At 45.5% G+C, this 288,358-nt stretch overlaps 1 protein-coding gene and 1 long non-coding RNA gene across 2 annotated transcripts in view; both read right to left on the reverse strand.

Moving 5' to 3' along the window:
- LOC138467698 (uncharacterized) overlaps positions 1 to 9,795 on the reverse strand; it is an 11,871-nt gene extending 2,076 nt beyond the window's left edge. The window contains exons 1-3 of the long non-coding RNA XR_011268129.1: positions 9,442 to 9,795; positions 5,856 to 5,962; positions 1 to 5,727 (exon numbers count right to left, since the gene is read on the reverse strand). The exon at positions 1 to 5,727 is cut by the window's left edge and continues 2,076 nt beyond it. This is a non-coding gene — a long non-coding RNA (uncharacterized lncRNA). The remainder of the gene's footprint in view (positions 5,728 to 5,855; positions 5,963 to 9,441) is intronic.
- An 11,625-nt stretch (positions 9,796 to 21,420) lies between these two features.
- On the reverse strand, positions 21,421 to 166,662 carry RSPH3 (radial spoke head 3). The gene is made up of 8 exons (XM_069607888.1): positions 166,316 to 166,662; positions 118,662 to 118,749; positions 105,682 to 105,823; positions 90,959 to 91,104; positions 90,671 to 90,874; positions 69,133 to 69,295; positions 56,682 to 56,768; positions 21,421 to 22,114 (listed from the first exon to the last, which is right to left on the reverse strand). Exons 1-8 carry the CDS (start codon positions 166,438 to 166,440, stop codon positions 21,792 to 21,794), a joined length of 1,278 nt encoding a protein of 425 aa, XP_069463989.1. The 5' UTR covers positions 166,441 to 166,662; the 3' UTR covers positions 21,421 to 21,791.
- Between the last annotated feature and the right edge of the window lie 121,696 nt (positions 166,663 to 288,358).

Consider the following 288,358-nt stretch of genomic DNA (forward strand, 5'->3'; position numbering starts at 1 on the left):
CTCAAGGAGTTGCAGTGGCTTGCAAGTCAGGCATAGATCTTTTGCAACAGTCATTCACTCTAATGGCCGACCTTTCATGATTTATACCTCTATCTAATGTACGCCAATTTTCCATACACATCACCCTATGGTGTTCTTCCATTGCACCACATCCTTGATGCCCCTTCATCCTCCGCCTCCTTACAATTAACTTTCATACCTCCATTACCCTTTTGCACCATCCCTTTACTGATTACTAAATTAATTTCCCTTCCCTTACCTGGCACGCAACCCCTTTCCTTTGCCCATATTGCTCATTGACTGATTACTTGTATCTCATCCCTTTCCATTGCCCTGGTTCACATGTACACAGTAGATTACATTTTTTGGCAAATCATCCTCCCTCTGCAAAATACGACAAGAAGTTGTGGTCGGGTACTTGATGGTAATTGTAGCTATGGGATCTGCACATGCATAACACAGGGAAAATGAAAGACGTTGAGTGGTGTAGGGAAGGCATGGTATCACAATTAGGACACGGACACAGACATAGGATACAATTTGTAAAACTTCTATTGAAAATATCGGGGTCGGAGAAACTCCTATTTTGCCCTATAACTAAGATGGGAGTAGTCTCGACCATCAAACGATAAACATAACAGTCCTAATGGAGTCTGTGAAATCAAAAATGGTCCATGCTAACAAAAACCTAATGCTTGCCCTATCTCTTGTACAAAAAGTGTAAAAAGGAGACATGTATGTAAAGGAAAAATCAGTGTTCAAAAGAATAAAGATAGTTGGTTGAACCAGCTCTCCTCCTCACGTTAAACCTCACAGAGTAAGTCTGTCCTTGTAGGCAGGATGACACAATCTAGCTAAGTTTCTAACACTCTAAGCAGTTCCAAACGGTGGAAGGAGGCCCGTCTGGCCTTCCACGTTAAAGTCTCTTTCTTGACTTTCAAAATTGTATTCCAATGTCAAGTTCGCAAAGGTCCCCCTCTGCCAGGCTCAGCCCTCTCACATCACAGTTCAACAGAAACTTGCCAGGAGGCTCCCCTCTCCAATCTTATTGTACTTTCGGTCTCCCTCAATCGAGCTTGCACCCCTTTCGGATGTTCAAGATTTTGTAATGTGCGTGGCTCTCTTTACAGACCAACGCAGGACTCTCGCTTCATTCGCTTTCACTGTTTGTTTGCTTTGTAGCTTCAAACAATGTATCTTTCACTGAGGTTTTTGAATGGGCTACTTCCTTTCCCTGGACCACTCCGTTACTTAGTACTGCTGATCTTACAGCAGCCTTTTACTTCAAATTCGTTCAACGGTCTGCCCTTCTTCGCGTCTCATCCACACACGTGCAGCCTTCACTTAAGTTGCTTGCCAACTCACCATCTATGTGCGCTTCTTCTTGTTTTGCCATTTCCAATTCACGAGTCAAGGTTAGTACCATGGGCTTGGCCTCGACTCCGCAACTCTGCCGCTAACCCGGTTGGGTCGCTGGTGTCCTTGAAACAATGCGATCTTCACTTGTTGCATCTGGCCTTCTGCACGTGTCTTTCGTGGTCTGTCGGAGGCAACGACCTCCAGTATGGAACCCCTGGGGTTTTTGGCCCGCTGCTCTCCTCCCTTGGTTCGTTTCTCTGCTCCAGTAGGCGTGCCTTCATCCTGGAAGTTCTGCTTATACTCATGTTCCACGTTGCTCAGAATGCGTCTTTAGGTGTTGCCTTTTATTCGTCTGAGGAGAGTTAACTGGTATCAGGTTTATTCACTTAGTGTAAAGGGCCTGACTTTGCCTGACCCGATTAACAGGACATGTCTAGTACAATGTTAGTTAGGCTGGTTACTCTCAGTAACCCTCTTCCTCAGCCCAGTGTTTGTGTAAAAAGAGGGGGAACCGGGGGGGGGGGGGGTTTGGGACTTTGGAAAATCCTACAAAATAGGATTGGGTAGATGAAGAAAAAGGGGGGAATACCGCTTCTCACCATAGTCTGTCTCACCCCACCCCCCAAATACCCTTCACCCAGGTGATCCTCCAGCACTAGTCCACCCCCAGGAACTGGATCCAAAGGTGATAGCCGTATCCTGGCCACCTGGATGACAAGTCTCTGAGGACTAGCGGGTGAGACACTGTTTCATTTCTCACATTGCACATGACATTTATTGTGCAGACATGTTGCACTTTCTTGTAAGGTTTACTGATATTTCAATTCATGGAAGCAGAGGGAACTGCAAGGGGTGTCGTCCTTGGATATGGTGATGGAGATGGAGTAAAAGTAACCTATAATATTTATTTGTGTTTTCAAGGAAGAAGAGGCGCTTTCTTTCAAAACACTTAATGCTTTAAGAAAGTGCCATGGAAAGGGATGAAAAGGATGGCATCTCAGATGCCCACATTCTCACTGCCTTTCATAGGAAATGCTTAAAAGGGACATTATTGACTATTATGTGCATTAAATATGACTACTATTGGTATCATTCTACTAATAGGTAATACCTGACTGTCTGTGCGTGTTATTCAACTGTGCACAAAAGTGAGTACCACAAACTACCACAAGTGTAATATTCATGGTGATTATTCAGGGTGCTAGTCTTTTTTGTAAAAACTCACAAGTGCTCAAGAATATCATCAGAACAGAGGAGACACAGTCATACAGAATCAAAGCAAGGAACAACTTGTATAGGATATGCTGTGTAACTTCTTTGACAAGTAGGATTTGTGGTATGGGGCTTGCAATAGAATTTATGGGCCAGTTTTAGCCAACATTGACATCCCGAGTGACAGAATATGTCATTTAAATGCATACTCTGCTGACGTGCAGTATGAACATGGTCCTGTGGCCGATGGTCATTTCCGTCTCATTGTGGAGGCCCACATCTGGAGGTCAACCAGGCGCGCCTGCAACATTGCTGAAATCAACATGATTGCTTGACTAGATCTATGTCCATTCTGAAATGAGTTTGTGTGTGTTTGATCCGCACTGAAGGTGAGTAGCAAATAGCTAGTTAGCTAACAGCAATACATACTTATTAGGTGTTGGGAAGTAGGTGCATTGAGCAATGTAGCAATAAGTCGCAGAGTCCCAAGGGTGAAATTATTCAACTCATGGACACAATTTCGGAAGTCGTTGTATGGGGTGTGAGGTGGAAAAGCCTGTTTTCATGGCATATATTCTAATTCTGTTTTTTGAAAAGTGAGGAGATGGCTTGGATGTGTACAGGCTCGATACTGTAAAGTTTCATTGTGATGGGGTTGCTTAACTTTACATTGAAGAGAGACTGGCAACGTGTTTGTAAAAACTCTTGACGGTAATGAAATTGCCACCTAGCCCAATCTGAATCATATGGGCAGACAGATGTGCACGCCAGCCCCACTGCTGCATGATGGCCTCCCTTCTGGGCATCTATAACAAACAATACATACCTGCCCAGGGCACATGACTGGTTGTGGCCATGAGCACACAGTAATGTGTGGTGTCTGTGTTCCGTATCGCTCCTAGCTGCAAGTGTTGAAGTTGCCAAAAGTGGAGTAGGACAAGGCACTTTGAGACCATTTAAATGGAAGTAAATATTTTGCTATGTGGAATCGTTGAAATATTCCAATAGTTTCACTGCAAAGCTTGCAATTGAAAGTAGAATATAATATTGTTAATTTTTGTGGCATTTGTTTCCGAAAACATAATCTTCCTTTGGCTGTCGAGGAGCACACAATGAAGGGACTCTTTGTTATTTGTCCTTGAATCACCCATACTAACAATTTAATGGACACAATTGGCCTCATTACAACATTGCTGGTATGGAAATAATGGTGCCGGTAAGCTTACCGTTACTGTTGTTTCCGGACCGGCAAAGTGCAAGTCTGCCGGCCAGAGCCGCTGTGCCCGACAGGTCTGACCCTGCTGGTAACAGCGGCCACGGTAGGCAGACTTTCATGGCAGCACCGGCCCCGTTATTAATGGTGTCGGTGCTTCCGTGATCCCCACTCCCATAGAGTCCAATAGGATTCTATGGGAATGGGGCACATTTTACTGGCGCCCGACTTGCCGGCAGGGTTGGAATCCGCCAGTGTTACCGGTAAAATGCACAAGTCCAGCGGGAACCTGATGGTCTTACCAGCACGGTTACCGCCGGATTTGTAATAAGGCCCAAAGTGTCGAATATCCCTAAAGAATTGATGATATCCACTATAATTAAATCAAACATAAAGTTAAGTTTCTATTGCCGGGATCTGCCGTTCGAGATGGTTGCTCATCTTTACATAGAGACAATATAAAATCAACAAATAATGTAAGCATAGTTTTACATAATATTTATGCGACTAAAGTGGGCATGTGTGCTGCAAGCTTGATGATTAATGATGTGCCAGATTAATGTTCAATTTGACACAAAGACTAGATATCGTATGTGTACATTTTACTGTAAATTGTTAATGTGTATGTAGTGTGTATATTATTTTTGAAAATGGGTACTGAAATATATTTTTGCATTCCCAAATGTACATAGCTACGTCCTGTGTAGGTGCATTTGTCATGGATACAATCTTCCTGTGGATGGGTTTTTCAAACAGAATTGGACAATAACCATCAACAGTGCATCTGTAATTTCAATATTCTGGGACGATCGGCATGCACCAGTTTGTCTTTCTGTGCTGGCAGTAATAAGGAGCAACATGCATGCGTTTATCGTATGAATACATGGGATCGAAAAGTGTTGCATTGCAAAGCGAAAAAGTCGTTTCTTCTCATTAATGGAACACCATGTGCATCGATCAAACATAGGTGATGGAACAAAAGCACATTAGATTTAACCACACAGAACTTTGACTACAAATGCAAAGACAGGGATTAATCCATCGATGAAAGCAATCAGCAATATTTGATGGAAGTTGACAGTTATAGAAAAAAAGGAAAGCATGCAAGGTTTTCTAGCTACCACTTCTATTGGGAAATGTTCTCAATGTTTTCATGGATGCAATCTTCTATTTTGAGCGTTATGTTAAAAATATAACTACTTGTTGCATTCCAGACTGTTGCTATTTTCTTCAAAATATACATTATTTTCTGCTTTTTGTGAAAAGAAAGAACGTTCCTGCTCTGTGTGGATGTGTGTGTCGATCTTTCTGGTTTTGCATTGGGTAACGTTATGATGTAGGTGATGGCAGAGTACGTTTGGCTATGCTGTCCACAAACGTCATGAGAAAAGGTGGAGCATATCGTTTTGACTAGCGTTGTCAGCTTGAGGGATGGGTGATCTGCATTACTGCAGCGAGGGCACTTGAATTTAGGGCGATGGATCAAGTGCTATGTTTATCACAAGATGGTGGTACCCAACCCATCAGTCTCGCATGTGTAAATGTGAGAAAAACTAAAGTAAGATGCATTGGACATTTTTTTTTACGATCGATCGATCGATGCATGCTTAAAAATACATGCCAGTTCGATTGGGTCAAAAACATTTCTGAGTGAACTTCCCCTTTAACATAATTCAAAAGTGAAATCATAAATACTGTTACTTAAAAATAAAGACACATTTTACATTGCAGAAAGTCTTAAAATATAGGGTGAGACACTCCCCTGGAATTACATTTTTGATACAATGCCTTAGTCATAAGTGGTACACATTACAAATGAGTGATTATTTTTGATTTGCAAATGGGTATTCACCCATATTTATTAGCTGGAGAAGAACGCATCCTGTATTTTGTCCCAGGTTGACATGGATCCATTGAAGAAGCTGCAGAGCCTCCTAGTAGGTCTAAGAGCAAAAAAAGATACAACTAATAACGGGAGATTGCACATTTAGAAGATACTGAAAAACAGAATGCAAGAATTTAAAAGCATACCCCATTATTAATGAACATAAATCTGGTATGTCTCACGTACCCTGCAGCGTGGTTTAATAGTATCCCATCTCATAAGGTGCACATCAAAAGCGGATGAGGTGCAAGCAATGGCTTCATTTACATTTGTCCAAATGCGTATTCTGAAATCTGGTTTCTGAGTTCAGGTGTAATGGAAAGACGGCTCTGAATGCGGGTACAATGATTTTTAGTTGGGGCTATTAAAAAGCTGCTTATAAGCCAAAACAATTGCATTGGAGTACAGCTAGAAGGGAGGGGACATGTGAGGAGGAACAACACAGCTTTAAGGCATTGTTTGGTTATTTACCTGCCCATTGATGGCCCGTGAACACGATAATCCTTATGGCCATACCAATCCTCTACCTGCCTCTCCTGAAACGCAACATATCCTCCTCTGATCTCTTTGAGCGTGCTCTCTCAAGGAGTAATATCAAAATTTAGCCTGCCGGTGTTTTTCTAAGTAGTCTGCTGAGAGTTAATGGCTTAATTACAGCTGGAAACGGCTACTGGTGTAATAAAAATGACTTAACCAAGTGTGCCTTCAGACACTTGATTCATGTCTCTTCCATGCACCGATATCCTGTTAAAAGCAAGCAACGGCAAAGCCAACAGTTTTGGCTTGAGGTATTAGATAAACATTTCCCTGTTGGTGGCTTCATATACCCATGTAGTACCATTATATCATTGTCTGAGCAGATGCATACCCAAAAGCCCAAACTGTGGGCTTTGTCAATACTTGTTTTGGTTCTGGTACAAATGCATGGACTGGCCAGACGCTTTCAGACATAATAGTTTGGAGAGAGAGAGAAAGAGAGAGAGAGAGAGAGAGAGAGAGAGAGAGAGAGAGAGAGAGAGAGAAAGAAAGAGAGAGAGAGAAAAAGAGAGAGAGAGAGAGAGAGAGAGAGAGAGAGAGAGAAAGAGAGAGAGAGAGAGAGAGAGAGAGAGAGAAAGAAAGAGAGAGAGAGAAAAAGAGAGAGAGAGAGAGAGAGAGAGAGAGAGAGAAAGAGAGAGAGAGAGAGAGAGAGAGAGAGAGAGAGAGAAAGAAAGAGAGAGAAAGAGGGAGAGAGAGAAAGAGAAAGAGAAAGAGAAAGAGAAAGAGAGAGAGAGAGAGAGAGAGAGAGAGCATGACAAGGCCTACAGTCTGATCCACCAAGCACACTTGGATGCATACAATTCATACACCAAAAGCAAACAAGAGGCCATGTCCACCTGTAAATGGGTATCAATGGGCATGTGAGGCCATCTACTACTTGCAATGGGATTGTTGGTTCTATACCCGGGTTGTTCAACTCCAGGCCTCGAGGGCCGCAATCATGGCGGGGTTTACGAATATCCCTCATTAATTTACATGAGAATAAATGTGAATAGATTTAGAATCATTGTTTGCAAATGTATCTCATGAATATTAATGAGAAGCATCCTGTACATCCAACCTGTTTCCGGCCCTGGAGGCCTGGAGTTAGAGAACACTATTCTATAACCTCTCTCAGGAATGGAAGTGGTCTTTAGCACGGAGGACTACTGGCGCCTCTTACAGGTGCATCGTTTTGAATAAACCAACCGTGCTCGAGTAAAACGTGCTGCAATTAAGAGCAGTCATCCAAAGGGTCACGTCAATGAGAGGGAACAACAATGCCAGAATGTCTGCCACTTTCACCTCGACTTCAGACCCATGTTACCAGCCTCCAACTGGCATAACCCTGGGCAGTGAAGTGGGGGACACTGGGCAACGCTTGGTGTGACAGATCCCAGGGCAAACCACAGCAGTTCTGCAAGTCTTAGCATTGTGTAGCCTTCATTAATTTGGGAGGCAGGGGAATAATCTGGCCAGGAAATTCTGCCACACCTGCCACAGGAAATACATGATCACGTGTCCTCGTAAACCAGACACATTGGGCCTCATTCCGAGTATGGCGGTAAGGGATAGCGGCCACCGGTAACGAGACCGGTGGCGGTAATCTCTTACCGCCATACTCCGAGTTCCCTCTGCGCCCTCGCCCTTAACGCCTGCTTTGAGCAGGTGTTAAAGTCGAGGGCGCAAAGGGGCGTCCAAGCCAATAACGGTGACCGTAATGAACGGTCACCGTTATTTGCATCTTCCCCATTCCCATTGAGCCCTATGGGGGCTCATTTGGGAATGGGGAAGAGCCTTGGTGAATGGGGAATTACCGCCCCGCCAACCTTGGAATGGGGCGGTAATTCCGCCATCCACCAAGGTGCTGCCGGTCCGGGTACGGCGTCAACCAAGGCGTTAATAGCGCCATTGGTTAGCGCCGTACTCGGAATGAGGCCCATTAAGTTGGAGATGTCACTCTCTGCCTCTGAGTTTTCCTCATGTAGGTATTGCATCTCTAAAATGTGGCTGACCCCCATGACCCTTTTAAAACACCAATCAATGTTCATGGCAAACTGACATGTTGTTTGTAAGCAATTCAAAGGCACATCATCCCTCCGGTGTTGGGCAAGTGATCCATTAGGGTGATAATTAGGGGGAGCCACAGGCGAGAGGAGTGGAAAGAGAAACAACAAGGCATGGCGCCCTCACCCCCCCCCCACAACGCTCAAACGGAGACACTTCCCTTTAACCATACTCAAGGTAACGTGGCTTCTATGCTGAGGGGTACTGCGGCTTAACATTTCAGGTAGAAAGAGAGCTAGCGTTTGGGACCAAATGCTGGACATTTTGGAATCAAATGAGAAATATGCATATCTTAATTGAAATAAAGATGCAATTCTTCAACCACACGTCTCAGTGAATTTTCCAGTGGCATCCTAAAGCCTGCATTCCTGTGCTACCCACATCATTGTCGGTGTCACCGTGTTCTACCAACAGTCATGTAAGTAACTTTACCTCATCACCCACCAACATCCAAAGAACAAACGTGGTCTGTGTCATAAATAATAAACCTGATGTAAGATCTTCGCCATGCTTTAGTTTAATAATGACACTGAGCGGTTTCCTTCTCAACAAAAACTCTTTATTTGATTTCTATAATGATCTTTTCTAGCAGAGCAAACTTTGTGTACATGTCTGCTTATTGGATTTTCTTGGGTCAGAAATAGTCTCTCTTTGGGATCGAAGAAAGGTAATGCTACGTAGTTGTTGCCCAATTATACGACTCCTGTTATTCACTGGCTTATATGCGGTAACCTTATGCAGTTCAGTGTTCTTACTGTGCCCCCATTCGCTTGCATTCATATTCTACTGAATAAGAATTAAAAAACGAAACAAGTTCCTTGCTCCTCTTCAATGACTCTTGGGTTGATTTTAAATGTACCTTTGTTTTCCTTTGACTCGTGTTCCCTTTCTTTACATATGCCTTTGATTTAGTCCATTATCCATATCTGGGTAGATCTTAGGGCTTATAATAATCTTATATATGTGTATGGTTCCCCTCTTTAAATGAGTCAGTTCCTATTTCCTTATTCACTTTTGCCAGAAACCCCTTCAAGGGTTAATCATCCCCAGTAGATAGATCAAATGTAGCAGTAATCGCTCTTGTTCCCACACCCAAATTGTTGTATTATCAGGGACTTCTTTATTTGTTTCAGTACTCACTCCGTACTATGAATATTGGACTGTTCACACATCAAACTTCAAAGGATACGCTTGCTGGCGTTGTGCGTTCTTGAACCAGTTGCTTCGTTAGATTCAACGCAGATCGGGTTGTTCTGCTCCTTGCACGCCTCCTTTCAAACTCGCAGCACGGCGATCCTTCTCCCTCTCACTTTCGCTCACCGGACTTGTTCGCCGTTGGTTCTCAGAGTGCGACAGCAGGATTCTGTCTTCGGCACATCAACAGCTGATTTCCTGTTCTTCATGGCTTCGCTCTCCGCGTCACTCTTCTGACAGGACTTTGTCAGCTGTTGGCCGCGTTCCACCTTCCGTTCTCAGGATCTTTTTTTCTCTACTCACTCTGGCTTCAGGCTAGCAACGTTCACCCCCGGTCTCTCGTGACAGGATTTCCTCTTCACAGCTGGGCTGATCCGATTATGCACAGTCCAACAAAACTTGCAACTTTAATCTTTTCACCGACAAACGTGGCATTTGTTTATAAAGTATACAAAGGAATGTCTCTGGAGTTTTCATTCATTTTAAAATCAATACGCCCACTCGTAGCTCTCCTCCTCCAGCTCACCAGACCCCTGTCAACCAACAAAACAGACACGCCCCTCGTTAGTTAGAGGAAAAACCCTCATCTCCTTCATCACTGGGCATTTGTAGTCTGTTGTAATGTATCTTGGTAGCTGAGGTGATGACATCACTGTACATGGAATGTGGTGAGATCAGTGTGAGTGGAGTGTTGGTGTGTTTTTGTATGAAGGGAATTCTATGCTTGGCAGTTGGAAGTATGCTGACTTGGAAAGAACATGCCAATGTTTGTTCCTGGCAATTGAACTACAATAAATCTACTTAATAATTTACCTGCTGGTCCGGGTGTTCATCAGCTTCCAAGTTATTAACTGGCGACGAGGATGGGATCCTGTCGTGGAGGGGACAGTCCAGAACCAGGAAACATTGCCCTCCATTGAATCCATGTCCAGGAAGAAGCTGTCAGCAGGTTTATGGCCCAGAGTTGTTTTGACTGGGCGGAGTAGTTTTTCAGCAGGCCGGGGGCGGTGCTGATTTGAGGAGCCCAATCAGCTTGCTGTCCAGTGCTGTTGAGCACAGCTGCTCTAGAGAGCCGCCAGTCCCAGTTACCGGGTGGTGCTGCGGACAGATTTTCGGCACACATGTCAGTGTGCAGTGCAAGTTGTGCCCTTCGCCTTAAGGGCCGTCAGGGCACAGGTCGGTGTGCAGTTCCTGGGGGTGTGTACCACTCTGGGAGCACCTGAATCCTGTCCTGGATTTCTTGTGGTGTCACCCACGGCACAAGGGTCGGTGTGCGGGGCTCTAAGGAGTACCTCCCATGCGGCAGCTGATGGTCCCAGTGTACCGGGCGGCGCTGTTCCCGGCTCCAATTGGTATTGGGGGTCAGCTAGTAGCTGGAGGAGGCACGCTCAGGGAGGAGGTGGTCCTTGGCGTGTGAGCCGTGTTTGGGATGGTGTTTCTTCAGGATCGGTTTTGGATCGCCGCGATTAGGAGGAGTGGTTGCTCCTGCAGGTTTGGCTGGAGGCTGGGTGCTCCAGCTGGGGGGCAGAGGGTGGTCTGCATCCATGGTGGGTCCAGGGAGAAGCGCCCCGGTGCAGTGGACTGCCCTGAAACCGCGACCATTCAGGCGCTGCAGAGATGTTGCCTGCGCTGCAGTTCAAACAGAATGGTGATGTTGTCCCTTTCTGAGCATGCGTTCCAGCGCGAGAAGCTGGAACGCGGATGTGATGTTGATTGGAGGGCTGAACGTTCTCCAACAATGACGTTGCCCCGGACTCTGTGTGCGTTCCAGTGTGGGCTGCTGGAACGCAAGGAAGCATTCTGTTGCGTCGCGTGTACACGGCTTCAAGAAAATCAGTCCGTGTCATTTGATGTTGCCGGAAGAGATGCGCATCGCTGGGGAAACGGCAAGGAGGAAGATTTCAGTGTTTCCTCCCCTTCTTGTGTGGTCAGAAGGGGATCACAAGGTTGTGATGCGGGACTATATAGTGTCTCTCATACAACTTACACGAGGAACTTTGATCTTCGGTCAGGAGGACATAGCGAGAAGGATTGTAGGTCCTGCTCTTCCATCAGTCTGGGCACAAGGGAGGAGTCGCCTGCAGCCTCTGACAAGAGTTGTTGTGCTGCGTGGGCCTTGGAGCAGTTAGGTCCTATACCGCAGCGGTTTGATGCAACGAAGAGGATGTTCCTGTGGATGGGGAACTTACTCCATTAGTGAGATTTCATTGCATAACAGTTTGTTTAAGTTACAATGTGTGCATGTGAGGTTTGTGTTGGGTCTTTAAGTGGAATTCATGTGCTATGGACATGTCTATGAGTATTATCTTGCATTAATGTGCCCAAATTTGCATTTCTTTCAGGCAGGACTTAACTTTTGAGGACTCTGGACTTGGGGGTTCGGGTATACATCGAACTCTACTTGACACTACTTATTAGTTCAAGGAAGTGTTATAATGTTTAACAATCTTTCTTGCAGGTCTGGTTACCACTATTGGGTTTGGACAGATTCGTGGGTGGGAACCTGCGGGTTGGTAGTGTGTGACGAAGTACGGCAATTGCATTTTTGTGCAAAAAGAAAAGATTTCCATGTTTTGAATGTGCTTTTTCAGTAACTACATTTGAATATTTAGCAATGTTGTGAGTGTATGCTTGCCAGTGTGTGTTTGCGGGTGTGCACACGGTGCGTGAGGTACAGGGCGTTGTCTAGGTCCTGTGGTCCATCATGCAAGTGGTTTTGCTCCGGTGGTGCAGCAGGTTGGACCTGGGGTCCAAAGTATGTGGTAGGTTTGCTGCGTTGTGCAGTAGGCTGGACCTGGGGTCCAAGGTTTGTGGTAGGTGTGCTGCATTGTGCAGTAGGCTGGACCTGGGGTCTGAGGTAAGTGGTAGGTGCTCTGCGGTTGTGCAGTAGCCTGGACCTGGGGTCCAAGGTAGTGGTAGGTGTGCTGGGTGGTGCAGTAGGCTGGACCAGGGGTCCGTGGTGGTTGGTGTGTGTCGGGTTGAGGTGGTTGTGTTTCCGCAATCCTTGCGGGTTGTGTTCTCAGTTCTTGGTTCTTGTGGTGTTGTGGTACCCTTTTGGGGTGCTCTGGTGAACTGTCTACGTTGTTGTGCTTGTTGTTGCTCTGCTGAGCTGTGTGGTTCGTGCCGGGGGGTGGAAGTCATGGTGTCCTAGGGGGCAGACTAGGACGGAAGGATGTTGTGCACAGCGGGTCTAGGAGTGTTAGGTAGTTTATCCGTGTGGACGCTGGGTCGTGGCAGGACCTAGGTTCCAAGGGGCAGCTTGGAACAGGTGGAGGTGCTTAGTTTTTTATTTTTTGTTTCTCGAAGGTTGTCCAGTTCTGTTCATATGAGGAGTTAGCCCTTAGTAGATTGCGTTGGGTTACTCAGGGTTTTGTGTATAGAGGGTAGAGTGGAATTGGTGTTGTAGTTGGGTGTTGGGTGTGATTGACACTGGTGTTGGGTGTTGGGTGATTGACATGGGGTGTCATGTTGCCCATTGTGTTTTGGCACAGCTGTTAGTATTCTGGGGTGCCATGTAGGTATTGTTGGGTTCCTATTCTTTTGGTGGTGGACCTTCCTGTTTCCTATATCTTCCTTGGAGTGTCCAGGGTTATGGTGTTCTCTGGAGGCAGTTTCTTGTTGCTAGTGTAGTTACTAGTTGGTGCATTACGTGCTGGCCACACGTATATGTAGGGGTTTGTTCTGGTGGTGGTTTTGGTGTGGAATTTCTCTGTTTTCAGCAAAGGAAAGGAGGGAGAAGTGTTGTAATGTATCTTGGTAGCTGAGGTGATGACATCACTGTACATGGAATGTGGCGAAGTCAGTGTGAGTGGAGTGTTGGTTTGTTGTTGCATGAAGGGGATTCTATGCTTGGCAGTTGGAAGTATGCTGACTTGGAAAGGACATGCCAATGTTTGTTCCTGGCAATTGAACTACAATAAATCTACTTACTAACTTACCTGCTGGTCCGGGTGTTCATCAGCTTCCAAGTTATTACACAGTCCTGCCCGTCAGTCAATTCCCCAGGGACCCTCCCTCCAAGCTAACCTCGCACCCTTTCATTGCCGTGATGCCCTGTGCTGCTCAAGCATTCCTTCTGGTTCAGCTCCTGGGAATTAACCCCGTCACACCTGACCTTTGTGGCTATACTGTTTATTGTTTCACAATATTTTTTATTCAGGGCAGGTATTGTCCTACAAAACGTAGGAATCATTCTGACTTCTGATATGTTATTTAAGGACCCAATGAGGGAACAATTGAAATTCCTCAAAACAGATGCGCGTGAAATGCATTTTACCTTGTGAGGGTCTAGAGGGAGAATGGCCTGAATGCACTGTGAGCCTGATTGGCTGGCTACCTGCCTGCATGAATGCCCTTCTGAATGATTGGTTGCATGCGTGTGACCCAGCAGAGTGAATGAGAGATCAAACAGTATATCTGGGGACCTCTCACTGATGGAAATCGTTCAGAAGCTGAAGTCGAAACTAATCTCGAAGCCGAGCCCGAAGAAGAAGGTTGACTGCTATTACCTTCGATGCAATCTGAAAGCTGCTGTGTCGCAGAGAAACTGATCCAAGAGAGGACCTGGCTAGGAGATCTCATCCCGAGCTACGAGGGACCATCGTGCACTGCTAACCTTTGCCAAAGCGCCCTGGAAGTCAGCCTTCAAAAGACTGTCAACCAGAGACCGATGAGGAGAATGAAGAAAAGCACTGGACAGCCATCCACCGTCATCGCCCAGGGTTTGCAGGTCCACTATAAATGCTGGAGGCCCGTCGAAGCCGTGTTTCCCAGGAGAGGCAATCGCTTAACACCGAGCTGTCGACAACCGGAGCCGCAACGCTCCATTGATTAAGACACTTTGAATTCAAAGACGCTTTCGGCCAGCACGCCAAACGCTTTGTCCTGCCAGAAAAAGTCAAGGCTGCTGACGAGCTGAGGAGCATCTGCCTGTGGGTTCCCCGCCACCCGAAGACCGCAGCGACACCGACAACTCGATGCCCTTGCTGGGCCAAAGTTCTTCATAGACTCTTCACGGCAACAAACTACCGTCGTCGAGGTGCACCACACGCCTCATCTTCGCAGGACGTCCACGTCTGATCGTCGCCGAGCACCACCAGGGCCGAAGCTGCTGCCTCAATGCCTTTGTTCACCATTTCCTCGTGGGATCTCAACGATCCATGGCTCCTACCTTAAAGGGAGCCGCTCAAGAAGGATCCGTCAACGACCTGACGTCGAACTCTGCTCAACCAGGTACATTGGGGGTGGTAGAACCTTTTTAGAGGGAAATAAGACTCATATAAACAATATATGGACTGGGCTTGTATTATATCTTTATTTACAGGTTGCCCAGGGCCCAGGTTGGGGGGGGGGGGGGGATCCTCACACAGAACTGTGGCTTAGTAGCTAAAGTACTATTCTGCCTATTGTTTAACCAGCCTGCTTTTTCTCCTATGTCTATTGTTGGTTCACTTTATTAATTGATTTATATGACATTTGAACTGAGTACTGTTGAGGCATTTGAATGGAAACAAGGAAGTAATTGTGGTACCACATAGAAACTGTATAGATTTACCATTTTAGATTATCTAGAGCACAAAGTGTGCTATTGTGATTGTGTACATAACGTAAGCCTATTTATTTAAAGAACTGTGTTTTCACCAACAGTGTGGTGACATTCTTTTGTGGGTGCTTGGGGACTACACTGTACTTACGGACCAGCCTGCATCACCTCCTAAGAGCTTAAGCCTTGATTGCTCGACCTTCGCTACCCAATAGGGGTGCTCTGTGCCTCTACTCTGCCATATAGAGAGCAGGAGTACAGATACCGCCCAGTCTTTACACAGGGCCCACTCTACTCCGCAACCAGAACAAGACCTTGTTTCTCAGGGATTCTGAGGTTTCATATCTCTCTACATTAATAATGAAAAGATTCCTATGATTGCTAACCAACTTTCTAAGATCAGGATCACAGACCTCAGCATTTTAGTTTTTATTATGCAAATGTCTTTTTCAAAGGGAAAGTCAGCCATTCTATCTCTAACATCCTTAGAACGGGTAAGAGGGAGGGGGCGACATAAACGCTAAAGTTCCAGAGGCAGTCATAGTAACAGTCATAGCTGGACCAGTCACTATAGGTTGCTGTTCATTGTTTTCCAACCCAACCCCAAGACCCATATCACATTTCATCAAATCAGTTGGTTCCGATGAATCCGGCATATTGAAAAGTGGCTGTGGTACTGTCAAATAATTTTGACAGGCTATATCCATGGTCAGCACCTCCGTCTGGCAGGCCATATCAGACCTGTCTGATGGAAACTGAGGTATGATACTGTGAAACGATTCTACCCATAACTGGAAGTCCATCGCATTATTACATTTGATAAGATATGAGATAATTCTTTCTTTAATAGACTTCCATGTTTTGGAATCCAATTGATCTTGATCAGATCCCTTAACTTCCACACAAGACTGGATAAACATCTCATTAACCGCATTCTCCATGGTCTTCATAGGAGACTGAGTCACGAAACGTCGACAGGGATACCAGCAGGCAGGGACCAATATTCTAGATGTACATTTTCTGGGCTCTAACAGTGGTCATTTCAGCAGTATTGAACACTAAAGCACTGTCTCCACACTAAATCACAACAGTACAAATTAGAGGACTTGGGAAAATTTGGTCCACATGAGGTTATATCCACAGTCTGCTGTGACCTCCCCTAAACAGCATGACCAAGGACATGTATAGGCAATACCCCGCCTATACTAGGTGCACTCAAGGTCTTCCACAATCCCTAAATGGACACAGATAAACAAAATGCCTAATCAGCAAGGCTGTCGCGCTGCCAGCCTGTGTACACAGGATACATTAAGCATAGTGCTGGATCAAGGGGAACTTCCTCAATGCAAAGCAAGCCACCACCGCTCCCAGCTACTTGGTGTCGCAGCATTGTGACCAGGACACCGCACATTGCAGCTCACCAACTGGAAACTTGGCGACAAACTACACTTGACTTAAAGAGACAAGTCAATGCTACTTTCTCAGCCAAAGCTTACACTTGTAAGCTATTTAATGCCTGTAAGCCTTTCCTGTCTACAGACAGTTGTACCACATGGGCAAGAGCCCTAATTTTTATCAAATTAGTTAATTGCAATGCCTTATTTCTAGGTTACAGCAATAACATATCCAAACTTCAGACCCTACAGAATAATGCGCTAAGAACAGTGTTCAACATTCCCAGAATGCAGCACATTTCAGCTGTCAGACACAGTACAAACTGGCCTGCAGTCAAAGACTAGAATTAACTTCAAATCCCTCACCCTCATGCACAAATGTCTAGCCAATTCTGTACCTAAATATCTAGTTGATAAATTGACCAGAAAAACTTCTGAACGCCCTTTGAGAACTATACACTCACAATACCGGAATGTACCCCGATATAAATTGCAGAAAGCAGGTGGATGCAGCTTCCCAGTGATGGCCGCTAAACTGTGGATCTCGCTACCTATAAACCTTAGTGCAGAACCCTCCTACTTTAGCGTCAGGCAGAACACTAAATCCTGGCTCTTGTCATGGGATGTTAAATTCTGCTCTTTGACTAAACCTCCGTATATATTTCTGCATGTAAGTTTTGTCCATTTGTAATTATTTTGTAAATATTCTGTCTAACTATTCATTGCTGCTCTGTCCATAATTTATGTAACCTGTACCTCAGGGTTTGGTGTGCATTATAAATAAGGAAACAAACAGACCCTCAGCAGCGCTCAAGCACATTGTGGGTACACTGGTGCCCCTGCAACCTGCTCCAGCTACCCCTTCTCACAAGCTCAAAGTGATGACTCTGACATCTGGGCTCACTACCATTCCCGACTTTCTCTAGAAGGTTGCTATGTGGACAAGATTCTGAGCGGGTGTGACCGCAAGGCACACGCCCTTCTTCAAACAAACACATAGTTATGCACTCACTAACTAAATCACACATGATTTGTGATTGAGGTACCCATGGAGTAATGCTACCAGAAAGTGTGCCTTTGGGAAGCATTGCTTCTACCGTAACACTGGGGAAGGAGTATGGTACCGGTTGGATAGATGGTGTCTCAGGACATAGCGGCATAAAAGCCAATGATAGGCATTGGCACACTGCAGCAAGTTTCAATTAAGTAAGTGCAATGTTATGGGGGGGGGGCCGCAAAGTTGGCACAATGTTCCAATTTTATATCTATTCAGCATAATTAATGAGAATGGGATATGTGTTACTTTGTGTTTAAGTTGATACATTTCAGATTTGCACGTGTGCAGCAAGATAAATGTCAAAATCACCAATGCAATCTGGATATGGTGTGCTACGAAGCGCCTAAAAGCTGGGCAACGAGGAGGGGGATTTGTCACAAAGAACCCACTGTGAACAAGCCAGTTATTAAACTGATGGGAATTTACAAATCTACATGCAGTGTGCTCTTTTCAGAAATGAGTTCAACTCTGCAGTCACGTTTTGTGAGGTGAATTCTGAGTGACTGGGAAAAACTGGTTTTGCAGGGTTTGGTGGCTGAAGCAGAGGTAATGAGTAACTGCAACATTAAGCAGATGGTCAGGCGACAGGCCAGCCCATGGTTTTCATGGCTTGGCAGTATCGCGGAAGGAAGATGCAATCTTTTAAGTGCATGGTAGCTTGTTATCATTTGTTCAGGGGAATTCAGCCATTTGCTTTTTGACCAGCAAAAAACCTGGGGTGAATGGACACCTGGGGCAAAAGTTGACAGATACTTCATGGGTTTCAATTGTTTTCTTAGGATGTGACTGGAGGCCATGCATGTTGAATTGGTAGTAATTTAGATTAGAGTGTTCCGAAGATGCCAGCAAGTCGGGGTGGATGAGAATGTTATCGCCAGATCAGCGGAAACCGGTTTAGTCCTCCCCTCCCCATATTGTTTGAAGTACTCTTGCAAACCATGTGCAATTACGTCTTGGATTAGGAGGTCCCAGGCCAGCAGGGACCTGTAATGAATTATATTTGTAAAAAATGTGTTACTATGTGATGATGTTATGACCTACCCGGACAAATCCTAAAAAGGGGTGTGTTGTAGACATGAGCTGAAGATGGTAGTGAAGATAATCTTAACCAATGAGAACGGGGAAATTGGAGAAAGATTGGATTTCCTGTGTATAGGTTTTGACCAATCAAATGTGGGGGGTGGTTTGTAATACAATATATGGGAGTGTTTTAAATGTTGCAAAAATGTGTCAACTTGTGTGGTTCGGAAAGACTCAGGTTAGTTTGACTCTATAAAATCATCTATCTCCCCCAGCTGATTGAACAATAAACATGCTTTACGTACAAACATGAACTTGCTTCTTAAGTGTGTGACAGCATCAGGAAGAAGACACAGACAATTGAAATACAGTTTGGGTTATAAACGTTTATGAAACCAAAAGAAAGGTTAGAAAAAGGCCTAAGTTGCTCTATGCTAAGGTGGGAGTTTCCTACCTAAATGAACTAAGGATAGCCTGTGTCAGGAAGTCCAAATCAAATGTCCATCTTTGTCCAAAACCTATACTTGCCCTCATATCTATTTGTAAACAATGTGTAGGGATGCCAGCATCCAAATGAGAAGTGATTTAAGTTCAGAGCTTCTTCCAGATCTCTACTTGGAAAGGGGGTTTCCCTTCCACAAGGTGCAAAATAGCTCCTAGTCGAAAAAGGGTTTCTCTGCCCCAAGCTTTCAAGTCCTTTCAACTTTCCAAAACAACCCAATTCGTTGGATTACTTCCTAGCTCTTCTGGTTTGGTTACCTTTCACCAATTTCATAGAGTTCAGTTCCTTAATTTCAAATCACACAAGGTTTCCTTTGTATTCAACCACCAGCTTCTTTATGGATGATTTAAGTGTTTTTTTTCCTCCATAGATGAGTATACTCTGTCTAGGCACAGTTGTCAGACCCCTCGGTCTGCTCCTTTATAAGCACATTGCTACTGTTTCAGTTTTACAGTGGTGCTTGGTTACTCACATTTCACATCCTCTTGATGCTTTATCAATGCTTGTTTTGCCACCATTCAATTGTTACACGTTCACATATATTCCTATGCCTTTAGCCAATGCTTGTTCTCTCAGGTTATACAGTTCCTTATATTCATATGGCTCTTGCCAATGCTTGTTCTCGCAAGTTACACAGTTCCTTATATTGAGGAAATTCCACCAAATTGCTTTAATTCGGATCGATATTCAAAAAGTGCTTGCTTTCATTTTCATTCAGATCGGTATTCAAAGTGCACTTGATTTCAATGATATCAGCATTCATTAAGGGGTTCACAAGATTTACGTGTTTGCCTGTTGTCCCGATTTCCCCCTTCCTAGGTTGACTCACCGGTTGGTGCCGACAGCGTTGCAGCAAGGCTCCCTGCCATCAAAAGTTTTCTCCCTCTCGTGAAGCCGCCTCGCTTCGTATCCACATCGGCTCTAAGTGGCTTCACTCCCATCAGCGATACTTCTCTCGCAGCTTGTGCCTCACATTGCAGCTTCGTCTGGTCATGCCAGTTCCCTTTTTGTGGCCTGCCACCAGTTGCCAGCTTCCTTCAGCCTCGCTTCCCACTGCATACACTCTGCATCTTTCCGGGGTTCTAGTGCACTCACTCTGCCACGCCGCCTCACAGGAAAGGTCTGCTTTCGTCCAGCAGTTCGTAAACCTGCTTCCACAGCGGACTCCATTTTCACCGCTGTTTCTGCTTTTAAACCTCCTACCAGGAGAGTGGTCCAAAAAGGACTAGACCACTCGTTGCTGACTAGGGAGATCTGCATTGCTCTTGTTTGCCTTCTCCTCGTCCCAGTACCTAACTGTTGTTTGTATGTGTGTATGTCAAAAAGAGGATGCATTTCTCTAGTTGGTCTCTTTGTCATTGTCATCCCACTACCAAACTGGTGTCTATTGGGGAATGATTTAGGGGAAAAATAGGGTGGGGATTGACTACTATAAAGACTTGGGGACTGTGTACTCGTGGTGTTATCCAAACAGAAATGTGGGATGCCGTGTCTCACCCAAGGTTGCCTCATCCCCACTCCCCAAGTTTCCTTCACCCAGATAGTCCTCCCTCGCATATCCCACTCCCAGGGTCAGAATCCGATAGGGACAGCCTTTCCCGGGACACCTGGCAGGAGGATATATTGGCGAAAGAAGTGAGGCTGCCCTTAGATTCCTCACAAGTGGTGTGCCGGCTTTAGGTTAAGGTGTTTAAAGGCCCAGGTAAACAACAGTAAGCGCAGGGTTACACCCCTTTATAAGCTGAGGTTGCTTTTTGATTCCAAAAAGAGAAACCTGAATAGTGTCCGTTGTGTCACAGAACACCAAGTTTACTTTAAAGAAATCCAAATATACACTGTAAGAAACTGCAGCACAGTTGCCCAAACAAACATTACACACTGAAAACTCCATAAGAAGGGAAACAGAAGTCCAAATGGGAAACAACTGCTTCAGAGTATTGAGGAACTCTCTCCTGCTAGGTAGGTCTGGCTGGCACTGAAGCAAGGGGCACTGTGTATTCCCACCTTATCCAATGACATCACGTTTACAAGCGCTTACTCCCCTCAATATCTATCCCTGCTAATAAGGCACAAGATCAGTGACGGGGTTGATAGTTGCAATCCTCACAAAGCACTCTCAAAACACCATTGAGAAGTTTGGGTTGAGCATTGGGACAAAAAAGCTGGACACTAAATACTACACTTTTATTCCTTTAAAGCATAACATTTATGCACAAGAGGTTTCACCATCAATGGGAAAAACCTCAAAATAGGTCTCCTGACAGCTGGGAAGTTTCTGGAACACAAGAGTTTAAGAAAATAAAATCAGTACTTCTCCAAGTCGCTTTCTGAAGAATTTCTTGTGGGATGGTGGGACTTTATTCTCGAGGTTGGCAATATGGTACCAACTGCAGCATCATACACGTAGCCAAGGATAACCTCCCTCCATGTGTGTGCAGTGAACAGAGAAGAGGCAACCAGAGTGTACGGAGAGGTTTTATTTAGAACTGAGTGAAAGTCTCCTTTTGTACGAGTGTTTCTTTATTGCAATTTCCTTTCAAGTACATTGTGTAAAATTATCAGTAAAAAAATGATATATTGCTGCTCTATCATGCAAGAACGTAAGAACCAATCGCCGTAGATTTTCATAAACCTGCTTAATCCTTGCACACAGCCCAACCCTAACACTCATAAGCAGACTTAACTTTAGCAAACATTAGAAGGTAGAATGAACATACGTACAGGAGGGTCTTGGAAAAAAAGAGTCTTTATATATCAATGCTGGTGATACTTTGTTGAGTAGCTTTTCTTTTTCATTACCTCACACTCTTCTGTGCTCTTTTTTTGTCCCTCAGTTTGGTTCATCTGTCTCAGGTTGCATCTCCTGCGCATCGCTCTCAGGTTCTGTCAGGTGCGTGTCACTTCCTGCTTCCGGTGGCTGCTCATTGCTTTGTGGCACTGAGTGATGGGCAACACTCCCTGGCTGTGTGTCGCTCCCTGAATCAGAGTCACCGGGATCCAACATCTCTGAGACACTCCTATGCGGCATCAGTTGTGTGATGCTCCCTGCTGCCAATAGCTGTGTGCTGCTATCAGAATCACACTCCTCCAATTCACCCTCAGGCCACACCAGTTGGCCACTTACTCTGCGTCCAACCAACTCACGGATCAGTGCTAAAAAGAGAAACAAAATGTTCATTCACTTAGGCCACACATCAACATTCAGCCAAACCACAAGAGCTGTATGCATAAGAAAACTTGGCTATATTGAAAAATGACAAGAAACAGTGTTTGAGGATTGCACGGGCTACATTTGCAATACATAAGAAGCAGTCGCTGAAAGAGAAGGAATACTTACTTACCAGTAAAGAAGTACTCCAGAACTGGTACTTTCATTTGAGTCACGGGGTATTGTTTGTGTCCCGATGCCGCAGCTTCTCAGAACACCAGTAAAAACTTTCTGTAAGTTTCCAGCCAGCCTTTTTCATAGGGCAAAAGTGCCCACATTTTGGGCCTGGTGATGTGGGGTAATGGTAGCGTACAGAGAAAACAATTAAGAACATATTACTCTAAGTTGAGTGACCAGAAAAAGCATTACAAAATTCGACTTTTCTTCATCAGTTAGATTTCTGACTACCTCAGACTGATAAGAGAAAATAATTGATCGCCCTACTCCATTATTTTCTTCTACTATTCCCGGTAGACTCCTCATTTCAGCTCAAAGAGGGGAGTTCTGTTCAAGGCTCGTGGTGGATCTTTGGATGGATAGAGTTTACGTTTAAGGGTAGGGGTGAGATGTGGCGCGAGTTCCTCCCATGACGCAGGTTTCAAGAAATGCAATACCGAATAGAATAAAATAAAACAATAACTAGGGCTACGTTTCAGTTTTTCCAGATCACGAAAGAGCCTGGCCACCAGATTTTGAACCCCTGGGGGCTTTGGTGTTTGCTTTTTCGTGGCCACTGTGTACAGGCAGTTACCCCCACCACGTCAAGAGAGACTGATCCTGGGATTTCTGTTTGCAGGTTAGTCTAAGCAAGTGAAAGGACCCGGAGTGAAAAGTTGAAATGTGGTGCTTTTCACAATGGCCACTTCCTACTCAGTAAAGGAGAGTTCAGATGAGTTTCTACAGGAACTTTACCCAACGAGGATGGGCAGCAAAGCGACATCAGTGATAGTCACCATGATTTCCTACTCGGTTCCGTTAAATCCAATGGTAGCAGCGAGGCTGGCATTCTGCAATGCTGTGCTGTTTGATCCTTCTCCAGGCCTAGGTGGATCTGCAGTTCCTCCAGGAAGCATTTGGATCCGTAACGGATCGCTTCTGCCAGAGGGTACTGTACATGTTGACTAGTAGTGGCAAGGGTGATGAGTTCTGGGGCACTACAACTGAGGTCTCTTGATGGCGTGGTGGCAGCAAAGCCAATCCAGACATGTTGAACGCGGGTCACAAGAAAGGACCAGATCCAGCCTGGAGTAGTTCGCGAAATTCCATTAAGGAACTCTCGGTGTTGAGGGTGGATTCTCAATAAATGTTAGAAATTGGGGGCTCGGGACAGGATTTAGCTTCCTATTCCTGACCCATGACAAGTAGATTGTGACAGTCTATTAATGTTGATGCAATTGCATTAAGGTGGATGGAAAGTCATCTTTGTTTTGTTAAAAGTGCCGCTAGTTCCATAGAGGTGCATAGGTAATTAAGAGCGTGTAAGAAATTAGAGTGAGGAAATCAAGCAGGAACAGGGTGATTTTGCCCCTGCATAAAGAAAGTTTTATTAAAGTGCAAAAAGCCAATCGTGAAAATGACTACAGTACAAATTGGGGAAGCCAGGGAGCATCTCCTACCTAAATTATTTCTCAAAGGAGAATGGGTTCAAGATGATGCAGGAAACTGGCAAACCAGAATTGTGCAGGGACTTACCTCAGTAAGCAATGATATTTGGCTTGAAGCCAGCATATTGCCAAAACACTTGAAGCATTTTATATGACCACAACTGCTCGCGATGAACAAATACAAATGGTTCAGCTAACTGCTCAGTTATATTTTCATTTGCTTTTAGTGCAATGGTGTTGGTAAAATAGTGAGGCTAGTAGGATGAATCCGGCTGGAGACCTGTCACAGGCCCAGGGTCTTGTTCAACAACACAAAGTCGAGTTAAAAGCACTGCAGCAAGTGAGAGCAGAGCGTGACCCACAGTTTTCTGCACTGACAAATGCACATAAAGAGTGTGTAGAAAATCTGAGCACAAAGCAACATAAGCTAAATAACCAGGCTGCTCATAATAGAGTCATTTTGGAGGACATTATCGCATCCCAATCAGAAATAAAACAAACAATCGAAAACTGAAAATAGTCAATTAGTTATCAAAATAGTCAATTAATTATCAATGGGGTCGATTCCAAAAATAAGTTTGATTAGATACATCAGCAGGTAAGTACTCTGAAACAACAGAGAACGCAGCTGATTCAGGAAAAAGACCTCTTGAAACAGGATAACAGCGTCCTATTACAGAGGACAAATCAGTTGGAAATGTAGGTAGAACGGGAACACTCAGGTTCTCAGGAACTTACCAGAATTAGAGAAGAAAGGAATGAGCTTGCAGAGTGAGTGAGGCAAATAGAAGCTGAACTATTAGAGACAGCAAAATGTAGGAATGAACAAGAGCAAGAGATTAGTCTCCTGAAGGAAAAGCTCCTTGAATATGTACAAAGTTTCCAAGGCGCACACAGGGAAAATGAATCACTTCAACAGGAGGTGCAGCAAACACAGGATCGGTTGGTAGCTCAGAGTAGGGTGCATGAGATTAATCAGGCCTAAGTGTCAGAATTAAAAAGCCAGCTCTCTGACTACCAACAGCAAATACATTTACTTATTATTTATTTATTTTATTTATTTATTACATTTGTTACTCGCCCAGACCCATGGGTATCACAGCAAGGTTACAGACAGCTTAAGATTGCATACATTACAGAGGTAGGCAGGGCGCAGTTATATTGGAAACAAAACACAGAATAACGCAGAGGTCGCATGTTCATAGCACAGGAGTATGTACATAGAGGAGAGACATATTTACAACATAATTTAAGGGCTATGTTATTGAAACTGATTAAATGGCCAAGTTTGCAACAGCTTTTTGAACCCCTTGAGGGTTTCCTAATTTTTGATGGAAAGTGGGAGAGTATTCCAGTGTTTGGGGGCCAATTATTGGAAACTTTTGCCCCCTGTTCTCATCTTTTTGTAGTGGAGTATTGTCAATAGTGAGTGGTTATTAGATCTTAATGATCTGGTGCTTTTTCTTTTAGATATTAGATGGTTTAAGTAGATGGGGGCATTTTCATGGAGGCATTTAAAGGTGATGCACAACGTTTTGAATAAAACTCTGGCTTTGATAGGAAGCCAGTGGTGCTCTCATCTGGTTTTGGAAATGTGACCAGATTTTCTTATTCCAAGGGCAACCCTTAGGGCTTTATTTTGTATCATCTGCAATTTATTGAGGTTGGTGTCTGTGGTGCATAGTAGTAATACGTTGCAACAATCAAGTCTTCATAAAAGCAGGGCCCTGGCTAGGGTGATGCAGTTAGTGGTGGTTAGGAATTGGCGGCTGAGAGAAATGAGCTTAGAGGTGTAGGAGGTGGAAGATGAGAGTGCGCTGATGTGTTTGGTTAGGGAGAGGTTTGAGTCCAAGTAGACTCCTAATGTTTTGACATACTTAAGAACTGGGATGATAGTGCCGTCTATGTTAATGGTGGCATAGTCTGGCTGCAGGGTGTTTATTTTGGATTGTGAGTCCACAATGAGCATCTCAGTCTTCATCATTGAGGCAGAGGCCGTTTAGAGCCATCCAATTTTAGACTATGGAGTACATGTTATTTATGGTAGATGTATCTTGTGTGTAGTTTCCTGTAAGAGTGATAAGGATCTGGGTGTCATCTGCAAAATTGGTGTAGATGACACCCATATCGTCCAGCGCTGAAAAGAGAAGCTTAGTGTACGTGTTATAAAGTGTGGGAGAAAGGCAGGCTCCTTGTGGGACGCCGATGGGGACCGGTACGGGATCTGCTGGTTTTTTGCCTATGCACACTCTGGAAGTCACTTCCACAAGGAAGAATTTGATCCAGGTGGTGGCAATCTTGGAGAAGTTGAAATCTTTAGCTAGGGAAGTGCAGAGTTTGTTGTGGTCCACAAGGTCGTACGCTGCAGAGAGGTCCAATATTAGTAAATACACCGTTTTCCCCGAGTCTCTGATAGCGTCCATTTGGATTTTGAGGTCCAATAGAGTGGTTTCTGTACTATGGTTAGGGCAGAAACCGGATTGTCCGATTCCAAGGAGTTGGTTCTGTTCTAAGTGTGCTTGAACTTGGTTATAGGCTATTTTGCCAACGATTTTGAATAAGAACGGGACCGTTGTTAGAGGTCTATAGTTTGTGGGCACAGTAGGGTCGAGGTTGGGCTTTCGAAGCAGGGGGGTGACCCAAGCTTCCTTGATGCCAGCTGGCACCATGTTTTTGTCAAAGGAGGCATTTATACATTTCGTTATGATGGGAGTCAGTGCATGGGCACAGGATTTGACTATTTTTTGCAGGGACAGAATCTCCCTTGCAGTTGGAGGCTTTAAGCTTGGATATGGTGTTAAACACTAATTCCTGTGAAACTGGAGTGAATTGGAAGATTGGTTTGGTGTTGTCATTAGAGGGAGGAGTGTGCATATCAGTGGCGGGTTTATCTGCAAGGAGTTGTTTTTTAGTTTGGATTTTATTTTGAAGGAGGTTTATCTTGGCAGCGAGAGCATCTTGGATAGTAGTGCACCATTCTTTACTAGAATTGGTGCAGTTAGTAGTTGGTGTGGGATTTTCCAATTCTTTAAGGATTGAGAATAATTCTTTTGAATCGGAAATTACTGATTCAAGTGTTAAAGGCGCTGGCTTTATGGGTGATAATGGCTTTTTTTAAAGTTCTGTTTGCTTCCTGATAGGATGTTTCAGTTTCTGGTGAAGGATGTTTTCTATAGGTGTGTTCATTGTCTCGTTTGGTTGTCCTGAGTGCGACCAGTTCCTCATTGAACCAGAAACACAATCGTTTTTCTGAACGCTTGGTTTTGGTGATGAGTGGGGCTGCTACATTGATAGTAGATGTGAGGCAGTTGTGGTGAGCAGCTGCTAGAGTATTGGGGTTTTCATCCGGGATGGATATCGCGTCTAGTGCTTTGGACAATAGTGGTTCTAGGATTTCTGGATTGAGTTTGCAGAGGTTTCTGGTTTCATACAAATTAGAGATTTTAGTCGTGGTTGCAATGGGTTCAGGGGTGTTGATGGTGAACATAATATTGTGATGGTCAGACCAGTCAACAGGTGTTAGAGTCAATAGAGATATCTGTGTTGAGTGATCGGATCCAATCAAGGATTCTATCTTTGATGTGGGTGGACGAGTTGACTAGCTGCATAAAGCTCATGTCCTTCATGGAGGCGTGTAATGCTTCTGCTTTGTGATCATGGCTATCATTGAATCCTAAATTCAGGTCTCCTAGGAGGATATATTTATTGTTGGGCTTGATGAGTGGTGCTAAACGTAGTGGGATGCCTGTCTCTGGTTGGCTATTTGAATTGGGGGCTCTATAGAGGACTACTACATTAATAGTTGTTTTTCCGTTTATGGGAAATTTGGCTAGCAGGAGTTCGTAGCCTTTTAGGCTTTCAATTTGGCATGCTCTAAATTGGAGAGAGGTCTTCGCGATGATGGCCACGCCACCTTCGTGTGAGTGGGATAGTATAGTCAGGGGGGATGGCTATGTTGAGGTGAGGTCCAGAGGCTTGATGAAGCCAAGATTCAGTGATGAATAGTATGTCCAGCTTTGATTCAATAAGGTCATGTACTTCGATAGCATGAGCTTCTAATGAGCGAGCATTTATGAGGGCACATTGGAGGGTGGAGGGGAGTTTAGGTGAATGGGTTTCTTTAGTTTTTATGGTCATACTTCTATTGGTGGTACTTATTTTGGAGTTCCTTTTGGGCAGGGGAGAACGGCCGCTAGGGGGAGGTTTAGTCGAAGAGGTGGTAGCTGGAGACTCTTGGGCTGTATGATACTTGACTTGATGCAGGGTTCGTGCTCATAGGCGTAACGGTCTGGCTTTACCTGAGATGGGTAGTGATTGGGTTTCTTCTGAATGACTGAGCTTCTGAGTGTGCATTGGTGGATTGGTGAAGGTGGTGAGAGAGAGGGCCTTGGTGTTAGCTTTGAGGGTGTTGTCGATGGATATTGGGAATGGTGAGGGTGAGGGCAAGAAGGGCGTAGGGCAGGGGATGGGATGGGATGGGATGGGATGGTGCCACGGACAGGCTGGATTTGAGAGCCCATTTGTATGTACATTGTAGTGGCTTCCAGAGCAGGGAATGTGGTTAGGAGTAAGAAGGAAGTGGAACATGATGATCATTGGCCAACTGAGCATGATTGGATATGGCTATGAGTATGGGTGGTCAAAGTTTATCTAGGCCCAAGGATTGATGTGTAAATGTGTGGATTGGTCACACAGGTGCGCATAAGAGCTAAGTTTCCCATGGACAAGGTATCTAGTCTGGCCAGGAGGTACACAAACTATTTGTATGTGGGCTAATAGGCTAGTCTATAATAACACTGTCGTATGACAATTGTATATACACTAGTTAAACTGTTGTGTGGCATTTAAGTATGCATTAGTATGACTGTGAACTGGCCGCAAATGCATTTATCAATTCGACAGTAATTGGCAATAAATTGAGCAACAGTGATGATAGTTTCTTGCAGTGAAGCACATGGAAACCAGTGGTGGTTTACAGTTGAATTAGGCAGCAATAGTGATATAATTAGCAGCAGTGCAGATACTGACAACCAGGCAGAGGCTAGAACACAAATAGGAAGCAGGGAGGATATTATCTAGCAATTTCCCAAGTAACAGATAGTCTATAGATAGCACACAATTTTTCCCCTTAGTTAACTATGGAGTCCCGCGTGCAAGGCTCAAAACGTATATATTACAGGCATTGATGATACAAAAATCAGTACGCATTGCATGAATATAGTTCAGAATTAGTGGGAGGACATTAGTGCTATGGTGTTACAAACTATAACTAGATTGTTGTGGCACTGTCGGCACGGAAAGTACGTATTTTGGAAGGTAGTAGGGACTGTAGGGTATTGGTTCACAAACAACATTGATTGCTGGGTATGCAGCTTACTTCGTGGTGTGTGCAAAAGAGTTTGAGCTGCACCCGCGAAACAGCTCACAAACAGGGGCAAAACAGGCCCTTTACACTGCAGTCCTTTACATGAAGGTGCCGGCGGATGCACCTCGTTAAGAGGATCCTTGTTGCTTAGCAATGCATAAACAAAAAACTAGGCAGCCATTTTGGGGAGGCGGCCTGCAGCCGAATATGCAGCCCTGTAGAATGGGGAGCACAACAGGGGCTGATTACTGGATCCGTGTGAGTCAAATGGCGCGGGGATGGCCGTGGAGTAGATCAGCATGGGCCCAGGACCACAGGAGCGGGTGCAATGCACATTGCTGGATCTCACCGATATCTCGATGAGCGCGATGTGTGTGTGCGGGCGGGATCAGCTGATGTGGTCTTGTCGTCTGGTGGGCCTGTAGGCCTCATGGAGTTGGATTGAGGCTGGATGGAGGCGAGAGGGCTTCTGCCCAACCCAAGGAAACCGCTGCAGTATTTATTTAACATTTGTAGAGCGTGCCAAACCCGTGGGCATCTGGGCGCTGGAGTGCAGGTAATACACATTACAAGAGTTACCACAGGCACCAATGGAAGACATAGGCTTAACATATATCAGATTAAGCATAATTTACAGTAATGAAGTATATACAGATAAAGTAAACCCGTAAGTATAAACAGATGCAGTAATCATCACTAACATTTACATATACAGTCTTATTCACATAAGTAATTTACAGATGTAGTATTATTGTAAAGTGAAGCTACTGAGATAGACATGTGTGAGAGCCTCACCAAGGAAATTGAAAATTATAAACAGGACCTGAGGCACCCTGACCAATTAGGATGTGGGACAAGGACCACTGATCAAGGTGAGGCACCCTTCCCACAGGAGGCTCATGCCAGTCATTTACAACCTCTCGTGCACAAATGGGAACCAACCTCATGCATGCCACCTATCAAGAGCATGGTGACATGAGGCAGTTAGACATACTTAGGCCTAGCCCAACTGATCAAGTAGGCCAGTCCCTGTCTGATATTGATGAGTATTAATTTCTACCACAAAAAAGGGAAAATGACTAGACCAGTGTTTCCTGGGAAGTAAGGAATAATATGCTAAGTACTTCAGACCATGAAAACTCTTATGAGGAGAAAGTCAGGGAGTTAGATTGTCTTAAGATGCGATTACAAAGAGACCACCATGCCTGCTTCGATGAAGAAGAAAAGCGAGGCCCTCAGTGTAGGAAGGGCATTCTTAAAACCTCCATATATTCAGGGGAAGGGTGGGACTTCCCCAGACTCCCTTGTAGGAGGAATGAGGAAAATGGGTTCTATGCTGAGCTTGTGGGATGTTTTTATCCACGCATCCAAGCCCTACCTCAAAACTGTGCAGTACTGACATGAAAACATCATGATGGCCAGAGCTTCCCAGGAAATGCACAGGGAAATGCATGAAGAATAGGCTGCCACTCATTTTTGCCGATGTTATGGGCACAGAAGGACACTGCCTAAAACCACCATTGGACTACCCACACAGTAGTCTGAAACCATTGGGAATGGCAATGCTGATTGCCAAAAGCAAACCCATAACTGTTGGGAATTCATTTTCTTAAATCCCAAAAAGGGGTGCAGTACCAGTACTCACCACTATCCAAAAGCCGGCGTTTTAAAACCACCAGATTTTGTAGAAAACTGAATAAATGAACCCAAAACATGCCAAAGAAAGACTTACTGAGAGGTCGATCCAATGTAAAGTTATATTCTGAAGTGACTTGAAGGTTTATAACAAGACTGGCTGAGCTGTGGATTTCAGCAGTTTAAGTAAATTTGGACTGAAAGACACTAAAAAAATCTAAATGTTTAAAAGAAATGAGTGACCTACTTTGAGTGTCACATAGGTTGCAATTGTTTAAATGTCATAGTTTTGAACTTAGAATCAGCATTCTAGCTGCATATGTAAAAAAATTGTCTTGACTTAAACTGGGGAACAAAAAGTGACATTTTATCTGAAACCTGGCTTAAGGAACTGAATTCTGCCTGGCAACTACCCCCCATCAGGAGTGAAACTTGAGTCACAGCTGTGTTCCCAGGCCTATCTGCCTTTTGCTGGCCACACTAAGGATATGCCATCTCTCTGATAATTGAATTAAGGGGAGCCCCCACAGAATACAGGAGCTCTGAACAAAGCCCTGTCCTGACCCAGGCAGATGGTTTATTGCAGATGTCGTAAAAGTAGCTTCCTCCTGAAGCAAAGGGGAGGGGCACTGCCTGTGAGAGCAAGCTGGCTTGGCAGAACTGGAAAAACCAGAAATTCAACCTTGTGCTGGAGGAAAACCACAGCCCTTTGGGGCCAGAACATAACTCTAAAAAGATGAATAACTCGTAGTACGGACTTGTGAAAATTATTTAAATGACACCATAATTCTTGTGATTTTTCTGCCCACGTTTTAAGACGTGCTAGGACCCGGTGGTATGTTCAGGGGGGTTTTAGCGGAAAAGAGGATATTACTCAAAATGTGTGCATGTGAAAAATCTGACACTTCATCAACTAATGTCCATACTCCTTGCGCACATGTGTGTAAATTTGGGGTAATGTCCGGTATTGCAAACCAGTTGAAAAGTGCAAAATATTGCCATTTCTGAATGCAAGCTCCCAGGAAGAGCAGAGTTTGAACAGGGTATACCTCCTGTAATGCATGATGGGTGCATATGATTTTAAAACAACACGTACCTCTGCAAATATGCATTTGGTTCAAATCTAGATTTGTGTGTAAATTGACAGGAGGAGTGGACTTTCTGCAGGCTGTAAAATGACATCACTCTGACACAACTTAGCTCCCCCAATCAGGGGAGGAATGAAAGCTTGGCCAATAATAAGTGGAGAGGGGTAGGGTCTAGTGATGCTGCACACACACCCATAAAAAAACACATAAAAGCAGACAGACAGGACAGATAGGGACCTTCAAATCCATTTGCAGCTGGAAGCTCTGCCGGGAAAATCCATACTTTACCTCCATCAACTTCAGAGACCCAGACCAGCAGAGTAGAGCTGACCTGTTAGCAGAACCAGAGAGAGCTGAACCGGAGTGCAGTCCAAAACCTGACCAGATCCGTGGCAAGGCATATTTCTAAATATATTGTGAGTACATAGCAGAACTGTGCAGAACCAATCTCCTAGTTAAAATTATATAATTCAATCTATTTTAATCTAAGTAGAACTGCCTCCTAACTGTTATCTATCATTTGTAAAGCTGTCACTTGTCATTTTCTAGTTGCAAGCTGCACTTGTCTTTTTGAACTTTAAAATTTCAAATCTGAAAAACGACCTTTATTTAATCGCTCATATCTCCGTGACCGTTTGTCCTAGAGACTTGCAGTAACTTTCCTCGGAAAGCTTAGAATCGTGGCTTTCCTACGAACCTAGAACCGCATTCCTACCCCCTATAGTTATGCCGTAATCGTGAAAAACGCACTCGTGAATTTTGCCGCGATTTGCAAATTTCTCCACGTGTGAATACAGAAGCTTCTTGCTTTCATTTGCCAAAAATTCGTTTAACCTACCAATTACTCCTAGATCCTTGCTAAAGTGAGCCTGGACTAATATTAACTTGATTTCACTCACCCTGAACCTCCTAGAGGGAATTAAAAGCATTTTAGCATATTTTTCACTTTATTGCCAGCACATATAAAAGCATTTTGCCTGTGTTTTAAACTTCTGTAGTCTAAGTTGCTGGGTGAACTGAATTACATTTGAATTGCATTTCTGAGAATTGTGTGCCTTCCTTCCATTTCCCTGCATTGCATAAAAGGGGGGGGGGGTGAATTGTCCAAGAAAGTGATTACATTGTCTTTGCTGAAATCCTATCAAGTTATTTTCTTTACTGCATTTCATTCCACATTGCATCCATTTGAAACCATAAAAGTATTGTTGCTATCTTATCCATTTCATGTCAACTCCTTAGTGATTATCAAGAAGTGTGCTAGTGCCAGATTCTCCGTTGTTAATCTTTATTATCTCAGATTAAGTGTGATATTCAATTATTAATTTATTATAAAGTGTGATAGATATATATTGCTTTACTTCTCAAATAAACCTTTTAACTTGCAAAACAGAACTACTTCTTGGCTCAGTGGGGTCAGGGGGATTCTGCGAGAGGGGTGTTATATAGGGGTGGTCATCCAGAACGCATGAACTGGACATAAAGATATATCAATAAGGGTTTTCATTCAGTATTCTAGACTAGGCGTTGACTTGGCTGTAGTGCTGAATTGAATCCTCTTACAAGCCTAAAAGGAACTCCAGGGAGAGTGGCCCCGAGAGTTCACTTTGGCCCAGGCAAGAGGAGTCCAGACCCCATGGTTCTGGGAGATATTCCCAGTCTCAGAGATAGTGAGCGCCTAGAAGACCAGGAAGGGAGTACCAGTAGCAGCTCTGAGTGAGAAGGTGAATTGCATCTGGTAAAGATGAAGAAAAATACAGGGAAACAGAGGGTTTTGTGAAAGACCCAAGTAAGACAAATCAAAGCCATAAAGAGCTTCCTGACCCCATACCACAAGAATGCCAAGTATTCGGCATGGGAGCAGCTGGAACTTTATGAGCAGATGATGGCATCATTCCAAATTTCTATAGAGTTTGTTAAATGGACGTTCTCACCTGACTACTCCAGTTTCTTTGCAGGACTGGAGGTCCAGGATCATCATAAATGGTCCACTTATAAGGCAGCCATACAAAAAAATAATTCCAACCATAGGAACCCACAAGAGGCCTGTAAGGCTGCAGATAACTTGCAGTGTGGGGAAAATCGGGTGCCTAGGGAGTTTGTGCAGGCGTTAAAGCGGGCATTTGCTCAGACTTCCCGGCGGGTGAACACCAATGGTAGGGAGTTTATAACTACGTCATGCTCTCCCCAAATACACAAGGACTCAGTTGGTGCATGTCTTTTATGTGCATATGACCCTGGATTGGGAGATTGGACAGGCCACCAGGATTTATGAGGTTCAAAAGCCTGCTGAGAGTAAACATACTGTGAAAACCCCCAAACAATCTAACACCCATCCTGCTGCAAAATTGGCAGAGGTAAAAACTACCCCTCCATTGGATCTGGATATGGGGGGCCTAAAAGTAATCCTCCTGCCAACAAGAAAAATGGAAAGCAGATGGGACTCCCATACCCAGCCCAATCGAATGGCGGGGGCCCAGAACAATGATCTCTCTATCCCTGCCACCTGCAAGTCCTTGGTACAAGGGTACACAACAAATCTTGGGGTATGTGTACACTTCACTGGCCCAAGGGGGTAGGAACTAATCAGGTAAGTACTTCCCAGGAAACTTCCCTCAGGAAAGAAGTATCCCTCCACCTCCCAATCTGACCTTTTACCCCAGATATCCCGCACACCAGAACTTACAAAACAATCCTCCTCTCCCTCCCTGGTTCCAGGACAATTGATCCCTGAACCCAGGAGAAGAGAGATTCAGGATGGAAAATTATGGGAGGAATTTCCAGTACCCAAACTACTCTGGGAGAAGAGACAGTTCCCCCTTTCAGGAGCAGCAGAGGTTTTAACTGAGACCTCCCTACCACCCAGGCAAGCTCTCGCAACCGGAGCGTCAGGTCCAGCAACTGACCAATGATCTGGGGCACATGCTGAAGGCTCAGTCCAACTCTCAACCTAACACTGCTTCCCAGAATTCCCCAACACACAGGTCTGATGCCCGAGTGAGGGAATGATGGTAGTAAACCTCAGACAAACCACAGGTTCTGGCGCAGGGGACCCAGGTGGAGGGGAGATGCCAAGCCCTTGAGGAAGCTTCCTTTCTCACCCAAAGAGAACCCCTAAAAACCTCTCAGTTTGAAGAGTCTTTTACCCCCAAAATGTTAGAACCCAAAGAGCAAAGGGTAAGTAGGAGAGGCCAAAGAAGAACCCAGTTTGTGGAGGAACTCCGGATTATCCCCTTTGAAAGAGAAGAATCCCTGGAGGATTCAGGTAAGCAGACCCTCTCTTTAAAAAACTGGGGGATCCCTCGCAAAGAAAAATGGGTCCCAAAAGACCCTTAGTGGGACAGGGTAAGAATGGAGACCAACCCAAAACCAGAAAGTATTCAACCCCAAACATGTGAGCCACACAGAAGTGAAATGGAGGTGGTGTCCTTTCTCCAAATAGGTTCGGAGAACTGTTGCCAGGTAACGGGGGACAGCCAAGGAGCCGGGGAAAAGGAGGATTTCCCAACAACTCCCACTGCAAGTTGCAAAGTATTTTGTTTACAGATTCCCAAGGTACGACACAGAAAATTGGCCAAGATCACACAGTGTTGGAGTTCAATATTAAGAAAATAACTACCATGCTGTCAAATAACTCACACTTTCTTTGCACCTTGAAGGAGAAAGAAGGCTGATTTTATGCGTTGGTTAAGGTGCAAGGTCAGTGTGAATTATCAGCTTTGGTGGATACTGGATCCCAATCCACCCTCCTGTCAAAAAGGACCTTTAACCCACTAAATGGAGGACGAGGAGAGGGCCTCCAAATTCCACTCACACGACTTCCCAGACAACTCGAAGGGACGTCGGGTCTGGACATAAAAATTGGACAGCAGTGGCTGAAACATCCAGTGATTGTTGTGACTCCAGAGGGCACACCTTGTTTACTGGGGAACAATCTCCTGAGGAGGTTATCACCTCTGATTGACTGTGTAAACAAGGTCCGCTGGATTCAGACTAACAGCCCTATCAAATACAAAATTATTACCAATTATGTAAGCCTGAATGGTACCTGTCACGTAATTGAGCAACTCTGAGAATGTAGAGTTCCATTTAAAAAAAAACCAAGTCCCAGACATCACAGTCATCTCTGTAGGAGAACAATGGGTGATGGCAACCCTTCTCCATTCTTGAAAAATCAACCTTCTTCTCAGTTTTAAGTGGCAATGAACACTGGAAGGGAACACCCTAAAATGTTACACCAGTCCCAAATCAGAAGAACTTTGGAGTCCTGTGAAACCAGACAAGGCAGAATCTGCTCACAGTCCGACGGTCATTCAGAAAAAGGGCAAGCAGTTGTTTTCCCCCACACTCAGTTAAATGAGGGGGGAGGAACCAGTGCTTGCCAGAGTATGCTTGAATAATGGAAGGAGCTTCATCAGCGAAGAATTACTCAGGAAACTCCCAAAAGATCAGGCCATTCCTATATTTAAATTGATTGACAAATGGGAAGTAGGTCTGGAAACCCCAAATTCCAAAAGCATAGACCATAACTGTTGAGTTGTGAGAAATGTCCCTTCTGCCTTTTATCTGGGAAGTGACATTCTCACCCGATTCACAATCAATTTGGACCTAATTAATAAGAAAGCCTGGTCCCGACTGGGGAGTAACTCAATGGGCTTTGCTGGTGACAAAGGCCTCAGGAAGAATAGAGGTAACACCAGAGGCTAGTTGAAGTGGAATTCCGACTGAACCTTCGGCATGAAAGAGGGGTGCGTAAGCAGCACCACCCTCGATTCATGGAAAGTCACGTATTGCTGTTTGCAGGATAGGGCCTGTATCTCACCCACCCTCCTGGCCGAGGTGATGGCCACAAGGAATGCCATTTTCCATCCGAGGAACTCGAGAGGGGCCTGATGCATTTGCTCAAGGGGGGCCCCCATGAGCCTCATCAGAACACCTTTGAATTCCGATGCCGGGGCAGGAGCCTTCACCGGCTGGAAAGAATGCAAAAGACCTTTAAGGAATTCCTTGACGAGTCAATGAGACCAAAGTGAAGACCTTCCTGGAGACCTGGTGTAGTGGGAAATAGCCGCCAGATGTACCTTAATCGAGGTGTGCGCCAGTCTGGCCTTGGCCAAAGATAGCAAATATGGAAGAATCTGTGGGCCTGTGACCCTCAGAGGGGTAATCTTCTGCGACCGGCACCACGCAGCAAAACGCTTGCACTTGTGACTGTAGCACTTCAAAGTCGACAACGCCCTGACCTTGGCGAGGACCTCCCTCAAGTCCGCAGGCAACTCATAAGGAGAGCGCCGGGGATCAAGTGCCCCTTTGTTTCCTGATGTAGAAGATCATGGTGCTGTTGTCCGTGAAGACCCTCACCACCTTGCACTTCAGAGACGCAAGGAATGACTTGAGGGCCCAGAACGCTGCCCATAACTCCAGGATGTTGATATGGAGATCCTATTCCTCTGGTAGCCATAGGTCTCTGGCGTGCAGATATCAGGCATGGGCTCCCCAACTGTCTAGGGAATTTTCGGTTGTGACCGTTTCCTGGAACTGAGGCTTCTGAAACCCTGTGCCCCAGACGATATCGGAGCAGACGCCCCACAACCTTATCGCCTGATGGAACTCGTCATCCAGCGTGATCTTGTCTGCAAAGTTTCCAGACACTTGTACACAGAGGCGGTCTAGGAACTCCTGTAGAGGTTGCATCTGTAACCTACAGAGCCGGATGAGTTAGATGTAGGACGACATCATGACGAGCAACGACTTGATGGTCTGCACCATGGCCGTCTCACCACAGCCATGGCACCTTCCTCTGAATGGCCACTCTCCTCCGAGAGTGATGCTAAGCAGGGCACTGTATCAAGTCCGGGAACAGCGCATTCTGTGATAGGGTCAAGCAGGACTTTGGATAATTGATGGAGAATCTCAGATCCGCCAGCAGCTTGACGGCCACCTCTGTGTGTCAAACTGACAACTCTTGCGATTGGGCCCGGATGAGCCAGTCGTCGAGGTAAGGGTATATGTGAATCCCTCGTAGATGCAGATGGGCTGCCACTGGTGCCAGGCAGTTCGTGAACACTCTGGGAGCAAACTTCAAGCCGAAGGGTAGGGCCTTAAACTGGTAGTGCTGTCCCTGAACTACGAAGCATAGACACTTGCGATGTTTCCTGTGAATGGGGACGTGAAAGTAGGTATCCTGCAGGTCCAACAATGTCAAGAAATCCCCTCTTTGCAGTTGGCCAAGCATGTGCTGCAACATGAGCATCCTGAATTTCTAAGACTTGTTCAGATGTCGCAGGTCCAGAATGGGGCTCCAGCCCCTGTATTCTTTCTTGCCAAGAAGTATCTGGAATAGACTCTGGAGCCCCAGAGTTACTGGGTGAACAGCTCGCCCCTTTTTGTAGCATGGCCCATACTTCCTCCAAGAGCGGAGGGATGTGATGCTCTTGACGGGCTACCAGAGATACACTGACACCTGTGCTGAAATTCCAGGGTATGTCTTTGGGCGAGTGCGTCCAGCACCCATCTGTCGGTGGTGATCTTTTCGCACTCGCTGACAGACCTAGTCTGCTGGCCTCCCACTGGGTGCACAGGTGGGGGCCCCGAGGTCTTGACCGGTTCGGGTTGCTTCAGCACCGGCACCCTGCCAGCAATGGCGACGCTGTGCTCTTCCCCCGAAGGCCTGGAAACGGCCCCTGTGGGCTTCCTGGGTCGTGGATCTGGAAGGCTGATGGTACGAGGAGGAGAAACCTTTCAAAGACCTGCCCGAATTTCCTCTGGAGGAATGAAAGGAAGAGCAGTGCTGTTGGAGGGGACCTCCCGACAGAAATTCATGGCCTTTATCCAGCAATGGCAGACACCGTTCCCCATCTGCCGGAAGCCTGTGTCAGCAACATCCAGCGCCACTGTGATGGCATGATCCAATGCTACCTCTCAATTCTAGAAGAGAGCGATCACCTCCATCCTCTTGTCAACGGGGAGGAACTGTAGAATCAGACCAAGCTTGTACCAGAGCCCCCTGTCGTACCTGGCTAGGATTGTCAGTGCGTTGGCCACCTTGATGTTGGATGCTGCGGTGTAAATCACTTTCCTCCCTAAGACGTCCAACTTCTTACATTCCCTGTGTGGAGGGACTGAGGATGATGAGAACGGGTTAGTTGACCGCTTCCTCGCAGCCGCCGAAACCACCGTATCCGGCGATGATTGCGACCTCAGGCACTTGGGCGCGGATTCTGGCACCCTGTACTACTTCTTCAGCCTATCCCGATTTGCTGGAGCCATGCAAGGGTTCTTCAAGAGGGCTAGGCCCTCCTCCCACATGTTGTCAAGGAGGGGCACCGCCATGATGGACTTCCTCTTGGCCTTGCGCCTTTGGTATAGGAAACCCTCCTTCCTGGTTTCTTCTGGCCCACCTTGGAACAGCTCGGAGGCTCTGGCAATCATGCAATGGAAGGCTCTGGCAATCATGCAATGGAATGACCCCACCTCGTCCGGTGGGGACGCCCTAGGCTGCAGGGACCCGCTGCCCCACTCCAACAATGTTGTCGTTGTCGTTGCCATATCCGTCCCTATCCCCGTGTCTGGGTCTGCTGGGGGATGTGGGGCCTGACGCAGATGTGGAGGCTAAAATGGGGGCATCAGATGCTTCCTTTTCTTTGTCGGTGGTTGGTCAAGGGACTGGGGTAGTTGGAACAGGCCCTTGTGGCATCCTCTTCTGGTTCTTCGACACCAAGGTGTGGCGGGTTGATAGGATGTCCAGAGACACATCCCTTGGCGGAACTGGCGTGATCAGAACACTAGGCCCTGCGCCGTCATCGTGGTCATCCTCCTCTTCCACTTCCTTGTGGACCGTGTGTAGGGGCTGCAAGTCCTCTTCGTCCGTGGATGAAATTTACATGGCTTGGACCATGGCCTGGAACTGATCTGTGGCCTCCTTGCCCCCACCTCTTTTTCCACCCTGACAGGCTGGAACCGGATTCTGAGGCGGTGTCCACTTCTCCGGTGCACTGACAGATCTTGTTAAAGTCACCACGGCATCCTTGCACCTCGGAGGGAGGGATACCTTCAGCGCTGTAGGGGCTACCTTCTCAGGGTCAGCCCCTTTAGCTTTTGAGAGAGCAGCGGCCACCAGCTCTATCGTCGCCAAAGAGTTATGCTGTGCCAACTGGGCCTTCTTGGGCAGCTCATCCTTCTCCTCGGTCCATGGCTTCTCAGGCTTCTCCCGCAGCTTAGCCGGGTTGGACGACTTTCTTTGCAAGGAGGAGCTTGAATGCCGGCTGGCAATGGAGGCAGAAGGTGATGCTGATCACTCCCCATTTGTCGTGGGACCCACTTCTGCGGCAACCCAGGTGGACCCAGACTTGTGGTGCTTGGTCTTATCTTAGGCACCCTCACAGGACTGTGAAGACCGCTCCTGGGGCCGACCGGCCTTGGGTGAGGCATGTCCCAGCTCGGAGCATGGGGCAGAGGCCTTGGCGTTCAGCCACGCCACCAGTCTACTGTGCCTGTCCTTTGTCGTCTTCTTGGAGAGTATGCAGCATATCTCGTAATCTCCTTCCTTGTGGTCCGGATGCAGGCAGTAGAGGCATTACAAGTGCTTGTCTTCCATAAACACGTTCCAAAGCCCGCACTTGGTGCACGATTTGAATAGGGATCTTCCTTCTTTCTTCTCCTCCATCATAGTCGCAGGTCACGAAAACTTTGATGCTCTTTGCCCTTGAGGGGCGGTGAACTTCACCGACAATGGATCCCTGTTGTCGACAGATGGAGAGTGGAGCACACAGGCTCTTTTGGAACAAAAATAGAACCTTTTTCTGTGAAAAACACGAAAAAATCTAGAAGTAACTTGCAGAGCAAACTCACAGAATCCCAGCACTGGAGCATGCTATAAAAAATCTGAAGCTGCCAGAGAAGGGTCTTGGAGAGAGCACTCTCATTGGATGGGGGGCAGTATGACCCAGAGGACAGCGATTGGTTTAGAGGAGAAATACAGTTTGTAAGTGAAAGTGAAACTTTTTCTTTTTACCGAGGATTCATGAGCATGTGAATCCATGCCAGACCTCATGCTGGAGAAAAATACATTTTCCAGTGGGTTTTTTCAGTAAAATAATTTTGTTAAACAACCCACTGACAAAATAGCTGTCGATGAAATGACCTAGAACCCTGTAGATATATTGTTCAATTTGTTAAGTGGATACGGCCATCAGTCTTCATTTAGCAGGTTACATGTAACAAAGAATACATGAGACCACAATCTCCTTTAGTATGCCCTGACTGATGCAGTGCACTGCTGTTATAGGACACCAACAAAACCAATATTAACACCACCACCCACAGCAAGTGATCTGGAGATAGAGGCTCGAGAAGCTGAAACAGTACCTCTGCCTTCATATCGTTATCCAACAACAGTGATAATAATATTTTCATCCTCTTCTACTGCTCCTCTGATGACATCTTAACCCTGTGTTACATTTAACTGTCTCAAGACATAAAAGCAGGTTTGGATGCAACCCCTCAATGATCTTACTGGCCACAGATTTAACTTTTCTTTGCCAAATGACTTTCCTATCCCCCTTGCCACTGCAGTTTATTTAGGATCTTTTAGGTGATTTAATGTTAAACCTTTGCACGGCTCACAATACTCCTCTTTAAAGGGAGGAAACATAAATAATCTGAGTTGAAAGCTGGGGATTTGGAAAACAGGTACACAGCATAGTTGGTTTGAGTCCATTGCCTGTGCCCTTATCTGCTCCAGGCCGAATTACTGCAATGCTCTCTTTGCAGACTTGTCTTTGAGGAACTTAAACGCCAGGTAATCCAGGATAATGCTCTCAGAGCTGCGCTAAACATCCCAAAATGGGAACACATCACAGCCACAAGTAGAAAGGCACACTGGCTCCTGATCTGTGAGCTCATCACCTTCAAGACACCAGCCATTACGCATAAATGTCTCTCAAACACTCCCCCAGATAGCTTGTTCAAATATTCTGTAAATCACAATCAGCCAAACCTTTGCGATCCTTCCACACCTCCCAACTCATTACTCCAAGATTCAAACAAACTACAACGTGAGGCTCTAGCTTCTGTTACGCTCACCTGGTCTCTGTGGAGGCGTTGGGGCACGGTTGCAGCCCTTCCTGAACTTGAATCACCCCTTTCAGGCCTCTCCCTCAGTAGAAAAACTATGAGCGGTAGTACTTGGGGATACTGCTCCTGTGAATTATGGAAGATATGCTCTCCGTCCTGCTACTTTTGGCAAGGGTGCATCAAATGGGATCTAGTTCCTTCACTGATCCCTGATAAGGATTAGTCCAGTCCAGCTGCAACTATGCTTCTCCTTATGATTGGTAAGTCTTTCTTGGGCTCTTGTGATGCTGTTTGTTCTGTTTAATGTCTTTATATGTTGCTCCTATTAATGCCCGCAATAATGTCTCTCTTCTGTTTTCTTCACTTATATGGAAATGCGGCCTCAATGCAGCTGTGAGATGTGATACGCAGCCAGATGGAAGATGGATGCTACCGCAATGTTCGACAGCAGGTAAGTGATGGTTTAAGGAAAAGCGCGAAGTATGGCGAAGTGCAACCTTAAACTGACTATTTTTTCGATGTCCAACCTTGTCTTCTGTTTTTCCTTGCAGGCACTGCTGTCGAGGATGGAGTGTGTCGTGCTGCGGTGCTAAAATGAAGATTTCGGCATTCCGGAAAGTGTAAAAATGAATACTTGGTTCGCCAAAGAGATGTACAGGTAAGAACAGCTTCCCCCAGTTGATAAGTATGCTGGCAGGAAGCAGGCTGTCCAGGAAGCAGGATCTTCAAAGGTAAGTCTGACCTCAGGTGATGGTGAGCGTTACGCTGCTTGCAAGTGCAGAATTAGGCGAAACGTCTGTCTTGAGAATTGGGGCCTCTTATATAGCTGAGATCATGGACACGCCCATTAGGGCCGGCTTACCAGCCACACCCTGCCACTCCTAGAGAGTGAGCATGTGCAAAGACAATCCATTAGCAGCCACACGCAAGAATACACTTGGGGCTGCTTAATGGATGGAATGTTCAAGGATAATGCATCCTGCTTAATGGATGGACTGTCTGTTCAAGGTTCATGCATCTGAAGTGCTATATCCATAATAAAAGCTTTTTGGTGTTAAATGGATGTTCTTGTTTACTTTGTTCATGAGCCAGTGTCCACCCAGGTCTCCTGTGCATGCGGTCCCGGCATGCCTATGCCCGTGACTTCATGACCATGACAGCTTCACAGTCATCACCTCCAAAAACTGGAAATCTGTACCGCTGACTAAGATCTGAATAATCATACAGGGTCTTCCGGAACCAGTTAAAACCTTTGCTCTTCTCTTTAAGTTTGGACTGAATGCTTCCGACCTTCTACTGATGCTGCGAGTTGGCTGTGTGTACATTTCCTGTAACCAGCCCCTAGATGCCTCCGGGTTTAGTGGGCTTAACAAATCCACACATAAATAAATAACCAACTAAAGATGAAAAGGATTTTCCGATTGTCCAGAATGGAAAGATACATCTCATTTACTTATTGCCAAAAATGTATAAGAAATATGAGAAAATATCTGACAAGACCATCATGAGCGGAATAGGATTGGTAACAAAACCAATGTCCAAATGTGTAGACACTCATCTCAGAAATGATGTTCATAATTTAAAATCTTACACTAGAGACATTCTAAAATGCTTACAAACGCAGTAGGAAAAGGATTATTGGCTGGTAAAAAAAATATGATGTTTAAGCAATCAAACATGGGTTAGCACTGAAAACAATAATGCTTTGATTGAAAGATAAATTGGTATCGCTTTACATGTATTGTTACATGTTGGAAGAGCTGTTGCAATTCACATTATGCAACAATGGTTAGCTTTTCAATTGATAATACTACTAAAAGCAAAAAGGGTTGTCAATGGGAGCCAAATATATCCCTACATTAACAAATCCGTTTATGGGACATTATGAGATAACACATGCCTGCTCCTCTCGAATGTCTTGTCATGGACGGCATATATTTTTGATTTGGATAGGGGGGCTAAGGGTCAACTGGATGAATTCCCTGATCAGCTAAACTTGAATGATTTCAAGATTGAATTGCCCCGTACATACCGTAAAAAGAGATAATGTTTCTTGAACTATAAATACTGCTTATGAATAATGGAATTGAAACAAGAACATTTTGTAAGGAAACAGAAGTTAATTCAGGTGAACATGTATCTAGTGGGCACAAAATAAGCACAATCAAAAATATTCCAAAAGAGAATTGGTCGGAGTAACACAAAAAACTGTAGTCAGAAGATTTTGAGAAAGAAGCAGTTAAGATCATGAAATGATTTAAAGAGGTCATCCTCAAATGATGTCCCATTAACAATGAATAAGGCACATCAAAAGATCCGATTTATTAAAGCCAAAACAAAAGCAGGATTCTGCAAATGAGAACGGTGAAGCTAGTTTTTTTTACTAGATACCTAGCTCACACAAATATATTGACAAATTCACCACATACATAAATAGGGTAGTTAACATTAAAGAATGTATCAACTGCAAACACTCCTACGATGATTACCTACTGTTTGCTGAGAGGTTCTATGCAGGGAACACTAAGAGATAATTATGTCATAGAATTAAACAACATATTTATGTGATCCACTCAAGAAATTAACAAATATCTACAGGCTCAACATTAGATTGAAGAACATGAAGATGCTGATGTTAACCCCATTTGACTATTATGGCTGTAAAAAGATTCACCAAGACAAAAGAGGAGAGAAAAAGAAAATTCAATGAGGAAAAAGGAGACAAGGCACAAATGGGCCTCATTACAAGTTTGCTGGTCCGGTAACTATGGTACAGGTAAGCTTGCCGGTACAGTAGTTACCGGACCGGCATAGGTTACATGCAGCAGTGAAGAACTGTACATTTCTTTTTTGCATCATGGATGACACATTAAAAAGGACAGTTAAATATGATTACACATATCATTTGCAGTAAGGTACAGCACAATTAAAACATTTATATATTTTGGAGCAACCTTATATATTAACTCTGATGGCTTTACTATACTTAATGATGGATTATTTAAAATTACAATGGGGGGGGGGGGAGGATTTGCTTGTCCGGTCCGTTAGAAGAGTAAAACACATACTCACATAGTATGCATCTTATCTGTTGATAATCAATTGTTAGCATTAGATGACATAAAGAGAACATGGATGCAACCTTTACATTATTAGAACAATTCATCAACAAAAAGATGTTTCTTTGTCCTTTTCTATTGTTTTTATTGTATATGACTTCATTTTACTTTTACTATCATTATGTCATTATTGAATAACTGTATAATATGACTTTATATCTTGAGTTCAATTTGGTTGTGCTTTTTATCACTTGGTGGTGGGTAGCATTGAATACTGTAATGAGCACTTTTTTCACTAAACACTAAGATGTATGAAACTTGTGTTGGCTAATAAGGAAATTAGACTAAGAAGAAACAAATATGTATACAAACTAATAAGGAAATTAGATGTATCAAGCTAAATTGAGTTAAGAAATGTTTCTTTAACAAATAAAAAAACACGTTATATTTAAGATAGAGTGCAGGCCTGCATAGCAGGTTGTTGGGAGTCTTGGAGACAGAAGGCAAAGCAACTCACTTTTGTGGGGGTTATCATTCAATAAAGCAAGGTTATAACCTGGGGCATAAGGCCAGTTTTCTTCTCAGAAGTGAAATGAGACATCACCAGTGCTTAATTTGTGGGGGTGGTTGCCGGTGCCCAGCAGCGGCACTCTTTTTTGGGCACCGGAACTCATGCGGGGCCAGCGTACGTGGAATTTCTTTATTTGTTCTTCCACTTCGCTTTGCTTCGATTAGAAATCATTGGGATTTGTCATTCTGATCTCGATCTCTCTCGTGCTTGCAGGTTGCAGGCCATGACTGGCTGGGCCTGGGAGGGGCCAGCAATAGCAATGAACAACAAACTCTTACAAACAACAGCCAATGAAAGCTACCATTCTGTTGTTACTATGTAGTATTTGATACATTCTGTATAGTAACACAGAATGTGCAATTTTCATTGGCTGTTCTTCTGAGCCAGTGAAATTACATGGTGACGTGTTGTTGTTGCCACAGGAGGCAGCACGGCACCTTCATTTCACTGTGAAGTGTGGTGGCGTGTCTTTGTCGGTCCTGACTTGTGTGAGAGAGAGCCTGCCCTGCTGCACTGCGTGGTGCGCCCTAGTTGCTTCCTGGGGCCCCCTCTGCCTGCTTTTTCATTTGTGCGGGAGCCAGTGTGTGCACCCAGCCCCCCCCCACCCTGAGGCCCCGACAGGAGACCAAGTCCCAGCCGGCAAAGCGGTTAAGTAACTTGTTGTTGCGTGCTGTGCAACCTGAGCCTGTAACAGTCAAGTGATCAGGCAAGGAAGGCCCAGATTGTGGCCCGGGCGGCGGCACGGTCCCCTAGTGGTGTCCTGACTGCCCAGGAGTCAGGACCCCACCAGGGGCCCACCCGCGCCCGGGCTTCTGTCTGTCTGACTTGTGTACAGTGTGCTGCTGACTGCAGTCAGTGCCAGGCCCAGGCCAATTTATGTGACCAGGAGTTGCCGGCTGCCGCATACTGAGTCGGATGACTCTGCAGCGGGCGGCTGAGCCCGTGGATTGTGCCCAAAAGTATGTTTTTTACTTTTTTCTTTGAAAACCTGACCTTCCCTGGGGCCGGTGGCTGGGGCCCCGCCCCACGGAAGGTAGGTTTTAAAAGAAATAACTTATTTTGAGTGGCGGCTGTGGCCCATCACTTCGAAAGGGATGGGTCCCAGCCACCCAAATATACGTTTTTCTTTTAAAATCTTACCTTCCGTGGGGCCGCTGTGCCGCGCACCTATTTTTGTCATCATCAGGCTCAGCATGGACGTGGCGTTGGTGGCCCCACGGAAGGTAGCCTAAGTGATTGAGGCAAGGCAGGGCAAAGCACAGGACTGGGCGGCAGCGTGGTCCCACTAGTGTCTGTCACAAAAGGAATGAATTATCATTTGCAACTTTGGCAACTTTTTCATTGGTGCCGAGCCCGACTTGAGACAATTGTATGCCCCAGTCCGACCCTGGATAGCATTAATCTAAGCGAAACATGAACTGTCAATTTTTGCCTTGGTGTTTCCGTTCTTCCTTTTAATGTTATTGGCCTCATTAGTTCACAAACAAGCTTCAGCGAGGGGACCCGGAACGGTGCACGTATTGGGCCAAAACCGAACCATTTCAGGCTTAAAGATACACACATGGAAACTAGACAGAGATAAACATGGTGCGCATGCCCACTAATCTGTTGTCATAAACAAAAGCACTAGTTGAGTATTCGTGTATAATTCTCAACCGTCTTTTGCTGTCATTTTTTTACACAATTCCAGCGCATGTTTTCTATCCTGATGTGTGGTTTATACACCAGATGTGGCCCCTTAACCTGGGTACAATATGCTCCGAGAATGTCTTCCGAATGAGAGCACATGCAATCCTGTCAGGATTCCATGGTACATTTCTAGATTTTCAAGGGTTCATATCTTTAAAAGACATACCATTACAATTCCAAGGTAAATTAAATAGACTTACACATTTACATTACTTAATTAAGAATTCATCATTAGCTTCAGAAAACCTTTTGAATGTAGGTTACTTAGAGGTGTGATGTTTGGGTTATGTTTGGATCGACAATTGAACTAGTATAAATATTCCTTAATGTACATTCAGGAATCACTTGAATCCCCAAAGCAAGATGGAGAGTTTTTTCTACAGCACTGATTGGTTTAAATAGTTAGGAGGTCATTTGGAATGTTGCTCCGAGTTTCCAACTGCCTTTCATTTTAGTATCCTTTGAGACAGGTCGCAGTTTAGTTAGCTCTAGCAAAGAATATATTTAAGTATATTTAATTCTAGTTTTTGAAGAAGATTTTAGAATATCCAATTACTACTAATTCTAAGCTGAAGTGAAGTTATCCAAGAAACTGAGAAGTCGTACAGAGGAAGCAAGCTAAATTTTATTAATTCTACAAAGCCTAATGTCAAGGATTTTCAGTTCGAATTACTTTGAAAAAGACTGTGTGGAAATCAAATGCTAATATTTATTAATGTTTGAGGAAAATAAGATTCAGTGTTACTATTTTGAACTTTTATTGTTATGCTTCCATTCTGCTTCTGAAAGTGTATTTCCCTGAACAACTGCGCGTTTAATATTTACTAACCAGGCGCGCGTAACTTTTTGTGTTTTACTCGCATGTTTGTTTTTTCTCGCTCGTAGTTCTTTCGGGAGCGTTTTTTCGGAAGGAACCTTACGAACGTCTTAAGCGCGTGTAAGCGTTGTGACGTCGTTTCAGGAAGTGCTCGTTTGCAGGACTATAATATTGAGCACGATACGCGCCATGACATTTTTTTTTAGTTCTGAAGGCATCGTTTCCAAGGACAATTGAGTAGAGAAGCGTCGTGTCGGCGGACATTCGTTTTTCAGGAAATAAACGGCTAGTGAAACTCTTTACAGCAACGCCGATCTTTTAAGGAGGTTCCATTTTTTGACATCGTAATTTATTGCAAGTTCATAAAGACTCTAATTCAAGTAACAGACTTTCCATATGCAATAAATACGAGAATAAGTATTTTAAGAAGTTCATTTATGAAAAATATTATCACAGTAGAAGAAGAAGGAAACATTGAGTTCTGATTTCCAGACTTCAGCTCAGCAACTACTGAATAAGCCTATCGGCAATAAAGCATAGGCTACAGGTACTACAAGGAGAGTGGTAACATTTTAGTAAACTTAGCTAGAGTGGATCGATTATTAATATATACATATATATTTGTCTCCTAGACCTCACAGACACTGAGGTGTATTTCCAGCTCCAGAGAACTACAGTGCCAGCCAGTGAAGATCTGTCTTTTGTTATTTTCTCCTCTATTCCCTTTCCCCTTGGGTTTGCCAGCTTGGTAGTTTATCAGTTGAAGGACTGTTGGGCAGGCAGAATTAGGGGGTCTGGTGGGCCCAGCATCACTCCTGCAGGAAGATTCAAGTTTGGACCTGGCTGAATCCTCAGCTAGGAATCCTTGGATAGGGAGGTGGGTGTCTGTTACACCCTGCAGTTTAGTGAAGTATGTCAAGAATAGGTCATTGGGAAGGAGATATCTGAATATGCATTCTCCTGACTCCTGAATATTGGGTGACAAAACATATTTAGTTTTTTAATATGTGTTACGGTGGAAAGAGGGCCTAAACCAGAAGTAGCACAAGCCGTTGATTTCACAACGTCTTGCAGAAATGACTTTTTCCGAGTTATACAACACCATGCTCATGCTTGAAGGAAGGGTGAAGGGGGATGCATTCATGAGATGTGATGACTGATAAGGGCTTGAGAGTAAATTGATTACACAAAACACCTGGGTGAGGTGACTGAAGAACGAGCTGAGGGCAGGGTGCTCTTCCTGGAGGTAACCGATTAACAATACTTGGTGTCAGATGGGGCAGAAGGGGTAGAGTCAAATACAGTGCAACAGTGACTGAAACAGAATGCTTTTTTATTTATTTGCATTTTTAAAGCGATCACACAGCCCAGGGGCATCGAGGCGCAGTTACAGGAGGAGCATGTCTTAGTCGCGTATTTACTACTAGCCTGTGCCAGCAGTTGCTGCAGCACCACACATTTGACATGGAGCAGCAACAGTGTGATGGGCTGGTGGTGGGCCGATCTAGGTAGGTCTAGCACTGAACTGGCGCGTCCGGCGCTCTGGCGCTGAGGGCGGTGCCGTGCCTGCACTGCAGGCAGCGCTGCGCCCAGCATTATGGGGCCAATAATTTTTGGGCACTGGTACTTATTTTTTTACAAATTAAGCACTGGACATCACTGATTGGATGGCATTAGTCTGGCGGCTATGTGCTCTTCATAGGAAATGTCCCTATTTAAGAAGGCTATGGTTAAAAAGGAAGCTTGAGAAGAAAGATTCTGTTGGCTGTAAGCACAGAAGGACGTACAGCAAAGGAAGAGCAAAGAACCACAACTTTACCAAGGTGTAATGTGTTAGGAGCTATAGCCTCTAGTTAGCAAGTTGTCAGGTCCCGTGCCTGGTAGGTAGATCTCATAAGGTAGCTCACAATGTGGGGATCTTTCAGGCTTTACTAGATGGTGTTGGACAAATATGAATGTGTGTGTTGGAACTAGCTCTGGAATGTGAAATGAACTTGGTTCAGGCCTTAACTAGTGTATTTCAGGAATTGCAGGCTTTCCTAAACCACGAGGTGGAAGGGCTTCTCGCAGCTGATTGGTTAGAGAGACATGAAGGGAGAGCAGTGAACATTCTAAACTGCCTTTCATGGGTGCTCAGGAGGTCAGGCCCTGTTTTGGTATCCTCCCACTGTACTAGGCCTCTATCCCATTTTACAAGTTTGCAGTTAAGAGCTATTAGGATCGGGAGATAAGGAGGTTTGGTGAGACAACCTGCGGCCTAAGAAGAGTAACGGTGGGGCACTGCACTCGGGTTCTTATCAACAGCAAAATGTACTTTAAGCAATAAGAGTCGGCACATGTATTTTTTTTTCCTCAGTCGGAATCAGACTGAAGGTCAAAGCAATTGTAAAGCTTGTGGACTCTGTGTCGGACTTCTTGTCAGCAGATATTTAAGTGAGTTCATGTACTAACCCCTTCAAATGATTTATATGTGTTTGCGCAGCGGCAGCTCCAATCTACTTTTAAAATTGCACAACAGAAGAAAGACAATAAATACAGACGTGCTTCATGCTTGGAGATGCACTTCTGATTGGCAACATTGTGTACCAGTGAAGCTCCGGCTCATTAAATCCGAGGAACGTCAGTTACTCACTTTACTTTCGAAATTCAAATCCGATGGTGAAGAATCACTGTCAGCAGGTGGCAGCAAAGTACACTGAATTGTTTCTGAAGAACGGAGGGAATTAAGTCTTCTCTGGGAAATAAGTCTTCTCTGAATGCTTTAAAAGAAATATTTTGTTTCCAGTTTGGATTATAAGCCTTTATATTTTACATGAGTTTGGGAACTAAATGGTTTAGTTAGTGGTAGGGCTCCCAAGTTAAATGTTTTCAAGGATTACTTCACGACCAACAAACAATTAACGGTCAAGTCCTGATTAACATCTTTTTGGGGCCAATGCTCAGGAAGAATAAACAGAAAGCAGAGTAAAACACGAAATTGATTAAAACAAAAGGCTGTGCAGCATTTGTTTTAAAGAGTTGAATTGTTCTCTCAGCTGTTGCAGAGGGTTACAGGTAACAGAGAAGGGAGTTCGAATTCTAGGTCTAGAGTTCTGATATCGTGCCTTGTTTTAACTGCATTTCTTTCTTTTCATTTCTGCAGCTACCCATCCATCCATCCATCCATCCAAGAAGATGGGAAATCTGTTGTTTGTTATTTTATCCACTTTCCCTTTCCCCCTGGGGGGGTTCGGTTTCAGCTGTAAACATTAAGTCAGCGGTAGGCGAGACACCTGAGTGGGTCTGTGGGGTTCAACAGCTCCTGCAGATTCAGGTGTGACAGAATAGGACACAGGGTAGCAGATTAAGATTACTTGTGAGGCAGCTATGACAAAATCCCTTTTACTTTATAGAGTAGCATGTGTGAGAAGATGATCTACTAGCTTAGGTTAATAGCTGCATGAAGTTCTCCAGAAGATCACATGACATCTGTTAGCAGAGTAAAGGTTGAGGTGTAGGACCATTTCACTACTGGTTGTTAAAAGGTCTGATCTGCACAGTAGTCTAAAATCTAACACAAAGATGTAAGTAAAATGTCTGAGAGGCAAACCTGTCTTGCCCAGAATGGGGACTGGACCATCGTAACAAATCTGCTCCTCTTGAAACTCCATATCAAGGCTTCATTGGAGGGCAAAGAGAAAAACATAGTGTACACTTATTTCTTTGACTAGGCCATCAGCATGTCCTTCTCGAGTGACCCCTGATTAGGAAACCTGCAGAGGAAGAGTACACACGTGTTCTGTATTGATACACATATTTATATGGGGTGTACCCCAGGTGCTAAAAGGAAACACTGCCACTTCTTCATCGCTCTCTCACCCATGCTATTTTACAAGCTGCTTGCTTAGAAAACCTGTTCTTGTATTCCTAACGTGGAATATTATTAACGCATATTGCGATTGGGTGATGGACAGCCCATTTCCACAGCCCCTGAGCTTCCATCTATTGACAAAGTCGCCTGCCTGACTCTTGTGGTAAAGGGTGGAGAAGCCATGGGGGCCGAGTGTCACCACACAATGTGATGCTGGACCTCGGGCGGTGCAGGGAGTATCCCCTGACTACCTCTCCATCGCCCATTCATTGAATGGAAGAACCTGGCCTGCTCACTTTAAGGGAAGCCCCCCCCATGGGAATAGACACTCATCAACCCTCCATTGGTGCAACCAGCTCCAAAACATGAGCCATACATAATTATCGAGACACCCAACTCCAAAGAGAAGTCCTGGCATGACAAACCAAACACCTGGCTTGGCACTATTAGGAATATCTGTCCCTTGTGGTAGTGTCGGCAACAACCATTGAAAAGGGGTAGGGTGAAGCTCTAAGATTTACTATCTACTATTTGTGTGATCAGAGCGAAACCAGCCCTTAAGGCAGAATGGGCTGGACAGAAGAAGGAGTGAAAGGTATGCATGGCAGAGTATATAAAGGAAGGCATATTTCTGCTAAGCCTTATGTGATTTTCACAAAAAAAGCCAAGGTTAAAACCATTTTTCAGCTGTCTGTCCAGTTAAATATCAGACTACTCTAACGATCTGTGCACTCAAGCGGATTGCTGTCAGGTGTCCACACATTGTAACGCCTGTAAAGATGTTAGAAGAGCTGCGGAAGAGGATGGGAAGACTGCCATCACCACCTTCATCATTGTTAAAGAACTAAGGGCAGAGGTATCACTGTGGCTGGTAGAACTTCTAGCTCTAGACATGTCCAATTTAAGTTTTTCCACAGAGCCCAGCAAGGCCACTTGCAATGTTCAAACTGAATAGCCTCTCTGTGAGCATGTCTGCGGCACAGCGTCGGAGCACATGGATGAGAATACTCTGATATTTAATGTAGCATTCTAGTTGTACAGTATGTCCTGTTCTGTTTCTCGGTCTGACGTCAAGACATAAAACCGGTGACCCATAATTACAGAAGCATTCCTCTCAACATTCAGGCCCAAGTGGAAGAGGAATTACAGTCAGTCACTGCTTAATCAGGACATTATTGAACATGTGAACGGCCTGACCCCTTTGGTGTCCCCAATTGTGCCGTGCCAAAAAATGAAAATGTAAGACATGCGTGTGCTGAACCAGGCCATTGAGAGGAAGTGACATTTATCCCCCAGGATGACAGATATGATGCACCTCCTCCATGGTGCCATGGTATTTTCAAAGCTGGACCTTAATAACGGTTATCATCAGCACAAACTGCATCCAGACAGTCACTATATGACCACGTTTACTACCCACACAGGGCTGTTTAGATGTAAAAGATTATGTTTCGGCATCCCATTGGTGGCAGACATTTTCCAGAATGCAATACATCAGATAATTCTGCACATTTCCCACTGCTTGAATTATGGCGATGACATTTTAATATTTGGGGCTGATCAGAAATCCCATGACGACAAGCTGAGGAGAGTCTGCATGGCATTAGAGGAGGCGAATCTGATGCTCAACATCAACAAATGTGAATTCAGCAAATCTACGCTAAAATTCTTTGGCCATATCTTTTCTAGTGAAGGTCTCCAGCAGAATTCCATGAAGGTACAGGCACTGGACATGACACTCGGGTGTCCAGTCATTCCTGGAAATAGGCAGTTATTGTACCCAGTACATCAAAGATATTGGATCGGTCAGCATGCCCTGAAGGTTACTCACAGGAAAAGGGGAAGAAGTCCATTGGTCGTAAGAATGTGAGGACGCTTTCAAGCAAATCAAGGCATGTATCTCATCGACTGAGTGCATGGCATTCTATGAACCTGAACTTGAAACAGAGCTGATGGTGGATGCGAGCCCCGTTGGATAAGTGGCCATTTTGGCACAGTATAAGCAAGCATCTGACTCACCCAGATGCGCTGTGGCATATGCCAGTCATAGTCTGACTCATATGGAGTGTGTCTATTGGGAGCCAGAAAAGGGAAGTTTGGTTGTTGTGTTGGCGTGCAAACACTATCATGTCAAAGAGTATGGGATCAGCTCATGGGCTGAGCACCAGTTGCACAGATGCATGCAACCAGCAAATGGATGTGCGTTCATGTGCATTTTCAAGTGTTCACCCGTCAGTATGATGCATCTTCCCCCAACAAAATGAAATTTAGTTGACACTGACATTTAGATACACTACACCTAGACTTCACTGTACAGCATGGACACAATGGTGTTTTACAGTAGCAATACTGTAATTGTGCATTATGTAACATCTTACATTTTTAAGAATGGAATTGCATGACTGTCTTTTAAAAGAAAATAAAGTTAACACATACTGGTCTTTGCCAGGCAGGTTATAGTTAGCTAATAAAAGTAGTATCCTGATTACATCCGGTTTGCAATTATTTGAAAAATAAGCACATATTGTCTAGCACTCCCACACTCTAGACTTTGGCACTTGCGGAGGAGATGACTATAGCTGCACTCTCTCTCTAGATCATCCCCTTTGAACAGAGTAAATAGGGAGCAAAGAGCCCTGAGGGCAAGAGAGGAATGCAGGATGAGCTGCGTTTCATTAAACAGGGTAAATTAAATAGCTAGCTTTGCTACACAAGTGCCAATTTAATTAGTAAACCTACAGAATTGTACAGCAAATTGCTATGAAGCACTACTTATTCTATGCCTTGCAGTGGTGCCTCCCATATTCTCTGAACCTCTGAAAATGACGGTGATGCCTTAGAACATGTGGGAGGAAGTAGCTCTGAATTTATTTGGGCCCCTAGCAAACGGCAAGCACGTTTTAGTTGCCATTGAAGAAATATCATGGTATCCTGATGTTCACAGGCACTCATGCTGGCATTCCTGCGCTTGACAAAATGTTTGTGGGATATGCGGTGCCCGCCACAGTGCAGTCTGACAACTGGCCTCCATTTAGCAGATAGGACTTTGCAGATTTGCTGAGCATCTAGGTTTTCAATATAAGAAAATCATGCCTCTGTGGCCTCAGGCCAATAGCACAGTGGAATGTTTTATGGCCAACATTAGGCACACTCTGCAAGTGTGTACCCTCACCAATGAGTAATTCATGCAGGCAATCTGCAACCTTTTCAGAAATTACAGGAGCACGCCACACAGTACCACTGGTGTGTGTCCTTCTGAATTGCTGTTCAATTGGAAGATTCTGACCTGTATACCCCACATACCAGTGGAAGGAGGCAATGACCCAGTAGTGCAGCGTGCCCGAGAGATGGATGAAGGAAACAAAAGGAAGATGAAGATTTATGCAGATGGCAGACAGAGGGTCCAAAGCTCTGGCGTTCGAAAAGGAGATACTGTGTTGGTATGGCAGGCTCAGACGTGCAAAGAATTGCCTGCGTTCCACTCCACGCCATTGAGTGTAATGAAGATAAAAAGGATCCATGGTCTCAGCAGAGGACAGTGAGTATTCCATCACTCGAAATTCGTCATGCTTCAGCAAAACGTAACGCGACATGGGCGGCATCCATGACGATAACCCCGAGTCTAACTATCCCGCATTTTCAGAAAGCTGCTCTGCATGTATGGACGGAGATGTGGACACATCAGATATCAGTGAAAGCCAAAGGAGGAGTGGATTTGGAATGTTATGGAGGTAAGAGGAGCAAGAGAGCCAGTTGAAGTAGGAGGAAGCAGGCTGGAGAAAAGCGGCCAGAAGGCAGGAGAGAAGGAAGGTGGTGGTGGATAGTAAGGTGGTGAAGGAAATGGTGAAGAGAAAGCAGCATGTGAAGAGTGAGGCAGAGAAGAGTAACATCAGAAGAAGTAAGGTGGCTGGAAAGGGATAAACAGAAGGAGCGGAAGGGGGAAAAAGAAAAGGAGGATGGAGGTAACAGCCAGAAAGGAGAACTTCCCAATTTGGAGAAGGTTGGGAGAGATCTCAGGGACAGTGTTGAGAGCCAGATGGAGGAGGTTAGAAACAGAGTAGAAGGAGAGATAAAGACAACGGGGAAGAGGTGGGAGAAGTTAAGGAGGAGGTGCAGGCACTCTGCAGGTGGGGAATAAAGCTCCAATATTAGGAATTTCTATTTTCTCTGATGAAGCCATCGTTTCTTGTTGGACCAGAACTGCAGCACTAGCTATTGGTACACACACTCAGTAAGTTATTCATGAGTTGTCAAAAATTATTTGGGCAAATATCTCAATGTCATCACGCATGCAGATTAGCCCCCATGCTCAAGGCAAACAACCTCAAAAAAAAAAACTCCTAATAAGTTTCTTTTTAATAAATACAACTGATTCTGGGTTCTTAAACATTCAGGTCTACTTGTCAAAATAGAACATACATTTCCGAGATTAGTGTTAAAATTATGTTAATTGAAAAACAAATGTATTACACTTTAACAACATGTTTCTATTGCATAATAGCCTATATTTAAACATCACCTCTTCAGCAACATAAAATGTGTGTTGCAAACTTGCTTGGCACATTTCATTATTGACTGTACAAATAGATGTGCTATTTTAAAGTGGATATTTTTTAACCAGAGTTTATTCAAAATGTTGCAAACAGATGCTAAATACTTTTGAGAAATATTTTTTTCCTGGTCAAAAATACATTTGAAAGTTTTAAAAAGGACCACACTTGGTCTGTGACTGTTCAGATCTGGGAATGTGAGGTGGCACTTACAGTCAAGCATGGTTCTTCCCAGAATGCTCTTCTCCATAGCTTTCTCCACTTCTGCCATTAGCCATGGAATAAATCCTGTCTCCACATCTGTGAATTTAGAAACACACATTTATTTTAAGAAAGGAACAGGTTTTTCTGTCTAGGTACTCTACTGTATTTAGCTACTACACATATAGTCCACACTAGGTGTATAGGCGCGTTATAAATGCCATATCATATCACTTTCTTTGGCTCTTATTTTGATGCTACCTACTTCAGCTCTCTATTGCTGATTACCTCTAATATGGCAGTTACCAATAAAACCTGTGAGTGATGAGAAGCAGTGCTGTGGCAACCATACGCCCCAGCAAACCACCTGCAACTCCCATCAAAACATCTCCCAGTAGCACACGACAAGCCTGTCCACACACTATGCACCCATTTATGGCTTGTGGCGGTGTAAGTGACCAACCTGCACAGCTAGTTAGCTCATCATTTACCTTCCCATCTCTTGACCAGGTGAGTGCCAGCAAGCAAAGGATGATGGCACATCCATCCAGCATGGCAACAGTACCCACCAACAATGATGGCCATGGGGCTGGTGCGAAGTTGCTAAACAGTACCGACCGTTATCAAGGGATAACACCCCAAAACTGTTAGTCTGCAAAAGGTCCCGTTACCAGTTACAGAATACATTTCAAAGGCACAACAAATAATGGCCACAACGGTTTGTTCTACGACCCTAACAGCAGAAGGGCACACATACCTGGCGTTACACTGCTTGCAGCGCTGAGCTTAAGCATTGAATGCCTTGGTACAGAACGAGAATCAAGGTTAATCGGCATCGATAGATACAGGCATACCCGTGGAGGACGTGGGAGACTCTTCTTGCAGAGGTTGGAACCACTTTGCTTGCCCTATTATGCATGGCCAACTGTGTTCCAGTGCAGAACAGCTGCCTACACACGGAAAGAAGAATAATCCATCCAGTGTAAACCCCCCATTTACATTTTTATCCTCGCATGCAACCAGGTTGTCAGCCATTATAAAAAAAAGCTCATTACTTGTGTATAATCACTATTGTGACCAATCTCTATTTGTATAGCATGATGCAAATAAGCACACACATTGGAGGGAGCTAATTGCTTGGTTATGTTATAGAATCTCTCAGAACGCTAGTACATAATGAAATCAAGTCTTGAATCCAATGCTCACAGGAAGGCTCTTGGTCTGAATTCTAGAACTCAGTGTTGGTCTCCCCCACAAGTAATGCACTGTAGCACCACAGGAGCGGCAGCGACTCTGGGAAATATCCAATTATCAGAAGATGCAGTGGGTCCTTGAAAGGCCTGTGGGTAGAGATCAGATCCAAACATATGGCAGTAAGGCATTCCATAAGTGTTGAGTGAGAGTGGGCACTGCTGGGTAAATTCAACTCTGACAATTACTTGTGGTTGTGGGTTGTCTAAACTCGGGGTGAATACCCTATAAAAAATGCCTCCGCACGGGGCATTAAAAAATAGTGGCACAACTGTGGACCTTGGCTCAAAAAAGCCAGCAGTGAGGGCTGCACCCCCCTGGCCTAGCGGATTCGCTAGAGTAACTTTCAGGTAAAGTATATATATATCCCCGACTTTCCAAGGATTACTTTCATTCAGAAGAAAAACACTGAACAATGGTGGAGGCAGAGAACCACTCGGTATTTGCATGAAACAAGCAAGACCACTTAGCAGCGGCCTGTGCCAATGTGCTAACAATGCCAATGCATTTCGGACATAATGTCCTTCATCAGGGCAATCAGCTATGTGTGCCATACCAGAGACCCCTGGGGCCCCAAATAGTAACATGTCATATGAACAAGCAGCAGATCAACCCAGTAAATCATGAATGATGTGGCCGTGAAAGATCTGTAGTGTGGGTAACAAATCAGGGTGAATGCATAAACATCTCAGCATAAAAGCGCCATGTGGTTTACAGTTATAAGCATAATAGTGAGCAGTTTGAAAATAGCCAGGCGACACGAATGTACAATTTGTAATGATGCATTTTCAGAGATAAAGCGATGTGCATTAGGAGAAAGGGAAGAGACATGCCGAGCTAGACCACATGACCAGGCCTGTATAACTATGACCTAGAAGGACAGGCTAGGAAAGTGCAAAAAGAAGTGAAAGTGCCTCAGAGTGCAGACAGTCATGTCTGTTTTCAACCAGTCGCCCTCTCACGAGGGGAGCGTGTCTCAATAATACTGATAATCAAGCCAGTGAACATGATTGATTGATATGATAGGTTATTTATAACTCGCTTAATACCCAGAGGGTTCTAAGCTGCCGACCCGGGGATCCAACCTGTGTTGCTCCGTGTTGTCTTGCTTGCAAGACGAGCACGTTGCCCCCGAGCTATCCTCACGAGTCAACATGGGGCCAAAGGCTGCAGTTTTCAAGAGTTGCAAAACAGAGGATGAAGAAGGCACATTTCTGTAATAATGGTGCCAACTAGGCTGGCCACGCGCTATTCTGCCTGAAACTGCCATGCTGCGTCCAGCTTACCTCCACAAGCTGCCCCCCCCCCCTGTCTGCTGGTATCAAGAGCTCTCGAGAATGAGTAATGCTTCCAAATTGTTCTTAATGCACTAGATCCACTGATCTGGTGCAGTGATCTAAAGATATGCCTGCAGGCCCCAGTGGGGCGCGTGTTGCCATGCCTGAAAGCTACCATGGAACAATGAAAAATGTTCAAACATTAACGCCTCAAGCATAATGCAATGAAGCGAATGCCAGAGATGCCCTGTAGGGTAAATCTCTGTGGCTTTTCCAAATCTCCCAATAGTCTTGCCGTCATTATCATGGCCAATGGGGCGGCTTCCAACCTAAAAATAATAATCATAGAGACGCCTCTGCTTGCAGGGCATGCGAGTGCACGGGAAGAAAGACAGCGGCAGTTTCTACCTGTACCATCTAATGCAAAACAACAGAAGTACACAGTGCTGATGATGAGAAGTGAATAGCTCATACTGTTGCCGTCTAGTGCCCGTGACTATACTAGAGCAATACTAAAAAGTAAAGGGTATGTATGAACTAAAATTAACAAAGCATGCAAGGTCGTTCAGCTAGAAACCCTAACTGAAAACACGACTCCACTATAGAGATACTCTAAGGTCCAAAGACCTAAGTGGGCGTTTAAAAAGGATAGTGAAACAGAGAGCAGAATGTACTGATAAAAGGGTGCAAAGACACTGCATCCTACAAACAGCAATACAAATGGAATGGTTACACTATTGATGTCAGAAAAAAAGCAATGTAGGTTCAGCTCCTCATTCATCCCGCTGGGTGTCAATGACTCAAGACAGTGTACCCAGAATGCTTCCCTCTGTGCTCTTCTTCTTGCAATGTCTCCATGATATCCTTTGGCATCTGATATTTCGAGGACCTGGAATTTCATCTGCACTATGGTGTGCCCACGCTCATGGAAGGGTCTTGCCACAGCTGTTTTCATTGTTCGTACGTACGTTTGACTTAAGCTCATTCCATCTTAGTCTCGCAAGTCTTTTGGTTTCCCCAACATAGTAGATCCCACATGGACATCTGATACAGTAAAGAACATTCTCTGAAGCACAAGTAGCAAAGCCTCTGAGCATGATCTTTTCTCCTGTGTGGGGGTGAAAGACTGTAGGGCCTTTAGTCACATTATTGCAATTGACACAGTTTTAAAACATGGGTAGGTCCCCTGCCTCCCTGCTCTGATGTTGGGAGCGGGGGAAGAGGGGCTGGTGTTGACAAGCACATCTCTTACGTTTTCACTTCTCTGGTAAGCAAACACTGGTGGCTCTGGAAATGTGTTTCATTCTTTCGTCAATTCTTAAAATGTCCTCGTGTCTTTTAATGGTTTGTTTAACTCTGTGGCTTTGTAGTGATAATTTGGAAACAAATACCAGTGGAGGAGATGCTTTTTTGGGCTTGCTTCTGTTGGGATAGAAATTAGCCTATCCCACCCCCCCTAGGGCCTTTCAAATAAGGCAAACCCATATGAGGCAATATAACCTACAAGGAGGGGGCTCAATACATCATCGGCGACTATACAAAGATCTGGTAATGCATAGAAGTGGATGCTTAGCACTAGCATGCCCAAACTCTGTAACACCATTTTGTAATAGGCTCCAAACGAGACAGGTCACAGACCCATGCTGCTCGCGTTCCCTATTCACAGAGCCCAATTCCGACACAGTATGCTGGCTGCGCTTGAGCCTTGTTCCCAAGAAAGTCCATTTCCTTTTGTCCCTTCAGTGTTGCGAATATTTAGTATCGCCTTCAGGAATGTGCCCGACACCGAATTTAGACAGTACCAGGCCCGCACTGTGTCCATTTGACTCCACTAAACTGCCATTGAGCCTCTAACCCCCACCCAGCCAGACCGGTACTGGCCGCACGTTACTAGCCCGACCCCCACAGTCTCTGCTCTCTGATAAACACCCGAATCTCAGGTCCTAACCGCCATAAAGAGCACACTACAGATATAAAACCCACATGCCCTAGCAGCAACACACGTCTCCAGTAACATGAGATAACAGGAAGGGCAAATCAAAGATCAATCCCTAGAGGGGAGACATTGGGTGCAGGACTGCAGTATGAATGGAGCCCTGGATGTATGGGTCAGTATGACTGTATTTTAACCTCCCCTCTCCCTGGCACCCCTTTCCTGTGCCGCTCTGGTGCCTGCCATAATGAGTGAATAGTCGGTCTTAGTTGTTTAGTTTAGCTAGGAAACATTGTGTTTTATGCATGCTCTGACCTTCACCGCGAGGATGAGTCCAGCTGACCCACCTGCCTCAAGATTGATGAGGAAGAACCACCAATTATCGCCTGCCATCCCCTATGGAGCAGGCCCATGTGTAGGGTGCCTCCAATCAGGAGCACCAAAATGTTCTGTATATGGATGACACTTTTTGTGTTTATAACCCCATGTTTCATGACGTAAGACCAAAGCACTCTCAAGCAGCAGAGTTCTTTGCTGATTTACCTAGTGGGTTGTATTTACTCTGGAGTGTGTGTGTATAGAGGGACTTGCCTTCACTTCGGAAGAGTACCTGGCACGTTTGATTGGACATTCTTACGATAGCTGCTTCCAGATCTGGTACAGGGTATCCCCTCTCTTGGAACTTATGTACTAGTTTGTTGAACTCAATCCTGCATGCTTCAGGATTACTCGCAATCCTTTTTATCCTCAGTAGCTGTCCATATGGTAAGTTCCCAAGTGTGTTCGGCGGAAGAAAACTCATCCGGTGGAGCAAATTATTTCTGTATGTGGCTTTGGTGTAGAGAGTAGTGGAGATGAAGTTGTTGTTAACTCCGACATCAAAGTCTAGAAAATGAACATTGGGTGTCCCTATTTCAGCAAAGAATTGGATCCGAGGATCTACCTCATTGATGTAGATGAGGAAGTCTTTCAGAGTGGCATAGGTGCTGTGCCAAATTGCAAAAATGTCATCGATGAATCTTACCCCTCTCACAAGGTAGTTGCACCAGACTGGGAGGTGTAGCATATGCAGGGTCTCCAATCTATGTATAACGGAGTTGGCATATGCCTGTGCCATGGAGGCACCCATTGGTGGTGACTGAAGTTTGAAGGTAGTGCTGGTCTTTATACTTAAAGTAAGAATTCTGGGATACGAGTTCAAGCAAGATCAAAATGAACTCTTTGGCAGCTCCAATGTTATCCGTCTGCAGCAGTAGCCATTCAACAGCCTCTTGGCCTTGGTTGTGAGGAACGCTCATGAAGAGGAGTAGATGTATACACCCGCAGGAGATCCCGCTCCATTACCTCCTTTGAATTGGAGACATGAGACCATGCCTTCCCTGACACCAGCTATCGTGCCAATACCGTAGCAAGTATTTGGAAGAAGATATCCATTGAGACAACCCTATCTAATGTACCCTCGAGTTCATGACAACCTACAGGAGGAACTCCCTGAAGGAATATGAGAAAGAGCTAAGAAAATTAACTGATGACATCATAAGAAAGGGTGCACAATGTCCCAAGATACTGAATGAAGACAATGTATGGATCCTAGAGGACAAATGAAGTAAAGAATTGAGTGAACCATCAAAGTGTAAAAGAAGATTACACAATAACAAAGTGCTGTAGAAAACAGAAGTTCAGTGAATGTACAGACGCTGAAATGCAAAGTAGATGAAGTCATTGTATAGGCTAGCTGTGAGTAGTGAATAGATTGTTATTAGGAGAGAAAAGCGTCAGCAGAACGCCGCTGGCGTAAAGATCCATCCAGTGAATCGTTAGCTAATTATAAACTTCTGGTAAATAAAATATAAGGAGGCGTTGATCAAAGCCAAGTCGGAGATTTACAATCACAGGATCCAGAAGGCAAAATCCAGTACAAAGGAACTGTTCTCTATTCTTTGAGAGTTTAAGAACAAACTTCTGCCTTCGTCAGTACCAGTAAAAGACAAGCAATGGTGTCAGTCCATTCATAATGCTTTTTTTAAACAAGGTCACAATAGACCAGTCCAATATTCAACAAATAAAAGACACTGTGAAAGTAATGGCAATGGATTCTAGAGAGGCAGTGCCATCTGAGATAGTGCCCCCTGACTTTCATTTTACTCACTGTTCTGAAGCATTCATTGCACAAATAATCTCCCAGGTGAAACCTACCTCATGTCAGAGTGATGTCTGCCCCTCTAGTTTGTTTATAAAGTGCAATCATATCCTTGGTCCATGGGTAATCAAGTTTGTCAATTTGGTCTTTTGATGAGGGTGGTGTTCCTCTCTTTCTGATGGATGCGTGGATCACCCCCCTCTTGAAGGAGTTGTCATTGGATCCTTTTGTTTTTTGGACAACTATCGTCCGATCACAAATGTGCCATTCTTGCTGAACATTTTGGATAAGGTGGCACATTTACAATTCTAGAATTTCCTCGAGGGTAACGAGATGTTATTGTCTTGCCAATCTGGTTTTCAGAAAGGTCATGGCAAGGAAACCGCTATGCTCAATTTGCAAACCAATCTACTATCGAACATGGAGCAAGGACAATTATCCGTTCTTATGCTGTTGGACCCATCCTCAGCATCCGACCTTGTTAATCATGATCTTCTCATGGGTAGACTACAGTCTTTGGCTGGGTGCTCTACTAAAGCGGGCTGTTGGATTTCATTTCTTCCTTTGTGGGCACTAAGAACTCTAGGGTGAATGTTGGTGAAGTCGGCTTGGATCCTTCACCCGTCACCTGTGGGGTACCTCAGGGATCTTGCATCTCTCCAACTTTGTTTAATGTTTATCTGATCCAGTTCCTGCTCCTGTTGATTAGCCTGGGTGTTCAGGTGGCCAATTACGCGGACGGCACCCAGGTGATTGTCAAATAGTCTGGTTCATATTCTGAGGATGCAGCGAAGTTGAACATCTATAAAGCCATCCATCTCTGGATTGCAGCTAATTCCTTGGCTCTAAATGCCAGTAAAACCAAGCTTTTAATTGTACCTCCTACTATGAGGCTGAGGTCTCTGCCAGTAGAGTGCAAACAGTTCCTACTCCTGGGCATGCTGATCTCGATGGCGCAGAGGGTCAAAAGCCTAGGAATGGTTTCGGATGCCGAATTGTCCATGCATGCCACATCGTGTGGCTCTTATTCGTTCCTCCTGTGGGTTGGTTACAAACCTTTTGTGCAATATTCACCCTTTTCTTTCTTCTGAGAACGTAGCTACCTTGGCCTCAGTGCTCATTAACACACGTTTGGACTATTGTAATAGTTTGCTCAGTTGCTGCACACACTCCATCATAGCAGCTCTGCAGGTCTCAAAGAATGGTGCAGTGCGGGCAGTCTCAGGTCTCTCCAAGCAAGCCCACGTTATGGTGGCCAGGGGAGGCTTACATTGGCTGCCTGTAAAACTTAGAATCAGCCACAAAGTTCTGACGCTCACACACAAATGTGTGATGGACATGGCACCTCTGTATCTCACAGCGTGCCTTCAACTTCAGGTTTCATCGCGCCCTCTCGGGCATCAATACCCTATGAGACTGGTTAAACCCAGATTTAGGTTGGTAAAGGCCAGTGGGCGCAGCTTCAGTATGCAAGGTATTCATTTGTGGAACCTGTTGCCTCCAAATTTGAGAGCTGTTGAGACAACAGTTAAGTTAAAAAAAGAGCTAAAGATGCTCCTCTTTAACCTACCTCCCAATTAGGCTTTTTTCGCCTGTTTCTTCTGGAGCTGGTTCTGTCGACTGAGTTTCGCTACTGGGAATTCCCTTTGAGTACTGTTTCTAATGCTATTTGGTCGGGTTGTCTGTCTTGTGGTCATATGTGTGCGTGCTTTGATGCCCATTGGCACGTGGTATAAGAACTTTTAATGAATGAATAAATAAATAATAAATAAAATAATGCAGGCGAAGCCACCATTATAAAGAATTAATGAAAAGCTGTGTTGCAGCAGGATAGCAGGCTACTGAAGCTGCATGACAATGATGTCTGGCCTGAAGTCAAGATCTTAGAAATCGAGGTCAGCTATCTACACTGAAGAAGAACGAGTGTGCAGAGGATGAATCCTCTCACGTTAAGGTACAATAAATAACACAAAGGATCCCAAATTTTAATTAATTTGAGACATTTCAAATCTGAAGAATGGACCAAATCATGGCCTCTTGTCATATGAGCCAAGGATGGAAATAGAGTTCGATCTTGGAGTCCCAGACACGATCACGAGTGCCTTCACTCCCATGCATTCCCAGGACGAGAATACTATGCAAGGCTAAGTACAAAGACAATTTCATGGCAGAAGGCATGGGTGATGAGAGATGCTGGGCTAATTGGGTGGTGAGATAGCTTCATGTCCCATCTCCCTGAACCTGGGTCTCGGCTTACGTGCTGATAAATGAACCAAATGTTCCAGACATGGCACATGCATGCCAACCAATTGTATTAGACTGTATAACGAAGGACCTTATAGCTTAGAAGACCAATGAAACACAGTGTAACTATTTTGTCTTAAATAAAATCTTTGAAGAGGTAGGCATAAGTTGTCCACCTGTTAAAAGGACAGCCAATAACAATTCTAGCTCTTATATGATTGTATAGCTAGATGTTTCCCTTAACCAATCCCGACCCTCGATAGGTATTTCACTATTGCCAGGTAGTATGATGTCACTGTGACGCATAATAAGAATTGTATTTTTTGTGGAGATCACCGAGAAACTGAGCGTACTTCCGTTGATGGTTGTTGCAACCTCAACCTCCCTGTTTTAGATAATTGTTAATAAAACAGTAACTTACCATCTTCTTGTGTTTGTCCAGTTATTTGGACTCAGAATTATTCTGGTGTAATCCCATCCATAAATAAATGCAAGTCCCAAGGGCCTTAAGCTCACTCGTGTAGAGACTTGTGACATCAATGGTAAACAGAATATCTTCTTCAGTTAGTCTGGTGGTCTCAAGTATTTGAAGGAAATGTATAGTGTCCTTCATGTACGTTGGAGTATTTTGGATGAGTGGTTGGAGAAATTGGTAAATGTACGCACCTAGTGGTTGCAACAGGGCACCTGTGGCCACCACAATTGATCTGCTTGGAGGGTCCACCAATCTCTTGTGTATTTTGTGATAGAAGATGGGAACTGCAGAGTGTGTTGCAGATAGGAACATCTTGGTCTTGTGTGAGATCCAATTTAGTTCCTCAGCTTTGAGCAGTATGCAGTCTATATTGGATTTAATGTCAGCAAGTGGTCATTTCTTACGGGGACATACACATTACGGTCCTGAAGTTGCCTCATGCACTCTGCATGGTAGTCAGTAGTGTTAAGTATGCCTAGTGCTCCACCTTTGTCGGCCGGGCATACAGTGATGTTTGGATCAGTGTACACAGACATGATCTGAGAAATGTGTCCACCAAAAGTGAGACAAATGTAATTTTAGGTTTCAACTCTGTATGTGGCATCCTCTTCTGCTTCATCCACGTCTATGTCATCTTCTTTAGGGGTTAGTTCTGCAAAGAAAGTCTTCAATTTAAGTTTACGTGTGAACTTAAAAGGCTTTCCATAGATACCATAGATGTGTCATGTTCACTTTGACTTAAACTGCTAGTTGATGATTAATATGATATGTCAACAGAGTGTGTTGTTGAGAGTTTGCGTAGAAAACTGTGTAAGGTTCTTTCCTTAACTGGGCTTTTCTGCAGAAGACTGGGCCTCTCACACCTCAAGATGCTTGGAATGCCTCCTGGCAATGATTGGTTCAGAGGATAAGGGCAGAGAACAAAGAATATTCTTGTGATGTTAATCCCCCACTCCAAGGGCTAGAAAGGGGGTAATGGCCCTAACAGCATGAGTGAAGCGAGGGCCGTTAATGAGGGATATGGGACATTACCCCCATTATAGCCCTTGGAACTGGGGCTTAATGCAATTAAAACCTTGTGTTATCATAGCAGTAACCAGGGGTGCTAAAAAAAAGTATTTTAAGTTATTGAACGGACCACTGTTGATACTGTGCTAATTTGGGCACCATGGGAAGGGACAGTGGGGGCTCCATAGGGAGCCCCTCTTCCCTTCCCATAACGGCCGGAGAGGCCAGGTAGCTGCGGCAGGCCTGCGCTGCCGGAACAAACAGGAAAGTGGGGTTTGGGAGGGGGTTTGGAAATGTAAAATAAAATAAGGGGGACAAAGGGTGGTGGGGAGATGGCACCCAGGGGAACCAGCCATCAGGCAGCTTGGAATGCGGGGTGAGATTGTAGGTTTCAGCCTGTGTTTCTAGCACCCAATTGGTTGGTTCCACTGTGCCAGGTGCTAATGAGTGTTCTAAACTGCCTTTCATCAACGTCAACCTAAGAACTGGATTTCATATAAAACCTAGCTCTGAGTAACCAATATACACTTTGGCAGTGCCCACTGTCCATTTTAAAATGCTACCAGACCACTAGCCAGGACCTTTTGGCATGGCTGGTTGGCATGGCTGAACATTACCAGAGCAATAGCCACTCTATATTTTAAAACACTTGCAACCCATCCCTCTAAGACTTTCATCAATCCCAAAATTATTTTGTCCTGTTTTGACAGGGGTATTGTTATGTATAAAAGATGGCAGGTTTTGAGAACAATGTTTTTAGGCAATGCTCCGGGAGACAAAATTATTTGCCATGGACCACACACTTTTCTTAAGTAGCGTGCTCCAAGCCCCATGTTTTATGGCCGTTCTGTTGGCGGCTGTTGTGCTACATCGCACAACCCCAACTAACCACCATCTCTACTTTTATTTCTACAAGAACATTTCCATGAACATTGACATTTGCAGAAATCCTTGCCTCAACGTCCCTGCTCATCAAACATTGGAGCCCTTTCACACCAAGTTCTGGATTCTCTGTTAGTTGTGCAGAGTGGGATATTGCTGTTTTTAATTAGCTTGTTTGCATTGATTGTTGTATTACAGCCCTCATTTTTATAGGACCACGATTGGACATTTTCATTTTAGAACCATTGCACTAAAGCTGTTTAGGCTGCTCGGGTTATCAGCTCACGTCGTACTGAAGATTATAGCCTACCCCAGCCCATTTTACCAAAAGAGGTAAAGGGGGTTTACCTTTTTGGTTGTGCACGTTTCACCTTTTTGATTGGGGTGCCTGTTGGTTTAGTAGTAGTGTGGGACTCAGTAGGCAGTTTAGCCACTACTCATCCCTGTACCCCTGCAGAGAAGTAGTCATTTCAGCACAAGTCCTGTTTAGGACCTCGTGCAGGTGAATGGTAAAGCCAGAGTGGTAGAGATATTGCTGAAGCGAATCAGGGGTGCTACATTCAATACGTTTGGGAGAAAGCAGAACACTATCTTCCCTGGACCAGAGTATCAGTATCCGAGACAGGATGGGGTTCAGTCTAGTGTGGCAGTGAGCAGGCTATCAGTATGACTATTACCCCAGAGATAGTACCCCGGTCGGGGCAAATCCAATTCAGAAGTACTCAAGTGAAAGGGATATTTACAATTTGTCCTAGGAGGAACAGTGAAACCCATAAGACCTCTAAGGCAGGAGTGGGACTACACATCTGCCAATTGCAGACACCTAAAGGCACAAGGGGTCAACGACTATAGGCAGTCACGTTTCCAAGGCACTGTCCCTCATCTGCAACCAGGGTCTCAGAGGACTTGTCACACCAGGACCACAAGACCATTGTGTGGTAGTCTGCAAGCGTGCTTTCTAGAACAAGGGCTGGCCTTTTCCACTGAGCACCATTGACACTCCGAGGGGAGAGGAGGCAATGTATTGGTTGGCATTACCGGACATCATTGATGATCTTAGAATGTACGTCTTTTGGTTCTCCTACCCTAGCAGGCACTCCTCCACTTCACTTGTCCATGACAAAATGATATGAGAGAGAGAGAGACAGAGACAGAGAGAGAGAGAGAGTTCTTTGAACTGCTTCGTGAGATAGGTGAAAAGGAAAAAAAACACTACATTGAATGTACCATAATTGATGGGAAAAGGCACAAACCTCTTTCTACTGGATCATAGAAGTAGCCGCTGTCTCGGAGATTGCTAAAGACAGAAGGAATGAGATCAGCCAGGTAGCGCTGGGCAAAGGCTCGCGCTGCAACCTTTTCTGCAGTCTCCTTCGCCTTCTGCAGGACTTCTCTCTGCTCCTTTAGCCGGCGTTCCTGTGAAAAAGGTGAAAGGTAATAATGAATGCTGCAATGCAATGCACATTTCATGAAAAAAATGTATAATACAGTATCAAAATACAATGTACCCACAGATTCATGGGAAATGAGCAGTAGGTTAATGCTTAGATTAATGGTCTATAGTCCCTATACTCCGGGATAAAAGAATAATAAGAATATGTTTCAAGAGGTAAGCAGCTTTCAAGGGAACCAAGTTACAGATACCCAGAAACATCCGATTAGAGCAGTGCTGAAGGGAAATACTTTTGTTCTACTATTTGTTTAAAATCGCTTTTTTGTAATGTATAGTCCAATTGCACATTTGAACTTCGAATGCCTTTCCAAGGGGTCAATGGAGTATTATTACCTTATACCTAGGATGAATAATGTCAAGGTGCAAGCCACTAGCCAGGTAGAAAAGTAAATCGACCACTAGCATGAATCTAGTTTGCTACATGCAGAAAGCACTGCGGCTGCAAGTACAAACTTGGTGGTCTTTATCATTAGCAACTGATGTCTCTTTATGTCACTAATGACTACTAGTGAGACGCTTTATGACCCCATTAATTCTACAGGTTGGATGCCATCTAGATCTGCACTGTGCCCTAAACAGCCTGATAAAAAAGATACTGTAACTCAAAAATACAAGAAACTTCATGTGATTACTGTTATGGGAAAGATTTCCTTTTTGCAACTTTCCCTGCATGGTTTCCTATAGAACCCCAATGTTCTTGCTCTGTTTCCAATACATGCCCTGAATTTTTGAAGGAAAGTAAAGCCTTCAGCTTCACTTCTCTTGCCTTTTGCTCACATGTTATGGGGAAACTGACTAGTTCTTCAGACTATGAGTACTTGGAAACTTTTTTTCCCTTTTGAATACTCGTATGTTTAAAATTGCACAAAGCATCAGTGCAATGGGGACACCTTTGTATCACTGTAGCTTTGAACACATAGCATTTTCGTTTACTTTTATATGTGCCTAAACACATGCTGGTTAAAACAAAATAGGTGATGGATGGAAGGTTTAAAATGAAGCTGAACCTCTGGCACTGCTATGGGCAACCCTGCAGAACATCACTTTTCACCTGGAATGCCTTTACAGAAAGGGGAAAGACCATATGCAAATCAAGCTTAGTTGCACCCTAAAAGGGGCAGTCCAGCCCGAACTGCTTGGTCACATCTCTTCTGCAGGAGACCACAAGCAACCCCAGACAGATTTAGGCCTCATTGGGTGTCATCAGGTGTAGCCTGGCTCTTTAGGCCCAGCAGGCACAGGACACACCTCTGGGCATACCCGTCTCACTTGGGGTGACTAGATAATTCAAAAGATGTGATGGATGGTTTATAAAAGACAGGTTGATTGCAGCAGTGGCATTTTTACTTTTTTGGCATGATTTGTGGTGTGCACATTAGCATTTACCGGGTATGGCTACTAAACGTGAATAGTGCCCTAACAGCTATGTCACAAGATCTTTGCTTGTTCTTTTGCATACTGGAGTTTGGCCTTCTTCCTGCCTTCTCAGGTCAAGATATTCCTTATAAGGACATGCACTTGCCCTGGAAAGCTACTGCTTTCATGGGCCAGTGAGCCTTTGTGCATCTGTGGCCCTTAAAGGGGACTCTGATTGTCTAGTCCCAGTCCACCTACTTGGTAACAGACAGTCTGCTTCTAGGGTGGATGTGAAACAAGTAGTTGCCCATGACTGGACAACTACAGGCTGTTTGAATGGTGCAGATCCTTACCGTTGGTGGGCTTTGACTTGCTTCAAGCTAGAATCTTGGATAGAAGGAGGAACTCTGGAGCCGTTCTTCAGATCTAAGTTGGAACCAAGAATCGCGTGAAGAAGAGCAGACCTCTGAGATCCGAAGATGACTCATGAAGTGGCCAGCATCCCTTGCAGTGTTCAGCCTGGTCCTGTACATGATATCCAAAGACCCTGACCGGCACTTCATCCCTTGATCTAGTAGGACCAGATGTTCTCAATGCCTTCTTGAGGATCCAGCCTTTTAGAGACTTTGTAAGTGTCCTTGAACTGTCTAGTGGACTGACCAACTCTCTTGTAGGCTACCTCACCAGAAGTGTTGCCATTCTGCGAACAAGTCCAGCACTTTAGTGGTGGCTAATGTGAGGAGTCAGAAATTAGTCTTGGACACAAAGTTGTAATATTCTCATTGTCAGACAGGTTTATTAAACAGAAATGGGTTGGATAAATCCCTCTCTGACCCAATCTTAAAGAACTCTAATCCTCTAATCCGACTATCACACTAGAAACAAACAACTAAGGAGTGCAAGGAAATGTCTCTGACTTCTGTTTAGTAAAAAAGTGTCTATGACCAAAATATTAAGATTAACAGAAAGTGTTTTCCAAGGAGAAACCCTTGGATCCAGAGGTTGGTTCCCTTCCCCTGGATATGTAGGTAGGATGGCAAACTTGTCTCTTCTGAACAAAAATTTCTTGGTTCATTATACTCGAATCAGGAAGTTCTTGTTCAAACAATACATTCTCTGACATCCAACACTTCCTTGGTTTCTTTGTATTGCATTCATAAGGTTACTAGATTCACAGAAGTTCTTATTCATATAATACATTCCGCAATAAGCTTTCTTTAACTTCTCTTGCACTTTAGCAGATTATGTGGTGTACTCCTTCAGATCTCCTGTTATACTCCTATACTCCCTTGCCAGGTATCTTGTCACAGTGCTAAAAGTCTTTGTAATTCTCCAAGTGCCTGGTAAATATACCTTCCAGGACTTCTTTCATGTGCTTCTTAATTTCCTTGGTATACTTCCCTGCCCGGTATTTTGTAACATGGTTAAACATTCCTCTACAATCTTGAGGGGTCGGGGGGGGGGGGAACTCCTGGTATACTCCCCTGCCAGGAATCCTTTTATAGGTTTTTCTGATCCCCTGATGTACCCCCGTGCCAGGTATCTTCCCACAGTTTTAAATTTCTTATATGGTTTCAAAATGCTTGGTATATTTGGTTGCCAGGACTTCTTTTATGGTCTTCTTAGATCCTCTGGTATACTCCCCTGCCAGTTATCTTGTCACAACGTTAAGAGACTTTATGCAATGTTGGTGGATTGCCTGGTGGTATACTCCCCTCCAAAGAATCCTTCTCTGGGTTCCTGCAGATCGCCTGGTATACTTCCCTGCCATGTATCCTTCCCCAAATGTCAACTGCCTGATGTATACCTTTCGCCAGGACTTCTTAAAGGTTTCTCAGTCCTTTATCACTCTGACACAGTCGTATCAACTTTGTGGTGCTTCAATACGTTTACTTAGGGTAACTCCAGCTCCAGCTTTCTCCACGTTGACATTTTATGCATAGATATTGTAGAGGAGCAGCTGAAAACCTCTGCAGGAGACCCCGCCAGCCCCTTCCTCCCATATGTTGGAGGCATGAGGCCGTGCCATGCTTGACACCAGCCGTTGTGCAAATTCCGCAGTGTGTGTTCGAAAGAAGATATCCGTTGAGACAACCTTACCGAATGTATCCCTGAAGTGATGACAATCTAAAGGGAGGAACTTCCTGAAGTAATATGAGAAAGAGAAAAGAAAATAAGCTAATGACATCATAAAAAGTATGTACGACATCCCGAGATACTGGCTGAAGAGGATGTATAGATCCTATAGAAACTAACGATGAAGTAAAGAATCAAGTGAACTTTTAAATACAAAGAAGAAGATTACTCGTGCACAAAGTGCTGCAGAAAATCAACAGTTCAATAGATGTACAGTTGCTGAAAGGAAAGGTAGACCGAGTCATGATAGAAGCTAGCTTTCGTAGTGAATACAACACAGGGGAAGCCGCAATTATATAGAAGGTGGACATCGGTATCATGAATTTTAGTAAGTCAGGACCCATGAAGCGGGAAGGGGAAACTGTCGCAGCAGGAATAAGCAGAATCGTAGAGCTTCATGGCGAGGTTGTCTGGCCTGGAGTCAAGACTTAAGCAGCCAAGGTCAGTTATCTATTCTGGAAATGAGAGAACGTGTAGAGGATGAATCCCTTGTTAAGGTGCAAAGAAAAAACCCCAACAGTGCCAAGTTTAATTCATTTAGAGCATTTAAAACCTGCTAAATGAACCAAATTGTGGTCTCCCGTCACGTGAGTCAAGGATGAAAATGGAGTCCGAACTTGGAGTCCCAGACATGATAGTGTGTGCCCTCACTCCTGTGCATACTCAAAGAGAAGAACACTTTGCAAGGCCAATTACAAAGACAATCTTCATAGCAGAAGGCATGGGCGATGAGATATGCTGGGCTAATTGGGTGGGGAGGTAGTTTCATGTCCCATTTCATTGCACCTGGCTCTGGGCTTACATGCTGCTGGTTGAACCGAATGTTCCAGACATGGCACAGGCGTGCCAACCAATTATATTAGTCCATTTAAATAAGGACCTTATAGTTTGTAGACCAGTGAGAAACTGTGTATCTAATGTTTCTGAAGATGATATGTTTTAGAAGCAGACATATGTTGTCCACCTGATAGTGGCCAGCCAAGCATAATCCTAGCTCCTATACAAAGTATACTTAGATGTTCCCCTTAGCCAATCCTGACCCTTGATACGTTTTCTATTATTGCCACATAGTATGACGTCACCCCTGATGTATTTTGGTGTATAAAAGTCATATTTTGTGTAAAGATCGCTGAGAGACTGAGCGTCCGTCCGTTGATGTTCGTTGTAAACTCCCTGTTTTAGATAATGTTTAATAAAACAGTACTTTGTCATCTTCCTGAGTTGGTTCGGTTATTTGGACTCAGAATAATTCTGTATGTTCCCAACCATTACATTTGCATGTTCCTAAAGGGCACTAAGCTCAACATTCATTCAGGATTTGCTCTTGCTCTTTATCTTGTCGATAATCAAATATTCTTCCTTTTGGGCATTGCTTTAACACTGGGTTTTGTCTGTATTTAAACAATCTTGTCTGGTGTACTTTGAACAGTCTGCCTTCAAATAATTCATATATATTTTCTGCATTCACATGCAGACGCTGTTTTTACGGAGCACCCTGGGGTCCCCAGCAGTTTAGTTGGACTTACTGGTTCTTTTTTGCACCTCCGATGCAGTTCACGTCTTGGTTGGATGATTCCTTCATACGTTCTAAAGCTTCGTGTGTGCGAACGAGTTGGTTCGGTTATTTGGACTCAGAATTATTCTGTATGATCCCATCCATTACATATGCACATTGCTAAAGGGCCCTAAGCTCACGTATAGTGGTGCGGATGGTTTAAAGATCCAAACCAATTCCACTACAGAGTTTCGGACAATCAGGCATGCTCCGCAATTAGCTGGAAGATCGCAGAGTTTCCTGTGGAGAGTGGGCGAATAGATATAAACTTGCAAGAAGAACCGAGGTGGTGGGCAGGACCCCCTTTGAAGAAATCCCTGCTCGGTTTCCACGGGCGCTCTGCGGACAAAAGGCAAAGTGGTTGGATTGAGGGAGGAGTCGATACTGAAGGCCTTGAGTCGATTAACGAATGGGAAGTAGACTAAGGGGAATAGCAATATAAAGGGACGGGATTGTGATAATTTTGAATCGCAGGAAATATTGTGAAGATAAGAGAGACTGTGTACGAGTCGTAATTCAAGGTTATTCAAAGGAGACATTTCAAACTCCAACGGGAGTAGAAATATAGAAAAACGCACGGGTGAGGACCACGTAAGGTGATGTCTCAAACCCTGTACAGGGTAAAATAAAGGTGAGAGAACAGTACCTCTCATTATAAATGAGAAATAGTGAAGTGAGGATGACCACAGTGTTTTATAATATGCCGTTTACATTTGTTATTTTCACATTAACAAACAAGAACAAAAATAGTAATAATCCATTAAATCCGCACATAGTCAACCAAGTCTAAACAAAGTAATCAATTCGTCACAACCAATACAAAATATCATATATATTAAAAATAGAACAGGGTGGAAGAAGGGAAAAAAGAAAAAGAAAAATAAAATGCAGAAAGGAAAAAAGAGAGCAAATGTAGGAGACAAAGACCAAAAATTTCAATTTCAAGAAACTATACAGTAGACACAAGAATATTACAAAACCATTACACAGACTATAGGTATCAAACATAACACTAGTGTTCAAAGGTATGTATATATTATCCTAGATCAAAGTTCAGATTCATCCGTAGGCATCAAGAAAGCAGCTCCAAATGTCCCAAAATTTGTCAATGCCACCAGTGAGTTTGTGAATGGCTCTTTCATATGTGGAAATACTAAGAAGCTCCTCCACCCAATCATCAATGTTAAAAGAATTACTTGACTTCCAGGACCTCAATATGAATCTTTTAGCAACCATGCATGGGAGTAGCAACCAAACTTTTTTACTAAAGTCAATTTCCTCCAGCAAAGAGTCATCGCCTAAAATCCATAATGAGGCATTCATGGGGATTGCGATGTCTAAGACCAAACTTAATCTCTCATGAACCTTTTCCCAGAACTGCATAGTTTTGGGACAGGACCAAATCAAGTGACTTAGAGATCCTCTTGAACACTTACACTTCCAGCAAAGGATGTTGTCCAAAAGTTGCCTTCTGAATAGTTTCTCTGGCGTCCAATAGGCCCTAAACAACAACTTTGTTTGAGAAGCTCTGAGGGTCCAATCAAAACTCACCAAACGAGTGTTCTCACAGCACCTCCGCCAACATCTGAAGTTCACATCTTCCCCCAATTCCTCCGCCCAAATTGCAGGTAATCTCTGATCACCTTTCCGAGTAGCTTTTATTATTCCATACATGGTAGAAGCAGGGTGTGATGCACTCCAGCATACAGTTAGAGCTGCCCAGGCAGGACTCTGAACAGTCAATTGTGGCACCTCAACACAAGCCGAAATAATAATCTTCAATTTCCTATATTCAACAAACAAGCATTCTGCCATGTCATACATCTGGCCAAACTGAGTGTTCTTTAACCAGTTGTCCCCTTCAAACAAATCTCCAATGTATTTGATGCCAGCCACAAACCATTCCATCCAAAACAGAGTTTTACCCTGATACTTCAAGGCTGGATTATTCCATATGGAAGCATCCGGGTGCAAATAGGGATCAGCACTCTCACGGTTCGAGAGCTCACACCAGCAGTCTCGCAAGAATGAAGTAAGAGCGCTGATCTTTTTAGATGTATTCCTCTGAGTAGTTAGCAGTGCTTTCGGGTCCAATTGGGAAACAGCACTGCATTCCCAAAATAAGAGGTCAGAATGTTCAGACTGTACATCTGCAGAGTCAATAATTCTACACAAATGTCGAGTGGAAAACGATAAATGGTAGTCTGAGAAATTAGGCAAGTTCATTCCCCCAATTTTAACGGGAGTTGAAGTTTCCAAATTGCGAGCCTCAGAGGTTTCCCATCCCAAATAAAGTTCTGCATAATCATATTGACCTCTTTAAAGATGTTTCCAGGTATCTTAATGGGGAGCATGCTTAAGAAGTAATTTATCCGAGGTGCCAGGTTCCTTTTTAAACAGTTGATTCTGCCCCAGGTTGATAACTTCAAAAGACTCCACCTTACCAAATCCTATTTGAGATTCGGAAGGATCCAAGCAAAATTAATGGCTGGTAACTTCACTATGTCTGCTCCAATCCATATTCCAAGATATTTCAACTTTTTAAAATATGCAACGTGTGACTAGTGTAATTGTTATTTGTTGAATAAAGTATCGAGGAGCGATAGAATTGTAAAGAGTTGAAAAGGTAATCAGGATTAAAGATAAAGTGTAGCAAAATGATTGGTGACCAAATCAAAAGGATAGGTCATTGAAATAAGAGGATTGAGCAGCGATTGATGGTGCTTGCTCATATTTGTTTTAAAATGTTAAAAAGTGGTGACTTAAGTTAAAATAAAAGGTTTATTTAACAATCTGGTAAGTACTGAAAGTCGATTTAGACTTGTCATTATGGAGGACACTTCTCTCATGCACCTATGCAAGACATTGCCAAAACATGCGCCCAAGTTCAAACAGTACAGTGCAGAATGGGTAAAGGGCACAGCAGATAATTTGTTCATGCCATGGCCACAAGGGGGATCATTGTCAAAAGCGGTATTGCAACACATGACCATATACTTGCATGCTGCGTACACAGGAAAGAAATTTGAGAAAAGATTAGGAATTTTAGAACTTTGGAAGATGTACCAAAAGGAAATAGAAGATCTGCCACCTGAGGAGTGGATGCTTAATCAGCATAATGGGGAAGGTGTTGAGCCCTCAGCTTCCCTTACCTTGCCTGAAGCAAAGAGTGTTGCAACGGAAGAGATAGGAGTGTATCTTTCAAAAGGAATTAAGAGCAGCGACAGCATATATTAATCCGCTATATAAACCCCCCTCTTACAGTAGTGACAATAGTCCGAAAGAGAATAAAAGAAAGGAAGATATTTGTAAATTCATACAAGACAGGGAAGAAAGAAGCAAACGGTCAAATTTGTCGACAGATATAGACAGAGAAATCAAGAGATGGAAAGGAGAAAAAGATAATGCTGATGAGGTAGAACTCATACAAAACGAATGGATGGGAGGACAGATATTACTCAAGATAAATGGGAAAAGTATTGAGGAGGTTAGGCAAAGAGAAGATAAGGACGAGCAAGAGAGGAAGGATGAGGAATGAGAGAAGAGATTAACGAGGATGAACAAAGAAGGAAAAGTAGAGATGGACGAGAACAGATATATAGGGAAGAACAAGAGAAAGTTGAAAAGAGGGCAGAGGAACAAAGGAAGTATGATAATAAACAAAGGATGATAGAAGAAAGGGACAGAAAGGAAAGAAAGCGAGAAGGGGAAGAAGCACAAAGGGTGAGGGATAACAGATTACAGCGATGAAGGGAAAAAGAGGAAAGAAGGGAAAGAGTAAGGTGGGAAGAACAAAGACAGGAGGAAGAAAGAGTTAGAAGAGATGCAAGAAAGAGAAGGGAAGTAGATGGAGCAATAGAACAAAACAGAAGGCAGCGAGATTCAGCTACCAGTCTTATTCGAAAAGAACAAATGAAGCTGAGCCCAGAAATACGATGGGAGAGATAGAGAGAGAGAGAGAGATATTCTACCAATAAAGGAGAAGATGCTAGAAGCACCTAGAGCAAAGCTAGATGAGGAAAGGTATGATATGGAAAGCATTGGAGAAAGGATCAATAAGGCCCATCAGCAATTAAAACGAGATAGCGAGTATGGAACAAGGGAATGATGATCAATCCCGGTACGTCAATCACGAAGTGAGGAAGAAAACCTGTTTAGTGATGGACGTTGAGCATTGTCTTTGAGCAGATTGAACCTAGACAAAGGTGATGGGGATGTTAGTCATACCAGTTGGGGTCTAGCCATGTTGAATGAGGAAAGAGTCAGGTTTTGGGAGAGAAGGAGGGAGCACGTGCACCCCCGAAGGAAGCCAGAAAATGGATAAGGAAGTGAGATGGCCAGATCTGGAACAGCCTAAAGAAAGAACGCCAGATCCCATAGCATATCCTGAGCATCCCAGTGGACGATCACATAGTGAGAAGGGAGAGTCTCCACCATATGTAAACAGGTTATGGTCATTGCCGGCAAGGAGACAGACAGGGATGATTATCCCTGCCATGAATAGACTAATAGTGAGATCCGACTATGGGATGGGGTTAACGCAGTTCCCCTTGTTAGAAAAGGGGGAGCAAGACTGCAATATATTCCATGACCACAGATTGACAAGGATAATTTAAAATGCAAGCACCCTAGTTTGACTTCGGGGGCTGGAAAATGGATATACAAATTAGAGAAAATGACAGGAGGAAATACGCTGGCCATAGGGGACATAAAGGGAGGAGAGCGGGATCATCAAGTGTGGCTGCACAGAACACAAAACACAGCGCATGATGGAGTGCCATTCAATAATTGTAGGGCAGATGTTTGGAGGGCTCTCAGGGTACAGTATCCTGACAAATCGAATATGGGTTATGACACGAAAAATGAAAGAGGATGAAGACCCCATTGCTTATATTCAAGATATTCAGGAGAAATGGCAGCTTGAAACACGTGAGCCGTGGGAAAAGACAGTGGTATTATATGACCATATTTTATGTCAAGGATTTCCAGCGCCAGTACGGAGGCAGATGAAAAAACAAGTGGGTATAAAATCGGAGCCATGCGCTGAGATACAGTTGACAATAGTACACCATTGTTGATTATTATAAGAGAAGAACAAAATGAAAGATGAAAATAGATAAATTGAGGAAGCCAAGTTGGTTCAGAAAAAGTTGTCAGAATTTGCGATAGAAGGGGTAGTGTTTTCAAGTGGAGAAGGATTGGGACTGCAGGAAGCAATAGGTACATCACAGGCAAATAATCTGTGTCTGATGGACAAAGGTGGGTATGGGTTTACGCCACAAGGCAGAGGTATGGGTTATAGGAGAAGAGGAGGCGGATTTCAGAATAACCAAGGTGGGTTTCAAAACACACAGAAGGAGAACAAGAGCGCTCAGGGAGGATATAACCAAGGAGGGTTTTACCAGAAATGCTCCCCCACTATGCTGGAATTGTGGAATGACAGGACATATTGCGCGCGTATGCGAGAGCCAATGGAGTGTACAAAATGGCCAGTTTTCCAGAGGGGGCAGCTTATCCTCCACTATACAGCACACAGACCAGAGAAGACTTTGCCCAAGATCACATATCTTATCAGGCACAGGCACAAGCACCGCAAGTACAGCAGGTGCCACAGCATGGATAAGCACAAATTAATCCACCCCAGGGGCAGTACCAACAGGCCCCTATGCAGACATAGCAGTATGCAAATACAGGATAATTATTAACACCGAGAATAGGAGGTGTCACTGTGGTAGGAGGAAATCCTTACACAGGGATGGGGATGAGCTTGTACCTGCAACAGGACAGCTCAAAGGGTGAGTTGATGTATTCAGTACTATCTATAACACCAGACCCCCAAGAGGAACCAAGGGTCGATGTGACGATAGGTGGCAAATCTTTCTCTTTTCTTGTAGACAATGGAGCAACCCGTTGGGTCCATAGGAGAGGGAAAATATCCAATGTCAGGTATTGCCATGAAGGCTCAAGGATTCTCTGGAGCTACAAGCTGAGTTCCTTTTACTGATAAATTACCAGTCTCCAAAGGAGATTGTGACATCTCCGTCCCTTTGTTATATTCACGACATACACTAATTCATATTTTAGGAAGAGATCTAATGACAAAACCTAATGACAATTTCATTTACTGATCAAGGAATATTGTGCTCCACTCCAGGAATACACTATTTAAACATAGGAGAGCTCATACTGGCGTTCACAGGACAAGTGGCTCTGTGGGACGTTACAGAGAGCTTCCTAAATGGAGTAAGCATTTTGCTGACATGGCTACCTGGTTTGGTAGGAAATGTTGTGCGTTTTTTTTATTTAGACCCCAAATACCTATGGATGATGAATGTGGACAGACTATTCCTATAGAGTTGGAAGCAGCTATAGTACGAAGAGAGATAGCAATACTTGAAGGAATAGACGATGAGGGTAGACCATGGAGAACAGCGATAGCAGTTGAGGGGCGTGGCTTGCAGCCATGGGAGTAGGTTGACTCCAATGACTGCTCTGCCTGATCCTTCATGATCCGACTGGGAAGCAAGGCGATCCATCGCAAAAATGTTTGAAAATAAGTAGGATGGTATAGGCACCTATCAGGAGGGCCCAGCTGAGAGGTGAGCGGGGCCCTGTCCATGGCAGAGAGTGAGGCATGGCTGAAACGGACCACTAGCGGCATCCGAAGAAAAGATGGGGGCCACGCTCTATGGAAGCTGGCTGCGGGGCTAGTGAGCCTCAGATTGCAGAGGAGGCTCAGCAGAATCAAGGGAAGAGGAGGCGATGTTGCGAGGGATGGAGGCGCCATGTGTAGTGCAGAGGGTGTAAGCAGAGGAAAAGGAAGTGAGGGACTGTGTTGCCATGTATATCGCGGTGGAGAGCCAGCTGCAGAGGAGGAGGAACGTGACCGTGTGGCACAGTCCAGATCTGAAGAGCCGTGCAGTACGAAGTGACTGCAGGCTCGTGGGGCCGCACAGAGTCACCAGCATGACCCGGATACCATGGAGGTGAGAAGGCTCGGGGCAGGAACGGACCTAAGGGCAGACTGACATTTAAAGGAGGGAGAGTGAAGCGGGGGCCCACACGGGCGAGACCGGGCAAGCGGTGAAAGTTGGAGGCTGCATCCCCCGGTCCCCATGGCATATTGCAGAGCTGGTGGGGCTTAGCTGCACTGGCCTTCCTCCCCCGATGCTCCTGCCTTAAGGATAGAGAAATGCAGCAGTCAACAAAGCAGACCCGGGCCGGGCGGTGACTTGGGGAGAGTGCCCCTGGGCCCTGAGGCCCCGGAAGGAGAGGAACTGTAGGGACTACAGACTGATCAAGGCTGGCAGCCACACCAGGGAACTCCAGGAAAAGCACGCTGGCTCTGGGCACGCTAGCTGGGGTACAGAGGGCAAACAAGTAGGGGCGTTCGGAAGCCACAGACACATGTGGCATGACACTATGCCCTCATCCCTCGGTTATGGGTGACCACTTCAGAACGTAGAATACCGGCTTGGAGATGGTGCACTCTGATACTCGCAACTGCAACCACTAAAGAATAAGGCCTAGGAATCTTGTAGCAGAGCCCTGGGTGAACAACTGTTGCGGCTCGATATTATGGACACAGGTAGATCAGATGCCTCCAAAAGTGGCCAAATCGAAAGCGGGCCAATTAACCCGTGACAGCTAAACTAGGGCCATGCAACACCGCCCCGGAGGAAGCATGGACACCATGCAGGCAAAAGGGAGTGAAGCCATGGACCTACACAACCAAGTGATGCAAGCCATAGCAGATTTAAAAGCCTCATTGGGGAAGCAGATCGCAGCAGTGCAAATAGATGTTGGGTTGCTGCGCCAGGATGTGTGTAACCTTGCAGAGCGCACTTCCACTCTGGAAACCCAGGTGAAGGAGAACACAGGGGAGATCCAGGTGACGCATGATAACGTTCATGTCATGCAGCAGAAGGTCAACCCTTTGGAAAACAGAGTGAAAGAAGCCGAGGGTCGGGCCCGCAGAAACAATATCTGCATAGTGAGCCTGCCGGAAGGAGAGGAAGGTCTGGACCCTACAACATAAATTGAGAATATGCTACTCTAGGACATTGGGGCCGGGAACCTTACGCAGAACTTCAAAATCGGGAGGGCACACAGGGCCCTGACCAGACGCCCCTTGCCTGGGGCGCCCCCCAAGACCAATAATTGGAAAGGTCCTGAACTATAAAAGACAGGGAAAATATTACCCTTCTCCAGACAGGGAGGGGCACTGAAGAGGGTGTCGGCTGACCTAGTTGTCTACCCAGACTATACCTTCCAGATGCAGAAGAACCAAGCACAATTATTTGCGGCAAAAGCTAGGCTCCGGTCGGCCAGACTGAAATACATGCTGATATTTCCAGCACCCCTGAAGGTTATACATAAGAACCTGGGCCTTGTTTTGTGACCACCCAGATGAGGCGCAGACATGGATGGACAATGAAAAGATGGGCCCTGGCGATGAGGAGGGTGTTGATGCTCATGAAGGATGCAAGTAAAGCAAGCAATAACTGTAGTTCAGATGGGCCCGAAGAATTGATTTCCTTTTTCGCAACTCTGACGCTGACAAGACGACTCTCGAAGTTCAAGAGGCATCCAGAGAAAAGCGGGCTCCAAAGAGGACACTTCCTTCTTAGAGGACATATGAGGAAGGGCGGGATGCTAATGGTCAACACGTCACATCACACAAGGGAGTCAGACCTACAGCTGAAGCCACCGCGACCTCCGTGTTACACTTTTTAGGAGCAGTTGTTTCTGTGCCCATCCGCTGTTTCCAACCGCCCTGGTATGCCCACCAGGGGTGTATGCGAGAAGTGGAATTGCCCGAGCATGGACAAGGATGCTGGACTGTTGTTGTTTATTGTAGGGGAAGTTGGGGATGTTAAATGGGATGGGGTTGTGCCTGCATGCAAGTTGAGGAAGTAGAGTAGCACTGTAATTTCAATCGGATCACTACATAGGGAACAGGAACAACCTTTTGCTAGGATAGAAGCAGATGGAGGGGGCCGGTTGGAAGGGGACACGTACTTATGACTGGAACTGCTAATGTACTCACTTGGAATGTAAGAGGGCTGAATGCTTATGTCAAGAGAAATAGAGTTTATTTGTACCTGCAGAGGTGCAAAATTGATATTGCCCTGTTGCAGGAAACTCACCGTAAGGCTGAAAAACAAATACTGTTAGCTAATAAATGGAGGGGGCGGGTATTTGGCTCTTCAAATTCCGCTTACGCCAGAGGGGTCCTTATCTGGATATCGCCCACGGTGCCTTTTGAGGTCACCACATTAAACCGATAATTAATGCATGATGGTGATAGTTCAGGGCCTCCGTGAACATGTGTATATTTTCCTGGTCAACACGTATGCCCCAACCATAGCGCAGCCACATTCTTCAGGTCACTATACCATGGGCTGGGCCCTTATGGAGATAGTAACATCATATGTGTGGTGAGGGGGATTTTAATTGCACATTGAACCCGTCCTTAGATCTGATGCCAAATACACTAAACAGGCAATGACGACCAGGGCATTACAGATGCTCTTAGACTCATTTGCTTTAGTGGAAGCTTGGAAAGCACTCCATCCGGATACCAGACACTAGTCGTACTACTCAGCACTGCACACAGTACACACACAAATAGATTACTTTTTTGTGGGATGAGAGTCAGCACACCTCATCACGCTGGCACAGTACAAAGGTAAGGTCCTGTCAGATCATGCCCCGCTCACCCTACAGTGGCAATATGTGCCCCGAAGAGCCCCAATACCCAAGTGGATAGTAAGAAGCGAATCCTTAAAAGAGCCCCCATTCCGAGCAAAGAGATAGCATTGTAGAGTAGGTCTCACAGAACGTAGGGAGTGTATCTAGCACAGGAACCCTTTGTGAAGCATTAAAAGGTAATAATCAGGGAAGCTGCCATTGCAGGGTCATGCAGCGTCCAAGCAATTGCAAAAGGTGGAGCAGTCCCAGGCAAAACCGTCAGGCAAGAATGCAGTGGATATAGCGCTTATGCGGACATGTATGGAGTGTTGGGAGAGGCTGGGAAGGCACAGTTAGGCAAAATGTATTGAGAGGCAACACAAAGAAGGGTATAAACCTGGCCGTCTGCTAGCATGGCTATATAAAAAAAAAAATTTAAAAAAAAGGAGGAGAAACCGGGCCTCATCCACTCGATACACACCACGAGATACGGGGGTTGTGCCACACTCAAGCCGGGGGTTAACAAGGCTTTCTGAGAATTCTACGAAAATCTATATCTAGAGGAAGTGTTAGGAGAGATAGTACTCCCCAGGCTAAGCCAGGAAGCGAGAGAGCGCCTTCAGGAACCGCTTACACTGGACGATATACTAAGCACAATTAAAGCATTACCAACAGGGAAAACTCCAGGATCAGATGGGCTGCCTAGCAGATTTTACAAGGCATATGCGCAGGAGCTGGCCCACACTTGCTCAACACTTTGCCAGACTCTTATGAGGCAGGCATCCTCCCCCTCAGCTTGAGGGAATCCATTATTATACCACTTCTCAAACCCCATAAAACCCCATCAGAGGCCCCTCATTTAGGACCCTCTCAATCAAGACAACAAGATACCAACACCTATACTTGCAAATAAACTGAAAAGGGGGATACATATCTTGGTGCACCCAGATCAAACAGGCTACGTACCAGTCCATAGTATGACATGGAATTTGAGGAGGTAGCACAATGTGATGAATAGAACATCTTCATGGGAGTCCCTGTGTGCCATAGCCACGTTAGATGCTGTGAAGGAGTTTGATTCAGTGCGGTGGGACTGACTAGGCCACGCTGCGTAGGTTTGGCTTTGGGCAGACATATATTCAGTGGGTCCAACTGGTGTACACAAAACTGATGGCACGGGAGAAGACGGGCAGAAGCATTTCGATAGCATGGGAACTGGAAAAAGGAACAAGACATGGCTGCCTACAATCCCTGTTGCTCTACATCCTAGCCATGGAACCAACAGCACAGTACCTTAGGGCTGAACACATAGAGGCAGGAATGGAGAGAAATGGGACTAGGCATCTGGTATCATTGTATGCTGATGATGCGCTATTATACGTTCAAAACCCAGAAGACAATCTAGAACGGTTATTGGCGGCCTTGACTCAGTTTGCGAAACTGTCACGGATCATGATTAGTGTGGACAAGTCAGCTGTGTTCCCGTTAGCAGGATTGCACAAGATAGAACATAGGGTGCTGCCGGTCCTTGCCCTGCAATGGAAGGTGTCCACGTTCAGATACCTAGGGGTCAATGTATATCATGATCCAGAGAAAGAACAAATACATAATACCTTGAATGCCCTAGTGGGCATCAAAAGCTCAATGAAGTTCTGGGCTAAGCTGCCCCTTTGGCTGATGGGGAGGGCATCCCTGCTGAAAATGGTGGTGCTACCAAGATTGCTGCACTTTTTGTAAACGTTCCATTCACATACCCAAATCCTTCTTCAAGACACTGGATAGTATCTGTAGAGGCTTCCTGTGGTTAAATGGCAGGAATAGGACAGCATTATCAACACTACACAGCCCATATGAGAAAGGAGGCTTTAGGACCCCTCATTTTGAGCTATATTACATAGCAGGGCAGCTGCAATTCATGGTGGACTGGCTCGTCCATGATCCAACTCCTAATACATTATAATGTTGCAGCCCACGGGGGCATGTCACTACTTGAGGGAACTAGTATGGATCAAAAAGCCCAGTGGAAGACAATGTCCCAGCTAGTCTCTCTAGGGGTAAACATGTGGGAAAGGGCACTCACTGACCCATTCTCAGCACAGATCCCCCTGGTCTCAGTGGCAGCACCCACAGCACAGATGAGACTGGGAATACGTGCAAATTGGGTTGGTCACAATAGGGGATTTATTACTAGATACCTCCTTTATACCCTTTGTGAAGCTGGCGGAGCATACAGGACTGCATACAGGTCAATATTTATTACATAGCATAATCAAAGGGGACATTACATGTATGTGGCCTGCGCACAGTGAGCTACAAGAGAAGCATTCCATAGTGGACACCCTGTATGATATATTGGAAAGGGGGCTCACAATATCATGGATATACGATTTCCTATTGACGAATCGGCCCCTCTCCCCATTGGTAATTAGAGGCAAATGGGACGAAGACTTAGGAGAATCCTTCACAGATGCAAATTGGAGGGAGATAATGAGATACCATAAGAGGGTGTCACGGATCTCGAGATTGCAGCGCATACAACTACTTATAATACACAGAGCATACACGATGCCTCAGAGGATTTCTAAGTTTCTGGGAGCAAAGGAGCAGGGGTGCCCCAGGTGCAAGGCGGGGAACGCAGGGATACTTCATATGTTCTAGGCGTGCCCGGTGGTCAGGCAATACTGGCAGGGGGTTGCGGGGAGCTTGAAGAGGGAAGGGGTGCAACTGGATGTTATTTTCCCCGAGGGCATGCCTGTTGGGCTGATTTCAGTGTCCCAAAGGAGCAAAACATATCAGCAAAAGGAAGGATCTAGCGTATACCCTTGCCAAATGCAGGATTACTATGGGATGGAAAGCCCCCAGGGTACCGGATGTTGAAGAGTGGTGGCGTGATTTGAGAAAGTGGGCATTGGCTGAAACTGCTGTATGGAGGGGGGAGCGGCAGGCGGAGATCTCAATGGGGGTTACAGAATGGGAAGTCCTAGTACAAACCTTGTTCTCCGGGGAAGCCACAAACAGAGTGGGGACAAACGGTTGCCTTTGAAGGGTAGTAGGGTCCCAATTACACAAGTGTTATAGTTGTGAGAGGGAAATGGTTTTGCAGACAATGAGGGAGGGAGGGAGGTGGGTTGGGGGAAGTTGATGAAGTGTTTTGATATCATTATTGCAGACACAACATGATGCAGTGCTAAAGAATGTTTTAATTTTTGGATTGATAAAACTAATAAAATAAATTTAAAAAAAAAAAACAGTGATAGCTCGAGTAGGGTTACAGACTGACTGACATAACAGATGATGATATGTTCAGGGAAGACCGAAGCGATGACGAAGGGGTGTTCTTGAGAAGCTGATGAAGGTATATTTCAGAATCAAGGGATTCTGGTGCGATCATTGTGCAATACTGCAGTGTATCCGATAAAAAATTTAAAGGGGGTCGTGGAGATTTATCCAGGATTTGAAACCGCTTAACCAGATTGTAGACGCCGAGTCTCCTTTGGTTCCTATTCCTGCGACAATATTGTGTTGTATCCCAGTAGAAGCTCAATATTTCATCTGCACCATTGAGCCTATGATCTCTCCGTCCACACAACCTGCACTCTACATACACCGAAGTGCATTTTTTATCATTGGCGAAATGTTGTAAGCTCCCACATCTAAAACATTTCTTCGGTTGGTGATCAAACTGTTTTTGTCCACGCTGATCCTAAACCTCTTTCTTCATGCCAGTGCTCCTCCATTTCCCCTCCATCCTTGATTCTCCAATCAGCATCTTTTTTGGCCCCCTGCCCATAACTTAACATATTCTTCCCTCCAAGTACTACATTATTTTCTCCTGACTCCTCAACATCCTCCTTGTTGATTTCCTTAATTCACAATCCTGTGTGTTCAACTTGTTTGGCTATCTCTAGAACTCGATCCAAGCGTCGATCTCTCTCTTTGCGCATCTCTTCCTGCAAATGGTCAATGGCACAGTTGATCATAATCTGATCCCTAAGATGCTTGTCTTGACAGTGTCCAAATTGACACTATGGCCCTCATTACGAGTTCGGCGGTAACCATGCCGCTATTGGCGGCATGGCTGCCGCCGAAATCGCGTCGGGGTCTGGTTCCTCGGAATGAGGACTTACCGGGCCATTCCGAGTTCCGAAGGCCCAGTAATTCCTCCCTCCAAGGACCCGGACACGGTCCTTCCCCATTCCCATTTCAGCCCCCATAGGGCTGAATGGAAATGGGAGAGGGAGCAAATAACGGGCCATTACGAGATGGCCCATTGTTTGCTCCCTCTTCCCCTCGCGGGACCCAGTAAGCACGCCTGGTTTTCCCAGGCGTTGCTTCCTGGGTCCCGCGAGGGGAACTCGTAATGCGGCGGTATGGGGTGATCGGCGCCAGCACCTTTTACGGCGCCGTTCACTCCGTACCGCCAGGGTCGTAATGAGGCCTTTAATCCCAAAACCCATAACGCTGTTACAAACTCTTCAATAGTATTTTCCCCCCTTTTTTTTTCTCTACTGGCGAAGTGATACCTGGCTAATATTGTGTTCTCTTTCACCTTAAAATGCTTATCCAGTTTGGCAATATTGACCTCAAAGCTATTCCAAACCTCACCATCAGATAGTTGTACTGGACCAGGCAATCTTGTATATATTTCCTGGCCGGCATGACCTAAACAAGTATACAAAAGAGCATCCTTCCTTTCAATAGCATACTTGGAACCATATACAGCAGGAACAAATTTAAAAAAGTCACATTCGGTTCACCTGCCTGTGGCAAGAATAATGCTGGACCTGGAATGTACGCCACTGCCAATGTTCAAAAACCCCCCACCACAAACTAGACTGAAGGAAATATTATAAAGGGAGAAATTCTGCCTGAACAATAAAGTATGGCTGAAAGAGGTATAAACAAAAAGAAAAATTATTTTACTGTTCTTGGCTGTGTCCGGCTATTATTGAACTGTGCTCTATAACACCAACACACACGCTCCTGTTATTCCTGTTTCAGCTCCCTTGAGCGGTCACATGCTCCTGTGCGTACTTGTTTCCAACCTTCTATCGCGCCGTCAAAGCTGGAGCATTAGGTTGCCCAGCAACCACAGAGGGAAGGCGCTCAACCAAATACGTCTGAAAGAACTTGGTAACCTTGTTGCCACGCAACCAAGCCACAGTCATCCATGATCGATCCATGATCCAGACTTGCATAGCTCAAAACCAAGCAAACCAAGGGTAATGGAAGTCGCTCCAAACTACCCAAAGCTTGGATAAGGGGACAAAACGAGATGGCCTTCAAAACAAAAGGTCACAGTGCTCTCATGGCTTGATCCTCATTATCCAATGATCCGGCAACGAATGCCGGTGTAGAAACCAATGGTCCACAGCAAACTGCTCTTGGTTCAACTCTCGCTCCCCTAGTGTCCCTCGCTGGGGCCTCGCTCCTTCAGTGTCCTTCGCTGGGGCTTCCAGTGGCACACACCTCACACCACAGCCCATTACAGGTCCAAGTGACCGCAGAAGCCAGGTCCTCAATGGGAGGACAACTTCGTCACACAGGGTTCACACGCCCACTCCCGTTCCGCTGCAGTTGCCAGGGAAGGCAGGCACGTCTCGTCGCCAGTATAACACAGTAAACTCCACCATCTTCATCAATAATGTTCTTTATTAGGAAGTGGTTAAACACGTCTGCAGCACATTCACCTTCTTGGGATTACAGTCTCCAACCTTCTTTACATTCTATTCCACCAGCATTCCTCAATTTAGATAATAACAGTTCCATGTGGAACACAGCTAAAGAATTCTACAAAAGGTTCCAATGTATGATGCTAATAGTGGGATAACTATATAACACCCCCGCTGCCATGCTGGGGCTAAGCAGGCCCCGCACATGACCTTGGTGCACGTTCATCCTTTGCGCCGCGAATGGGGAAAAAAAGTGAAAAAACATTCTTGGTGTGCTGGCGTGTGGGAAAGATGTGCGGAGGATGGATGCCATAAGGAGCAGTGAAGGGTTAAGGAGTGCTGATTCACACCCACAAAAGAGACCCGCAGAACATTAGAGGCCACCAAGGATTTGGATCACTGACCCCACTAATGTTTGCAGGCCACTTTTGGGGAATTTCACTCACACCTATTGTAAACCGACTAGCAGGGTTGGGTTGTCTCATCTCTCACAAACCTGTCCGGTCAGATAGCGCAGCGAGTAGAGTGCTCGCTTTGACATCCGTGCAGAGCCTGCTGACGCAGGTTTGAATCCTGGCAGGGCAAAACTCAGCCTTTCATCCTTCCGAGGTCGATAAATGAGCACCACACACCATGGGAAATAAGCAGCGCTCAGATGCCTGAGGGTTTGTAGCGCTATATAAATGCACAAACAAACAAACCTGATGGTTGGGGATCAAAATGATAAGATAACAAAGACTTGTTTCTCAGTGGCATAAACGGCAGCACTAACTACTCCAGGAAAACCCAAGGATGTTTGTAAAAACACATTATTATCAGGAAAACGAGTACCAGTTTCCAGCACAAAACAAGAATGTCCATACTTCAAACTGTTGTCCCTTGTAGGAATAAAGGAGTTGAAGGAAGAAAGCAAATGAGTTGAATACCTTTTCCTCTCTGTGCCTCCTTTCCTTCTCCTCAAGGCGCTGCACTTCTGCTAGTTCTGCATTACGCAGCTCCTCAAACGCCCGCTGAATGGCACGAAGGTTTGCCAACTCTTCCTCTTCCATGACTTCTAGGAGAGCTTGCTCAATTGTTTTTCCAATCAAAACTTCCAGCATAGGTTTGACCTCGATGTCAAAGTCAAATAGCTGTGGAGAAAAATAGAAGTAACACATGAGATAAAGGGAAAACAAATCAAACACAAATGACAAACTTTGCATCGGGCAATGTACCTCTCCCTCTTCTATTTGTGTAGCCACGTCAGCACCACTCTTTGCTGGGATGAAAAGGGGTGTTGCTGGTCGATCCAGGAATGCATCCGTCTGACACTCCATATCCACCTCCTCAACGCGGTCAGCGAGCTCTTCCAGGTAGAGTTCTGCAAGACAGACATCCATATGAAGAATACTGAAATTATATTTTCGGCTGGCGATTGTTCCATACAATACCCAAGCACTCCACGACAAGCTGCACGCACTTCACTACAGCGCAACAAAAAACAAACCACACACACAGTCTCGCACAACAGCACATGAAGGCTACCAACCGAAAAACACACCTACGCTCACCTACTAACTTACACCCACCTTTCCCTCTTGCTTTGCAGATCCGCTGGAGCACCAAGGGGCAGGGCTGGTGGTGGTAGTAGTGCATGGTATCAATAAACTTTAACATAGCATATGCCAGGGATTATCATACTAAATCATCACGTGCTCTTCGTATTCCAAGGAACTTGTATCATACGCGGAGTAAACTGTGGTGGCTTCCGAGTGCCCTTGGCACTGGTGAAATGTGTGTCTAAAATCAAAGTAATGCGGTTTGGGGATTCATCCACCTTTATTTTTATTCAGTGTAGTTACAAATCTAAAATAATTATTGTACAAATGTTGCTGAAATTCGCCAATCACATTACTTTGTCACATACTCTGCATGGTTGACGCCTGTGTCACAAATGCTTATCATTTGAGACGTGGACATGAGCAATATACGGACACCACTGGAGACACGTTTTAACGTATACAAGTCCTGATGAAGTGTCATTTTTTGGGACATGAAGCATATCTTGACTTGAATTATGTGACAAAGTTATATGATTGAGGAATATGGATACGTATACAATATTGACTCTTTTGCCAATGCTGCAGATGTGTGCCATCATTATATGATGACACTTGCTAACGGACAGACAATGCCATTGTACACCCAAAGTGTCCAACCATATGCCAGATATGGCTGTCAAATATCCAGGGACACCCCATCCGTTGGCAAAGATGGCCATCATAGTCCAACGTACTCCCACCATATGACTAGCATTGCTAGCATATGTCAGGCATTGTCACCATATGGCCTGGTACTCACATTACAGGCCGATATATTTAATTTTCAAGATATTCTTTCCTATGAAAGGTACCCTCCCTTTATAGCGGAATTTGCTATCCTATCCCCTACTTTTCACATGTCAAGCTAGTTTTTGGCATCGAACGAACAAGTAAACAATGCATTACAGCTATGGACATCAAATGCACAGGTTCCTACACCAGAGTCCAAGTTTCTACATCTAAATGCCCAGGGATTTTGCATCCCAGTCATCCAGTGGAGAAGAGGAGCACAGCATATTTGCTCCCTATTCTGTGCAGAGCCACCCGGCCGTTGCATAGGAGCAGAGGGGTCAGCCTGGGCCATTCATGAGAGGGTGCAAGAATACTGCAATGCTCTGTTGTGCATTTACCTTGTCGAAGAGCATCGCCCTACCTGCCTCTCCAATGGAGAAGGAGCTCTGCATCACCACACTCCTCCTGCCATAGCCTCCTCCTCAGCCCCACCTCCAAAAGCAGAGGGGCTTGGGAGACAGACTTCAACTTCTGCATGCGCATACTCTGGTAGCTTGCACTGTGGTGCACTGAAATTTAAGTAATGCCCCGGGTCCCAGTCACTTGATGACCTAATCAAGGATGTTTTTCTTGTGCATAAAGGTTGCAACATTCATTATTGTCTGTTATATTAATTTCCAAATATGTCAAGATTCATGAAAATAATGAATCCGGTTTCCACTACAGTTTGATAGGGTCCAGCCAAATATGGGATTACCTTTCTTGAATTAGACCACTTATTTCAATTTTTAACTTTATAGTTTTCATTTATAAACCGCTTAATACCATTGAGTAGTTTCTAAGCACGGGATCAGGATTCAAAACTTTGTTGCGCTGCATTGTCTTGCTCCCAAGACAAACGCGTTTCCACTGAGCTATCCCCAAGTCAAACGCGTTGTCCACAGTGAAACAAATGCCGACCTGTTTGTGTATTGTTTCTACATTGTATTAGCGAACATGGACAAGAATGTGAAGGTTTTAGTAATATGTCATCTCATGACTATGCAAGTGTTATATACCTTGACCAAAGTAATTTGGACACATAATACAATCACATGAAAATCTGGTCCTTTATCCATGGATTTAAACTTCGTCCATTTTGCTACTTCTACCAAATGGTATTCATAGCTCTTTGATGGAATACCATTTTTTTGGTACAAAACATGTGGGGAACTAGGGTTTTGGATTTTGAATCTCTTCCTGCCCCTGTCCAATACCTTTGGCAGTGGGGTATTGCAGGCCTTACAAAAAGGCTTGATGTTAAGGCCACAGTTGGGCTTGAGCTTACCCAATGAATCCATTTTCAGTGGTCGTGAAAATCAATTGTGTGTCCTTTCACTCAACACTGTTACCTTAAATTTCGTTTTAATGTGTTGAATACTTAAGAAGTTGCTGGCCCCATAAGAAAGTTAGATCCAGCGGACGAGCCTATAGCACAGTTCAGTCAAGAAGCATCTCATCCTTAAAGGGGCCGAGCCCCTATTTTCTCTAGGAGGGAGCCTTTTAAAAGAGGGTTAATAAAAAGAGAATAATGTGTTCTCTTTGTTTTTCAGAATAATTTCAAACATGTTCTGGGTCTAGTCCCAACTCATGGGAATTAAGCAATATTAATAAATAACCTTAAATATCGCATGATAGGAAACTACGATTACAGGTAAGAAATGTTTCCTGTCTACACACACCAAGAACTCCCCTGTTTAACAGTTTAGTAGCTTTATACCAACCAAGACCATTGCCCTGACCGGGTCCCCCTCCTCACGCTTTGCAGCGACAACGGACTACACCCCTATCTGCAACCAACCAGCTCCTGGGGCACCCCTACCTGCTTCCCGACCCCCCCCCCCTTCATCCCCAGCGGCTCTACATTCCTGCCTTAGGAGAGGGGGCATCATGACCAAGCAACCTAAATCCACGAAGAACACAGACATTGCCACAATGCTCCTGTCTGCAGACAAAGGGAAGAAACAGGACCCCCCCACCCCCAACTCCACGCCACTGATAGGCCAGGAGGTCAAAGAGACCCTCGCAACCAGAAGCGACCTACTGGCCTTTATGGCCGACATCAAATCTGAATTTAGGTCCTGCATGACCGAACTCTCTACAAAACTAGAGTACACTGACCAGAGGGTGACGGAAGCAAAGCAAAGATTGGGGGAAGTCGAGGACCAAGCCCAAGACCATACTGCGGCTATAGATGAAATCCAACATTCCATCAGAGCTTTACAAGGTAGATGTGGAATCCTGGAATTCAAACAGGAGGACTTGGAAAATAGAGCCCGGGGTAATAACCTACGAATTCGAGGCATACCCGCCTCGGTTCTGGACCAAAATCTAACGGAATACGTGGGGGACCTCTTTCAGTCCCTTCTCCACAGGTTACGCCCATGCCGTGGAGTCGGACTCTCCCCCCGATGTCATTACCAGGGTACACTTTTTCACCACTAAGGAAGCCATCTCGTCAATCTGTCGCACCCGGGACGAGCTAACCTTTCAGGGCTCCCCACTCCAAATCTACCAGGACCTCTCCCTCCTCACGCTGCAAAAAAGAAGATCTCTCTGACCGCTGGCTCTCTTCCTCCAGGCCCAGCAGTTCCGTTATAGATGGCTCTTCCCAACAGCGCTACAATTCACCTACAAGGGCACCTTAAGGAGGATCAGCCACCTCAACGACGCCGCACAAAGCATCCAACCTCACCTGGGACCACCTCCCCAAGGGCTTCTGAGACTAACACAGGTGGGGATCCTTTGCCCCCGCCAAAAGAGAAGCAAAATACATGGACAAGGGTCCCAAGGGACAGGAGGAAGAAATTACCAAATACTAAAAGAAGGCGCATAGGCAAGAGGTCGGGAAGTCATCACCTTACATACAGGGATCCCTTAGCCCCCACTCAACCGGGAACCTAATCGGCGCGACCCTATTTCTCCTTCGGACCCGGACCTCTTCGATCCTGGCGGGACGCCATGTACTGAAAGGCCGCATAGGAACCGTTTCACGCCTATAGCAGTGGGCCAACACCCCCACCCCCACGGCTCCTGCCCACTTCCGAGGTACGATGCAACTACAAATCCTTGGAATGCTAAACATAGTCTGGCCGCAAGTTCCAGCCATGTTGGCTGACCACAGTTGCCTGGCCCAGTTGGCCTGGGGCGATGCGGGCCCCACAAAGCTGGCCCCCCGTTAGTTAATACCCGGCCTCCCTGTTGGAGGCAGGGACAAAAATCCCAAGAGCAGGATAACAAGCAACCTCACTCATCCAAGCAATGGCCGATTCCTACCCAACCCATCCCTCTTACCTGAACCCACCAGCGGAAAACCGGGGCTCATCGCACCTTGAGATTCATTTCCCTCAATGTCAGGGAGCTGAATTCTCCCCCAAAACGTAAATCTATCCTACAGAAGCTCCAGGATGAAGAAGCAGCAGTGGCGCTACTACAGGAAACCCACTTACTACCAGCGGACTTCGGGCGCCTGCGCTCACAACAATTCCCAAAGTAATTCATTGCCTCCGGTGACAACAAGAAAGGGGGTACGGCAGTTCTCTTTAGGTCTTTAGGAAGGGGTTGAACCCCCACATCGTGGAAACTAAACTCTGCCCAGAGGGAAGATTTGTGGCGGTGAAATGCCTGCTGCTGGACCAGCTGTATACCTTCATCTTGTTGTACGCTCCGAATACAGGACAAGTCGCATTCTATGAAGCCTTCAGCGCCACCCTGGTTCCCTTCACAGAGGGTCAAATCGTGATGGGAGGAGATTTCAATGGAGTGCCAGACCCCATGAAGGACAGGGCACACCCGACCTCCTTCGGAGACGTCGCCCTAGTCCTCGGTCTGCTACGGTTATTCAGGACTCTGGAGGTGGTCGACTCATGGCGGGTATTACACTCCTCAGAACTGGACTTCTCCTTCTATTATATTCTCGAGGATTGACCTCCTCCTGACATCACCACAGGTACTCGCCTTCACCAACGAGGTATCCATTGGATCGAGAATACTATCCGATCATGCCCCGGTAACCCTGGAAATCCGCATCCATGACCCCGACCCCCAAAGCCCGTCACACGTGGTCATTGTACGACCCAATACTAAACGAAATGCCAATAAGAGACGCCATAGCAGCGTCAATTACAAACTTCTTCCAGGAGAACCCCAGCAAAGACACCTCTCCGGCCAATACCTGGGACACCATGAAGGCGGTCATTCGGGGGGGAACTGATAGCCCGTGAAGTGGCATACCATAGGAGCAGGAGGCAGACGCATATGTCCCTTGAGGAAGACCTTCAGGAAACAGAAGCTATCCATAAGGAGAAAGGATGGTCTCCCAAAATACAACGAGCGCTCCGGGCGGCATGGAAGAAAATCGAGGCGCAGTATGCCGAACATACGGCACAACTATTAGCAAAGGTCAAACAATTTTATTACGTCAGGAACAATAAAGCAAACAAGCTAATGGTAGAAAAACTCGCCAAAATTAAGAATAATAACACCATTATCGGACTACGAGATCCTCAGGGCACAATTCAATACTCGGAACCAGAGAAACTACGGCTAGCGACTGATCATCTTATGCAAGTAATGCCTGCACCACCACAAAACCTGCGGGAACAGACAGAATACCTGCAGAAGGCCACCCTCCCCCAGCTGAAGTCCTCAGCCCGAGACATCCTGGACGCGCCGATCTCAGGAGAAGAGGTAGAAGAGGCTATAAAGACCCTTAAAACCAGAGCCCCCGGACCAGACGGATATACCACCAAATTCTACAAAATTTTCAGGCATCAACTATTACCGCCACTGGTGTATCTTTTTAATTCCTTTCGGAGTACAGGCACTATAACCCCCTCCATGCAAGAATCCATCACAGTCCTCTTGCCTAAACCTGGGGGGGGACCCAGCAAACCCAGCTTCTTACAGACCAATTGCATTGTTGAACATTAATGCCAATATCTATCCCAAGGTCCTGGCAACACGCCTCTTCCGCATCCTGCCTGACATAATCCACTTGGACCAGACCGGATTCATCAAGAACAGAGCAACAAGCGATAATATTCGCAGAACATTAGACCTGGTAGACCTGGCCAACCGGGACTGAAAAGGCCTGGCACTCCTAGCCCTTGACGCCACCAAAGCGTTTGACAAAGTGGACTGGACCTTCATGAACCTCACCCTAGAAGCCTTTGGCTTCGGACCAGAGTTCCGAGCCATGGCAAGTGAATTACAAATCACCAAAGACCCTTCTGAGGATCAACGGCACCCTTTCCACTCCAATCCCCCTGAATAGCGGGACCAGGCAGGGATGCCCGCTATCACCACTTCTGTTCGCCTTGATCATGGAACCCTTCACCCAAAGAATCAGACTAAATGAATCTATCAAGGGACTGCAGGTCGGGCCTTCCCAACACAAATTGGCCTTATATGCAGATGATGTCCTACTTACCGTCTCACAGCCCTGCCTCTCACTGAAACTCGCCCTGGCTGAGATAAATGCTATGGAAAAGTCACTGGCTTCTCCATCAACTTCAACAAGTCTGCAGCCCTTGGGATAGGCCCGACCCCGTCGGAAAAGGAAACCCTGATCCCGCTATGCCCCATTCAGTGGAAGGCCCTGGCAATCCCCTACCTGTGGGTCCAAATCCCAGCGAACCCAAAAGATGTCTACCGTGAAAACTTTCCCCCTCTCTTTAAGTAGCTGACAGATGACCTGAAGCTATGGAAATAACAGGAAATCTCACTGATGGGCCGCATCACCGCCTGTAAAATGAACCTCCTTCCCAGATTCCTGTGTGCCTGCTCATCACTCCCAGTGCCTATCCCACTGCCGGCTCTTCGGGACCTCCAGAGGAACATGTTGCGGTTTATCTGGAGGGGGAAAAAAACCCAGAATTCCCCTAAGAACGATGCTAGGGAATGCCCGATTGGGCAGCCTGGGAGTACCCGGCCTACAAGGATACCAGTTGGCAGCACAACTAGAAAACACCCAAGCATGGCAGATATCCTCTGACTGCCCGAGATGGGTGGAACTTGAAAAATTCCACCTATCCCTCCCCCTACGCTTTCTCCCACACATTCCACCGCCTATGCGGAAGACAGAGAGACTACTGCTAGCTACCAGGCCCACTGTAGACACATGGGACAGAGCACTAAAGAAAAGAAAAAAAAAGGGGTCCCTAGAGGACTGAGCCCCTCACCGCTGGTATTTTGTAACCCAACCTTCTCGCCTGGTATGAACCCCCGGAATTTTAAGAACTGGATCGCAGGGGGCTTGGAGTCGCTGGGGCAACTGTTTGTGGGGGGGGACCGTGCACCTTCATCCAATGCAAGGAAGCCTTCCAACTTCGCGAGACAGACAGGTTCTCCTACACCCAGTTCCGCCATTGGTGCTCCCACCTGCAAACGCGTCGCGCAGCAACTCGCCCTCCGACAGCTTTGGAATTAACCCTGATGGATCTCCCGGCCCGGGGTAAGATCTCTGCCCTATATAAACATTTCCAGGTAGACTTCCTTGCTTCTAAAACTCGCGCTCTGGCACAATGGGAGGCAGACCTAGGCCATCCCATAGAGGACCAGACTTGGGCAGACATATGGACTCGGGCCCATTCATCCTCAGCCTGCATCACCAACAGGGAATGCGCCTATAAAATATTGCTACGCTGGTACTATTCCCCCTTGAGGCTCCACCACATGAACCGATCCCTGGACCCGGCATGTTGGAGACAATGCGGACACACGGGATCCTTCCTCCACATGTGGTGGATGTGCCTACAAGCCCAACAATTCTGGAGATGGTGCCTGGACATCACTGAAGTAATTACCCAAACGGCGCTCCCCCTAGAGCCTGAGCCTATCCTGCTGGGTGCCCCGGTTCCTGGAATATACTCGAGGTCTGGAGCCAAAGCTAAGCTCCTGTACCAATGCCTTCTAGCAGGAAGAAGAATGATTGCCCGCTCCTAGAAATCTAGGGAAGGACCACTTTTACCCCTCCGGTGGACCAAAATATGGGACATCCTCATCGCAGAGAAGGTGACAGCGGCTAAGGCGGGGACTCTACACCGCTTCCAAAACATTTGGGGCCCATTTCTTGACTATGACCAAAAATTCCTGGCCCTCACATACAAACCCCAGCAGGCCAAGCGGATCCTGTGCAGCAGGAGTACACTCGACGAAGGGGAACGAAGCATAAAAATGGAGGGAAGGGAGACCCAATCTCCAGGACCCTAACACAGACAGACATTCATAGTGGGAGATGGGGGAGTTGTTTCAAAATAAACATATTTAAAAAGAAAAAAACAACAACAGTGCAGTAGCTTGAACCGCATTGCGTTGATCTGGCACAGCCACAGAACAAGGTCCATGGAAAAGTGAAGAAAACCTACTCTATCTTCTAGTGCTGGTGCAGCAGTTGCTGCCATTCTTTCAAGTTCAAAGGTGATGCTGGTGAGAGGTGCATGTATGCAACTCTGAATTATAGACAATTAATCGGATAGGCCTGTGTATGTAATTCATAAAAACATCAGTAGAAAAAACGTATTGTGCAAAACTCTTGTTTAATGCTCGTTGCGAAATGAGGTGCCATAGACTTGCGAGTTAAAAATGTGAACTAGTGTATACATCACAATTTCTTTAAACAGACCCAAAAATTCACAGCACGTTATTCAGCTGATTTGGAAAAAGGCCTACACGTGTTTCACTCTGTGAACTTCCTCAGGGCCTAACATCAAATGTTAATGTACTACTACTGTATCCCTTTTTTGGTCACCGCTGTGAAAAGCCAGAAATGAGATGCGGACATAGAGAGCTCATAGTTTTGGCTATAAACGTTTCTTTAACAAATAAGGGCTTTGAAATGTCCTCACAATCCCTATTCTAGGAGGTGTATTCCCAACCTCAACAAAAACTATGGGTCTGCCCATTGTCAAGATGTCCCAATCAAAATGTGCTGTGTCCAAAATCCTATTCTGGCCCTCGCACTTTAAACATAATGCTAAGGTGAAAAGGGAAATGTCTTTAGCCTCGGTACTGCACACATTGTTCAAGTTCAAAAGTAAAAGCGTAGCTTTAACACAAATGTTTCAATTAATACAATCTACAGTTAGTTGGGGAATGTTCCCTTCTAAAGGTTTTTTTCTCACCAACACAAACAGTTCTTAAGAGTATGATTCTTCTTTGAATGTCTCTATACAATAACAAAAAGTGACTTGTATGTTAAGCAACTCTGTTTCACCTAGTATACTCTCCTGCCAGGTCTTTTCTCTTGTGGGCTTTATCCAACACACTTGCAAACTTCACTATACCTGGTATTCTCTCTTGCCAGGGCTTTTCTTTCATGAAATGTTCAAACTTCACTGTGACTGGTATACTCTCCTGCCAGGGCTTCTCTTGTGGGCTTTATCCAACACACTTGCAAACTTCACTGTACCTGGTATTCTGTTTTGCCAGGGCTTTTCCTTCAACACATTTGTAAACTTCACTGTGCCTGGTATACTCTCCTGCCAGGGCTTCTCTTTCATACTTCTCTCTTGATGCACTTAATATTTGGTGGCAGACTTCACACTCATGTCCGTCTATTTTCATTACAATGTCTAGATTTACCTCTTTGCCAATATCCATTACATTCTCCTAGGCTCACTCACTCCTTTGGGGTCCTTCGCCCCATTATTCTTATTGGTTTACTCTTCCCCATAGCTTCCCGGATATCTAGCACACGTCTCTCCCTCAGCGTAACCGTTTCTTTGGTACACAGCATTCGGGGAGGCATGCTTCTCTCGGTCCCGTTTGTGGCATTCGGGTTCCTTCAGTGTGTGGCGGCTCTCTCAACATTTGCTTCCCAGTCCCTTCTCCACCTGGATCTCAATTCTCGGAGGTGGCTTTCTTCACCTCTCACTTCCTGCTAGGCTCTCCCTTGACTACTAGCTTCACAGGGATAGCCGCTTCCACAGCTGGCTTAACATCGGGGGATACTGATCCCTAGCCACAGACAGGCCAGAGCCCTGAAGGAAAGTTGCCCCGGGCAGCGCGACAAGGGGGCCCTTCTCCCTGTGTCACCCTCTGCACTCCTGTTCTCCTTCCTCTTCAGCAGTCTCAGCTCTTCAGCACTTCTCCAGGCAGCGGTCTCTCTCCGAGCTAAACTGGATGTGCCTTTTAAATGAGGCGGCACTCATCAGCGGTTCTCCACAACTAGACCGCGTTCTGTGCTTCTGATCCTCAGCAAAATATGGTAATACGTCATTAAAGCATGAGGAACAGAAGTCGCTGGATGATGCATCACCCCCTTGAAAGTCATGTCCCCCATGTGATCTTCCCTCATGTAGCCAACACCAAGTTCAGGATGAGCTAGCGGCTGCAGTCCCCTGGCCACATGGAAAAAGGTTACCGTTAGGAAAGGAGTGATGACACCATCAGATTCATCACAGCCCTAAGCCACTTCTCCCAAGTATACCCACCACACTTTGGATTTTGGCTTAACTGGATCAATATTTTCTGAATTTTTTGGTTATACTTTTTTTTGTAACCTTTTCTGGAAAACGACCTCCTCCTCCTCACTGGATTACTGGTTCTTCACATTTGACTGGAATATTAACTTCCTCCTCCCCCTTATCCCTTATTCAGCGTCTGTGCGTCAGATCCCTCACATTATTTTTTCTCTTTTTTTCTTTTGTCGCACCTCCTGCTGCTGTGCAGTTTTCCTGACCTATGGACTCAGTGCTCGGGGGGGAAATCCTGTACCAACTAGGTTCTTCGCCAATATAATCTCTGCTCCAAGTAGGTGTTCGTTACCTTTTCCGAAAAAATACGTTTGATCTAAGTATAGAGGGATTCTAACAGTCTCCTTTTCTTTCCACAGCCTGGGGGCCCTCATCGTTAGTGTTTGTGCTTTCCTCCTGCCTCCGTTTTGACCAACCTGGGGAAACCCACGTGTTCCGTGAGGTTTCACTGGTGTGCTAGAAGTGGTGTGTAGGGCGTTCCTCGCAGACGCTACAAGTGAACTGAGACACCCAATGCCAATTGATGGGACATTTGGGTAAGGACAAGGAGATCCCCAATAACAGGGTATGAAATTTAAGAAAAGGGTCATTATGCCTGGTTTGCAAGGGGTAATTAACAATGGGGAAAACTAGAAGGAAGGGAAACCAGGTTCAAAGCGAACATGATAAATACATGTATAAAAAGGTTGCGGTGCAGAAGAAGGAGATAGTCCTTCTGCTTGATGATGAAGAACCATATAAAGCAACTGTGCTGGATGAAACGATTAGGGGAAGGCTGTAAGAATACCTGCTGACTATGAGACTACTTAGACATGGTTATCCCAGAATACCTTTAAGAATTAACGTGGGTGGAGAGGGTAAGAGGGATGAAGTAAAAAAAAAAAGCTTGCTATTAGCCCCTGATCTTTTTATGTGGCAACATGAAATTGTTGGCAAGATTTTGAAAGCTGACAAAGGGGATATTTTATTGGGTTGACAACACCAATGGAAATAGCAGACTAAGCTCAAGCTGGTGCAAGTAAAGCAGGCACAGACTGTGGAAGGCGAGTATGAGAAATGTGAGTAAATTCCAAAGGGGTACCCCAATGATTTTAGTAACAATTGAAAAATTAAAGGATTCAGCCATTAAATGAAATGAAAATGTGATGCAAAACCTGTTGTAGATATGGTCAGACACATACAAGTGGGGGCTAAGGAAAAATGTGAAGGTGTTTTCCAACTCGATTTGACTCGAGTGTGTGCTTCTCCCTCATTGTAAATACCCAAAGGGTGGACAGTAGGATTTTCGTGTTCACTGACGTGTGAGAATTTAATGAAGCTATAATGGTAGAGTGGCAACGGATTCCTGAGATAAACAAGACACTAGATATTATGGACACCGTTGAGTGGATCGCTGCACTGGATCTCTTAAGTGACGGTCATCTATCTGGTGGCCATGCATGAATTATTACAGGTATTCACTTTGTCATTCCCACAGAGACACAAATGTGCAAATGAATGCCATTTGACTTACGGCCAGTCCAATTAATGATGGACAATATGGTTCCTCGGCACTGTGACATTTAGAGCTTCAGATGTGTGCAGAATCAGAGTGAGCATGATAGGCTTTTCTGCATCACTTTAGATACATTTCAGGAAGTGGGTTTGGCCATAAAAAGTGAGAAATTCCAATTTAAAGTCAACCAGATATTGCTTTTGGGGCATACCATAACAGGCGGGTTATTGAGACCTGAGATAATTGACTGTGGCCATGCTGCAAGGCTGGGTGCTGGAGGATAAGGGGGATAAGGATGGGCTGTGGTACTTTCTAAGACTCATCTAGTTCAACTCTACATTTTTGCAAAATGTTTTAGAGAAAACAACTGCTTTGACCCAACTTTTCAAAAGGGACATCATTGGGTTGGACAAGGGTATGCAGTTTTAAATGTGCCTTTTCTTCACCATTTTAATGTTGTGTTACTATTATGGTGCCTGTAGATGTGGTTCTGAAGGGTGCATGTGCAGTTCTGATTCAATTGCAGAATAGGGAAGCAGTCTCCAGTGCTTTTGCCTCAAAGGCCTTGAACGATAGAGAAAAGAGGTTTCCAGCCTTGGACATGGAGAACTGGGCCTAGTGGGAGGTCTGGCATTTTCTCATGTGAATTCGGAATGCAGTTTGTGATTAGAAGGGACCACAAATCATGGATTCACGGCAAGAGAGTCTGTATAATATATCCATAGGACTGGCCAGTGGACATTTATTTAGAACAGGATTCCATCCTTTGACAGCAGAAAAACCTTGTTGCACGATCATTTTCTGGAAGATTTAGGAGGTTTTCCCTGACACTACGAGGAGTTGACATTGCAAAGATCAAACGGCATTTTAGAATTTTCATACTAGAATTTGCTATTATGATTGTGGCATATTAACGAAGATTACAACCATTAGATAGAGAAAAAGTTACCTTTAGTTTCTGCTATTTTTAGGCAGCGAGTGGTCTAGCAAGTAATACACACGTTGTGTGGCTGCTTAACGACAGAATCACAAGTGTAGTCGATAAAGAGACAATACAAAGTTCAAACATCCTTATTTAGCACTTTGGAGGTCTCATCATATACAAGCTTTCTACTGGTGTGAAGCCAAAGCAAGAAAATGAAGAGGATTGCTGATATGCAAATCTGAAAGGATGCCCTAAATAAAATAAGAGTTCGCGAGGAGCAGCCTCTATCTTTATTAAAACCATATAGAGGGTCTGGCAGTCCATTACTCTCTTGGCTGCATATTTTCAGACACTTGGAAGGCCATTCTCTGTGCTACAAACCTCAAGGAACTCTAGGCTATGGACTCGAATTGAAGCCTTGCCGAAAGTCATATTTTAATGACAAAACTGTACCTTTGAAGGGGATCTCCAGGATCAGCCTGTGCCACTTGGGATAAGACTGACTTTCAAGTCGAGATCTGAAAGGAAGGCCAGAAGAATACCTGCACTTTCTGGATTCATGACCTTCTCCAAAGTCCATGTTTCTACTGTTACCCACTTTTGTGGTCCTTCACTGCCACTATATACATATTTTCTTCCCAATGCAACCCCATTAGATTTCACTGAAATTTTTAGCCATATTCCTCATCACAAGTTGGGCAGTGTGGTAAAAAAGTGAGGCAGTAATCGCGTTACCGCCGCATTACCGTACCACCCAACTATGAGTTGGGTGGAAATTTGGAGGATTCACCTCCAGCTCTGAGCTGGAGATAAATCCGTCCCTTTCCCACCCATTTTCGGTGCAATTACCACATCGGAATTACAGCTGCAGTAATTGTGCTGAAAAGGGTCACAGTAAGTTCAATGGACTCTAAACAAAATGGGGACTTACACAACCACCACCACTTGAAATCCAGCGGTAATATCCCCAGACGAAGTAGCAGTAATGGTAATTGCGCTCAGTGGTATTCTTGCAGAGTTACCACCAGGATACCGGCCAACTCGTGATGAGGCCCCATGGTGCTGAATTCCCACAGGTTCCAGATGGGTCTTACTTTGGACATGGTAGTTGGGTACAGTGGCCTTTCATTTCTTTCAGTCTTACAGTAACAGAGACCTACACCAGACAGAAAAGCAGGACCTACAATCAAGCGGGCTCACATTTTTGCATGGCCTTGTGGCAGAATCCATCCACTGCCAGGGCTTGAAAGCCAGATGACACCCTTCATGTACAGTTAGAGATTTTACAGGTGCTGGTCTCTTGACAGCCTGCTCCTATCCCGCCCGAGTCACTCCACGGAGAACATTTGGTATGGGCATCCCCCATTTATTCTATGTGTTGTGCTTTTGGCAGCGTTTAAGTTGACATTTCAAGAAACCTGTGCACAGACAGCGTAGCGCTACAACGCCAGTTTATTTATCTATTTATTTATGCATTTATAAATCATGCAGCACCCATGGGCATCAAGGCTCTGGTTACAGAACCCAATCAAGAGAGAGAAGGATGGAGGGAGTAGGCATACGGAGGGGTGAAGAGGAAACAAATAAAGCACAATACTGTGGAAATTACATATCTCCCAAAAGCTCAGCCACACATTACAAGTAATATATAGTGGCCAGGAAGCACAGGAAAATCTTTGCATTGTTATACCTGTCTGCACATCAACATGTTTTCTACCCTCCACTGCCTCAGGGGTCCTTGCTCGAAGCTGTTCCTTTGCCCTTTTCTTTGCAATGGCTCTTCTGTGCATCTCCTGCTGCCTCTGAACCTCCAAAGGATCAGGCTGGGCACCCTACGAAGAGGATTGGAAAATAAACATTCGGCGTCAACCATACACAACTATAGAAAAGACATACAACAGAATAATCACTAACGTCAAATTGCAGTGCCAGAACGCTTGCAAATGTGCCCATTCCCCCCGCCGAGACCAACTTACCATTTCTATTGGCACCAAACACATTACTAAAATGGGGACTAACTCCACCTACCACCACTCGTAATCTAGCGGTGAATCCCCTGAATCAAGTGGTGGTAATGGTCATTCCGATTGCCAAACTCGTAATGAGGACAGTGATATGGGTGGAATTTGTTTGCATAAGGGAAGTCACTAATTTAGACTAAGTGTTTGCAACTGAAGGTTGGCATTCCCGTTTTGTAGACTTTACAGTTTTTGTTTTGGAGTGCTGGTACTAACATTGACGTCGCAATTCCTAACATTCATATACTTTACCTTTTTATAGGTTGTAACAACTCTTCTTAAACAATGTTTTTAGCCAGTGATTTCCTGAATGTCTGTGCGACCGAGTGTTTGTGTATATGACCGGGTGGTTTGGGGGGGGGGGGGGACTGAACATTTTATTTACTCCCCTAGCATATTACCACGGTATACCATTGAGCACAGGCTGGAAACTGCCATGTTTAAACCACTGCTTCTAGCTTGTGTGCGGCGAGACGGTAAAGTGTACTGCACATATGTTTTCTGTGAAAGCACTTTGCCTGGCATTTAAGAATGGTCACCTTCACAGTTCTCGCTTCTAATACATTTCCCTTTTGGCATATGCAAGCGTGTTTTATATTCTCGCTTTCGTATGAAAAGTGGCATTAGTAGGTAGAAGAAGCCATCATACTGGAAGTACTCTCACCTGTGTGTGTGAATCTTTATGGAGTATGTTCACCTTGACTAAATATATTATGCTATGCTGTCCTCCCTGATATCACCATCTCACAGACTGCAGCTAGTATCAAAGGCTTGTATATTGAGGGGTTGTTATCTGTCAGCAACAATGTTTCAAGGTAAGACCATGCCCTGTTGGGACCCCCAACCCCCTTTCATTGAAACGCATGTGTCCCTTTGGGTATAAAAGCAAGGTGCACCGAGGGAAGAGGGGATCACTTGCGCTGAAGTCATGTGCTGCAGTTTGATTATGTTATGCTACTACTTTACTAATAAATCCACCGGCGTCGTGAGTGGTAATTTCTCCACCACACCGGAGACATAAAGCGTGTGGAGGCTGTATCTGCACATAGTGTAGGAATTGCATTGCTTTCAATGCATGTGTCCTTGTTCCTTTGTGCATTATCTGTATCACAGACCAGGGTGCAGAAATGAAGGATGATCGAGTAGGAGTGGAATAGAAGTTGGAGAACCAGGAAGAGGAAATACTGACCAATAGAGCCGTTTCAGGGAACGTTCAGACTAGAACCTTACATCACATGCACATGTGGGTGCAAGAAGATTTGGACAAAGCCTGGAAGCAAATTAATAGGACTTTATTCCTTTGAATTAATCCTGGCTGAAGAGTGGGGCCCCTGGCTGGAGAGTATCGATATCAGGGGTGGACTGGCCCATAGGGAACTCTGGAGATTTCCCCGTGGGCCTCTGCACCCTGGGCCTCTTTTGTGTGGTATTTCCAAATGTTCTCATAGGAAAAGCATTGGGCTTGCTGAAAATGTGTCATATGGGGCCACTTTGAACATTATTTCCAGGGCCTCTTTTGGTCCCCAGTAATTATTTCCAGGGCCTCTTAGTTCCCAGTCCACCCCTGATCGATATCACAGCAGCAATACAACCCTATGCAAGGGGGGCACAATACTTGCTTGTAGGAGTGTACTGACAAGTATTAACGATTGCCACAGCAGCGAGACCCACGGCTAGAGGGGGAGAACATCTGAGGCTGACAATAACCCTGAGCAAGGGATGAAGAAATGCTTGCTGGTGTGAGTCTGCCAAGAAGCAAGCAGAGTGCTATACCCCTAGGAAAGGGACTGTCAAGACGCCAGCTGGGTGGTATATCCATAAGACCATATGCTGTGATAGGGAATTGAGGGGGCGGGGGTTGGTCCCACATCCCCAAAGTTAGCCCCTTGTGAAAACTTGATTTAATCCATCCATACATCTTTACTAAAGAATCACTTCATTATTTGTTGAGTCACTGACAACCCATACATTTTTGTTCCCCGCCCATTCTGACACAGTTCATGAACCTTGCATGAACTTCCTATGTGACTTTTGTGTGTTCTGGCGATCCTACGTCATAGCGGTCTAAGCTTACATGAATGTAATGCATGCATATTTATTCACTTGGTGATGTATTATTTCCCACAATGCACCTGACAGAGGGAACTAGCAATTCCCGAAACATGCTGTGCACTTACTGTCAGAAGGAATAGAGCCACTTGAATGTTCTCATTTATTGTTTGTGAAATTGGCAGCAGGATGTTGAGATAAGACAGTAAACCAATTCGAAGGATCCGAGAGTGCGGTTTCTCTCTGGCAGGTCAGGTGTCTGCAGGGTGTTTCCAATACACAGTTCCAATGTTCCTAGCTATTGAGACCCCCTTCACAGGGGTAAACCTAGCTCCCACTAATTATTCATCAACCACTTTAGCGTGATGCCCACATACCGACTATCTTGCATGTTCCCCTTCTAAACTGCCTATGCATCCCATTGCTTTTTAGCAAATTTTGTATCAAAAGTTCACCACCTGCCACTGAAGCAGCCCTGTGACCAGATCATGTACATGACTACTCACTCATTAGTTTCTTTGTGGCAAACTAAGAGGCCTTCTGATGGGTTAACAGCAAAGGGTGAAGGCTGTCGGAACATGTGTGGTCTGCATATCTCCATTTCCTCACTTGGGCATTTAGCCCATTGCTGATTTGCGGCAGGGGGTATCACGTAATCACAGTTAATTCCCTTCTTTATATAATCACTGTTATCTGTGAAGAAGAGCCCATATTTGTTTGCCACTCCCGAGTAGTGTTAAGCGGACAGGGGCAGTAGGTGCCACATCGGTGAAGTAACTTAATCATATTCTGAGTCCCACATAAAGAACACCCTACTAAAGAGACTCACAACCCAACAAAATCACTTGAGGTTTACAATAGAGTTCCAAACCACCTTTTTTAGAAACAGTTTCTGAAAGACTAGTAAGTGGTCGGCCCTTCCCAAAGAACATTACTTTGTTATGGTTGGCTACTTTCGCAGTCAAACACTATAGACCGTTCCGAAGTTATGTCTCCATCCTGGGGGCGGTGGTGTCTCATTGCCTCCTCATCTCTCAATCCGTGGGCAGTGCACTAAAATCTTGATATGGTTTTTAAGAGCTAAATGGTCATTTAAGGAAAGTGCACAGTAACATACAATGGGATCCAAAACTCCTCGCCCCAAAGCTACTTGTAATTCACAGGAACCTAATCCACCTGCTTTCCTAAACATATGTACATAAAACTTGGTCCGTCCCTTCCCCTGCTCAGGGCTCAGGCAAGTGAATGAGAACCACTCAACTCTCTCACAAGTCTTGGCACAAACTTAAACACAGATTTGAGTGTGCTTTTGGGGTTGCTATGGTGCCTGCTAATTTAGTGTGCAGCTAGTGTGATAGAAACTCATTAACATTCCTAAGAGCAACAGCGTACAGGCCATCCTCTGCCACCCGAGCATGAAGACCATTTCTATCACCAAGCCGACCTTGCAAGATGCAAGGATTTATTTTCGGCAATGCGTCTTCAATTTGTATTCCCATCACTCCTTGGATGCGATTTACTTTCTTAATGCCTTGAAAACCCTCTGAGTTTTGTCCCATTTCTTTATCAACTGTGATCCAGCGAGTGAACACCAGAGCACTGTTCATTTCTTTTAAAGTACACAGCACAGTAGATACCTCCTCTGCCAATACAACAAAGAGTTAATTAAACATTGGGCCTCATTATGATATTGCAACCGGTATCATTTTTTTTTCGGCACCCGCGAATGGGCAATTACCGGGTCATTACGGCCTTGCCGGACCCGGTAATTGCCCATTCACGGGCCCCAGAAAATATTCTTCCCCATTCCCATTGAGCCCTATAGGGCTCAATGGGAATGGGGAAGACGGATGCACCGGCAACATTCGTGAATGGTACCGGTGCATCCGACATGCTCTCTTTGCAAGTGCTGGTACGCCCGCCAGGTCAGACCTGGTGGGCAAAAAGGCACCCGCGAGCAGACCTCGTAGTTTGCCGGTCTGGTAGTAATGGCACCGGTAGCTTACCAACGCCATTACTACCGGACCGGCAAACTTATAATGAGGCCCATTGTCTCGGAATGAAAGTAACATTAGCTCACTTTACCTACTTTTCCAAAGTACCTACTGCTCGCTCACCTTGGAGACAGCAGAGCATATGGTCCGGTTCACTTAAAACATTCTGGGCCTCATTATAACCCAGGCGGGACGGGGTTAACGGCACCGTTAAGGGTGCCGGTGCCGTCAACCCCGTCCCGCCTGATTATGAGGTCCCCTCGCGGGACCCGGTCCGCACGTCTGGTTTTTACCAGACGTGCGGACCGGGTCCCGCGAGGGGAGGAGGGAGCAAACAACGGGCCGCTCGTAATCGGCCCGTTGTTTGCTCCCTTGCCCATTCCCATTCAGCCCTATGGGGGCTGAAATGGGAATGGGGAAGGTCTGGGTTCGGGTTCCTAGAAGGAGGAATTACCGGGCCCTCCGAACTCGGAATGGCCCGGTAATTCCTCATTCTGGGAACCCGGACGCAATTTCGGCGGCAGCCATGCCGTCAATAGCGCCATGGCTTCCGTCGAGGTTGTAATGAGGCCCTCTGTCTCTATTATTGTAATGAAGATGTTAATCAGTACAGTTATAGGGAGAGGAGTGAGTGAGTTACCATAATCTTCTAATCTATCCACAACCTGACCCCACAAACCTGCTGCACTCAAGTTAAATCCACCGGAATCCTCATGTCTCCTCAAACACTATACTGCCCTAATACCCTATACAACTTGAATCAGCCACATTTCACTTATTCCAGTTCCATCCCCTGCCTTGTTCCTTTACTGAAATGTCCTTATCTATATCAAAGGTCACCTACTTCATTGCAGACCTACAACAGAATCCTAAAGGACAGCCTTCCAAGCTCAATGGCATTAACACAGCAAACATCTTCTGTATTGCCACATTAAAACTGTATTGCCCCACTTAGACCCCTCATACACACTATTGGATTAGAGGTGATAATTCAGCGCCAGACAGGGGGATGCTGGGGGCAGGTACATGAGAATGACACAGGCATTCTAAGCCACAGACACCCCGTACAAAGGGCTTCACTGGGAATGGTAGGGGGTAAGGATTCATTGGGTGTATACACAGTCCAAGATACTGTCCTATGATTAGCTAGCGAAGTGTAAAAATAGCATCATCATTTACACACGTAGTGGGACATCCCTCGGGCAGGCTGGACTTGGGAAACCTTGATCTGAAACCTGTGACCAATACGACGGCGATATCTAAAGGGGGGTGGGGCGTAAGCTACTCATCACGTGAAAAAAACAACATAACTAGAACAAGGTGATGTAATTACAGGGCAGTCACCCAAACTAGCTGTCCTACACGGCAGCAGGTAGGGTGACTCTGTACCAGTCACAGGACTGCTGATGCCCATCGGCAGGTGGCTGTGGAAAAGGAACGCTGGATGGAGCGGTGTTCCTGGGAGAACCAATCAGACGGTAAGTTCATGAGCTCTGTGGAGGTGGCCAGACTCCAAACTATCACATTGTTTGCGAAACTCATCACACAACAGATATCGGGTGAATATCCCTTTTCCCACCAGCTGCAGGGTGTCTCGTGTTCCATTCTCAATGGTGCCGACCAATGGCAGTGTAATAAAGTTCAGGCAGTTAGCACAAATGTTACTTCAGTAATAACATGTTTTTCGGGGGTGGTGTGTGAATACATGTGGTACCACATGGGGAGGTATTGTAATGGGAAACTGTTAAACTGTTAAAATGTATGGTTTAATTAAATTTCACTAATCAACGTAAGCTTCGAGGACCTTCTGAACCAATGACATCCCAGGGAAACCCAAAAAGTGAATTCTCCAACTTGTAACTGTTTCGATGGATTTCCGACCATTGTATTTCTTGGTATAAAACTACTGTACGTATTCCATTCTGATGTCAGCCTTTCGATTAGAGCCTATCCACTGGTCTGTTTGATTTGTGTTCTAGCTGTAATAAACAGCATTGCTTCTTGGCCCGTGTTAGCTCTACTTTTTGAGTTCATGGTTTTTATTATGCTCTAAGGCCCCCGACTACTCTATCATGGTTTATTTTCCACTAGGTGTTCTCATATTTAACATCGTTGTAACCTATATACAGCATTTCTAGTTGATAAACCTGCAATAAAAATGTATCACCACACCAGGTGACCCGCTTCTTTGAGAATTGGGAGCCTGTTGAGAAGAGTGTAATGGAGCAAGTGAAACACAAATATCTAATAATGAAGCAACAGTGTGGAGATGGAATTCTTGTCTTGAGGAGCAGATGAGTAGCACATGTAAGGAAGAGGCCTACGTCGCAGTATCCAACAAAACTTTGACAAACTGGTGACTTTTTGAAATACCTGTCAACCTATCAAAGCAATGTACTGTCCTGAAGAGGGCTACACTAAAAACAGCAGAACACCAGGGATGGTGTTGATGTAATCTGTTAGCCGAAACATATGTAGACATCCCGCAGACATGTAAAAAAACTTTTGTCTTTTTTGGTTGCAAAATAATTTTTCTTTTATTGTGCACTCATAGTGTGTTCCCCCATAATGCAATATGATAAACACTTTAAAAATATTATGTCACTGTGATGAATCATGAACGTCACTCACTAACCACTGTCACGATTGGTATATTACGTGATATTTCTGGACTTTTTTCCTTTTCTAATTTTAACTATTTACCTTAATGTATGCGGTGTCTTGTGGAAAGCACCTACTACATGGTTGTGTACTAAATAATTTGATTAAAATGTGTTTTTACTTTGTTTACTTTACTGCATAAATCTCTTGTTTCATATGCAATTTGGATACATGAAATAGATATCTATCTGATTTTTCCCTTACCATTCCTTAAGGTGGACTAAGAGAGGGGTAATTGAGCAGTTTGTTCTGTTCTATATACTGTTTAAGTGGTCCCTATACCGCTCAATCCCCCTTAAACAAAAAACTTGGGACTTACCCAGTATTTCTCCTACAATAGGACAACCCGGCTCTTGTTGGGTTAAACACTGTGTGCTGACCACTGTCAGACAGTTTCGTATCTACAAGCAAGCATTAGGGGGAAACTCTACAGCTAACAAAGATGGAAGCTGTCAATTTGGTTTTGTTTACAGATGAATATTATCAAAAATGAATAAATCAACCGTCAATAATGACCCCTGAAGAAATTACCCCGACGACCAACACTACGGGAAACGATTTTGAGATATTGACACAGAAGAAAAAGAAGCTAATAAGGACGGAATCTCATGGTCAGCTAATGTTGGCATACTTAAAAGCTGGCATCAACCCTGAAGGCCTGCAGATCAAAAACATCCCTCGCGTATTCATAGATAACGCTAAATTCAAAGGAAAATTCAGCAGCATTGGGAATAAGTGCTTGAGAGATTGGCTCATCCTAATTATAGACATCGCACAAGAAGGGGCCAAAGAACAACAAGCAGAAATTAACATCTTGGAAGAAAAAATAAAATCAGATTTAGTTATCACGGAGAACAAAAGCTTGAGAAAATTGAGGAAGAAATTAATAAGTTCAAAAAAATAACCATTGACAAGTAAATCTGGAAACTAAAAAAAAAGACATCGACATGTACAAGGAAACAAAAAACATATCCATACCTTGTTGAAACGTTTTATGACAACCTCAATAAATCAGGTCCTCAAAGAGGAAGAAATGGATACCAAAGAAACAATATGTGACTTTTTCCAATACCACCAATAGTACCACCAGCAGTGACCCTGATAATAGCACGAATACAAACACGTCACGAGGCAGAAACAACAGTTTTTTCAAGGGAGGGGCCGAGGAGGCCGCAATCGACGAAAAGGCCCACCACGCATGCAAACACAGAACTGGAACTGCCCTATCCAGAACTGGTGATACCTATCTTCAATCTCTCTACACATGTACTTACTAAGGGAGAAATCAAAGTACTAAGTCGAGGACTAAGTTTCGTCCCTGTCAAAAAGGCTGAAAATTTCTAAACAGAAATTGAATTACAGAAATTCTTCTGAACGATCCGCTTAAAATACTTCTTCCGAAATCCTCCAACGAGCGACAAAGAAAAAGAAAAAGAATAACAGGCTTAAAATTACCATCTACATTTTGTCCAACAACAACCATGATACGTCCGGCCATCGCTGCCTTTGAAAATAAAATTATCGAAGAGACCAAGAAACTACTATCTACAAGGAATTTCTCAAAAGATAATATGTGCCCCATCGAAAGACAAGCGCTGAAAGATCTACAAAAGAACGACCTGTTCGTCATAAAACCTGCAGACAAGGGAGGGGGCATTGTGCTATGGAACAAAAACGCATACAATGAAGAAGTGAAGTCTCAACATTCCAATCAGAAATTTTATAAACTACAAGGAGACCCTACATTGTGACTTAAAGGAGAAATATCAAGTCTAATGTTACATGCCCAAGAAGAAGGGTGGATTGACCATGATGAAAAGATGTTCCTGACCAAGACCAATCCAACTATTCCAGCCTTTTACCTGCTGCCTAAAGTGCACAAAAACAGCAAAACACCGCCAAGGAGACCTACTGTCTCAGCCATAGACTCCATCCTTGAACCTCTGTCCATTTATGTTGACTGGTTCCTGAGACCATTTGTGTTAAAAACGAAATCATACATTAAGGATACCACCAGTATGATTAAAATCTTAGACAACATTCACACTGAACATGGTGACATTTTGGTAACTTTAGATGTGGTGGCCTTATACACCAGCATTCCCCAACTACAATGCCTACATGTCCTTGAACAATATCTCAACCAATGCAATATGAATATTTGTATTTTATTGATTTATAAAGCGCCTTACACCAAGACCGTTCCCACCGCCTTCATTTTGGAATGCGCAAGATTGGCACTCATGGAAAATTATTTCCTGTGCGAAGATGTCTTCTACAACCAAAGACATGGAACAAGTATTGGTGCGACTTTCGCCCCAGATATTGCAAACCTGTACATGGACTATGTGGAAAGTAATTCCATCTATCAAACCAATAACTACTATAAAAGAAACATTAGAGCCTGGCATAGGTATATTGATGACTGTCTTTTGGTCTGGAGAGGTACAGTCACCCACCTGTTCGAATTCCACAAGTGGCTGAATCAATGTAACACTAATATCAACTTCACGATGTCCCATGACACCGAAACTATTCCTTTTCTAGATCAAGAAATTAAAGCCCAGGGTGACGGGACTCTAATCACCAATCTTTTCAGAAACAAGACGGACAAAAATACACTGCTGGAGTACCAGAGCTACCACCCTGCCAGTTTAAAAGCATATCTTCCAATTGGCCAATTTTTGAGAGTCCGAAGAAACTGCACCCGCTTAGAGGACTATAAGATGTACGGGAACAACTCAAACAACGCTTAGAACAAAGAGGATACCCAAAAAAAACAAATAAACATGGCATATAAACGGGCTAAAAATAGAAAATCGCGAAATATGCCTTAATCCGATGAACAAAACAACTGCGGATAAAATGACATGCGTCACCACCTTGATCCCTATAAGCCACAATCTGCAGAAACTGGTTTTGAAAAATTGGCACATCATAAAAATTGAAGACTTCAACCCAGCACCACCAAGGTTTGCCTTTAAAAAGGCAAAACAATTTGAGAGATAATTTAGTTCACACGTATCCAAAAGAAGTCAGAAAAACTGACACACAAAGAACACTCTGGGAATTGCCACCTGTCACGGGACATTTCAAATGTGGTAACTGCTCCGTCGGCCCATTGACAAAAATTTGAAAAACATTTCCCTAAAAGGGAAAAATTGGCAATTGAAATTGTTCACCAACTGTTCTTCACAATGGGTTGTCTATGCCATTCAGTGTCCTTGTCAACTTCAGTACATCGGAAAGACCAAAAGACATATAATGATCTGTATAGGATAGCATATATCTAACATCAGGAATCAGACTCCCAACAAACCTCTTGTGGCTCACTATATACATCTGAAACATAAACCCAGTGAAATGTTTTGGTTCATAATCCAAATGGTTCAAATTTCAAAAAGAGCGGTGAGAGACCTAGCACTCCGTAAATGTGAACAGAAATGGATTTTTGACTTAGACACTGTCAAAAATGGTCTAAATTCAGCAGTTGAATGGGGTATTTTCTTTTGAGCAAGAGCCACCACCTTTAAGAGGGAGGTCTCCAACAATAGGTTTCTCCCCCTGACATGATTCAGAGATTAACGTTGAACAAACATCTGTTGCAGAGATACAGATGTTCACACAACCGGCAGTCGATAAAGTAAATGATGTAGTGCCACAAGACTTGCCCTCCAGAAATGAATCGCAAAGCACACCATCAAAAGTAATGACACAGATAAAAAAATTCACCAACACAAGCAGGGTAACCAGTTTCGGTTTTTACTAAACTCTTAGTAATACATCTCCAAACAAGATACATCGGGTTAGTTGCACGAACAGATAAAATAATATCCCATTAAGAATGGACATTTCTTACCCCTTAGATCAGCTGGAGATAAAAGACCCGCGAGCGATGGAACCACAAGGACGCTGTGAACTATTGTAACACAGAAAACGTTAAAGACAACACCCCTTTCCTTGAATTCCGCATTCCCGCCGGCAACATCTATGCGGTGAACACAGAGTCACTGTTAAAAACGCCTTGAGCGTTTAATAAAAGTGAAACATTCAGAAGTTAGAAAACATTCGGACTGTCTCCCTTTGCTTTACAGTCCAGGGAAAAGACAGACGATAAATTCCAAGAAAAAGAAAAGAGCATTTGGCAATCAAAGTATTTTGCCTGTTTTGAAGCTAAATAACAGCGCCACAGCTGCATTTAAGCTGTTGAAAAACAAAGAGGTTAGTGCAAGAGTGATCTAACTTTTGTAATTCCATAGGAATGGAAGGACAAGAATTTGAGTAACTCAGGTGGTGCTTTGACAAACAGGTCCTGCCCAACGAAAAATTAAAAACCAACAATCAAGATATCAGAAAGTAACAACATCTGAATCACGGCACTTAAACAAGAAAGTAATTTATTCTGCAAATTGATCAACCTTGAACAAAGTGAGAAGCAGAACTTGAAAAGATTATTGGATAACGCAATCTACAGAAAGGAAGAAATCTCATATTTTTCTAAAATAATAACGCTCTAGTCCAACCACAACAGACTAAAAGGTCAGTGGAAAGTTTTCTGTAGGGGAAACAAAACAGCCCCATTACATATGAACTCTGCCAAAAAGTTTTTAACACTGCAATGTTTTAACTTAGCACAAGAAATCGACTTTTTTCCATATTAGTCACTAATACACATTTTCGCATCTGTTTTTTTCGCAGTATCCAACAAAACTGTGACAAACTGGTGACTTTTTGAAATACCTGTCAACCTATCAAAGCAATGTACTGTCCTGAAGAGGGCTACACTAAAAACAGCAGAACACCAGGGATGGTGTTGATGTAATCTGTTAGCCGAAACATATGTAGACATCCCGCAGACATCTAAAAAAACTTTTGTCTTTTTTGGTTGCAAAATAATTTTTCTTTTATTGTGCACTCATAGTGTGTTCCCCCATAATGCAATATGATAAACACTTTAAAAATATTATGTCACTGTGATGAATCATGAATGTCACTCACTAACCACTGTCACGATTGGTATATTACGTGATATTTCTGGACTTTTTTCCTTTTCTAATTTTAACAATTTACCTTAATGTATGCGGTGTCTTGTGGAAAGCACCTACTACATGGTTGTGTACTGAATAATTTGATTAAAACGTGTTTTTACTTCTTTACTGGCATAAATCTCTCGTTTAATATGCAATTTGGATACATGAAATAGATAATTTATCTGAATTTTTCCCTTGCAATTCCTTAAGGTGGACTAAGAGAGGGGTAATTGAGCAGTTTGTTCTGTTCTATATACTGTTTAAGTGGTCCCTATACCGCTCAATCCCCCTTAAACAAAAAACTTGGGACTTACCCAGTATTTCTCCTACCCTATATTTAAGCAATTTGAGCGGGTTAAGCACAGGTCCTTCTATGGCACATGTGAATCAAAGTCCTGGCACACAAAAGTGGCATTAGGATAGGTAGCACATCCAAGAAAGTAAGAATGTGGGTGAGGCACAATGAGCAAAAACGACAGATGACAAACAACCTGAGAGGTGTGGCACTGCAGGGAAGGATCTTCCAGGCACATGCCGGGAGGCAATGTGATGGAGGATGTAAGCTGGCGCAGCATAGCAGTCCATCAGGACTGCAACTGTGCCCAATTGGCTCAGAGTGACTTGAGGCTGCCCCCACTGAGACCATCCTGAAAAGGCCTCTCCACACAGGGGTCCAAAGTGCTACAGTGGGACATGAATGAGTCATGAATCCAGGTGCCTGATGAACGAAGCCATCTAGTCTCTTCAAAGGGTAATGATCAGATAGATACAAGTATATGTTAACTCACTGGGACTCACAGCCGAAATCCCCCAAACCAGATCTAGATACCCAACTGAAAAAGGTCAAAAAGAAAGGCCTTTGGCTGCAGGAATAAAACAGATAAAGTAATGTAGTAAATTGCAAGGCGCTGTGCTTACCAGAGGCAGGGTAGACTGTGCGTACGTGTTGCCTCGTACAACTCGTCTGTCATACATGATGTTGCCATACTGAATTGCTTCTTCTAGCCTGCAATATAAAATGTTTATCAATAAAATGCCATGTTGCCAGATGTCAACAATGTATTAAAGAGCACACCAATCTCTGAAGGGAGGTTGCCTCGGTTATAAGAAGCTGGAAAAAGGAAGGTTTCACTCGGGTGCCTAACAATCCAATATCATTTTTGTTTTACAATAAATTGCCAAAGCCTCCAAGTACCCTAGAACACATCCATACCACCTCAAAGTGACTATTGGCAAGGAGCCATGTTTTAAGATACTGCAAGAGGTTTGGGGAGCAAAGGAGCAGATCATTACAAAGCCTGGGGTTTCCGATTCCAAATGCATGTTTCTCTAGACTTAACTTCCACCGGAGATACATCTACCAATACATAGTTGCTTTTACATATAGTTCAGCAGGATCTTTGGTATTCATTTTATTTTACCTTTGAAAACACAAAGCAATTTACAAAACTAATATCTACTATGAAATATTAAACCTTCTAACCATTCAAATCCCAAATCATTTTCTCGAATTTGCAGGAGTGGATCTTAAGTTTTCTATAGCTTCCACTGTTCGGGTTATAGATGCAAAATTCAGAAGGAGTGTGCATTTCAAGGCGGTAAGTAAATTCTTGTTCTACCCTTTAAGTTGCACCTCTTCTGTGGTTATATTTTAATGAAGGCTGAGCTAGCCACATTATTTTCCTAATTTGCCCTCCAGCCTAAATCAGCCTAGGTTTACAAAATTAACCCCAGTATATAACTGTCAAAACTCTGTGACAGGGCCAGTAGCCTGGCCTTGTGGAGAGGGAATGGGAACCCCTCCCAGCTGGGGTGGGAGGCCTACCAGGGGGCGACCCAGAGACAGTCCTACCCCTGAGGTGGATGGTGGCAATAGAGAGGGCAACAATTCCTGTGTTCTCCTTGTGCCATCATGGTTGTTTTCAGACCCATATGTCATGCCTTACCTCTGAAGACCGATACTTGCCAGCCTTTTTCTGTCCACTGTAGAGCTTCTACAGCAGCAGTAAACCAGCATAATGAACTATAACGCCTGACAGCTGCGAAGATCAACTGTGCAGAGATAGAGAGGCTGCAGAGAGAAGGAACAGAAATGCCACTTCCAGCATATAGTCAAGACACTGACGCATTGAGAGTAGAAGGGAAATTTGCCTGGGTCACACGGAGGACCTTGCGTAGCCGCTGGAAATAACAGGCAAACCAGCGTAACACCCGGACCACCCACTAGACCAGCGGGGGGAAAAAGATCCCCTATTCCCTAAGAGACCTACCGGGACACTCAATGAACCAGCGTCCCTGAACATGGACACTGGCCATCCCTGGCTACCATCTTCGGGATGTGACCAGCTAGCACAGAGAAAATAGGTGGGGCTTAGCCCCCTTTTCAAGATTCCCCCTTGCACATACACAACACAGGTGGGGAAGACAAGGTCAGACTGGCAAAGGGGAGTTGACAAATCTTCAGAGGAAGCAGGGTTTGAGCAGGGGACAGGAATCAGGAAGTGTGAGTTTATCTGGTGAGGTCAGAGGTGGAGGACAACCAAGAGACCAGCCTGAGGAAGGAGGGAGCAGTGGCTTGTGTTCTGCAGAATCAGTGTGCCTGTGTGTGGCGAGTGAGTAGAGTGGTGAGAGTAGGGAGTGAATGTGAAGTGACTGGTACAGTTTGAAAGGAGGGTGTTAGTGTAGTTTGTGGGAGGAGAGTATCCATAGGAGGAGTAGAGTAATAGTGCGGGGAAGAGAGCAGTATCGGGAGGAGAGTAGAAGGAGTGGTGGGAGGAGAGTAGTAGTTGAAGGAGGAGGAGGGTAGTGCAAGGTTACGGATAAGGATAGGTATTTGTAGCGAAGTAGAGTGGTAGGAGAAGTAACATCAAAGAGTGGAGGTGAGAACGAGGAGTGAAGCATCAAAGGGACAGAAGATTGGTGGGCACAGCAGGGTACAGGGAGAGTCAGTAGGCATAGAACAAAATGTGCGAGTCTGGCCGTGAATGAAGTAGCCTGAATCCGACTCAGTAGGTTTAAGGCACTGTAGTATCCTCTTTGCTTATAGCGTGCATCTGCACGAGAGTATGCTCGTGCAGAAGAATGGAAGGACGAGATGGAACGGAGGAAAAGGACAGTTGGAGGAGAAGCGGAGCTGTGAAGACGCACACGTCGTGTCCCTTGTTTATTTATATTATTAACTTAAAGTATAATTATAAAACGTTTAAAGAATAAAATATATTTATTCATATTAACTTGCCCCTCCTTACTTCAATGGCGACGAGGATAAAACAAATAAAAAAGAAGACACAATAGTGGCCGTTGAGAAGGATCTCCGGCCGCACTGCAGGTAGGAACGCGGTTCGCATCCCAACCGCGCGAAGATCCTTTGAGAGAGACTGCCGGTCGAGATAATTTATTCACTGCTTTTGGGCCCCGCCCGGCGCACACCGCATTACGTGCTCTCAGAGGGGGGCGGGCCCAGCTGTTGATTTCTGGCCTCATTCACCGCCGCGTCCCACGCACTATAGACATTGCGTGCTCTCGGAGGAGGCGGGCCCAGCTCTTGACATTGTTTATGATTTCACTGCCCACTGCCGTGTGCACACCCTTTGCCTGCCTAAATCTATTACGCATTACTCCGCGTCGAGTAATCGGCAATCCTCACTACTCCTCGTGATCTTCCTCTTCACAGTGGAAATTTAACATTAAGAAAAAAAAAAAATAAACTCACGAACTTACCTACGTCATAATCTTCATTACATCCTTCAGCGATCCTCATTGCTCCTCACTCTTCCTCTTCACAGTAAAAAGGGAGAATATAAAGTACTCTAAATTGTACAAAATACAGACTTTAAGCTGAATCCTTGAACCGATTACATACAATCAAAATGGCCATGCAAGGAGTGCAACCACCACACATGTTTTTACCAGAAATTGGTGAACCTATACTTCCCTGGAAGCGATGGCTTAAAGCTTTTGAACATTATGCACATGTAGTTTGTGGAGTAAACTACAGTATAGAAAGAAAGAAGTCTTTACTATTACATTGTTTAGGGCCAGCGGGCCAAGAGAAATTTGAGGACTTGCCTGATCTCACAGAAGATGAAACAAGGGACATGAACATGTATGAAATTGACATTGCCAAACTCAATAAACATTACGACAAGAAAATGAGCACCATCCTAGAAAGATACAAATTCGGAAAGCGAGTTCAAGAGAAAGAAGAATCTGTAGAACAATATGTCACTGCTCTGAGGAAAATGGCCCGGAATTGCAACTTCAACCAACAACTCGATGAAAGGATCAGAGACCAATTTATGCTTGAATGCAGGAGCAGCAAGGTCAGAGAGAGACTTTGGTCTGAAGATGATCCCACTCTCGATGTTGTACTTAGATTAGCCAAGGAAGTCGAGCACACAGAAACGTGTGTTTCTACCTTAGAAAATAGAATGAAGGACATATCAATCAAATCATCGATCAGTCTTGTACAATCAGATCAAGATGAAGAAATTGGAATAGTTAGAGGCAACAAGAAAAAGAAAGTGAGATCACAAAGAGACGGAACAATACCCAACACCAGCAATTTACGGCGAAGATCCTTCGAGAGTAGAGATGTGTACAACAACCAAGCCAATACAAGAAGACCTGGCAGAGTCGAATCTAGGAGAGGGAATAGACCCGACGTGATGAGGACGTCTACGTCAGGTGGTGAACGTCAAAACAGGAGCATGTTTCCCCAGGATGGTAGAGGAAGGACCAGACAAAGAGGATGTTACCGATGTGGTAGCCCAAACCACTGGGCTGACAATAAGGAATGCCCTGCTCTTAAGATGATTTGCAGAAGGTGTGGGGGAAAAGGTCACATAGCAAGGTGCTGTAGGACAAACCCAAATGGCGAACAAGAACAATCCTCTAATTGGATTGGAGATGATGACGATGAAGAAGAATGTGTTTTCATGGTCACTGATGAAGACACACACATAGAGAGCCCCAGAGCTGAAATTGTTGTGAATGGATTTCCAGTCAATATGATGGTTGACTCTGGAGCGAAGTATACGCTGATACCAGAAGAGATGTGGAGGAAATGTGGCCCAGAATATTTACATGAAGTTGATGTAAAACCCAAGGCATACGGTGGAGTCAGAATAGAATTGCTTGGGTGGTTAGTCGCAAATTTAGACTTCAAAAGGGAGGAAAGCAAGTGGCCGCATTTATGTATCTAAAAGCGGAGAGTCTGCACTCCTCAGTTGGACACACCAGAAATCGCTCAAGGTCCGGTTAGACCCTAATGCTGATGAAATGGTTTACCAAATCGATGGATCATACATGGGTGACATTCAGAAGATAAAGAGTGAAATATTTAGAGATGATGTAATAGGACATCCTTTCTCACATCGGATACTGCTAAAAAAGGAATCAAGACCTGTGGCCCAGAAGCTCAGAAATGTTCCGTTGGCTCTCAAGAAGGAAGTCAAGGAGGAACTAACCAAATTGGAAATGCAAGGAGTAATTGAGAAAATTGATGCAGCGGAATGGGTTTCACCATTGGTCATTGTTAGGAAGACCACAGGAAAAATAAGAATATGTGTCGACATGAGAGAGTTGAATAAATGTGTGATTCCTGACAGACACCCATTACCCAATATACAAGAACTAATATCTACCTTGGGCCCTGCAAGGGTTTTTTCCACACTAGATCTCACAGCGGCATACCACCAAATTAAACTACATGATGATTCTAAATCTTTGACGGCTTTTATCACGCCAGAGGGGCTCTATCAATTTCGCAGGATGCCATTTGGGTTAATATCAGCGGCTTCAGTTTTTCAAAGGATAATGCAGAATATACTTGGTGATATGGAAGGTGTAGTTTTTTTTCAAGACGATGTATTGGTTTTTGCAGATGATCAAGATAAACATGATATGAGGTTGAACAGAGTTTTGCACAAACTACACCAGGCTGGAATGGTTTTGAGTGAAGCCAAATCGAAAATCAATAGAAAAGAGATTGAATATTTAGGACATGTAATATCTGGTGATGGTATTAGACCCAAGAGAGACTTGGCAGAATCTATCCGATCCATGAATACTCCAGACAACAAAGATCAACTAAGAACTTTTCTTGGAATGGCAGAATATTACGCCAAGTTTATAGAGAATTTCTCAGACCACACTGTCGAAATGAGGAGTCTAATGAAAATGAATAAGAAATTCATCTGGAGTAAGAAGAGTGAGAAAGAATTCCAATTCATAAAAAAGGCTTTAGCCCAAGCCCCGGCACTGCAAAGTTATGTTAGAGGCAGGAAGACTGTAATAACCACTGATGCAAGCGACGTGGGTTTAGGCGCATCCTTATCGCAATATTATAATGGACAAGAATTAGTAATTGCCTTTGCATCTAGGTTACTCAAAGCACCAGAAAAGAATTACGCTACAATTGAGAAAGAGGCTTTGGCAATCAAGTGGGCCATTGAGAAATTCCGGTCTTTTGTTTGGGGGGTACAATTCACCATACACACAGATCATAAACCTTTAGTGGAAATATTCAGTACCAAAGGTCTGGACAGGGTATCCAGCAGGATTAGGAGATGGGTCACAAGACTTCAGGAATTCAGTTTCAAAGTTATATACATTCCAAGTTCAAAGAACATTACAGCAGATTGTTTGTCTCGTTTGACCAATCTTAATGATGTTGAAGAAGATCTTGGAGATTGTAGGGGAGGACTGGTCCAAGACGACCCCCCTCGCCTACACTTTCTCCCCAGGTGAGGACTATGGCTCTCTTGGGCGTCCCCTCCTGCCACCCGGGCCCAGGTGGTGGAGGGCTCACCCACTGGAGACATTGCCCGCACGTATTAAGTGCCCACACGTATTAAAACGTAGCTAGGCCTAGAAACCATTTTTGTCTGGTAAAGATGGTGTGAGCACAGCGCACTGTAGCGCGGCCCCCACCCTTGGAGGGTTTCAGTCATCCTTGTTGCCGCAGCACCCTGGTAGATCCGCTGCGAGCACGTTCCCACGAACAAGACGGACATGAGCTAGCGTAAAAGCCTAACATTGTAACAGTTCACCTCCCGCAGTGTATCTTCGTTCCCAGCATGACCCGGCCAGCAGGCCTAGACAAATGAAAAGAACAGTAAAATGGTCGAGTATATGCCAGACAATCTTTGTATATTAATGCTGAGACTACTTGCAAAGGATGCTTTTCTCTTTCATAAAACCCCTTATATTACAAAAAGCCTGTAGGATGTATGATTACAAGAGATCATGCCCCCACGATATAAGCGATGGTGAGCATATACCATTGCAGTTGGGTACTAATAATAACGGCACGCACCAGGAACCTGGCTGTCAAGTGCATAACTGGAAAACTTACACCCCATGGGCTCGTGCCATAACTGAACTAATGCTGCTAGAGGACACAAGAAAACGAATGTAAACCATCCAAAGGGCCCATGTGAAGAATGCATGAGAAGGTGCATGTCTAGGCCCCACATGCGCCACCACCATCACGCACAAGTGGTGGGTTACTTTCTATGTCCTCCACCAACCCTAACTCTACCTCACTTACTGCAAATATATATATATGCATCTAACTAAATACTGTACGTGTTAAAACATAAATGTATAAACAAGGTACTCAGACTGGTTATAATCAAGACACATCCAGCAAAGTTTAAATGCATGTTCTGTAGTGTTTTTGAATACGTATTATAGAATGTTCAAATGTTTGTGATGTCTTTACCTAAACCGGCAACACACGAGGGAGATACCTTTGTGAAATACGCGCAAGGTCATTCCCCCTCCCACCCAGCGAGGGCTGCCAAGGCATGAGAGCAGAGACCGCGCCGCGTTACCTCCCCCAACTAGGCTGGAGCCGCTTGAAAGACTTGTAACCCCCTCTGTAGCATCCAAGGCCACCACCCGCCACCTGCATTATTTACAGCACAGCAGTAAACCTCTGCCTGAACGCACGCGCCCCCTCGTAAACCTTACAACCCACCGGACCATCTCAGACTTATGGCCCTGTGCAATCAGGACACCCAACACTTTGACAACACACAGCGGAACATCCATAACAACTTCTAACAAGGCAGAAAGACATGTACCGCCCGTCCCAGGCCCCGAAGCTTAGACCCTCGACCTACGACCCCGGTCAACAGGACACTGGTAACCATGCCCTGACGTATTGCCTCCAGTCCCCTCACAAGGTGCATTCCTCCTGTGTTGCATTAACCTGTAGTATAACCTATTGGAAGATTTACTAAAGAAGATAATACTGAAACGAGTGAATGACTGCGGTGTGCATGGCCTAGGGCAAATAAGTCAGGAAAGGACATTCATCTCTGACATTGGCCGCGATGGCACGACAACACCAGCCGGATGAACTCCGCCACCCTGCCAGGCCCAGCCCAACCCATGAGGCTGACCAGTGACGTCTTCCAGCCAAAGCCAACCACATCACAGCAGCACCTATAGTTAGTCGTCGCCACCCAATCCCCTTGAACTTGTGCCCCCTATAGTATGTAGGTTCTTATGACGTTTTTTGTAAATATATACGCCTGTCTTTGCTATTGTCAGACAGAGCGCTCTCGGAGTTTGCAGAGTTCTTTGCATGCCCTATTCTGATTGATAAACTCCCGTTTACGCTCACCCGCACTCTGTCTTGGCCTTATTCCCATTTTGGGAGAGTCCTTCATTGTCTCTCATTGCGGGGAGGATCGTGCTGTGTGGGGACGCTTGCCTTCAGTGGTGACCCCGATAGCGTGATTTTATTTCTTCCTAAACCCATTATAACCGTCCCCTTTTGGCACGAGAATCTCCGGTCGAAAAGGGATACGCACGGTGAGCCGGCTCCGGGAGGCTGCCCGCCAACGGCGACCGGTACACTAAGAAGTGCGCACTCAAGAGAGAGGGGGTACGGGATCCCGGTTGAAAAATCCCCTTTGAGTACCGCTCGCCGGAGCCGGGGCTGACTGTTGAGCTGACGGCGACACTGCCTGGACGGACCCAGTTTCGGAGACTATCGGTTCAAGACGGGCACGTGAGTACTGAGTGTGAGCGATTGTAAAGGGAGCGGGGAGAGAAGCGTAGGACAGGGAACGAAAAGGGGGTACGAAGATATACTAAAGATCATTCTAAAATTTCCTTTCTTTTTCTTTGCATATGGCCATTAGGATTACGAGGTGAATAAAGAGATAGAAGTGACGGGAACCTAGCTCCGAAAGGGGGTGGAAGGCGGCGCCGCATAGTGCTATATTGACTAGTGCTGGGAATATATGACGAAGTGAAATATAAGATAAAAGTGTTCAGCAAAAGGGGGCACTGAGAATATATTAGTGATCGCTACTACTTCTTTTCTTTTTCTTTAAGGGCAGGGGGAGAATAAAAACGGAATTAGCACAAACTTGGGAGAAAAGTAAAAGAACAAAGGTCCTACTAGAGGGGGGAGAGCAGGTTAAAACCTATAAATATATGCATATGCCCTAAGTAAGATAGACAGGAACAGCCGGCTAGGGAGGAAAGGGAGGACAGTGTGAATGGTGTACTAAGTGTTACCAAGAGGTGTGTGCACCTCGGATGTGTCAAGGGACGACTTTGATGTTGCGAATGTGTAAAACGGCTATAAATATATAATTGTTAAATGGTCATGGTAAGTGTGACCGGATAAAACGTTTTGAAGGCAACATTGAGACAGCGACGTGAGTGGGTGCCTTTTGATTTCCGGGTTGATGTTGTCAAAATAAAGGATGGGTTGCTGTTGTATGTGTCTCCCAAAGAGAACAAGTTAAAAACTGTGTACCGTCTGTTCCGTGTTGTGCAGTCAAGGGAGGGAGAGCCCAACTGAGCATAACACTGAACGTGAAGTAGAATACTAAAAAAAAAAAATAAAAAAAAAAAATAATATCGATACTACATTCACATTGTGGCTGTAGACACACACACACAGCGACACATAAGCACTAGGAGGACACAGAGATGGGGGCTGAAACACCCTTATCACATATTTGTAAAAGTCTTCCAGGGCACGCGGAGCGGATTAAGAAATATCACGACCAATGGGTAACCGAGTTGAAAGGAGAGGGGCTACCCCAAATATGGCCAGAGGGAGGATCATTTGACAAAAGTGTTCTAGATACGGTGATGACATGCATTTTCATAAAGTACCGAGGGAAACAGCTGCAGAATAGGAGGGAAATATTAGATCTCTGGCGGTTATTTGAAGAGGTACCACCGCCTAAAGCGCCAGCACCAAATCCCGATCTCCCATCTACTACAGACAATCCACTGGTGTTACAGAAAGATATCAAAGAATTGCCAGGTGTAGCGCCACCAGTAGAGGTAATAAGTTTATATCCGATATTAAAGAAACCTGTACCCGCGGAAGGATACAGTGATCCAATGTACGTACCTCCCCCGACAACCGCTACACCCCACCGGCCCACTGCACCCCCACCATATGAAAGTACAAGGGAGCGAGGCCAGGCGAGCGCACAAAGGGTGGACATAGAGAAACTCACAGATGATCTAGAATCAAGACTGTCGATAGCAAAAGATGAGCTCTCGAGGATAAAAAACATATGCGAACGAACAGCACTAGATACAACCAGAGCTGGACGTACGTCTAGAGCATCGGATGAAAGCAGAAGGCCCGAAGAGGGGTGGAAAAAGGGCGAGATCTTGTTTAGGATTGAGGAAGAACCAACGCGAATAATAGAAGTAGGAACCCGAGAGGAAGATGGCGGTAACGAAGAAAGGCTTGGGGGATTCAGAGAGGAATTACTATGTGATGTTAGAGAGGAGCTAGATGAAAGCGACAGGTTGAGTATGGCAATAGGAGGGGGAAGCGAGGGGGAGGAAGGTGCATGTTCTATGCGAACCCTAGATGATGAGTGGGCGGGGCGACTGAGGAACAGAGTGGGGAAGATGGCATCACTGGGAACATCAGCAGCCAAAACGGGTCCGGATGCAACAACGAAAGGAAAGCTACAGCTCCCGTTGATACATAGGGGAGGAGGGAGGCCTAACTATATCCCATGGGCACAGATGGACAAAGCTAATTTATTAAAGCTATTGCCCCCGTTATCAGGCGGGGCAAGTAAGTGGATATATGCCTTCGAAAAACATACAGCTGGGGTACCCCTAGCTGTAGGAGATGTGAAAAGTCTGCTCGTATCAGCGGTGGGCGACCAGGCTGAAAGAGTATGGGTTAAAGCCGGTTTCCCGGGAGTAACCTTAGACTGTGACCGCCATGATGGGGCCTCCTTTAACACAGTGCGGGCTAGGGTGTGGGACGCCTTACGCGAAACATTTCCAGACACACCTGACTTACAGTCCGTGATGCAGTGTGCAATGAATGACGGGGAGGAGGCTATGGATTACATATTTCGGGTCCAAGAGATGTGGAGAGCGGAAACGGGCACGCCCTGGTATCAATCGACATCTTTATTTTACTTTATTATAAAAAGGGGGCTCCCAAAGGAAGTGCAGAAGGCGCTTGACAAAATAGCAGGTATAGAAGCAAAGGGATGGCCGGAAATTCAGAGCATAATAGTACACCATTGTAAACGAATCAAGGAAAGGGAGAAGGAGGTGGCACAGAAAAGATTGGCAGACGAGGCGAAGTTGGTGCAGACAAAGTTAGTGAAGGTTGCAGCAGCAGTAGCCGCGCTCCCACACAGCAGGGAGGGAGAAGATGAGGAGGAGGGGCTGATAGCAATACAAGGAAGGGTGGCAACTAATTGGGCGGGAACAGGACAGCGGCAGTGGAACGAGCAGGAGCAGGGTGGAGGTCCGCAGTGGCAAGAGTGGACCCCTCGAGGGGGACGAGGTGGGTACAGGAGCCGAAGAGGAGGTGGACCACAGGGGTACGGGGGAATGGGAGGAAGTGGATGGCAAGGTCCCAGGGGCCCTCAGGGGAGTTGCTGGAACTGTGGACGATGGGGGCATTACTCCAGGGAGTGCAGAAGTAGGCAAAACAACGGGTTCCAGGAGGTGGAACAGTATGGCCATCCCCACCCGGGAAGCCCATATGGCCTTCCGATGGGACAACAGCAACTGAGAGACCCAAGCCAGGGTAACACGGGCCAGCAACAGGGACCCCATTATAGAACACAGAACCACCCACAGAACATGCATAACAACGACAGCATGCAATATACACCAGGCAACCCTTTCGCGACAGCAGCCAACGGGGCCCCCGCACCAGCACCTTACAACGGCATGTCAGTGGTCACAGGTAACGTATTCAATGAAGGGGGGGCGATGAGACACCCCGCATAGGACAGCCCACAGAGAACACTTGCGTGTCCAGTTCTATCTACCTCCCACAGTGCAGCAGAGGAACCATTGGTAGGGGCGCAGATAGGAGACAGGCAATTTATATTCATGGTTGATTCGGGAGCGGAGAAATCATGTGTCAGGGAGGGCCGGTTCCCGTTATCTAACAGGAAGTTAGAGACGCAGGGGTTCTCTGGGGCTGTAATTGAAGTTCCTTACACAGAAGTTTTGGATGTAACTATAGGGGGCAAGACTGTAAAAGCACCCTTACTGTATTATGAACAGTCCCCGATAAATTTACTGGGGAGGCACCTTATGAGTAAACTTAACATGACCATATCATTTACGGAAGGAGGAATAGTGTGTTCTACACCCGGGATATGCCCCTTGCGTGCAATGTTGGTAGTACAAGCCTACACAACCACACAGGAAATACGAGGGTTGCCACAAAAGGAAGAGATGTTCATTGCAGGGCTAAAGACTCTGGCCTTATAGTTCCAGAGCTAAAAAACATGGATTGGAGGATTCCAGCAGAATTCCTCTTCCGCCCCATAGTGTGTCCAAATGCAGCACCAGGATCAGTGGTGTCGTTGGATTTGCACGCTGTGCAGGTATCAACGAAACGGATCGCTGTGATTGGAATGGACAGAGAAGGATGTGAGTGGCGCACAGTACTGTGTACAAACGCAAACCTCGCCCTACGCGAAGTAACAGATGAGGATCTCTTTTTAGACACAGAAGCAGATGGTGAGATAGTAATGGAAATAGCGATGCCCTGTGACATTTTGATCCAAGCCAGAGAGATCCCCGTCCAATTGATGGCAGTGGTAGGAAAACCACCGTCATTTTTTGATGACGACATGAGGTTAGTACCAAACAATTTATGGACAACAGGCCCCCATGATGTAGGGCTGTTGCATGGAGTACAACCTGTGATAATAAAACTAAAACAAGGAGCTATCTTACCCCGAGTCAAACAGTATCCATTGTCCCGTGAGGCTGAAGAAGGGATAAAAGAAACGATAAATGCACTACTAGTACAAGGGATAATAGTGCCTTCAAACTCACCATGTAACACATGTATTTATCCAATCAAAAAAGCGAAAGGGGGGTCTTGGAGGATGATACAGGACTTACGCCCCCTCAATGATGTAATACAGAAAGAGTTCCCTCTAGTCCCGAACCCTGCGTCAATACTATGCAGCATCCCAAAAGCAGCATCACATTTTACAGTAGTGGACTTGAAAAACGCATTTTTCTCAATACCCCTGGCTGAAGAGAGTAGATATCTTACAGCGTTCACACTGGGGGGAAAAAGATATGAACATTGCAGACTGCCACAGGGATACTGTGAGAGCCCGAGCATATTCAACCGCATATTGCATGAAGACTTGGGAAACCTATCAGTAGAGAGTACAATTATTCAGTACGTGGATGATTTATTGGTGTGTGCACAAGACGAAGCAACATGTAGAAAAGATTCAACAATGCTCCTGACTTTACTAGCCAACAAGGGTTACAAGGTAGACAGGGAGAAGCTACAGTATTGCCTGACTGAGGTCCTATACCTGGGACAGCTCATATCAAAAGATGGAAAAAGAATAATTCCCGACAGGGTGGAGGCAATAAGGTCAGTAGGAGAGCCCACGACGGTGAAAGACATGCAAAAAATTTTGGGGATGTGCAATTATTGCCGAGCATGGATACTAGACTATGCAGCATACACCAGACCCCTCCTGCAAGCACTCAAAGAAGCACAACAGGAGAATGTAAAAATAAAATGGTCAGAAGACATGAGCACATCGTTCAAATTACTGAAAGAGCTAATTTCAAGCGCTCCAGTACTAGCAAACCCTGATTATGGACACGAATTTTACCTATTTTCCCATTGCAAGGGAACACTTATGACAGCAGTACTGACACAAAAAACTTCCTTAGGACACAAGCCCCTTGGCATGGCGGTAGTGAGATTAGAGGAAGGTGAATTTGAAACACTAGTACAGTACCGCCTCCCGTCACATTACTCTGCACAAGCAGCAGAACTGGTTGCGCTCATAGAAGCACTACACGCAGCAAAGGGCTGTGCAGTTACAATATACACAGACTCAGCTTACATGACGACGACAGTACATGGAGGTCTAGCAAGATGGGGCCGTAGGGGATTCAGAAGGGCAGACGGAACGCCAGTGCAGCATGCAGAATTGTTAAAAGAATTAATAGAGGCCCTACAAAACCCTACTGCTGTAGCAATAGTGAAGTGCCAGGCCCATACATCCAATACAGACGTTGTGTCTTTAGGGAACGCGGCAGCGGACGCTGCCGCCAAAGAGGCTTCCTATTTTCAAAAATACGACACAGGTGAGTTCATGATGAAGAACACAACAACCGAAGAACTGTCAGAAGGGTACAACATGATGTCCTTATCACAAATTCTAGAATTGCAGGAAGGAGCTAGTGCAGAAGAAAAACTAACGTGGACAAAACGGGGATGCAGCCAATCAGGAACAGACCTATTATGGCGGCAAAATAACTCAGGGAAAGTGGTAATGCCACTACAGTTACTAGAGGTAGCATTTCAACAGCTACACTTCCCCGCACACAACACTAAACAGCACATCGCAGCAGAAATACAGGAAGAATGGTTTGTGCCCTGTCTCCAGGAGCATGTGTCTCGATTGGCAATGGAATGTACAACATGCCAAATATACAACTCAGGAATGACCCTACGCACACTCCGGGGAACAATTCCCAAACCCCTTGGCCCCTTCAGAGAACTGCATATAGATTATGCAGACATGGGGGAAAGGTGTAATGGCGCACGGTACATGATCGTGGTTGTGTGCCCGTTTTCAAGATGGGTGGAAGCAGGACCCTGTGCGCGACCTGATGCCAAAAGCGCCGCCAAGTTCCTAGTAAGGGAAGTGTTCCCGCGCTGGGGAATTTGTGACGTGATTCGCTCAGATAACGGCTCTCACTTTGTGAATGAACTCTTCAAGGAAGTTACCACGTTATTGGGTATAAAACATAAATTATGTTCGATTTATCATCCTCAAAGTAATGGCGTAGTGGAAAAGATGAACGGCCTGTTAAAGGGCAGGTTATCAAAACTATGCTTCTCATTAAAGAAAAATTGGATTTACTGTCTACCCCTGGCACTATTTGAGTTGAGAAATCAACCAAGTAAAGACCACCATTTGTCCCCACACGAGATCGTGACTGGGAGACGAATGAACACAGCACACTCTCCACTGCGTGAACACTCAGATGCTCACAGGAGCGCCGCAATATTGGGAGATGAGTTCACAGACTACCTAAGAAAATTAACAAGGGCAGCGCGTGCAATATCGAAGCAACTATCCCCACCCTTCACTAGAGAAGAGGGAAATGTAACGGGATCTGTCACGGAGCCAGAGCAACAGCTACAGCTAATGCCAGGCGACTCAATTTATGTCAGAAGCTTCGTGCGTCGGTGGAATGCACCACGATTCCATGGCCCATACGAAGTAATATTTTGCACGCCCACGGCAGTAAAGGTGAAGGGCTTGAGGTACTGGGTGCACTTGACCGACGTACGAAAAGCATACAGCAATGTACAAGAGGAAATAGATGAGGAGGCACAGACAACAGCAAACGATGCAAATGAGTAAAATATCTAAATACCGACTTGTGTGTGTGTGTGGGTCAGCACTGGACTTCAATGGAATAATGACTGACAAGGATATTACAAAAAAAATAAAAATAATAAATTTTTTTGTGTGTGTTTTATCCTTTTTTTTTTTATCTTGTTGAGTGGTATGTAATTAATGAAATAATAATATTATAACATGTATATACCCTTGTCTGTGAATACCCCTCCCCCACATCCCCACCCGCTTCCATTCCCCGTCAAATGTATTGGCACAGATGGTGCCAGCAAAACGTTTACATGCATGCACTTAATGCACTTTTATATCTCAAACAGGAGCTTCCATGGCATCTAACGGGCAGCCTGCAACGGATAGAATTAGTAGAATGAGAGAATTAGTATATGAGAGATGTAGATATTCGTATGAGTGTGGATTATCAATATGCATTACATTGTTTTTTATGATAATGTTCGGTTTGGTTACATATTGGTTTATAGCATTCATCTCTATCGAGATGTACGAGGGGGGAGGGAGTAACAACACCACTGGACCAATTAACAGTACCACCGGGCCCAATGCAACTGCAGGGGTCAATACCAAGGAAGGTGATTTTTTGATATGGGACGGAACTAAACTTGTGTGGGGGTATCATACCACGCCATCCAGTGTTGTGACCTCACAAAGAGAAAAGCCACAGGGTGGAATGCAGAGCAACACAGTGTCTCCACCAGGGGTATCCACTTACAATGCCCACAGTCTCAATGACCGAAACCCGTCTGCCATATCATGGTTATATAACACCCCCACCAGCCAGCTTGCCCCCACCCCAGAAAACAATCTGCCAGATAACGTCAGGAAAGAAAACGATAAGCTACTAGAAATGCACGAAATATTATATGATGAATGGGTCAAGGGGGGCGGGAAAGAGAAAGGGGGGTCTAGTTGGTCCACTGCCCAGGGGGGTGGGAAGTACATGAGCAACAAGAACAACAGACGAAAGAGAGAAGCAGGGAGGAGAAAGTACGATGAGTACTATGGGCTAGGTCTAGATGAGATGGAAGACCCACGACACCCCCATCAAACAAATAAGTGGTATGCAGACATGAGTGCCACAGCTAAACAGACAACAAACGAGAGCTGTTATGTCTGCTCCCTCATCCCCCATGCATCAGGTACACCCAAAGTGTTGTTACCTAAAGAGTTGCCTATTGTGGATGCCCAATGTCTCCTTCATCTCACGCTGTGCAGGATTAAGAACACCTTCCAGGCACACGAAGTGACTTTTCAAATGCTGCAGAACGAGAAAACATGTTACCCAAAAACGGCAGGAGTAGTATGTTTGAAAGAACCATTTTTTGTGATAGAAGGGACACTTTTTTCTGACAACAAGCAGAAGGATGAAGAAGTACTGTGCAAAGCGGAAGCACTAAGAGGTGTGGCGCCGGATAAATTACAGTGGATAGTGGAAACATGCACACCAGTATGGAGAGAACACATTTCAAAGCTAACTTGGGTAACTGCCATTGAAAAGCCGTTCAAACTACAGAGCGAAATGGACTATAAACTGTGCTTTAAAGGAGAAGGGAGAACCCCCATGGGAATAAACAAGAACTGCAACAAGACCCTCACCATCCCCGACCTAAGGAAAGGGACAGCGGCCCTGATGGACACGTACTGGGTGTGCGGCAAACAGGCATACCTACACCTCCCCCAGTCATGGAGTGGCAGATGCTCAATGGCCACTCTGCACTCAGCCCTGATGGTGATACCGGAAAGCCACGTCGATGGGACACGGGAACGCATGCAGAGTGTGGCTCAACCAACTGCAGAGACACAAATATATGTCCTGTCTTCTGGGAACAAGGAAGAAGTGCTGACCCGTAACAGGCGAGCATCAAATTACATATCAAAGGCATCATCAGAACTATTGGCTCAGATCCCAGACAAATATCGATTATTCAGCTCAGCAGAAACATTTTTTGCCTCACTCGTCTCAAGTGTCCAAGCACGGGCAAACGCAAAATGGCTCCAGATAACACGCTGGGAATTGATTCAGCTGGCGAACGACACTGAAGAAGGATTCAACATCATCAGAGTTGAACTAAGAGCCTTACGACTAATGACCATGCAAAACAGGTATGTTCTAGACCTGTTGACAGCGATGGACGGTGGTGTTTGCCGAAAAATAGGAAGTGCCTGCTGCACTTTCGTACCTTCTGAAGACGCAGAGAATGGCTCCCTGTCCCATGTGATTGAAGCAGTCCACAACCTAGGAGAAAAAATGAAAATGGAAGGTGGAGCAGAAGCGAGTACCTGGTTCGACAACATCTTCTCCTGGGTTCCCTCATGGCTTGGAACAACTGTGAAATTTTTAATACCAGCTGTTGTGTTCCTCCTTCTACTTTTTTGCCTGTGCCAGGTGGGTCTTCGAGTCTGTGCTAACGCAGTACCAAATGGTGCAATGATGATGGTGACAATGGGCAACTCACACGGTACAATAAAAACAATGCAAGAAGCACAAGTACAAACAGGGATAGATAATTCGCCCAGGTACCAACTGGTGCCCATATACCACGATAAAGATATTGTAGATAAGTTGTGGCACACCACCATCAAAGAGCCCCGTATACTAGAATGGTATGAGGAAGTTTGGGTAGATTTAGAAGCAGATGGTGGGTGCATATATCTAACGTGCACCCCAGATGAATATGCCCGGAGAGGTGAGAGCTTAAGAGCGGTATGCAGAGCATGGATGCCCATCAAAGGAACTCCGGCATGGGATGAGGCGGTGATGGACGAGGCAGAATGTAGGAGGATAGAAGATTTAAAGAATTCGTTACTTTAGTAACGAAAGGGGGGAAATGTAGGGGAGGACTGGTCCAAGACGACCCCCCTCGCCTACACTTTCTCCCCAGGTGAGGACTATGGCTCTCTTGGGCGTCCCCTCCTGCCACCCGGGCCCAGGTGGTGGAGGGCTCACCCACTGGAGACATTGCCCGCACGTATTAAGTGCCCACACGTATTAAAACGTAGCTAGGCCTAGAAACCATTTTTGTCTGGTAAAGATGGTGTGAGCACAGCGCACTGTAGCGCGGCCCCCACCCTTGGAGGGTTTCAGTCATCCTTGTTGCCGCAGCACCCTGGTAGATCCGCTGCGAGCACGTTCCCACGAACAAGACGGACATGAGCTAGCGTAATAGCCTAACATTGTAACAGTTCACCTCCCGCAGTGTATCTTCGTTCCCAGCATGACCCGGCCAGCAGGCCTAGACAAATGAAAAGAACAGTAAAATGGTCGAGTATATGCCAGACAATCTTTGTATATTAATGCTGAGACTACTTGCAAAGGATGCTTTTCTCTTTCATAAAACCCCTTATATTACAAAAAGCCTGTAGGATGTATGATTACAAGAGATCATGCCCCCACGATATAAGCGATGGTGAGCATATACCATTGCAGTTGGGTACTAATAATAACGGCACGCACCAGGAACCTGGCTGTCAAGTGCATAACTGGAAAACTTACACCCCATGGGCTCGTGCCATAACTGAACTAATGCTGCTAGAGGACACAAGAAAACGAATGTAAACCATCCAAAGGGCCCATGTGAAGAATGCATGAGAAGGTGCATGTCTAGGCCCCACATGCGCCACCACCATCACGCACAAGTGGTGGGTTACTTTCTATGTCCTCCACCAACCCTAACTCTACCTCACTTACTGCAAATATATATATATGCATCTAACTAAATACTGTACGTGTTAAAACATAAATGTATAAACAAGGTACTCAGACTGGTTATAATCAAGACACATCCAGCAAAGTTTAAATGCATGTTCTGTAGTGTTTTTGAATACGTATTATAGAATGTTCAAATGTTTGTGATGTCTTTACCTAAACCGGCAACACACGAGGGAGATACCTTTGTGAAATACGCGCAAGGTCATTCCCCCTCCCACCCAGCGAGGGCTGCCAAGGCATGAGAGCAGAGACCGCGCCGCGCTGCGTTACCTCCCCCAACTAGGCTGGAGCCGCTTGAAAGACTTGTAACCCCCTCTGTAGCATCCAAGGCCACCACCCGCCACCTGCATTATTTACAGCACAGCAGTAAACCTCTGCCTGAACGCACGCGCCCCCTCGTAAACCTTACAACCCACCGGACCATCTCAGACTTATGGCCCTGTGCAATCAGGACACCCAACACTTTGACAACACACAGCGGAACATCCATAACAACTTCTAACAAGGCAGAAAGACATGTACCGCCCGTCCCAGGCCCCGAAGCTTAGCCCCTCGACCTACGACCCCGGTCAACAGGACACTGGTAACCATGCCCTGACGTATTGCCTCCAGTCCCCTCACAAGGTGCATTCCTCCTGTGTTGCATTAACCTGTAGTATAACCTATTGGAAGATTTACTAAAGAAGATAATACTGAAACGAGTGAATGACTGCGGTGTGCATGGCCTAGGGCAAATAAGTCAGGAAAGGACATTCATCTCTGACATTGGCCGCGATGGCACGACAACACCAGCCGGATGAACTCCGCCACCCTGCCAGGCCCAGCCCAACCCACGAGGCTGACCAGTGACGTCTTCCAGCCAAAGCCAACCACATCACAGCAGCACCTATAGTTAGTCGTCGCCACCCAATCCCCTTGAACTTGTGCCCCCTATAGTATGTAGGTTCTTATGACGTTTTTTGTAAATATATACGCCTGTCTTTGCTATTGTCAGACAGAGCGCTCTCGGAGTTTGCAGAGTTCTTTGCATGCCCTATTCTGATTGATAAACTCCCGTTTACGCTCACCCGCACTCTGTCTTGGCCTTATTCCCATTTTGGGAGAGTCCTTCATTGTCTCTCATTGCGGGGAGGATCGTGCTGTGTGGGGACGCTTGCCTTCAAGATCATGAAGCCGTGTGTGAAATATCGAGCCAAGCTGTATCCAAGGAAGATGGAGAGATGGCATGGTGAAGGATATTACTCTATTAGAAGTTGTGAAGATGGTCAAAGAAGGGAGATGGAAGAAGAATGAAGTACTTTCTCCAGAAGTAAAGGCTTTTTGGGACGTACGAGAAGAATTATATCTTCAAAGTGATTACCTCATGAAAGGAGACAAATTGATACCCCGTACCAATTTAAGAGAGAAGATTATAACGATGGCTCATGAAGGACATCAGGGCATTGTAAAGACTAAAAGACGAATCAGAAGCACATATTGGTGGCCCGGTTGTGATAGACTGATCGAAGACCGAGTTAGAAAATGTATCCTTTGCTCTAAGAGCGATAAAGTGTGCAAGGGTGCAGAATATCCAATGGTTTTGAGAGAGGTTCCTGAGAGTCCGTGGAGTGAATTAGCTATGGATGTGATTGGTCCCGTTTGGAGTGATGGGTGTGCTACGTATTGTTTAGTAATAATTGACATGTTAACCAGGTGGGTTGAAATTGAATTCTTACCTCAAGTTACCACAAGGGATATTATAAGGTTCATGGAAGAGGTGTGTGAAAGGGAGGGATATCCCAAAACAGTCCTCACAGATAATGGCTCACAATTTAAATCTGAGGAAATGGAAACGTATTTGAAAAGTAAAGCCATTTACCATAAGTTGTGCGCCATTTACCACCCACAAACCAATGGCATTGTGGAGAGGTTCAACAGAGTGATAAAAGATGCTATAAAACTGGCATGGGCTAATGGAAAGGAATGGAAGATAGCAGTCAAAGAGACTCTGTTAGCCCACAGATTCACTCCTCACAGTTCCACTGGAGTCACACCATTTGAACTCAATAGAGGCAGGAAAGCCAATACAAACATGTCTCCTGGGTGGATGAATGCCCTTGTGAGAAGTGAGAATAAAATAGAGATAGCAAAGGAAAATATTAGACATAGACAAATTGACAACAAAATAATGCATGATAAAAAACGCTTTGGGAAATTACCTGAATTTCAAGTGGGTGGTTGGGTGAGGATAAAACTACCTGTGAATTTGAGAAGAGATGGTTGCAAATGGTCCAAGCCCGTGAGAGTGGTAGAGACATATTCCCATGCTTTTAGGACCGAGGATGGCAGAGTATGGAACAATGAAAGGGTAATGGATATAAGTGGTCAATGTTGGGGAAGTCAGTTTGATGACTTGGGCGAAATGGATAGTGAGAGAAGTAGAGCTGGTACAACTGTTGGCATTGTTGATAGGAATGTGCGAGGTGAGGGTGAAGTGTTGAGCAGAATATCTAAGAGGGTTCCTTCCTTGGCAACAGATTCAGATGAGTATCAAGAAAGAAGTTACAGGATAAGATCCAGGTCGGGAAGAGAATCCAGACCACCAAGATATCTCTGTGACTATGTGGGATGATGAAAACCATGCCAAAGAGTCCTTCCATATAAAGAAGGGAGATGTGTAGTATCCTCTTTGCTTATAGCGTGCATCTGCACAAGAGTATGTTCGTGCAGAAGAATGGAAGGACGAGATGGAACGGAGGAAAAGGACAGTTGGAGGAGAAGCGGAGCTGTGAAGACGCACACGTCGTGTCCCTTGTTTATTTATATTATTAACTTAAAGTATAATTATAAAACGTTTAAAGAATAAAATATATTTATTCATATTAACTTGCCCCTCCTTACTTCAGGCACTACCCAGATTCCCAGTAAGGAAACTAATCCTTGGATATAGTAGGGACAGCTAGGAAGTCCCCGAGGGGGTCTAGATAGCCTGCACCATTGTTTACAGTAGGGGGTCAATGTTCGGTAGCACCAACATGGAGCTACATATGCAGATTTAGGGAGGAGGGTCCATTCAAGATGAGAGAAAGAGAGAGAGGGACATCCTAGGCCCCACAAAGAAAAACGATTGACGTGTCTCTATGACTGTGCCATCTGTGACATCTTAAAAATCTTCAGACATTGTCCAGAAATGCTTTCATTTTGCCCATGTTGAAGAACAATCCTATAGGCTATAAACAGTGCTCAAACCTACTCACAGACATGGTTGTGGAAACAGCAAGTTTAAGCACTTTTCTCCAATATTAGGATTCAAACAGACACTTTTAGCTGGCCATTCTTCCCATGCGCCACAAAAAGGGATACCCCAGTTTACCTGTTGCTTTATTTTTTAAGAAAGTATTTTCATAGGGCTCTGGTGAGTACCCATCATATTTTGAGTTTACCTTAAACAGAACAAACACCATCAAGGCCACTGTATTGTTAAACGGTCTCTGATATTTTCCTAATGATAGCTTTTTGTTATTCTTCATCCCTGCTACCCCAATCCCCTCTTTTGTCTTTTAGTGCCTCGAAACACCATTTGCTGTATAGGCGCATTATAAATACATTGTGTCCCAAGGTAAAGGTACTCTAGCACATCTTTTAGCACTGACCAAGACATACAAATTATTTTGTTTATGTTCTGGACCCAGAAGAGATGATTGGATGTTGCTATGCTCTGGAGGTTCTATGTTGTTGCGTGTTTTTTTTTTTTCGATTCGTTTTTTGCTGAAATCCATTTTTCAATAAAACACATTGTATTTCTTTTTTTATATTTGGGGAGTCCCCGCCAAAAAGCTCCCCCTCCTATTATTTACTCCCCATTTCCCCATACCCATTTTAGCCCCTTACCCAACCCCTGCATTTTTCTATTAGTTTTTGGGCAGCAGAATTCGTTGCTCGCATTTCATTCTTACATAAAGTTTGTTATACTTGCAATTTATCACGGAGCTTTATGCCCCACAATAAATGCCATATCATAGCACAAGGGGAGCGTCCCATTATTTGGTTTATTGTATATTACGTGCATCATTGGGAGTGTGCCTTCACTGGTCAGGGCAGGAAGATTAAAAAACAAAATGTCAAAGAGGCCAATTATCAGTGTAGCCCAGCCCCTTCAGCCGAACGCCGCCTCAGGCAACACTGGGGGGACAGCCGAACACAGTCATCACCAGCCACCAAATCACCATCCACAAGTGCAGACCCTCAATAGAAGTCGCAGCCTTGTGGATGAGGAATAAAAAACACAGTCAGGCAATGTGGGTTGTAGGAACAAGATGCATGTGTTTGGAGAAGGCTGCAGACAGGAGAGCAGTGGAAGAAGTGGGGGAGCATGAAGATGCAGTAGTATGGTGGGCCCCTTATTTTGCGCCCCACACCTTCGGCATGCAATATGTGTGAAACGTCCATTGCACAATATATGGAAGCGTAAGTGACAGGCCAGGCCAGCGATGGAGGAGGACATTTAAGTGGGGAATGGGCAGTTGGGATATGAGGGGCTGAGGAAGGGAGGGAAGGAGGACCTGTGAGTGAGGAAGGGAAGGGCGATGGCGCAGTAATTGGTGGGAATTCCAGCTGTGTCCTCTGGATAATTGCAGGGACAGCAAGGCAGTGACAGGTTTGGGTGGGGGGCATGGGTGGGCTTTCTGGGGGCATCCCCTGGAGCATCAGCGGGGTTGGGGGATGTGGCAAAGAGACGGGGAGCGATAGCATATACTTTTCAAATCTCGTGTTGCATGAAAGTCTACAAGCAAGGGTTGCTCAACCATGGCATAGAACCATTAGCAGTGGAGAGCAGGAAGAAATGGTAAGAGCTAAGAGGATCAAGGTGGAGGTGGCTATAGCAGAGGGTGAGACAGAACATAATGGGATGGTGAGAGTTAAGAAGGCAAAGGTAGAAGGCATTAACAGAAGAGGGTGCGAGTGAAAGGTGGCAGCGGATGGAGAAAAACAGAAGGGAAGGAGGTGAGAAATAGGAGTGTAGAAGAGGAAGTGGTAATATCAGGATGATGGAAGGAAGAGAAGGATTACATCAAGACAGGGAAGTGGGAGTAAACAGGAGGTGGTAGTAGTGGCAAGACCTCAGGAGGAGGAGTTAACAAGATCACAGAATGGTAGTGACATGAAATGGGCAACAAGGCACGATTGGACAGATACTGAAGAGGCTAAAAGGAGAGTGCCAAAAGGAGGAGGTGGCAGAGGTAACAGAGGTTGTAAAGAGGACAATGGGGGAATAACATTAGGAGAAGAAATGAGAGCACAAACAGAACATCAGGTGGCCATGAAAGGGATCTAGAGGAGACAGAGGGTCAACACCTCGCTAGCAAGATCAGGCATGTTCCAGAGAGGCCCGATTGGCACTGGGCATGACCAAATGTCAGAAGGTTTCGAGTTTAGAACAGCTGGAGAAGAGAATCAGGAGGAAGCCCAGGCATACCACAGAGACCGCCCTGTAGCTCTCACTGCTGGCTAACTAACCCACCTACTCACAATTAAGTAATGGGCTGCAGTACCCCACAATGCCTGCAATAAGTCAAGACCAAGAAGAAGGGTTCAGAGAACACTAAACACTGCAACACCAGAGGGAGTGAGAGGCAACCACTTTTGAACTGTAAGAATGAGGACCCTTACTTCTGAGGCCAAGAAGGCCAGCATAAATCACATGCTTCAGAGGAGACACTGGTCTCAAGGAGACGTTCTGAGGAAAAGGAATATATAACCAACAATGGAGAAAAACATTCAAATGTTATTTTAGGAACATCAACATTTTTCAAGGCGCCCAATCTTGTAAGCAATCCCTGGATAGAGACAGTGAACACTGACATAAGGTCTTTCCATCCTTTTTGATCCCAGGTGTAACTGGCCGACCCGGTATGCCAACAATAAGACCTGACCCTCAGGCCAGAAATGCTCACCTGCTTGCCACAAGAAAAGAAGCTAAAATTGCTTCCTGCTTTCTGCAATTTGTTGAGAAGTCAAGTGAAAAAAAGAATACAAATCACACTTCACGGTATAAGCCCACCCCCCCCCCCCAACATACCTTGCTACGGGAAGTACCAGCACAAAACCAAAGAGCTTCCGCCTGAGGCCAGGAATGTACCCATCCACCGGGGAACATTTTTTCTGGGCTTCCTTCTGATCCAAAAAGTGGAAACCCACACAACACCCACACCAACCAACCTCACAACGGTGAGCACTCCCAGAATGAACTTTAGGACCCTGAATACTCTGACAGCAATCTGGATTGGGACTAAAGATCCTGAACCAGACCAAAATCCTCAAACAATATGAAGCAAACACAATCATCACACCTATTCATTAATCCCACTGAACAACCCCACACTGGAGGAAAACCAGAGACCACTAGGTGATCAGGTAGCAGCCATCACAATCAATCTTTAGGGCAAAGACAAGTAGGTCCTACTACAATGCAGACTGGTGCAGGAGCATAGGCTCTAGGAAGAGCAGGAGGCAATGCCCGAACCCTGACACGAGCCCGGCTCTTAGTTAAACTGGTCATGGGGCCACTAGCCAATCTGGGACATTGGCAGAGCAGGACACCAGTGTCCCTCCTGCAGAAATACGTGGAAGGGGATGATCAGGAAGAAGAGTTTCAGCATTTTAAAGCACTGCAGAGGATGCCCGGTGGTAGAAGAGCAGCTGATTCTATTATGTTGTACCACTACTTACTAGAAATCTCCAGGCAGTGTTCCAAATTCTCAATGCCAATGGACAGATCGATTATTACACCTTGCATAACTGCATCCTTGAAAGGATGGGTCAGGACTCTGAGTATCATTGGCAGCACCTGAAGTACATTCATCAACGACTGCAGGAGAGTCTCAGGCAAATATCCTACCAGATCAAATTCCTATTGGAGAAAGGGATGGGAAGGAGGATGATGGAGGAGATTAAAGAGGATTTGATCTTAGATCAGTTTCTGGCCTCTCTGTCCATACTCCTACAGACAATGCTAAGACAGCACCACAAACCAACCCTGGAGCTGGTCATCCATACCACCACAGGGGTCCAAGTGGCCATATCAATGGAGGCCTACCAGGACAGACTAGACACTGCAAACAGCTCCAACATCACCAAGGAGAGACAATGCATTTTAGAGGTTTGTGATCATAGTGGGAGGCTAGGGACAGGACTATGTGCCTGTAGGCCATACCAACGAAGCCACACAGAGGAGCAAGACCCCCAAAGCTGACTCCAGCATATGTAGTCAGGAAACTTGGTGGAGCCAGGGAGATACGTCAGGAGGGACCAAATATGCCATAGAGACTCGTAGTCTGATGTAATGCATGCAGCGAGCTGGGGCATTTAGCCTGTGTCTTTACCACACTATAAACACCTGAACCGATGAAAATGAGCTATTGTAACACAGAAGACACCAAAAATGCAGATGGTAACTGGTGGCTGGAACCGGAATTTGAAACTCCAGGGAAAGGAGAAGAAACTGAATTCTTGCCTAAGGGAAATCAGGACACACTTATTATATCGCCATCACTGTTGAAGGTTAACAGGCTCATGCCATTGAGTCAGCACACTGCCATCCGGTCGGACTTGGTGGTGGTCAAAAAGGTAAACGCCTGCATCTGGTGTCAGTTTACTGTGCCCACTAAGATTGTAGTGTGCACCAGAAGACACACTTAAAGTTGGGCATGGGACAAGAGAAGTATGAGGCTGAAATGGTAATTCTATCTAGCTTATCTGAGGAATTCATCTTGCGTACCAACATGCCCCAATTGAACTCTGATTCCGGCTAGGCTAGGTGAAGGAGGCAACTGGCCTACACAGTCAATTAGTTGGGATAATCTCCTAAAGTGATATAGTGGCCTGGGATTTCCTCTCAGAAAGCGGTAAGACTACCTCCACAGTCCAGCTGTCCAAAAAGAGAGAAGTCAGTGGGAATAGGGCACTGTGACAAGGCCAGTAACCTGGCCCTGTCAAGAGAGTTAAAGGGCAAAGGGGTAAGTACCGCTCTCAGCCGGGAGTGGAGGGCCTACAAGCAGGAAACCCAGAGGCAGCCTTACACCTGAAGGGGAAGATCAGAGGAATCTAATCCTTAACCGTTCTCCTGGCACCAGCCTTTGTTATAGCAGTACATCTTAGTTTCACACCATACTTTTATAGCAGTACGCCTTAGTCTCACACCATGCCTTTATACAAAAATTCTTAGTCGAGTTTCTGTTTTTCTTAAGGGACTCATGAGCAGAAGACCAGCAGAGCTTGAAACAGCAGGCGACGGCCCACACAGGTCAGAGAGAGAGAGAGAGACGGGGCCCCGTGAATGGACAGAAAACCCTCCCTGCTCTACAGAGATGACACAGCAACGGAGAGCCATGAGGAGAAGGAGAAAGAAAGTAATCCACCTTGGCGACTGTGCAGCATTGAACCTCAGCACAGCCTACAGTGTAAACAGTTAGTCATGTATGAGTTGAAGCCCACTAAGGTTCGAGAGACTCGATCAGACTTTTTGCGTCCCAACAAGGACGAGACTTATTGCAATAGTGAAACCAAACCCAAACTGAACATGGGCATTTCGAAACACATGTTGCCATTTTTGCCGCCCAGGACAAAGGGAGCAGGTTAAAACATGTAAATAATGTCTTTTCTGATCTGTAACCACTTCTGAGTGGGGATAGAGCAGGATGATTGGCCATGGAGTGTTTATCAATGGCAAGGAAGAGAGAAATATAAAACCAGAAAAAGGAAACGGGAAAGTATGGGCTGTACGGGTGAAATCAGAGAAGGAGGAGGACCAAGAGATCAAATTGTCCACGATTTTGCAGATCTAAAAGCCAAGCCAGCTGACTCAGAAGACACATATTCTCCCTGTTAAAACCAGTCCTGTCCCCTCCTCATACAAGACCCTGAAGATTTGGTTCAAATGCAAAACATGCCCCTCTGCTGAGAAAGACGATTGGATACAGAAGGGTTGTCGATCACACGCCGACTCTCTGTGGAGAGATAAACAAGGTTGATTAGTGGCACCCAAACTATTATTGTCACACCTAGTTAGGATGGATAATGGCCAGACTCCTGTAGGAAGAGAAGAGATGGTTGTGTCACTAAACAAAGCATGGTTTGCTGACAACTTCTTTAAAATGTCTCAAGAATACTGAAGGCGCTGCACCATCTGCCTCCAAAACAAGGTGGAGAAAGCTGCACCAGCCACCCAGGGAGCAAACCCTCCTTCCTAAAGTCTGATTGTGGGCATCCAAATTGATTTTCTTCAACTTACTCGCTGTAGTAATTGGCAGTACCTTCTTGTCATACTAGATGTGTCCTCTGGGCAGCTGGAGGTGTAACCCTGCAGCAAAGCAGAGGCCTTAACGGTCGTGAAAATACTTGGTAGTGACTTTGTGCCTAGGTTTGGAGTGCCTGTTAGCATCAACAGCAATCAGGGCTCCCATTTTGTAAAGAATTTGCAGAAATCAGTTCTGTCCACTTTAAACATCCAGCACAATTTTCATTGCTCGCACCATTCCCAATCAGCAGGTGCAGTAGAGACATAACAGCGTGATTAAGAATAAGTTGGCCAGGCTACGTCAAGGGCTCAAGACCCTTTCACTTGTATTGTTCAGCATATGAAGCATCCCAAGCAGCAAGGGAAGGATCAATCCCTATGAAATATTGTATGGCCGACTGTAGTGTGCTTGCAGCTAACATGTTCTGTTACAATGGATGGAATGCGTGAAGGATAGAGAATGAGGGCGGTTAGGTGAGAGTGAGACAGTGTGTAGAGGGAGAGCACTGTCGCTATTTTGCTGGTGAGAATAATTGGAAGAAAAAAAGACGAAATAAACCTACTTGTTTCATCAAACTGACTACAGAGAGGTTACCTCAATTTGGAGACGAGTGCCCATCAGCTCCCATCCACGTGTGTGGATCCTTCTGAAGGTGGAGCAGCACTTCAACGCTGGGCGACACGTCCATCTGGTAGGATCTGTGTGTCTCGCGCTGCGTGATCATTGCGGCCACAATTAATAAATATTTAAAAAAGAGGGATTTGATAAGTTAAAAAGGAAGAGGAGCGAGAGGTCTTTTTGACGTGCTCAAGCTGCAGGGCTGCTGTGCTAGAGCAAGGCACTTCACATCGGGAGACGCCCTCCCTCCAAGAGAAAACCGCTCATCCGGTTTCCAGGCAACCGTAAACATAGTACTCTACATGCGAACACCGACAATTCTCACTGCTGCCAGCCTCAATAATCGGTTTTCTGTGAGCGAGCATGGATAAAAATTAAGGACTGAAGGACCAAATGATAGAACAAGGGGATATCACAGAATTAAATAAAAATATATATATATATAGTTTTTAAAGGCAGAAAATAAAATATTGAATATACAATGAAAGACAGAGAAGGAAGGAGAAACAATACAGAATTTTAAGTCGAGACAGAATTATACCTCAATGTCTCCATATTAGACCCAGAGCTCATTATTACATCTGGAGATTGGGAAGACGGAATCTTGGAGATGATGCAGAACATAGCTTCACCAATCACATTTCACCCTAGCCCTGGCAAACCACCTGTTCCTTGGAAGAAGTGGTCTGAGCATTATGTGGCAGCGCTTTGCTGAGCCAACTACAGGGTGGAAAGAAAGACCTCTTTACTTATACACTGCCTAGAGGCGCCAGTTTAAACAAAAAAAGTATGATGACCTACCTGAACTATCAAATGAAGAATCAAATAATCTTAATGAATATGAGTAATGTATTGCAAAACTGGATAAGTATTATGAGGGCAAGGTCAGCATTATATTAAAGAGATATACGTTTGGAAAAAGAACACAAATGGAGTAAAAGTCAGTGAAGACAATCATCATTGCCCGAAGGGGTTTAGCAGGGCCATGCCAGTTTGGTCAGCAGACCGATGAGAGTTTAAGAGACCAATTTATGCTTGAACGCAGGGACAGCAAGATAAGAGAACAGCTGTGGTCGAAGGGCGATTCACCTTTGGATGAGCAATTGCAGATAGCAAAAGAGGTTGAGCATACAAGCAAATGCGCAAAAACCCTTGAAAATGAAGTTCAACAATGTAAACTGTGAGAGAGGGAAAAGTACCGGTAACATTGAGGCTGTGGTTGCTGTCTCCAACAGTAAGCCTCCTTCCAACTCAGAAGGAATTAATCCTTCCTTTAGGCCAAACTCGTGTAAGGGCACATCTTCTCAGAAGAGATGCTACAGGTGCAACGCTGTAGGCCACTTTGCAAATAGCACATTGTGCCCAGCTCTGGAGGCTCAGCGTACAAGATGTAAGAGGAAAGGACATCTGACTTAATGCTGCAGATCAAGCACCATTAACATAATAGATGACTGGTACGACCATTCAGAAGCAGCAGTTTTCACTGTTGGTGATAAAGAGGAAGAGCTGTTGGACAGCCCAAGGGACATGGTGACCATTGATGGGCACCAAGCTGAGACGATGATCGACTCTGGTGCGAAGTATACCCTCATTCCAAAGAAGATATTTGTTCTGGAAAAGACTGATGGAAGTCCTTTCCAATTGTGTCAGTTAAAATATGGAACTCGCTACCTTCTAATCTGAGACTTGAGGAAAACCATCTCAGCTTTCGTCATAGGCTGAAAATGTTCCTCTTTGAATAAGTCGCTTCCTGCTTTTTAATCCTGCCGGAGCCCCTTGGTATCTTGTCTGCTAGGTTTCTGTCTCACTTGTGTCTATGTTGGTGCGCCCTGAGACCTGCGGGATGTGTCGCCTTATAAATAAATAAAACATTTAAAAATAAAAAAGTTGACATCAGACCTCAAGCCTACATTGACGCTCAAATCAATGTTGCAGGTTGGTTCAAAGGGAACTTTGAGTTCAGAGGGAGGGTCGCTTCTGGCAAGGTGTGTGTTACTGAGAATGGGTCTGATCCTTTGTTGAGTTGGCTAAAGCAAAAGAAGTTCCAAATTAAGCTGGATTCAAATGGAACTGAATGTGTTATGCAACGGGACAGTGATGAACTACAGACACAGTTGTTCAGTGAGAAAGCCGGCTGTCTAAATGGTTTTGTGCACTGAATTCAGCTAGTACGAGGTTCAAAACCTGTCGCACACAAAGTGAGAACTGTTCCCATGGCCATAAGCAATTAGGCAAAGAGAGAGCTCATGAATTAGAACAAGGTAGCATAGTCTAGAGAATAGAATCATCTGAATGTGTGTCACCCTTGGTGGTGGTGGCCAAGCCGAATGGAAAACTGAGGAGCTGTGTAGATATTCAGTCTCTATATAACAGAAACTCTGGCCACCTTGGGCAAGGCACCTGTGTTTCATCTTTTGGCCTTACATCAACGTACCATCAGATAAAGCTTCACCTAGACTCGAAGGAACTTGCGGTTTTCATTTTGCATGAGGGGTTATTCCGGTTTATACGAATGCCATTTGGACTCATAATCCAGGCACCCGTATTTCAGAGGATCACGCACGAATATAAGCATGAGCCAGGAGTAATATGCTTTCAGGACGATATACTGGTGTTCACAGTAGATCAGCAAACACATGATGAAAGGTTACACAAAGTGCTGGAGATGCTGGTAGAACGTGGCCCGACGCTGAGTAGAGATAAATGCAAACTCAATTGGAAAGAGATTGAGTATTTGGGTCACACTGTGTCAGCCAATGGGATTAATGTGAAGGAGAAATTGGCCAACAACATCAAGGGGGCAGCCGAACCACATGACAAGGAGGGGCTATGTTCCTTCCTTGGCATGGCTGAATACTATTCAAAATTCATACGCCACTTTTAGGACAAGACAGTGAACATGAGATCCCTCCTAAAACACTCTGCTCCACATGAATGGAATTTGCAATCTGTTGATGAGTTTAATGCTATTAAGCTGGCTTTGAGATCTATGCCTTCTCTAAAGCATTTCAATATTGACAGAAAGACAATTTCTACACATGCCAGCAATTCTGGAGCTGTTTTCATACAAATTGAAGGCAACAAGGAGTATGTTGCAGCCTTTACATCTTTTCTTCTTAAGGGAGTGGAAATGAACTATTCCACTATCAAAACAGAGCTATTGGCCCTAAAATTGTCAATAGAAAAATTCTGAACATTTCTGTGGGGCACGAGTTTTATAATACGAACTAATCACAAACCGCCAATGGAGACTCTACAAATGAAAGGTCTGGATGGTGTATCATCAAGAATAAGGATATGGGTGATAGCACTCCATGAATATCGATTTGATCTGGAATGTGTACCTGGAAAGATAAATGTTCCCACTGATTGCCTGTCTTGTATGGACACGTGCGAAGAAAAAAAAAAATAGGACAAGGAAAAGTGAGGAAGAATGCGTACGGACTATTGAACAAACAATGATGTTAAAGGAGGAGTGAGTTAATAGTATGACTGTGGATAATGTTCTGAGAAGGTTGAAAGATGAATTGGAAGAAAATGGGAAAATAATGAAGAAGAGTGTCACAGAAACACACTAAGAAGGTTTGTGGATTGTGAGCGATGAGTTCACGTAATTGGGGAGTATGTAATGAGAGGTGACAGAATAAAACCTCTGTATGTAGTAAGAAAAAAGATTGGCATTACCAAGACTAAGAAAATTGTGTGTGTGCTGAATTCTGGTGGCCCGGGTCTGACTTTGAGGTAGAGAGGGTGGTAAGGAACTGTGTGTCATGTGTGTTGAGTGGAAAGAGTCTGATGCCTAGGGGAAGCCCCATGATGCTAGTCCATGTGCCACAGATGCCTTGGGAAAAGGTGGGCATGGATATTATGGGATAGATTCAAACCAAAGGTGTTCACAAATATTGCATTGCGTTGGTGGGCATTCTGTCCAGGTCGTTGGAGGTAATGATCACACAGAACATAACAACAAGAGAAGTGATTGATTTCATGGAACAGGTGTTCAAACGTGAAGGGTATCCTTGTGAATTTTTGAGTGACACAGCTGTTCAATTCAAATCAATGAGACGTGTAATTGTCAGAGAAATGCATGGAACATACATTTATGGCTATTTATCATACCCAGGCTAATGGTGTGGCAGAAAGGTTTAATGAGGTGATCTAAGATTGTATAAGGTGGACATGGGCCAATCTAGAGGATTGGGAAAAATGTGGTGTTGAGCAGGGTTGAAGCTCATCGCTTCTCTCCACATGTGACTACATGAATGTCTCCCTTTGAATTGATCAGGGGAAGGAAACTCAACAGTAAGCTAGGCTCACCCATCCCCCTGAGGATGAGGAAGGTGAGATGGACGTGGGAGAATGTGCAAAAGGCGAGATCACATATCAGAGAGAGGCAAATTATCAATAAGGTCAGCTATGATGAGAGAAATGTGGTCAAAGAGAGAAGTGTGCAGGAGGGTGAATTTGTGAGAGTCAGGCTGCCCAGCCCTTTGAGACAGGACCCATGTGGTGGTCTCAACCATGTAATTAAGGTTAAAAGCGTTTTCCATAGATTGGTTAGGTCAGAGGATGTAAGGATGTGGAACATGAATAAGGTTGTTAAAGTAAGTGGAGATGAAGTGAGTTGGTCAAGGACCAAAGTGTGAGTGGATCAGATGGCTGTGGTGAAATGATGACTGGTCAGAGGTCAATCCAGTCGGTGAAACAACTGGAGAGATTTTTGTGTTAGGTTTGATGGAGGGGCAGTATGTAGTGTGCTTGCAGCTAGCATATTCCGTTACCATGGATAGAATGGGTGGAATGCATGAAGGATCGAGAATGAGGGCAGTTAAGAGAGAGTGAGATAGTGTGTAGAGGGAGAGCACTGTTGCTATGCTTCTGCTGGGAATAATTGGAAGAAAAGGCAAAATAAACCTACTTGTTTCATTGAACCGACTACAGAGAGGTTACTTGACCGACCTATGCAATTGCCTTTGTCTCCACCTTTTAAAGCCATTAATAACAATTTGAACTTGACTCGGTAGATTATTGGGGTATATGAAGTCCTTAATCTCTCATGTCCATTTTGTTCACACCCAAGTTAAGGCAGCTCTGCCTAAAGAACCAGAGGTGCCCAGTCGCTCCTGCAACAAGGAGATATTGTCCTACTGAAGATACATCAGAGGAATGCTCTGGCTCCAAGGCGGAAGGAGCCATTCCAGGTTTGATTAGAGTGCAACTTCCACTGTAAAGTTGCAGGGGTATCGGAGGTGGGTCCTTGTGACTCATTGTAATTGGGCAGTGCCGTTTGTGAACTGAGTGGCCAAAATGTCTGTTTTTTGCTCTTTAGCCTCTCTTCTGATGTGTAGTGTATTTTGTATCTCCAACGAACCAAGACAGACCTACAATCCCTCTTACATAGTGACTGCCTCTGATGTCCAGGACTGGCCCTGGTATAAAAAGAGGTTTGTGGGACATTGGCAGAAGGGATCACGTGACATGAATGGGGCATGGGAATGTGGGGTAGATATGTGGTTAGGGTTCCTTACGAGACCTTCTAGGTGTCCCCCAAGGTGTTGTTCCAAACTCATGTTTGACCCTTCCAAATGGATTGTCGGATGACGACTACCTCAAGGTTTTGAATGCTGAGCAATAGTCCACAAAGTTAGACCCCACAGCAATCATACCAGGGGGGTGTAGCATAGAAGGTCAGAGTGGTAGTCCAAAATATATGGAGAGCCAAAGGTTGCAGACCACTGCGCAAGGAAAATAATTATGATAGTAAATAGCAATACAGTGCCATATAATTAACTACTTTGAATCTTAGAAATAGCACTGAAGTGAAAAGAACGTGCTCAAATACCCCTCATGCTATTTGCCAGTATATGAAGATTTAGACAATAGAATTTGTATTCTTAATACAATACCCTGTGTCTCCTACGTTTGAAGTTACTGAATTCATGAGAAGCACACACATGCGTAGTCAGTCTCTCTGGTACGATACAGTGATCGAGATAGATAGACCTGGGTTTTAGGTATGTTATTTTGAATACCACATTAGCATCAAACATATTTACCCTTCCTCTGTCTGCGTTTCCGGTCACCACTCAGTTTCTCCTATCTCTTGGGCACAGCTCTCTAACACAAATACAAATATTGGTGGGCTCCACATTATTGGGACCCTTAGCAAGCAGACTAGAGATGCCCATGGGATGAAACTGAAATTGGATGAGCAAGAGCTAAAAACAGCTTGTGGGCATTGGGCGGCACTTAGCAGGCAGGAGCTGCCTTGTTAGAACCAGGAACTAGTACTCAGCACAAGGCAAATAATAACTTGCACATTAGATGCAAGCACTACATTTCTGTCCATGATGACTAATCCATTTTGGTTTCAATGTCCCTTTGATATTTCCTTTATTCACCTTGATTCATGTTTCCAAATATACAGAGGTATTATCACAAATGTATGTATGTTGTGTATGGTGCCATTTGGCCTGGGGAGTGGAAAGTAGCTCTGCTAACAGATGGCTAGAAGCGGGAGCTAAATAGCTTGCAGCAATTTCGAACCCTGGATGCCCTAATCCAGCTGATCAATGAAGTAATGATGTCAGGGCGAGAGCTGCAATTCAGTGAAGAACTACCTAAATTCTGAACGTGTAAGCATTTGTGAAGAAGTGCAGCAAAACAGCTGGCCAGGAATCCTGGGGTACGACTTCTTACAGTACAATAAATTGAACTGTGGATGCTGAGAATGTACCTTCACAGCAGTGGGGCCAGTCAAAGGTACTTAAGCAACCACCAGCAGAATCGTGCCTGGCCCATGGTCCAGATTTAACAAGGACTGGGTCATGCACAGAGAAGTATGACTTCCTGGCAGTCCAGCCATATGTTTGCCCCTTGCCCCAGGGATAGTCCCTGACTTGAGGTTAGGAATTGGATCAACTTGGAAATGACGGTCCTTTCAGCCACCCCAGCTGCAATTTCTTAATGAGCTGGGAAAAGATCAGGTATTGTTAGTGGGCAAAAGGATTTGATGGGATGGAGAGACAACTGGGATATCACTGAGTGGTAGGTTATTGTTCCATGGAAGTGTGTGGAGTTGGTTTCAGTTCTTTCAACTGATGTACATTTTGTAATTCAGACAGGAGCTATGAAGTTCATTGTATATTGTCCAGCAGTAGAAAGGAAATGTGCAAGTGTTCATATAGAATTCTTAAAAGGATGGCCCAAGATAGTGCCCATGAGATTCTAAAGGTTAAAATGTCCGATACTGGAGGTAGAGAAGTTTACTGATATTCAGAAAAGTCTGCAAGTAGTAGAGGTAGTGTTTAACAATCAGAAAAAGCTCACTGTACCGCCACTCTGTGCACTCCTGAAGACAGTATGTGTGCTATTAATAATGAAGTCTCTGAACAACCTTACCTCACCACAACAATGTGTAAAACTGTATTCTTCTTTCTGGCATGTCTTGTCTGCTGTAAGGTGGTGTTGCAATAAGATAAAGCAAAAACAAAGAGCTGATGGCTGGAAAGGTTAGAATTAATCTTAAAACTCTGGCACTTGCTCTGGGCAACCCTCCAGCCCATTGTTCTTCACCTGCCAAGCCATTACAGAAAGGTGAAAGACCATATGCAAATTATGCTTGGTCCCACCCCCAAAGGAGAAGCCCAGCCCAAACTGCTAGGTCACATCCCTGCTGCATGAGACCACAAGCAGCCCCAGACATGTTTCTGCCTCATTGGGCATCATCATTGAGGCAATACCACTGAAGTCTATGTGCAGCCTTTTTGACTTGTGAGAGTGAAACCGAGTCTGTGCAAACAGAGGAGTTTAGAAACATGCTGTCAAGCACCTTAACATAAATGTCCCCATCAAAAACTTTGCAATAGTAGGGGAGCAAGGCTTGGATGAGGGGGGCACTCTATTGGACAGATGGCCTTCCTACAGCCTATATCTCTGTGTGGCGTCAACCTGCAGGTTTGGACTGGCCTATAGGGATAAGCCTGAAGAGTTGACCCAACATGCCAATGTAGGCCATTTTTGTGAGCCAGAGTAAGTTAACGCACTGTGCAGCAGGCAGATTTCACCAATACCATGGCACCAACATGCTTTAAACAAAACATATGCCCCATGCTTCCCAAAAGGGCTCCCATGACTACTACTCAAATAGTTTTCTGTGTGAAGTTACGTTGTAATGTGTTGCAGGCGCGTGTGGAATGTTGATGGGCGTTCAGGCATCAACATTCCACACGGGCCAGTTGGCTTCTGGATTCCCTGGTGGCGGCGGCTCGTCCCCGGGGTCCACACAATAAAGATTATACTTCACTTACCTGTGTGTGGGATCCCATCTGTCTCCACGCGTGTGGCTGCTGTGCTCCAGCTGTCTTCTTCTTGCCGGCGAGTCCGCACATCGGGGGCCCGATCTGTGCCGGGAACATTGCCGCGGAGCATCACAGGGCCGTCAGCGCTTGGTTGGGTGCTGCAACGGTCGGCGCACCCCTGCAGTTGGAGTGTGCTGCGCTGCCTCCAGTCGCCTAGCAGCTGTTTAGACTGGCGTTGGCCCATGTGAGAGCCGAGGCTGCGCAGCGGTTAGAGGAAGTCCGCAGGCGGGGCCGGCTCTCTGCTCCAGTTCAGCTGTTTGGGCTGGGATCGGCTTCCGTGAGAGCCGAGTCTGCGCAACGGTCGGAGGAAGCCCGGCTCTCCATTCGAGTTCCGCTTTGCTTCCTGAAATCCGAGAGTCTGCCACCGTCGCAGGAATCCAGGTGGCGGGGCCAGCTCTCCAGGGTGTCTGCATTGGTTGCGTAGTGCGGAGGGCTGCGATCAACGCCGCTTTCCGGTGACAAGTTACTGTCAGCTGCTCAGGGCGATACTGCAAGGGTATCGGCGGCAGTCCTGGGGTGGCGCCAAGTGTTTGGCACATTTCTGCAGTGGCTGTTCATTGCGGGGAGCATGACCAGCGTCTGCCACTGTAAACTGTTAGGTGTTGCTTTTCCTCATTACCATCATGTGTGGGTGGTTCGCCTGGATATCAGAGTGACATCTAATCTACGTTCACGGATTGTACGCTGCAGCTCGACCTTGGCTGTACTAAGTTGATCTCCTTTGCTGGAGGATTTGTTTGGGTGTTAGCGTGAGGAATTGACATATTCCATTTGAGGTACTTAACACGTGATGACGACTGAGCTGGAAAGGGGATTTGCATCCTACCCTAGATGGACATCAATGGGGATCTCTGCACACTAAGTTGGGTGTGGATTGTGAAACTCTGATTTGGACATGTTGCACACGGCTGCCAGGCCTCCCCCCGCCTTCTTGCCAAACCCAGGAGAGCCTACTGCTCCATGGGATCAGTGGGTAGACGCATTTAAGATGTATTTGAGGGCTGCTGGCGGTGCCAAATTCAATGATGATGAAAAAGAGGCTGCACTTCTCAACTGCATTGGTATTGAGGGATTGAGGGTCTTCCGTCATTTGCCTGGAGAGGATGTGATGGTTCCAGGGGGGCGGTGAGGGAGAGGTGGTTATAAGTGCATACGAGACTGCCTTGAAGAAATTACAGGCTCGTTTTGGCAAAAGAGTTCATGTTGAGCTGGAACGATATAAATTCTTTTCTAGGGCACAGGGATCGACAGAATGCATTTATGCTTATGTTACGGCGTTACGTGCATTTATGGCTACATGCAGGTTTTCGGGTAATTTGGATGAGTACATCAGGGATCAAATTATGATGAAGACATGTAACCAACAAAAACAAAATCAGAGAAAGATTGTGGATTGAAAGCGATCCACTCTTGGATAAAGTTCTGGAGATTGCAAGAGCAATTGAGGCTTCCAGGACAAGTGTACAGATAGTTACTGAAAGGGATATGTCCAGGGATACTATTCATGCTGTGTTACCAAGGAACAAAAAAGGGGTTGATAAGTCTAATAGCCAAGTGAGTTGGTGGCCTAAGGGTAAAGATGTGTGCAAAAATTGTGTTTGGCCTAGCCATTCGGCTGATTCTAAAACATGTCCTGCAAGTAATGTTGAATGTAGGAAATGTAAGCGCATTGGTCATTATGCACACATGTGTAAAGTGCAGATTGTGGCTAATGTGACACCGGATGATTCTGCGTTGGTGCAAGAGGGTGCCTTGGGTGGTAAGCCTGAGCAAGGAATAATTTTGCATGTGGATGGAAGCGTGCGCAAGGGCCCTTGGGTTTCTGTATTGGTTGATGACCATCCTGTGGAAATGTTGGTTGATTCAGGGTCACCCTATACCTTGGTACTTCCAGAAGTGTATCATGGACAGTTGGGAAAGCAGATTTCGGCCTTGTTTTCATCCGACATTAAACCATGTGCTTATGGGCAGAACCTTATTGATGTACTGGGATACGGTTGGTCAAATTTCTCGTTTAATGGTAGGCAGGCTTTAGGAAAGCTGTATGTGGCATCTAAGGGTGCTAGTGTCCTGGGGTGGGATGACCAAGCGGCCTTACGCATGCAGATGCATCCTGGTAAGGAAGTTCCTGTCCTCAGCATTTTGGAGGGGGGTGAGGATAGTACCACGGTTACTCCGGCTTTGCTCAGGGCTGAGTTTCCGGAAGTATTTTCTGACACGCTTGGTAAGCTCAAGGGCTTTGCTCATCGTATTGTATTGAAGAGGGGTACCGTGCCAAAGGTGCACAAAGTGAGAAGAGTTCCGGTGTCGGCAAGGGAGGGTTGGAGTTGAACAAATTACAAACGGCAGGCATAATTGAACCCATTGAGTCATCAGAATGGTTGTTCCCGCTGGTCTTGGTCAAGAAGGGTGATGGTGGCATCAGAATGTGTGTGGACCTTCGGGAGCTTAACACCAGTATTTGGGTGGATCGGCACCCCTTGCCGAACATTAACGAGTTATTGTTGACATTGGGTGAGGCGAAGTATTTATCCACCTTTGATTTATCTACGGCGTACCATCAAATTGATCTACATACTGAGTCCAGGTCTCTCACATCATTTGTGACTCCTTTTGGGGCATATCATTTCTGTCGCATGCCATTTGGGCTTGCTTCAGCGTTGGCTGTCTTTCAGCGTTTGATGCAGGAAATGTTTGGCGGGTTGCCCGGCGTATGTTATTTTCAGGATGACATCTTGGTGTGGGGTGGTAGTAGGGAGGAACATGATGTCAGGTTAGGAGTGTGATGCAAATTCTGAAGGAGAGTGCTCTGACCGTGAAATTGTCTAAGTGTCAAGTAGGGGTGGATAATGTTACCTATTTAGGACATACCCCGAGTTTGGAGGGTGTTAGTCCAAAGTTTGAATTGGGTCAGGTCATGAGAAACACGCCGGTTCCTGCTAACAAGGATCAGTTGAGGGCCTTCTTGGGTCTTGCAGAGTATTACGTTAAATTCATACCCAACTATGCTGAAAAGACGGTGGCTATGAGGGCCCTGATGAAGAAGTCAGCCAAATTTGTGTGGTTCGAGGAGTGTGAGGCGGAATTTGAGTTGGTTAAGAGGGATGTGGAAAATGCCCCGTGCCGGAGGTCATTTGATCCAAAGAACAAGACCGTACTCACGGTGGATGCTAGCGAAGTAGGTTTGGGGGCGGTGTTGGAACAATGGTGTCAGGGGGAATGGAAGCCTGTAGCTTTTGCTTCAAGGACATTGAGAGAGGTGGAGAGCAGGAGAGCAGATACTCGATCATCGAAAGGGAGGCCTTGGCGGTGTTGTGGGCGTCAAAGCATTTCAGGACATTCCTTTGGGGTGTTCCGTACATAGTTAGAACGGACCATAAACCTTTGGTTCAGGTGTTTTCCACCAGGGGTGTGGTAGCGGTATCCCCAAGGATAGCAAAGTGGTCGGTTGAGCTACAGGATTACAATTTCGCCATGCAGTATTTTCCAGGAAAGCTTAATGTGGTGGCGGATTGTTTGTCCCGTTTGCCCACGGTGGATGGTGGTGGCGATGATCAGGAGGTGTCGGAGAAGGAAGAGGACTTGCAAGGGTGTCAAGTTGCTTATATTGCATCCGCTGTGGAAAAGTCGGTGTGGGACGTCGAGAGTGAGGCTGATGTTGAATTGAAGTGGATCAGGGAAGGTCTCATCAAGGGCTGGCAGGCAGTTAAGGACAGACCTGAAGGGAAGGGCTATTCACAAGTATAGCATGAATTGGCAGTGGGTCCTTGGGGTGACTCTAGAGGTGTGAAATTGGTACCTCCCATCAGCCTTAGGGGTAGAATTGTGGAATTGGCGCACAACGGACATTTGGGTTGTTCTTTGACCAAGAGGAGGCTTAGGGAGGATTATTGGTGGCCTTCTATGGACAAGGATGTTGAACGGGTAGTGAAGGAGCTTGTGCCATCAGCGATAAAAGCAAGGTGTTGCATCCCCAACCAGTACATCCTGTAGATATCCCCAGACAGGTCTGGTCTAAATTGGCTTTAGACATCATGGGCCCCTTTGAATGTCTTCAGCCAGAGTGTAGGTTTCTTTTGGTTCTAGTGGATTATACCTCCAGGTGGATTGAGGTAGCAGCATTTGGAAATGTCACCACTGATACGGTTATTGCCTTCTTGAGGAAAGTGTTTGACAGAGAGGGGTTACCGTCTAGCTTAGTAACAGATAATGGTGTGCAGTTCACGTCCAGAGCCATGAAGGAGTTTCTGGATCAACATGCCATTGCACATCATCGTACTGCTTTATATAATCCGTGTGCCAATGGTCTTGTTGAGAGGGCGAACGGTACAGTTAAGGCTGCCATACAATTGGCCTTGGCTAATGGTCTGGATTGGCAGGAAGTTTTGACACAATATCTGGCAGCATATCGCAGTACTCCATCTGTTGTTATGGGTAGGTCCCCGTTTGAACTTATGAGGGGCAGAAAGGCAGGCACCATACTTAGGACTTTGGCCTTGGTTGGTGGTGGTCCCTGTGAGTTGGATTTGGAAAGCATTCATCGCAGTATTTTGGCACGTCAGGAAATCGTAGCTTCTTCTCAGAAGTTAAGGAAGGAATTACAAGTTATGCCTGGGGATACAGTGTATATAAAAAATCCTAGGTTTGCTCAGAAGGGCACCAGCACTTTTCTGCCTCCCAGGAGGGTGTCAAAGACAGGTAGGGGTCACGTGCAATTGGAGGATGGCTCCATTTGGAGCAAGAGACGCGTGGAGGTGGATGGGGTCGCCAATCCATGCATTGGGGAGGAGGGGGAGCCTGTTGCACTGGACTTTAACCCTGTGAATTCCCAAGTAGCGGTGCAAAGGCATGAAAATGATGTTGCTCGCACTCCAAGGATGAGTTTGAATGTGGAGACTCAGAACGTTCCTATCCTGGAAGCTGAGGGGGGGCATGAGATTGGTGTGGGGCGTCCTTCTGGTGTGGGGCGCCCTTTTAGGCGGTGTGGGCTGCCTATAAAACTTAGAGACTATATATGTTAACTTTTTACACCATTTCTAGAGCAATATTTTCTGAATTCACTGTTTAGATTACCATCAACAATGATATAGCTTTTGCGTGAAATTGTGTGTTGTTACCACTTTGCTTAACTCTTTCAATCCGAATTTAGTTTTGGTCTTCTGCATTTAGATTGTTAATGTTTTATTGGCTATGCAAGGGAAGAGGATATGTTGTAATGTGTTAGGTGCGGGTGGAATGTTGATGGGCATTCAGGCATCAACATTCCACACGGGCCATTTGGTTTCTGGATTCCCTGGTGGCGGTGGCTCGTCCTTGGGGTCCACGCAATAAAGATTATACTTCACTTACCTGTGTGTGGGATCTCATCAAGTTACAAACTGCAGTATGCAAATGAGGGCCACAGTTTATCGCACCTGGGCCTATTGTTTGTCCCAGTTCCAGTCCACCCCTCCTGACATGCAAGCAGCAGAGATCAGAGCAGCAAGCAGAGGTTGAATTCCAGCCCTCATCAGTGGGTGAGCACTCGCAGTTAACCCAAATATTCCCTTAAAAGTGATGCAGGGAACTTCATGAGGCTCCATCTAGAGCAGTCCAAAATCCACACCGTTACCAAAACATTCTAGGGTTGGAGTTGCTATAGAACATGATACCCACCTATAATATTTTGTGGAAAAGGTCTAACACATATCTAGCATTTTTCATTTACTCTTCTTCAAATTTAAAACGATTTTAAAAAGTGGCTACGATATGCCCCCAGAGTACTGGAAGTAAAGACGTGTCCCCATCCCCAAACTCAAGTCTGCTCCCAAATGTGTAACAAGCTATCGCTAGAGGGCGCGGGGGCACAACACGTTTTGACTAATTGGACTTCTCCGTGTGAAGTTCGAGGCTGTTGCTAAAAAGAGATCGGATTACTTTCAGAGCTGTCAAAAATAAGACTAAATGCAATGATGAACAGCGTTCGGGACAGTGCCACTCGAACTTTAACCTTTAACAATCTCGCAATTACACCAGCACACTAGCAAAAGCACTAATTCTCCAAACGGATTCTGTAGACAGACATGATAACACTCATCAATTGTTGAAAATCAATGCCGATTCGCTGATCGGTTGATGTGCTTTGCATCCTGCAGTAAACTGCGCTGAGATAGGGCACGTGTGGCTGGCTGTTATGCCCCAGTGCAGATGTTGGGGGGAGGCGAGAGTTGGTGGTGTGCTGCTGCATACTGGGACCTTCTGTGCTCTCTCCCCAACTGTCGCCTCACCCTGGTGTAGTGCAGTTTGTTGCAGTGCATTGTGGTGAACATATCTCAGAAACCATGCATCCTAGGGGATCTCAAGTTTTGTTTCCTCGTGTTGCAACCGGCCCATCTACAACCACATTGATGCTTCACCAATTTTAGGCAACCGCCTCGTGTGTGAAGGTGCTGAACTCCAGTGTAAGAGGTGGGGTGTCCACATGTCATGTAGCCAGTAATGTTCCGGAGGGTCCTAACATTTAACTATGCAAAATCTGATCCACATTGGTAAAACAGTGTCAAATTGTATAAGGAACAACGCTTCGCCAAGCCACAAACCCACACATTTTGGTGCAGATTGGTGACACAGTGTGGAATTGTATAGGGACCAATGCTTTGCCACAAAGAGAGAGAAAGAAAGAGAAAGAGAAATTTCTTTTTTTGTCAGCGGTGACTTTCAGATTTGTGAATATTTAGTCAATTGACACTGATTGGCATTTCCAATTTAAAGACCCCACCCAGATCCATTACCTACCAAATCTAAGTCCACTTCCAAGATAATTAAATTGAGTAAAACGATAAAGCTCAATTTAAAAGATTAATTATCCATCATAATGAATGGCGTTAATGATGTTAACATCATACATACAGGAAAGCTGGATGTTTGTGACAAACAATCTGTATACCTAAATACCTTTTTGCACAATTTCTTTTAGTATGTTTCTTAAAGTGTTCTTAAACAGGAGATTTTTCAGGTTCACTTTTTTTTGCATTCTGGGACTTTTAGTTTTCCATCCAAAACCAAACATAAAAGCAACAATGAGATTCATTTTGCTTAAAATATTTCTATAGGGCTTTACATATTGTCAGGTTGTCTTACATAGTATTTTGTGCATTTTGAAACTAAAACGCTAGAAGACTGGTTATTGGATTCTTTAAAAGCCAAAATCTAAATTTGTGTATCAAATAGAGCTCAGAAATTACACGGCCAAGTGCATAAATTGCAGAATGGGTTAAAATCCTGGCATCACTCCTTAACCACACTGGGTAATCTTGGGCAAATAATGAAATCTCACTGTGACTTAATTGCAACAATTGGATTCATTAAAAGTGATTACGCTCACATTATTTGAAGAATACTCACTTACAATGGGGCATCTTTAAGGAAAATGTTGTCCCCTTGTGCTTCTCTTTTGGTGGGCCCCAAGACCATCATCTAGAAGTGCATTATTGTTGCAACAGCCCTCCATCACTCCCATATCACTTAATATGAAAGGCAGATATATAGACTCACCAACCCGTGTACTAGACTTTCTACAATAGGAGACTGAATGCATCAGAACCAATATTTTTTTCCCTCCTGTGGCTGCCAGTCGCCAATGTTTCATGGGCTCTATCAAGTATTGCACCACCACAGTAGAACCAGTGAAACCCTTTGCTATGCCCTGTTATCATGCCTTATTATTTAGTCTTGCATAGCAAAACCTCCAAAAGAGTTATGGTTCAATGGCACATCAGGATATATAACAAGGTGGGATTGGGGCTAGCATAGGAGCAGGGCAATATTGCTTTCTTGCAATATTGATGTGGGGAGATCTGAAAAGATAGGGCTCTCTGCGGCATGTAAGTTTGAGTTGTTTTGTGAGTAGTCTGCAGCAGTGGTGGATGTGCATTGCAAGTAAATAATGCATATTGCTGATCGGTTGTCTATTGTGTCTGTCAGAGGGGTGTAGAGAGTTGTGAAGTTGCATCAATGTGGTGTTTGGGGAAATTTAGTGTAGAGACATCTCCAGGTGGGGTGCATTCCATTGTGTTAGCTGTGTATTTTTTTCCTGATGGAGTTATGTGTCAAGATGCGTTGTTGGATGGGGTTGGAAAGTTAAATGAGTTTGATGTGATTACTTTTACCAGACCTTTCTCTCTGACAACACCTGACGAGGTTTCTAAACAAGTCCGATCTATGAAAGTGTCGTCCAAACAGGTGCTCCACTGCTCCTCCAGAGCCATCGGGGACCACATTGACACCCTCACTCCAGCTTTGGCTGATTTCTGCAATCACTCTTTCGCCACTGGATCTTTCCCCTCTCTCCTCAAGCACTCCCCTGTGCACCAGCTCCTTAAAAAGTCTTCTGCTGATCCTACCTGTCCGGCAAACGATCAGCCTATCTCTATCACTCCTTTCCTGGGAAAACTCCTGGAAAAGCTGGCAATCTCCCAGTTTGCTTGTCTCCATGACCATCAGCCTTGCTTCAGAGCAGCCAGAGGCATGGAAACTGGTCTTCTGAACATCCACGAAGCTCTGCTCTCTAATCTTGACTTCAGCCTTCATTCTGTCCTCGTTCTGTTTGACCTTTCCTCTGCTTTTGACACGGTCAACCACTCCATCCTGATCAAGCAATGCTGTGAGAACCAGGGAATCCCGGGTCAGGCCTTGGAGTGGTTGACCTCCTTCCTCCTGGACCAATTGCCCTACGTCCAACTTCGGTCCTTTCGCTCCACCAACTCTCTCTCTGCATGTGGTGTTCCACAGGACTCCAACCTCTCACCCTGGCTCTTCAATGTCTACTTGGCCCCTTTGGCCCACCTGATCACTACCTTCTCCTCTAGCTTTCAGTGTAATGCGGATGACACTCAGCTCTTCTTTCAGGCTCCCCTCAGCCTCCTCACCTCTCTCGCTCATTGCTGACTGCCTATCCACGATTCAGGATTGTTGCACCTCCAATGACCTCTGTCTTAATGCCAGTAAGATGGAGATCCTTCTCATTGGGAGCCCTGCTCTTGATTGCCCTCTCTCACTCTGGCCACCCTCCTTGGGCCCTCTTCCTTCACCTTCTTGTGAGGCAAAAAACATTGGCGTCACCTTCGACTCCACCCTCTCCTTCTCTCCACACATCGCAAGGCTGCACCTCCTCAGAGATATTCTTCCTTGTCTTACTTTCTCCCAGAAGTTCACAGTTTCTAGAGCCCTGGTTCTCTCTAGGCTGGACAACTGCAACAGCCTCCTTTTCTCAATCTGCCTTCCTCTACTCTCCACCCTCTGCAGCTAATCCAGAACAGGACTGCAACACTTATCCTTGGACTCAAGCCCCGGGACTGTATCTCTTAAACCCTGAAATCTCTTCACTGGCTCCCGGTGGCTGCAAGGATCAAGTTCAAGACCCTCTGCATCGTCCACAGGGTTTTCTGGGGCCAGGGCCCGCACTATATCCAACTGTCACTTCAAAAACACCTTCCTTCTCGAGCCCTTCCCTCAGCTACCTCCCACTCTGTGAGGGTCAGATGCTTCTTCAGGCAGAGAGTAGGGTTTGATCTCTCTCCTCTGCAATGTCCTCCCTGCCTCTCTCAAACTTGAGCCGGACCACCGGAAGTAGCTCAAGACCTTTTCTCCTCTGCTTTCTCTCTCTCCCTCCCCTGCTGACCTACCTGTCTGCAGCATCGACTGGTTGCTTGGCTACCCTCAGAGTCTCACTGGGTACTGAACTCCTCCGTGATCAGTCTTCCCTGCACTGCCTCCGGGCCTACCACACGCTTAGGGGCTGTAACTGCAACCTCTACAGTCCCCTGCCTCCTTGCACTTACCCAGAATCACAGTGCCCTGGCAGCACTTACTCAGAGCAATGCTGCCCTGACTGCACTTCCCCTCCCCCTGGCACTTGCTCCTCTCCCTTCCCCCTGCACTTTGCGTTGTCCCACGTGCACGATCTGAATGACACTTGTGTACAGACCCGTTATAAATGACATATCATATCAAGTTAGTTGCCCAGGATCTCCCTTCTGACGACCCACTGACACCTCAATGCCATTCCAACCTTAGGGCCACTAAGTTTTACATAGGATTGGTACAATGCTGCTGGACATGCACCATGAACTACCAACTGACAAAGTCAACCACGCACCATATCACAACTACAGCCTTATCATGCTAGCAGGTGCCATTAAAAAAAGAGAACTTTGTATTTAAAAATCACAGTATTTATATTTGGGCAATGTGACTGACCCAATGTCACTTGCACTATGTACAGCTAATGTGATGCTAGTGCCCATAAAACATGACTTGGGTAGAACGGGAAGAGGTTCGGTCCCCTAGAAGTACATTAGGGCAGCCCACACAAAACGTGTGAAGGAAGCTCCTGCCCACTTCCCCAGTATATGAAGCCTAGTTGGGATGCAGAGTTCCACCCACTTCTAAAGTTATACTTAAGCTCTTCATCTTTCAGCATGTGGGACTACCTGGCAAAGAAATCCCACACTTCCAGGCTCCGAACCCAAAGGCGAATATGATATACACTACATTATAAAGAAGAGCCCCAAATACCGCAAGCTCTAAAAGGGCTTCCCCCGGAGATTAAGAGCCCTCTGCTCTGCTTCGCACTACAGGTGAAGAACCCAATGCTACCACGGAGAAAGTTATACCCTCCTCCCCCCATGGTGGCCCCCTCGACCGCACTCACGTGGTTAGCGGGATGCCACGGTACTTGCTGCGGTTCGGCAGCACTCGGGGACGACTGCAGAAGGTGTATGTGCCGCCGCCGCCGCCGGACGCCGAGTCTTTGGGGGCCTGGAGTACCGATGTCATGGTGCCAAGTGTATTCTCAGGAAGTTGGGTCCTGTCCTGGGCAGGGCTGTATCATGCGCGCGGCTTCCCTCCGTGCTCTAAGTCGAGGGGTGCTGCTGACAAGAGCGCGCGCAGGTCAGCTGTGGCTTCTGTGTGTCTGGCCCTCTCCGTTGCCAAGTTACAGAATTCGCTGCTTGACAACCGTCTCCATTGAAAACAATGCCAAACGTTGCGAGAGGTGTTCCGCGCTCCACCCCTTCCATCTTGTGAAAGACGCATGCGCGCTAGGGTCACTTTGTCTTTCTAGTTCATTGATCCCAGCTGGAGAGTACTCTTAAGTTTGGACTATTAGGTGGGGAAACTATTGCACTGGAGGACAGATAGGGAGAAATGGCATATGAGGGGTTCTGGGAGGACGCACATCTGTTGTGTGGTTATTTTCCTACCCATGGACTGCCGATGGACATGCTAAGCCCTATAGTCATTCCCACACGGTTCCTGCCCATCCCCGCCGAAAACACCGCCTCATGGGAACTCTTTCGGCATGCAAAATTAAAACCTTACTATCAAACTTTGCACTTGATGTCCGCCCTAGTGTTTTTTCAAAGCAGTCATCTGAGAATTAAGGACCTAATTGGAGCTGTCAACCTGCTCCTGGTGTGATAAAAATGTCTTAACCAGATCTGCCTTCAGCCACTCGATTTATAAGCACTATGCATGTCCTTCACTGAAGTCCTGTTAAAAACAAGTATTGGCAAAGTCAACATTTTTGGCTTGTGTATAAGTAGTAGACATTTGCCAGGCACTGCTTTTAAATGCCCAGGTACTCACACCATTTTGCACCTCTTACCATCAATGGCCAGTTAATACTGCCAATGCCTGGCAAGTGCCTTCCCCATGCCTACACAAAAGCCCCAACTGTTGGCATTGCCAATGCTTGTTACTAGTTGCACCATCCCAGCTCCCTGCCACTGAAAATCCAGTGCGATTGACACCTTTTCAAATAAGTCATGTCACCTATTTAAATATCGAGTACGTGAGCTGCAACAGCTTTTTGTCAATTATAGGATATTCATAACTTAATATGTAAAGGCGATATTTTACCCGTACCATCCCTTTGAATGAATAGCATTACCAGGTGTAGGAGGTTCAAATCAAGCTGTGCTATGAAGAAAATACATTGGGACTCCTATAGATGGCAGATGACATTGGAGAACCTGATCACTTGTGCATTAATTTAGTTTTACTCTTTCTATTATACATTAATTTGTATAAAACCCACAATGCATTGGAAAAACAGGGATGGTTGGATGATATGATCTGGATACTTATTTACCCCATCAAGAGAATGCTCTATTACCAAGCATGGCTTTACAACACAAACCAATACAGCGGGAGTCAATCGGGATGCAAACTTTAACATTTCCGCAGGGTGGGGGACGTGGCGTAAGTAAACCTTATGGGGGCAAAATTTGACCCAGGCGATGTCACCGGATGCAAAATGATGTGGAATGACACCATAGGAACTAACATGCCATACACTTACCTGTGGGCAACGCACTGTTTAAGCCAGTGATTCCCAACGTGTAGCTCGCGAGTAACATGGTGCTCTCCTGACCCTAAAATGTTGCTTGTCAGTTGCTCTGGGCCATTGTGTGGAGGCTAAGAAGAAGGACATTCAGGGATGAGACAACAATGACAGTGTACCCTCAGCCATTACTGTGCAGGAAGGCTAGCCAATCAGCCTGCTCTATTTGACAGGCATGACATACTGTTAGTTGTTGAATCATTACCTGTGGATGCATCAGTAGAGTGGTCTGAGTGGTGGGGCAGGCCAGATGGGTGCAGGGAGCAAGGGGGTGACTAAAGAAGTTCATCTTTTGGGGCTTCAGATGGGACATTGAATAAAGGATGACAAGTCCCACTAACTCAATACATTACATATACATTTTATTTCATAATTACAAAAATATATGTGCAATATTTATTATGATACTAGTATGTATCCATAGCATAAAAACAAGATTTTTTTTAACAAAACTACAAAAAATCAGGCTCATACCCAAATAGTCTCCAACATTCATTCACATACACTCTCACAAATTAGCAGTGGCTTTCCTTCTTTTGTGTGTAAATAGAACTTGATAATACACATATCTCATAAAAGAACTTATGCAACATATTCCGACCCTATCTTTATTACTGGTGTCGTTAGATAGTTTGTTGTAATTTCAAACAGATTGTATAGTCGACACGTTTTTCGGTCTCCTGGAACTCATAATAGTGTCCCTTTCTTTTGTAGATCTTCCTCAGTACATAAAGTCAAGATCAGTTGTCTTGTCTTTCATGGACTGGAGTAAGCCTCATCATCTCTGTGTAATTAATTCGGAGATGTAGCAGATATGATGGAATGAATCCCTCACTGGTACCAGGAATACTTTTGGTCAATTCACAATCAGGAACCAGACTGATATCCCGCAATAACTTCTATTCAGGCTGCAGGAGCTCCCACAAGACTACAATAGATATGCATCCTCTGTTTCAATGTCCCACTCTGCACGAGTCCTATCATAGACGTGTTTTCTTGATGGTGTATTCTTTCCTCTTTCCTTGGTATCACTGTTTTTTCGATTTTGATTTTTTGTTGTTGTTAAATGTTTCGATAACCGAGGTCACAAAAGTGCCCCAAAGCTCCGCGTGATTTGCAGCCGCGTCTCCAAATCCGCACACAAAAATCCATGGTTTAGTTTGTTTGCTGTGGTACTGGTACCAAAACAGTGATTCCAAGGAAAGAGGAAAGAATACACCATCAAGAAAAAACATCTATGATAGGACTCGTGCAGGTTGCGACATTGGACCAGAGGATGCATATGTATTGTAGTCTGGTGGGAGCTCCTGCAGCCTGAATAGAAGTTATTGCGGGATATCAGTCTGGTTCCTGATTGTGAATTGACCAAAAGTATTCCTGGTACCAGTGAGGGATTCATTCCATCATATCTGCTACATCTCCAAATTAATTACACAGAGATGATGAGGCTTACTCCAGTCCATGAAAGACAAGAAAACTGATCTTCCCCTCGTATTCCTCCACACTCTTGACCATCACTGGTGCAGGGCGAGAAGGGAGGCGGGTGCCTCCGGGGCATGGTCTCAAAAGGGAAACATGAAAGACTGGGTGTATCTTCCACTGGGAAGGCAACTGTAAACGGACCACCAAAGGATTGAGCACTTCTTTAATAGGAAAGGGCCCCACAAAACGAGGTACCAAACATCTACGACCAGGCAGTTGGAGATTCTTAGAAGCCAACCAGACCAACATTCTGGGTTGATAATCGGGCAAGGAATTCGGTGCTTGTCAGCATAGAGCTTAGCCTGTCGTTGCGCGGGCTCCAAGTGATCAGAGACCGTCTCCCTCAGGGAAACGAAATAATTAATGCAACCCTGAGCTGCCGGATTGTCGGTAGTAGGAATAATATCCCCAGGAATCGACCTGGGATGAAGACCATAAAGAGCAAAGAACTGAGTGATGCCAGTAGACGAGTGGGCAGAGTTATTGTATGCATATTCTGCTGCACCCAAAACAATTAACCATGACTCTTGATGCTGAGCGATTAGACAGTGTAAGAATTGTTCCATAGTGGCATTCGCCCTTTCTGTCTGTCCTTCCATTTCAGGGTGATAGGCCGTGGAGTAGCGTCCATCTATACCCAAGGCAGTGACTAAATGACGCCAGAAACGAGAGGTAAACTGTGAACCCCGATCAGTGATGATAATCTCTGGCAGACCAAAACAACGAAAAAAGTGCTGTAAAAACAATTCCGCAAGGACCAGAGCAGAAGGCATGCATTGGCAAGGTACGAATAAGGCCATCTTAGTAAAGTAGTCTATGACCACCCATATGGTATCATAACCTCTGACAAGAGGTAATTCTACCATAAAATCCATTGAAATCATTACCCAAGTTTTCTTCGGGACCCGCATAGGATGAATCAATCCCATTGGTTTGGACACCGTACCTTTGCACTGAGCACAAATACTGCAGTTCCTGATGTAATCCGACACATCCTTAGTCATAGTAGGCCAGAACGCCCATCTTTTTAATAACTCAAGAGTCTTGCGTCTCCCCGGATGTGCAGCCATTAAAGCATCATGACACCACTGGAGAGCCAACACACGGGTTTCAGGTGTAGGAAGATAAAGCCGCCCTTGCACATATGGCATTGAATGGATGACTTCCATCTCATAGTCATGGAACTCTGGAGGACTAGTCGCCATCCAGGATTGAATCAACCTTTCAAAGAGGAATCAACAGTACAAGAACAAATGACAAATTATGGCTGTAAAACCTTCCCTTCCCGGACAGGCGTCTGTCCGCCCTCATTCAATCTGGATAAAGCATCTGCCTTAGAATGCAAACTGCCGGGGCGGTACGTGATTTGGAAGTTGTACATAGAAAAGAATTCACGCCAATGTGCGTGGCGTGCGGTGGTACAGCGTACCGACTTAAGAGCAAGAAGATTACGGTGGTCGGTGAAGACCTGTACTGGTGTAATAGTACCCAATAGATGGTTTCTCCAAACCAGGAATGCATCACGTATTGCAAGTAATTCACATTCCGTGATCGTATAGTTCATCTTATACGTAGTAAGTTTTCTAGAATGATAAGCCACGCGATGAAGAAGACCAGTGTCCTCACATCTCTGGGACAGAATAGCACCAATAGCTTCATCAGAGGCATCAGCCTCAACAACAAATGGACGTTTTTGGTCTGGGTGCTGCAGCACCGGAGCTGAAGTAAACGTGGACTTAAGCGTGTCAAATGCTTCTTGGGCTTGATCAGTCCATACAAAGTGAGTCTTGGAGCTGGTTAGTGCAGACAAAGGAGCCGCGATAGCAGAAAATGAATGGATGAACCACCTGTAGAAATTTGCAAACCCTAAAAAGGATTGCAGGGATTTTACATTATTTGGGACAGGCCAGTCCAAGATCCCCTTCAACTTACTATTGCTCATTTTAACACCCTCACTGGTGATATCGTATCCCAAGAATTCCACCTGATCGGCATGAAAGACACACTTCTCCAATTTAGCATAGAGACTGTTTTCACGCAGTCTCTGTAAAACAGTGGAGATGTGTTGAACGTGTTCTTTGTAGGTAGGGGAATAGATGAGAATATCGTCAAGATAGACAACCATGAACCGATCCAGTAAATCCTTGAAAACATCATTGATGAAATACTGGAACGTGGCTGGGGCATTACATAAGCCGAATGGCATAACCAAGTATTCGAAAAGAACGTACTTAGTCTTAAAGGCTGTTTTCCATTCGTCACCTTCTCTGATTCTCACTAGATTGTAAGCTCCCCTTAAGTCAAGTTTGGTAAAAAACTTGGAAGAACCCAGTTGATCCAACAGGACTGAAATCAGGGGAATCGGATACTGATTCCGAACTGTGATTGCGTTCAGTTCTCTGTAATCGATACAGGGGCGTAGGTCTCCCTCTTTTTTTGGGAACAAAGAAAAGAGGTGATGCTGCTGGAGACCTAGAGGGACGGATGAATCCCGTACTGAGTGCTTGGTCTAAATACTCTTTTAGCACTACGTCCTCCTTTTGCGTAAGTGAATATATTCTACCAGAAGGAATACGGGCCTCTGCCAGTAGTTCAATCGGGCAATCATAAGGACGATGTGGAGGTAGCTTTTCTTCCGCCTTTTTATCAAAAACGTCCCTGAAGGAATCATATTCTTCAGGAAGGAGCATTGTAGTAATGGCCCCAATCGTAAATGTTGTATCCAGGAGCATGGAACTAAGATTCCTTGATTCTACTGTAGATACATGACATGACTTCTGACATTGGTCCGAGGAAAATTCTACAGAACGTGACACCCAATCGATGATGGGATTGTGTTTAGTTAACCAAGGCAGACCCAGAATCAGCTTGAGTTGGGGAGCTGAGATGACATCAAAATGGATGATCTGTGAATGATTGTCACCAATTGATGACACAAGATCAATGGTTTGTTCCGTCACCAAACCAGAGATCAGAGATGTACCGTCCACTGCATTAACTAACTCTGGTGTTTTCTTTGAAAGCAACGGAATGGAATGATCACATACAAATTGTGCGTCCACATAATTTCCAGTTGCACCTGAATCAAGAATGGGTTCAACAGACCAGGTTTTCTCAGATGGAGAAGACAAAGTTGCCAAAACCGAGAAAGGAACCGAGGATCTGGGGTCCATGACAACTTGACTCGACAAAGGGCCCCCGTCTATTGTCGAGCCTTGGCGTTTCCTGCCTTCTTAGGCTTCTTGGGACAAAGTTTCAAAAAGTGTTCTGCCGAACCACAGTAGAAGCATAAATGATTGGCCCTTCGAAGCTCTCTTTCTGTGGGGGAAAGTGGGCCTCGAACGGCACCAATCTGCATTGGCTCGGACGTTGAAACGGATGTCAACACAGGAGGAACGGCTGGGTTGGCTCTCTGTTCGCCCTTTCGTTCTGCCTTGCGAGCGTCAATTTGCAACACCAAATCAACCAGTTCTGGGAAAACACTAGGCACAACCGGTACCGTTGCTTAAACATCCTTCAAGCCAGGAAAGCAATTCCAGGTCCGTCGCCTGTGATTTATATCTGGTATCAAAAACACGGGTCATAGCCGTAATCAGTGCCTCACAATCATAGAGTAGAGGGCTACTTTGTTCCAGCAGGGGATTAGCCCATACTGCAGCAGTACCCCCAAGATTAGACAGAACAAAGGCTGCCTTTGTAGTAGCATCCGAAAAGGAGGCAGGCCTACACAAGAAATGTAAACAGCACTGATTAATGAATGTTCGAAAGGTCTTAGGATCCTCTAGGAACCTTTCTGGAGGAGTCAACAGAAACTGTGCAGCCATGTAGATAGGGCCTGACTCAGTTCTCGATTGAGCCCTTCCTGGAGTCGAATCCGCTCCAGGACTGGATGCTCTAGCCCCTGACTGCAGGCCAGCATGTAACTCATTGATACGACGTTGAGTAGCATCATGTGCTGCTGTCTTGTCGGCCCTCAGGTCAGCCACCACCTTAGATAAAGCCGCCAAATGATCAGCGGCTTCTTCCATTTTAAACGGCTTCTGAATATGTTAGGGCCCAAGGGCTAAATACAGCAGTGGTGGCTTGACACGTCATGATGCAATTTAGTCTTTCTGACAACATACCCCTCAAGAGTACAAAAGGACAGATTGAGGTGAGTATTGCCCGAAAATATTTGTACACCCTGGTACTTAGACAGCTGGCTGCAAGAGAAATTAACCAAGTATTAACATATGACTTAAGACAATGAAATATCTTAATCAAGGCGATGACCAGATACTCACAAACAAGAAAAGTAGACTGGGACTGACTAGTTCCAAGCTAGACTGGTGAGTATCCTGAAACAAGAGAGGTAACTATTACCATAAGCAAAGGATAGCAAAACAAAGGAAGAACCAGACAGTATTGTGCTTACCAATACGTGGTCTGGATGGATTCTGTAGATGAAGTTGTAGGAATGGAGTGGAAGTCCTGGGAACACAATGTCTTTTTGCCTATTCCCGCCGGCACGAGGATGCCTAATAAGTCTTTGATCCTTGCGCAGTTGCGCTAAGTTCTTTGATCCTTACCTCAATGCGCTAGTGTCCTTTAAGTTCCTTAGAGTCTTTGAGCTGTAAGCGATGGTTGGAGTTGAGGCAATCCAATAGGCAGCCTGTTTTGGCAACCAGCAGGTAAGACGTGAGAAATGAGACAAATGCAGTCCGTGGAAGTTCTGGGTTGGCAGCAAGCAGGTAAGACACGCGGGATGAGACGAATGCAGTCCGTGGATGTTCCGGGTTGGCAGCAGGCAGGTAAGACGTGAGGGATGAGACGAATGCAGTCCGTGGACATTCCGGGTTGGCAGCTAACAGGTAAGACATGAGGGATGAGACGAATGCAGTCCGTGGACATTCCGGTTTGGCAGCAAGCAGGTAAGACGTGCAGGGATGAGGCGAATGCAGTCCGTGGCCGTTCCGAGTTTAGCAATGAGCAGGTAAGTAACAAGAACGAGGCAAGGAAGATGACAGAGCAGACCAGAGGTTCAAAGGACTTGGAAACAAGATAGCAAGATGCATAGCTTTGAAAATACAAATTTAGAAGCACCGCCGTGCACGGGTGGGGAGCTTAAATACAGATCAGCAGACCGCACACACAACGCGCCAGCGTAGGCCTGAATGCCTACGCGAATGCAACGGGCGCCAATATCCACAAGGCAACATATAGCATTCTCTGAAGGGACGAGTACACAATGATGAACCAGAGTTCCGAGTTGAACGTATACGATCACATCCACTGGGAATTCGGGAACATTTCTTTCTGTGTGAGACCGCTGCATGACCAGACAAAGAGGAACCCAATGGAACCCTGACACTGAGGGACTCAGAGTCTTCAGGCATCTCCCTGGTCCTAATGTGCATGCGCCCCGTCCTGAGGGTGGAGAAGGGGGTGATGCTGCTCAGTAAGTGGTACTGGCTTATGAGACTGCCCTTGGTAAGTTGGAGGCACGTTTTGGAAAAAGGGCCAATGTGGTACTAGAAAGGTACCATTTTTTCTCCAGAGCATAAGGAACTGGCGAGAGCATTGACTCATATATAACAGCTCTTTGTACCTTGATAGCCACATGCAAGTTCACAGATACAATCGATGAATATATCCGCGATCAAGTCATGATGCGGACTAGTGACTCCAGGGTCAGGGAAAGACTATGGATAGAGAAGGAAATGGCAGACAAAGGAGAGGTTGTGCATGCGGTGATCCCCCGAGGGGCGACGATTTTAGAAGCAAATACAAGGACACCAAGGGGTGCCCGGGTCGAGGGAGGTGTGCAAGAAGTGCGGTTGGCAAGGACACTTGGCGAGGTCAAAAGAGTGTCCCGCCTCCACCGTGGATTGTAGGAGGTGTCAAGGGAAGGGGTACTATGCTCGCATGTGCAGGAGTGCTGCACCTAATAGAGAAACTGAGAGGATGGTGGATGCTAATAATAAATGGGATGATGTGACAGTGGTAGGGTATGTTGGTTGTTCTGAACCTGTGGGTGAAGATGTGAGAGAAGGGTTGTTGTTGAGTGTGGGCTGTGGGAGGAAAAGTGCTTGGGCCACACTGATGGTCAATGACACGGCCATAGATATGATGGTGGACACTGGGTCTCCTTATACTATGATTTCTTCTGAACTGTACGTTTCTAAATTCCAGAAGAAGGTATCTGAGTTGTCTGCTTAGGACATCAGTCCATGTGCTTATGGCTGTGTCCCCATTAAGGTTCTGGGGTTCGAGTGGGTCACCATCGAATTTGAGGGACACAAGACCCGGGGAAGTTTTATGTGGCCCACAAAGGGGATTCTGTTTTTGGGTGGGACGAATAGGTGGCTTTGGAGATCGAGATACGCCCTGGCAACGCCATCCCGGTGTTGAGTGTGAGTGAGGACAAGGGGAGTACTGAATTGACCATGTGGTTGACTGTGGAAGACCTTGAAAGCAAGTTTCCCACTGTTTTCACTTCCAAGTTGGATAAATTGAAGGGATTTGCCCACAAGATAGTCCTGAAGGGAGGTGCCATACCAAGTGTTCATAGAGTCAGGAGGGTTCCCATAGTGGCTCGGGATGCGCTAAAGGGTGAACTGGCCAAGCTCATGGAGGCCGGGGTTATAGAAGAGGTGGAGTGTTCCGAATGGTTGGCCCCGGTGGTGTTGGCACATTAGGCTGATGGCAGCATGAGGATGTGCGTGGACCTTAGGGACTTGAACTCTTGCATCTGGGTAGACAGACACCCTCTGCCTAATATCAACGAGATGCTCTCTTTGGTGGGGGGGGCTTCTTGTTTCTCCACCTTTGACCTTTCATCCGCTTACCACCAGATAGACATACATGTTGAGTCTCGTCCACTCACCTCTTTTGTGACCCCGTTTGGTGCGTTTCATTTCTGTAGGATGCCTTTTGGTTTGGCGTCCGCGTCCGCAGTGTTTCAGAGAGTAATGCAGAAACTATTTGCAGGCATCCAAGGGGTGGAATGCTTCCAGGACGACATATTGGTCTGGGGCAAGTCTCGCGCTGAGCATGATTGTAGAGTTTTGCAGGTGATGGAGGTGCTGAGAGGGAGTGGCCTCACTCTTAAGCTAAGCAAGTGTAAGGTGGGCGTGTCCAGTGTAACTTACCTCGGACATACGCTGGATGCCAAAGTTATCCATCCCAAGGAGGACTTAGTGAAGGTGTTGAGGGATGCCCCTTCTCCGGTGAACAAAGAACAACTGAGGTCGTTCACGGGTCTCGCTGAATATTATAGCCGATTTGTATCTTCCTATGCTGACAAAACTGTCGGCATGAGAGCTTTGCTCAGGAAGGGCATTCATTTTGAGTGGTCCGATCAGTGCCAAGGTGAATTCGTCAATTTGAAAAAGGAAAGTGACCAGGCTCCTTCCCTAGGTTCTTTCTCCCCGTGCAGGAAAACTGTTCTGACGGTTGACGCTAGTGAATACGGGATCGGGGCTGTGTCAGAACAGAAGGATGGCGGCGAGTTCTGCCCCATTGCTTTTGCGTCCAGGGTACTTAGGGATGCGGAACAAAGATACGCAGTCATAGAAAGGGAGGCGTTAGCTGCAGTATGGGCCTCAAGACATTTCAGGCCCTTTTTATGGGGGGTGGAATACACCCTTCGCACAGACCATAAGCCATTGGTGCATGTTTTGACCACAAAGGGTTTGTCACATGCCTCGTCCAGAATCATGAGATGGATGGCTGATATGAGTGAATTCAACTTCAAGATTGAGTATGTTCCCAGGGTAAAGAATGCTATCGCGGATTGTTTGTCACGATTTCCCTGTACTGGAAGTGTCGATGAGGTTCATGAGGTGGTGGGGGACGAGTGTACTTTGGTTGCAAGTGTTGTTCCTGCGGTTTGTGAGCAGGTGTGGAGTGAGGAGTGTTCTCGGGACCCCGTATTAATTGACATCAGGGCTGCTCTCAAAAGTGGGATCCTGAGTGAAAGTTTATCCAAGCTTTACGGTCACGTTTGGCAGGAGTTGTGGGAGGGTCCCTGGGGTGTAGCCAGGGGCCTGAGGTTGATTCCACTGGAGTCTCTTAAAGGGAAACTTGTGGCGGTAGCTCACGAGGGACACTTGTGGAGGTCCATGACCAAGAGGAGGTTGAAAGAGGTGTACTGGTGGCCTAGGATGGATGGTGACGTAGAAGACGCATTTAAGGATTGTGCGGCGTGTTCGGCCAGTGACAAGAGTAAAGTTTCATCTCCCCAGCCTGTGTACCGGGACGGCTGAGACGGTTGTGGAGTTTCTTTCTACAGTATTTGACGGGAAGGAGTGCCAGCCGGTATTGTTACGGATAACGGGGTACAATTTGTATCTGACCATATGCAGAAGTTTTTGAGGAATTTGGGAATCCGCCACCATAGGGTCTCACTGTATAATCCAGAGGCCAATGAATCGTTTTGTGAAGGGGGCCATACAGCCTTTGCTAATGGTCTTCCGTGGAGGAATGTAGTCTCTGAAGCTCTTAAGGCTTACAGGTTTACTCCTTCGGCTCTCACGGGTCATTCCCCATTTGAGCTGATGCGGGGAAGGAAACCTGGCTCGAAACTGAGGGTCCCTGCTCTGGGTGGTGGTACCCGGTCGCTGGTTGACATGCAAGAGGTGTTGAATCGGGTGCGTCATAAGCAAGCATCTTTCTTGCAGGAGCAACTGACGCGCAGGAAGCCTCTGTCGGTAGAGGTAGGGGATCGTGTTCAAATCAAGAACCCGAGGTTTGTGGCTAAGGAGGATAGCAAGTACAAGCAACCCCAGGTGGTTGTTAAGACTGGGCGAGGATATGTGAAGCTCGATGATGGATCTAGGTGGAGCCTTAGGCGGGTGGTCCTTGTGGAAAGGGTGCAATGGTCCCATGGGGGAGGTAAATCCATGGGTGCCAGTTGTGGCGGTAGTCATTCTGGAGTGGTGCCTGTGTTTCCGTCTGGTCATTCTCATACCGAGGAAGTTGGTAATTCCAATCCTGATTCACTTTGTGTGGATGTCGGGGTGCCATCAAGCTGCCATGAGCTGGATGCGGGTTCTGTTCCTGTTCAGGACACTGTTGTCAGTGGGATTGTTGAAGGACGTACAGAGTTGGCCACCTCAATTGTTACTGCCCCTGTTATGTTCAACAGTCATCCTGTCAGGGAAAGGAAACTTCCTTCCAAATTCAATGATTATGTTTTGGGAGCCATTGTACAATAGTTAGTTGTTTCCATCCATCTTTCTTTTCTTTCCTCTCTGTTCTCTTTACTATGATTGGTTGTGTGGAGTGCGTAGTGATGAGTGTTGTGAATGAGGGGTATGTGTGTGTTTTTATTTTGTGATGTAAAGGGGGGAGAAGTGTTGTAATATATGTTATGTACTTGTGTGGAATTCTACGGCTGTAGGATTCCACACTTGTTTCACTTGGTTGTTTACTTACGTGTTGAGCGTTCTGTATTCCATAGTTGACTGTTCAGAAGTTATCGAGATGTGAAGTCAGAGTCCCGCTGGGCTCAGGTTGGTTACATTAAAGAAGTCACTCAAACCACCAGCTTGTGTCTTCATTCTTACAAAGTTCAAATAATCTTCTTTTGTACATGTATGATTTGCGTTTGTTGCCAAAATGCAATTTTTTGGTCCAAAATGTTCCACAATAATTGCATAATCTTTGTGAAGACATTTTCATCTTTAGATTCTTCTTTCCAGTACGGAAGTACATTAATGGGAGTAATAATCGAACCAAATGCCCGTGTTTGTGTTCTGGTGACAATTGTCAACTGATGTGCCTTTTTACAGCTGGTACCAGCATATCGGACAAATAAGTGGCATGCATGCTCAAACTTTCCTTATTAAACAATTTGCTTATGCCAATTTCTTTACATGTGAAGTTTGTGTTTGTGGGCTCCATACGTCATAATTGGCACAAAAGTTACATACAACTTGTATTGCAGTGCCTGGTGGGAAAACTCACATTGTATGCTTTGCTTATCTGGTATGTGACAAATGGGTTGCTAAGGGGAATAAGCTCCAAATTGTGCACAATTAATTAGTGTAGCTACCAATTGCAATTCACTTACGTTACTGAAAATAATTTCTTAGTGATATAGAAATTATTTTGACTTTAGTATAGTGTTTCTTGCTAGATTCTTCCTGCTTCTAAATTATTTAAGAACGGATATTAACCAGTGTAATGTACTGAATTCATCAACCTCGAGCGATGAACGGCTAAGTCGACCCTGCCACAGGCATGGACTTGCGAAGTTCAGGCTGGCCCCATGTCAATGGAGTGCACTTAACAAGTGAGGTATACAACCATAAACATATACTGTGTACAATATGAAGGAAGAAACCCACCCCTTCTTTAAAGTGGTCTTCAAGTTCCAATTTGTGAACAATGCTACTGGCCCACTAGCATGCTTAAGAATGCCACACTTAAAACTATATTTCACAGGGGATTGCTTGGGGGAAGAGTACCCAAATCCATCAGAAATAGTTATTTTTATTCCTAATCACTTGTTGTCAATGTAACAGACCTTGAGTGCTTTATTTTTTTTAAAAAACATACTTTATTATAATTTTAACATGCATAACAGATAAAGGAATACATGGGACTTTAAAACAATCAAAAAATCCAAACAGCAATCTTGCAAGAAAAGATAACATCCAGAGTCTGTAGCAGTATTTAAAAGAAGCACCATATTTAGACAATTAAGAGCAGGAAGGGTACACAGAAAAGAGGGGTGAGAGAAGCATGAGGAAAAAGGACAGAGAGAAAGAGGAAAGTGAAAGAGAAAAAAGGAAAAAAGGGGTTACAAAGAAGAAATAAATAAATAAATAAAACAATGAAGGAAACGGGGTGGGAATGATATGATAGGGAACCTAAAAGATATCAAACATATAAATCATTAAACAAATTCCAAATCGCAAGATACTTTCACCCGTTGATAACTGATTTTCTCTCTGTTTGAAAGAAAATAGCCAAATCTTGTAGTCAGCCATCAATCGTTGGACCAGTATCACATTTCCAATACCTCAAAACCAGTTTTTTCACTATCAAAAGGGCTCTGTAAGCCTAGTAAGATTGATCAGCAGAAAGTTGGAGACACAGTGGAAATAACCCTAACACACACACACATACAGGGGGAGCGAGGAAGTGACTGACCCAATACCAGCTCCATTCGTTGCTTTAAAAGGCACTGTTTTCCACTAGATTTCTTAGGTGGATAACCCTCCCCTCACACAGAGCCTGGTTGAAATGATCTTTAAATTCTACAATATCTGTCTAGTGTTCCCTTTGGAGGGATGGGTGGGACAGCACAAAAATAAGCCTTTATATTTTGGAGTAAATGCTACTGTTGAAACGTGCTTAAAAACATTTGCCATTAAATCGCTTGAAAATGTCCTGGGAGAGAACTCCAAGCACTCAAATATGTTGTTACATCCTGCAATGTTTCTGAATAATTTTGCTGGCCTAGTGCCTAGAAATGCACTATTTGCCACTTAATTTACTAAAGATTGTATTTCTATACCTATTTAATGTCAAATTATGTTTAAGGCCATTATGAATTGCCTGCACTAGGCTTACACCTGGATGAGATTACTGTTAATTACTAATAATTAACAGTGCTATTAGCAGTATTGAGCTTATTATAGTTATGATTTGTTCCACACATTTTACCACCGGCTGCATGCCGATAAATTACATCAAAGTGCTGAAGTTGCTCACCATTTCATCTGACGCTGAAATGTTGCTCATTGCTAACAAAAGGTTGGGGTCCCCTGCGTTGTGTGTTTTTAATGACTCTCTACTTTCCAACAACTCTAAAAAGTGATGGCTACAAGTTTTTTAATGCCAGTGAGTAAATCATTTATGTGTTTGAGAAAACCCCATTATCTTTTTTTTGTTTTATTTTTTATTGTTTTAGTTTATTCAAACCTTAACATTCAAATACAGAAAGAGAAAACAATTCATCAATAGTGAAACATCAAAAAATTCTAAAACACATGTTTAGTTATAAGCTAAAATTGAATTACATTTTACATTAAAAACATTTTTCTGCTATATACACACAATCAGGCAACCCATGCAGCAACATTACTCTACAAACGTAGACTTTGCTAAACTTACACATTTCAGGAAGAATGTAATTTCCAAACCATCTTTAGTGTTATTGACACAAATGCATCATTGCCATCAAAAATCTGGTGGGAACACATTAAAAGAACTACAAAACTTCCCCATATAGGTCTTCCGTTCTGCTTTTAAAGCCAAACATCCCAATAAATTATGTCTGCATGTTTCAACTTTTCCAGGAGTCCCACAGAACCTACACGCAGAATCGTCCACTTGAATTAAAGCTTGCCTTAAAAGGACTTCCTTCGATGCCAATAAATTCCATCTCAACTGGAGAAGCATGTTACGAAAATATCTGTTAGGGAATTGAAATAGAATGTGTAAAATGGTTCCTCTTTTCTTATGTTCTTTTAATAGATGAATCAAGGAGGGATATTCGTGGAATCATTCTATAGTTTCGCAACTGTCTTTATCAAACAGTGTGCTTATATCTTTATCAGGGTTTTGTACCAGAATATCCCTATCCAGGGCAAGGTCCCCCAAGATCTTATCGCAGTCCTTGGCAAATACAACCAGAATGTCTTTAGGCTTCCCTAAAGAAATGTTCAATAACAGTTGTGCTCCTAGTACTTCATACAGTGAATCTACAACTGGATTTATTAGTTTACTGACCATAGACACATGTTTTCAGTATACATGGGCTTTGAGTGAAATTAAGCCCAACTCGTAGCGGATAGCTGCCAATGGGATGACATTGGGTACTTTCAAACAGCGCCTCCACACCGAAGTCTCTATAGTATTGAGGCTACCTATATTGGACCTGCTTAAGCCTTCTGAACCATATACCAATTTGGGGATAATCATACCCTCATAAAACTGTACTGCTGGTTTTATAGAAAATCTACCAAACCTGCCGTCCAGCTTCACAAGTTGGATAGACAGAGCAATAACTTTCAACTTTAATCCCTCCCAAATATTCCCACGAGAGGGCTGGACAAATATGTGGAAACCCAGATAAAGCATATCATCTGTACTGCATACACTGGTGTCTCGCAGGTCCACTCCAGTTATTTTTGCCTCTTTTTGGTCTTTGACGGGTTGATCTTCAACCATTGGGAAAGGAGCAGGTGAGCAACAAACATAGCTGGCAGCAGTTTTAAAACTTGTAGGAACTTTCCCTAACCCGACACCAGGTGCAAAAAAGGGGCAGAAGGCACCATCCAGGTGTCCTGTGTTAAGGATTTCAATCAGGTGACGCACACCTTAGTCTCGGCCCAGTCTGCAGCGCACAACTGAAATGCTTATTTTTAGATTAGATTCAATATTGAGATGGTACACCACTCATATCACACCCCCTTTTCAAATACCCTGGGTCACAATCGACCATGAACCAGGCTGGTTGGTAAAATATAATATTTATTTATTTGAAAATTAAAAGAAATCATACCATTTTTAATAAGGGGCAGCAATCACCAATGGGGTGATGAGAACAATAGGAATGGAAGCAAAGCACTTAGTTTAACCTTTTATTGACACATCTACAAAACACCAGGGAATAGGAGCACAGCTCCCTCAGCTGCCCACACTGTCTTTGCAGTTGTAGTTATTTCCTTGAATGCAGGAGTTTTATCTGAAAACATAGATACATTGACACTGACCTGGCTCAGGGAGTTAAAGTCTCTTTGAACTGCTGAGCCTGGATACTTTTGGAAAGAAAGAAACTGGTTCCTGTGTCAGTGAAATTGAAGTTGCTTACTGATTTCTCTCAGGGTTGGTCTAACTGGGCCTGTCACTCAGGAATTATGCCTGGTTTTGGTGAAGCACAGTGAAATATCCTGGGCATGACAGGGCCTTTTTAATCACAGTAGTTTCAGCATGAACAGAGGGAATTAGCGTCAGAGCCGCAATTTTTTTAAAGGTGAAAAAGAGTTTCTTTCCAATGGAGATTTGGATTTTGCAGCAAAGCAACGCTGCTTTTTCCACTTTCTTCCTTTAGTGTGCCCCCTGGTTCAATCCTGCCCCATATGTGTGCTCGGCAGGATGGCACAGCCATTTTTGTTGTTGTTGCCAAAACGCAGTTTTGAGCCATGGCACTCACAGAAGCCAGCACAGCCATTTGGCTGTTTCTGCGCAAATGCAGCTTGATGATGTGGGGGAAATGCTGTTGAGTGGGTCAATATATCCCACACCTGGATGTTTAGAGAGAATGGAGACAAACTAAAACATTGTGTGTCAGCTGGCAAGCCTCAAGTCTAGGCAAACTTTCCCCAAGCCCAAGACCAGGGTGTCCCCCAACTACCCCACTCATAAAACCAGATAGTAAGTGGAAACCACATGTCCGCAGCCCTGAAGTCAGGGAGATCAAATAAAATAAATAAATAAATATGGCAGACTTCTTACACAGCCCAGGCCAATGCCCCACACTAGTCCCCTTGCACACCAGATGCTTTGTATTATTTATTAGCTTTTTTTTAGGAGAGAACGACGGTTCACAACAATTGATTGTAAGAGCAATGAGAAAGCTAAGGGGGATTCACAGCCTGTGGTGTGCACTATGTAAGCAAAAATTATTATAATTACAGATTGAGCAAACAGGTAGTTCATTACACTATATGTATTATTAGGATTATTATTATTTATATTAGTATTACAATTATTATGGATATTATATAAGAAGCAAACACAAATCTTTTAAATCATGCATGAGTGAGGCTTTGTGTTTGGTATTACGAGTAGCGCACCAGGCTACTTGGCAGTCAAGCTCCATGTATCTGCTGTAACACGCTCCTCGCGCAGCAAATTGACCAAATGGCTCCGGTCACAACTAGTCTGCAAAGAGAGGGCACGCAAACAATCCTTCTCTTGTCACGCATCCACCATCTGGAACTCGATGCTAATTTTGGTGTGGCATGTCCTCACAATTCTCCGATTTCGCAAATCTCCCAAATATGGCTTTTTCACCAACAGCTGATCATGGACTAATCCCAATGGATGCATAGACCGCAAATGACAGTACTGCGCTACTGTTAAAAGTTGCCAGCCCAAATGATAGCTACCAGCACCCTTTAAAGCACTCTGGTGCTCTCTAGCTAGGTCAGCACTTAAAACAATAGAATAGAATAAAATAAAATAGTACACACCTAGCAGAATCACTTCTAGGTGATCCTGATTTAGGCAGCTAAAGTAAATAAGACCCATTTAGATAACGATGTGTGCAGGATCACACTTTAGTCAAATGGGGAAGCCTGGGTGCAAGCCCAGGTTTCATAGTTTCAGAGCACACCTTCTAGTGTTCCGTCTTCAGTTTTGATACACTATACACTTTTCTGCATAGTAATTTGGCAAGAGTAAAGCTAGTATTTTGCTGAGCGGTGCCAACTTCTAGAATTTCAGGTTCGGGGGTCTGCATTTTAAGGCACAGCCTTTGTCTGAGTGGCATCACGGTAGAGGAGAATCTGCCCCCACAATTAAGGGTATGGGTAAATGCGAGTGAAGGGGTACCTGGAAGAAGTGTGGCTGGTTTCCAATGTCTTCCTTTTTAAACTGGACATGAAATTCCCACCAATCCCAAATAGCCCAAAAGTTTAAAGGAATGGAAACTAAAGACTAACCCACCGTAAATTCTCCATAGTTTCACAAACCTTATCAAAATATGCAGAAATAAATCTCTCCCGATTTGATTTTGGAGGGTTGAGATATTTTGCAAATTCTTTCTTCTAGGTCATGCCATTCTGTATTCTTGTACAGTAGTTGTATTTTCATTTCCCCACTAAATACAGAGGACTAGAAGTACCAGAATGCAATGTGATGGAGTCGTGTACCTAAGACTGGACGAGCATTTTAGACTGGAAATGGGCCAACTCGAGATGTCCTCAATCTCTCTACTGGGTTTCACGTTTGATAAGGTGTCCTGCTCTTAATCATTACTTGATACAGTCATCCTATTGTCTTATTGTTATGCATGATGTGAATACAAATTGCATTCCCACAAAAAAAGTGCAGCATATTATGGAAATCACTTGGTGGTTTTCAGTTGAAGAAAATTGTTTTACTTTGTATGGTTATACTTTTTAGAGAGGTTATAATACTGTAGAGCTAGGCACTCCCAACTCAGGTCCAAAAAACCAAAGAAAAACAATCCACAAAAACTCAAGAAGGAGTGCACCACATGCAGGAAAAAACACAAAATGTATTGGTATACGGTGGCCGGGAAGATGCATAAACAAGCCAACTTTGACGTGCCCCTTGTGGTCCCAATATTTTATAGCAACAACAAGAACATTAGCATATGATAATGGAAATGTAACAAAAATAGCATGCTAACAAGGTGATTGGCTTGTTACCAGCCACCTAAACTTTTCTGTACATCATTAAAATATTATTGGCAGTTTCCATCTCATCACCAAAATGGTCATCACCCATCCCAAATAGTCACACCGCCTTCATCAGCCCAAAAAGTACACCAATCCCTACTCAGGAGACTAGTTCGATAAAGGGCTTCATTTCAATTGGGCCATGTTAACTCAGACAATTGGGCCTGCAACATCCCACCAAACCTGACCAATAGGCAATGAAGCAACATGCATCATTATAAAATGCTACTGTGAATCAGGCCCTATGTGTTCTAATACCTATAAAACGCACATGCTCACCGTGTATGATAGATAAAACCACAGCAAACTGTGGTGTTGTATAAAAAGGAAAGAATGGTGATTTGTGTGTGTACATGTGTATGTACTGTGCCAGTTACTTTGAAGGTGCTTGTTGCACTCTGCAGTTTTTCTTTTTTAAACTTTTATTTTTGAGATTTTCATAACAACAAAAAACACAAGCACACCATCAGGGTGTGCTGACGTATCAGGGTAAAAACAAAGAGGAAGAAGGAACAAGTTGAAGAAGGGGTGGAAAGGAAAGAAATAGAATAAGGTAAAAGGAAAACATAACATTTCCCACTCACGGGTTCGCCCTCAAAGCCGCCACTCCCCAACCGAATCCACAACAACAAACAGCAGGATTTCCCTGATTGGTTGCCAAACAACATTAAGGCACAAATATGCAGTGTCTCTTGATCTCACAGTTCTCTTTCGAGTTCAGGAGCTCTCCGTATCAGAGGAAGCTGAACTATTTAGCAGATATGTAATATACGGCCCCCAGATGTCGGGGGGACGAGCATGTAGTGGTAGAGTTCTTATAAATTCACTCTCTACGTCCTGACAGTAGGTTATATCTTTCCTCCAATCCTCAACTTTGGGTAAAGGTCCACGGCTCCAGGCCATGGCTATACGCCTACGAGCTAGCACCAGGAGGAGAGCCGCCAATCTGCGGGATGTGGGGTGTAAGTATTTTGTGAGGCCGAGAAGGGCCGCCAACGGTAACCGAGCCACCTGTTCGCCGATAATATCATCGACGATCTGCAGAACCGAGCCCCAGAAACGCTGGATTCCGGGGCAGTCCCATGCCAAGTGGAGAAAGTCAGCGTGGGCCGCTGTACATCGTTCACATTGGGCTGATACCTCAGGGTGATGTCGGTGTTTCCTGGCAGGTGTGTAATACGTTTGATGCACATAGTTAAAGTGTATTAGTTTATATCGTGTGTTCACTGCGACTTTTTGTGTTTGATATAGAATGTAGGACCAATCCCCGGCATCTATCGACATCAGAAGGACAGATTCCCATCTCTGCTGAGTTCTGGGATTGGATGACCCGGTATCTGCCACTAGGGATTTGTATAGTGATGAGACCAACCTCCCCTCTCCCTCCGCTTGGATGGTATTGTGCAGTAGATCCCATGTGGGGGGCTGTTCAGGAAAGGAGGGCAATATCTCTTGCAGAGTATAACGCAATGTGAAATAAAGGAAGATATCTAGGGAGGAGCTTCCACCCCTTTCTTTGGCCATTTGTGGCGTTAGGAAGGTGCCACCTGGGAAGACATCACCGAAGGAATGAATATTGAGCTTGTCAGCCCAAATTAGAAATACTTTTTCATTCGTGAGTGGAATGCCCGGAATGAACCTGACCGGTAGCAAGGGGGAATATCTCACAGTCACCCCATACTTAGCGGCTATCTTTTTCCAGATTGCGTACGTAGATAAGACCGTGTTTAGAGTATTATGCGGAACTGGGAGTTGGCTAATAATAATGGCACTGAGCAAGTCGGGAGAAGCCAAAGCACGTTCCACCTGCACATGTGGGCGCACGAAGTGAGACATGTACCAGTAGCTTAAAAACTGTGCCTGAGATGCCCAATAGTACTTCTCAATGTCTGGGAGCGCAAAGCCTCCCTTGGATGTTGGCTGTACTAGGGTGTTGTAAGCCACGCGCGCTGGCTTACCGGCCCATAACAGTTCCAGGACTGCGGACTTGACTTTCAGGAGGAAGGATTTAGGAAGGAGTAACAGGATATTGGTAAACAAATACAGAAGCTTGTGGAGGATTACCATCTTCGTGAGAGAGGCCCGGCCCCACAGCGTTAGCCGGAGTGTTTTCCACCGGTGCACTCGTTCTTGAATAGAGGTGAGTGTGGGAACGTAATTGTCTTTATATATCTCGTGGTGGTTACGCGACATATATATACCTAAATAGCGTATCCTTGACCTTTCCCATTTAAAGCCGTAGTCATCGGCAAATTGCACCGTGTGAGTGGTCAGGGGGAATATCACAGATTTAGAGTGATTGATTTTTAATCCCGACATTTGCCCAAACCTCAATACCTTCCGCATTACCGGATTAAGGTTATCCTGGGGATTGCCGACAAATAGTATGACATCGTCAGCATAGAGGGAGACAATCAATTTGTGTGGGCCTATTTTGAGGCCTCTGTGTCTTTGGAATTCGCGTAATCTGGAAGCCAAGGGTTCCATAATAAGGGCAAAAATCAAAGCTGAAAGTGGGCATCCCTGTCTTGTTCCGCGTTCAAGTGAAATGCTCGTGGATCTAGTGTTCCCTAGTGTAATGTAGTATCGGGGGCTATTATATAATAATGACACTAATTTGATAAAGAAGTTGCCAAAACCCATTTGTCTAAGTGTTGCTAGCATGAATGGCCATTCCACAGAGTCAAATGCCTTCTCGGCGTCCAGAAGCACCGCTATCGCCTGTTGCGTTGGATCCAGGGCCTCCATGACGCCAAACAGACGTCTGATACCATAAGTGGTGCTTCGCCCTGGGATAAATCCGGCTTGATCACCAATCACCAGTGCTGGCATAAGAGGAAGGAGTCTGGATGCAAGAATTTTAGCTAGGATTTTATTGTCCAGGTTGATCAATGAAATTGGTCTGTAGGATGCACATTCATCAGCGGGTCTGCCGGCTTTGTGTAGTACAATTATATTGGCTTCTCGTAGTGTTTGGGGAAGGCATCCGCTTTCGATGGATTCTTCATATACGCGCAGTAAGAGAGGAGCAAGGGAGGGAGCGTAGGCCTTGTAAAACTCTCCAGTAAGTCCATCTGGACCTGGTGCCTTGGAGCTCGGGAGGGATTTTATAGCTTCCAGTATTTCTTCTGTCGTTATCGCGTTATTCAGTGGTTCTCGTAAGTCTGCTTCTACCCAGTACAGCTCAGTGTCGTCTAGGTATTCCTGCAGGGCTTCAGAGTCTGGATTGCCTCTAGAGCTGTACAGGTCCTGATAGAAATCACGGAATGCTTCAGCAATGTCCCCTTCCGAGTAGACACGCTGCCCTCGTGTGTCTTTAACACATTCCACCCGGGACGGGGTTCTGTCCATTGAAAGTAGTCGGGCGAGTAGGGCCCCTGGCTTCTGCCCCTCTCCGTATTGTCGGATCTGGTGTTTCCGCCCGAGGAATTTTAGCTCTCTTTCGGCTATTTTCCTGAACTTCTGAAGCTCTTTTTTCAGTTCTGCTTGGATTTGCGGGCCTGGAGTCAAGACAGCCCTCAGTTCCAGTGCCTTCAGACGGGTTTCGCAGTCGGAGAGTTCACTTCGGATCAACTTCAGTATGCCATTTTCCTTACCCAAACAGATTCCGCGTACAAAGCACTTTAGTGTTTCCCAGATGGTGCTGGCCGCTTTGACTGAGTCTTGATTTCTTTCAATGAAGGATGTCAGTTCCTCACATAGTTCTTCTGCGAAAACAGCATCTGAAAGCGCGCCCTGCTTGAATCTCCAGTTTAATCCGGGGATTGTTGCGCCCACCATGGAGGCGTCGAGTGTGACCATTGAGTGGTCAGAGAGCGTGCGTGGCAGGATTTGGCTCACTCCCCAGGAGAACGGACAATGGGTGGAGGCCATGATGTAATCTATCCTGGAGCTGGTGTTGTGAACAGGTGAGTAAAACGTGAAGTCTTTCGCATCTCGATTGTGATGCCGCCATGTGTCGGATAGGTCAAACGCTTGACATATCTCACAAACTTGACTACTAGCTTTGGACCGGTTCCCAGCAGTATTGTGGGATTTGTCCAGGGAAGGGTCCATTGGTGTGTTGAGGTCCGCCCCCCATATGATTGTTTCTACGTTGGTCCTCCCTAATTGGGACATCACCCAGTTAAAGTTGTCAGGTCCATCAGTGTTAGGAGCGTAGGAACTCACAATCACCACTTCTTTTCCTGCAATTATTCCTCTCACCAGCAGGGCCCTACCCTCAGTGTCCTTCAACGACTCAATGAGGCTGAAGTTTGTCCTTTTATCAATCAGAATGGTGACCCCTCTGGCATAGGACGAATACGATGAGAAATATCTATGACATCCCCAGGACTTGGCCCATTGTGATTCTGAGGCCAGCAGAAGATGAGTTTCTTGGAGAATGGCGATGTTGACTTTATGCCTACGGAGGTATTGGAGGATTTTCCTGGTCTTTGCCGGCTGATTTCCGACTCTGATGTTCCAAGTGGCTATTCTAAACGATGTGGCTGACATTCCGGAGGTCGGCTGGATTCTTGCCTATCAGGACGTGAAAGTAATAAAGGTGCCCCAGAATGTTGGAATTGCGGATGGGCCTGGCTTCCAGGGCAGCAAAGTTATGTATCATCATTGTTGTGGAATGAGAGTGGGGTAAGTAGAGCAGCCGCAATGGGCCCGAGTCCCTCCCTTGTGTGGGCAACCCCCAACTGGCCCACATTAAACCCCCCGAAGAGAACAGAGTTGCAAACATAGCTGCGCTGGGGGCGCTAGTAGCCTGCCAAGAGGGTACCGGGCTTCCCATTGCGACAAAATTTTGTTCCTGTGATGAACTTTAAAAGTGAAAAAAGGGAGGTTGCTGATCGCATCCACTCAGTATTAGATGTGTAGATTACGGAGGGTCTCTTCTCGCTCGCTCTTCTCGACGGGGTCTTGGATTGTTACCGCCAGGTCTGCAGCCCATCCGGTCCAGATAATCGCTGACTTCTTCGGGAGAATTGAAAAATTGGGCCTTCCCCTCATGCTGAATGCGCAATTTCGCCGGATATAGCATGGAGTAAAGGATCCGATTGTCCTGCAGGCACCGCTTGACTGCTGTGAAGGATCTTCTCTGCGTTTGGACCGCCTGTGAGAAATCTGGGAACAGTTGAATAGAGTCGCCATCGTATTGGAGTTTCCCCATGTCCCTGGCTGCCCTGAGCATGGCGTCCTGATCTCTGTAATTTAATAGCCTTGCTATGATTGGTCACGGGTTTGCGCCAGGCGCTGGTCTAGCGTTCGGGATCCTGTGCGCTCTTTCTACCACAAATAGCTGAAACAGTATTTCTCTTCCGAAGAGAGTTATGCAGACCTGTTCCACAAAATCCTCCATTTTGCCTGGGATCTGTCGCTCCCTCACCCCTATGATCCTGATGTTGTTCCTGCGGGAGCGGCCCTCCAAATCCTCATTCTTGGCGCTTACTACTTTCATCTGGGTTTCAAGCGCGGAGACACGGGACGCGTTGTTCAACATTGTCGAGTCTGTTGGCTTGTTTATCGAGCCTGTGCTGAAGTTGGTCCACTTTCGTCGATAGGGTGTCCAATTTACAACCCAGGCCGCTAATGCCAGCTTTCAGATCCATCAAAATCTCCCTTATGTCTAAATGAGGGGTCTGGTCCACGGTCGGCATCGTGTCAGGTGCAGGGGAGTTGGGTCTGCTGCTGGCCGCGGACTTGGCCTGAGAGTTTGCTTCGAAGTTCAGTTTCTTCTGGGTCTTGTCAACCTTCCCCATGATGGCTTGGGAGAAGTGGCCGTGGAACCCAGCTGAGTTAGGACTATCTTGATTTATTGTAGCGCCTGGAGGACCCAGACGTCAGTCACACAGTGCACTTTTGTGAGTAGTAGTACAATGTCTTCAGAGATTGATGCGAAGAGTACTCAGTATGGGGGACGTGTTCTCAAGGTTCATGCAGCGAGCCTGGGATGTGCCCAACGCGTTGATGCTTGCACACCAGTACTTCTATGGTTGTGATGGCTTTAGAAGACCCCGAATGCCAGTACCTGCAACAGGTCTCACATTGGGTTGCCGCTCTCGCTGTGGATAGCCTGCGGTCAGGACGGCTGCTACCTTCTGTATCAGCAGCGCTGGTGGACGTCTGGGCGTGGTGCAGTCAGCAGGGGGACGCGTGCACCTGGGTTGTGTGGCGTGTAGCAGAGCGCCAGGCCTCCAAGGCTAGGGCCCTACCACTCTGGGTCAGCTGTAGCTTCTTGAGTCCAGGATCAATGCCGCAGGAATTACCCGGATATTTGGATATCCTGTTGGCCGGGACAGGCCTCTTCGCGTCCTCAGCGGGACGGGTGTGTGCTGAGGGAGGCCTCCCTGGGTCGCGCGTTGACCATCAAGATTCCGTGAGGCGGCCTTGAGCGCGGATTGCTCCCCCGCGCAGCGCACCAGGCCTGTGCGACAGCGCTATCAGCAGTCGGCGGGAGCTGCGCAGATTATGCTGTGTTCGGGGGGGCCCGGGACTCTACACCTCGGATGAGTATCGCCTTTCCTTGTCCAGCAGAGGGGGCACCAGGCAGGGAGTGCCACCCCCACCAGGAGACCTCGCGGGGGACCGCTTCCCCGCCCTGGCGTCTCCGTAATGGGGGGTGTCCCCGCTCCGCGACCGAGTGCTCAAGAGTCCCGCTTGGGGCGGGCGGGACAGGACAGGCTCACCCCAGCGGCCGCGCTGCTGCACGCTTGTGCCGTAGCCTGCTCCTACCTTGGCCGCCTCGAGACTCTGGTGCCCTGGCTCACCGCTCCGCCTCACTCGCGTCGGGTTGCTGCGGGGACGGAGACCACCCCGTCTCTTAAGTGCGAGTGCGCACACGTCCACCCGCCTTCCGGAGCGGCGCTGCTCCGGGTCCTGCCAGCGAGACTCCCGCCGAGCGCCCACCTCTGCAGCTCCGCTCTCACACAGGGGCCTCCTCCACGTAGTCCGTCGGCCAGCAGGTCTCAGATCCGAGATCGATTATCTCGGGCTGTGATCAGGCATCCAGGTCGAGATCGAGCTCAAAATGATCAGCGAAGCTTCGTGGATGTACACAGCTGTAGGATGGGACGGTATAACCCTCACAGGAGCATCGATGTAGCAGGATTCATTAGAGCCCCACGGAGCTCACTTAGGAAGCGGACATCTTGGATGGCTCTCTAGCGCCCTCATTGCACTCTGCAGTTTTGCCATGTGCTGGACTGTGGGCAGATGTGTCACTCAAGGTGCCGTGTGTTCCTTATGAAGTGCAATGCATGCTGGTATGTGGTGCAAATGAGGGGTGAAGAATATAGTGTCACACAGTGATGTGGGTTGTGTTTGAGTGTGAAACAATGTGCTGCACCTTCCCCATGGCATATAATGCATGTAATGCATTTAATCAGTGCTATGTCAGTGCTATGTTAGCTGCCCTATGGGCAGCAAAAAAGAAAACATGCTATCCCTGCATATGTTATATAAAAACAAAAGCAAAACTGACACTCATAAACCATGTGACTATTTCAGTGAAACATAGGGCCTGATTCATGGAAGTGTTTTATAATGGCCCAATCCTATAGGAAAACGTTCCATGAATCAGGCCCATAGCCTTTATGTCACTGCCAGGGGCTCTAATACCCTGCTTGAATATCGTCCTCAGGCGGCACCTCTATTCCTGTGGGAGGCAGTGTACCCCCCTTTTGTTTCGTCAGTAACAAACAATTCCTCCTCCACCCCTTCTTTTTCTTCCTTATTTTTCACCCACATCTTACTGAGTCGCTCCAAGCTATAACCCTCTTCTACTCATACCTCCAGAGACCCGGGCAGTATCACACAGTCATTCCCACAGATGCAACTAACCCAGTATGTTTTATAGTAATCTCCGCTTGGTGGTTCAGTGAATACCACATCCTCACTGTCAACTATTTTCCTTATTGTTACAAGCCTATCATCCCTTTGCCTGTATCCTCTCCCTTCCTTAGTTGTTCCCATAGTAAGCATTCTCCCTTTTCTCATTCCCCATTGCCTCTTAAGTCTTCTTCCCAACCTCTTCCTTCATGTGCCCAATAATTCAATACTACTTTGACTGCGCAAAGAATGATGAGCACCACTACAAGGATAGGAACCAACACCTTCAGAACCTTAGACAATCACATAGGTAGCTATGAAAATATGGCATCATACGAGCCTTCCTTTATGGCCATGCTATTTTCTTCTTCTATCTTTGTGTGCAATTTGCGAAGTCTTTTATAGCTGCTGTTAAACTACCGTTTAGTTAATCGTTAGCAGGTATCAGGGTGCAGCAGCTGCACCAATCTTTGCGCAAACGCCCCCTCCATTGCTGTGAACAGGTCAAGACATACTTGTTTTGCAGGGTCATCAACCTTACTTCTCTAAGCTCCTCTCTTATCGCATTCAGCCGTCTCTCACTGGCATTTGTTCGCTGCAAAACGCCCATCTTGTTATTTGGAGCCATTTTGCATTAGAAGCAGCCTGAAAACCTGGTGCTAGAAGAGATGCAAAAAATGGAACCATTGAAGTTAACCACCGAAACTCTACTGGGATTCTGACACCTTCTGGGATATGTAATTGTTCTCCCTCTTCCTTCTACTTTTACTTTAATTCTGCTCTACTCCAAATTCTTCTAACATGCTAGCACCAGTGATATTATCATTGTGAACATTAGTGAAAAATTGCCTAGGATGCGAGTGTCCATACTTATACTTTGACAGTTCTTCAATTGTTTGCTTACGGCCCAATTGTCTGATATCCTTTTCAGAAAGCGTGTTACTAACTCCTGATTGTTCGTTTAGCGAATGTTCGAAAGAAGAATGTTCATCGGCAGAAATGTTGGCAACAGCATGGACATTGAGAGTGGCAACATCTGAATGAGGCACTACTAATGCAGGTGTGTGCAGTGCCATGAGGGAGCACGACCCAGCCCATTGTGGTGGCAGCTGTAGGTAGGCATTGGGTCCACAGGCCCACCACATGTCCATAATAGTGGAGGTGCCATCACACATACCCGGTAGCGTAATCATCCTGGCGCAGTCCACATTTTCTCACAGATTGACAGTATCCATGCTCTGAAACACAAAGAAGGATATGTGAGTGGTTCTATTGTGACAGGTGTTTTGTTGTTTGTTATCCAAATGAGTGCATACGAATAGTCTTTCCACGTTTTCAGACAGGATGCATTAATGGCAGTTGCCAACTCCAACGCAAAACCCACCAGACCCCTTGCCCTACAACTCATTAACCCCTTCACCCATTCGCCTTTATAGAAAACTGCCCCTCCAATGTGAATCAATGAGTCCTGCACTAGGTAATGGGATGCCCCGTCTCATTGAGGAATGTGTGTGTGTCATGTGTTGTGAATGTGACCAGTCCTAATACCATATCCTGCATATCAGGGTTCTCAACCATTTTCCTCATTTTGATGTAGTTGTTGTCATGCACTACCTCCCCTTCTACCCACTGTACAGTGAATGCCCGACCATGGAAAAGACCTGTAACTTCGTCCAGTGCCAGATGAAGTAAGCACTGCTCCTTCTGTACCAGCACTTCTCTTAGGATAAATGTTCTGGGTGTTCCCACTGCTTTGGGTATAAGGGAACACACAAAACATATTCCATTAACTCTTTCGCTTACTAATATTGCCATGTTCTCATACCACATGTTTCCAGAGTGGGTGTGAGATCAGCCCCTTGCCTTACTAAAAAGAACTTTGACCGTATTACTTCCCTCTTTGCACATGCCATTATATTGACTTTGGCTAGGTGTGCCTTTTCTGTTGCACCCTTATCACCCCCCCCTATTATACACAGACTCCTCAAACAAGTCCCTTGAAAAGAGTGGAAAGAAGAGAAGAATAAGAAGGGGGACACAAGAAAAAGAACAATGCAACACATCACATTTACCATCGTTTTACTCCATTTCTGTTGCCAAACTCCGCTTAACACAGGCCCATTCCTGGATGCTGCAGAAGGAAGACCACAGAAAAACACTTATATGACAGTAACCCCCCTTTTGTCTCCCTCTCCTTGTTCTCCTGAAGGGGGCATTGCTTTTGTCCTGCCGGACATCAAAAATTTTGATCCATTTGTTCCTTTCCTCGACCTTAATGGTGGTTGGGGTTGCAAGAGTCACTATATAGGGTGCCAGGAAATGTTTCTCTCTCCAATTCTTTCTTGTGAAATTGCACACCAGCCCTCTGTCTCCAGTGTTCAGTTGGAGTGTGGGCAGAATGTGCTTTTCTTCTTTTTCTGGTGAGACCGCAGATGATGGCGGTACCAGCTGGTGTTGTCAGGCCCAGTCTCTAGGGAGATAAATCTGAGAGATTGAGTAGGCTCCCTAAGGTACCCCCTAAACTCCAGCCCCCAGAATCTCAGCCTTACTGTGGGCATCAGGGGTAGGCTGAACATTGTGTTATCATTTGCCTGCCAGTTACAATCTCACAAGGCATGAAATGGTGATCGGATCCAGGCTGATTGTGCAGTGCAAAAAGAGCCAGAAGTAGACAGTGGAGCCAGCCCTAACAAAGTGTTTCACACAGATTTGCAAGGTGCTCCTTCAGCAGGCAATAGATGTTTCACTAAACCATTGGCTTGAGAGTGATATATGGAACAGATTTTCTGTTTGATGCCTAATAGGGAACTTATTTCCCTGAATAATTCCTTGGAGAAGTGAGGACCATTGTCCGACCTTAGTACTTCGCACACTCCCCACCATGGGAAAACTTTGCGTATGAGGAATTTGGATGGCGATTTTGCGTCACCATGGGCCCGCCTCAAGCCATTGTGAAATGGACATGCCACAAAAATTATACAGTGATAGTTTGAACACCTATTTTGTATATCAATTTAACCAATATGCAAATGGCAGAAAGGCCCTGAATGGTGAGGTAATGTTGCTTTGATAGTCTTTAGCATATGCCCCACAGTAAATCTCTGACATGTCATATAATTATCAATAAATTCAGCCACTTGCTCATTCAAGTTAGAGATGAACCATTCTGCTTGGATATCATCTGCAATGCTTTCTTTGGAGGCATGTACTGGGTGGAGTAACTGATCGAGTGCAATCCTGAGTAGCTCTACTGGCACCTCGATGCCTGTGGGCTGTGTGAGCGCTTCATAAATGTTAAATAATAAATAATAATAGCTTCCCTGAAATGTTTTGCTGCCATAATAAATAGGCGGGTGACAAAGAACACCGGAGCTTCTTCCATAATTCCTGCTCCTGTATAGCTGCACTGCCCTGTAGCTCTATTATTTGTGTTATTGGTAGGGAGTTATAGCAGTATGGTAATTGCACCTGCTGCTGTGTCAGGGAGGTGAGTATGGGTGGCTGATCTGTAACATTTGGCAGATAAACAGCTTGTTTGTCCACCATGTATGCTGATTCATTGCCATGTGACACGAAGTCTGTACCCCCTGTGTGGGCGGCACATTTGACCACCGCTAGAACTGATGTTAACTGTAGCACTTCTATCAATCGAGATAGCATGTATGCCTGCTGCACTGGTGCCCCGTCACTTGTCCTGAAACCCCTTCTCTTCCACCTAGATGGTTCAGACTGTACAATGCATTTAGCATACACTGATTCACTTTTAACGGTGGTGCAGAACTCCTCACACATCTCTACTGCTGATATGCCACCAACTCAGCTGCTTGTGCTGAATAATGTGATAGAAATCTCATCTGTGCTACCACCTCAAAATCCTCCCCCTCAAACCGAACCTCTGCTGACCAAGAATGGCAGCATCCTGTGTTCTGGTCTATCATTCGTGAACGATCAACAAAATATATTTCTCCCTCTTCAAGCACCTATTCTCTCACTGTGAGCTGTCCCTTTAGTCTTCCTTAGAATCTGGTAACATCATGAACTTCATCGCCCTCCTGTGATGGCTGGGCAACAAAAGCTGCAGAGTTGACCACATGACACCTCACAAATCGCACTGCTGGGTTTGTAAGTATAACTTCGTACCTTCATGCTTGTTGGGTGGACAAGTTAGATTTAGATTTTTGCAAAATTGCAAATACCTCATGTGTTACATAGAGCGTCACTGGACAACCCATTGTTATGCCAGCTGGTTTTTCAATTTACAAAAGTTGCTGCTGCGAGTGCTTGCTCACAAGGAAAATGGCCCTCTATCACTGTTTCTAAAATACCAATGCAATAAGCTTGGTGTTTTGCACTTGGGGCTTTTTCTGAGTAAGGACAGCCATCATCACTTCCCCATTTGAATGGGAGAATAGGAACAATTCTAGTTGTATTCTAGAGTGGCTACTACTGGTGTGTGTGTTAATCCATTTTTCAGTTCCTTGAAGGAATCTATCATTTGTTCTATCCAAGTAATGGCACTTTTCACTTTCTGGGCTGCCTTGAGGCCCTGCAATAATGGTTTGGTGTAACTGGAGAAATTTAAAATCCAGCACCAGAAGTGATTGCACAGACCCAGGTACTGCTGTATTGTCTTCACTGTGTTCACTGGGGTGTATTCTGCACTGCCTCTGCCCTTTCAGGTGTTAGTGTCCTCCATTCTGATAATATTATCGGTTGTAGGTAGACCTCTGGAAATATTACAGCATGTCTTTGTCTACTTTGTACCCTTTCTCAGCCAATAATATAAACAGTGTTACCAAATTATCCCTGCATTACTCCTTCGTGGCACTGCACACCAGGAGATTGTCCACATATTGTATTAATGTGCTCAGTATCTGTACATTTCACAGGCTAGCCTGTAACACTCTGTTAAACATGCTTGGGGATTCTCAGTACCCCTGTCGGTGTCAAGTGTGTTGGGATCACTGACCGCGGTAGGTAAACACAGTGAGGTGGTGGCAATCTGGATGTAATGGTATGGAAAATAATGCATTCTTAAGTTCAGTCTCTGTGAAGCATGTCATCCCCACGAGAAGGCTGCATAAGATGGTGGCTGGGTTGGGTTCCACCGGAAACTCTGCCTCCACAATGTTGTTCAGTGCGCAGAGACCATGCACCATCCTCAAAACGCCCCCCTTTTTATTTTTTCACAGGGTACACAGCCGTGTTACATGGGGGATCTGAGTCCTGTATTATGCCATGTTGCAAGAGTGCTACTACACCTCCTTGGACAAAGGGAACTGCCTGGCCCTGGGCAAGAAGTCCCCCTCCTTCAGTTTGATGTATACTGCTCCTGTTCCCTTCAACAGGCCTACGTCATGAGTTCCACTGGTCCATATCTCTGTGAGTATTTTCTGCAGATCTTCCTGCATATTTGTCAGCATTTCTCTCACAAGGCGAGCCAGCTGTGGGACTTCCCTATGCTGTACTCGCAGATGACAGGGTATGCTTAGCTCAAACACCAATTCCCCTATGTCCTTGTCATCATCAAATAGTTGTTCATCAGTCAGGTTAGTCAAGCGTTGGGTGGGATCAATGCACAGGACAGTGAGCCATTCAATACTGTCCTCCTCTGTTGCCTGTAGGAACACCATATCTTTCTGTGTTATTACTACGTCTAGCTGTATTGTGATGACAGTTCCTGGAGCCACTTTTTTGTGCACCCTGGTTTCAACAGGATTTCAGTAGGCAATTGAAATGTGTGATTTTTTTTGTCCTAAGTACCTATCCTAGCAGCACCTGCACCCCATAGAGGAACAACTGGGGGTCTATTGGAATCCCTTGCTGTGCACTATGGGCAGACAGCATTTGCAACACTGTGCTCTGCTGTAATACACTCTGGGAGTGGAACACACTACATCTTTGTCAGTGAATGAAATGGTGATCTTTAATTTACTCATGATATCTCTGCTTAATATGTTAATCGGAATTGTTTTTGGAATGAAATAGGGGTGCAAATATTTCCTGATTGCCAATGTCACATGGTAAATATCTGGTGAAAGGAACTGTAACAACAGCCCCAGAGAATCCCTTTGTGTCCATTATTCTGTCTGACAAAGGGAATCTTTCTTCTCTAATGCAAGTCTTGGTTGCCCCTATGTCAGACAAAAATGAGAATCTCATACCACCTATGCTCACTGCCACAGTTAGTTTCTCTTCTGGGTCTGCAGTTACTGATAGGACTGTGCATGTTGGAGCCTTCTGTTGGCTGACCTATTGGGTGTTTATGTTCATGCGGTGGGTAGGAAAGGGTTTTCCCCCAAAACTGCTGTTTGTGCTTGGATTCTTGTTTGAGGGAAGAGTCCACTGTTGCTATTTCTGCAGGACCTGTTCAGTGAGTGTTTGGGAAGCTTACACTGCTTCAGCCTGCACTACACATTTCAATGTCTCCTGATCTGGGTGATTCGGTATGTGCACATGTGAAACTGAATCTGGATGTCGCATTGTATTTAAGACATACCAGTTTGTACTAGTCATAAAAAGCTGTATGAATGTGAGTTTGTAACTGTGTATGTGAAATTGAGTATCAGTATATGGAACTGTTCTTGCTATTTTAGATTTTCTGCAGGAATGTGAGGATGGCCGTGTGTTTATTATACTGTCCAGGCACATTTTGGTAGTATATGGGCACATGAGAAAATAACTGGGTATATCATAGTTAACTCAGAGCTTGTGGTCACGAGCCTGGACATGTGAGGCTGGATCTACGTACATGCAGGCAAACCATGCCATGCAATAGTGGGAACGATCTATGCACGGCTGAACTTGAATATATAAAGCTGTTGCTGTCATACGGTTGCTGTAGATTGGAAGGTAGGGATGAAACTGAGCATGTGAATGTGCCCTTGGCATATGTTGGGTGGTATGTGGGCAAGCAAGGCTCAATTAAGCACTGCCTATTGTGAGACAGCCATGGTATCAAGCGAGATGACACAGACAACAGACGTACAGTTCTAAACAAAGCTTTATTAATGATCAGGATGTTGTAATGCCTAACTTGTCCAATACTATAGTAGGATTGTCCCTACCTAAAGAAACTAAGGAAAGTCTGTGTCTGCAAATCCAAAATAAAGGTCTGTCTGTGTCAAAACCGATGCTTGCCCTCACAACTATAACTAAACATGGTGTGGGAATCTTCTCAACAAAAATGTAAGTGTTAAAGAGTAAAGGATAAGCTACATTCAGCATGAGTTCTTCTTTGGTTCCCTATCTCAAGTCCAATACAGTTCCAATAAAGGTTCACTTCAATAGTGTTTTGCCAAGTTCTGAAATTACTGTCTCTGAGTTTGAATGTACCACCATTCACGCAAAGAGGAGGTTTTGGGATTCCCTTACCCAAGTTCAAATGTAGCACAGTTCACATAAAATGGAGGTCCTGGGACTCTCTTCCCCAAGTTCTCTAGTTGTTTGACTCTCATGGTTCTCTCCCCAAGACTTTAACATAACACTCATGTTAGTTTCATCTGACCAAAGTTCAAAAGAAAACACTGGGTCTATTTGACCCACCTTCCGGTTTGCTTCACAAATTGTTTCACAGTTCTTCACAGCTTGTTCACCATTCAGGGTTTCCTTGTCTAGGTGCAGTTGTCAGACCACACGGTCCAGCCATCACAGGTCATGCAACCAGTAACCCTAGTTTTTTCTTTGGGTTGATTATTGATGTTTGTAACTTTCACAGTAGGAGACTTTCTGGTCTACGTGCAGTTGTCATACTGCACGGTCCACCCATCACAGGTCACACAACCATAAGTCTTCCCAAAGCTGTTGGGCCCCTTATAGGCTCTTCTGCCTTGGGCTTTCACTTTCCACACTTGTATTCCTTGTAACACTCTTGGCTTGTCTTATACGTGTGACTCTTTCTCACATTTGCAGTCATAATTGTCAGCCTTTCTTAACTTTGCACTTGTAATACTCAAAACAACTCTTCAATCCTTCATATGCCTTTAGTTCTGTTTTACTGGCAGTGTGCCATTTGATATGTCCATTTGACTTTGAGTGTTCATTCACCATTCACCACATCGTAGTTTACTCAAATAGCAGTTTTTTTCAGTTTAGTATTCAATCGATATAGCATTTGCTTGTGGTCACTCAAATAGCAACTGTCTTTCATTTCAGTATTTAATAGATGTAGCATTTACTTGTACTCATGGACCGTTACTTATTTGTGGTCCCTTCGGAGTGCTACAGTCTCCCCAGTGTCTTCTGACACTTACCGGTTCTTTACAGCTCCTCCTGGTGGGTCTGCTCGAATGGGAAACAGACCGCCAGTTTCCCAGGCACATCTCCACACACCCACTGGCTTCTTTGCTCTGCTCCACACACCGGTTCCAGCTGCACCCGGGCTTGGGCGCAGGTGGCTTTTCTCTTACCTCTGCTGTACAGCAGTACCTGCTGCCTGCCTTCCAATATGAGGGCTCCCGGTCCTGCAAAGTCCCATGTGCAGTTCTCCCGGGATCATTGCCGGCGTCTCGATTTCCTGGTTTTGTCCCAACATGGCAGATTTTCTCCTCTCTTTCTCTCTCTCTCTCTCCCTGTTGTATCATTTTGGACTCCAACTTTTAGATGCTTTACCATTATCAACAGGCTGCAGGTGAAGTGTGTTAGACTCAATTGCCTGACCTTGTATAAGCCTGTTAGAGTGACATGCCTGATCTTTATTACCGGATGCCTCCAGGCCCCTCTTCTTTGTCCCAATACCGGAGTGGTGTTTGCAAAAGTGTGCACTGCTCTTAGCTGTCTCTTCCTTTTCTCAGCATTTGGTGGGAAACTACAGGGAAAAATGAGATAAGATTGACATTATCCCATGAAGACTTAGGTAGTGTACAGTAGGTCAGTGTTAGTGAAGGTTGACACCATGTCTTGCCTTCAGGTACTTTCTCTCCAATCCCCAAGGACCCTCCAACCAGGTGAGCCTCCCTCACTTTTCCACCACAGGGTCGAGATCCAAAAGCAATGGCCCTTTCCTGGCCACCTGAAGAGAAGATCCCTGGGGAGGAGATTTACCTTCAGGTTTCTCACACTATTAGCCTGCAAAGCATGGCAAGCAGCTGCTGGACTGGAATCCAGTATGAGGCGGGGCCCAGCTGCCCTGATGGCGAGGCGAAGGAGGTGACATCAGACAAGCTCATGGTTGCTGTGCAACAATGAGCCTGTGTTGAGAAGGCTCCAGACCTAGTGGTGCTGCGCCCACCCCCCCAGGCAGGCATCATGGAGCTTGCCTTGCCACACATGCTTTTTTTAAAATAGTTTCAATAAAAACAAACTATTTAAAAAAATGCTCAGTGACTTCTTGGATAAGTGGAGAACAGACAGGGGCCTCATCGAGTTTCATTTAGAGGTAGAAAATAAAATAAGCTTTTAACTTAAACAGGCAAACTCTGGTACTTACAGAGCCAGACAATTTCGGGACTGAAAAGCCAAGCTGACAGCTAGTAGAGAGAAACTCGCTCCCCTCTTAAATACCTCCCTGGTGTTTTTTTTATAATGGAAGCCTGCAATAGAGACACTGTCCATCTGCTAATGAGTTGCAGGGAGCTGGGGCTGATAACGCAGGTCTGGGTCTTAATGAAAGGGGAGGGAGGTGCTGCACAGTGTGAGGATGTGCACGGGATTGTGTTTTCATACGAGAGTGACGAGCCCCCCTCTTGTTCCCGAAGACCCCTTCAACGGAACAATCTGATAGTGTGGGAACTTCACTAGTTAGTCAATATGCAAGTCCTGCAATGAAAGTGGGGCAGCCGCTTCTGGTGTGTTGACAAGAGTCGTGAAGCTCGGGGTGTGACCTCTTTTCAAAACGACTTGGATCCACCTGGAAAAGTCAACTTTAAGGACTCACTGAAAGTGAAGGGTGCATCTTTCTCTGTACCCCATTAGACCCACCGGTGGTGTGTGGTATTCATATGTCACCAAAGGTACGCAATGCCCGGCACTGGGGCCTATCTTACCCCCACCTGTGGCCGATTGATTCTTGGATCCACAGAACTCCCTTCTCACCATCACCCGTGTCCACAGTTCCACAGTATCCTAATAGGAAGCAGGGTGCATCGCACCACCACTCGCAATGGCAATAGCTACCCGACTTCAATAACATTCAGTGCATCAGAGACAGAGCATCAGAGACAGATATCTTGATATGACCGTGTCTCCACCCTTCACCCTTCACCAACACAGCTGATAACATGCTGTTCTTGCCCAATTACCAGTGCATGCCCTGTCTGCACTGGCCCCTCCTAACGACTCCTGCCTACTCCCTACTTTCACTGTATTATTAATTGTGTTTCTTTTTTTTTGTCTTAGTTACGTATTTATAACGCCGGGGATCGAACCTGTTGCTGCTTCGTGTCGTCTTGCTTCCAAGACGCGCACGCTGCCGCTGAGCTATCCTCCCGGGACACTACCGACCTGCCTATTTCTGTGTGCCTGCTCTGATTCCTGCCACTATTGCCAGACAACACATTTGCATATCATCGAGTGGCTGCTACCTGCCTCTCTGATCACCATTGTTTTGACTCAGATCACCAGCACTTGCCTTGCTGCGTCCCTGATCACCAATTGTCTCCCTGCTTCCCTCGCTTATCGTCTGTGCTTTGCTTCCCTGGTCATAAGTGTTTTTCTCCTTGCTCTCTTACCGCCAGTCTTTTTCCTCCCTCAACACTAGCGCTCATCTCCTCTACCCACTGGTACAGTGACTGTTGTTGCCACTGGTCTTTTGACCACTGCCTCTCCCCATTACTGCCCACTCCCCTGTCTTGGATGTATACAGTAACTCCTCATTAGTATTCATAGCAAAGACTTTACAATATTACAAAGTTGACAGGAATCGTGATGGTCTCATGCAGCCTCCTTTCAGGTGCTTGTGCCTAGCAGTGTCAATAGCAGCCACCCCCTGGGGCTCTAAAACGGACGCCTGAGCCTTGACTGGGAGACGGATACGATCCATTACCTCGCTCTGGGAACGCGGCAGTGCTCTGTCCCAGCCTGTGCTGCTGGGATCCTGTGCTGGAGTCCCAGGGGCGGGGGCAGCTCCTTCTGGCCTGGTTAGTACTCTATACTCCTGTGTTCAATGCTCCACACCGAGGGAGAAGCAAAGCGAGGTAACACAAAAAAAGAAAAACAGTCCAGTTCCGGGGACCCATGGCTCTTAAGCACGGGGAATGCTGTGCTTGGAGAGGGCATGTGGGCCTGGTGTAATGCCATGGCTGCTAGGACTGTGGCGCCACTCCAGCTCTGAACAGCGGCACTCAAGTTGCTGCAGGCTGAAGACGGGCAATGATGCGTCCTTCGCTCCCCACCCTGCTCTCTCTATCCAACCATGTGTTACTGACAGAGGAAACCCACAATCAGCCTCGGCTCTGCCCCATGCCCCACCTCCAGGCAGAAGCGCTGAGCTACTTCACCCCCCAACGGGAGGACAGCGAAGGTGGGGCAATGGGACGAGGATTGAGCTGGTAAAACACAGGTTGCAGAGGGGTCACAAAATAATTCCAGGGGTCCTGGGGGAAATGCTAAGAGTCGCTACTGCGACCCCTGGCGAACCACAAATGAAGTCCCTGATGGTAGGCTATTCATCAAAATGTACATATCCATATTTGGCCAAGGTACATACTGTGTACCCTGTGTCCTCTCTGTAGTAGGGGGAACTGCGTCTTCAGTTCTCTCATCTTCCCCAGCTCCCTGTCCCATGTTGGCATTGCCACTGCTGTGCGTGTCAACCTTCTTCTGAGTCTCTCTACCCAGGGCTTATCATCCCATTCCTCCCCTTCTTCATGTGACCATATCTCGGCCATTTCCTCATGCTCCTCCGTGGCCGGCAATCTGAATCGTCTTCTAATTGCCCATGGGGTGGCAAGTTTTCACCAGCAGCTGGCTCACTGTCCAATTTAAACATTGTCTGTCCTGATCTCCATTAAATGGGTGCAGATTCTCACATAGCCACGCCTTCTCTTTCTCCCTTGCTGCACATACGAGCTCCTCTGCTGCCTCTTTCAATACTTCGTCTGTCTCTGCACGCTCCTCCCTATTTCTGTAATGAGAGCAGTGCTACCTGTGTCAGTTGATGTACTTCTGCCGTGTGTGGTAGTATTCTTTGCTAGATCTTTTCATCTGTCAGGAAGTGTATTGGAGTTGGTATACCCTGTGGCAGCTTTAGAGGAAAGGACCCTACGGTGTGCAGGTTAATGGTTTTGCAGCAGCTGCTGTGCTCACTTCAGCAGCGGGGGTATCCTGGTCCCGGGTGCTCATGCCCCCTTTCACCATTTCCCCCACGTTCATGGGCACTCCCTCCTCTTCATACAACTTCCACAATTCTAGAACGCCCTGTCTTTTCTTCAGCTCCTGCCTCTTAAATTTTGCTGTGAAATAGGCATACATGTGCCCTACATTATCTTGCTCGTGGGTGCCCTCTCCTGTCCAGAGAGCAAGTAATTGCTCCGCTGTGTCCCTTACCCACTCAAAATCTTACTTCACTATCTTGTTTTTATGCTTTGGTAATGTCTCAGTCATGTACTCCAATGGAGTCACCATTGTGGCGTCACGTCTCTCTCTCTCTATCCCTCTCCCTGATCCCTTTGTGAATACCGTACCAGCAGCACCCAATACCCCTCCTCATTGTGTGCGTTCCCCCTCCTCTTTCAATATTAATGTCATAAAATTCAAATGTACTTTTTCATCCCCAAAAGCCAATTAAACATTTCCCAATTTCCCAATATAAATTGTCAACTGTTTTTTTCTTCTCAACGCGCCTAATTTACACCACACCTATCACTTCTCACTTCTTCATATACACACAATGCATTTTATTACACCTTCCTCTCACACACACACACATCTCATCAACTTCCAATCACATATCGCATCAATTAACAAAAACATAACAAATCAAATCAATCCACTCACTCAAATCTATCTTAACACAGCAAAACACATCCATCCCCTAAGCACAACAACAACAGTACACTACCATATCAAACTCCCCTAAATACCACAACCAAAAAACCCATATCACTTCTGCGCAGTGCGGTACCTTGTCTGTCACAAAACTACTATACACCAATATATAAACACTACTCTACTCTCTGCGTCATCTTCCCTCTCAACCGATGGACTTCCCTTCCTTAATCCGCATGCACCATTCTACTACAACACTAGTCTACACTACTTATGATTTAATTACCAACATCTCCATATACCATTACATCTGCACTGTCTTTCTCCAGTCCCAATCCACATGCACTACTACACAACACAGCCTTTCCTCACTGTGGGGAGGTCCTTGCACTAATTGTGCTACTCAATAAAAAAGAGGGAAACAAAACAAATTCACAGAATTAAGTACCACACTGCACCTTTCATGTGAGGGTGCACGCACCTGTCGATTCTGCAACTCCCTCAACGCTCATCCTCTCCTAATTGCCTGCACCACCCGGGTCAGGCGACCATGCCCAAGCAATAAGGTAGACATTTCAGGAAGTCAGCGTCTGCTATGCCTCCTCGGTTGTGCGCCCTCGATCTGGTATTTGCAGCCTGGCCTTACCTCTGCATTCAGTGCAGAGTTCTTAGCTCGTCAGGTTCTGGTGGATCTCATTGGGGCCTCCAAAAATGTAGAGCTATGTGCTGCCAACTCAGGTCCAAAAACCAAGGAAAAAAGCAATCCACAAAAACTCAAGAAGGAGTGTGCTACATGCAGGAAAAAACACAAAACCTATTGGTACACTGCAGCCGGGAAGATGCATAAACAAGCCAACGTTGACGCCCCACCCCACCCCCCGGAGGCCCAACATTTTATAGCCACAACAAGAACATTAGCATATTTTAATAGAAGTGTAACATAAATTTCATCTTCACCAGCCACCTAAACATTTCTGTACATTGTTAAAATATTGTTGGCAGTTTCCATCTCATCACCAAAATGGTCATTACACCCCACATAGTCACACCCCACTTGATCAGCCCAAAAAGGTACACCAATCCATGCTCAGAAAACTAGTTTGATAAAGGGTTTCATTTCAATTGGGCCATATTACCTCAGACAGTTGGGAAGGCAGCAGCAAGCGTTCCCAGGCAGCCGCAAAAGGGAGTATACTGAATAATATGGGGAAATTAGCAGAAATGATGGTCCAGGAGCGGTGATCAGCAGTGGACCAGACACATGTTTTTTCTAGAAGGCCATTTATCGCAAGAAGACTGCTAGAAATCAGCTTACTAGGCTGGGCAACATATAACATGATATGGAGGAGAAGCAGTTGGTGGGAACAGGGAATGAATGGAGGAGGTGTGTTCCATGTTGCTTCGTTACCTTTTGGCCAGGTTTGGTGGGACGAATCAGCCCCAATTTTTTGAGGTAATATGGCCCAATTGAAATGAAGCCCTGTATCAAACAGTTCATTGAGGGGTGATACAATATTTACATAGTTGCATAGGGTAGTCCATAATGGACTAGTGAAAACTCTATATGTACAGCAGAGGGGTGTGGGATGGGTTAGTTACCCATGCTTTGTGTAAAGAGGTAGGTTTTCAATTGTATACGAAATATCGCAAAGGATTCTTGTGCTCTTAGCTGTACAGGAAGGGTGTTCCACTGTTTGCTAGCAATCGTAGCAAAGCTGCTGCCACCCACTTTTTGAGACTTAAATATCGGTGTGGCGAGAAGGTGCATGTAGGTTGCCCTTGCAAAATGGGGTTTTGTTATTTTGACTGACAGATAAGAGGAGGCCACGCGGTGAAGACACTTGTGTGTCAGTGTGAGTGTTTTGAACATGTCCCGTTCTTGTACCGGGAGCCAGTGGAGTTTCTGTCTAGTTGAGGAGATATGTGCCGATCTGGGGATGTTAAGTGCGGCTTTAAGGGCATTATTTTGCAGAACCTGGAGTTTTCGGATGTTGTGGATCTTGATGCCGGAATGTGAGGCATTACAGTAGTCGAGTTGGGTCAGGATTGCGGCTCTGGCCAACGTAATGCAGCTGTCGGGGGACACAAATTGTCTGCAGGCGTTGATAAGTTTACAGGTGTAGCTTGTAGCTGAAGTGGTGGCATTTATTTGTTTTGAGAGTGTGAGCGACGAATGAAGGTAAAATCCCAGTGTTTTTACCTTGTTAGATACTTTAATGGTGTTCCCATCAATGTTAAAGAGTTTGAAGGCATCATTTAGTTTGGCAAGCCTGAGTTGTGAGCCTATAAGGAGCAACTCCGTCTTGTCGTCATTTAGGCACAACCCATGATGCGCCATCCATGCTTGGATGGTTAGGTAGAGGGCATTGAGTATGGGGGTGTCAGTAACATGGTCCGCAGTGATGGGTATGAAGATTTGGGTGTCATCCATGTAGTTAGTGTGGGTGACACCCAAGTCATCAAGATGATCAAAAAGGGGCTTTGTAAAGATATTGCATAATGTTGGAGATACACACAATCCTTGAGGTACACCACATGAGATAACGGTGGTTGGTGCTTCAGCCTTGGGGGAGAGGACTCTCATTGTTCTGTCTGTTAAGAATGATTTTATCCATTGGGTGGCATTAGGGGAAAAATGTGCTGCTGAGGCCAAGTGTTTGCACAAAATGTTGTGATCCACGAGATCGAAAGCAGACGAAAGGTCAAGGAGGAGGAGTAGGGCTAATTCCCCTCTATCTTTTTAGGGTGTCCATTTGGATTTTTAAATCCAGGGGTGCTGTTTCCGTCGCGTGTCTCGGACGGAATCCTGACTGTTGTAGCGCAAGAATATTATTAGCTTTAAAATGTTTCAGTATTTGAAGGTAGGCTACCCTGTCTAGAATTTTCAGTCCGAAGGCTACTGTTATTATTGTTCATTAGTTGTTGGGTATGTTAGGGTCGAGGGTAGTTTTTTTTAGTAGGGATAATACAAGGCGTTCTTTAGGTCGGTGGAGACACAGTTGTTTTTAAACAAGGCATTGATAAGATTCTTAATGAATGGAGTGAGTTGAGGGGTGCAGTCTTTGATGACTGTTGCTGGACAACGGTCAGCTTGGCAACTTGAGGGTTTTAGACTTGAGATGATTTGGAGAACTTCTTGATGAATGGAGTGAGTTGAGGGGTGCAGACTTTGATGACTGTTGCTGGGCAACGGTCAGCTTGGCAACTTGAGGGTTTTAGACTTGAGATGATTTGGAGAACTTCTGCGTGTGTGACCATAGTAAATTTGAATTGTGGCACTTCATTGTTGGTTAAGGTGTTCACGTGGTGACTGGAAGGTTCGGTAAGTTTAACTAAGGCTTTTTTTGCTTCCATTTTGGACTGAAGTTGTGTGATTTTTTCTTGGAGAGCATTCTGAATGTTCAGACACCAGTTTGCGTCCTTGTTGCAACTTTCCACTGGGGGATCCAGAGATTCTAATTCTCTGAGGATTGAAAACTGTTCGTTTGTTTTAGAGCTAGCCTTAGTGATTCTATCATCATACAGGAAGCTTTTTTGTTAGGGGGACTTGTTTGTATTCAAGGGCGGCTCTGTCAAATTCTCGTTTATTTGGTTCAGTAGGAAAATCTTTCTAGTGAGATTCTGCTTTTTTTTTCCGCATTTCTTAATGCTTTTAATGTGGGAGTGAACCACCCATTTAAGTGGGGAGGTTGTTTGGCTTTGCGTAATGCAAGATGAGCTAGTATAGTTTTGCTGTACTCTTTAGCCATTTTTGTCGGATCTGGGTTACCAGAGGATTGTGTTACTAAGAAAGGTTGCATTAAAGGTAGTAGGTTATTGGCCATGATATTCTGTTTGTTTCTTGACGGGGCAGCCAAGACCGGCTGCAGGGGGTTGGAGCGGCTAATCTTGGTATCGATATTGAATGTTATAAGATGGTGGTCAGACCAAGGACAAAGAGAATTCAAAGTGATGGCTGAGTTGCAGTTGATGTCCGCAAGCCAATCGAGGATGCAACCTTTCGCATGTGTAGGATTCAGAATCCGATGCAAGAGGCCGAGTGCTGACATAGTGTTGTCAAGGGATAGTGCGTTTTTATCTAGTGGATCATTAAAACCTAAGTTGAAGTCACCCAATATAATGGTTTGTGATTTAGGTTTGGCGTTGGAGGATAGGATGTGTGTTACATAATTCTCAAAGGTCAGTACAGGCCCTGGGACTACGTAGGTGAGGTGGATATTCAAAGTAGCAGTAGCAGATAGTGATAATTTTACTAAGAGTAGGTCTCCTGATGTGATAGAAATGATAGGTGTTCCTCTCATGTTCAACGTGCTTTTAAAAAAAAAAATGTGTTTATTTGTAAATCAACACACAGGAGAAATTACAAAAACGCATTACATGTAGCTTCTCAAATCATGCAAACCCAGAGTCCCCTTCTCCCAACCCATGCGTTCCCTGGCGAGCATAGTTTTCAGGCCTTAATCGGACTGGTCTGGTGGCGGTAGCGGGTCGTCCATAGCGTGAAGGGCTCTTGCAATCAGGGGCAGTTTGTGGGTCAGGGCCGGGTAGTTCAGGTCATAGTCCAGTACTGGCGCCCAGATGTCTCGAAATCGGTGAAGCAGTCCCGCTTTGGCCGCTGTGACCCTCTCGGCTATCAAAATATCCCAGAGTTTAACCCAGCAAAGGGCCATCAAGGGTCCGTCAGCAGACTTCCAGGTGCGGGCCACCGTGATCTTAGCCGCTAACAGGAACTGGGACACCAGGGCAGCTCTTCTCCCTGACCGCGGGTATGAGCCTGGCAGTGGAATCCCTAGGAGGACCTGTTCGGGTGTGAGCGGAATGGTCACCTGGGTGACAACCTTTATGCTGGCTAAGCAAAGAGTCCAGAACTCCTTCACTCGGGGGCAGGTCCACCACATGTGGAAGTAGGATCCTGGAAGGCCGCAAAGTCGCCAACAGTGGGGGTCTAGTGCCAGTTGGAAGTGGTGAAGGCGTAGAGGGGGTAGTACCTGCACAGGAGTAGCTTATGGGCACACTCCCGGTTGGTAATGCAGCGGGATGTCGTCCGCGTTCTTGTCTAGATGTCCACCCACGTGTGATCCTCAATGGTGTGTCCAAGGTCAGTTTCCAATTGAGACATGTAGGAAGGCTTAAACTGGAGGGGGTCCTCCTGCAGCAGTCTATATAGGGCAGAGATCCTTCCCCGGGCCGGTAGGTCGTTCACCGTCCGCTCTAGTGAGGTGAGGGGTCTCGTGGCCGCCGCACGGGTCTGTGGGTGGGAGCACCAGTGCCTAAATTGGGCATAGGAATACCTATCCGTTTCCACTAACTGGAAAGTCATCTTGCAGCGTTCAAAGGTTAGGGGGGAATTCCCCTCGAAGAATTGTCCTAGAGTGGTGAGGCCCCCTGCGACCCAGTTTTCAATGTGCTTTTTGCAATGATGGCTACACCTGCGCCTTTGGCTGAGGGTCTGCCAATCCTGCAGATGGAGTGTCTTGCACAGCAATGGCAAGGGCTGGGCCTGCTGTGGGGTGGAGCCATGATTCTGTTATGTCTAGGAAGTCAAGAGTATGTGTTGTAATGATGTCTGCGATATCTAGTACATGAACTAGTAGGGATCGGGTGTTGATGAGTGTACCTAACATGTTGTGGTCTGGTGAACTGGCGTTGGTCTTGTGGGGATTTGCTAGGGGTGTATATGTGCAAGCAGTTCTGAGTGTTAAAAGTGAGTTCCTTTTTGGGATAGTAGGGGCATTGGTGAAGATGATGTCACTCATGAGCTTAGTTCTGGTTTCTAGATGGTTGTTTCTGAGTGTCCGTGGACACGGCGACTGTGGAACACAGTGGTTGCCAGGATTACCGATCTGCACTTGTCAATATGTTTGAGCAAGTTGTTATTCATGTGAAGTGACTTGTGGTGGCGGTTGAGAGCTGCATTGAGGAAACGAGTCGGCAGGATGGAGCGCGAATCTGGCAGGTATATGGGAATGGATATAGATCGGGTTGATCTAAAGCTGGGCATGGTCATTACATGACTTGCGTGAATGTATTGTTTAACTAGCGAGGTGGACATATTGGTCCATTTAGTTGCTTTTAGGGGAGTAGTGGTAGATTCCACTCAGTATCAGTGGTGGGGACAACGAGTATCATTGGTGTGTAACTGTGGTTGGCATTGTGATGTGAACCCATGCACTTTCCATAAATCCTAGTTTAGGACACTTCAGTGGCACTTAATCAACTGTGGCACATTTAAAAACAAATAAGGCAATGTAAATCAGTGAGCTTTGACGATTATTGGCTAGTGGCACACAGGTGGAGATTAATCAACGGCAGGCACATGTAAAAACACATACAGCAGTGTTCTCTTTTTTTTTATCAAAGACTTTTTTAAACATGAATAAACATTACAAATAGCTGTACATTACAGGGAGAGGAAAAGGAAAAAGGAGGATAAAACAACTTCAGGGAAAGGAAGGGGAAGGGAAATATGGGGCCTTAGCCCTCGGGACCATCAAGTCTGCGATGAGGGAGCACATGAAACAGCTTGTGCGTGCCGGGCTCGCCAACCCGGCGTCGCCCCGCCCAATCAGTTCAACCTGTTCGTTACATCTCGTCGGAAGCTTAGCCATCCTCTTCCCATCTCTGCCATATTTTGTCTGCTTTTTGCGGGCATCCCCTCGCTGCATACACCCTGCGTTCCATTATCACACAGATGTCCACGTCTGTGACTCATTGGTCGCAGCAGGGTGTTCTCTCTGATCCCCATAGCTGCGCAATGTTCCTTCTGAGGACTGCTGTTGCGGTCGACCAGAGTAGTTTCTCATAGCGGGTCAGATCACTTTCGTTGGAAATTCCTAACAGGAGCTGAGTCGGTCCCCTTTGTACTGGCTTGCCTATGACTCGGGAAAGTTTGTCACGGCATTTCCTCCATAGTTGCTGTATTTTGTCGCATTCCCATATGATGTGAAAGAAAGTTCCTTCCTCCCATTTACAGCGTAGGCATCGCGCGTCCGGGGTTCTGCCCCATCGGAAGAGTGCCACTCTAGGATAGTTGATGCGGTGTAGGATTTTGAGTTGGACGAGTCGAAGTCTCGATGAAATGGCCACTTCCCGGGGATACATCAAAGCCTCCGTCCAGTCCTCAGGTTGAAGTGGGCCCACGTTGCGCTCCCACCTGGCTTTTAGGCTGGTCAATCTGGGCGTGGCAAAGGGTGTGATAACTTGGTACATGGTTGAGGTGACTTTCCGCTGTATTTGATCCTGGACAATGTTGCGTTCCAGCGGGATGCACTCTGGAATATCGTTGAAGATCTGCCGGTGTGCATGCACTGCATGCTTCAGTTGAGTATAGTGGTATTCCTGAGAAGGAGGGAGTGCGAATTCAGAGTGCAGTGTTTCAAACAGGGCCATTGTCTCTTCCCTTATTACGTCTCCGACTCTGGCAATACCGCTTCGGGCCCATGCGGGCCATTTGGGTAGCTTCTGTATTTCGGGGAGAAGGCTGTTGTTCCACAGAGGCTGGGCTAGAGTCAGTTTTGCGTCCCATCCTATGTAGCGGTGTGCTTCAGTCCAGATGCGTGTGATATGAGTGTCCATGTTGAGAGCTGGTGTGCGGCATCGACCGCGATACAGGAGATCCAGGGGCGAGGTTCCACTCTGAGTATCAATCCTTTTGATGTGCGGCAGGACCCTGTCCCCGTGAAGCATGTCATTCACCACCACCATCTGACTGGCCCAGTAATAAATCTGCAGTCTAGGCAACCCAGTCCCACCCTCCCAGATGGACCTTTGAAGGGTAGAGAGAGCAATCCGCGGGTGACCTCCGCTCCATAGCAGTTTACGAAGGATACGGTCTATCTTGAGGAATTCATGATGTGGGATGTGCAGCGGTGCATTTTGCAGGATGTACAGAAACTTACATACAGCAGTGTTGATCAATATGTTTTGCAGATTATTTACTATAGACACACATGTGGGTGGTGATGGATCACCTAGGGCTTGTGCAACATGCATGGGGTGAGAGGGGATCATGTAAATATACGATAGGCTAAACATTTGATTCTGTTTAATCCGGTTAGCTAGTGCCGAATGCTAGTTACTTAATGCTAGTGCAGAGGTACTATGGGCACGTTAACTAGAGGTGCACATGAACCTTTGTTGTGAGGCAGCAGGGACCGTAAGCACATTGATTGATAGTTCGCCCATTATAGCATGTGGTATGTAACAGTTAAGAATTAATACAATGGCTTGTGCCGTCTTACCTTGAGTTAAGGAGAGCACGCTGTGTGGGAGTAGCGCTAGTGTTAATGTCAGGTCAGTACTCCTAGTTGGCATTGGCCATGGACCGGCATGTAGAGTATTAGACTGAGTTGCACATTTCTTAGTCGTGGAAACGCATAGTTTTCCAGAAGGTAAATGACCTGCCGTACTTCTGGCACTGACAGACACAGAGAGGGGCCTTCTCTGTGAGCCTTGCCTGCAGGGGCTGGCTTACGCCTTCTGGCGAACTGATTGGCCAGTAGTACACTGGTTCATTACTGGTTGCCAGGCAACCTAGTAAACAGCAACAAGGACGTTGTTGCGAGTCGTGGCATTGCCATTTTGGGTAAGGCTGCTATGTTCAAATTTAAAATACAGACTGCATGTGGTGCAGGCCGCTTGGTGTTGAACTGGTAAAGTTAGTGTGCAGCGTGGCTGGGGTTACGTAGATGCCGTCCTTCTGGTGGTGCAGAAATGCAGGAGGGAATGAGGCGATGTCGGCAGGGAAGTGCGCTCCACCCCTAGTTATTGCAGGATGAGCCCGCCTTCATGCTACTTCAGTTGAAGTAGGTCGGAGTAGGGCAGAAGCCCTCGCGTTGGCAGGATGGCACTTTTAGTGTCAGTGTGCTTTTAAAGGGTACAGACAGGGGCCTTCTCTGCGGGCCTTATCTGCAGGGGCCGGCTTGCACCTTCCGGCGAACTGATTGGCCAGTTGTACACAGTTTCGTTACTGGTTGCCAGGCAACCTAGTACACAGCAACAAGGACATTGTTGCGAGTCGTGTTGCAGCCATTTTGGGTAAGGCTGCTATGCTGAAATTTAAAATACAGGCTGCTTGTGGCACAGGCCGCTTGGTGGTGCACTGGTAAAGTCATAAATATTACAAAGAACATCTTCTGATGCTGAATAAAAACACCTGTAGAACACAGTATTCATGTTGGGTACATGGAAGAAAGGAGCCTAGTAAATCCGGTCGAGTCAAAATCATCAAATGTACACCCATGAACAAATACAATCAGATACATTTCAAACGTTATAATAAAAGCAAATAAAGTGGCTGAAAGTGATAGTAATACTACACAAGACTTCATCCTTGAGAAAACAATGAAGCAAACAAAGTTAAGCAGTCACAGAGGTTCACACAGTGTTAGTTTTAGCCGTTGGCCTCTCACTTACCCAGATTTTTCCAAACCTTTGGGGGAAGCCCTGGGATCCATTCACTCACTCTTCCATCAGCATAGACATATCCATATTACACTCGCATTTCAACAACGTGGATGGAGACTGAGTACCCCATACCTTTGCAGTATTGCGCTTTGCTATCACTAAGTCATTTGACATGAGAAGCTTTTTCGTAACGGCAAAAGACAGTTCCCGCCCCAAATCCCTAGCAGGTGGAGTCTCGGGTCAGTGGGCACCTGTTGGTCAAGTATCAACAATAAACAATGTAAACATGCACACCAGAACCCCTGTATATGTTAATACGTGCCTCGTGCAGTTCGACACCTCAATCCTAGATTTCACAGCGACCACACTTTTAAAGGAAATCCCAGGCATAATAGGTTCTATAGAGGATTTTCAACTGAATCAGCAGAAGTCGACCAGGAATAGCAACTTCCCATGAGAACATGAGGGCCTCCTGCCAGTCTTCAAGTTCCCATTTTAATCTAAGCTTGAAAAGGAATAGGGGTAAAATGAAGGATAACTTGGTACATCATTGAGATGGGTTTCGATGGGATCAATGGATTGTTAATATTGGCCTCCAACTGGGACTGTGAAGAGAGGTCATCAGAACCATGAAATTGTGCAGACATAGCATGTGTACATTGTATGTAGGGGAACTGATCACTAGACAATAGTAAGAACCACTGATGCAAGGCAGCAAAGGGTAAATTCCAACTCTCAGAAAGTAAATACATTTTTTTATTCGCCCATCTCTTAGCAAAATTTAGACTTTTGATCTCATGGAGATCTTTATTACCCAGAAGAGCAGATTTCTAGGACACAACACCTCACCAACCCATTCATTACTCAGTGTCAGCTTATTGACAACCCCACTGCAGTAAAGTGCCTGGAGCGGATCGCCACATTCAAGCCAACAGAGTTCAAGGCCAATATGAGGGAGGGTGTAATCTCCATGCAGCCCTTTGTGTATTATCGGATATTTGGAAGGCCAATGCCTCTTTCCCAAACTAAGTGATATAAAGTATCCAAAGCTAATCTGGGTTGGGAATCTTGCCAAAATAGTTTCCTCAGGATCTGCTCAATCTTATTAAGTTCTGTGCTGGAGACCAGAAATTCAGTATATGAAGGGCATATAAATATTTGGGGTAGAATCATCATTTTGAATAAGGCGGCACGCCCAAATAACAAGAGAGGAAAGGCCTCCCAGAATTTGACATCCAAGATGAATTTTTGTGTGATTGGTTCTAAATTGCATTCTAGGAAAGATTTCAGGTCATGAAAAATTGAGATATCCAGGTACAGAAAGGTACCGAAGACCACCAGGAATCTGCAATCTGGAGGAACCGTCTTGGATCCGCCTTGCAACGGAAAAAGGATTGATTTACCCCAATTAACTTTCAGCCCCCTAAATCATTCCAATGTTTCCTATATTTCGATGACCGTGGGGTAAGATCTAAGAGAGTTCCCCAAAAATAAGAGGTGATCATCTCTTTATAGTGACACTCGATCCTCTTGGCCAGATGGCCTAGACGAAGCCCTTCATCAGGGGTTCCCTCACAGCGATATTGCAAGTAGTTCTGTGGCTTTGAGGAAAAAGCAGCGGTGAGAGGGGACATTCCTGTCCCGTTCCCCACTCAAGATCAAAAGAACTGGAGGAGACTCCATTAATGTGACCAGTCACCTGCGGGTCACATTAATGGAGCATAGAGCAGTTTGACCCACTGCAAGAACTTTTCACTGAGCCCATTTCTGGGATTACAGCCCACAAGAAACCTCAACAAATTGAATAACATACTTTCTTGAAGTCAATCGCCACTATGGCGAGAGTGTCCTCAAGAGTGCTGGCCCTATCTAAGGCAATGTGTATTCGACAAATATTTATGCGCACAGCCCTGCTTGGTAGAAAGCTACTATGATCCGGATGTACCAAGGAGGGTAGGAACACCGTCAGATGTGACACTAATTTCTTTGCCAACGCCTTCACTTTCACTTTCACTTCTGCATTAATGAGCGAGATTGGCCTGCAGGAGGCACACTCAACAGAAGATTTACCCTCCTTTGGTATCACAACAATAGTTGCTTGTTGCAAGATGGGGGGTAGCTCCCCATTATCCCTATTAGCCTGGAGCATCAAGAGCATGGGACCGGCCAACCTATTGCTTAGGGTATTCCAGGGGTGTACTGGCTTATAGTGAACTCTGGAAATTCCCTGTAGGGCTCATCACCCTGGGCCTCTTTTGTGTGGTAACCGATTTTATTTTCACATTTTCTCATTGAAAAAGGGTTGGGCTTGCTTAAGATGTGTAATATGGGGCCACTTTGGAAATTATTTCGAGGACCTCTTTTTGATTTCCAGCCCACCCCTGGCATCTTGCACAGTTCAACCAGGAAGCCATTGGGTCGCGGAGAGTTACCGCACTGAAGAGCAGACAAATTTGGATATTTACAGTCTTATTTTCAAATGGGGCATAGTGTTAAATCAGGTGATAACAGAAAGGCTAATGCTTTTATGTCGTCATTTACCTCTCTGCCTCATTTTGAAGCATTGACAAGATCTAGAAGGAGCACAGAGCAAAGGAAGCTCTGACATGCATTCCTCCCCCATCTTGTCAGTATATTTCATTTCACACATGCATGATATTTTCATGCAGGTGTGAAGGAAATAGATACTTGTGGAATCCACTTTGGTTTTGCACCTGCTCAAGAGTAAGCGGGTTAGTAAGTGCTACCTTCAAGGATATTTGCAGGCAGCGTTTACTTTTTCAAGAGAAAGAGAGGAAAATGAAGGAGTAAAAGTGAGGTCAGCTCACCAGTACTCTTTCCTTTCGGTGAGGAATTCAACCATCCTCATGGTGTGCATGTGCTCACCTGGGATTTGTAATTAAATGGAATGATGGTAAACCAACCTCAGGAAAATGTGTGGGGCTAAGCCACACACAAAGCATAGACCTGTGTACTCTGACGTGGACACAGCCTACAGGTGCAGTACGGACTGTCATATTTAGTTGGAATGTGACAGCCAGGAGTACACAATGACATGTGAATCTGCCAAGCAAAAACACAATTCCTGCGATGAGCGCATTGCTAATTCCAATTCTAGTATGAAAGAACTCTTCTCCATACTCAAAGAACTAGAATCCCCAATAGCTATACCCGATGCTTGCACCAAGGGCAAATTCTGGTGCACAGACATCCAACACGCTCTAGCTAACAAAATTAACACGCTCCAAAATAATATTCAGCAAAAAAAAGAAGTACTGAGCCTACAGCACACGCCTAATATCCTCCTGCCTAGTGTTTCACCACCGGCATACAATACCACCTTCCACTTTTCTAAAATGTCCACCTTGGAAGTAGAAAAAATTATCTTGTCACTGAAGCCCTCGAATTGCAAAGGTGACATTTGCCCAGCACAATTAATAAAAGATGCTGCCAGAGAACTATCCTCTTTCATCACCAAACCGATAAATGCCTCCTTTGCCACAGGCACCATCCCTGCTAATTTCAAACAATCATTGGTGCTCCCTCTTCTCAAGAAACAGACGCTAGATCCTCTCATCCCTACTAATTACTGGCCTATTACTACTGTCCCATTTCTACTCAAAATATTGGATAAAGCGGCCTATATCCAAATTCAAAAACATCTTGAATTGCATAAACTCCTAGGTAATAGACAATCGGGCTTCCGTCCACTACACGGAACAAAGACAGCTTTAATCAACCTAAAGTCCCAAATAGATGAACAGAGAGACAAAGGTAAAAGAGTGCTCATTCTCCTACTTGATCTTTCTACCGCATTTGATCTGGTCAATCATAAGGTCCTTCGCCGCCACCTTGACTCTGCGGCCCACTTCTCCACGGGAGCCATCAAATGGATTGAGTACTTCCTGAGCAAGAGAACTATGAGAGTCTTCTCCCCCTCAGCACCCGCAGACCCAACACCCATCCTATGTGGTGTTCCTCAAGGTTCTTGCGTCTTGCCAACCCTCTACAATATCTTCACTAAGCCCTTGTTCAACGATCTGGACCATCTGGGTATCACCTACACCAACTATGCAGATGATAATCAGATTCTCCTCCCGCTTTCTGGGGATCACAGTCTGGACACGGGATTGGTGAACAAAGTATATCTTATCATCCAAGCATTGATGGCCACTCATGGCATGTGCTTGAACGATGATAAGACCGAATTAATAATTCTGGGCTCACAGGCCAATATTAAGAAACTTGGCCAAGAATTCTCCTCATTTAATATTGACGGGAACACCATCAAAGTCTCTAAGGAGGTAAAAACCCTTGGATTCTACTTGTACTCCACACTGTCATTTGATAAACAGGTCAAATCCCTGACTTCCTCTACGGCTTACACCTGCAAGTTACTCAGAGCTGGTAAGCCATTCCTCTCTGATGACAGCTGCCTTATCTTGGCCAGAGCCCTAATACTCTCTATAATTGACTACTGTAATGTCCTATACTGTGGTGCCAATAAATCTACCATCCAAAAGCTCCACACATTACAGAACAATGCCTTAAGAGCAGCCCTAGGCATAAATAAAAGAACCCATATCTCCCCCCTGAGACGCCAGTACAAATGGTTATCCACGCCCAATAAAATACAATTAAAAACGCTTTCCTTGACTCACAAAGCCCTTAATAACGCAGCCCCCAGCTACCTTATAAATAAACTCCAGAGAAGAACCTCGATCAGGCCCTCCAGAATTATGAATGACAACTGTCTGACCATACCGAAATACAAGCTCACAACTATCGGTGGTAATAGCTTCACTGTAAAGGCAGCTACATCTTGGAACTCACTGCCTCAAGATCTAAGAGCCGACCAACCCTACCTGTACTTCAGAAAAAATGTAATAAAACACATCATCGCCACTGACCCCTAGCCTCCCAGCACCCGTTCTGGACCGTACTTGGCCCACACCTTAAGAGACTTATTCACCATGCTTAAATATTGTATTACTGTGTAACATTTAAAGACAGTGTGGAATCCAGCCCATATGTGAGCTTAAGTGATATATGAAGGGTATTACTCCTGCAACATTTCTTCTGTACATTGTCTACTATTTTATCTCTGTAATTACATAGGCCATTCTTAGCTTTTGCTCCTATTTTGCACATTGTGTATATTCTGTATATTTTTTAAACATGTAAGTACTGTATCTGGTGTATATTTCGTAACTTTGTAAGTTTTGCATCTTCATACTGCTGCGCCTGTTTACTTACGAGTCTGGTGCGCATAACAAATGAATAAACAAACAAACAACAAACAAACATCTACCGGAAGGGGGAGGGCAAAACTTCCCCCTGCCATGGACAGCCTGATTAACTGAAAAAGGCTCCATGGAACTGCTCTGCTCTTTTGTAAGGCCCTGCAGCTGGTGGTAGCAATTAACAGGTCACTGGCTGCAGAGGTTAACAAAGGAGAGAGGAAACCCAACAACCTTTCATATGTAACTGCGTCAAGCTGAAGCCAGCTAACGCCCTCAGTATCAATGGGAAGTGAACTGTCATGTCTTGGTCTACTGTTTACAGTAAGCAAACGCGCAAGGGGGACCCCATTCATAGGTTACGAGAATGTGGTGTGCAGGAGCCAGAGAGTCTTGTCTCACCACAGCTTCGAGAGAGACCTGCTGCTTTGATCGGGAACCACAGAGAGGACCATTAACCAAAGAGAGACTTTTTGATCAACAACAGACAGGAAGATGGGTGGGACCTAGTATCACGAGGGAGTGTCGCCAGAGCTCTTTCTTTTGAGAGACGTATTACCCCGTTTTAGCTCTGGGGCACACCTTGTTCCTGTTTTCACCCCTTTACCTTTTCTGTTGCAAAGCACTCTGGTTATGACCTCATGCATACAGGAGATTGTTGTAGGGACACCAGGATTGGTTCAATAAGGTAGGCTTAGCCTACATCAATCACTGTGGCCCACTTTGCTTTAAAAGAGGGACAAGCTCCTCTTTTAACAGATCACCTGAAGATTTCAAAAGAAGTCAGTAAGAACTCAACCTTGGACCATAGCTGAAGGTACAGTCTGCCTTACATCTTCCGCCAGTGAAGGAAGGCCAGGATATCCAAATAGGGAAGCAAGATCCCATAAATTCTCCCAAGGAACAGAGGGAAATAAAGAGCTCAGAGGACCCTCCAGCCACTCCAGAATTGGTACCCACCCAGCATACACCGTGCCCTGCTAGGTTCTGCAGCAAGCTTCCTGAAAAGGGAGTGCCAGAAGGACTCTGAACTTTAAACCAAGGACAAGGCAGCTTCCTGCAACACACTCCACAGCTGTGGGCCATCTGCCTTAAAGGACGACACAAGCCCATTGAAGAAGCTGGGAGAAGTGCCTCGATGAGCATCTCCCATCATGCTCCTTAAATGGCATTTTCGAGCCACAACCAACAGCAATGCTCACCGTTGTCAAGCCGCCATCGCTTAAAGACATTCGAGAATTCCCCACCAGTGCTTCAGAACCGCTGATCAGCACCGAGACAATGATTCTGGACCCCGAGCCACCGTATAAGCCAACCTGCAGCCAATTCGTCAAACTACGTTCGCCGAATCGTCTTGCTGCTTCATACCCGCAGCTGACTCCCATCTCGAACTCTGTCACAGAAGCCTGCAAAGCACCCTGAAGCCGACTCGACCCCGTCGAGCACTAAGAACACCTACAGCACAAGGTACATTGTGGTTTGGTCCCCCTAGTCCTTCCCAGAAGGCCCCTAGAGACATATTAAGGCCTATTGTTCCCTTTGTGCTGAAGCCAAGTAAACGTACACTGGTGGGGTTATTAACCATACCGGCTACCCTCCTGTCAGTATACAGAGTGCATCCCTTTTCCTCCTTTGAAACTGTCTGTCCTCTACATTCCTTACAGGGTGGGTTGTATTTCGTAGTGTTGCTAGAACTGTCTGTTGTGATATCAATTATTTATTTTTTAAACAAACTTTATTTTTTTCCGTCCTTGTTACAACAAAATGTCAGGCCCTCTAGGCACAACGTGACTGCTTGGACGTACAGGAGAAATCTTGCAGTTGAAGGTAAAACAGTTTCAACAATCTTACAAACCTTCCTTCTCCCCAATCCCCCCTTTCCCTCTAGGACTATAAAGTTGTGAGAGTTAACCTTGGGTGCTTGTGAACTACTTTTCACGTAGGTGCTAGCACAGACAGACTTGTTGCTGCAGAGTGTTCCGGGGCTAATAGGGTTTGCATCAGTGTATTCCAGGCCGTTATATCGTCATTGGTTTCAGACTGCAGTATGTGCTGCCCATTGCCATACCACCATTTCAGCCAGGACTCATTTGTGTAGGTCTCGCCACCAATCCTCTATTCTGGGGCTTGTTGGGGATTTCCAGGACATGGCAATTCTGCGCTTAGCCAGAATATACGCCAGATCCTTCATCTTGTGCATTTGGAGGGTGTTGTTTTTAGTCCGTGTGAAAATAACCAACAGCCCTGCGGCCGGGGATTGAACATTGAGCTCCAGCCCCTCTTTGTTAATTCTGGTTTAAATCTGGTCCGGAGCAGGACCAGAACATGTGTAGCATTCCCGCTTCTCTTGCACTGCATCTGGGGCAACCTTGTTCGGGAGCCCCAGGGAATCCTGAGATTGTCATGTACGCCCTGTGTGTTATGAACAATTGGATGAGTTGTAATTTTGCATTTCTAGACACCATCTTGTGATAATGAAGTACTCTTGACCATTCAGAGACTGCAAAGGGTGCGCCTAGATCTGTCGCCCATTTATTTCTAGCTGCTTGTCGTGAGGAAAACCTTGCTGCCAGGAGCAATTCGTATACCCTCCACAGTACGTGCCCGCTCTTTGCTACATCATACATGAGGTCTACTGTCGAGTTTGTGCCGCGTACTTCACAATAGGATGGCCTTCTGTGTGCTATAGCCTAGTGAGATTGTGTGGTGCAGTAAGAACGGGCCTTTATGCAAACCTGTGTTATTTGTGAGCTTCTGGAAGGATATAAAGGAGTTGTTGTGTATCAAGTTGCCTATTTTAGCAACACTGCATGTCTCCCAGTGTGTTCGTATATGCAGTCTATCCTAGGGCCTGTCCGGGGCCATGGACACTAGGGGAATATGAGTGGAAAATGGGCTCGTAATTGTTACTAGCTTGCACACTCTGTTCCAAAACTGTATGCCCAATGTCGCTAAATGTGGGAATGGGTAACCCAAGGTAGTCTGATCCACAACAACTCCCGCAGGTAGTAGTGCGGTATCGTTGGTTGGAGCATTGAAGTATCTAAAGTGGGTTTGTCAGTTAGCCAGCCTGCCACAAATTGTAGCTGCACGGCAAGAAAGTATAGTTCATACTGTGGGACTCTGATTCCGCCCTCCTTATGCTGCCTCTGAAGGATGGCCAGTGCTACTCTGCTCCTTTTGTTCTGCCACAGGAACTCCCTACACAGAGTGTCCAATGTTTTTTAAAAGGACTTTGGTATGTTGTACGAGATGTTCACAAAGTAATGTAGTAGCCTTGGCAGGACCACCATTATTAGCAGCACTGCTCTGCCCATCACAGAGAGAGGCAGTTGCGCCCAAAACTTCATAGGGTTTTGTATATTTCCTAAGGCCTTCAGTGTGTTAGCTTTGTGTTGTGCCTCAGGGTCTTGGTATATATTGATCCCTAAGTACCTAAATGTGTCTAATTTCCACTGTAGCGTCAAAACCGGTAGTCTGTCTTGCTGTGTATTGGCCAGCCTTGCCAACGGGAACAGACATTTTCTTCAATGCTGATCTGAATTCCAGAGAGTTTTCTGAACTGTGTTAAGACTTCTAATATGAGCTGGGCGTTATCTTCAGGGTTTAGTACGTATATTAGTGTACCATCAGCATAAGTAGATATTAGGTGGCGTGTCCCTCCTATGTTTATGCCAGCCTCAATGTACTCTGTTGTGATATAAATAAAGTAGATATTTTTGATACAACCTTGACTGGACAGTCCCTTTTATCATTGGGTAAAAAGTGTATTTTTGCAGTGTTGAGAAAGATCCACGACCTTCCAGAGATAAGCCTGCCATTCCGTCCATGTTACCAAAATTGGACATGGTGGTATTTAATGTGCTTGTTATTCCAATCTGTTCAGATCACTTCTGGTGTATTAGAGGTGTCGGGCCGATTGATGGTTTAGAAACCGATATTCACCCCAGGACCACTGGCACCCCGGAAGTTGATTCATCACACTTTCCCTTCCAATTTACGAATTTTTGGAATTGTATGCAGGAGACCCATCAGCACATAAGTGCTAGCATTGATGGGCGCCTGCATGAATGTACATTTTTGGTAAAATTAACCAGGAAGTGAACAAAAATGTTTTAAGACTTTTACGGAATTTCGTATGATCATCAAGAAGTAGAAAAAGAGACTTTAAGGGCCAAATATGAAACACAGCAGCCATCCATCCACCGCAGGTTGAATCTGGCTATCTTCAAAATTCTAAGGTGAGCAGATCTTAGATTGCAAGGCAGGATGTATCTGCAAATCTTGTTTGAGCGAAACAGTGGAGCTAGATGATGGAAGGCCCATTAAAGAATGCAGAGAATCCTGAATTTGATAGCTTGTAACTGCTAGACAATGCAAGTCTCTGTGATAACTGGATATGTACTCATTTGTTCATAGGGAAAAGATGAGACAAATAGCAGCATTTTTAATGTGTTGTAGATGCCTAATTTATTAGTCAGGAAGCCCCACAAACAAAGAGTTGCAATAATCCAGGAAGTGAGATTGAAGCATTCAATAGGACAATCCTTCCATCAGTAGACAGGAGTTGCAGAATAAGGCACACTGTTTTCAAATTAATAAAACAAGATTTTGAAATATGATTGAAGTGTGGATTAATAGATAGACTCTGATTTTTTTAAAATGACTCATAGATTACATGCTTCATCTAAACATGGGCCATAATTGAGAGGTCAAAGATAATTGTGTGTCCTAGCCTCGCGTCTTGTTGAACACTCCCCATCATACTGACAACTTACACATACCTCTTGTGATAATTCCCTCTTCCTGACACTTGGGGTGTGTGGTGGGGTGACCATGGAAGCTGGTTGCTGCCACCTGCTGAGGGTGTTTTGAGGAGGATTCCCTAGTCACACTGACAGAACCCGGTCAACGGAAAGGGGCTCCCCACATGTAGCACACAATGCTAATTGGCCCATTAAGCAATATCCCCTACTGCAGAGCTCCACATTTTATGTGCTCAAGAAACCCCCTGGGCACTTTCTAGAAGGCCACTCCACAGTTCATGGTTACCACTAGTAAAGACGCAGCAGAGAGTTTGGTGGTTGTTCCTCCTGCTCCCTGTGAAGCATGAGCGAGCTGGAAGTGCTCTGTATCCTGTGTATACCCCCATAACAAAATTATAACAGCTGACCCGAGGTGCAGCGCGCCGGCGCAGAGAGCTCAGCGCCGAGTCCAGTCACTCACCAATCAGCCCCAGGAGGCTGCGTGGCGAGTAACGGGAGCCTAGGAGCTGAGCTGGGAGTGAAGCCTGAGACCGTAAAACTAGTGGCAGCATGACGAAAAAAGTTTCAACCCGGGAGGATGGAAAGGACCAAGAAGGCCGACTGCACAATTTGTGACGTTCATGATCACCTGTGGAACCCCTGTGTAGCTCATCACATCTAACCATGTCTCTGCCCCTGAGCTAAGCACAAAAGGGCAAGCCGGAGAAGAATGCCAGCGCCTCAAAGGTCAGTACAAAGGCACCATACCAACTATAGTTGTGACTCAACACACACGCATAGATATCACATAGGACATGGACTCGGTCCAAGTTCCAGCGCCACCAACATGTCCAGATCTTAATACGAAGCGGCGTAACCCTGATACAATTACCTGTCTAGAGGGAGAGAGTTTTGAAAGAGGAGAAGGCGGCGGCCCTCCTAATGCTGGCAGTCTGGATCCCATGACCATCTGTGTGCATGAAGCGAAGATCACCTTGGTCCTCCCAAACTCTTCGACTAAAGGGCTAACACAGTGGTAAAATGCAAGAGGTGGAGGGCGAAGTATGGACGACCGTCCCCATCTCGGCTGACCCATGGATCCCTCTAGCTTGTAATAATGATGAACATGAGAATAGCAAAGAGGCTACATCAAATTGTGGGGAAGAGCACAACACCCCACCCCCAAAAATAACAGAGGAGAGTGTGGAGGTTCAAGGGGGGAGAAAGGCAGATAGCCGATTCACGCCTCCGACTGTCCCATATGAAACTGTGAAAAGAGATGCTGCGATATCATTGACTGGGGGAGTGGCTGGGGATGTGCCGCCAAGGAGGATATGTCAGCCTTTAGAAATTGCGACCTTTACTGGCCGCAAGACAAACTACGAACCACGGGTGCCCAGCAGTCAAACATAGATTTCTATCCTAAACCAGCACATGAGAAGAGGTGGAAATGGTGGGGCTCGAGGCCTAAGAGAAAGGAAACTAAGGCCTGCCCTTCAAGCCTGCAACAACATGTGACAGGCCTAGAGGGGACATCCAGATCCGAAATTAAACAAATTTATTAGATGGAACAGTGGAAATGGTGCCCTTAGTAAATGATTGTCAACATATGTTAACCTTTGCCAAATACAGACTAAAATCGAAACAAGAAAGTAGGGAAAATAAAGGGAATTCACAGCCTAACCACGCAAATAAAATCAAAGAAGGTTAACCTGGAGGAAGTCCTGACCCAGAAATCTCAGAATTCCTGTCAAATATATCAACCTATTCTGTGGAGGTTTACGATTAATTATTAGAAGCCTCGCAATCTAATTTGCCCCCATATGAGCCACCAAGGAGATCCTGCAAAGTAGTGTGTCGGGGATCGAAGATGATCCCCCACCGTTCCCCCCCTTGGTGAAAAAAAAGGGTGCTAATAACCCATAAATTGAGAACAACTGGAGATAACATAGAGTATGAGGAAAACAATAAAACAGGTACTTTGAGAAATATAACCAATACCCGTGCCGTTACATCTATGAAAGAACAGAGTCAGGAGGCAAATCAGAGAGTGTCAGCCACAAGTATACCATCAAAGGAAGAACTTCTCTCAGCCCCTGCTCTCCTAAGAAACTATACTTGATCTTCAAAGATCGTTACTAACGCAGGAAATCGGGGCTACACCACAGGAACTGAAAGGAGAAACAGACCCTGAGATCCTCAACAAAACCCCAGGAGAGATGTTAATAGATACCTTAGACTCGAAAGAGTGGTGGACACAGAAGAAGACTTTATATTAAAAAGACACAATGTCTTACCCGAATACACACCAAATAAACTCAGATGATATTTTAATCATCGAATTTGTACAAGAAGACTGAATGGACCTAGTCTACATACTAATCTTACCAAAGGCTAAATACCCCCTTGGATATTACCTTACTCACACGGTCAGAGGCAGACCATAAATATTCATACACACAAAGGAGAAGGTACCAAAAATTGAATTCCACAGATTAACTCATCTATATCGATAAGGTGATGTACGCCCTCCTGTACCTTGTAGTCCTGAAAAAATAGACGAGGTACACAAATCATATACACAATTCTAGCAATTTTAATTGGTTTACAATGGATAAAAAACTCATAAAAATATTCTAAATGAACATGACCCAAAATAAAACCCACATGCTGGATATAAAATCAACGTATCCACTAACATAACATACACTTAACCACATTTAACAATTGAATACACACAAATGACTTTGACACCCAGTACACTCTACAGGTGTTGTAGTTCAAAACATATATATACCAAACATACACCTGCGCTCTACGGTGGTAAAACATCTAATTTCAGACTCTGTTATGAGCTTTCATTTGTTGGGGTTTGATTTGATGGAGATACCTGACAGACTGGTGAAACACCCAAGAAAATAACCCTCTGACAGTTAAGGCAAAACACAGGGAACAAGCATCAATTACCCAGAATAGGTCCACAGAGGACTCTCAAATAAAAGGAGGTAAAATAGACCTAAAAAAGAATTGGTACCGACAGGTAACTGTCACAAAGGGGAGCTAGGAAGGGAAGCCTATGTCGAACATAACCCTAACAATAAACTGCACAGGACCAACAACTATTCAACCCAAACTCAACCTACGAACAGAAGGCCTTGTTGAAACACAAGTGGACGACCCTCGGTCTCAGATCCCAACTGTATTGGGGAAAAGTTCTAACCATTAGCTAGATCGGAAGCACCTAGGAAGCTCAATGCTCTCATTATCCTCATGGAACACCAGAGGGTATATACGCTTACTAAAGGAAGAGGAACTAAATTGGACCTCACATGATTTTATATGTCTCCAGGAGACTTGGCTGACCACAATGCCCACCCTGGGTGGATACGTGGCTTTCTTGAATCCAGCCGTTAGAGGAGTAAAAAGGCAACCGTCAGTGGGTTTGCCGGCTTTAATCATGAACGGAAGTGTCTATGAAGCTACGTGCTCTAAGAATATTGGTTAATACATTCAACACACAATCCTTAAAAAGAAAAACATTGAATTAAAAAATATATAAGGGAGCCTAAAAATCCTCTCTATAATCAATGTATAGTGGAATCCAGCAGTAACCAAGACCAATTTATTGATGGAGACAATCTCAGCTGTAATTGATGAGGGACTTAGCCTGGAGGACACATCGATTATAGTATGCAGAGATTTAAACTCTTCATGTGTCACCAACAAGTCGGAATCAATACAACCTAATAATCGAAAACATAAACTAAGAGATATTCTATGGATGGAGATAATGAAAAGTAGAGCTCTCCACCTTTTAAAGGGTCACTTTGAGGTTGATACATTTTACCACCCAACATGGAAAAGAGGGAACCAAACATCAGTGATAGACTACATATTATCACAAGAAAATTGGTGGACGACTTTATATCCTTTAAAATCCAGCCAGCCGAAGTAAGCGATCATAACATCTTGGAAATGTCTTGGCTTGAGGAAGGAAAAAAAAAACTTGAAAAAATGCCAGCTCTATTAGAAACTGTAAACAATAATTGTTGACTGAAAATTGCATAAAAAACGTAGACTACCTGAGTGCTTAATACATGGAAGCCTCACAGGAAAGGGGGCTGAGAGGGATAACTGAAGTGCTGGATTATAGTAACAACCTTTCAACATTTATCACCCAAACCAACCATAGAGATGGGAGAAAGGTTAACCATCAACACATCTTTTATCAGCAATTAACCTCAAAGAAGCACAAATTGAGACACGCGATTATGTCAGTGAAAACTGATATGACATCAAACGCCGAAAATAAAATCAGGAGTCTCTGCATCCAATACAGAAATTGGCTTAAGTGGTACAAGAGTACCTACTCCAACAGGATGCCGAAAATATGATAAAGGCTGTTTCCAACAAGAAATCCTCAGAAATTTGGGGCTAAATAAAATCACAGGGAGAACATCCTATGTCATGCCATTGTTGCAGATGCAGTGTGGCAAAAATATTTTAAGACTGTTCGCAGCTCCGATCTCGAAGGATCATCATGTACCAACTCCTTCAACACCCTGATGAATGGACCATGTCCTGGACGGTGTGGTGAGCCTTGCGTGCACTGGGCCCAGATGGCATTTCAAACTATATGCTGAAGGAACACCCTGAGAAATGGGGGAGATTGATATGTCAGATCCTAGAAAATGTAAGGGGGTCACAAAGTATCCCTACCTCATGTAAGACAGTAAATGTGATCCTGATTTTTAAGAGTGGCAATAGAGACGACCCAAATAATGATCACCCTATTGCACTCCTAAACGTGATGGGAAAGAGCTGTGTCTCACTCTTGTTAAGAAGGTTAAAAAAGTGTATACAGAGAGCTGGAAGATACAACGCCTTCCAGACAGGCTTTGTAAAAGGCCTTGGCACGACTCACCCGATTTTCATGCTATCAGTAATGGAACAATTGCAAAAAACATCTAACAATATTTTCCTAGCTTTCGTAGATCTGTTGAAAGCCTTTGACACCATAAATAGACAAAGATTATGGAACAAGATGAGGGACTAGAACTCTCTGGAAGATCTGGTGGCTCAAATCAGGGCCCTATACATGGACACCTCACTGACGGTACGCTTAAATTTAGAAGGCCAGTTGTCAGAGGAGATTGATCCGGCAAGAGTAGTAAAACAAGGCTGTTCAATAGCCCCGGCTCTTTTTAACCTATATCTCTCTGATCTGAGTCACTTTATGGAGAACTGTAAATGCTATCCTGCGAAAGTGGTGGGTGTACACGTGAGTCGCCTCATCTACGCAGATGGCTTGGTCCCATAAAACCATACAGAAATTGGTCTACAAAGACAGCTGAAGACACTTGAGGAATATGCTGTTAAGAACGGTCTAACAATCAACGCCAACAAAACAAATATTCTGTGTTTTACACGGTGGAGGAGGCAAGAAAACTCAAACCTTTAAATGGACATTAGGCAGCCTCTCGTTGGGAAAAGTAGACTCATTTAAATATCTAGGAATGATCCTTAACAAAAGTCTAGTGGAAACACAGAACATCTTGAGTTTAAGAGCAAAAATGAAGATGCTGGCCAGTCAAGCTCTAACATTAAAATTAAAATATTGCTGCTATTCCTTGCTGGAGTTGCTGACATTCTACAAATACAAGGTAGTCACAATCATGATATATGGGGCAGGTAGCCTGACTCAGTTTCCTAACAAACAATGCTTAGTCTTGGAAGGATTGTTTTGTAAACGGGTACTGGGACTTCCAAAATATACCCCTATAGAAATAATTAGAAGAGAGCTAGGCCTTGTTTCACTTAGGACAATGGCAAATTGGAAAACCTTGACATTTTATGAAAAACGAGCTGGGTTACCCAGTGTTTCCTGTGTCCTGATTGAGTGGTGTCTCATGTGCCCTGGAGGATGTTGCTCTTGTCTCATGTCAGCAAGTCTTGCTTCATTTTGCTCTGGCATCTCCTTTACCCTGGAGAAAGTTGCTCTTGTCCTCTGGTCAGTCGGCAAATTGTGTTGCTGTTTGTTGTTGTGTTTCAGAAGCTCTTGATATTGATTTTCTCTTTGCATCAGATGGAGCTTTTCCAAGTGATGTTTGTTTTTTGTGTGGCATGTTTCAGTCACTTAATGGCGTCAGCACATTTGAGAAAATGTCCTAGAAAGATTGATTGATTGTGCTCTCTTCTGAACTTAAGTAAACTGTAACCTTGCCATTTCCCATATTTGGAGTGGCGTGATTAAAAAAAATGTAATTCTTTATTTTTTCATTCCCTTTAAAAATGCTTTAATAAACAGTTGCGAACTGTATACAGTAGTAATACATTTTAAAGGAATAACAAACATATCGAACATTTTGCATCAGACACTTTTCCAAATGTTGCCTTCTTCTAGTACCTATTGTAGTGAATCGGGGTGAGCTTCAGTAAATGAGGGTGTCTACAGAGTACATTTTTTGCATCCAAACATAGACTACAATCTTGATTCAGACTAATGCGGAATCCATGCAAAATTTGGTAGCACTGGGTTCAACTGTGTGGATTTGTATAGCCGGACAAACATACACACATACATATATTCAACTTTATATATAAAGATGCATGAGAGACGATGGGGTATCAATCTTGTCAATAATAAAAACAGAATTGGAACATGGCCCTGAAAAAGCAGTGCAAACATGGGTGAAGAGCTTCAGATCCCTCTTAGACCAGGTTAATGCCACACTGCAGTAGCTTCACAATAACCCGACAAAAGTGAAAAAGAAACATCAAGAGTGGGATTGGATACCTACTTGCGAAAAAGAAAACCGATTCAAAATGTTTTGTAATTTAGCAACCGAAACTAGAGCTCTGCGGAACGTATCCCTTACATAAGGAAAATTCTGGATCCTCATTATCGGACCGAATTTATGAGGTTGAGACTAATTTAACACAAAACAAAAGAGGTTGAATCAGTGCGAACAAAAAAAGGTCCTAGAGACACCATATGCAGATTCTGCAAATGCAACAATGCACTGGAAAACCTGCAGCATATTTTCACAACCTGTACGGCACTGTCAGAGACAAGGACTAGATTTTATTCACGTTTTCTGGAGGCCACGCCTTCACTCTCTGGGGAGGATTGGTGGAAATATCTGGTGAGGAGGGAGAAAACCTCACTGGTGATTGCCTCAATCAAATATTTAAATGAATGCTTGGAAAAAGAGATCCAGGCGGAAATTTAATCCAACTTCTTACTGTCCAATTAGGAAGATAAACTTGGAATTGGTTTTAATGGTTTGGATAAAGAAGAATGAAATGTGATGAGAAACTATTTTGCTAAAGGACTTAATAAACTAAAATGTAAATAAAAAAATAAAAAAATAACTGTTTTTATATGGATTAATTGTTGAAAGCCATGGGGAAAATGGGCTGGTAAAGGGAGGCTGCAGAATAGGTTTACGTTGAGTACCGCTAGTGCAATGTAGATCTCGCACTCCCAGTGTCTAAAAAGCAGGCAGCAATAACAGCCTATTAGAGGCTTTGCAGGACTATTGTGGGAGACCCATGCTTCATAAATAAACCTGCCAAATAAACCAATATACAGCTGGCCAATCCCACACTAAGAAAAATAACTAAGCACAGTTGCAGACCTTCAAAGAAAGCCCACCCATAGGAGAGGGAACACTCACCCATAACATCCTGAGTAGAGAGTGGATGTGTGTGGGCATTTGGAGAAGGGGAGGGTGTACATTTGGAGGCAGGTGCATAAGGGAGAGGCTGGCGGAAGAGAGAAGGTTGGAGGTGATGAAAGGGGTAGAGAAGTCGATGTTGAAGTGAGGAGCAGCAGCAGTGGCTAGAATAAGGCTGGAGATTGTTGTCAACAGCCTAGCAGAGGAGGTGGTGGGGGTTTCATTCACTAGCTGTAACTTAGCATGCCGATTTTGAGACAGACAAGTCAAAATAATCATTGTGAAAAGACAACCAAAGAATTGTATGGCTTAAGGAGATTTCACTCAATAGTTGTAACTGGGTATGCCACCTTTTTGTGATGGGGGGACAAAACAATCTTTGCAACAATCTTCAATTATAGAAAATCCTATTTGCAAAGAGAATAACCTGGAATTTTGGGAAGACACAGATTACATTCTGTGTATTTAATGGACTGTAGCATATGTTTGTGGCAAGATAAAATATTTGTGGCAAAGAAGAATCTTAGAGCTGTTTCAAGCCCCAATATTACATCCAGAGGGTGTAAATAAGCAAACTCTGCTGCAAATGAGACAAAATACTAGTTGCAAAGAGAAAATCATAGAATTGTTTGCAGGAGAAGATTGCATTCAGTGGCTGTAACTGACTGTAACATGTTATGTGGATAAAGCAAAATGTTAGTTGCAAAGAAATGTATTAGAATTGGTTGGCGGCAGATGATTACATGTAATGGCTGTAGTTGAATTTGAAAACTTTCCTGATAAACAAGACAAAAAACGTTTACTTAGAGAAAAACATTGTATCGTTTGGGGGGAGCATTACATTCAGTGGCTGCAACTAAGTGTGCTAAAGTGTTGTTTAATGGTACAAGGAAACTAAGTCAGAATTGTTTGGAGGGCGCAGATTACATTCACTGGCTGTAACTGAGTGTGCACACTTTTTGTGATGTTCGAGACAAAATACTGGTTCGAAAATATTTCTGATGTGAGAAAATATTCTTTTTGAAGAAAATAATTATGGAATTGTTCAGAGGCAGGCAATTAAATTCAATGGATATAATTGAGTGTAATAAAATCGGTTGAAGCCAGGATGAGGCACAATACTAGTTTTGATGAGAAATGTAATTGTTTAGATAAAGAAGATTACATTCAGTATATGTAACTGATATGCTAATATGTTATAATGAGACAAAATACTAGTTGCAACGAAAATGTCTCATAATGGTTTGGAGTTAGGAGATTAGAGTTTGTAAGCAAGTGTGTCAACGTTTTGCTATGAATTGGATGGACAATACTAGTTGTATAGATTTGTAATGAGACAAAGTACTAGTTACAAAAAATAAACAACGTTAGGAAGTAGCAGAATGTATTCGTGACAATAACTGAGTGTGCTATCTTTTTGTGATGAAACTTATATTAATTGCAAATGAAAAATCTAGTTGCAAAGAGAAAATCATAGATTACATTCAAGGGCTGTAACCAGGTTAGTCAACTTTTTGGCACAACACTATTTTCAAAGATTTTTGATGAGCAAATACTATTTGTATTCTATTAAGATACCATCCAAACATATAGCCCCATGTTGGTTGTGGATGTAATTGCAGACGTGGTTCATAAAGTGGTGAAAGGTAGCTGGCACTTTGCAGAACCTGAATGGCATGACTAAGTTTTTGTATAGTACTTTGTGAATTTATCCCACTTGCTACACAATGTTGTTGATTGCCAAGTACTTGTATAGGCCATATTTTCGACGAAACAATGTCTTTCCTCTCGTACGTGGCCTCAATTGTATTTCCAGCTCAAATCCAACCTGATAAAGGTCACTGCTGCCTGTAATTGTTATCTATTGGGGTGTCTTACCCGCTGGTCCTCAGGGATCTCTCGCTAAGGTGGTCAGAGCATGGCCATCGACTTTGGATCCAGACCCTAGGGGCGGACCAGTGCAGGATGATCACCTGCATGAGGGATCGTCGGGGAGATGGGGTGAGGCAGCCGATGGTGAGACGTGGTATTCCCCCTTTTTTGTTCAAATACCCCATCCTATTTTGCAGGATTCTCTGAGGTCCCAACCCCCCTTTTAACACAAACTTTGGCCCAAGGAAGAGGGTGACTGATAGTAACAAGACTAACTCTCATACATCATACTGGACATGTCCCGTTAATCAAGTCAGGTGAAGTTAGGCACTTAACTTTAAGTGCATACACCTGATACCAATTAGCTCTCCTCACACAGATAATAGGGAACACCTAAAGACACACTCTGAGCAAGGTAGAAAATGAGTACTTGCAGGTCTTCTGGGCCAAAGGCAAACCTACTGGAGCAGGGCAATGGACCAACGGATGAGAGCAGCTGGTCGAAAGTCCAGAGTTCCCTACTGTAGGTTGTTGCCTCTGACAGGCTGCTAAAGACATGTGGAGAAGGCCAGTTCCCGTAAGTGAAGGCTGCATTGTGTTTCAAGGATGCCAGTGACCCTCCTAGGTGAACAGCAGAGTAGGGGAGGCGAGGCCAAGCCTTTGGTACTAACCTTGACTCGTGAATTGGAAATCGTAAAACCAAGAGAGTGGCAAGGTGACCTGAGAGACTGGTGTGTGTTAAAGAAAGTTTGGAGTGGCAACATTATATCGCAAGTGAAGGCTGCATGCGTGTGGATGAGGAGTGAAGAAAGGCAGACCGGTCAATGAAGTTTGAAGTAAAAACAGCTGTGGAGTCAGCAATATTGAGTAACAGAGTGGTCTGGGAAAAAGGAAGTAGCCCACTCGAAAGTCTCAGTGTTAGGTGTATTGTTTGTAACGATGAAGTGGATGAAGTGCAAAATCAAAGTAAGCAGAATGACCCCCTAGAGAAGGGGAGAGCGGAAGTTGAATCTTGAACTTTCAGTCAAAGTGATCCTGTGGAGGTCTGTAAAGAAAGCATTGTACATTTGAAAGTCTTTGACACCCGAAAGTGGTCTGAGCCAGGCTGAGGAAGACCCAAAGTGTAATAAGATTGGGGGAGGGAGCCCCTTTGCAAGTTTTGTTGAACTTTGTTCTGAAGAGATCTGAGCCCGACAGAGGGGGACCCATGTGAACTGTGTTTGAAGAGGTCTGAACCCGACAGAGGGTGGGCCTATGTAAATTTTGTGTTGAAATATTATTTGGAGGTCTGAAAGAGAGACTTTAATGTGGAAGGCCCTCAGGGCATCGGTCCATGTTTTGGAACAGTTTATTGTACTGAAAACTCGATCCAGAGGGTGTCATCCTACCTAAAAGGACCACCTTACTCCGTGTGGTCTAACGTGAGGGGGGAGAGCTTATTCAGCTACATTTATGCTTTTGAACACTGAGTTTTCCTTTACATACATTTCTCCTTTATACACTGTTTTGTACAAGCGATACGGCAGGCATTAGGTTTTGTTAGCATAGGCCATTTTGATTTGACAGACTCTGCTAGGACTGTTTTATTTATCGTTTGATAGTCAAGACTACACCCATCCTAGTTATAGGGAAAAGTAGGAATTTTTCCAACCCCAGAAACGTCAATAAAGGTTTTGTTTTTCAAATTGTACCCATTGTGTCATTGTCAAACTTCTGATACCATGCCTCACCTACATATGGTATCAGCAAAGGGATATGACTCAATTTATACAAATTGGGGGACCCTAACATTCCAGAAACTTAGTCACAGAGCTTCAGACCCCCATATACTGCAACAAAAGAATCCATGGGCTTTGATATTTGTAGCAGCCGAGAACCCACTATCCCTCCCTGGAAAAGAGGTAGGATTCCCACGGACTTAGTCCTAATACCCCGTGCGGGATGTTGTATAAGATTGGCCCCAAAATCTGGCATAGCCTGGAAGTTTGGCCTACATGTCCTAGCAGGTGTTATAGATCCAGACATTTGGAGAGACATAAAGGTTCTCTTACAGAACCATGGTGAAACCCTGTTTGAAATATACTGTGGGACCAAAATTGCACAGGGAATTCTTGAGAAGACTCTATTTCCCTGTTTAAGGAAGAAAGTGAACCAGAGGAAACAAAGAGGTAGCTTAGGCTTTGGAGAGGCCGATGAGCCACGTTTCCCTGAGGCAAAAAGGAAAGAAGACCCTACCATCCTTCTGGATCTAGCCTTCGCCCAGCAAAATGATCCAGCACTCACAGAGGCTGTCTTACAAGTGAGTCCTGAGGGAGAAGGACAAGAAAAGGGGAGTCCCTTTTTCCGCCTGAAGCAAGGATTGCTTTATAGAAGGGCAACCTCCAGAGAAGGCCGAAGTAAAACTCAGTTAGTAATACCCAAAACCCATTGCACGATCGTGCTAGAGATTGCACACTCTAATTTGACAGAGGGACATTTAGGACAGTCTAAACCCCAAGGTCACATCAGTGGGAAATTCTACTGGTCGGGTATCCATGCTGACATAAAGAACTTCCTTCAGACATGTGAGATATGCCAGAAAACCAGCTCACATATTCCATTATCTGCCCCTCTAAACCCATTACTGATAACAGAAGTCCTTTTCTCCCGAATTGGGATGGATATCTTTGGACCGTTGGAAACTTCTAGACTGGGTAATAAATATGTTCTTGTAATCGTGGATTACGCTACCCGGTACCCAGAAGCCTTCCCCATGCAGAACAATACAACCAGCAAATTGTGAAACACCTCCTACCATTCTTTTCTAGGGTTGGTTTCCTTAAGGAAATTCTGACGGATCAGGGATCCAATTTCTTGAGTAAGCTTATGGGTGAAGTCAAGGAATTACTACACATTGCTACCTTAAGAACCCTAGTTTACCACCCCAAAAAGATGGATTGGTAGAGAGATTTTACAAAACCCTTAAATTGATTTTGAGAAAATTGGTAGATGAGGATGGGAAGGACTGGGATCGCACCCTCCAAGCTTCAATGAAATATGACCTCTTTCATTTAAAGGCAAGGTGCAGGGAGTGAGAGCACAAAGGAAAAATCATTTTAGCTTCTTACTAGGAATGCAATATTAGGAAAAGGAATACAGTGGGAAAAATTGTTTTTGCAACACACATAAAAATGAAAGGCCGGGCTTTGTGGTTTGGGTCAGAGAAAAATGGCGACAAAGGGGAAATTTTGTTTTGTACCCTCTACATTCACTTGAAAGGTAGCATTTAGGATGACTTTTTTTAGGGATTATGGACATCCCCTTTGGGACCAGAGTCAGGGATTTCAGAAGTACAGTCACTAAAATCTTTATGGCCTATACCGGCTCTAACACACTGGGCATGAACTTTGTTAGTTTCGAATTCTGACAACACTCATCCCTACAGTTTAATGGAAAGGATAAAGGCTGGCTGGTCCCAACACAATGCAATTTAAATGGATAGGGTGATGTTCTATAGTGGAATTAATTTGAATTGGAATTAATGCAATGTGTCAAATGCCTATCCAGTTTCACCACCCCTACCCACTAATGAAAAGGGATAAGTCAGGTAGCTCCCCACACAAGTGATGGATTTTGTATTGGTCTACTTACATGCAAGGCTTTGTTCAGGGAAAACAGCAGGGCTCTTCTGAGGACAGCGCAGATCTGGTCAAGGGCTTTCAGTCAAGGATTTTACTCCTGCACCCAGACTCCTTCTGCTCCTCTGATAGGGTCCCAGCTAGCTTCTAGATTTCCCTGTCACTGTCTCCAATGCAAGGATTGAGGCCTCTCTGCTAGTTGTTCCTCACAGGAGTCCGTCAGCAGGCTATCTCCCAGAATAAAGTGAAAAGGCCCTGTTCTGATGCACATATGCCCTCTTATAGGGCTAATGACATGACGATACTTGCGCTAAACCATGGCGCTATTAGCAGCATGGTTGCTGCCGGTATCGTAACAAGTCCGCCAATGTTCAATGGGGAATTACCACCCCATTCCAAGGTTGGCAGGGTGGTAATCCCCCATTGAACATTGGCCCTTCCCCATTCCCATTTTTGCCCCATAGGGCTCAATGGGACTGGGGAAGGTGCTCAGTATGGTACCGCAAAATGTGGTACCGTACTTAGCACCAAGGTCCCTTTGCGGGTCCCTACTTTAACGGCTGGTCTAGACCAGCCGTTCAGGTCGGGTCCCGCAAGGGGACCTCGTAGTAAGGCGCTAATGGGTTAACGGCGCCGCAGCCTTTTACGGCGCCGTTAACCCATTAGCGCCAGGGTCATAACAAGGCCCATAATTCCCGCAGTAAGGATTAGCTAGCACTTTCCCTTCACCACCCACCAAAACGACCACTGGCTGCTGATAGAACCAGAAGTTGGGAGATATGTATAAAGTAGGCTGATGGAGGAGAAAGATTTGTCATCGCAAAGTGACATGTGGGTTTTACATTTTTTAATTCTAAATGATCTCACTACCTTAATCTTTCAGATAACCACATGAATATATTTATTTTTGAGTTCTATATTATATGGTGAGTCCGACAATACTAATTTTATTTTGGCAAGGCCTTCTTGGGCGAAGCCACTGTTTTTCGTGGTTTGCTACTGCACCACAATAGTTACAACTCTGACACTACATGCTACCAACACTAATTTCACTATTAGTCTATCAATAGTTCCAATTCCTCTGATTTATGAAAATGCCAGAATCACACTTTTGACCATAAATTAAGTTATGTACATCACAAAAATGTAGTTTTTACATGGTCCCAACTGGCATTTTATCCCCTTTAAAAAGAACCTGGGGTTGGCTGGATAGGACACATGATGCTCTTTTTATTTAGGAAAATGTGTTCAATGTTTAATCAATGGCACTGCATGCTATGAGAAGTAGTTTCATTTCTCCTCCAAGTTTCCGTTTTTCCTGAATCATGCGACCAGCCGCCTGCTTGGGCAGGTGTTTACACTATCCTCTTCTGCTGCGCTTCAAAGGGACTTTGTTCAGTGCTAATGCACATTTTATGTGAAACATGACCGTTAAGGTCATTTCTGTTGGTCATGTTATCCTTAAATCCCATAATTTCAATCTACTTCTTTGTATATTTTAGCATTTAAATGTACTACCAGATCTGTTTCCTTGGTGGGCCCAGCCTGAAAGATACTGGATCAAAGTTTCGGCTCAGATAGAAAAACAAGTTTCAGGTCACAATTCTGAAAGGCTAGCTTATTGCATTTACAAACTGTGTACATGTAACTTTCAATACTGCATCAGGCCCTGTTGTTCACAATATAATCTTTCTTTATATCCTCTATAAACAGAAATAAAATATGACACAGTTACATAAGAAACCAGTGTTCATTTATTCAAATAAATAGGCCTTTCCTTGTAAATGTTGTCATGTTTATGTGCTGAAATTGAGTCTCTTTATTGAAAACGTAGTCTGTCATATGACTTTTCTTTCCCAATGTAAGGAATCATTCCTCCAGATGCACAGTATTTCAAATGTCTTTATTTTTTCCATGTGCACTGTTACAGTTTTGAATCTGTCAAACTGGTCATTTACACAAAGTCACCATCTGAAGTGCCCCATGTCTTTTGGAACCCATTTGACGCAGTTAACAATATTCCAGTTCTAAGTTGCACTTTCTTTTGCTGAGTGCCTATCCATTGTAACAAAATGGAGGGAGGCCCATTCTCAATAATTCATGAGGCCTCATGTTGAAATCACTGTTTTGTACTTTTTTTTATATTTCAATGGAACTCCACACTGAGCCAGCTTCACTCTCACAATGGGGCCTAGCATGGCCTCTCCATCTCTGTCACTCTGGGGCTGTCTTTCTATTCCACAAATCCCCCCGTAGTTCTTTGATTCAGGTGACTCAGTGAAAAGAGCAAGGAGAGAGTGGGGTTTTTGCTTCCTTTTGGCTTTGGTTAATTCCATGAATTTCCTCGTCAGAGCGAGTCTGCTCTTTTTCCCGTCCTGAGGGAGTGGCGCTCTGGTCTGCACTCTGATCTTTTCGGGTTTTGGGATTTTCGTATTGTATGCTCCCTTTTTGAAAATTCCAGCCCCCCTCTGTGAAGGTAAGTAGTTAATGAATCTGTTGACAGTAAAAGAGATGTTAAGTATTTTCTACAGTACTTGTTTCCCCGGTAAATAGGAATACAACTTGGACAATAAAACAACAGTTATACATTGCAACCAAATGTTAACATTGATTTCACTGGACATATGCAATTCGACAATATTCTCTTTCTCTGATTTTCGTACATTCTTTATAAGTATGAATTACTTTACTCCCTGTTAATGTGCATTGTTCTCCCTCCGGGTATTCATCCTTTCCTTTCATTCTTCAGATGGTTCCTGGGCTCTTCCCTAACTGGGTTCTTCAATCAGTCATAAACTCTGCCTGGGGTGACAGCTCTTCAACTGATTGATATGGATCCATTTCTCTTCTGTATGTTCTCCTTTGTGGATGCTGATCTTATAGGCAACAGATGAGATTTTATCGACAACTTTAAAGGGATCACGCCAAGAGCAGAGGAACTTCCACTCTTTGGTCTGGCTTGTTTGAAAATTGTACAGGTAGACGCTGTCTCCTACTTCGTACTCCTTCTTGATAGTTTTTATGTCATAGTAGGCTTTCATTCCTTCTATCAAATTTTCTAAATTGTGCTGAGCATAAGCAAAAGTGTGCTGAAGGTGTTTTTGTAAATTTTCAATGTACTCATGGATCGTGGATGTGTTCATAGGGTCTGCTCTTGAGTTCTGTAGAGCAGATCCTGAGGTAGCACAATTGTACGTCCTGTCATGAGCTCAAATTGAGACATTTTGTTTGCAGAAGATGATGTAGACGTTATAGCCATCAGGACAAGAAGTAATTGGATGTCCCAACTAGGTCCAGAGTTTGCCAAAAACATCTTCAAAATTCCCACAATTGATTGATTGTATCTCTCACCTCCCCCACTTGAGGCTAGGCGGTAGGCAATGTGGAGTTTTCTCTTTACCCTTAGTATCTCCCACATCTTGGTCAGCACCTCCCTGTTAAAATGACTTCATTGGTTCAACTCAATCCTTTGGGGAAGGCCGAAATGAGAGAAGATGTGATAGATCATTAGAGCAGCAGCTGTCTCTACCTTACAATTTGGTGCCAGAAGACATTCTACCCACCTGGTAAACAAGTATGTCACTGTCAACATGTACTTGTTTCCTCTAGCGGAGTGAATCACTGGCCCGATGAAACCGACTTGCACATCCGACCAAGGCAGCGTTGTTCCCCTTTTCTGTAGGGGAGCTCTGTGTGTGAGAGATCTCAGCTGAAACTGAGCACACACAAGACACCCCTTTAAGTAGATGTAGAGGTCCTGGCCCATGTGTGGCTAATATGCGACCTTGCACAAGATTTCTAATGTCGTATGAAACCTGCTATGACTGGCAGTGGCCGCGCCTTAACATCAGGCTTAGGAATGAAGTAGGTACCACCCACTGGTTTCATCCAGATGTGGATATCCATACTAACAAACTGTTTTGGATTCAGAACATTTTGGGAAATTTTGTCAAACCCAGAGATCCTCCTTCCCGATATAATCGGATTCTGTCAGAGGAAAATTCATGGGGTCTTCAATATGTTGATATCATTTCCCAATTATTGGGTCCTCTTTTTGTGCACTAATCAAATCTGCATTTGGGGTTTCTTTACTCCACTGGGCAGTTGAGAGTTCCTTTTTGGCCTGGGGTTGAGACCTGGCAACAGCAGCGACCTGGATTTCACCCAACAGGGATTCATTTTCTAGGAGATCCCCGTAAATGGCTCCGGTTTTGGCCAACTGGTCAGCTAAGTCATTTCCAGTTTAGTCCGGTCTCTCTATTTTAGAGTAACCCCTGATCTTTTTCCAGTAGATGGTCATCTCATTAGAAGTTACCAGATCATCAATTGATCAGATTAATTTCCTGTGCTTGAGCAGTTTACTATTCGCAGACAGCATGCCTCGATTTTTCCAATTCATCAGGTGTTCCACGAACCCATTCCTGACATAATCTGAATCAGTGATTATAACCAGTTCTTGAGTTGGTGTTGCACGGCAGTGAGGATGGCTTGATGTGCCACCATCAACTCTGCAACCAGACTACTTCAGGGACCTATTTTGTACCAGCAGAGGGTTCTGAGGCATCATTCACCCAGGCATTCCCAATGCCAGCCACTAGTTCTTTTTCCCCTTGATTGTCGGAACACACATCCACATAAACTGTGGATTATCCCCTGACATACGTGTCTTCCTCATAGACTTTGTACAGCGAAGTAAGGTACGCCTCCATATTGACATTGGTCCTTAAACTTTCGTCCTCAAGACAGTTTTCTTGGGCAGTCATGCAAGTCACCCATTCCGTGCGCTAGAGGACCCTTCCTGTTTTGTCCATATCTGACCTCCACAGAAAAGCCTTGCATGGACAGAATCCAGGAAGTAATTCTGGAATTACTCATGTTCCCTTTTTGGATTTGGTCACTTTGGAGATATTGCAAGAGTTATTGGAGAGTCTCCACAATGATGTGCTCCCCCTGGATGAATGGGTGGTAATTCTTCAACACCCACATCGTTGCCAGGAGTGCCTTTTCATAATCATTGTGTTTTTCCTCCACAGAGGACAAAGTCTTGCTCGCGTACGAGATTACTTTGCTGAACTTGTCGTGCTTTTGGTATAATACTACTGTTAAGCAAGTATCTGAGAACCCCGTCTCCAATAAGAACTCCTTGTTCTTTAAGGTGTAAGCCAAACAAGGGACAAGGCTTCTTTTTAGTTGTTTTACTGCCTTGGATTGTTCTTGACCCCACTCCCACTTTACCCCAGAGTGTGTGACCCCTATGTAGTCTTCAACTTTCTACTATAATTAGTGAATCCAAGTAGGCTTCTTAGTTCTTGCAGAGTAGTAGGGTCTTTCAATTTTAATAATGCTTCCACCTTTTTTGCCTAGGGACTGAGACCTTCAGGGGTGATTTCATGCCCTAAGAAGTTCACCTGGGTCTTACACCACTTTGCCTTCTGAAAGGACAGTTTTGCTCCGGCTTTCTGCAACTGGGTCAGAACATAGCATGTTTCAGCTATGTGTTCCACCACAGTTGAGCTCTTGATTAAGACATCATCTACATAGGCCAAGTTTCCCCTTTTGCCTAAGTTGGGCATGGCCTTATGTAGGAAGATATTACATTCATTGCCAGAGTTTATGTATCCAAAGGGGGTTTGGTTCCACGTGTATTGCAGTCCCCCAAAGGTGAAGGCAAGCTTGTACGGGACTTCCCTACTCACGAGTACTGTCCAGCAACCGTTGGTCAGGTCAATGGTGGTATGGTATACACCTTTGACCCTTGGATCTGGGCCAGTCTCTGATCAATCTAGGGAAGGGGCCATCTTGACATGTGGACCCATTAAATTAACTCCCTAAGGTCTGTGCACAGTGTCCATTGGCCATTGCTTCATAAATACTGGAGCCATCTTGGGGTCTGTAGGGATGGTGGTTGAATGTATCTCTGTGCCTCCACACTCATAACAATCCACTGCAAAGATATCCTGAAAATCCCAAAACACCTGTTTTCGCTTCTGCTTTTGCTCCTCGGTCTCACAGGCATCAGCGAGATTGAGACGTTCTACGACCATCGGCTTAAAGCCTGGAAAGACCTTGGGCTTGGCAATTTCAGCTGTATCCTCCAGTTGGATGAGGATATCTCTTGTTATGGTGTTGGCTTGGACATGAGGTTTCAAGGATGGAAGGTAGTCCCTGTTGACTCAGAATACTACCTCCTCATCCTTTCTGATGTCACAGGTCACCTCTTCCAAACCGTAAGGGTAGGGAGAGTACACCAAGAAATTCCCCCCTTGCCTGGTGAAAATCTTTTCCGGAGCGTTATCGTCGTTAAAATTGTAGCAGTCATTTGGAATTGGTACAATGATTTCATTACCTAAATCAATAGAATAATGTTGGGCATCAACTGCTAATCCAATAAAGGTGTCTGCACCCAAAGTGATGCTTTGAGGGTCGCTGTTATCCACCAATATTCAAACGGTGTCATGTTCTAGGTCAACTAGGTTTGTCAGATGTAATTACAAACCTTGCTGTTGGAGATGATAATTCAAAATTATATAGGTGTCCTTGTTTTTGAGGTTCTGTCCTCGCATACTTTTTAGGGGAATTGTACATCGGCGCGCCTGTCCTGGTATGGTAACCTCTTCTCTCACTTAAACTTCCAATGCATGCGGCAGCAATTGAGCTGACTGAAATGCTTTCTCAGTGTTGTCAAAGCCCATGGGATTACCCCCAGGTCTGGCCCAGGCTTTGTTATCAATTAGGTCCAAATTAATTGCAAATCGATTGAGAATGTCTCTGCATAAGTAAAAGGTGGAAGGGACAATTCTCACAACCCAACATTTATGTTCTATGCTTTTGTCACCTATTGAAACTTTTTAGCATGCACCTTCTAGGCAGATGATGTTTGGAATTTCGAGTTTCCAGGCCCATTTCCCACTTATCAATCAATTTAAATGTGGGAATAGTCTGATCTTTTGATAGTTTCCTGAATAATGCTTCAGTGATGAAGGTTCTTCCGTTGTTCAGGCATACACTGGTGAGAACAGTGTATCTGGATGGGGAAAACAGCTGTTCACCCTTTATCTGGTTGTCGGGCAAACTTTGAAGAGATTTTTCATCATCTTTTGTAATGGGATTTGGGTTTTCCATTGATTGTTGATTGGCATACAACTTCAGAGTATTTCCCTCCAGTGTGGAATGCCACTTAAAACTGGGAGGGAGGTTGAATTTCAAGAATGCAGATGGGTTCCCATCACATGTTTGTTCTCCTACAGAGATGACAGTGATGTCTGCGGCTTGATTGTTCCTAAAATGGAATTCTATTTTGTCTGACCGCCATTCAGTCATGTGACATATGCCATTCAAACTCACATAGTTTGTATTTTGTTTTAATTTGATTGGCTGGTTAGTCTGAATCCAGAGGACCTTCTTCACACGGTCAATCAGGGTGAGACCTCTGGAGTGACAACTATCACTGGGTGTTTCACCCTATGTCGCACCAAATTTGATCTCCAGATCTGCAGCCCCATTCAAATGAAATATCATTCCCATCAAAGTTTTGGAGTTGTCCAGGAAGAGGTGTGAAGGGAATTTGGGGACTCGACCCCCCCCCCCCTTCCTGAATTCAGTTGGTTGAAGGCCTTTTTGGACAGGAGGGTGTTTTCTGTGTCGGAGTCCAGGAATCTGTAAAAGAAATGTTGCACCCAGAAACAAGTGGAATTGGAAAGTTCTCTTTTTCCCCTGATTCTTTTCTGTCCCCCTTTACCTGGAGACAGTTACCTGAACCTGTTTGGGGGGAGGATACCTCTGTGCTTTCAGGGTCATCTGGGTGACATTGTTGGGGTTTATGAATTTGTTTGTCGGGGTCTGTCTCCATACTTACCCAGTCTAAATCAGGTTCTTTTGCGACCCATTTTTCCTTGGGAGGGATCCCTCCATCACTAAAAGATACGTTTTTCTTCGCTGAATCCTCCAGGGATTCTTCTCTTTCAAAGGGATGATGCAGACTTCCTCCACAAAGTGGGTTATCTGTTGCTTTCAATTTCTCCTACTTAACCTCTGTTCCCTAGGTTCCAGCTTTTCAGGGGTAGAATAGTTATGTTCAGGTTCAGAGGTTTCCAGTGGTTTTGTTCCTGTGCTAAAGGAAGCTTCCTCTAGGGCTTTGCATCTCCCTTCTACTCAGGCCCCCTCCTTGGGAACCTGTTGGTTGTTGGAGGTTTATTCCCATCATTGCTCTGGGGCACCAGACCCAGGCATCGAGTTATTCTGGGAAGCAGTTTCCAGTGGAGGATTCTGCTGAGCCCTCAACATGCGACCCAGGTCTTGGGTTAATTGTTGCACCTGTCACTCCAGTTGTGACATTTTTCTGGTTGGTAGGGAGGTCTGGAATCATACCTTTGATGCTCCCAGAAAGGGTACCTGTCCTTTCTCCCAGAGTAGCTCGGGTATTGGGAGTTTCCCTGATAACCTTCCATCCCCGATCTCCCTTCTCCCTGATTTGGGAATCCATTGTCCTGAAAGCGGGGAGAGAAATGGTTCACTATATGGTTCTAGAAATTGGGGTTTGAAGGGTATCTGGGAAAGAAACCTAGGTTGGGGGGTGGAGTATTTCTTCCCTCCTGAGGAAAGTTCTGAGGGACGTTTTGAGTGAGGTTTCCTTGGGCAGTACTTACCTGATTGGTCCCTTCTCCTTGTGCCAGGGGAGTCCATACATACCCCAGCATGGGTCTGTTACCCTTGTATCTCGGGACTGATATAGGTGGCAGGGTCAGATGGAGTGTTGGTTTGGTACCCTGCCTGGCTACCACCCGACTGGGTTGGATCTGAGCGTCTCCTCTGCCTTTCATTCTGCTTGTTGGTGTTAGTGGGATGAGTATTTTAGGCCCCGCTGTTTCCAAGTCCAATATGGGAGTATTTTCCACCTGCGCTACTTTTGCAGCAGTGGGTGTGTTTGATGGTTTGGGGATTCTAGGGTTGTTTTTGTTTTCAGAGGGCTTTTGGACCTCATAAATCTGGATGGCCTGTTGTATCACCCAATGCAGGGACCGGCGATCATGGAAATCCCTTACTAGTTGGGTCATAATGTATTTTGGGAACGCATGGAATTATGTGCTGATGAACTCCCGGCTATTGGTGTTCACCCGCCCAGAGGTCCGTGCAAATGCTTGTTTCAGCTCTTGCACAATCTCTCTAGGCGCTTGGTCTTCCGCACACTGCAAGTTGTAGGCCACCTTGTGGGCCTCCTGAGGTTCCTGTGAATGGAGGTGTTTCAAGATGGCTGCCTTGTAGATGGACCATTTTTGGTGATCTTCGTCCTCCAGCCCTGCAAAGAAGCTGGAGTATTCAGGGGAAAATGTCCATTCGACAAACTCCATGGAGTTCCTATCATTCTTAATACCACATTAAGTCATCATTTGGTCATAAAGCTCTAGATGCTCCCATACTGAGTATTTGGCGCTCTTATGGTAGGGATTCATAAAGCTCTTTATGGCCTTGTGTGAAGGACCGGAGAGGGGGTCTGTACTTCTGCTCACTATATGGTAGAGGAGAGGCACAGAGGACCCCAGCCAAGATTCTCTATTATGGTAGCAATGGACGAGCAATCAAGGCCTAGCTTCTCAGGAGGTGATGCGGGCTGGTTATTAAGTACAGTGTAGTCCCCAAGCACCCACAAAGGAAAGTCTGCACACTGTATTAGTTAAAACACATATATAAAATTCATTATATAATATAATTAATATTCAAGGTTATGTACAATATCACGATAACTCACTTTGTACTCAGTTATCTATAATGGCAAATATACAATTCTACATGGTACAACAATTACTATTAGATCTCTTTAAAGTGCATCAACTATATGGTTAAATGTCACACAAATAAGTTTGTAAAGGAAACCAACAGTAGATATAAGAGGAAAGCAGTTGGTTAGAACAATTGGCAGAATACGGGCCCCAATACCTAGACACAGTTCTGTGTAGAGATCCCCCCCACCTGGGCAACCTGTATAATAGAGATAAATCACAAGCCCAGTCCATATATTGTTCACAAGAGACTTTCCAATAGTTCTGCAACCCCAAAGTACCTGGCGTTATAGCGTTCCTTGTCGGGGAATTGACGGCCCTTCTTCAGTGCCCTCCCTTTAAGGCAGGACTCACGGGTCGTCGAATGTCCGACGGAGAACAGGGTGAACTGCAGCGGTAAAGTGGCATCTTCTTTCCTAGCGGTGCTCGTCGACAGGGAAGCGTTAAGGTCCTGCAAGGAAGAGGCGTGCGGGGCACCTCAATGTCGATAGTTCTGGACCGCAAAGAGTTTGAAGAACTGTGGCCCATCAAGGGCATCGAGTCGTCAGGGTCTCTGTGGTCTTTGGGTGGTGGGAAACCCACCGGCGGATACTCCTCGGCGCGTCAACGGCCTGGCCTTCTCCAGCAGGATCAGACGGGCGATGATGCAGACGAGAGCGTTCTTGGATCAAGAGTTCTTAGGCAACGGGAGCACTGCGACTCCGGTCAGCTGGTGCACGTAGCTTGGGAAGAGGGCGCCTTACCAGGTCCTTTCTGGGTCAGTCCTTGGAGACACCACAGCTTTCAGATTGATGAAGGAGAGCAACAGCAATTCTTCTCTTCCCGCAGTGCTTCAAGGTCAAGCGTCAGTTTCACTCCAGTTACTCTTCGTAGTTTGGACTTCAGCTCTGAACACTTCTGAACATGATTCCTAGCAGTGAGAGGTCCCCAGATATACTGTTGATCTCCCATTCATTCCGCTGGGTCACATTTAAGCATCCAATCACTACGAAGGGTATTCAGCAGTCTGTCAGCCAATCAGGCGCACGGTGCATTCAGGCCATTCTTCTCCATCCAGACACTCATAACACAGAATGTGGATTCGCACAAGTACCACGCCATTCAACACTACACACTGCATTCATACCAGTTTTGGGCAGGGCTGTCTCAGTCATTGTGTCGAACACCAGAAACCAGACATCCACAACAAGAGGTGCATATTCGTCACACACTCCATTCACCCAGGTCCCACCCACAGGTGTAACCACAATATACGGTCGTTGAGAAGGCTCCAGCCAGTCTGGTCGCGACTTCCCCACACTACCATATATGGAAATTCCACCCAACAGTCAGTCAGGGGGAAGGGACAGAGACAGGACTTCCCGGGGATTCGGGACGATCAAGGTAACAGGCGATGGAAGGCAAGAGCCACGGGGCCATCTTGTCTCCATCAAGAATCTACCGATTCCAATGACAGGGCCTGGCCATCCCAAAATGGAGGACACTCAGGGCACCAGTCAATTCAGCACAGAGCTGCCACCAGCCCATACCCTGCTCTGTGGGCCACACACAGGTGCCCAAATACATAGACTAGGGGCACAGGGTTGTACCCCCACCCATGGGTACCATAAGGGTATCCCATGGGTCTGTTCACCAAAACCAAAGGAGAGAGCTGCACTGCCAGGAGTCCCACATGAACTCCTGCACGGAAAACATGACAGACGACACGATAAAAGGCAGTAAAGAACAAGGATACGGAGACCCTGTCCCTCCGATGCATTTCCAGCATCACACCTTGATCTACTGAATTTGGTCTTTGACAAGACCTCTCTTCTGTTTGGCAGACTTTCCTTTCCACTGCACTTGAGTCGACTCACCCTCTGACTCAGAGCTGCTGCTATTGGTGGTCCACTCCCTGTCCTCTAGGCGCCCCCTACCTCCATGAGACTGGGAAACCCTCCCAGTATGATGGTTCTCGTCTCTTCTCCCCTGTGGTGCTGTGGGCTCTCATGGTCCTTCACCTTGAACTCCCCTTTTTGTACGGGGAAGTACTCATACTCCTCATACCTCCTTCCAGGTATAGTGGGGAATTACCCGCACCTCCCTGAATATGTGGAGGGTTTTCAAATACTCTTTTGAGACCTAAACTCTGGTCCTTCTCTGTCTCCAAAGTGGACCATGTGGTCCCTTTGTAACTTCATTGTATGCCAGTCAAACTCCCTGATATTTTCATCATAGTAGAAGAAGGACATGCCAGGACATTTTTAAAATCCCAGAGCCCACTGGTCTTTCCACCTTCCCTTCTACTGGGGAGAGATGAATATTCATCAATATCGGATAAGGATTGGCCTTCTGGCTCAATATGACCGTGCCTGGGTGAGTCCCACTGCTTCTTGTTTCCCTGTTCCTGAAAACTGGCAGGTATGAAGTCAGCTGCACCCTGTATGTATAAGGTGGTGAGTTGGCTTGAGGAACCTGGTAGAGCGGTCATCATTCCGTGATCAGATGGTGCCTTTCCATACCCTGACTGGTTGGGGGGCCTCAATGCCTGTTTGTATTTGGCTATTTCATTTTCCAAACTCTCACGTTTGTTTGAATCAGTCCCTATCTCTTGGTGATATACAGAGGCCTGAGCTTCCAATTCTCACACCAGTGCTTTAGTGGCTTTTAGCACTTTATTTTGTGCCATTAATCGGTCTCTTAGTTCCTTGTTCTCCTCGCAATGGGACTCATTATTCTTCTGTAAGGCTTGTATTGTCTGCGCATATTCAGACTGCTTCTTTTTCAGCAGACTAATCTCTTCCCCTTGTGCAATTTTTGCTAGTGTTGCCTGCTCTATGTCGAACCTCTGCTTGCCTCGCATGTGCCATTAATTTTGCATTTTCTAGCCTCATGTTGGTCAGTTCCTGAGAACATAACTCACTTTTCTCCACGTCCGTCTTTAAGTGACGCACTTCCTGAAACAGGGCACTATCCCTTGACTCAATTTGTTATTTTCTTCCCTCAACTGCTCTCTCTGCTGTTTCAATCATATCTCAGTGCATCTGATTGAATTCACCCAGAGAATTAAGCTACTTAACGACTAATTGGCAGTTTTCAGATTTAAGTTGTTTAACCTGTGCTTGAAATGTGAAAATGTCCTCTAAGCAGGCTCTATTGTGAACAAACTGCGCATTTAATTTGAGTTGTCTTGCGCTCAGATTTCCAACACAATCTTTATACTCCCCTTAAAGTGCAAAAAATGTGGCCTCTCGCTCTGCATTCACTTGCAGTTGTGTGGATAACTCATCTTTTAACTGTTGAATAATATTTTCTAATTTTGACTCAGAATGTTGGCTCTGTTGCATATTTTCTTCTAATTGTTTCAACTCTCTCTGGCCTTGATTCAAAAGCTTAGACTGGTTTTGCACAGAGGCCACACTATTTTGGTATCTTTCTTTCATGATCATCAATTGGAAGTACATATATGCTGTGAGGTGAGCCAATTTAATTTGCTCATCTTGCTGGTCTCTGTCATATAAATGTTTGTCAGGGTCTGATGTAACAGCCCATTATCCTGCCACATATCAACATTTGCAAAGGTAACCTCCTGCATTATTCTAGCTTGCCACATTTCATTTTCTTGTTCTACCCATTCACCTTTAATAACCAATTTGTATAGAAGGTGCTTACTGGCCATATTGATTTCTACGGTGCTCATTCTGAAATGTGTTCCATGTCTGATATACTATCCATGCAAGGGCAGAAATCTCAACCCGTTCCTGCTTAGTTTCCACTCACAATGACAACTCAAAATCAACACTGTTTTATCTATACACCGTCCGGGAACCTAGGGTACAGGTCTGAATGGCACCTTCACAATGCAACACAACTTTCCATCCACTGCAATGGAATTACAACCAAATGAATAGTCTGCTGCTCCTGCACTGTCACGAGTGAAGACTCTCAACCAATACCCTACCACGAGCCCCCAGTATTTTTGAAGTTTATGAGGTGGTCACACTCAACTCAGGGCGTTCCTTTCCCCCCAAGCAAGGTGACACACAATAAAGTCATTTACAGATTCAAATTTGGTGAGGCTTTCTACCTGTCTTGCACGTACCAACAAGCATCCTACCAATGAGCTAGGAACCAGGCTGACGTTTAGTTAAAATAAATATTTATTTAAGTTTGGATAAAGAATAACAAGACAATAACAACTCTGCCACCAACACCATGGCTCGAAGCAGTATCATAAATTCCAATTTTCTCCACCAATTGACTAACATATATTTCAACTAAGCTGTTTGTTACTACAACACACAGATACAATTTTGAAATTTGCAGTCAGAATGAAATTCATGTTACAATATTATAAATTCACAATATAATACAAGATACACAGGGATGGCTTAATTTGAAACAATGCTTTTCTCCCAGCAACCCCCACACTCCAGGCCTCAATTAAATATGACCCCTTTGATTTAAAGGCAAGTTGTAGGGAGTGAGAGCAGAATGGAAAAATCGTTTTGGCTTCTTACTAGAAATGCAATATTAGGTAAAGGAGTACAGTGGGAAAAATAGTTTTTGCAACACACATGAAATGAATGGCAGGGCTTTGTCATTTGGGTCAGAGAAAAATGGGAACAAACAGGAAATTTTGTTTTGTAACACACATACAGATGAGATGCAATGTTTTGTAGTTCGGATTTAAAATGAAAGGGGATGAATGGGAAATTTCATTTTATACCCTCTACATTCACTTGAAAGGTAGCTTTTACTTATTTGGGGATTATGAACATCTAGCTGCAGGGGAACAGGAGTCAGGGGTTTCAGAAGGACAGTCACCCAAGTCTTTATGGTCTATACTGGCTCTAACACACTGGGCATGAACTTCCTTAGTTTCAAATTCTGACAACACTCATCCCGTGATTTTCTGTATGGGAATTCATTGATTTAACTTCAATTCAATGTGCTAAGGATCTACACAGCTTCCCTCACCCCACAATTTAATGGAAATAATTAAAGCGGGCTGTTCCCAACACAATGCAATTTAATGTATGGGATGATTTTCTATAGTGGAATTAATTTGCATTGGATTTAATACAATGTGCCGATGGCTTACCCATTTTCACCCTCCTTACCCACTAATGGAAACGAATAAGTCAGGTAGCTCCCCACACAATTGATTGCATTTGGATTGGTCTACTTACATGTGAGGCTTTGGTCAGGGAAAACAGCAGGGCTCCCCTGAGGACAGCGCAGAGCTGGTAAAGTGCTTTCAGTCAAGGATTTTCTCCTGCACCTAGATTCCTTCTGCTCCTCTGATGGGGTAATAACTAGCTTCTAGATTTCGCTGTCACTGTATCCAATGCAAGGATTGAGACCTCTCTGCTAGTTGTTCCTCGCAAGAGTCCGTCAGCAGGCTATCTCCCAGAATAAAGTGAAAAAGCCCTGTTCTGATGCACACATGGCCTCTTTTTGGGCTAATGACACTCCGACATTGTCATAATTCCCACGATAAGGATTGGCTAGCACTTTCACCTCCCACCAAGACTCCTGCTGGCTGCTGATAGGACCAGAAGTTGGGCGATATGTATGATGTAGGCTGAGGGAGGAGAAAGATTTGTCACCCCAGAGTGGCATGTGTTTTACATTTTTTATTCTGAACAATCTCACAATGTGGCAACTAGCTTAATCAGATTAAGACTCATGAATATATTTATTTTTGAGTTATATATTTTATGGCTAGTCAGACAATACTAATTTTATTTCGGCACACCCTTCCTTAGTGGAGCCACCATTTTTCGTGGTTTGCTACTGAGCTGAAATAGTTACAATTCTTTTTTTTTTTAAACTTTCTTTATTTGTCTTCACAACACACCAGAACAAACAAGGCGCCACATGGCACCAGCAATGAGTCCATGGAGTTAACAACATACATTATTAGCCACACATCATGCATCAATTACGCTATACAGAAGATGAGGCAGCAGGCTGGACATCAACAGCTTATATCAGCAAAAAAAAGCATCACTTATGGGGAGCCCCTAGGGAAGGACACAACAGAGTTCGTGGGTGAGGCCATGGCAGCCATATAGTCCCGAAACTTCCACCAGATGTCTCTCGGCCTCGAGTGGGAGTGCTGCATTGCATTCCAAGAATCCTCAATATCGTGAACCCATGTGATTGACCTGAGCCACTGTGCGTAGGTAGGGGCCCTAGGACGGAGCCAGCATAATAATATACAGCGGACCGCCAACAGCATGCCCAGGCCTGCACGTTTCTTAGAGTCGCGGGGAAGCTTTGGGAGATCATGAAATAGGCAGTGCAATGGAGTAGGGGCTATGGTATAGTCCAGGATATCTGATAGTGTGGAGCAGACATCTAACCAGAACTGGGTGAGACGAGGGCAGTGCCATAACATATGAATGTAAGTAGCCCGATCCATGCCACACCTGGGGCAGCTGGGAGGAACGGAGCTGAACATGCGATGTAGTCTTACTGGTGTATGATGGTATCTGTGTAGCACCTTGAATTGTATTCATTTAAATTTGGTGTTATAGTATACTTCGTGGGTGCGGCCACACATACGGGACCATTTCTCGTCAGTGAGTTCAACTCCCAGATCCTCCTCTCACACGCGTTTCAACCCTGTGAAGGGGGGGGGGGCGTCCTATTCTGTAGTAATGAGTATAGCCTTGACACTTTGCCCTTAAAGGAGAGGTAGGAGCAGAGTTCCACCACTATTGGCTCATCTGGGGGTAAGGCAGGGAAATCAGGGAATTTGGATTTTAGATTCTTACGTAATGAGGAGTATTGAGGCCATACTGAAGGCCGGCCTCTAAGAGGTGGGGGAAGAACCAGCCACTCAACAAAGTTCTCCTGTTCATAGGCATCACGGAGTGCCAGGAAGCCGGCATCCGCCGAGTGTGACACGACTGATTGCGGGATATGTGGAACATCGGGGAGAAAGTTCCATAACGGCAGGTCACCGTAAAACGGATGAGGCGTGTCAACCATTGCCCAGAGTTTGGACAACGCCAGGGACGTGGCAGCAACCGGGTCCGCGGAGTCAGGGTCAGAGGGTGCTGGCTTGAGAATCAGGGAGCCAATCACACGGTCCGAAACCGCTAGTTTTTCCAGCCGAACATGTGTGGGGGGATCAGTGGAATTAAACCAGCACGACGCAAACTGCGATTGGGCTACTATCCAGTATCTGGTGAAATCAGGAGTGTTGAACCCACCCAGATCTTTGGGAGTGGTCAATGTGGAGAGTGTAAGGCGAACCGCTCCTGAATGCCATAGAAAAGTGTTGGTAATCTGACACAGCTTTTTGAAGAAAACATCCCCAGGCCACACAGGGAGGTTGGTAAAACGATACAGGAGTTGGGTAATACCACTATTTTAAGGATTCCAATCTTGCCTGCTAGTGAAATGGGGAGTTTGGTCCAGCTGGAAGCCTTCACCGCAAGGCTAGTTAAATAAGTCTGATAGTTATCCTCGCGGAGCTTGGCCACGTGGCGGAAAACCACCACCCCCAGGTAGGTGATGTTGGACGGCGACCAGTTGAAGCCATATAAGTCTGCGGGAGGTTGTGTGGAATCTATTAGTGGGAATAAAGTGGACTTAGAACAATTTATTTTAAGGCTAGATATGTCCCCAAAGCGAGCCACATCCGCTAACATGGGGGCGAGATTAGAGTTGGGAGACCGGATATAGAGAAGAGCGTCATCCGCATATAGGGAGATCACATCGGATTGGCTGGTCGTGCGTATGCCCCTATGCGAGTGGGATTGGCATACCATGTCCACAAAGGGTTCCATTGCAATGGCGAATATAAGGGGGGGTGAAGGGGCAGCACTGCATGTGCCTTTGGATATCTGAAAGGGGGCAGAGCATCTGTCCTCGGTTCGAACCCTGGCCGACGGGGCAGTGTAAAGTAACCCGACCCACGCACGGAAATTGGGGCTGAACCCGCACTTCTCAAGGACTCGCCATAGATACCTCCACGAGTCGAAGGCCTTCTGCATGTCTAGCGTGGCTGCAACCACCTGCGTGGTGGGACTGATCCTGCTAATTACATTAAAGAGTCTCCTCAAATTCAGGGATGTAGATCTACCCGGGACAAATCCCGCCTGATCAGGGTGAATAATGTGCGGCATATGTGGGGCTAGGCCGTTGGCCAGCAGTTTAGCATATATTTTAACATCGCTGTTAATCACGGACAGCGGCCGATATGAGCCACACTGTGTGGGGGGCTTACCCGGCTTAAGGAGCACTGTTATCAGCGCTTCTCGGATAGATGGAGGGAGAATACCCTTTTCACACAACTCCTCCCACAGGGCCAATAGCTGCGGAATCAGGATCAACTTATATCGTTTATAAAAATCCATGGGGAGCCCGTCGGGGCCAGGGGCCTTCCCCGATGCCAGCGATGCAATAGCCTCGTGAAGCTCTTCAGAAGTAAACGGTCTCTCCAGGAGTAGGCTGGTTTCGGTGGACAGCACGGAGAGGGGGAGGGCCTCCAAGTAGGAATCAATTTCCGGGGCTTGCGGACCATCGGGGGAAGAGTACAAGGAGGTATAGAATAGCTGAAACTGGGAGTTGGTGTCCTGGGGGGAGGTGGCGAGCGAGCCATCGGGCCTCACTATCGCAGGGATATGGGGGGCACCAAACTCCCGGCGCAACAGCCTGGCTAGCAAGCGACCCGGGCGTTCGCCCTCACCATATTTCCTCACCTCCTGGGGGGGAGTCCAGGAATATAACCTCAGGCTGGGCAAGGTCACGAAACCTGTCCAGCTCGGAACCCAGCGCAGCCAGAGCTGCTGGGGAATGGTTGTCAGCATATTGAGACTCAAGGATAGCCAGGGCCGTTTCACTGGCAGCGATGTCTGAGCGAATTTCCTTAAGGATGCCGCAGCACTTGGATATGGCCATCCCCCTCACGTACGCTTTGAACGACTCCCACAGGACAGCATGCAATGTTACCGAACCTGTATTGATCTCAAAAAATTCCTCAATGGAGGATTCAAGTTCGGTTGCGAAGGCCTGGTCAAGAAGCGCGTATGGACCCAACCTCCACAGCCTAGCTTTTTCGGCATCATGACCCCAGTTTCGGGATATGAGTACCGGTGAATGGTCCGAGATCGTCCTAGGAAGGATAGCCAAGTGGGACACGGATCTGACCAGTGTGTCCGTTATTAGCCATCTGTCTATCCTGGAGTGGGAATCGTGAACCGAAGAATAGAAGGAGAATGTGCCGGAATCAGGGTTCATTAGACGCCATACATCCACAAGTGCCAGCTGAGGGAGGGATGTAAGGATAGTATAGGCTGCCTTGGAAAGTTGGCGAGGTCTGGTGCCTGACCTATCTAGGGTGACATCTAGTATGGTATTGAAATCGCCCCCCCATAATACCGGAAGTAGGGGGTAACTTTCGAGGAGGGCAGCTAGGTGTAGGTAAAATTCAGGGTCGTCGATGTTAGGACCATATATATTCAGGATAGCTATCTCTTGGTGGAGCAATCTGCCAGCAATGAACACGTATCTGCCCAGAGGATCGATATGCGAGTGGTGGAATGTGAAGTTCAAGCTCTTGTGTATCAGAGTAAGGGTGCCACGGCTTTGCGTTGAATAATTAGTATAGTACCTCTGGGGTCCCCATTGCCTAGCAAACCGCTCGCACTGCTCCGATCGAGCATGGGTTTCCTGTAAGCATAGAATCTTCACCCCATGCAGTTCAGCATGTAGCTGTATCTGTCTCATCTCTCTGTGATTGCCCAACCCCCGAATATTCCAGCTCATGAAGGTCACATCGGTGTTAGCCATACTCGCGCGAGTACTGCTTGTATTCCTGCCACGGGGGTGCCAACCACAGGGAGCTAGTGGATCCTGCGGTGCGCGAGGCCCCGTTAGTGTACTCAAAAAACATTACCACAGTGCATGGGGCGCCTCTAGTGGTCGTCAAGACTTTTTTAACTATAACATACCCACACCCTCCCACCACCCACATACCTCCCCCAATCGGAAGGACGAGACCCAAATAAACCCATATCAACCAAAAAATTCTAGGCATCTACGCCTGGGGGACTGTTAGCTGCCGGGCAGTGGCGCACCGGACTGGGGAGTGCGTGAGGAGAGTATGCAATCTAATATTATTAACCATAGCATACGAGGCATAAATAGGTAACAGAGGGAGTCATGGCCCATGGGGAATAAAACAAGTGAGCAGGAGGGAAGCAGCCATGAGTCTCAATACACCATCTAGGGAGGCAAATATGGAGTCTGAGTATAGTATAAGGGCGGGAAAGGAGTCTGAGGACCCACTCTCGGGGACATAGCGGTTACTATAGAGTAATCCCCAAGACGGGGTCTTGCCGGGGGGGGGTAATGCCTCTGGAAACAATGAGTCAGCGTGGCAAAAAGGGCCACAATTGCATAGGATGAAAGGAACAACGTGAACAAACCAGCAACCAATGAACTTCAACGATAGGGTGCCATCATAGGGGGAGAAGCCCACAGGGGCACCCCGCTCGTCCTAGGCATGGCAATATGTAGATTAGATATACATTCCAGCTTGGGAATAAGCGGCTCAGCCCAGGAAGTGTTCGTCGATAAACTTGGAAGCTTCCTCAGGGATGGTGAAAAAAAAGGTTTGATTAGAGTGTTCGACTCTGAACTTTGCGGGGAAAAGCATACAGTATTTAACTCCTAAGTCCCGGAGTCTCCTCTTCACAGCTAGAAAGGTCTTCCGCTCCTGCTGCACCGCCACAGAAAAGTCTGGATGTAGATGTATCCTCGCCCCCCCGAGGAGCAGCTCCCCCTTAACTCTGGCCGCCCGTAAGAGGGCATCCCGATCACGAAAATTCAGGATCCTGGCAATGATGGGGCGGGGTGGTGCGCCAGGCCTGGGTCTCGCGGTCAGGGATCGGTGTGCCCTCACCACCGCAAATTGAGCTGAAAGTTGGGGGCGATCCAGCAGTGTTAATAGAGTACGTTCCACATATTCCTCCATGGGCTCACCAAGGTCGTCCTCGGGTACGCCAACAATGCAGAGGTTGTTTCGCCTGGAGCGAGACTCAAGATCGTCATTCTTCTTCTCCACTGCCATGACCCGACTGCTGAGAGTGGTAACCGCCACACGGAGAGAGCCCAGGTCATCCTCAGTGGTACCAACCCTTGTTTCGATTTCAGCGACCCGGCTATCTGTTCTCTCGATATGAGCCTTTATCGACGAGATAGTACCATTCATATCGTCTAATTTGGTATGAAGCGTGGTGAAACCTTCGCGCATGTACTCAAGCATTTTTTGCGAGTCATCTGGGGATGAGGATGACGAGGCGGTGGGCGATTCCTCTGGGGGGTTGGTCGGCGACCTGGAGGGCGTCTTAGTGAACATATTCAGCGAGCTTTGCTTCCTCCCGGCTCCCGCTCCCTTGGTCATGGTAGCAATTAGAGGTCAATTCACTGTCGCCCCAAAGGTGCCGGCTGTCGGGTTTGGCAGGTTCCCCTTTGGATGCAGCTGAGGATGAACCCCTCCGAGGAGGGAAGGGCCACCGAAGGCCCGTTCCACGGAACACCGTTATTCCGTGCTGGTGCGGAAGGGTATAGCCGATGCAGCGATGGGAGAGGGGTGGTCAAAACCCAGCCAGGAGCGTGTAGCTCAGCGGAGCAGCGGCGTTTCCTGAGCTTACTAAGTCCCTGCAAGCGATTCCCTGGGTAGTGAGGCCCAGTAGTCAATCCCAGATGCAGCTGGCCATTCACATCTCATGGGGGGGACCAAATTGTATAGGGGTCCACGTGTATGCCTCCAAGTCAAAAAATTCGAAGTTCCCAGCAGGGCACAGATGGCCAGGGTGCCAGTATTGTGAGCCGGGCCGAGTCCAGAAACCTTTGACTGGGTGTAGGAGTTTCCACAGGCGCCCGAGCACACGGGCGCACGGCACCGGTTCTGCCACAGTCCAGCCAGGGGGGGAGCCAATGGTGAGGCCACTCAACCCCTCTCGCCCCTTACCAGGCGTCCGGCTCGCGGAGGAGTGGCAGGATTGAAGAAGCTGTGCGGGTGGGCGCAAGGCTGCAGACGGCAGGCCAGCAGTGTCTGCAATCTCTCAGCGTCGCTGGCGTCCCCGGATGTCGCATCCGCAGTAGATATGGCGGGCCAACAGGGCGAGGCAGCTGTCGGGGAACCAGGGTGAAAGGGCCCCGGTCACGCAGGCCCCTCACCGCAGCAGGCCGCAACGCCGCGCCCTCGAGTGGCCAGGCGGACCGCGGTCCACGGGGTGTCAGACGGGTTATCGAACAGGGACCAGGTGGCCACAGCTCGGCGCTGAGGGCGCGGTTCTCCACGAAACTTTCCCGGGGCACAGAGAACATGATTATAGAGATGCACCGTTGATTTCAAGCGGATGCGGTGGGGTCGCGGGTCTGAACGCAAAGGTTCTTTGCACTCCCCGTCCAGAGCTCAACACCTAGGCGGCCATCTTGCTTCGGTGCAACAGCGCCCCCTCGAAATAGTTACAATTCTAACACTACATACTTCCAACATAAATTTCACCATCTTTTAGTCTATCAATATTTTGAATTCCTCTGATTTATGAAAATGCCAGAATCATACTTTTGACCATAACATAAGTTATGTACATCACAAAAATGACATTTTTACATTGTCCCAACTGGCATAGTATCCCCTTTAAAATGAACCTGGGGTGGGCTCGATAGGACACACAATGCTCTTTTTATTTAGGAAAATGTGTTCAATGTTTAATCAATGGCTGTGCATGCTATGAGAAGTAGTTTCATTTGTCCTCCAAGTTTCCATTTCTCCTGAATCATATAACCAGCCACCTGCCGGGGCCAGTGTTTATACTACCATCTTCTGCTGAGCTTCAAAGGGTGTTTGTTCAGAGCTAAGGCACATTTGATGTGAAACCTGACCTTAAAGATCATTTCCGTTGGTCATGTTATCTGTAAACCCCATAATTTCATATCTTACATTTAAAACGTATTGGGTCAAAGTTTTGGCTCAGAGAGAAAAACAAGTTGCAGTTCACAATTCTGAAAGGCTAGCATATTGCATTTACCCACTGTGTACATGTAACTTTTAATACTGCACCAGGACCTGTTGTTCACAATATAATCTTTATTTATATCCTGTGTAAACATAAATAAAATATGCCACAGTTACATAAGAAATCAGTGTTCCTTTATGCAAACCTAAATAGGCCTTTCCTTGTAAATGTTGTCATTTTTACGTGCTGAAATTGAGTCTCTTTATTCTTGAAAACGCACTCTGTCATTTGACTTTACTTTCCCACTGTAAGGCATCATTCCTCCTTTTTAGCTTCCAGATGCACAGTATGTCAAATGTCTTTATTCTTTCCATGTGCACTGTTACAGTTTTGAATCTGTTAAAGTGGCCATTTACACGAAGTCAGCATCTGAAGTGCCCCATGTCTTTTGAAACCCATTTGACGCAGTTAACAATATTCTAAGTTGCACTTTCTTCCTCTGAGTCCCTGTACATTGTAACCCAATGGAGGGAGGTCCATTCTCGCTCATTCACGAGGCCTCATGTTGAAATCACTGTTTTGTACTGGCTTTTATATATCAATGGAACTCCACACTGAGCCAGCTTCACTCTCACAATGGGGCCTAGCATGGCCTCTCCATCTCTGTCGATCTGGGGCTGTCTTTTTACCCCACAACATGATCAGGGAGACCTGGGAAGAGATGTAAGAGGCCCCCATTCCCCTCTCATGGACAGCTGCCCGATTGCGAGAGCACATGAAACTTGTCCGGAGACTAGTGTGAGAATCCTGAAGGTGTCTCATTGCTAGTCCCCGGGGATCTATCATCCAGGTGACCAGGACACGGCCATCGCTATTGGATCCAGTTCCTGGGGGGTGGACCAGTGAGGGAGGATAACCTGGATGGGGGGTCCTCGGGGAGAGGAAGTGGGACGCTGACGGGTGGGAAACCCTCTTCTTGTAACACCTTTTGCCATCCTACCAGACAGGATACTCAAACACTCTATCCCCCCTTTTCCAACACAAATACTTTCGAACATCACGAAAGACAACAGACAAACACCAGAGCCATTTACCTGACATTTCCCAATGCAAGGTTCAGGAAAAGTCAGGCAATTAACCAGAATCATACACACCTGACAGCCCTTTTCCTTCCCCACAGGGATAAAAGGGGGAGCATGAGAACACCGTACGAGCCAGGCAGACCGCACAACAAGAGAGCTAACTCAGCATGGCAGTTCAAGAGGGGGAGAAAGATGGCACACACCGAGAGGGTGACAAGGAGAGAAGCGACTTTTCCTTTTCGGAACCAGGCCAGTGAAACCTCAGCGGAAGGAATCGTAAGACCGCAAACAATATCCAACATTTGTTTCTGCAGATGTCAACGGTACACAGGGCCCTCCTCTGCTGATAAACAAGCCGAGGGGAGACGCTTGCTACCGTGGTACCGGCTTTGACTCCTGAGACAAGAAAAACCAAGCGGTTCATCACAGCCGGTGCGTTGAGGGCAGAGCCGATAAGAAACCAAATTGTGTTGAACAAAAGTAGCAAACGCCTAAATGAAGAAAGAATGAACAAAGAACTTTTAAATACGAGAGGGGAAAACAGCTACAGACGAGTCAGGCACCACGTGGGTGTTCACTTGAGAAACGCAGAGCGAGTACACTATTTTTTAAACTACCGTTACCAGAAGGCCTTGGGAACAGCGCAAGAAAGTGGTCATACAGCGGTCTAGTAAAATCCTCTGTAGAGTCGAAAGTCTTTGACCAGGAGATGATCGTGAAGCTAAGGGAAGTGAATCCTGCAGTGTAAGAACTGTTCAAGGAATTGTGTGATTGACAAAGTTGGCAAGAGTGAACCCGAAGGAGGGATGCTGATAAAGAGGGGGCGAAGCCAAAAGTCCTAATAAATAGTGTGTTGAAAAAAGGTGAACCCGGCAGAGGGATGTCCACAGTGAACTCTTGAAAAAGACATTAAGACTTGTGAATGTCACAGATGAGATTGTGTTGAAAGCTGTAGTAAACCCAATGGAGGGAGGCTAAATTTCGAGAAGGGTATGAGCCCGAAAGAGGGGGACCCAGTGGTGAAGCATCATCACTCTAAAGACAGGCAGAAAATAACTGTTTGTTTTGTTGTTTTGAATATATCAGGCCCTCAGAAGCAAGAGATTCAAACACTGAAGGTCCTGATATCGCTGAGAACTTTCTGCTCATTTGAGCCTGGAAGAGTGAGATCCAGGGGTGAGAAGTCATCACCCAGCAAGCAAATGGAAAGGAACTTTTTGTCTATTATTTTTGAACAAACTCCTCGGAGCCAAGAGACTTTTTGTAGAAAAGAGACTTAACCACCAAAGGCCCTGATAGCACGGAGCGGAACTGTAGTCTTGTTCTGGGAAAGCTCGAGCGTGTGCTGTGCCCTGGAGTTACACCTTGTCCCGTGTTCAAAACTTGGGGAAGGGAGACACTGACTACCGCATCCTGACTTATTATTTGTGAACACTTCTTTCTTTCCTGTAAATCCTATCTGACACTTTTTGTTTGCAATTAGCGTTAGGATTGGCAATAGGTTTTTCTTGGTATAGGCCCTTTTATTTGACAAGACGCCACTAGGACTGCCTTATTATTATTTGATTTCTCGCTCCATTGCTCCAATCTTTGATTTAGGGTTAGATTCAGTGTTTTTCCAACCTGCTTATACAGTTTAATAAACACCCTTGAATTGTGATCACTTGTGTCTGTCTTTAATGTTGCCACCATGAGTTCCTTATACTAGTCCACACTCACATGGAGAAAGCTCAGGCCCAATAGAAGTCCACCTATGACAAGAAGGTGAATTTAAGATCTTTTTCAGTAGGGCATAAAGTAATAGTCCTCTTACCTACCTCTGAAAATAAACTTGTCTAAAAGTGGCACGGGCCCCATGAGGTGTTAGGGCATCTGTACCTAGAAAATAACCCAACCTGATAGAAAGCAAAAGACCCACCTCTACCACGTAAATTAACTAAAGGAGTGGAAAGAAAATCCTTCCGCTGCCACCTCCTCTATATTGTCTTGTTTGGTACCCGAGGTGATAGACATCTATGAAATTATTCCAAAAGAACTATCTAAACCGTCACAAGAAGATTTGAACGACCTAATTATGGCATTCCCTGATGTATTCTGCGAGAAGCCAGGGAGAGTACATGGCACATATCATTATATCAGAACACTGAAAAGTGGTCCATTTGAAGCCAAATGGACTCCCAGAAGCACGAAAACAAATGCTGAAAGCCAACATTTTTGAGCCCTCAAGTCGATGGTAGTACCCTATTGTGCTGGTAACTAAACCCGACCATTCCTGGATGTTTTGCACAGACTTCAGGCAGGTTAACACCATCTCTGCCTTCGATGCCTATCCTTTGCCACGCAACGATGAGCTAATAGATAAACTTGGAAATGTTAATTTCCTGTCGAACCTAGATTTAACCAAGGGATATTGTCAGGTCCCAGTACATGGACCTGATAAGGAAAAGAAAGCTTTCTCGACACCAATGGGGCTATTCCAATTCAAAGTCCTCCCTTTTGGACTACATGGGGCCCCAGCCACTTTCCGATGACTTATGGACAGGATACTACAGCCCTACTCTGATTTCTGTGTGTCCAATATTGACAACATAGTCATTTATAGTAAAACTTGGGAAGACCATCTTTTTCATCTTTCTACTATTATGAGAACCCTCAGAGAGTCAGGCTTAACTGCTAATCCACGCAAATGTAATCTGGCTCAATTTACTGTTAAATAACTAGGCTACATAATGAATGGCAGTGTCCAGCCCCAGCAAGAAAAAGGGATAGCCGTCCTAGATTCCCCTACACCTAAGATCAAGAGAGACCTCAGGGCATTCCTAGGATTGATTGGTTATTACCATAGGTTTATCCCACATTTTTCAGATAGAACCTCCAGATTAACAGACAAGCTAAGAAATGCTGAACCCCAGAAGATTCAATGGGATGATGAGGACGATGCATGTTACAACAACCTACAACAAACCTTGGGTCAGAACCCAATCCTAAAAGTAGTAGACTTTTCAAAAGAATTTGTGTCACAGACTGATGCCTCTCTCACAGAGTTAGGAGCGGTTTTATCAAAATGATGCAATGGATTAGAACACCCCTTCCTATTAACTGAGACACGGCTACAGGAGCCAATAGAACCAACCTGTGTAACAGCAGTACCTCAGGGCTACATAATCTATCATAAGGACAGGGAGTCTGACTCGGGGGGAGGAGTGGCAATGATAGTGAGAGAAAGTATCAACATGTTTCCTGACACCACTACAAGTGCTAGATGCGAAATACTGCACCTCAAACATACCCCACAGCTAACAGCTGCATCAATTTCATCTTGCTATACAGACCCCCGTCACTCATCTCTGATTTTAATGAGGACATCACCCAACAACTTAATGTTTTGAAGGGTACAAACACTGCCACAGTAATCCTTGGAGATTTCAACAGATGGCGTGGGAACCCAATAGACAAAGAGGCAATCCATCTGGAGAAGATCTTAAAGAACAGAGACTTCTCGGTTATGAATTCACACCCAACCATGGATAATGTAAATCAACAAGACTGGATAGTTACTAATAACATAGAAATAAAGGAATTTGAAACCAAGCCATGTGTCTGGTCTGACCACTCCACAGTTACCTGCATGCTGATAATAAACACCCTGAATGAGAACAATGCTGGCAACGAACCAAAAAAGTTCAGAAGTAGGAACTACAAAAAAATGTAACCCGTACACTTAGAACAATGCATAAACAAAATTCTCAGTGAATCCAAGGAAGATGACTCATGTGATGAACTGATTGCCGATTTTACAACTCAGGGAAAACAATTAGTAGACCTAAAAGCTCCCTTAAAAACGAAGTCGTTAGACCCAATAACAATCACCAGAAGTGGTTCAACATAACCCTTGCTGAACTAAAAAAACAAAAAAGGAAAAATGAGTAGACATCCATCATTGGATAATAAAGCCAAGTGGAAAGAAAGCGAAAAATCACACAGAGAAGGCATCAATACCGCTAAAAATAATTTCTACAATGAACAAATTGAAACAGCTGAAAATTCAACTAGTAAACTTTTCGAAATTCTTAAAGCCATAGAAAAACCTAAGCTGCTAGTCCCTTCCTTTTCTCCCAAGAAGACTGTGACAAGGTTCAAAATGCCTTCACAGAGAAAATCAGGAAGGACAGGGACACCTTAAGAGAAGCCCAAAAACTCACTTCAAATCAGATAGAGCTAGACTTAGAAGCAGAACCTCCGCAACAACAAGAACCATTTAAATTCCATCAAATCACTACAGAAGAAATGATAAAAATATTAAAATCAATGAAACCCACTGCCTGTGCTGAGAACATAATTCCATCTAAACTCATTGTAGGGAATGCAGCAATTTCTGCGCCATTTCTCACCAAAATGGTGAATGCCTCCTTTCAAGATGGCTAGGTCCCAACAGATATCAAAACAGTCACAATCACACCTCTAGTTAAAAAACCTGAACTAGACCAAAGGAACCAGAGCAATCTAAGACCTATTCAAACTGTAATTTCTTATTGAAGGTATTAGACAAGGTCGCCACTAAACAACTCCAGGCTTATGTAGAAGCCATTGAGATTCTCCATAATCAACAGTCAGGCTTTCGTGCGGCATGCAGCACTAAGACGGCCATGATCGACCTGCAGTCTCACATACGGAGCATTGTTGAAGATGGGAAAGCGGGTCTACATATCTTACCTGACCTCAGCGCAGCCTTCGATTTGCTGGATCACAAACAACTCAAGCAAGCACTTCTGAAGGGAGCAAATTGCTCCTTAGAAGCAATAGACTGGCTAACATCTTTCCGCACGAATAGGAAATCTAAGGTCCATTGGAGGGACAGTTTCTCCTTTGAAGAAATATTAAGCTGTGGTGTACCTCAGGGGGCAAGTTTATCGCCACTCCTTTTCAATTTATACATCAGGTACCTCTGTCTGATCCTTGAAAAAATCAGCGTATTTTTTACAAATTACGGCAGTGATACTCAGCTGATCATCAAGCTGAATGGTGATTATGCCTAAAACAGCTGCAAGGTTAAGGAACTATATAAAATCATCGAAACTTGGATGACCAACAACTGGTTGTGTTTAAACGCTAAGAAAACAGAACTGATGAACTTTGGGATCAACCAAGCCAGAGCCAAATTAAGCCAACAATATGAGTCCCTGCAGACGAACAATGCCCAAATAAAAGTTGTAAATAAAGTCAAGACATTAGGGATTTACTTGGAGGCTTCTCTAAGCGCTGAGCCACATGTCATGCAGTTAAATAAGAACTGTTCTTACTACCTAAGACAACTATCCAGAACTCGGCCCTACCTGAACGAGGAGATCTGCGCCACAGTTGCTAGAGCAACCATTCTGTCCAGACTGGACTATGGAAACGCTCTCCTGTTGGAGCCAACAAGGGTCACATAGAAAAATGTCAAAAAATTCAAATCCACACAGTGAGAATTATAAAAGAAAAAAAGAAATCAGACCACATCAGTGAGGATAGGAGAAACCTCCATTGGCTAACTATTGAGGACAGAATTAAATTTAAAACAATTACTCTGACCCACCGCTGTGTTTATGGCACAGCCCTGCATACCTCAAAGCTAAACTGATCACATACATACCAAGGCAGGCCCTCAGATCCCAACCACAGGGCCAGTTAGAAACCACCAGATACAAGAAAACAAATGGCCTAGGCTCAGCTTTCCACACAATATCGGCTACCACATGGAACGATCTTCCACCGCCCATTAGGCTCGAGACCTCTTATAGTATCTTCCAAAGGAGGTCAAGACTTTTCTGTTTCGATAAAAGACATTTGGACTAACTCTGGCCCCACTCTTTGAATGAAACATATCTGATAAGTGTTGTCCTGTAGCCTGTACGCTTTAAGTCCCTTGTGTCCATGTTGGGTGCCCTGATGCCTGTACAAATACAAATAAATAAATAAAAAAATAAAAAATATTCACTAGTCGTAAATTCTTCCTACATGAGAAGAACTTCTCTGTATTGGAATTAGAGGCCCTTGCCATCAAATGGGCAATTGTCCATCTAAGGTATTACCTTCTAGGGAGAAACTTTACACTTGCCACTGACCACTCACCTTTATTTTTATTTATTTATTTTATTTATAATGCTCTGGGACAGAGGCCTATGGGCATAGCGGCGTGGACAGACAAACACCAAATAACCAAAGCAAGAGTCAGGAACAGGAGATCAAGCAAAGGATTGGTTTGAATTAGGGAGTAGTCAAGCTTCTTTCAAACAGAAATGTTTTAAGTCGACGTTTCAACATCCCAAAAGAGTCGTAGGACCTAAGGTCGAACGGTAAGGTGTTCCAATGGTGAGGGGCTGCCAGTGGAAAACACCCTTCCTGAACCAGGAAGGGTTTGGCTTTGGTACTTAGCAACAGACTGTCTTCATTGGATCTCAAAACCCACCTATCTGGAAGCCAACTCAACAGCCAGGAGAGATAGATCAGAATTTTGCCATAGAGACAAGCATGTTTAAGGCATAACGTGCGAAGGGGGGGGGCGTGGCTGGAGTCCATGGAGTGAGGAAGCATCTTCTGTGTGCTCCCGTCGAGATCCTTTTCGTAATCCTACAAACCCTGGTGCGGCAACTATGCACAGAACTAATGCTCCTAACCTACGACGTGCACCCGGTGAAAATCGGAGCCCAGTAACAAGGAAACGGACCCGGAGAAAGTATCCCCCTGAGCGAGCAAGATGGTGGCTGCATGACCAACACGCTGCGAGCTGGGGAAGGAGCGACGCATTGTCCAAGCCGGGCTACGCTAGAGCTGGAAGTTGCCGCGCGGCCCCGCTCACCTGGAACTTTGGTGTGCAGCGAACATCGGGCCACACTTAGGATTAGCTCTGTTTGCCAAGGCACTGGTTAGAGAGGCACTGCTCAGGTACTAGGGTGCGACCACCACAGACCGTGCCCAGATCCCCGACACCAGTAGGGCCCCACCTGCCCCAGTGATTACATTGCTGGCCCATGCGGGCATTGGCGACCTGTGCGGAGTAACCGCTGCATGACACTGATTGAACCGGGGCAGCGGTGGCCACTGAACAAACTCTCTGAGTAGCCTGTTAAACAAGAGGGATCCACAACTCTCCACTTAAGCACGAAGGGTAACCACATGTTGAAACGTGAGCACTAGCATGAAATAATGTGCGATTGACATTCTGCCAAGGAATTATCAGTCGCCCATCAGATTACACAACTCGAGCAATAACGCCCAAGACTGCCCTTGTGACTGTGCCCACACTCAACTGGACCACAAGAGAACCAAACGGGAGGAATACGGGCACCTGAGAATGCGGTGAGCTGGTGCTGCTGAGGCACATAAGGGATAGCTGGAATTTACGTGCTCTGGTGGTTTGGCTAACACCCTATGGCCAAGCTGGGGAGAGGCTGCTGAACCCAAACTACATCAAGTCTGACAGTTGGCCCACAGCCCCATGCGAACTGACCGAGTGCGGGCTAGGTCAACTGGGACAAACACTGAAAGGAGACTAGCTGCACCAAAGCACATAGCGCAGCGACATAACCCAGTGCTACGAATATTTACGTGCTGCGCGGTAAGGCGCCCACATCACAATTCCACACCAACCACAGTGGCCGGCTACGAATGACTACAACACCCATCTTACGGCTGGGATCTCAGCTGGTACCACACAGTGATAGGACCCACAGATACTCAGCTTGAGCCCACTGACAGTAGACCACTAACCACTCCAGTGGCACCAGTTGCACGCATAAGTTCATAAACTACAGTGCTGCGGTCCGGCGACTGGGCCACTGGTGTATACGGGGCCACACCGGCACCAGTAACACCACAATGCACGCAACCAAGGGCAAAAAAACCAAGGGCAAAAAAGACCCCACCATCGTGGACTCCTTCAACGCGGCCAGGCTCAAGGGGCAATCACAGAGCAATACAGTGTCACAAAACAGCCAAACTCCTACGGAAGCTGGAGCCAACGAGAACCAAGTCAAGAGGCGATCGCTGCTTTGAGAACATTTATAGACACAAAAAGCCAGGTTAAATCTGACATCCAACTGATATGCCAGGATGTCTGCAACCTCGCGGAAAGGGTCACAACCACGGAGACAGAGCTGAAGGAAACGATGGTCACCACCAAAGATCTTGAAACAAGGCTGTCGGAACTGGAGAAGAAAAACGCGCCGCTGGTGGCCTGGGGCAGAAGACGCTGAGGGACGGGCCCGATGAAATAATGTATACCTCTTAGGAATCCCAGAGGGGATGGAAGGCTTGAACCCCATGAATTCTGTGGATAACCTACTACTTCTTTGTGAACACTTCTTTCTTTCCTGTAAATCCTATCTGACACTTTTTGTTTGCAATTAGCGTTAGGATTGGCAATAGGTTTTTCTTGGTATAGGCCCTTTTATTTGACAAGATGCCACTAGGACTGCCTTATTATTATTTGATTTCTCGCTCAATGGGTTAGATTCAGTGTTTTTCCAACCTGCTTATACAGTTTAATAAACACCCTTGAATTGTGATCACTTGTGTCTGTCTTTAATGTTGCCACCATGAGTTCCTTACACTAGTCCACACTCACATGGAGAAAGCTCAGGCCCAATAGAAGTCCACCTATGACAAGAAGGTGAATTAAAGATCTTTTTCAGTAGGGCATAAAGTAATAGTCCTCTTACCTACCTCTGAAAATAAACTTGTCTAAAAGTGGCACGGGCCCCATGAGGTGCTAGGGCATCTGTACCTAGAAAATAACCCAACCTGATAGAAAGCAAAAGACCCACCTCTACCACGTAAATTAACTAAAGGAGTGGAAAGAAAATCCTTCCGCTGCCACCTCCTCTATATTGTCTTGTTTGGTACCCGAGGTGATAGACATCTCTGAAATTATTCCAAAAGAACTATCTAAACCGTCACAAGAAGATTTGAACGACCTTATTATGGCATTCCCTGATGTATTCTGCGAGAAGCCAGGGAGAGTACATGGCACATATCATTATATCAGAACACTGAAAAGTGGTCCATTTGAAGCCATATGGACTCCCAGAAGCACGAAAACAAATGCTGAAGGCCAACATTTTTGAGCCCTCAAGTCCATGGTACTCCCCTATTGTGCTGGTAACTAAACCCGACCATTCCTGGATGTTTTGCATAGACTCCAGGCAGGTTAACACCATCTCTGCCTTCAATGCCTATCCTTTGCCACGTATCGATGAGCTAATAGATAAACTTGGAATTGTTAATTTCCTATCGACTCTAGATTTAACCTAGGGATATTGTCAGGTCCCAGTACATAGACCTGATAAGGAAAAGAAAGCTTTCTCGACACCAATGGGGCTATTCCAATTCAAAGTCCTCCCTTTCGGACTACATGGGGCCCCAGCCACTTTCCGATGACTTATGGACAGGATACTACAGCCCTACTCTGATTTCTGTGTGTCCAATATTGACAACATAGTCATTTATAGTAAAACTTGGGAAGACCATCTTTTTCATTTTTCTACTATTATGAGAACCCTCAGAGAGTCAGGCTTAACTGCTAATCCAAGCAAATGTAATCTGGCTCAATTGGCCATTAAATACCTAGGCTACATAATGAATGGCAGTGTCCAGCTCCAGCAAGAAAAAGGGATAGCCGTCCTAGATTCCCCTACACCTAAGATCAAGAGAGACCTCAGGGCATTCCTAGGATTGATTGGTTATTACCATAGGTTTATCCCACATTTTTCAGACAGAACCGCCAGATTAACAGACAAGCTAAGAAATGCTGAACCCCAGAAGATTCAATGGGATGATGAGGACGATGCATGTTACAACAACCTAAAACAAACCTTGGGTCAGAACCCAACCCTAAAAGTAGTAGACTTTTCAAAAGAATTTGTGTCACAGACTGATGCCTCTCTCACAGAGTTAGGAGCAGTTTTATCAAAATTATGCAATGGATTAGAACACCCCTTCCTATTAACTGAGACACGGCTACAGAAGCCAATAGAACCAACCTGTGTAACAGCAGTACCTCAGGGCTACATAATCTATCATAAGGACAGGGAGTCTGACTCGGGGTGAGGAGTGGCAATGATAGTGAGAGAAAGTATCAACATGTTTCCTGACACCACTACAAGTGCTAGATGCGAAATACTGCACCTCAAACATAACCCACAGCTAACCGCTGCATCAATTTCATCTTGCTATACAGTCCCCCGTCACTCATCTCTGATTTTAATGAGGACATCACCCAACAACTTAATGTTTTGAAGGGTACAAACACTGCCACAGTAATCCTTGGAGATTTCAATAGATGACGTGGGAACCCAATAGACAAAGAGGCAATCCATCTGGAGAAGATCTTAAAGAACAGAGACTTCTTGGTTATGAATTCACACCCAACCATGGAAAATGTAAATCAACAGGACTGGATAGTTACTAATAACATAGAAATAAAGGAATTTGAAACCAAGCCATGTGTCTGGTCTGACCACTCCACAGTTACCTGCATGCTGATAATAAACACCCTGAATGAGAACAATGCTGGCCACGAACCAAAAAAGTTCAGAAGTAGGAACTACAAAAAAATGTAACCTGTACACTTAGAACAATGCATAAACAAAATTCTCAGTGAATCCAAGGAAGATGACTCATGTGATGAACTGATTGCCGATTTTACAACTCAGGGAAAACAATTAGTAGACATAAAAGCTCCCTTAAAAAACGAAGTTGTTAGACACAATAACAATCACCAGAAGTGGTTCAACACAACCCTTGCTGAACTAAAAAAACAAAAAAGGAAAAATGAGGACAACTGGCTGAAACATCCATCATTGGATAATAAAGCCAAGTGGAAAGAAAGCGAAAAATCACACAGAGAAGGCATCAGTACCGCTAAAAATAATTTCTACAATGAACAAATTAAAACAGCTGAAAATTCAACTAGTAAACTTTTCGAAATTCTTAAAGCCATAGAAAAACCTAAGCTGCTAGTCCCTTCCTTTTCTCCCAAGAAGACTGTGACAAGGTTCAAAATGCCTTCACAGAGAAAATCAGGAAGGACAGGGCACCTTAAGAGAAACCCAAAAACTCACTTCAAATCAGATAGAGCTAGACTTAGAAGCAGAACCTCAGCAACAACAAGAACCATTTAAATTCCATCAAATCACTACAGAAGAAATGATAAAAATATTAAAATCAATGAAACCCACTGCCTGCACTGAGAACATAATTCCATCTAAACTCATTGTAGGGAATGCAGCAATTTTTGCACCATTTCTCACCAAAATGGTGAAGGCCTCCTTTCAAGATGGCTATGTCCCAACAGATATCAAAACAGTCACAATCACACCTCTAGTTAAAAAACCTGAACTAGACCAAAGGAACCAGAGCAATCTAAGACCTATTCAAACTGTAATTTCTTATTGAAGGTATTAGACAAGGTCACCACTAAACAACTCCAGGCTTATGTAGAAGCCAATGAGATTCTCCATAATCAACAGTCAGGCTTTCGTGCGGCATGCAGCACTAAGACGGCTATGATGGACCTGCAGTCTCACATACGGAGCATTGTTGAAGATGGGAAAGCGGGTCTACATATCTTACTTGACCTCAGCGCAGCCTTCGATTTGCTGGATCACAAACAACTCAAGCAAGCACTTCTGAAGGGAGCAAATTGCTCCTTAGAAGCAATAGACTGGCTAACATCTTTCCGCACGAATAGGAAATCTAAGGTCCATTGGAGGGACAGTTTCTCCTTTGAAGAAATATTAAGCTGTGGTGTACCTCAGGGGGCAAGTTTATCGCCACTCCTTTTCAATTTATTCATCAGGTACCTCTGTCTGATCCTGGACAAAATCAGTGTATTTTTTACAAATTACGCCAGTGATACTCAGCTGATCATCAAGCTGAATGGTGATTATGCCTAAAACAGCTGCAAGGTTAAGGAACTATATAAAATCATCGAAACTTGGATGACCAACAACTGGTTGCGTTTAAATGCTAAGAAAACAGAACTGATGAACTTTGGGATCAACCAAGCCAGAGCCAAATTAAGCCAACAATATGAGTCCCTGCAGACGAACAACGCCCAAATAAAAGTTGTAAATAAAGTCAAGACATTAGGGATTTACTTGGAGGCTTCTCTAAGCACTGAGGCACATGTCATGCAGTTAAATAAGAACTGTTCTTACTACCTAAAACAACTATACAGAACTCGGCCCTACCTGAACGAGGAGATCTGCGCCACAGTTGCTAGAGCAACCATTCTGTCCAGACTGGACTATGGAAACGCTCTCCTGTTGGAGCCAACAAGGGTCACATAGCAAAATGTCAAAAAATTCAAATCCACACAGTGAGAATTATAAAAGGAAAAAAGAAATCAGAACACATCAGTGAGGATAGAAGAAACCTCCATTGGCTTACTATTGAGGACAGAATTAAATTTAAAACAATTACTCTGACCCACCGCTGTGTTTATGGCACAGCCTTGCATACCTCAAAGCTAAACTGATCACATACATACCAAGGCAGGCCCTCAGATCCCAACCACAGGGCCAGTTAGAAACCACCAGATACAATAAAACAAATGGCCTAGGCTCAGCTTTCCACACAATAGCGGCTACCACATGGAACGATCTTCCACCGTCCATTAGGCTCGAGACCTCTTATAGTATCTTCCAAAGGAGGTCAAGACTTTTCTGTTTCGATAAAAGACATTTGGACTAACTCTGGCCCCACTCTTTGAATGAAACATATATGTTAAGTGTTGTCCTGTAGCCTGTACGCTTTAAGTCCCTTGTGTCCATGTTGGGCGCCCTGATGCCTGTACAAATACAAATAAATAAATAAAAAAATAAAAAATATTCACTAGTCGTAAATTCTTCCTACGTGAGAAGAACTACTCTGTATTGGAATTAGAGGCCCTTGCCATCAAATGGGCAATTGTCCATCTAAGGTATTACCTTCTAGGGAGAAACTTCACACTGGCCACTGACCACTCACCTTTATTTTTATTTATTTATTTTATTTATAATGCTCTGGGACAGAGGCCTATGGGCATAGCAGCGCGTACAGACAAACACCAAATAACCAAAACAAGAGTCAGGAACAGGAGATCAAGCAAAGGATTGGTTTGAATTAGGGAGTTGTCAAGATTTTTTCAAACAGAAATGTTTTAAGTTGACTTTTCAACATCCCTAAAGAGTTGTAGGACCTAAGATCGAACGGTACGGTGTTCCAATGGTGAGGGGCTGCCAGTGGAAAACACCCTTCCTGAACCAGGGAGGGTTTGGCTTTGGGTCTTAGCAACAGACTGTCTTCATTGGATCTCAAAACCCACCTGTCTGGAAGCCAACTCAACAGCCATGAGAGATAGATCAGAATTTTGCCATAGAGACAAGCATGTTTAAGGCATAAGGTGCGAAGGGGGGGGCGTGGCTCGAGCCCATGGAGTGAGGAAGCATCTTCTGTGTGCTCCCGTCGAGATCCTTTTCGTAATCCTACAAACCTTGGTGCGGCGACTATGCACGGAACTAATGCTCCTAACCTACGGCGTGCACCCGGTGAAAATCGGAGCCCAGTAACAAGGAAACGGACCCGGAGAAAGTATCCCCCTGAGCGAGCAAGATGGTGGCTGCATGACCAACACGCTGCGAGCTGGGGAAGGAGCGACGCATTGTCCAAGGCGGGCTACGCTAGAGCTGGAAGTTGCCGCGCGGCCCCGCTCACCTGGAACTTTGGTGTGCAGCGAACATCGGGCCACACTTAGGATTGGCTCTGGTTGCCAAGGCACTGGTTAGAGAGGCACTGCTCAGGTACTAGGGTGCGACCACCACAGACTGTGCCCAGATCCCTGACACCAGTAGGGCCCCACCTGCCCCAGTGATTAGATTGCTGGCCCATGCGGGCATTGGCGACCTGTGCGGAGTAACCGCTGCATGACACTGATTGAACCGGGGCAGCGGTGACCACTGAACAAACTCTCTGAGTAGCCTGTTAAACAAGAGGGATCCACAACTCTCCACTTAAGCACGAAGGGTAACCACATGTTGAAACGTGAGCACTAGCATGAAATAATGTGCGATTGACATTCTGCCAAGGAATTATCAGTCGCCCATCAGATTACACAACTCGAGCAATAACGCCCAAGACTGCCCTTGTGACTGTGCCCACACTCAACTGGACCACAAGAGAACCAAACGGGAGGAATACGGGCACCTGAGAATGCGGTGGGCTGGTGCTGCTGAGGCACATAAGGGATAGCTGGAATTTACGTGCTGTGGTGGTTTGGCTAACACCCTATGGCCAAGCTGGGGAGAGGCTGCTGAACCCAAACTACATCAAGTCTGACAGTTGGCCCACAGCCCCATGCGAACTGACCGAGTGCGGGCTAGGTCAACTGGGACAAACACTGAAAGGAGACTAGCTGCTCCAAAGCACATGGCGCAGCGACATAACCCAGTGCTACGAATATTTACGTGCTGTGCGGTAAGGCGCCCACATTACAATTCCACGCCAACTACAGTGGCCGGCTACGAATGGCTACAACACCCATCTTACGGCTGGGATCTCAGCTGGTACCACACAGTGATAGGACCCACAAATACTTAGCTTGAGCCCACTGACAGCAGACCACTAACCACTCCAGTGGCACCAGTTGCACGCATAAGTTCATAAACTACAGTGCGGCGGATGCGACTGGGCCACTGGTGAATACGGGGCCACACCGGCACCAGTAACACCACAATGCACGCAACCAAGGGCAAAAAAAAACCAAGGGCAAAAAAGACCCCACCATCGTGGACTCCTTCAACACGGCCAGGCCCAAGGGGCAATCACAGAGCAATACAGTGTCACAAAACAGCCAAACTCCTACGGAAGCTGGGGCCAACGAGAACCAAGTCAAGAGGCGATCGCTGCTTTGAGAACATTTATAGACACAAAAAGCCAGGTTAAATCTGACATCCAACTGATATGCCAGGATGTTCGCAACCTCGCGGAAAGGGTCACAACCACGGAGACAGAGCTGAAGGAAACGATGGTCACCACCAAAGATCTTGAAACAAGGCTGTCGGAACTGGAGAAGAAAAACGCGCCGCTGGTGGCCTGGGGCGGAAGACGCTGAGGGACGGGCCCGATGAAATAATGTATACCTCTTGGGAATCCCAGAGGGGATGGAAGGCTTGAACCCCATGAATTTTGTGGATAACCTACTACTGCAGGAAGTTGGGGCGGGCAACCTCTCACAGGGCTTGGTGGTGGAAAGGGCCCACAGATCCTTGCAAAAGCGACCTCCACTGGGCTCCCACCGCCGCACCATGATTGCTAAGATCCTGAATTTCCGAGATAGGGAAATCACCCTGAAACACTCGAGAGAAGGGGGGGAAATTCAGCGAGATAACTCTACCATCGCCATATACCCAGACCACACACCGGCAGTGCAACGGCTGAGAAACTCCTTTGTACCAATCAAGGCGAGGCTTAGACAGCTGAACCTCAAATACATGTTGATGTACCCATCCAGGCTCAAGGTGATCTATAAGGGCCGCCCCGTCTTTCTGGAAACACCAGCAGCCACCAGGATGTGGCTAGAGCAACCTGAAAACTGATTGGTCAAGCGAAGGAAGAGGGTCTGGGGCAAATGAGTTGCCTAAAGAGCCAGAAAGGGCTTCATGACTAACAATTTTCGTTTGTGTCACCGCATCCAAGCATTTTACGAATGGCGGGAGCGGAACCGGATCTCCCGTCCTAGGACAGGAAGCCCAGCCCAGCGAACAATTAGGTGTTGGCCTGTTGCTAACACCACAAGACACGCACAAGATGGCCTGGATGGGTCACGGAAATGCAGGGGTGCTCGAGCGCTGCAGTTGGAACGCAGCTGTTGAGCGCAGTTATTTGTTTTTTGTATGGTTGGCTGTTTATAACTGTTTGAACAAGACTGCTGAGGGCAGTCTCTTGGTTTGGTTTTGTCTTGCTGTTTTCAATGTTCTGAATTCTTCATGTACAATGACCTGTAAAGTGGGGTGTGTGCAGAAAATACGGAATGAACGGATGGGGGTGGTGGTTGCCTGAACCATGGCTAAAGCTGGGGGGATGCAAGTTGATGATTTGGTGTACGAGGGATAACATAATACTGCTATGGCAGCGGATGTTAGGGTACTGGCGTGGAATGTCAGGGGACTAGGTACATATATGCGCAGGAACCGAGTGAAGTACTTCCTCAATAGGAAGAGAGTGTCCATTGCACTATTGCAAGAGACCCACCTAACGCAAAAAAACATGGACACAATTAATGAACACTGGGGGAGCCAATGCTATGGGGCTGCCTACTCACAAGGTGCTTGGGGTGTTCTCACCTGGATAAACTCTACGCTTCCCTTTAAACTAGTGGAGAGGGTGGTGGACCCGGAGGCAAGGTACTTGATACTGAGAGGCTGCATCGAACAAAGAGACATATTCATAGTAAACTCCTACCTCCCTAACCTTGGGTTCCCGTCACACCTTAATATGCTGGGTGCCAAGGTGACCCCATATCGGGAATGTTTCTTCATATGGGGAGGCAACTTCAACTGTGCTCGAGACTGGGAACTTGATTGCTCTAGCCAACCGGTTACTCGAATGAGGCAGCAACGGGGGCACTGAACGCACTGCTTTGGGCACTAGATCTGGTGGATGTGTGGAGGGAGCTACATCCGGTTGATAGATGTTATTCATACTACTCCTCACAGCACCACCTATACACTAGAATTGATTACATATTCATAGCCAGGGGGAAGAGGCACAATATCTGGGTCGGTCAATATCGGACCACTCACCGCTCATGCTGATTTGGAGGATCTGAAATCCCGGCCCCCCATACCACTATGGCGCATGTCAACTAATGCACTAACAGATCAGGCCTTCAGAGAAGACCTGGGGCATTAATGGAATATGTTGAGACAAATGTGGGCAGTGTTGAAAGGTGGGGCACACTCTGGGAAGCTATGAAGGTGGTGGTGCGGCGTGAAGTTATTGCTAGTGTGGGTGGCATCAGACGCACTTTAAGACGGGAGCTCGAAAGATGGGAAGCTGAAATTGAACAAAGGGAATCACATCTGCTGGGAACAATAGAGGAAGAGCTGGAATTGGTGCAAATAAGAGACAGCTGCCGGGAAGCATGTGGTAGACTGTCTAAATTCGACTACTTGGCCAAAACCACCTTGGCACATGCGGAGGGCGATAGACCGGGTAGATTATTGGCGTGGCTGTGCAGGAGAGAACATCCGAAAAACCCAATCACAGAACTCAAGGATGGGACTGGTATAACTTACAAGTCGCAACAGGTGATTAACAACACCTTCAGGGAATTCTATTCCCATCTATACAGATACGACCACCAAATACCCAGTGAAGACCTGCTAGGCACATTTGAGGAAATAAGCCTGCCCAAGCTAGAAACAACACAAAGGGAAGCGCGGGATATGGAAATAACAGCCAAAGACATATCTGAGGCAATAAGATCTCTCGCCTTGAGTTATACACCAGGGAGCGATGGGCTCCCTCCGGAGTTTTACAAGACATATGTGGCCACCCTGACCCTGGTGCTGTAGGAAGTCTTCAAAGAGGTAAAAGATAAAGAAATAGTCACATAATCTATGAGGGGGACCCTAGTGTTCCCGATACCAAACCAGGGAAACCAACGGATGAGTGCGACTCGTACCGACCACTGGCGATGTTGAATTATGATGTGAAGATCCTGACCACAATATTAGCCAAACGACTAAACAGGGCTATAGGGGGACTGATCCACAATGACCAAAATGGCTTCATCCCAGGGCGTAGCACTGTGTTGAACCTACACAGGCTTCAACATGTGCTTGCACAAACAACAAACTCACAGGCACAGTATGCTGTACTCTCCCTTGACAGCATTAAAGCGTTCGATTCAATATACTGGGAATGGCTGGTGGCAACACAGAAAACATGATTCATGGATTATTTGCGCCAAAAAAAATGGGATTCGTGCGCCATTCTGCCCGCAAATCCCTGTTTAACAAATGAATCAGGGCCTGGAGTTTGGTTTCAGGGAGCAATTTATTAAATGGGTACTAATATTATACACCGCTCCAGTTGCCAGAGTGAAAACTGGAGGGTTGGTGTCAACAGCCTGGGACATACAGAGGGGTACCAGACAGATCTGCCCACTGTCCCCGATGCTCTATTTGTTGGGGCTAGAGCCAATAACAATCTTTTTCAGAAAACAGCAGGGGGACAGGACATCTGATATCGCTATATGCGGATGATGTGCTATTGTACCTGACTGACCCGCACCTGAATGTTCCAATGGTTCTGGATATATTAGACAATTATGCAAGGGTACCTGGGATTAGTTTTAGCAGAACCAAATCCTGTATCTTCCCGCTACCTGGGCTCAGAGGGAAGGACGTGGAGGAGCTACCGGAAGTTGGGATTCAATGGGAGCTGAAATCATTTAGATATCTAATGATTATAATAATGATGTGTTATTTATATAGCGCCTTAATCCATTTCGCTTTACAGAGCACATATTTACATACAATATCACCCAACCGAAATTGGTACTCATTTATTGACCTCGGAAGGACGAAAGGCTGAGTTGGCCTTGCTGGGATTCGAACCTGCGACCTGCAGATCACGCTCAGATCACAGCAACAAGCGTTCAACCCGCTGAGCTATCTTACCGGCCTAATCTAGCGTTAAACATATAACACACACTGGAACAAATGCATCAAAGCAACACAGCAACAGTCGTGAAGGGTTTGAGGGGCTCCATGAAATTCTGGTCCAAGCTCCCACTGTCTCTGATGGGTAAGGTGGCCATGACCAAAATGATCATCCTCCCGAGATTTCTGTATTACTTTAATAACATACACTGCTACATCAAGGCGTCATTCTTTCGTCTGCTTGAGGTGTTACTCTGCAAATTCCTGTAGGGGGCAGCTCGCCACAGGTTTTCGCTCGCCACTCTGTGCCTTCCCTATGCAGAGGGTAGGGCGCAAATGCCCAACCTACAAAATACTATCTGGCAGCCCAACTCAGTCATGTGGTCAAATGGCTAGCGGACAAGTCCACTTCTGAAACAGAATTAATACAACGAATGGGGGCCTCTGCAAACCTAAAAGCAATTTTATGGATACCACTAGAATTCCTGGGACACACCCCAATGGTGGTGACACTGGGAAGAAGGGTATGGAGAAGGGTAATATTAGTATTGAAACTTAGTAACCCCTACTCACCTGAGGTGCCCATTGCGGTTGATGTCTGCAAAGCCAAGGTGGACCAGGCAACAATGAGACAATGGGAAGAATGGGGTTTATACACTTGGGGAGATCTGTATGATGAGGAGGTCTTCCGGGAGCTCAAATCGCTACAGGAGAAGGAAGGGGTGCCAGGCGGGCAGTTCCTCTGGTATCAAAAGGTACAACAGACAGGAAAGGGGAGATGGGTGAACTGGCCTGAAGAAACGACAATAAATACCCTGTTGACCCTAATGTACAACTTAAGCAATGGGTGGTGCCCCATCGCCAGATTATACAGCACGCTCATAGACATACCCAACCCCAAATGTAAGGCGCTGAAGGAATTGTGGGAAAAAGACCTGGGCATGCCCGTATCGGAGAAGGAATGGGAAAGGATACTGAGTTATCCCAAAGAAGTGTCCAGAAACCCCCGCTTTAAGCTGGTACAACTAAATGTGCTATACCGCACCTACATGACCCCACACAGGATAGCCACGTTCAATAAGAGTGTGTAGCCATTGTGCCCGTGGTGCGGGATGGGGAAGCCGACTTGATCCATATGTTCTGGGTGTTCGACCGAGTGCAGAGGTTTTGGATGAAAATGGAACAATCTTGCAATCTTGTAGGAAGGCCGGCATAGTCAGGCATGAGTGGTTGCCGAATGAATGCCTGCTAGGTGCGCACCCCTGAATTATTAAATACAAACATGGACATGGCATGCATATTGGCTAAATGGGCTATTGCAATGGCCTGGATATTGGCTGGTGGCCCGCAGTATATAAAATGGCATAATGAGTTTGAACGATGGGCTGAAGCAGAAACCAAGGTGTGGATGAAAGGGGTGAGGAGAGTGGGCCCGGATGAGAGTGACAAATGTGATGCCTGGAAAGCACTGGTCAGCGCTATGTTCCACCCATCAGACGACAGACCCCCCTGTGAAGTCACACTGGATTAATCACTGCTTGCACTATTTTTCATTGTAACCTAAACGGAACCCCCCCTGATCACCCTGAAACCTCTCTGGGCAACAGAAGGACAAAAGCCCAGTCCCGCACTGAACACACCTGCAAATTAAGTTAGACTCAAGACCCGATGAGTGAAGAATATAGCTTTTTTTTGTGTGTTGTATGTCCCTGTTACCAACATACTGATGCAAATTCTAAGACCTATATCGTGCACAAAATGCTTGCAATGCACAGTTATGTTTGACAAATGGTAATAAAAATACTTGAAAATAAAATAAGCCATAACGTGCAAAATGAAATTTGTTTCCTTATGGGCAACCAGTGAAGAGCTTTTCTGTCCACAGTGATATTATCCATTTCATGCATGCGACAAACAACGCGAACAGCATTATTTTCTAACAGCATTATTTTGGACCACCTGAGACGATTCAGTTCTCCCTGCCCAATCCCTTGCAGAAGGCTAGAACAGTAATCCAAGCAGGAACCAATAATGGCTAAAGCCACTGTGGCACTGCTATTCTTGCTAAGAAAGGGACGGATCAATGCTAGAAGCCTTAGGGAATATGTGGAGCAAGAGACTATGGCCCTCATTCCGAGTTTGGAGGTAAGTAACGTCCCTTACCGGCGCAAATAGCATGTCGGTGCTGGCACCAGTCCGCTAATAGAGGACTATTACAACTTTGCGGGCACGAGCTTAACGCCATGCCGCTAAGGTATCTTGCGCCATGCTGCAAAAGGCTCCCAAAAGCCCTTAGCGGCATCAAGCGTAGCACAGATAACACTACTGACACAGTCCAATGCGTCATTAGCAGTGACTGTAAATAGCGGTGACCGTAATTAGCGGTCACTGCTATTTACAGTCACCGGTAATAAGTGGAACCGGAAATAGTGTCATCGCACAGGAACGGGAAGGAGCACTGTGCCATCTTTAAAAACACAATCCTCATTGCCATCCTCAGCACACAGGACCCCTGGGACACTGCTGATCGTCAGAAAATTTCCTCCTACAAGACCAGAATGCCTAAGGCCCTGAAGAAGGGATCTGCCTGCCTGAGAACGGAACGATTTAATGAGGACGAGCTCCAGATGCTTGTGGACACATTGCACGAGCATGCAGGCACAGTCTTCTCCAGCAACATGAGGAGAGAGGCAGTGCTACGGAAAAAAGAGATATGGGCACTTGTTTCCCAGAAGGTTAGTGCCGTGGGCAACACACCACGCACAGTGAAAGACTGCCGTAAGCGATGGGACGACCTGCGCCTAAGGGTGCGCAACATATTACCCGTCAATCGCAGCCAGGCCATGGGAACAGGAGGAGGTCCTAGTTCCCCTATAAAGCTCACCCAGTGGGAGGACACATGCGCAGGCATGATTGGGACGGTATCCATTGAAGGTGTAGGCGAGATGGAGTGTGGAGCCACAATATCGGGCGATGGAGGTGAGTGTCCAAAGTAAACACTGCTATGCCAAATCTGATGAAAGTCAACCCCAATGTCAGTCCAAAGAGCCACGCCATGGTCGCCCACAGACACACACTCACCCTAAAGTAGGCCGAAGCATCACAGACACATGCTGATGCCTGGTGCAAGGCAACATCGTACATGACACATAGCACAGAAAGTAGGAAATTCCACGAGGCACACAGCGTGCATGACCAAAATAGGATGCATGTCAGACAGCACTGTTCCTGGCCAACATGAGTGAAGCCAACATATGCCTGCATTTACCATCCATATACCAAATGACTTGCCCTTCCAAACACAAATGCTTATTACCCCCAATTGTGTGGATGAGCAATTATCCCAATGTATTTATGATGACTATCAAAACATCACTCATGCTGTCCCTCTCTTCCACCCCCACAGGCAGTGACCATGACAGCGATGGGCATGACGCTACCCCTGCACAGGCCACACCCCGGAAGATGTCCCAGGAGGACAGCAACCGGCCGTCAACCTCCAGGGGACAAGCCAGGGGGCGCTGTGTCCCAACATCCAAGCCACTGCAGGTACACATTGCACCTGTGCCACCAAGGCCCGTGGAGGGCACAGCACCACCACCACCTCCACCCACTGGTCAGCCTGGAGACACATGTGAGACACCCATTCAGAAGAGTCTAGTTTGGCTGGGGAGGTGGCAGCCACAGCACCCCTGACTGTGGATGACACCCAGGAGGACATCTGGGGCACCATGGAGGTTGTATAATGGATATGGTCCATACCCCAACCCAACTTGCATCCCCCAAGTATCATCTTACGATACCGGGAATGCCACCACCCCAGAGCAGTCCGGCCATGACCACACCGAGGGACATCTCAGTCCAGTTTCCAGTGTTGGGGAGGCTGAGCAGACTGGGCATGACAGCCAGGTTCCCAGAACATCCACAGTTGCACCCGCAGGGCCGCAGCGGGCTGACCATCTCACTGCACTCGTTTGTGAGTTCGTACAGGACAACCGTCAAGCCAGAGAGGAGTTGCGTAAAGAGTTAGCTGCACTAGGCCGGTCCATTACGGACAACACTGCCACCCTGGTGAGATCTTTCACGAACAACACCAGTCGCCTCTGTGAGGAGGTCTCGGCCCTCCGGCATGTGTTAGGGCGCATCGCGGATGCCATGAGGCAGGGCATGCCGCCACACTACCTCAGCAGGCGGCCACACCGTCGTCCTGCAGTTCCACACAAACGAACCCGCTCCGCAGGTCGTCCCGCACACAGCCCCAACCAGACATGCCGCCCCCGGGTCAGGGAGTGCCGAGTAATAGTTACGGCAGCCTCATGTAGGCTTCGGGGACTCAATGGGACTTATATGGGGGAGTTGTGGGGGTAGGGGGGAGGGTGTGTGGGGGAGTTGTGGGGGGAGGGGTAGGGGAAGGGGGGTGAGGGTGTGTGGGGGAGTTGTGTGTGGAGGCTTTTGTCACTTACATTTATATTGTTACATTCAATACACCGGTTGTGTGCAAAAGAAGACCTGAGTGGACATTCATCATTGCGCATGTGTCATTTATTCATTTACAGTGCATAGTGTACATGTACCCCCACACCCAGTGCCCTCTGTCCAACCATCATGTCACCCTCTGCTGCCATGTGTGTCAGAAATATTGTGCAATCACTGACTGGCGCACAGCACGTCCTTCCTGTGCATTGGCACCGTGATGATGTCCTGCCACATCTTCTTCTTCCCCTTCATCATCATCGGGTGGTAGCAGTTCAGTGTCAGGGGGCAGGGGCACGTTCTGGCGGATGCACATATTGTGCAGCATTAAACATGCCATGATGATCTTGGCCACCTTCTCATGCCTGTAGAGGAGTGCCCCACCCGACAGGCAAAGGCAGAGAAATCGTGCCTTCAACAGGCCAAAGGTCTGCTGGATTATCACCCGGGTACGGGTATGGGAACGATTGTAGTCCTCCTCGTGCCTGTTCTGTGGGTTTCGGACATGGGTGAGGAGCCACGGCTTCAAGGGATAGCCACTATCACCTGCATGAGAGGTAAATAAAGGTAAATGTTAGGCGATTCATGATGGACAGCTGTACTAGTCACACATGCCTGCAGGTTATCGTTGCCCACATGCACATGCCCCTGGATGCATTGACACCATTTTCAGTCCCTCAATGTGTCCTGTGCCATGGACTCATGGTGTGGGTTGCATCTTCAAGTTGATACATGATGTGCACTGACATCTTGTTGCACATGCATCGTGTATGCATGCAGCTGTGTTAGTGTCAAATTAGTGAGGTGTTGTGTTCTGTGAGATTTGGCAGTAGTCTGTGCAATATTGGGCAATCAGCGCTGATCATTCACATGGTGACATGCAGCACTCCTGAGAGTGTGCCGGCCCTGTGCCAGACAGTGGATTCCCTAGTAGGTTCAGTTTGATGCACTCCCAGGGATGCTTGTCCTGTGTGGTGATATACTGGAGACAGCAACATGGTGCATATGCACTGCATGGTGCAGGATGGCGTTACGGAGGGTGAGGGTCGCTGATGAGTGGTGCACGTGTTGTGGGATGTGGGGTGGTTTCCTGTTAGTCATGTAGTGATAGGTATCGACCTTACTTCATTCATATGGGATTTGGGTGTCATGTAGGGTTTGTGATGGTTTGGGGCACAGTGTTCGGTGATGTGCACATCGTGCAGTCACATCAACATTGGCAGCATGGTGGTGTGTGCATCTCTCCCCCCATTTCAATGCCATGTGCCAGTCCTGCTACTTACCAATCAGCCAGGCACGCTGTCCAGCATGTCGCTCCATGAAGCGTGGTAGCGTGGAGTTCCGCAGGACCAAAGAGTCATGAGTTGATCCTGGATATCGGGCACAACAATGTGTGATGATCTTGCTGGCATCGCATACCATCTGCACATTGATGGAGTGGTATTGCATGAGGTTGCGGTACACCACCTCCATGGCATGCGGGACCACAAACTCCACGTGGGTGCAGTCGAGGGCACCTACACAATTTGGCATACCTGCCAGTGCATGGAAGGTCACTTTTGTATCAGAGATCTCCTGAGGAGTCCGTGGTAGGAATATGTAGTCCCCTGTTTGCTTGAGGAAGGCATCCAGCACTTGGTTCAAAATCCAGGAAAAAAAAAGTTGTGATATGCCATGCATATGCCCCACTGTGTGCTGGTAGGTGCCTGTGGCAAGGAAGTGAAGCACCGATACTACCTTCAGTAGAGGGGGGATGGCGGTGCATATTTCAATGAGGCTCAATATGTCGTCGTGTATCAGGTCCACTATGGTGGTGATGGTGTCCCGGTCCAGATGGTACAGGGTGTGGATCTGCTCAGGGGTTATGTTGAAAGGACTGGCTCTGATGCCAGGGATTGGGGGCTGCCGGTGTGGTAATGGTGGCTGCACTGGTGGTGCATGCTGGGCCTGTCTCACCCTCCATCTCCTCCTGCTTCTCCTCTGTGGTGGCACCTGTTGTTGTTGTTGATGTTGTGGCAATGCAAGCAAGTCCTCCAGCTCCAGTAATGCTACTACGATTGAAATCATCTTGGTGTGGGAGGGGGTGTGGTGTGTCGGTGTGCTCCTTTTGTACTGGGCCTGACTCCATTGCCTCCACCTGTGCTGATTGTGTGCACCTGT

The sequence above is a fragment of the Ambystoma mexicanum genome, chromosome 4q, assembly GCF_040938575.1.
Source record: "Ambystoma mexicanum isolate Mex_15411 chromosome 4q, UKY_AmexF1_1, whole genome shotgun sequence".
Taxonomy (NCBI): domain Eukaryota; kingdom Metazoa; phylum Chordata; class Amphibia; order Caudata; family Ambystomatidae; genus Ambystoma; species Ambystoma mexicanum.

Bases quoted from the DNA above. Each gene is read 5' to 3' on its own strand.
- RSPH3 (XM_069607888.1), bottom strand. From the start codon at position 166,440: ATGACATCGGTACTCCAGGCCCCCAAAGACTCGGCGTCCGGCGGCGGC. The intron at 105,824-118,661 runs GTAAGCACAGCG...TCCTCTTCGTAG, and splicing joins CACAGTCTACCCTGCCTCTG to GGTGCCCAGCCTGATCCTTT. The intron at 56,769-69,132 runs GTTTGTGCCTTT...CTAAATTCACAG, and splicing joins CTATGATCCAGTAGAAAGAG to ATGTGGAGACAGGATTTATT.